Below are 288,358 nucleotides of genomic sequence, written 5' to 3' on the forward strand. Positions count from 1 at the left end.
GGATGATGGGAAGAAAGGAGCACTGCTGTGTGTGTGTGTGTGTGTGTGCGTGCGCTCACACGTGCGCATGCACATGCCCACACACACATGAAGTGAGCAGTCTCCAGAGAAGCAAGGAGTCCTTGGCTTTCCCCTTGGAGATCATGTCCTCATTTACTCTTTATTTTTTAAAAATGTAATAAACATTTTTGTTTTGGGTTCCAATTTTTATCCCTCCTTCCTTCCCTCCCCTACTCCTCCCTGAGGCAGCAAGGAATCAGATATGGGTTATACCTCATTTACTTTAAAGGGCTAATGTTTTCAGGATTCTGCAGAAGGGGCCCCCATGGACCCATGGAGGGTCCAGCCACTGTGAATTTGATCCTTCAGCACTGACGTCTCCCTTTTAGCCACATCTAATAAAGCCCTTCTTCAGTGAAGCGTCACACACCAGGATGTCTCACAGATGAGCTGAGGTGACTGGATCCCCAGAGAGAGAGAGAGGTCGTGTGTGCTAATACAGAGATTTCAGTTCTCTTCCCTTCATCCACTTCCGCCCAATACCAAACTCTGTTTGGGACTGTTTTTCAACTGGCTCCCCACTTCTTGTCATGTTCCTTTAGTGATCTGAGAAGAAGTGACATTTCAACAGAAGGAAGGAAGGACAGGAAGCAGAATGAGAGACAGCGGCACAGACCTTTACTCTCTTTCAAGCAGAATCCTACAGATCAACTTCCCCCAGGATGAAGACATGGCCCCCCAACATGGTGACATCTGACCATGATGTTGGTGTGTCATTTATGGGTGACCATCAAACCAAATAACAACTGTTGGACACACTTGACCCTGAGGTTTTGATATTGGCTCATTGTTATTGGCATTTTACTTCTGAATGTCAAATTGGAAAAATAATTTGCAAGGTTTCACTATGTATATAATTGTAATGGTTCTCATTTTGAAGAATGGTGAAAACTGATAATTTCTCCTAAAAAGTATTCCCCACATTAAAGTTAGTGATAGTAGGAATAATAAAGCATTTTTAAATGTAAAGAGAAAAATTTCACAAAAGCACTTTTGTTACTACTTTATTACATTTAATATATTCATCCCATAAATATACATATGAATATATTTGTATATAAATATGAAAATTTTCTAGCATAATACTGTAAAATATATATATATACAGTATATATAAATAAATTTAGTTTTAATAGTTTAAAATTACCTTAGTTCTTTTGGGACATCTTGTGTTTGTATATGAATGTATACATACACACATATATGTGTATGAGTATGAAATATATACATACATATACTTCACTTATTCAAACATTTATTAAGCTCTTAATTTTATGTTAAGAACTCTGCTAAGTGTTAGGAATGCAAAGAAAGGCACAATCAAAGAGCTCATATCCTATTGAGAGTCAATTTGTAAATAAGTAGGCATAAAAAGATATAAGATGTAAGCAGAATAGATGGAAGGTCACCTTGAAGACTAAATAACAGAAATCCCTAGTTTCTCATACAGGCTACTTGTTTGTTTATCTTTTTTATATTAAAATGTTTATATTTGTAGATGATTATTAAGCTCATGATAAAACAAAACAAAGCAAACAAAAACCCCACAGGATGCAAACTTTTTGAGAGGGGAACTGTTTCTTTTTTCCCCCTTATATGTCCATCACTTTACCACAAGTGTTAATTAATAATGAGATGGGGGGGGGCAGCTAGGTGGCGAAGTGGATAGAGCGCCAGCCCTGGAGTCAGGAGTACCTTGGTTCAAATCTGGCCTCAGACACTTAACACTTACCAGCTGTGTGACCCTGGGCAAGTCACTTGGCCCCAATTGCCTCACTAATATACATATACATACATATATATATATATATATATATATATATAGAGAGAGAGAGAGAGAGAGAGAGAGAGAGAGAGAGAGAGAGAGAGAGAGTGAGTAGTCAATCAATCAATCAAAAACATTTATTAAGGTCATAACGGGGTGCCACAGTGGATAGAGCAAGCCTTCTGGGGTCCTGCCTCAGAACTCAGTCACATAACACTTTATACTTCATTGATGAGCTTGTATATTGTTTTGTAACATGCTTAGTTGTGTTCATATCCTGTCCCCCTCCAAGATTGCAAGGAAGGATGTGAATAACAAGATAGTGGATCATATATTTTCTCTGATTGACAGGAGCTCTCAAGCATTTCAAAAAAGGAAAATATACATGAAAGATAAAGTGACTTAAGTTCTCTTCACGGTCTAGGATATCCAGATGTAAAAGATGGTAACCTCCCCCACATACCAACCTATGAACCTTAAGCTGTCTTAACACCTCAAGCTGTCTTAGCGCCTCCCTCCTCCACCTCCCACGCTACTGACAGAATGGCTGCATTAGCAGGACACAACACAGGCTTTCAACAATATCTACCCACACACTCAGTTCCCTCCTCCCTCTTTCAGAGACCTGCCTTGCCTGCTGTGGACAGATAGATGACCACAGTTTTGCAGAAGCAAAACCAAGTCTGGGGCCACAGCCCTGTAACACCATCACTGCAAAGCTCTGAACTACTGGTGCCCTGAACAACAATCCCATAATACCTGCAGAGCAGGGCTGGGACAGACAACCCTGGAACAACAGAACTGGAAAGCTCTGAACTACCGGTTCTGGGTCAAAAAATTAATAAATAGAGGGAGAAGTATAGGATAGGGACAGTGGGTTTATTGGCAGGGGGAGGGTGTGCAGCACTCCTCCAAACCTGAGGAAAAGAACACAGCATCCATTGTGGGGCCAGTTCTGACCACCTAAGTCACTTGGAGCAGAAACATATCCTGATGAACTGTGAATTTCTGAGTGTGAAGGGAGGCTAAGACACTTTGAGATCTAGCCCTCAAAGAAACTACAATTAGAAGGGAGGGAGTCAAGAAGTAAGTGATAGTGAAAATTGTGGGAGAGGACTAAAATTACCAAAAATTCCAGGAAGAATAACACTCAAAGATTTTGATCATACACAGCTAAGTCAACAAGAAAAACAGTGATAGCTAAAGGAAATATGACCTCCAGATCTAGTGAATGAGTTCAAGCATCTATTAAAAAATGTTGTAAAATGAAGGGAAATTATCCAACACTTGATGAGACAGAAGGTGCTGTGGAATTTGAGGAGAACATGGAACCACAACTTGCTATTCCTCAGTCATTCAAAAGAGAAATGAGAATTATGAGAGCAGAATTTATGGCCTGCACAGCAAAAATAATGGACAGAATAGAAAAACTTGAATTTGTGAAAGAAAGTCTTATCAAAGAAACAAAAGAGAGATTGGACATGCAAATATGCAGAAATAAAGAGCAACCTAGAAGAAGAAAAGCAAAAAAAAAAAAACCACCCAAGAATATTAAAGGAAAATATGTTGACTATGTAAGCAAACCATACTGATCTTGAAGAAAGGGTGTTTAGAGATAATGTAAGGATCATCCATCTCCCAGAAGATCATAACAAGACAAAAACTTTAACACCTTAATGAAGGAAATCAGAAGAATTCAATTTGGAAACAATAAATTCTGCAGGTGATAAGGAGAAAGACTTTCAGATACAAAGGAAAGGGCATTTGAAAATTGCAAGACTATTCTGCACTCACTAGAAAAGGTAGGTGGCAATGGAATAATGTGTTCTGAAAAGTAATGGGTCTATGTATGCAACCCAGGGTGACCTCTCCTGAAAATATGAGCTTAACCATAAAGGAAAGAATATGGGTGTTCAATAATAACAAAGAAATTGAAACATTTTAGCAAGAAAAATAGAACTGAAGAGGTTATTTGCATTATAATACTCTGAGCAAAAGAAATGCAGTATTTGTAAATAAATTCAAGAGGCAAGGACAACAACATTAACAGGGTGAAAGCAGAGCCCAGTAAGAGACTGCTTTGTAAATGGACACATGGATACAGGTGAAACAGGATACAAAGGCTACAGGTGAATTCATGGCTTTTTTTTGGGGGGGAGATGTTATATTACAATATGGGGGGTACATGAAGCAGGAGAAGGGGGAGAGGAGTGTGTGATGTGCTGGGGTCAAATCAATGTCTGTTAATGAGAGGAAGGTGACCTCTGTAATCTCAGAAAGAAAAAAGATCTACAGGGGAGTGGATGAATAGGAAGGAGGAAGGATTAAAAGGGGGAGAGGGAAGGAAGGAGGTCTTACTTTTTTGGTAGTAGGAAGTTATTGATGAATGCTCCTACAGATAAAGAGAGATGGTCCATGTCAGGATTTGGGGACCTTACACTGTATGTGGCCTGGGGAATTTGATGCTTCTCTTATATTGGGATAGGACACTTAAAACTCCTTAAAACCCCAAGGGGCAACTGGCAACCATGGGAGTGGAAGAGTATGGACACAAGGAAGAGATTTTGAGACAAACATGGAAAAAAAGGTAACCAGGGAGAGGGGGTAGAGATCAATAGTGAGTTGTATAATTAGGGATATGAACAGGAAGGGGCTCTACCAACTTAAAAAATAGTTTAAAGTAACCAAAGGGTTATAATAGTGTTTACAACAAAAGAGGGACAAATCATAACTTAAAAAATTCTCAATATTAAGAAACAGGTGGAGGAAAATAACAAAACTAGCTCATAACTTTAGATGTGGATTAAATAATCCAATAAAACAAAAAAAGAATGACAGATTGGAAAATAAAATAAAACAAAGTCTTACAATCTGTTACTTAGAAGAAATACAATTTAAAAACAAAGACATAGAAAACAAAACTATGGGGATGGAGGGGAATTATTATATATCAAGAGAATTTTTAAAAGCAGGATTAGAAATCATGCTATCTGACAAAGCAAAAACAAACATTGAAAAAATAAAAAGGGACAAAAAAGGAAACTATATCATGCTGAAAGGAACTATAGACAACAAACCAGTATCAATAATAAACACAATCATTAAATGCCTTAGCATCCAAATTCACAAAAGAAACATTATCTGAGCTTCAAAAAGGGACAATAGCACAATAATGATGAGAAATTTCAATATCCCGCTCTCAGTTTTGGATAAATCTAACAGAAAGATAAACAAAAGAGAAAATAAGGAAGTGAACAAATTGCTGGCAAAACTACAGTGAAAAAATTACCATTCTTTCTAAATGGTACAGCAAAATAATATACATATATCTCAGTACTACATGGAAACAAGGGCACGGAGATATTGCAAATAAAAAAATGTAAAAAGGCAGAAATAGTTGACACTCCCTTTATAGACCAAAACACAATAAATAGAATTTTTTCAGGGACCACAAATAAAAGATACAGTTTCAAATGAAGACTTAACAATGAAATCCTAAATGATGAGGGCAACATATAACAAGTCATAGAAACAATGAATAACTATTTAAAAGAAAATGACAATTATGAAACAACATAGCAAAATTTCTGAGATGCAACAAAAACAGTGCTCTGGAGAAAAATCACATCCTCAAAAGTAAACATTACCAAAATAAAAATTACCAAAATGATAAGATGAACATGGATTTAAAAATTAGAAAACCAACAAATAAACAAGCCTAAAATAATCACAAAAGAAGAAAAAAGAAAAGTTGGGGAGAAAGAAGTAAATTGGATACAAACATGCCAAAGAAATGATAAATTAAACTAAAAGTTGTCTCCTTTGAAAAGATTAATAAAATTGATAAGCCCTTAACTAATCTGAATAAAAAGAAGAGAGCAGAAAATCAAATGAATAAAATAGTAAATGAGAAAGGTGAAATCACACAAAACCAGAAGAAACAGAAAGAATAAATGGAGCATGTTAGGCATAGTAATAAACTAAAAAACTGAGAGCACAAATAGATAGAGAAATACCCTAAAAAAATAGAAAACACCCAAACTATCAAAGGAGCAGATAGAGATCTTAAGTAACCCAGTCTCAGAAAGGGAAACAGATCTAGTTACACAGGAATTTCAAAGAAAAAAAATGAACCTCTTGATCGTGATGGTTTTACAGGAGATTTCTATCAAACTTTTAAATAAAAATTAATACTCATACTTCACAAATTAATTTTTAAAATTGAGAATGAAAGCAGCCTACCAGAATTCCTTATGAGACAATCATTGTCCTAATATAAAAATTAGAGAAAGATAAAACATGGGGAAAAAACCCAAAATGAAACAAAACTGTAGGCCATCATTAATGAATGTTGACTCAAAACAAAATCCCATAAAACAAACTAGAATAATTCATCCAAGAAATCATTCATTATTATCAAGTGGAATTTACACCAGAGATGTAAGATTGTGCAATATTAAGGAAACAATCAACATAATTAATCATACATAAAGCCAAAACATTGCAAACCACACAATCAGCTCAACATGTACAGGAAAAGCCTTTGATAAAGTATAACACTCTTTTAGGCTAAAACCTTACAGAGTATAGTCATAGTGTGACCTTTTAAAATATCATAAAAAGCATCTATTTAAAACAAAAATCAAGCATCATATGCAATGGGGATACTCAAGAAACTTTTCTAATAGATATGAGAATGAAGCAAAAATACCTACTCTCCCCAGTAGTTTTGAAAATGCAGTAAGATGAGAAAAAACTAAAAGAATAAAGATATGTAAAGAGATCTTTAAACTATACTATTTGTTGATAATATAATGGTTTACTTGGAAAACCTAAGGGATCAGTAAAATACAAATTGATGCATTGGCTTTGGCAAGGTTGCAGGCTACAAAATAAATCCTCAAAAACCAACAGAAATTCTATGTAATAATAACAAAAAACAAGAAGCATCAATAGAAAGGGAAATCCCATTCCAAATAAAAGTGCAGAAATATCTGGGGACTGACCTCGGACAGCACACAAAAGACTCATACAGATTCAATTAGAAAGTCTTTCTTAAAGAAATAGAGGACAAGTTAAAATGCTGGAGTGCTCATCAGCTGTGCCAGTGAAATAAAAATGATGATGCTGCCCAAATTAATTTTCACTCTTAATTCTATAACCACCAAATTAACAAAGGATACTTTACAGTAATTGATAAAATAATAAAATTCATTTGGAAAAACAAAAGATCTAGGATATCTAGGGAAATTATGAAAACAAATGGAAACAAAGGGAAATAGTACTTCCAGACCTCAAACTATATTATGAAACAGCAGTCCTCAAAACTATCTGGTCTTGATTAAAAAATAGAGAGGTAGATCAGTGGAACAGACTAGACAAGGAGGGAGCAGAAACAATGAAATTCAATAACCCAAGTGTTTGATAAAGTAGAAAACATGTTACCTAGGGGGAAACTCCCAATCTAATCAAAACTGCTGGGAAAACTGGAGAACAGTCCTATAGAAATTAGGCTTAGATGAAAACAACCCATTCCATGATACATTCTAAATGGAAATGTAAACTTAATATTAAAGATCATACTATTAAAAAAATAGAAAAGAAATGCATCAAATACCTCTCACAGCTATGGGTAAGAAATGTATACTTAACCAAACAATATAGAGGCAATTACAAGAAATAGAAGAGATAACTTTAATTATTTGAAACTGAAAGGCTTCTATGTAGATAATGATAATAGGTAACATTTATGTGGTGCTTACTATGTGCCAGGCATTGTACTAAGTTCAGATCCTCACAACAACCCTGGGAAGTAGGTGCTATTATTATCCCCACTTTACATATGAAGAAACTAAGACAAATACAGGTTAAATGACTTACCCCAGGGTCATGAAAGTAGTAGTGTCTGAGGTTGAGTTTGAACTCACATCATCCTGACTCCAAGACAGTGCTTTACCCCCTAACAATATTAATGCATCTAGAATAAGAAGGGAGGTAAGTGAATGGGAAAAAATATTTGTATCAAATTTCTCTCATAAGGGTTTGGTATTACAGATATATACAAAATTAATAATATATAGGACTGTCAGAATGTTGATCAATGCAATGACCAATCTTGATTTCAGAAGATTGATAGTGAAAACATCGACACTCCTCTTGTCAGAGTGGTGGTCAACTAAAGGCAATAAATGAGAAATGCATTGTCAAAACAATAATAAATAGGACTAATAGCCATCCCCCAATAGTTCAAAGGATATGGACAAAGAATTCTCGAAAGAACTGCAAAATATCCATAAACACATAGAAGAATCACTAATAATAAAAGAAATGCAAAGCAAAGCAAATCTGAAGTTTCACATCATACCCAGAAAATTGGCAAAATGACAAGATATGGAAATAATCAATGTTGAAGAGATCATGAAAAAATAGACATGATAATACATTATTGGTGGAACCATGAAATAGTTCAGCAACTATTTTGGAAAACAATTCAGAATTATACAAGTAAAGTAACTAACACATCCATACCCTTTAAACTAGAGACACTGGGCTTATATGCCAAGGAAGACATAAATAAGAAAAATCCTTATATACTCCAACATATTTATAGCAATATATATTTTTGGTGATAGCTAAGCATTCAGAACAAAGTGCATGTCCATAAATAAGGGAATACCTAAACAAATTGTGGTATATGAATGTAGCAGATTCGAATTTCTAATTGCATTAAAAATTGTGTATGTGATGAATACAGAAAAGCATGTAAAGATCTATATGAACTGGTACAAAATGAAGTAAAAATAACCACACATATATATGTGTACATATATATATATTCGCTACAAAAATATAAATGAAAAGGATAGCCATATACTAAAAAATCAGAACTAAATTTCACAAAATTATAAAGATCAAGGAAGACTTGGATGAAGAAAAATGAGATCCCCCCCAACCCATCCATCAGTGTAGGTGGGAGGTACACAGATGTTGCACATGGCATATGTTTTCAGACTTTTTAAATTATCAATCAGTTGTTCTGACTTTTATTTTTCCTCTATGACAAAAAAATGCTATCTGGCATATCAGATGGTTCTCAGAGAGGGATAAAGGGAGGGATACCTGGGATAACTATGATGATGTAAGAAACAGAAAATAATAATTTTTTTAAAACCTTAAAAATGATTTCAATTAAGGGACTGTATGAATGCATTGAACTAGAAATCAGGAAGAGCTGAGCTCAAATTCTTCTTCTTTTGTTGTTGTTGTTGTTGCAGGGCAATGAGGGTTGAGTGACTTGCCCTGGGTCACACAGCTAGTAAGTGTCAAGTGTCTGAGGCCAGATTTGAACTCAGGTCCTCCTGAATCCAGGGCTGGTGCTTTATCCACTGTGCCACCTTGCCACCCCTGAGTTCAAATTCTGCCATATACTGGCTATGTGACGCTAATCAAGTCACTCGATTTTCTCAGCCTTATTTTCCTTATCTGTAAAATGGAAATTATAATAGCACCTACCTCACAGGGTTGTTTTGAAGATCAAGCAAGATAATAAATGTAAAAGGTTTTCTTTCTTTCTTTTTTTTGTGGGGCAATGAAGGTTAAGTGACTTGCCCAGGGTCACATAGCTAGTAAGTGCCAAGTGTCTGAGGTCAGATTTGAACTCAGGTCCTCCTGAATCCAGGGCCAGTGCTTATCCACTGCACCACCTATCTGTCCTCTGTAAAAGGTTTTCTAAACCTTAAGGCACTATATAAATGTGAGCTACTACAACTATGACTACGGCTACAACTACCACTAATGACAGTAACAATAATAATTATGACAATGATGATGATGACGACAACAATAATAATAACCTGCTATGTGCCAGGCACTGTTAAGCACTGAAGACAGAAGATTAAAACCCAACAGTCCTTGCCCACGAGGAGCTTACATTGCAATGACTTGGGCACTGGACTTGGAGGAAGGACTTGGCTTCCAGACTTGGCTTGTAGAAGGCAAGCAAGCTGCCTTTCTTTTCTGGGTCCCCGCCTCCCCACTGGGCTGTGAAGCTCTTCCAAAGGGCCGCCATGAGGCTCAAAGGAGGGATGTGTGCGTGGTGTGTGGAAGCCTTCCTGTGCTGTAGAAATGTCAGCAAGGATTCCTGCCCCAGGGAAGCCATTAACATGGGCGCTTCCTGTTGGGGCTCACTGCCTTCTTTCAACTTTGCATATCCCAGCCTAGCATCACCCAACACTCCGACCTCCACGCCTCCTTCTGAACCTGGCCTGAGTCCCAGATCCATTGACTGACTCCTGGCTTTTCTCAGAGGCCCCCCCTGCGCTGGAGAGCCTTGTTGGGGGCTCTTAACTCTGCCTTCAGTGTGCTGCTGCCCTCTTTCCTTCCTCTGCTTAAATACATTTCTGCCTATCACAATTCTAGACATCCTTTAAGGCTCAGCTTCTGGAGGGAGTGGGGTGGCATGGTGAATATGGTGAATAGAGTGCTGTTCCTGGGGTTAGGGGGACCTGAGTTCATATGCTGCTTGAGATACTCCCTAGCTGTGTGATCCTAGGCAAAACACAACCTATCTACCTCAGTTTCCTCAACTATAAAATGAGGCTACCTACCTCAAAGGGTTTCTGTGAGGATGAAATGAAATGAGATAATCTTTGTCAAACACTTAGCATAGTGCCTAGTACACAGTGGGTGCTTAATACATGCTTGTTTCCTTCCCTCAGGGACAAGGACATTTCTTCCAAGAAGTGGAGAAAAGAGTGCCCATCCTCAGTGGTGCCTAGCATGCTGATGGTTCAGGCTCAGTTCTTGGCTCCTTTCCTCCTCTGAAGAGAGGGGGCCTCAGACCATATCTAAGCATGCCATCCACAAGCCATGTTTATAAATCTAGACCCCCGTGGGGACATACGTGTTTTATACTATAGTATATTGTTTTCCAAAACCCTGTAGAAACATTCTCTCATCTGAGCCTGACCACAGCCCTATGAGGCAGGTGCAAACTCAGAGTCACCCTTGGTTTGTCTGTAAACTTCAAGGACTGTCACTTACTAAACTGGCTGGCTGTATGCAGTGCCTACAGAGATGAGGGATGGATGGGAAAGAGGCACTTTATGAATGCTTGGTGATTGGTCAGACATTAGTGTATACTAGGTGCCAGGGAGAACTTTAAGCAGAAATTACCTGGTGGTCAGTGCCTCCCATAGGGATTGTGGTCCATTGTCTTCTCCTGCCACCCCAACCAAGATCCCATTGGTTTCAAGCCTTGGGAACGTGGTTGGGAGTTGAGAGGGAGCCTGCTGTGATCTGTTGAAGGTCTCAGGTGGTGTGTGACCAGTTCTGAGTGCCTTGTATTTGTCTATTAAATTCTTACCGTCTCAAACAAACACATCAGGTTTCCCACTGGCCTCTTCTTTTTCATAAACCCTCAGACGGCCTTGGGATTGTTCTGGGATTTCTGGAACCCATAAGAAGCAAACTCAGATGTGACGTACACAGCCCATCTTTGCTTTGCTTTCTTTCTACTGACTTAGGCTTCCAATCAGGGGGGTTGAGATGTGCTCAGTCAAAACAGGTTTAAGGAGGAAATCATGATAATGTGGCCACCCCAATTTTGGCCCCATTTGGACAGGTGGACTTCAGCCTGCCCTGTGTGATGAGTCGGCAAACGATGGCCTACATGACTGCCTGAGGACACTGAGTCACTACGCTCTGTGAGTAACTAAGTGTGTGATAATGAAACCTGTGGGTTGGGGGGCTGCTTCAGCAATCCTGTTCCTGCAGGACACTGAGCAGATCTCACTTCTATCTATGGGCCTCCGTTTTTTCCTTCTAAAATGAGAGAATGGACTTTAAGAACGCATCCAGGACTAAAATCTGTACGGTCCTTTGTTTAAAAGGAGTTGAGTTAGAGTTTAGGGCGAGAGAGGGCTGAGCAGAAGGAGAGGGGCTATAAAATGTCATGGGTTGTGGCAGAACCCTGGGGCATTTGTCTGAAGGCAGTGGGTCACTGGGTTTCTATGAGCTTCTTGAGAGTGGAGAGAGGGGGAGTCAGGCATCAGATGGAGTTTCTTATGGAACCGGTATTCCAAGGGAAAGAGGGTGGGTCATTTGTCAACATAGACCATGGGCAGTGGGGACACTGCTGGATCAGGATCCTGGAGCCTGTCCTTAGCTGTCACTAACAAAGGGCAGGAGGAAGAGATTGTTAGTAGTCTTTGTAGCCAAGGAGAGAGCAAAGAAAAGGAAGCTGGTCGTACTGACCTTGGGAAAACTCATTCAGGGTAGTCAGAAGGTGACCCCGTCCTGCCTTCCTGCTTGACTGCTCAGATACTCAACGGGAGCTATGATCCCCCTCATGTGGATGGGCCTCCCAGTGACGCAGATTGTGGCTCTTCCCTTTCTGCCCACCCTGGGCACCTCGGCTTTTAGTTTCACATAGATGCTCCCTGGGGTGGGAGGAGGAACCCAACCTGTGCAGGATCTTCCTCACTTTGCCTTGACCTTGGGAGAAACCTATTGGAGCATATGACCTGTCTTCCCTTCTGATCAAGTCACACAGTTCACTCAGTATAAATAAATATATACACAAACTTACTTGCATATACATTTGTTATTGTTGTTCAGTCATTTCAGGCATGTCTGACTCTTCTTGATTCCATTTTGGGTTTTCTTGACAAAGATGTTGGAGTCATTTGCCATTTCCTTTTCCAGCTCATTTTACAGATAAGTAAACTGAGGTAAAAAGTGACTTACCCAGGGTTAACACAGCTAGTAAGTGTCTGAAATAGGATTTGAACTCTGGGCTTCCTGACTCCAGACTGACTCCCATATCCACTGTGCCATCTAGCTGCCTCATATATCCATATTTATCTATCTATGAATATATATATATATATATATATATACATATTATATTCTCTGACCTCTTCATTTTAAATATAAGGAAACTGAGAGCCAGTTTATAGATATATCAACATATATATATATGCATATATACTTTTCAGTTTACATTTAGTTCTGCTATAATATTCATTTTGAAAATACAAGTTTGTTCCAACATAATAGATATGTTAGGGAAAAATTTGAGCATAATGAGAAATGCATTTGTTTATGTACAATTTCCTCCATAAAAAACATTCAGAAAGCAGAAAACTTTATTCCTTCACAATAACTCATAAGATGCAATGCTTCTGACACTGACTTCCATAGACAAACACCAGGTCTTTTTCAAGGTAAAGTACCATCTTTATTGGATATTATCTGGTGCAGTAGAAGCCTTGGGTATCTCCCTACTCCCATCTATCATGGCCACCCTGGGGTCCTTAGCTAATGACTTTGCCAGCCTGCGGGCCCCTGGAAAGCAAGGTCCAGGCAGAGAAGGAGCCAGAGACCAGAGATGCCACCACTATTCCACTATTTATCTTAATTTTTATGTATTTCTTAGCCATTTAACAGGTATAAAACCATTCTACCATTTTTATCAGATTCTTATCTTTTTTTGTATGTCACTGATAAAGGTTTTGAGTATTGTGCTCCCAATCCTGTTTTTATCACAAGCCCTGGAGTTTTTATTGCTATATTTTGCATATCTCAATGCTTTGTGAAAATGCATATGCAATGTTATACCACAACTGACAGTATATAAAAGTTTAATATATAGATTTATACCCTACTAATTCAGGGAAATGGATTCATTTTCTGACAGTATTCAACATCTAAATAGATGCTCCTTTATTTATTTGTTTGTTTTTTTGTGGGGCAATGAGGCTTAAGTGACTTGCCTAGAGTCACATGGCTAGTGTCAAGTATCTGAGGCCATATTTGAACTCAGCTCTTTCTGAATCCAGAGCCAGTGCTTTATCCACTGGGCCACCTAGCTGCCCTGATGTTCCTTTATTTTGAAAGTTCTCTTACCTTGTCAGCCATCAAGGAACACACATACATGCATGTATATACATATACATATATATACATATACATATATAATATTACTCCATAATTTCTAAAAAAACGAGACTGGAAATTCCTGAAATAGGATTAGAGCTTTTTTATCTATCTATACACACAAATGCATGTGCTTGTGTGTATTTATATTGATATGACAGCTGTTTTGTATTCTTCCACTAGAATATAAGCTTGTTGAAGGCAGGGACTGTCTCTCTGCTTATATTTATATTCCTCACTTTTAAAGCAATACTTCAAACATAGCACATGTTTAATAAATAATTGCCAACTTGATTTGATTTGATAAGGAACTAAGCCCAGTTAAACAATAAGAGAATGGGCTGTATTGTCTTTGGAAAACACAACCTACAAAACATATTTAATGACCCCAAACTTCTCCCTGAAGTCTATCTCTGTATGTCTCTGTGTCTGTCTCTCTCTGTCTCTCTGTCTCCCTGTCTGTCTCTCTCTCTCCCACTCCCCCACCCCCCAAATATCATTCTTGTATTGTGTGGCTGCGAGTCAGGAAACATTCTGGTGTTCAAAGAATTGGAAAGGAGTGTCAGCCATTGGGCAGTGGTAGGTATGAGATAACACCCACCTGGGCTGTAAACAGGTGATAGTAAGGAAAAGTGAAACAAAAAGGGGGTGTATTAGTAAGAAAGAAGATGGATTGGTCACATTGTGAGGAGTCCATGCATTCTCAATGTTAAGAGAAAGTAGGGAAGGCAACTAGCCCATTGGATGGATTCTCATTTTTTTTTTGGTGGGGCAATGAGGGTTAAGTGACTTGCCCAAGGTCACACAGCTAGTAAGTGTCAAGTGTCTGAGGCTGGATTTGAACTCAGGTCCTCCTGAATTCAGGCTGGTGCTTTATCCACTGCGCCACCTAGCTGGCCCTGATGGATTCTCTATGGTAAAATTATGGGAGATCACAGACTAGAGTCACAGTTGCAATTAGGAATTACTGAGTTGCATAAATAGAATTGAAAGGAATATCCATCTTGATGAGGACTGAGGTCTTTTTGGGCATTTGAGGACCCTCAAGACCCAGCACCGGGTCCTACACATATTAGGGTCTTGATATAGGCTTGTTGAATAGAATTCACACCATTCCTAATTCTGCCCAGCTGCCCCCAATGTAAAAATTGGATTGGAGGCAAAGAAGGATAGAATGGCTGAGACCTTTCCTTTTTGGAAAAAGCCTTTCAGTTTGTCCTCACCTTTCACTAGCACTTGTGATCATCACCTCCTGGACTCTAAAAGTGGTCAGCTGGCCCTTGGAACCTCCCTCCAGGGAGAGGGACTCCAAAGCCCTCCCTGACAACCTCTGGTAGTGTCACAGTAACATCACAGCTTCAGATGGCTTAGCTTTTCCCACCTCTGCTGAGGACCCTAGAAAAGCTTGGCTATCCCAGCTAATTTTTCAATGCTGGCTTTTAATACCCACAGTACATCACCAAAAAGCTGAGGAATGACTTTGGACCCTAAATCTTTCTTAATTCTATTTTATGCAGAAGAAACTATGCTGTTATATGTGGCATGTTATTATCCTTCTTCCTTCTTGCCACATGTGATGCTCTGGCTCTATCATAAATTAGTTCCAGGAAAAAAAATTGACCCTAATAATAGCTATTTCCTTGCGCCCCATAAAGTATTGGAGTCAGTAACTTTGCTCGGGGAGTTCTGACCATGAATCACCAGCGGATACAAAGCAAACATGTGGCAAATACAGAGCCTTGGTCGCCATATATCCTGGGGGGGAGTGCGCTGAGATGAACAGATACTCAATCATCAGAAAGTCCCTTTGCTTGGGTGAAGAATGGTCTTCCGCAGACAATGGACCCACTAACTGACTTTCCTGTTTCCCTTGATCTATTCATCTATAGACACAGTGACATAAAAATGCCAGGAAGAAATGTAGCCCTGAATGGGGCTGCAGTGAAAAGGAATTGCTGATTATGAAGGCAGTAAACCCGGATTTGCCAACGATATCCAGGCTTAGCCCTCAGGAGGGGAGCCTTAGAGACAGACCTTCCTCTGCGGCTGTCATCTCACTGCTGCTAACGGCTGTTACTCAGGAAGGAGAGCTTGGGCTTAGGTATCTATCAGCCAAAAACTGATCCAAGCTCTCATCTGTGTGGCTTGTGTCCTAGGAAGCTGAATTGAGAGCCCTCGGCTTCTGATGTTTGCCAGATCATAAGGCTATAGACTTAGAGCTAGAAGGGACCTCAGAGGCAATCTACCCCAAAGTCTTCATTTGACAGATGAGGAAACTGAGGCTCCAGGTCACACAAGAGGCAGAAGCAGCATATGAGCCAGGTCCTCTGACTGCAAATCCATTCCCCTTTCCTCTGTCCCACACTTCTGATAAGCCCATCCTGAAAAACAGGAGGCTGGAGTTCTGTCTGGTTCTGGCACTGTCACTGACTGAGCAGGTCATTTACCTTTTGGTCATGGAGTCAGGAAGGTCTGGGTCCAGATCTTGTTTCAGATACATATTAACCTGGGAAAGTCCCTTCACCTCTCTGAGTGCCAACATCTTAATCTGTAAAATGGACTTTTTCTCCTTCTCACATGTTCTGACTTCAGGACTGAACCAAATTTTCAGAAACACCACTCCGCAAGAGGAACTAAGCTCATGTGTGGAGGATCAAAGGTTTATTTGGAATGACACAACACTGAAAAACGGAATCGTTACAGATGACTTCTGGATACACGATACATCATTGATTTTTAAAAGGATCTGTGAAGGTGAGCTGCATAAATAGAAGGAGTGAAAGTAAATGGGAGATTTTTTCATGGAGGTGTGTTTGAGGATAGGTTCTCCCCCCCTAATCTTTCAGCCAATCTCATACAAAAGTATACTCTTTAATGTCACATTGGTAATGGGGAACATTTGGGTGCTTAACCAAGACTCACTCATGCTCAGCAACAGAAGTCACTGACATCAGATTCGTTTGCAGCTTTAAAATCACTGTTCATCATCTCACTGTGAAAAGTGCACATTACACACACACACACACACACACAGACACCGTCTAATGCTTTGGCAACGGGGCAGCTGGTTTTGCTCAGGAAACAAGACCACGTACTGTAATGCCAGACAGGGTAAGAGCAATATATGTCCCCATGAAACACCGAGGTAAAGAACCGAAGGGAGGCTGGGCAAAGGAGGCAGGGGGGCCTATGTGGCTAGATGTGTGCACAGAGGGCCGGGAATCTCAGGCTGCATTGGAGGGCTCAATATGTTTGTAGATATATGAGATATAGAGATATGGCAGAAAAGAACACTGAAAATGTTTGCAGCAGTTAAGGTTTAGACACAGAAAACCCAGAGAGAGAAAGAGACAGAGACAGAGACAGAGACAGAGACACAGAGACAGAGACACACAGAGAAAGACAGAAAGACAGAGACAGAGAGAGTGACAGAGACACAAAGAGACACAGAGACAGACAGAAAGACAGAGAGAAAGAAGCAGAAACAGAGAGACAGAGATAGTGACAGAGAGAGATGGAGAGACAGAGACAAAGAGAGAAAGCGAGACAGAGACAGAGAGACAGAAACAGAGAGGTGGAGAGGCACAGAAAAGGTGGGGAGAGGAGAGAGAAACAGAGGGATAGAAGAAGGGAGACAAAAAGAGGGACAGACAGAGAGGAGAGAGAGACACAGAGAGAGGGGAGCAGCAGAGATAGAAAAAGAGACAGAGGCAGAGGATGGGGAAAGAGGGAGAAGAGAATGGAGACAGATAAAGAGAAATAGAGAATGGGGGAGAGAGAAAGATAAAGGAGGAAGAAGGGGAGGGAAGGGGAAGGAGGAAGGGGAGGGAAGGAGGAGGACTATGTCCACCTCACTACAGGATTATTCATCGAACCCTCTGCAGCACAGCAGCTCAATACAATACACTTAGTGCAGAGAAATTAAGGTTCTGGTCTCGAGAAAGCTAATTTAGACTTTATGGGGGAGGGATCAAGTACAGGATTCACCATAGCTCAGAGAAAGCACAAACCTGTTGTCACAAACAGAAGGACAAAGGAGGACGCCCTCCTTTGCTGCTTGGAGGAGTTCACTTTACTTTATAAAATTTTACTTAATTTAACTTTTTTTTTTCAACACATGCTCCTTGAATATGTCTCCCCCGGCTTTGACGGACGCCAATCTGAAAAGCGATAGCAGTGTAGCTAGCCAAGCGGGCTCCTCATTTTCCCGTCGCTTTGGAAAGCCACTGACCAAGCTCTCCGTGGAGCAGCTTCACCTCGCCCCGTGGAGGGTGGGGGCAGAGGGTCACTAGTCCAGGCGGTGGGTGAAGTTCTCTGGGAAGAGGCCCTTGTAGGTGTCCAGGTCTCTGTACTGAAGCCAGTCTGACTCCTTCACGCCTATGAGCCAGCCTGCATCCTGCAAGGAAAAGGACAAGGCCCTCAGTGTCATTGTGCTGAACGCTGGAGGGGAGGAAGAGGAAAACATCCATCTAGACATGGGAGGGACCCCAGAAACCAGCTAGCCCACCCTTCACTTTATTCTAAAGTAACTAAGAGCTAGGGAGGTTGAGTAAGCATCAGAGGTAAGATTTGAACCCATGTCCTTTTTTTTTCTTCAAATTTTATTTATTAGTTAGTTAGGGAGGCAATTGGGGTTAAGTGACTTGCCCAGGGTCACACAGCCAGTAAGTGTTAAGTGTCTGAGGCTGGATTTGAACTCAGGTCCTCCCGACTCCAGGAGCGATGCTCTACCCACTGCACCACCCAGCTGCCCCAAACCCATGTCCTTTTAAGGGCTCTTTCCACTGCACATAGAGAAGGATAGTGATGATGATGACAGTGATGCTGATGATGAGAAGGAGGAGCAGGGGGAGGGGGAGGGGGAGGGGGAGGGGGAAGAGATGGAGGAGGAGTTGTTTCAGAAGATGTTAGACATCATCGAGCTTAACCTCCTCATTTTACAGAACAAACCCACAGATATAAAAAGACTTGCCCAAGGTCACAATTCAGGTATGTGGAGATCTGGGTTTTAAATTCAGGCGTTTTTGATGCCAAATCCTGAACTATTCCCATTAGAGCAAACATTGGAGGAGGAAAAGGAAGAGGAAGAGGAGGAGGAGGAGGAAGAGGAGGAAGAAGAAGATTGCTTAGCATGTATACAATTGTTTTATATTAACATATCCGTTCAACAGGCAAGCTCTGTTTATATGCTAAGCTCTGCACTAGGTTCTGGGGATACAAAGAGAGCAACAAGAGTCCCTGCTCCCATGGAACTTGTATTCTTCCAGGGGAAAACATTGCATGCATTTAAGTAAACTCGAGCTATGCCCAAAGTCAATTCTCATGGACTCCCAATAAGGTAGACAGTGTAATGTCGAACTTCACATAGTAGGTGACTAATAAATGCCTGATGACTTGACTCATTGTAAAGTGATATTTCACAAGCTGATTGGATCTGTCATAATACTGGGAGATCTATCCCCAAATAGATCATCTTTCTCTGAATCAGATAAAACTCTTCCAGTGTAATGACAAGATAACTGGCCTGGGAATCATGGGAACTGGGTCTTCATTCAGGTTTTGCCTGTGTGATCATGGGAAAGTCAGTTAACTTTACTGGGTCTCAGTTTCCTCAGTTGTAAAAAGAGCTGGTTGGGGGCAGCTAGTTGGCGCAGTGGATAGAGCACTGGCCCTGGACTCAGGAGGACCTGAGTTCAAATCCAGCCTCAGACACTTGATACTTACTAGCTGTGTGACCCTGAGCAAGTCACTTAACCCCAATTGCCTCACAAAAAAAGCAAACAAACAAACAAAAAAGAGCTGGTTGGATTTTATTAATTCTAAGATCCTTTGAAACTAGTTGTTTCCATATAGAAATAAATGACACCAGTAATCTAGTGTTTGAAAAAAACCCAAAGATTCAAGGTTTGGAGGCAAGAACTTACTATTCAACAAAAGCTGCTGGGAAAACTGGAAAGTGGTTTGGCATGAACGAGGCATAGATCTCACACTATATACCAAGGTAAGTTCAAATAGGTACACAGTTTAGACATAAAAGGTGATATGTTAAGCAAACTAGAGGAATGTAGAAAAAATGACCTGTCAGATCTATGGATAGGGTAAGAGTTCATGACCAAATAAGAAACAGAGAGGATTACAGGAGTTAAAATAGATAATTTTGATTATATTAAATTTAAATGTTTTTGTATAAATAAAGCCAATGTAGCCACAATTAGGATAAAAGCAAGGGAAATGGGGGAAAATTTTATAACACGTTTCTCCGATAAACTTTTCATTTCTCAGGTAGGGAACTGAGACAAATACAGGGAAATATCATTTCAAATAACTACAAAATGCATAGCATATCTACAGATCAACCTATCCAAGCACACAAGAGATTTGGATAGATTTAATTACTGAGTTCTTAATAAAGAAATAATGAATAAATTAAATAGCTGAAGAAATATCCAGTGTTCGTGGCTAGGCTGTACCAAGAAAATAAAGAAGACAATATTCCCAAAGTTAATTATTGCTTTTATGCTATATCACTCCCATTACTGAAGATACTTTCTAGAACTTGATAAAATAATAAAATTCTTTTGGAAAAGCAAAAGTTCTCAAATATCAAGGGAAATGATGAAAAGAGATAGTAGAGATGAAGGGAAATTGCACTTCCAGACCTCAAATTATATTATAAAGCAGCATTATCAAATATATATTATCAAAACCTTCTGGTCTTGGTTAAGAAATTGAGAGGTAGACCAATGGAATAGACTAGACAAGGGAGAATCCGAATGAAGGGGTTGGACAGATGACCTTAATGGTCCCTTCAGGTTCTAAACCCTATAGTGTAGTATGGCTTATTGGAAATACTCCTGCATATGGAGTCAAAGGACTCTGGGAGGCTGAGAATGATTTAGTCTGTGGAAGATGAAAGTGAACCTGTTAGAAGAGATTAATCTCCTAGGCAATGCTGACCCCCCATTAATCCTCAAAGGAAGACAATTCTGTTGGGCTAGTCAGGGAATAGATTTCATCTGAGCCTGTGCCCCAAACAGCCCAAGCACTTCAGAAGTGAGGGCACACAAAGCTTCACTCATTTGCATCCCTGGTGGAAGGGGAATATAAATAGATGCTGCCCAACAGACAAGAAATATAAGCCTTCAGACAGGCAAATTTTGAAGAAGAGAAAAAGGAAGCATGAAGATAAAAAGACTCAATAAAATAGCTGATAATATCCTAGTTGATGAGAAAAAGACCCTTCTGGAAATGATCGTGTTATCCATACAAAGGACAAATATGTGCTTCGAATAATGAATGCTAGGTCAATGTATTTTGACCACATCTCCCAAGCATACAATAGGGCCATTTTTCTCATCAGTGCCCATGTTTAATTCCACTAATGCTCATGGGATACATAAAAGGAATAACAAATGAAAGAATAACAAAGGAAAGAAGTCCTTGGCCAAGGACCCAAATGAGGAAAAGTCAGGTCTGGCATAAATATGTTTTCAATAGACCCCCACCAATAAATACTCCTGACCAGCTTATGCTAGGAAGATGTGAGAAGCATTAGCCAACATTGTTTACTTATCTGGGAAGGCCATGGGAACGTAAATTCACCCTGAGTAAAAAGGTGGCAAAGAAATTCCTGGGTCATTTAGTACAATTTGACATATCGCTTTACCTGTATTACCGTATGTGGGGATGGGGTTTATACAATTCAACAGTTTCTTTTAAAAGCAGCCAAAAAAAAACCATTTTGATAATGTTCTTCCCCTTGAATCATGCTCAAGATCTTTGAGAGCTGGGATACTTTTGTTCATTGTCTTTGAATCCTCAGTAACCAGACTGGGACCAGGGACATAGTTAAGTGCTTAATTAGTAATGGTTGATTGATCACTTCTCTTTGTATGTCTAGAATCTGGCACAGGGCCTAGCACACAGTAGTTGCTTGATTAGTGTTTACTGATTGGTTGAGTGATGAAAGGAAACTAGCAGTGGAGCTCTGAACCCCTAGAGAATATGACTTTTTAAACAAAGGAATTCTGGACTCATCCTGGAGCATCCTAGCAGGGTAAATAAGTAAAAAGCAGACTTTTCATTAAGAAGAATGGGGTGGGGCAGCTAGGTAGCACAGTGGATAGAGCATCGGCCCTGAATTCAGGAGTACCTGAGTTCAAATCCGGCCTCAGACACTTGACACTTGCTACTTGTGTGACCCTGGGCAAGTCACTTAACCCCAATTGCCTCACAAAAGAAGAAGAAGAAGAAGAAGAAGAAGAAGAAGAAGAAGAAGAAGAAGAAGAAGAAGAAGAAGAAGAAGAAGAAGAAGAAGAAGAATGGGGCTGGTTGCATGTGAGCTCCTTGAGTGCAGGGGCTGAGTTCTTTTTCAAAGGATCATACATAAATTTAAAGGTAGGAGGGACCTTCAAGCTCATCCGACCCTCTCACTGTAGAGATGAGGAAACTGAGGCCCAGAGAGAGAATCATTGATTTTCCCAAGATTCCCCTGCTAGCAAGTAGCAGAGCTGGGATCTCTGCACCCTAAGTGCCTAGCACAATGCCTTCCACCTATCCAATGCTTAATGCATGTGTTGTTGTCAGTGGTGTCGGACTCTTTGTGATCCCATGGCTCATAGCACACAGCAGGCCTTTCTATCCTCCACTATCTCCTGAAGGCTATCTAAACTGCTCATGTTCATTGCTTCCATGACACTAGCCATCCATTTCATCCTCTGCCATCCCCTTTTCCTTTTGCCTTCAATCTTTCCCAAGGGTCTTTTCCAATAAGTCCCATCTTCTCATTATGTGGCTAAAGTATCTCAGCTTCAGTATTTGACCTTCCAGTGAACAGCCTGAATTAATTCATTTAATTATTGGCTGATTTGATCTCCTTGCAGTCCAAGGGACTCTCAAAAGTCTTTGAAATCATTGATTCTGCGGCTCCTAGCTTTCCTTATGGTCCAGATCTTACAGGCATACATTACTATAGAAAAACCATAGCTTTGACTGTATGGACATTTGTCAGGAAGGTGATATCTCTGCTTTTTGGTCTTCTGTCCAGGTTTGCCAGAACTTTCCTCCTAAGGAGCTGGTGTCTTTTAATTTCATGAGTGCTGTCACCATCTGCAATGGTCTTTGAGCCCAAGAAAATAAAATCTGACACTGCTTCCATTTCTTCTCCCTCCATTTTCCAGGAAATGAAGAGACCAATGGCCATGATCTTAGTGTTTTTAATGTTAAGCTTCAAGACAGCCTTTACACTCTCCTCCTTTGTCCTCATCAAGAGTCTTCTTAATTCGTCTCCACTTTCTGCCATCGCAGTGGTATTATCTGTGTATCTGAGATTGTGGATATTTCCCCTGGAAAGCTATCTAATTTTAAAAAGTTGAGGTCTGTAATACATCAGAGACAGCTATAGGTTGGAGAACTGAGAAACCAGTTTAAAGAAAAAACAAAGGGGGGCTTCTGAAAAGAAGTGCAAATTCTAAAGACCAGTGGGAAGCAATGAAAGAAGCTGCATCTGGAGTCAGTATCTGGGCTCACATCATAGCTCCATTTGGCCAAATCCAAGCCATCACCTCATTTCTTGGTGTCTCAGATTCCTTAACTTTAATATGAGGGGACTGATCTTGAGCAGTTAGATGCTGAGTCTATGCGTTTAAGAACATCAGTGATCACTTAATGAAGTAAACACAAGCCAAAGCGGTGCCTTCGAGAATCCCTGAGCTAGAAGAGCTCTCCAAGCTCAGACAGTCTAGCCCACATCTGAACAGGCTCTTCTGCAATATCCCTGAAATATAGCTATCTAGTCTCCACCGGATGGCCTCCTGTGATGAGCCACTCACGACCTTCCGAGTCTGTTCTACTTCTGGGCAGTCTTCATGGGGAGGAAAGTTTTTCTTGTGTGGGGGAGATGGAGCCCGGCTTTCTGTCGCGTCTACCCACTGCTCTTATTTTCACCCTCTGAAGCCAAGCAAAAGGAATGTCTTCTTAGAACACAGCTGAAAGACCCTCTGAGGCCTCTCAATCAGTCCAGCCCACTGGACAGAGGAATGAACTCTCCAGGATAGGGAGACCTCTAGTTCCTGTATGAAATTATCCAGGGATGGAAAAGAGCCATAACCACAGACAGAAGGAAGATTGGAAATTGGAAAAAGCCACCAGTGTGCCCAGCCCCGGGCTTTACCTGCTCAGCCTCTGCTTCTGCTGGGATCACCAGGACCACGTCGCCCCGCTTCAGGTTAAGCTCATCAGAATTAGCTGCCTCGAAATCGTGAAGAGCTTCCACCTGAAGAGATGAGATGAAAACCAGTCAGACTTCCTCAGAAAAGAAAGACTGAAATGTAAAACCGAACCCTCCCATGTGCATTCTCTGTGTCTGGGAAATCCACAGCCAGTCTGATCCAGTGGATACAGTCAAGAAGCCTTGGGTTCCAATCCTGCCTCTGACACTTAGGAGCTGTGTGACCCTGGGCAAGTCACTGAGCCTCAGTCTCTTTATCTGTAAAGTGAACATAGTAATGCCCATAGTTCCTTCTTTACTGGGTCTCTGTGATCCATGTAGCCTTCAAAGTGCTATTCAAAGCAACAAACACAAGACTGAAGACCATCCCTCAGTCAAGGCCGACTCATAGAGTAGAGAGGCAACAAAACCCTGGCCCTCATTTGGGGCAGTTTGAATGATCTCTAAAGGCCACTTCAGCTCTATAGGCACCATGTGCTCCATTATTAGAGTCAAAATCCTGAAATTATAATTCAAGCCACTACTTTTGGTCACTGACTTACATTCTATAATCCATGTGCTAGATGATAAATTCCATGGGGGCAGGGACTGGGACTTGGCCACACGTTTTTCGACTTTAGTATACAATAAGTATTTGCAAAATAAGCATCAACTTAATTTTGAGTGTCAGAGACACCGCATTTGAACCCTCTGTGGTCTTGGGCAAGCCAATTCCCAGGCTGGACTCAGTTGTCTTATGTGTAAAATGAAAGGGTTCAACTACCTGGCTTAGGCAGCTAAGTGACATAGTGGAAAGGTCACTGGGCTTAGAGTCAAGAAGACATGAGTTCAAATCCTGCCTCCAGATACTAATTGGCTTTGTGACCCTGGGCAAGTTCCTTAACTGCTCTCAACCAAGTCTCCTCATCTGTAAAATGAGCGAGTTGGACTGTTGGACTCTGAGGGCCCTTCAAGCTATGCATCCTAAGATTCCCTCTGAATCAATCAATTAATTAATTAACTCATTCATTCATTTTTTCCTGCTAGGCACTGCAGATTCAGAAAGGCCCTGCCCTCAAGCTTAAGTTCTATTGGTAGAAATGACATATATAGAAAAAGTAGTAGGTATAAAATATATAGGAAGGGCATTTAAAATCATTTGGGGGCTAGAGCAGATAGATGTGACAAGTGCAGGAATCAGGACAAAGGGGACCCTTATAGGAGAGGGCAGCTTAGTTGAGCCCTGGAGGAAGTTAGGGATTTCAAGGAATAGAGGCATTAAGGTGTGTGTGTGGGGGGAAGGAACCATTCAAGTCACTTCTGAGCCTAGGTGGGTGGGAGCAGGTCCTGAGGGCCAGGGTGGTGCTCCTGGTGTCACCCTGGGCCTCCTGGATCCCACTCAGAATGGCTGGATGATGGGGAGGCGGACACCTCACCTTGTAGAGGAAGCCTGGAGGGAGTTGTGCAGCTTCACTGCCAGATGGGAGGGGCGTGGCCCCACCAGCAGCAGCAGGCTGAGCATCCTCTGTTGTCTTCTGGTCACTGGCCAGCACTGAGGTCTCACTGGAATCACCCTGGGCAGACACATCTTCTCTTGCCTCTTTGACCTCTACAGCCACACCGAGCTCAGGTTCCTGCTCATCTTCCCCTTCATGGTTGGACGCCGGCTCAATGACAACTGAAGGGATGACTTTCTCCTGAAGGAGAAAAATACTTAGAAAATTCCCAAACCTTCCATTTATCTAGAAAAACAATGCAGCGTCTATAGCAGAATCTCCAGGATTCAAGAACAAACCTCAGAGTCCACTGATTTGAACTTTACTTTGAACTAGTATTCCCTCTTCAGTATCTCCAAGGGAGGGTGAGCCACAATCTCCACTCAGGGAGAGCCATGTGCACTGGAATTGCTTTTCTCTTTGACTGAATTGAAATCAGCTTCTACAACTTCTTCTACTTCTGCCCTGGATAAGAAGGATGCGTCTAATCCCTTTTCCAAATAATAGACCTCAAATTGTTAAAGTCACTGTCAGACCCAATCTGAGTCTCCCCTTCACTTCTGAAGAAGAAAAATAATTGGTTTAGATCAAGGGTGAGTGAAGGTAGCAGCTCCTTTTCTTCCTTTTTTTTCTTTCCTCTTTTCCTCCCTCCCTCCCTCCTCTCTCTCTCTCTCTCTCTCCTTCCTCTCTCTCTCTCTCTCTCTCCTTCCTTCCTTCCTTCCTTCCTTCCTTCCTTCCTTCCTTCCTTCCTTCCTTCCTTCCTTCCTTCCTTCCTTCCTTCCTTCCTTCCTTTCTTTCTTTCTTTCTTTCTTTCTTTCTTTCTTTCTTTCTTTCTTTCTTTCTTTCTTTCTTCCCTCCTTTCTTCCTTCCTTCCCAGTGAATAAAGTGCTTCCTAGAGTTAGGAAGACCTGAGTTCAAATCCAGTCTCAGACACTTTCTAGCTCTGAGACTCTGGGCCAGTCACATGACCTGTTTGCTTCAGTCTCCTTATCCGTAAAATGGGGATAATAACGGAACCTACCTCCCAAGTTTGTTGTGAAGATAAAATGAGAATATATTTGTAAAATGGTTATCCCAATGCCTGGCATGTAGGCATAATAGAAATGTTAGATGGCGTTTTTACTCATTCCCTTAACCACCAAACACTTAGAACTACGTCCTATGTAGTACCAGAGAAAAGAAGGAATGTGATCTAGTGGAAAGAAAACTGGTTTCAGATACAGGAAAGCTTGGGTTTAAATTCGGTCTCTGATACATAATGTTTGAGTGATCCTGGGAAAGTCATCAGTCTCTTGGTACTCCCAGACAACCATGGAAGATCAGAAGTTGCAGAGAAGGTCCTTATCTACAGGGTTTCTTTCCAGTAACTCCCTAGACTCCTTTCAGGACAAGAAAAAATCAAACAAACAAACACCAACACGTTCCATACCTTCCAAGAGCTGACATTCTGCTGGGAGAATAGATCATGAAATAGAAACTGCCTGTGGAAGCACAGAACTAGGGTTGGCAGGCCCTCTGAGGCCCTGAGCCCCACTCACGCATGAAAGGAATCTCTATCCCAACACACCAGACATGGCTTCTAGAGCCGGGGGCTGCCCAGACACTTTAGACAGCTCTCCTGCTTGTCCTCTTTACACTTTTTACCCCATTTCTTCTCCTTCTGCCTTCAGGTCCTAGACAGAACACATCCCTCCTCCCCTGATAGCCTTTCAAATGCTCTGAACTCTATCATATCCTTCTTCTCCATGCTAAGAACGCTTGGTCCCTATGGGCTCCAGACCTTTCCCATACCTTGTAGTGCTCTTCTGAACACTCTGGCTTATCAATGTCCTTTAGTTACGGTACCCAGAACTGACTACTCATTCCTTCAGAAGAGGATGGACCTGGGAAGAGCACATTGGGAATCTCAGTGACTTATTCTTAGAAGCATTTATTCATCTAAAGGCAGTCTGAGATTGCATCAGGGTGGCTCCCACACCACACTACTGACTCATTGAATTAAAACCTCCAGATCTTTTTCTGAACGACTGTTGTATGTCACACTTTCCTCGTGTTATATTGGTGAAATTTATTTCTTTGTTTTCGTCTAAGTGCAAGACTTTACAATGATCTCTGTTGACTTTCAGCCCACTGCTTTCAGCAAAATACTGCCCATGGACCAAATCTAATCCACTGCCTTTTTTGGGTATAATTCTTGAGCTATGAATAGTTTTTAAATTTTAAAATACAATTATTAACAAAAACCAAAACAGGCTAATTTTTGACCCTTGTTCTATCCTGTTAAGATAATTTTGCATCCTGACTCTGTCACCTACTGTGTTAGTGATGCCTCCCAGCTTTGGGTCATCTGAAAATTTGATGAGCATTCCAACTCTGACTTCATCCAAGTTACTGATAGAATATTAAGTGGCATGGAGCCAAGCAAGGTCTTGGGGGAGACACCACCAGGCTGACATTGGATCATTAGCAGCCACCCTATGAGTCCAGCTCTCCAGGCAATAGATTCTGGAATGCAAACACACCAACTCAGCAGCTGTAGGGCTTCTCACCATTTTTCAACACACACCACTTTGTGTGACCTCATGGGGCCACCATTTTCCATGAGGGTCTTTACCTGGATCCCAGCTGCTTCCATTTCTTCTGTCCCAGTTCTATCACTCTCTATGGCCTCCCCGGTCTCTGTAACAGCTTGATCCTCAACAAGGTTTGCTCCTTCACCCAAGGGGACGCCTTCGCCTTCTGTGACAGCCTCTGGGACCCCCTCAGCAGCCACCTCTGGAGCCCCAGCAGCTGCAGGGACTGTGTCAGCCTCCTCTGCTGTCACCACCTACAAAGGAGAAAATGCCCAGAGAGATCAGACCTGGCCATTTGTGGGGGAGGGGTGCAAACTCAAGTGTGACTTGAGTTCTTTACTCTACTTCTTCAGAGACCTCTTAGGGGCACTGAAGCTCACTGGACCCCAGTGTCCAGCTGACTACCCAAGGGATCCACAGTAAACTAAGAAATAGGCAGAGCTAGCAATGTCTTTGAACTGGCTAAGTGGTACAGAGGACAGAGTGCAGACCTGGAGTTAGGAAGACCCATCTTCCTGGGTTCAAATATGGCCTCAGACACTTACTAGCTGAGTGACCCATAGTCACTTAACCCTGCTTGCCTCAGTTTCCTCATATGTAAAATGAGCTGGAGAAGGAAATGGCCAACCACTCTAGTATCTTTTCCAACAAAACCCTACATGGGGTCACGAAGAGTCAGACATGCCTGAAAATGATGAACAACAACAACAATTGGGGTGGGTTCCATGGGGTACAGGCACCCCCAGATACAATTTAGGCATTCTACATTTCTTAGCCAGATCTCTAGGTCAAGGCCACCACTGCTGGTGTGTTAGCCAGGGAAGTGGGGAAAGCTGCTTGTTTCTACTTAATTTATAGGCATAAGCAAAGGTCCAGAGGCCTTGTCCTTGTTTAAGCTTTGGAATTAGGTACTTCATGTACTCTTCAACCAACTCTTGAAACAATTTTGATGTTAAATTGTCTTCCTTGATTCTTAAAAATGTGGTGAGTATTCTATAAGGACTTTAATAAATGTTCGCTGAACGATTACATGAAGCGTTGAATAAAATAATACATTTACATAATTTATTTATTTATATGATACAGCTAACATGTTCCTTGCACTTTGCAAAACTTAGGGCCTACATAAATATTAGCTACCACCACCACCACCACCATGACCACTACCATCACCACCTTCATCCACATCATCTTTATCAATTTTCACTGCCACCACCACCACCATCATCATCTCTGGTGCTCCCAAGTGTTCAGTAGCACTCATTGCCAACAAATACTCAACTTCACGTTCTCTCAGATGCTTAAATGGAAGAACCTTTTTGGCTCCCAAGAGCTGCCCTCTATACAGTCAAAGTTTCAGCAGTGGAAAGATCCAATTAGAGTTACGGGTATTGGTCTCTCAATGAGAGCAAGAATAAGAAATAAAATAAAGAAGAGTCCTCTTTGGAGGAACAGGAGGAAAAACAGCAACTCATATTGTCAGTTAATGTTACAGTAAGATACAAACTATTCAGAGGAGCCCTTGGGAGAAGAGAAGTTTTGGAGAGGAAAGTTTTCTGAATAGCTGAGAGTTTATTCCTTTAAAATTTTTGGACAAATGATCTCTTTAAAATAACTCAGGTTTGTGCTGAAGAGGCTTTGGGGAGATAGGGAAACTAAGGTATATGTTGGTGGAGCTGTGAATTGCTCTTTTTATTCTGAGAGCAAAATTGAAATTATGTGGAAAAAGTCCCTAAACTGTGCATCCTCTCTGACTCAGGTGTCTCACTACTGAGCATATACCCTCAAAGAGGTTAAAGATAGAAAGACAAGCCCTGTAGATCCCAGAACATTCACAGACACTTTTTTTAAGACAGAAAAACTGGATAAAAAGGGGTCGGTCATTGACTGGGAACTGGTTGAACCAATTTTGTGATATGAGTGTAATGGAATACGACTAAATCACAGGAAATGACAAATCTAAGGAATTCAGAGAAGAAGCATGGGAAGACCTATATGAAATAATGCAGAGTGAAGAAAGAAGCAGGACAACAAAACACTCAACGACCACAATAATGTTAAGAAGTCCAACACTGGAAGGCAGCCACTCTCTGACAAAGTGTAACCACCACGTTGGCCAAAGAGAACATCATGGTAATGATGGAGCACACATTCCTTCTCTTGGGAGAAGTATGGGGAGGGATGCTTCCCCTGGGAGATGGGATCACCAGGATGCCGGTTTTGCTTAATTCTTTCTTTTCTTCTCTTTTCTTTTCTTTTCTTTTCTTTTCTTTTCTTTTCTTTTCTTTTCTTTTCTTTTCTTTTCTTTTCTTTTCTTTTCTTTTCTTTTCTTTTCTTTTCTTTTCTTTTCTGTTGCAAGGGATGATTCAATGGGGATATGGTAACACATATTGGGAAGGAGTTGTAATAGAGAAACAAAAGACATTGATACAACTTTAAAAAGTAAATTTGCTATCCTAACTTGAGAACCATATTATTAGATCCCTCCCTGCTTTTTGGTTGGTGCAGGGTTATTATCATGAACACCTTTAAACTTTTTCTGTTTCCCTCATGGTCCACTGGGGTGTGACCCCAAACTAACCACTGGACCCTGCACTGGACACCACCTGCGACTCACCTTACCTTGCCTTTTGTTGTTGTTGTTTTTTGAAAACTAGGTTTCCCCATCTTATCTAGGCTATAAGCACGAAGCTCCAAGGGAACTTTGATCTCTTTTCCAACCTTGATGAGTTCACCCCTCCTTATTAGGCCACTTGGTGAGCCATATTTCACCCCTCCACCCCTCAGAAACTCCCCTCCTCTCTTTAAATTGGCTGTTCCCAGTCTGCTGTAATTCAGGAAATCAGTTTTGTTAGCATTGTGTGTAAAGTAGGAGCCAATAGGCTCTGGTTGCTGAGGACCTTCTTGCCTTCTTATGAGTGAAGTGTATGAGCTCCTAGCTCTCAGATTAGTGTCTGTAGTGCAGTTTAACAGCTTGCAGGCCTTTTTTTTTTTTTACTGCCTGAATCTGGATAATGAATAGTAATATGTTTCATCAACAAATAATGAATATGTCATTAACATATCTAATATTAACTAATAATAAAGATGTTAATAACTAACAATATAATACTCTTTGCAAAGTGCTTTGCCTACACTGTCCCCTAGGAAGTAGGCACTATGAGTATTTTTATTCTCGTTTTATTCTCATTTTACAGATGAGGTTGACACAGAGAGCGAGTCCCAGAGGAAGGATTTGAACCCAAGTCTTCCTGACTGAATTCAGCCCTTTCCTATTGGTGACCAGTTCTCTTCTCAGTCTGGATGTACCAAGAATATTTGTTCTGGCGGGTGGGTTTTCCCAAATCCCTGGTCCTAAGAAACAGGGAACAGGGATAGACTGGCTGACCAGTGGTCCAGCTAAGTGGTCAGAGATGGAAGTCTAAGGAGGAGAAACCAAGGGTCTTGAGGTTCTTTACAGGTCCAACCACCCGAATCGTCGGTGTTCAACTCTTAATTGCTAAATTTTTTTTTTGAGAAATAGTGGTCAATGGACATTTGGATGGCTTACAGAACTCTTCATTTGTTAAGTATCAAGAAAAATTATCTTTTCAGGTAAGGAAACCTCTATATGTAGTTTGGCTTTTTTAAGATTGTGTGTGTGTGTGAGTGTGTGTGTTTTAAACCTGCATCTCCTGATCTCTTTCAGGTTGGAAGAGCAAGATCCAGGCTCAATCCCACTCTGATTGGCAGAAATGCTTTGACCTACTCCATTTCTGATCTAAGCCTTTGCCTCTCTTAGGCAGTCCACTGGCCCCCTCATCTTGGGGTCTCATCATTTCAGTCCTACGTTTAGTGTGGGCACCAGAGAGGCTTAGACCACTGCAACCAAGAACTGAGCACAGGAGATGTGCTGGCTCTGTCCTGTCCTGCAGCACATTACAGGCAGGTGGCACCATGTCCTGGGCTGCCCCTGTGATTTCAATGAAATAGGGAACTCCTGTTAAGAAAACTCCCTCTAAAACACAGATTGCCACCTACTCTGGATCTTATAGGCTGAGTGAGATCCACTTGGGATTTTGAGATGAAGTGGCCAGGGTGGGTCTTCCTGGGTCTGAAGCTGGGGTTCCCAAATCCCTAGATCTGAAACTTGGTACTTATCCCCAAATAAAGGGGGGGGGGTCTCATGGGAGAAGCCCCTGCCTTGGACGCTGCGGACCTGGCTTTGAATCCCCTCACCTCTTTGAGATGCCTCAGTTTCTATTCTGTAAGAGGAGGTCAGCTGGACAAGTGGACTTCCCAGGTTCCTCCTAGGCCCCATCACCCGCTCTGCACCCCTGCTCATGCACATCCAAACCCAGACTAGTTCGGAGATTGCTGTTATGCAGTCAGAAGGCCAGCAGGGGGAGTCCATGTCACAGGACTTTGGGTTCTTGGCTGGACCGGTCTGGAAGGCAGGACCCTCTAAGAGCTACAGCGATGGGGTGGCCCAAGAAATGGGATGGAGCAGCTAGAACAAGGCTGTAGGGGATGAGGGGCTCGAGGGGGCCAACGCCCATATTCTGGGCAAGGCAAACATGAAAGGCCGTTTTCATGCACTGACAGCCTGTCTTAAGTATCTTGTTCTGTTTGCCAGGAAGATGCTGCTCATCTGGGTTCTGACAGTGTCTTTGGGCCAGCTCCTCTATACGAGAGGAAGTTTGGCTCAAGGGTTAGAGACCTGAACTTGGGGTCAGGAAGACATGGACTTGAATCCTGCCACATGCTCTCTGGTGGTGTGGCTCTGTAGAAGTTGCTTAACCTCTCTGTGCTGAATCAGTTGCATGGTTTGTGTTTGGAAGCTTAGAAGGGGACTCATTTATTACAGCCCTAATTGATGTCAAAAGGACTGGGGAAATTTTTTAACAGCTTTTCCTAGACCACCCATAACCTGGGACCCAATGATGAGGATAACATCAGCTTACATTGATTTAATAGAGCTATGAATTTATACTCATAGTTAGAACAAATATGTATAAAGCAGTATACACACACACACACACACACACACACACCACAGACCTCCATATATATTTGTTGGGTTTAAAATCAGGAAGATCTGGGTTAAAATCCCTCCCCAGTCCTGACCATCTGTATAACCATCAGCAGGTCACTTGGTATCTGTGAGACTCAGTTTCCTTGGTTGTAAAATAAGAACAGTGCCAGCAGCACCCAGAACACGGGGCTGTTGTGAGGTTAAAACGACAAGCATCTGCCCATCAAGGGCCTCGAAAACTTTAAAGCCATGACACAAATGTAAGCATCATTACCTCAAAAGATGTAGACCTTGGAGTAATTTATCAAGTTGTTGGGAAAAAAGAAGATATTAGAGTATCACTAATGGCAGGAGTAGATATGTTTATGTCAGACTCACATCATTAGGATCCTAAGTCTAGAGCTGCTTTCTAATACCCACCTACCACAGGAGGTATTTGCTGTTACTAGGAATAATTCTAATAAAAGGTTGATAGTATTTATTTTAAAGAGCAAAGAAATGACTCAGCTGAACACACTTCGGCTTTTGGGAAGTCACATCACCTCATTGTATTTTTCTCTTTATGTTTAAGTCAATAGAAACACCGACCTGCCACTTCCTGCCTTTAATTGCTTTGTTCAGGGCTCTGAGAGATTTATGCTAGGTAGGCAGAATGGGAACTCCAGTATCAAGGAGATTCTAAAGTGGGCTCACACCTGATGCTGAGGGGGATCTCTGGGAGAGCCCCCAGGTGCTCAAGCGCCCTTAGTGGCTTACATGTTAATCCTATGGGAATTGCTGGGAGCAGCACCAGCACTCCCCTTCTTTTGAGGGGAACAACTGCAGTGCTTTCTATGCATCTGGCTGGAGGCATCTCCCTGCTCCCTCTCTAAATCCATGCAGCTTCCTTCCTCTCCCCAATAGCCTCCTTCATGGAAAGGAAATGTGACAATGGGGGCCTTAAAGCGCTGCAATAGTCATTAGCAAAAACTAAATGAAGGCAGGAGAAAAAAGAAGCCGCTCTGTTAGTAGGAAGGAAATCAGCTTTGCTCATAGGTTGTGTTGTAAAAGCACACTGGCAATGGCCAAGACCCCAGATTATGAGCACTGACAGGCTGCAGAGGCATTCCCATCTCAAGAATTCATTCTATCGCTGCTGTGTGCCGTTAACGGTGGCTCTCAACAATTGTGTGGGTGGCCTTTGGGAATTGGGCCATCTCAGATGGTTAGCAGAGCTGGGGTTCACTTGTCTCCCTCTCCTACCCATTCCACTTGAGTTGATTTTTTCTTTTCTTTTTTAAGTTTAAGATAATTTCCTGAAAATGCTACTGGGGCACATACTCCCAATGATAAACAAAGAAAATGAGAATGTCGCTGACTGGGATTCCAGCCAGAGGGTGGCATCCTGTTCTTAGCATGTTCTTCGTCCTCATAAGCTGCAGTGGCTTCCTGTAACCTCTAGAGTAAATGCACCAGCCGGCCCCAGCCTATCTTTCCGGTTTTCTTACACAGTGATCTCCTCCGTGCAGCCCATGGTCCAGCCAAACCAGCCTTTTCACTGCCTCTCACACACAAAACTCCACCTTTTCTGCCTTGGCACAGGCCGAACCCTGTGCCTAAAATGCGCTCCCCCCTCCTCTCTGCCCCTCAGAATCCATGGCTGATTCCCCTGCCATTTTCCAAGGAAGGCCAATCCCTGCAGATGCTACTTTCTAACTGCCCCCCCCCCACCATGATTTAGAATGTGTCTGGTACACAGTAAGCACTTACTAAATGCTCATTAATTGAATTGATGATAGTTTTCATATAAGGATCTGTGACCTCATCAAAGTGGGAGTGTCTTCCGAGACAGAGAGCAGCCCCTCTGATCATGGAGTACAGGAATGATTGTGGCTCAGAGCACCTCACTCTGTAGCCAGCCAGGCTGGGGAAGGGCTGTGAACTTGGCCAGGCAGTCTCTCACATCACAGCCAGCACAGCTGTCACCACACTTGCACCTCTGGGATGATAGAATGTGAGGGGACCTTATAGATCATTTAGCCAACTCCCTCACTTTGCAGATAGGGAAGTGGAGGTGGTAGTGGCAGGAATGCAGAGTGAAGAGCCCAGAGGCCTGAGTTCTAGTCCTGTCTGACACTTGGGAGCACAGCCTCCCTTCTCAGCGGGAGCTCAGGACATCACCTGTCGATGCTAAGAGGGGGCCTATTAATTAAAATGTTTATTCCTGTCTCAGGGAAGAAGAATTTTGACTCCTTTTCTTAATTCTGAATACTCTGGTGCCAAATAATATTGACTTGCCTACACTGAATAACAAAAATGTACTTTTATCATTAAACTTATTGAGCATATAGTATCTCTAAGAACCTTAGATATGTACATGTGTGGTCGATAGAAATGGAGTCAGGAAGGCTCTAGTTCAAATCCTGCCCCTGATACTTACCACAGAGGTGACCTTGGACAAGTCACTTCACCTGAGTCAGGTTCCTTATCTGTAAATTGAGGATAAGAGTAGGAACTATACCCACCTCACAGAGTTGTCCTGGAGATCAGAGGTTATGTATGCAAAGAGCTTTGTAAACTTTAAAGTGCTAGATCAATGACTATTGCTATTGATATTGTTTTATGTAACTATCCCAATAGCTCTACAAGGTAAATAGTATAAGTATTATTGAGAGATAGTCTCGCATTCTGGAAAACAAGACCTGAGTTCGAGTCCCACTTCTGTCACCATTACCCGTGTGGCCCTGAGCAAATCACATGCCCTCTCTCAGCCTCAGTTTCCCGATTTGCAAAATACGACTAATCATATCTACACTACTGACTTCAGAGAGTTTTTTTCAGGTATCGAATGAGATCCCAGATGTAATGCTGTGCCAACATCAATGCCCAGCTCTAATTTTTGGTGGAGTTGTGAACTGATCCAACCATTCTGGAGAGCAATTTGGAACTATGTCCAAAGGGCTATGGGACTGTGCATACCCTTTGACCCAGTAATACCAGTACTAGGTCTATATTCCAAAGAGATCATAACAAAGGGAAAAGGACATACGTACAAAATATTTATAGCAACTCTCTTTGTGGTGGCATAGAATTGGAAATCAAGGGAATGCCCATCAATTGAGGAATGGCTGAACAAGTATATGAATGTAATGGAATACTATTGTGCTGTAAGAAATGATGAGCAGATTTCAGAAAAACCTGGAAAGACTTAAGTGGACTGATCCTTAGTGAAGTGAGCAGAACCAGGAGAACATGGTACACAGAAACTGAAATTATGATAGACTTGGCTCTATGATCCAAGACAATTCCAAAAGACTCATGATGGAAAATGTTCTCCACATTCAGAAAAAAAGAATTGTAGATAGTGAATGCAGATGGAACCATACTATTTCTACTTTTTGGTTGTTGTTATTTTTTCTTTTTTGAGGTTTTCCCCTTGTGTTCTGATTCTTCTTTCACAATATGACTAATGCAGAAATATGTTTAATGGGATTGTACATATATAACTTATATCAGATTGCTTTCTGTCTTGGGGAGGGAAGAGAGGGAGGGAGAAAAATTTGGTACTAAAAATCTTATGAAAACAAAACAACACAAAAAAACCCAGCTCTAGCAGTTCCACAGTTCGTTAATTTATATGCAGAAACAGAGAATTTAGGTCTTTTGCTCAATATCCCAGAGCTGGCAGGTAGTAAGGTAGGGACTCATGCCTTGGCACCTTGCTTTCAAGCCCAGCATGTTTTTCCTATTATTAATCTAATCTGAGGTTACCTCTAGAGTTTGCCAGTGGGTCCAGGGTCAAAGCCACTTGAGCCCTGCAGATTGACCAGTCAATTGACAAGCATTTATTAATTGCCTTCTTTGTGCCATAGGAAAACAAGATTCAGGTCGGTATGGCCTGAAAGCCCAGGGAATAGCCAGGGGGACCCGATCATTTTTCAGGCCCTAAAAAGAAGAACCCAATAGGCCAACAACATATCGTGGTGGGGGAAGAGTGAGAAGATTAGCTGGTTCTTTCTTCATGTGGTCTGGACTTAAAACACCACAGGCCAGAACTCTCCTTCCAGGTAATTAATCAAGGCCAATTCCTCCCAAGATATTCTGCTCCTCAACCTGATGCATCTTTCCAAAGGTAGGGCATGCTGTTCTTTCCCAGTTCATTGAACCTTCCCTTCCCCCCACTCCCACTCCTGAAAGCATTTCTGAGCTTCTTTTCTAATAAAGGAATGCTGGGAATATTTGAGCTTCTCAGCCCATCCTCTCCCCATTTTAATCTTCTGGGCTTCCATCATAAACCCTGTGTCTGGCCAGGTGGAGGCACATCTCTATTGAGGTCAGCACTGTTACCATAGCAACCCCTAACAGCTCCATCCAGTGAAAATGATAGGCCTTTAGAATCACCTTTGTAGAAATGGATGGATTCTTCTGAGGATATGCCAAAGCACAGCATGCAGAAGACTATGCAGAGATAGACAGGGAGGGTCTGCTGAGGACATCAGAGAACAGAGCAGGCAAAGAGGAGCTCCCAAAGTTTCCTGGGGGTGGGAGGGGGAGAAGTTGCAGTAGAAGGTGTTTGGGACTCAATGCATCCAACATCTTATCCAAGAACATCTGCAGTCAAAAAGAAGCCTCCAGGGAGAGAGAAGGCTTGATTTCCTGCCTGCTCCCCCATCCTAAGTTGCTAATGTCATCCCCTCCTTGAGAAGAGCAACTTTCACTTTTGCTTACATATCCTCTGTGCCTAGGACAGTGCTTGACCCCCACGGTAATTGCTTAATAAATATTGTTAGATTTATTAGTTAATTGAGAATCACTGTATTTAGAAAATGTCTCCCTACTGTGTGGTGGGTTATAGGGAGTATAAAAGGAAGGTGAGATGTGGTGATGTGGTCATGCCCACCAGCAACTTGCACTCTGACTGACCAGTGCCATGGAAACCAATGGATTTTGTTCAGTGAAAGGAATCATCCCTTATGAAATTCTATCTCAGGAAGCCCAAGGAAAGCTCCATTTCCAATGCCCCAATTCAGCAAGCAAACTGATCTACGGATGACTAGGAGACACTTTGATTAAATGTTTGAAATGGAGAACTGAATGTAGGAGGGAGGGTTAACGTAGTGGATGAAAGAAGCAGGACCGACAAGTATCTCAGTGAGGCAGAATGTTGAGCTGAATCTAAGAAAACAAATTGATAGGAATAAACCTCCAGTGGTAAAGCTGGGCCCCAAATTCAGAGGCCTCAGCACAAAATGGGGGAAGGAGGGCTTGATTAAAAATGAAAACAAAACACCTGGGGTGTTGTTGGAATAACAAAGTCAGCATAGGTCCCCAGGGTGATCTGGGAGGCAAGAAAACCAAAGGGAACTTTGGCTTCGTTAATGGAAGCTCATGGCCAAGACAAGGTCCTCACGATGCTGCCTCTGTACTCTGGCCCAGGCAGACACCCCTGGGAAATTGTATTCAGGCCTGTGTGGCCCTTTGGGGAGAGCATTAGCCAGCTGCAGCTGCTTCAGAGGTGGTTAACCAGGATGCTTAGAGTGCTTGATAATCATGTTATAGAAGGTAGGTTGGAAGAATGGGTTGTTTCATTTGGCTGAACTCCACTGCCTGTCTTTTTACCAGAAGATAAAGAGTAGAAAAAATGCTACAGAAAAGCAGATGATGACTGACTAGAAAATGCTCAAATATTGTTTAAGCCTTGGATGTTTCAGGTAAAAACTAACTTACTAAAACACAATGGAACCCACATTATGGATGATCGATTCCTTTTTTGCAAAAGGTAATGTCCTTTAAAAATGAATGTGCATAAATTTCTTGTTCTAGTCTTCTATTCTTTATTAGGAATCTTTGGACTTTTCCACTGAAATAAATATTGGAACCATTTGCCCCCTTTAGAGAAGATTAGTTTCTCCTCCAGGGCCAGATTTTACCAGTGGATCTATACCATGCATTATTGAAACCCACATAGTTTGCTTTTCATTTCCCACAGGCTTTTCTCTTATGCAAATAAGTCAAGACAGCGTTCCTGGCTCAGGAAAGGAAATCAAATCAAAGGAGGCAAACTGAAAGCCTTCCTGGTCTTCACATCAGTCCCTCTTCACATGAGGGCTCTCTGTGGACTCCTGCCTGTGCGCCTCTCTCTCTCTCTCTCTCTCTCTCTCTCTCTCTCTCTCTCTCTCTCTCTCTCTCTCTCTCTCTCTCTCTCTCTCTCTCTCTCCCTCCCTCCCTCTCTCTCCTTCCTCCCTTTCTTTTTTTTCTGATTTCACAATTGCATTTGTCTGCCCTTTTCATAACAACATTCCATTTTCAGCTTCATTCTTTTGGAAGATAATCTAAAATAATTTTGCAGAGACACTCAGGTGCTAAGAATGATTTCTGGAAGAGGGCAGGTCAGCCCTGCAAGTGACTGATGACAGCTGTGGCAGTGGTTAATTAGTGTTTCAAAGACAAAAGGGATTTGTATATCTTCTCTCCTAAATAGCTCAACCTTGGGCTTAGGAATTGGCTTGTGAATTTATCTTTTGAGAAAAGAATTCCAAGGTGTTTTTTCTAAGATAGCTTGACCAGAAATGACAAGCAAATGCCATGACTATGTGGTGGAAAGGAAATATTCATTGTGTATTTTTTTTTCAGGAGCCTTGAGCATCACCTAGCACATTTTTTGGTTAGTCATTTCATTCATGTCTGACTCTTTGTGACTCCATTTGGGTTTTTGGGGGGCAAAAATACTGGAGTGGTTTGCCATTTCCTTCTCCACCTAATTTTACAGATGAGGAAACTGAGGCAAACAGGCTTAAGTGACTTGCCCAGGGTCACACAGTTAGTAAATGTCTGATGCCAAATTGGAATTCTGATCTTCTTGACTCCTGGCCCATCACTCTAGGCACATAATTGCTCCTTAATGCTGTCTTGTTGATTGACTGAATCACAGAAAATTGGATTTGATTCAGTTGACCTAGATTCAAATACTGAGTTTTCCACTGATTATTTATGTGACCTTGAATGTCACTTTTTGAGCCTCAGTTTCCTCATCTGTTAAATGAAAGAGTCAATTAGATAGTACCTTCAGCTCTATTCCGTGAGTCTATGGTCTTACGTATGCACAATGACAGAACTGGACAAGATGACCTTCCATTTTGTGCCAACATTATCCTAAGTGGTATTAGGGATCCTTAAGTGGAAAAACTATGCTGTCATAGAGGATAGGCTCAGGGAGATAACTGATTTGATGCCTGGTTGTCAACTCCAGCAAACTGGATGTTTGGCAAATAAAAAATGTGTGATGAGATTGAGCTTGGCATGATGACTGCATCTGCCTAATGTTCCAGCTGTTATTTATAGTCTATGTGAGAATGGAGAGAGAGCAAGAGGAAAAGCAGTTGAAATTCCACAAACTGCAAAACTAAGGGAAAACCTGAATATTTATTCTTGGCCAAGGCGCCATCAGTAGGTTATCATCTTTCATATATCTCAGGGGCTTATGTGTAAGGATAGCAAGGAGTGCTATGATTACAAGGCTCATGCCAATTGGCAGGAGTCCCAGTGTCTTTGGAACAGGGCATGGAAATAATATAAGCAGAGAGAACAACAACAAACAAAACTGAAAGCTTTATAATTCTGCAGACCAAGCAAGTCCCTAAACAAGCTATGAGAAGATATACTTCCCTCCCTTCTTTGCAGAGGTGGGGGGCTATAGAAAGGAAACATTGTCTATCCTGTCAGACTTGGTTGGTACAATGCTTTTTTGACTGAATTATTCCCTGCTCCCCCACTTTCCTTTGAAATTTCCTGTTACAAGGAAAGGCTGGTTGGGCTGGGGGAAGAGATATTCAGAAATGAAAATTATATATAATTAAGCTGTATCAATAAATACAATGTTGAAAAGAAACTAATATGTAATGGAGGCCATGGGAAAGTTGCCCCCACAATTAAGAGATGCTTCAGGGCTATGCTAGTTAGCCCACATGTCCTGCCATGAATGCCCCTCAGCAGAGATGGGTGGGCTCTGAGTCATGGATTGGTGATATAGTTTTGAGAAAAGTGAATGTAAGGGTCAAGACTGGAACTTGGGGGAGATGGCCAAGGAAGGAGGAGCACACGGACAAGGAGGCCAAATCTTGTCTCAGACCACCTCTGACTTCTGCTACTGTTAACAGGAGTTTTCAGGGTCATACAGGCATTTAATTAGGGGGACACTGATGTGGGGGTCTTTAGAAGACCTCAAGGCTTCACTCATTTCCATGAAGGATCCTGAGGTCAAACATCACAATTTCAACATTCATCCACCAAGTCTTCCCTCCCACTGTCTTTTCTCTTACTTGCCATTCAGAATAAAGGGGGGAATTGGGACGGCAAGAATCCATCACTCCCCTTACACACAAAAAGAGTGTTGGATCCATCCTTTGGATGATGATGGGAGGGTCTGTGGCATCATCATCATCATTAAAATTCCTTATTATTTAATGTACATTTTTGAAATCAATTACCTATTTTTTATTTTATTTTATTTATTTTTATTTTTTTATTTTTTAGTGAGGCAATTGGGGTCAAGTGACTTGCCCAGGGTCACACAGCTAGTGTCAAGTGTCTGAGGCTGGATTTGAACTCAGGTACTCCTGACTCCAGGGCCGGTGCTCTATCCACTGCGCCCCCCAATTACCTATTTTTACCATAGCTATGAAGTCATATAATTGATATGAACAGCTTGGTCTTTGAGGGGGGGGGAAGAAATTCAGGAAGATTGTAGACTTGTAAGTATTAATTTAAGTAAATTAAACCCCAACCATGCTTTAAACACTTGAAAGTAGGGGTGAGTGGGAGGTAGAAGGAGGCTCCGGATAGAAAGGGTTGTTTCTCTAAATGTCACACTGTAAGTCCCAGAAGAAACCAGGCCTTCAGGAGGCCTCTGCTTCCCACTGTGGCAGATAAAGTGCTGGTCTTGGAGTGAGGGTGTGTCAGATTCAAATCTTGCTTCAGATGCCACTTTAACTGTGTGGTCATGTAAAAGTCATGTGCCCTCTTGGAGCCTGAATTTGCTTGTCTCTAAAATGCAAGGTTGTGCTAGATGGTTGCTTTAAGCTTTCAATCTTTGATCCTCTGTATGACATTGGAGTTAATTATGGGCATGCAAAGCTGCTGGCCGCACTTGTTACATTATCTCTCTTAGCTGCAAAGCAAAGTATTCACTTAGATGTAGGGAGGGGGCTGACTGCTTGTTCCTTGAGTTTCTCTTCTTTCCTTGTATAACTTTGCTATCTCTTTGGGGGTAGGACCTATGTTTTACTGTGATCCAGGGGCCAGAACGCTAGCTGAGCCTTCATAAGAAATAGGTTTATATCCTGCCTTTGACATCTACTTTGATCTTGGTGAGTCACTTCACCCCCTGGGGCCTCAGTTTCCTCATGTGTAAAAAATGAGGGGGTTGGACTAGATAATGTCTGAGGTCCCTCATAGCTCTAAATTTAACATTCTTCCACAGAGTTCTCACATATGAGGCCATCGGTGCTAGCCTTTTTGATAAAGTCTGAGTTTATCCCTAAAAATCACAGAACAGCACGACCTTCCCTAAGTAAATGTTTTTCTGGCTTTGGGTCATTACCAAGGAGTTCTGATGAGACTCTACAAAGGTCCTGGAGATGCTGCTGAATATGGATTACTGAACGACTCACCTATAACTATGGCCATCCCTTCCATCCTCTCCTCTGTATCTTCAGGTCCCTCATGGTGCTCCTTTCTCTAGTCTACAAACATATATTAAGCACCCAATATATACAAGGTACTGCCTTAAGTATTGGGATAGAAAAAAAAACATTCTTTCCCTCAAGATGCTTGCATCCTAAGGCATGTGGAAAGGGCCAGTGGAAAGTGTGATGAATTTGGAGTATAGAACCTTGGTCCAAATCTTGGTTCAAACCATTTACTACCATCATAACTGGGCAATGATAATAACTAACATTCATAGAGTGTTTGGCAACATCCCTGTGAGTCAAGGACTATGGGCATCCAGTAGAATGAAAGCTCCTTCTTCGGATGGGCTGCCTTTTGCCTTTCTTTGTAACTGCTCGGCTTAGAACTGTGACCTATCACAGCATTAATACGTTACTGATGATTGATTCATTGATTGTTATCTTCATTGGATGCACATGATCATTTTACATCTCACCATTATCTATTCACTTTGTCTCTGCCTGCAGAATGGAAGGACCTTTCTGGTTCGTGTCTTTGTATTTTCTAGCACCTAGCATGGCATGTAGTAGGAACACAATAAATGCTTGTTGGTTGACTGATTTTACAGATGAGGAACCTGAAACTGAGAGCAATCAAATGACTTTCCTAGGGTCATATGGATAGTCATTATTTGAGGAGAGATTTCCAAGTCTTCTTGACTGAGGTGAACTGATCTTTTAAGCTCTCTGGGCTTCATTTTCATCAGCAAAATCAGGAGGTCCTCTCAAAGACCCTTTCAATCTATAAAACTATTAGCATTAGGTGTAAGGTTGAAAAACTAGAGTTCTTTCCAATAATATCAAGGTAAAGTAAGGATGTATGATATCACCAATATTGTTTGATATAGTGCTAGAAATGCTAACTACAACAATAATGCAAGAAAAAGAAATTGAGGGAATAAAATTAGAAAAAGAAGAAACAAAAGAATAATTTTTTGCAGATTATATGATGGTCTACTTAGAGAACCCCATAGAATCAAATTAAAAATTCACTGAAACAATAACTTCAGCAAAGTACCAGGATATATATTTTGTTGGTGGTGATGATTAATTGTGTATGAGTCTTTGTGACTCCATTTGGGGTTATCTTGGTTAAGATGTTAGAATGGTTTGCCATTTCCTTCTCCAGCTCATTTTACAGATGAGGAAACCGAGGCAAACAGCGTTAAGTGACTTGCCCAGGGTCATGCAACTAGTATCTGAGGTAGGATTTGAACTCAGGTCCTCCTGACTCCAGGCCCAGTATATCTGCTGTGCCACTTAGCTTTCCCCAGGATATAAAATAATACCACATAAATCATCACTATTTATACTACCAGCTCAAAAACTATTGACCTTTTAAGTTGTCACAGCTAAATGGCTATCCCATCTTACTCTACTATTCTGGAGGTTTATCAATGACATCCTACTGGCCTCAACTGTGGCATTTCTGAAGATTTATCAGGCCCATGGAAAGGGGGAGGAACAAGGAGTTCCATGAACTGCAATCTTCACCGAATCCTACAGCCACACAATCTCAGAGCTGGAAGGGAATACTAAGCAATCTAACTTAGCTCATAACTGGATAAGAATATCTTTAATAGCATGCCTTCTCCCACCGTCACCATCACCACCTCAACCAACACCTTCCCTCAGAACCTAATGGAGACCCCTGAATCCAAGAGGCCTTGACATGGAAATGCTTCCTCCTCCCACTCCCAGACCATCAGCCCTGTTCCCTGCCTGGCTTTCACAATAAACCTTGAGGTTTACAATCCTGTGGAGAAGGGGCTTGCCTTCCTCACTATATCTAACACCAACCATTGACCAATCTATCACCAATGAACAGGTAAGCCTGAGAGTCCCAGGAGTTGAAGCGTTCCCTCCATTACACCCCCCTGCTCAAATCATTAGTACTGTTTCCAGAACACCATTATTCCAGCAAACAATTCTTGTAGAGATGTGACAGGGAGACTGCTTCGTATGGTGTCAAAACCCCTTCCTCCTCAACCAGAGTTACTGAAGACCTCCAAAAGAAAGTCCTCAACACCAGAATCCTTGGCATTGCCAAATGGCACAACACCAGAAACAGATATGATTTTATTAGTGGAAATGCCCTGAAAGAAGAGACCTGACCATCTGCTTTGCCTCTGCACCCATGGGCTTTTTCCATCTGACTTGCCATTAAAACCTCTTACATGTGAGCTTCTTGAGAGAAGAAATTGTCTCTGCCTTTCTATTTAAACCTAGTGTTTAAAGGCATAATACAATGCAAACACCTAATAAATGTTTTTTCATTCATTCATTCAAGGAATGGAAAAAAAGGAGACTCTGATGAAAATGAAGCCTTCTCTGCTGGCAAACATTAATAAAGCAGAGAGTAGAAGAAGACTACCAACACAGAAGCAGTTTTCTTCAAAACTTTATCACATTTGACATAGAAACAAAATCTTCACATACTACCCTCTTCTTTTTATAAGAAATGTCATGTTGAAAGCTATAATCAGTCACATTTCCTATTGTATCTTCCCTGTCTGTATTGAACTTGTAAAATGAACTTTGATTGACAAAGAAGTGTCCTGGTATCATGTAATCAAGCCTAACCCTCTATAAAAACACATAAAGCAGCTGTCTTCTGATAAGGCAATTAGAAAAGTATCCAATTAGAGGGTGTTGAGGCCTCTACATAAGATGGATGCAGGAGCTAGAGCGAGATGGATGGAGGAAGCTGTCAGAACCTTCTGGCATCCAAACCTCTCAGTGTTGAAAGGGAGCTAAGAGACAATCTAGTCCAACCCAAAGCTGAAGTCAAGAACTTGTGTTCAAATCCCAGCTCTCCTTCTCACCACCTGTATGACCTTGGGCAAGATACTTCACCCCTCTACGCCTTAGTTTCCTCATCCATCAAATGAAGAAGTTGGATTAGATGGTCTTTGGGTTAATCTAAGCTCCAAGTCTATGATCCTATAATGTTATGATCCCCATTAAGGGGTCATGCAACCTTTGCTTACAGACCTCCTCCAATGAGGGAGAACCTGCCATCTTGAAGGCAGCCCAATCAATTTGGGGATACCTTTTACTTAAACTTAAATTTGGCTCATTGTATCTTCCACTCAATGCTTACCCTTGGGATCAAGATGAACAAGGAAAAGGGCAACATTTTATGGAGAGCTTTTCAAACAGAATGTGTAGACTTTCTTATGATCCCAATCTTCCCAACTTCGAAAGGAAATGATCCAGACAAAAAGAGAACAGATCCACTCTGCTTTTCTCTATCCAGTCTTCCTACCATCACTTCATTATTTACATGGCTTTATTCTTCTAGTCTATTAATAAATGGCAGATTTGACAGATGGTCTACACACCTTATTGCAAAGATGACCTAAGGCAAGTACAGCATGAACTTTCAATTCTCTAGTTATCTAATCTCAAAAATGTCATTTTGGGTTACAAGGAGATTGTTTTTTCACTATTTTATGATTTCCTGTGGAAGCCTGTAGTAAATGGCACCCTGATTGAAATTCTTCAGAGACCTTTTGCTGTATTCCAGGAATAAACTGATCTTCCCTTTCTATTGTATCTTTAAGCCAATCTTCCTTGGTATCACTCCCTGAATTTCCTGTGTGTTGCACTGTCAAGTTCATATCTGTTCAGTTCTTCTACTCCCCACCATGGTTCACAGCTATATTTTACACCAGTTAATGTGGACAGATTATACTTGCATTGGGAGCAGGTAATGGCACAGACAGGAACCATAATTCACTATTTTAAATACTGATAGGACACTTGCCAGTTCAGGAAGTCAAAGTTACAACCCAGAACAGAGCATCCTTTCATTTGTATATTGCAGTTCTTTCCCCAATGAATTCAATCAAATTTTTTTATTAATACTTTGTATATTTGTGTCAACGATATTTCCCTACTCACCAAAGGTCATTCTTGACATGGACTTCTAGAAAACATTTGCTAGGAATGGGGATATAGTTTGGTTTAGATGTTACTGACGTTACTTAGTGTTACTGAATAGAGAGCAGTCATGGAGTCAAAAACACCTGTGTTCAAGTCATGCTTCTGACTTGAGGCAAATCACCCACCGTCTCAGTGCTTTGGGAAGCTCTCTAAGACTAGAAGTGGCAGAGAAGGTGCTGATCTGCATTGCCTTAGGAGATTTCCTCACCTTCTCTATCCCAATGAAATCACAGGTCTAATTTCTTTCCCAAGCAATCCTTATAGACTGGTCTATATATGGGAGTTCTTACCCTGGGATCTAGGAATTTAATTTTTTTCTTGATAACTGTATTTTAACATGATCGATTTCTTTTTTAATCCTATTCACTTTATTTTATATATTAAAACATGATTCTGAGAAACTTCATCATACTTCTGCCATACTTTCTCTCTCTCTCTCTCTCTCTCTCTCTCTCTCTCTCTCTCTCTCTCACACACACACACACACACACACACACACACACACACACACACACACACACACGGAGCTAAGAACCATTTGACCACAAGGCACATCTGGTGTGGCAAACTGTGTCAATGGCACAGTGTGCTTTATCTAAGAAGTCAGGTCTATAGCTTCTTGTACAGAAATTCTATCTTTTACCATTCTGAGCACCTTTACTTCAAAAGTAAGGAAAACAGTCAATGAAGGAATGAGAGACATGGAATGGAAGGGAGTTAAAAGGTCAAGGGAACAACAAAATCTATCTGAACTCTCTCAGATGTGCCAGGACCTGGGGTCTTACCATGAGGTCTCTGAATTTCTTCATTTTAAAAATATTTTAGTCACCGCATTTCTGTTTAAGTGGTTTCCTTTGCAATTCTATGCATTTTATGGACGAAAAACATCCGAGAATCCTATCTTGAACTCTCTTTCAGCTGGGATATTCATAGCGCAGGCTGGTGTCCCCAATGATGTATAAAGCAGGAGGATGGCATGGAAGATGAATGAATGAAGAGGTGACTGGTGGTGGAGAGATGAGGAGGGCATAGATGAGTGGGACTGGAAGCTGACACTCACCTCAGCCTCCTCTGCTGCCTCACTAGGCTGGATGTCTTGGCCCTCAGAAGGAGCTCCAACCAAGGGCTCCTCAGCTTTGGGTTCTGTGGGGGGCACTTCTTCCGACTCGGCCTTTGTTTTTATTTTAGGGGTAGGTTAGGAGAAAGAAAAAGATCAAAAGTGAACCCAAATTGCTAAGGAATATTGGCAGTCAAAGCTAATGGTGTCCTCCATCTGACAAGCTTTAGCGAATCTTCCAAACTTGACACTATTGGACTTTATTGCAGATCCCTCCTCAGTGGGCTCATGGCTTTCCTGCTGACACCAAGAGCTTTGGGTTCTTAATAAATCCTAATTTGGTGAACATTGTGCTAACCTGGGAACATGCTACAAAATAGGTCACATTTCTGTGATTTCCCTGAAGGTGAAAGGCATGTATTTCCAGGAGGGATCGATTTACAAGAAAAGTTGCATGTGGGAAACCTACTTTGAGATCTCACAGCTCTGAATGATCAGAATCAGAACTATGGGAAACAACTTTAGAAGTCCAACAGGAGATAACAAAATAAGTGAAGACGAGATGTCCTCATGGAAAACAGTATCTCCAAGTGAAAACAATGAGCATTATCTACACAGTGCTCCATATAAACTGGAAAGTGCATGTGGGACAGAAAAGATAATCAGATAGACTGCTAAATGGCCCCAGGGGGATGGGGAGCAGTGTAAAATGCTGAGTTTGGAGTCAGAAAGACCTGAGTTTTGGTCCAGTCTTCTACACAAAACTAGGTGCAGGTGCCCCTGGGCAAGTCACTTGGCCCCAGGAAAATGAGAGGTCTAGATTTGATGGCCTCCGGGGACTCTTAATTTATATCAATATAGAATTATACAGAAGAATGGTTTTAAGTGCACCAAATAGAATGCATTGGATTACCCAGGACACCAATTATAGTGAAGCAAAGATGGGCATTTTTTCCCATCCATGTTCACAGCCCCAGACTCGCAATCCCTGTCCTACGGGTAGCTGGGACCAAGCTGGGAATCAGAGAAACAACATTTCCCAGCTCTCCCACCCATTTGTGTAGAAGAGAGGTGCCTAAACACCCAATATTATGAGAGAGTGGGTTGTCAGCAGAAGCAGGGGAGAAAGAAAGTGCACGAGTTTCTCTTGTCTACAAACCAGAACTACTTACCACTGTATCCATCACAGTCTGACCGGCGGGCATGGTGAAGAGAGAAGTGTCCTGAGGCTGGGCATTGGGAAGAAAGGGGGCTCTTAAATCATCAGCATTTTGAAAAGTCCCCAAGACAGCATTTAAATAATGTCACCTTAATGGTCGTAATTAGAAATCTTCTCATTTGAAATGAAAAAGTCTAATTGAAAAAAGAAACAGACACCACAATCTTTTGTGTGTTTGCACTGAATATGCAAATAGGTTTGAAGAACCGACATCAGGAGAAGAAAAGAATTCCTAAAAATACCTTCCCTTCAGCGCCTGCCTGCTGCCAGTCTCATTCTGCAAACCTGCTGAGGCCTGGCTTGGTGCTTACCAGGTTCCAAAATGATGCATCTATTAGAAACTAGTGAGGTCCTAGAGCCTAGACTCTGATAGGCGCTAACCCATTGTGTCTCTGAAGGGGTCAATGAGATTGACAACCTACTTGCCTTGGAGACCAGGAAGGGCCAGGTTGGGCATTCCTTTTTCTTTTTCCTTTCCTCAGCCAAAGCCCAGAACCCCATCCCAGGACACTCTCTTCTTAGTAGCTGTCCTAATCATAAGAACTAGGTCCGAATCCCCAAACCAGGGTTACCCTGGTAAGTCAAAACCTGGACTATGTATTCAGTTAAAGGTACAATCTAAGAGGGAAATGTGTCACCTAGCAATGTTCCAAACAAGAGCCAAAAGATGGTGAAGGGTCTTGGGTCCATGTCATATAAGCATCCATTGAAGGAACCCAGGATGTTGGAGAAGACTCAGGGGGAACATGATGGCTATCTTCAGATATCTGAATGGCTGTCACCACAGAAGAAGGATTAAATTGTGTCCATCTTAGCCTCAGAAGATAGAACTAGCAACAAGGGATAGAAGTTGCAAAAGGTGCATATGTGATGTCAAAGAAAACTTCCTAACAGCTAACCACAAATAGAGTGGTTTACCTTGGGAGGTAGCAGGCCTCTAACCAGAGGTCTTCAGGAAGAAGATGGCAGACTATGATTTCAGTCTACTATAGAGGGATTAATTTGGGGTCTCAGTTGGGTTAGATTCTAAATCTGGAATATATGAACTTAGCTTTTAAGAAAAAATATTTAGGGGGCAGCTAGGTGGTGCAGTAGATAGAGCACCGGCCCTGGAGTCAGGAGGACCTGAGTTCAAATCCAACCTCAGACACTTAACACTTACTAACTGTGTGACCCTGGGCAAGTCACTTAACCCCAATTGCCTCACCAAAAAAAAAAAGAAAAAAGAAAAAAGAAAAAATTTAGATAATTGTATTTAAATATAGTTGCTCTTCTTTGTAATCTGATGTATTTTGTCTTATGCATTTAAAAACCTAACTCTGGGAAGGGTCTGTGGGCATTGCCAGAATGCCAGAGGAGTTCATGATAGAAAAGAGGTTAAGGGCTAGAGGCGCATCATGGTCTCTTCCCAATCTGGGATTCTAGGACTGCTGCCGTCATGCTTCCTATTACAACAGCTTTTCAAAAAATCCAGAGGCAAAGTCTCCAAATGGCTTATCTCCCTTAAAAGGACTGAAGGTGCTTGGGTACTTATGTGTTTTCAACTCTTTGCTGGTGACAGCTGTATCTGCATTTACTGTGGTTGGACCTCACCAATGAACACCATCCTGTCATCCTCTTCAGGTTGGGGTGGGGTCTGTACAATCCTGAGATTGTGGGATAGCTCTCATCCCCACACCAATGGAGCCAGACTAAGAAGCTGGTGGCAATGGAAGCTAACTGCTAGGGAGCAATTGTGGAGCCTCAGAATTAGTCCCACCCCTACATGACAAAGCATCCCCATCACAGCCCTGTCTGATAAATTGTCATCTGGCCACTGTTTACTGAGGCAGCCCCTTCCACTGTGGCTGGGGCACTTCCAATCATTTCTTTCCTGATATCATGCCTACATGTTCCATTTTGTGTCTTGTGCCCATGGTTTCTCATTCTGCCTCTAGGGCCAAGAAGCCCAAGGCTGAGCCCTCTTCCATGAGGCATCCAGACTAAATGGCTGAGGTGCCCTCCTGTTTCCCCCGAGTCCAGAACATTCCAGTCTAAATGACCACAGTTCCTTCATATTTATATGGCATGGAATTGAGGTCCTTCACTTCCCAGTTTCTCAGTGCCTACTAAAATACACAGTTCTTTACTCTGGTCTGAGCAGGGCAGAGAACAGTGGCACCATCACTTCATTATTATTTGTTTGTTTCTGTACTTCTGCACTGAGCTTCAGGGAGAAATTTCTTCAGAAACGTTGTACTTTCCTCAAAATCCCCCCTTTTGTTCCCATACCCCCAGACACTGAATAGCAGCCCCGCTTCCCTCTTGAGAGCAGAACCTGTTGAACCTTGAAGCTTAAAGGATCATTTCATGTACTTATTCCTCATATGACCTTAAGCAAGTCACAACCTTCCTGGGTCTCTGCTTTCTCACCTATAAAATGTCAGAGTTGGATTCTTTGGCCTCCAAGGACCCATCACATTTCAGATTTTATAAGTCCATCATTTATGATCTACATCTTGACTCGAAGAAGCATCTGATCTACTCACTTGGAGACCTATCTGTGCATAGGTGAGTCATTGCTAGCCCCAGAGTCACTCTCAAATTCATTCATTTCTTACCTGGGTGAATCCATTGAAGGTCCCACTGGATGCCTAAGTGGAAGTGGAGACCAGAATGTTACTTGTTATGTCTTCATAGCTCTTGTTAACATTCATGTATTTTTATGTGTGGACATGGAAAAGACTACACATCACCAATGAAACCAAAACAGAGAGAAAGGGGAGAGGCCATGAATGAGAGAGTACTAATGAGATGGAGAAGGCCACGAGGGATCACATCCAATAGGCTGCTGACAAAAAAAGGTCCAGTGCTCTTTCCAGTAATTTCTGGTGGCTCTTTAATCATTCTCAAAGACTCCTACCCTCAGCAATGGTGGGACAGCTCTAAGGGGTGAGCTCCCAAGGTGAGCCTTGGGGGGTCTCTCCACTGTCAGGCCATGGCCATCACTTTCCTAATCATCGTCAGAAGAGATTTCCATGGTTTTTCTAAACAGCAATGTTAGGATTTTACCAAGTGAGATTTTCCCAATTGTGTGTGTGTGTGTGTGTGTGTGTGCACGAATATAAGTTATTCATGTATTAATAAGCTGTAAGCACTTTGAGGGCACCAATAAGGTGCAGAGACAAAAGCAATGAGTGAAGAACCAGGATTGAATATCTGAGTTCAAACCCAAGCTCTGCCACTGGACCTGTGTGACCTTAGGCAAGTACTCATCCTCTCTGGCTTCCAGTTTCCTCCCTGTCAAAAGATCTTGGAGGAGAGGACAGCTATGGTCCTGTTCTGAATCTATGTCCCTCTGAATTGTGTCTGCTCTGTTCATGACATGGCAGCTTGAAAGGCAAACACTCAGTTATCTCCACACTTTGTACCGGGAATGGGGGCACAGACCGAGACTGTTTATAATGATCACCCTTTTTTTGGTCAACCTATTCGTATGGTTGGGCTGCACAGAATTCAGAGGATGTAGGGTAGTTTGTCAAGGAAGTCAGCAAGGGCTCACTCAGAGGATGGCACGGACCATGGATGTGTAGAAGACATAAGGTAACAGCCTAAGGGAATCTTGGGCTAGGCTAGGCTACACACCAGGGTAGGTACCTCTTCTTTCTCAGCCTCTACTTCTTGGTACAACACTCCATATCTCCGGTTAGCAATCTCATCTTCAGATAAGTCTGAGTTGTTGGTCTCACTGTCTTTAGGACTATTTGAGCTCTCGGTGCTAGCATTTGGGGAGCTGCCCACGTGGAACAGAACCATGGGTCTTGCTAAGTCCTGGCTTTGCTGATAGACACTCATGCTGGCCTGTTCCCCAGATAACCCTGCTTTCAAATGAGCCTCCAACGTCCTCTTGTTGGCATCTAGGCCTGTATCTTCCCAGCAACTACTGGAACCTCCCATGTCTTGGGTGGGCCACTGATTAACAAATTCAGGCCAATTATCCAAGCCATTCTTTGGGCCATCTGGTAGACCACTGAAGTCCCAGGAATCCTCATTATTCACGGTAGGGTCCCAGTTGGGCAGCCAAATCTGATTTGCATCTATCCCCCAAGGATCTGCCTCTGAGCCTCCTGGCTCACTAATACTATTTCCATTGTCTTGGGGGACTGCAGTGTCAGTCCCTTTTCCCAATGAATCTTCTGCTTGACCAGAACATGGGGCATTGCTCCATGTGGCCGCAGTGCTGCCAGAAGAGGCAGACTCAGCTCTGATGGGCAGAGCCATTTCATCCATGATGGGGATGAAGGCAACTTTAGGGTCATCAATGATGCCTGTATTTTGGAGTGTGCTGACACTACTGCCTTCAAGTGCATGAGCAGTCTCCTCTGTACTGCTCAGCCCAGCATCACAATGAATGTCTGCCAGTCCTAGAGGGTCTTGTCCTGACTCGTGTACCATCTCTAGGTCAGGATAACTGGCAGAAATGCCTGTTTCTTCCTCCATGGCTAAAGTCTGTCCTGCAGTGCTAATACCCTCGGTGTTTGCCATATGTTCTGTCTGGTGCTCTTGACCCCAGATATCTAAGGCATTCCTAAGTTCAATCTCAAGGCCCTTGACAATTTCACACTGATTTATTGGGAGTGGCACCTCCTCATCTAGCCCTGGGACCTTACTTCTAAATGGACCTGGAGGATGTACCCCTGCTGATTCTTGGGCTCTAAGTTCCCTTTCCTCAAAAGGACCTTCCCCTGAGGAGACCCCTGTGACACAAAGGATGTCCTCCTCTGTGATTCGGAATGTTTCCTGGGCTCCCTCTGCTCCTGTCTCAGGCTGCTGTGTGTCTCTGCTTCCTTGACTTTCCCAAGCTTCCTCTTCATACTCCTCTGCACCTTCTATCCCTTGGGTGCTAACATTGCTGGTGTCTACCTTTTCACATGTCTCCAAGCTTTCCCACATCGACTCTTCCATCTTTTCTTCCTCCTCCTTCGTCCTTTCCACACTTTGGTGGATTGCTTCTTGAAGGCCTCTAGTTTCCACAACTGGCATCTCAGAGTCTAGTGAAGATTCAGAAGGCTGTTCCATCTCTGGACTCAGACCCACGGCAAATCTAGCTTCTGACTCAGCCTCTGGGGAAATCAATGGATTTTCTTCTGTGCCAGCTGGCCCTGGCTGATGGTCACTCTCCATGACGTCAGGAGGCAAAGCTTCAGTGGGTAATGCCATGCTCTGCTCTGCCCCAGGCTCAGGTAGGGATTCCTCTCCAGAATCACCTTCTGTGACCTCCTGGCTGACACTGTCTGCGCTAACGTCTAGGCCCCAGATGAATGACCCTAGGTCACTTTGGGGCTCAGGAATGTCTTCGGCTGACCCGAGGTCTGGAGTTTCCTCCATGATCAGGTTACACAAGGAAAGGCTTTTGGAAGCATCAGGCTTTAGAGCAGGCAGAAGAGCAAAGGAGGAAAAAACAAAGTAAGATGAATTTGGTCATGGCAAGAGTGGGTGAGAAAACAGAGGTCAATGTCAGCACGGCCACATCAGCGAGAAGGAGAAGCTAGAGAGGGCCTTGGGTAAGGCGCCTCAGACTACAGGGGTGCCCGGCAAGGTCATGAGAAAAGCTGCTAATCTTTGGAAGGGACAAGAACACAAGCACTACACACTGATCACTACACCAAAGCAAACAATTTCAGAAAGGCAACCTACCGGCTGGACCAGTTCGCTGCTTGTCTGTGGGGAGGAAAATCAGACACATGAGGCAAGAGAAAGATATAGCAAAGACAAGAGCTGGACATGACAAATTCAAGGCAGAAAAGATTTATTAAAGGCCTACTGTATACCAGTCACCATGCTCAACTCTGGGGACACAAAGACAAGTGAAAATTCCTGCCTTCCAGGAGCTTACATTCTAGTGAAGGGAAATGACACATTCACAGGGAGGGCAAAAGAAAGGAAATAAAAATTGATTTTGAGAAGGAACGAGAGCTAACAAGGCTGATGATAGGGTAGAGCCATGGTCCAAAGGGGTCTCATGTAGGAGGTGGCACTATAGTCTTGTTCAGAAAGAATCTGGGGCTTGTATGCATAATGGGAGGGGTAGTTACCCACCCGGAACCAAGGTCCCTTTGGGTTTTGTTCCATCCCTTTGCCTGATGAAGAGGGATAGAGTTATAACTTTCGAAACCAGTCTTGGCTTCATGAGGGTGGCTTGTCAGTGTGTTCACAATCTGCTTTAAGAGGAGGAACAATAAATGGTATGGCTTCTTTGTGAAGGGGCATCTCCATTTCTAGAGTTACCAACCACTTATTTATCATCTGGCCCTGGAAAAAATGTTGTTCTCACTTTTGGATCTAACGGAGCGGGGTTGAGTGAGCTCAGCAGCAGATCTCACAGATAAAGAGTGTTTTCCTCACACTCTGTGAAGTGCCATCATTATTATGCCCACTTATGGGTAAGATTCAGAGACATTAAATGACCGTGGGGCTCAGGATAATAGAGCAAGTGAGAGGCAGACGTGGAGATTTGGACCTACATCTGATCTAAAGTCCAGGGAGATACTCTGCTTTGCTCCCCTTTCCTGGATTACCCTGCACAGGCCAGCAGGGAATGACCTTCACTATCAGCTATCTTGGTACATCTCCCTTAGAACAAGCTGGGAGGCATTAGCCTTGTAGATGACTGCAGGTTTTATTTATAATATCTCTCCTCCATTCCTAATGCCAAGCAGGAACACATACATATCCTATGGAGGAACATCAAGGTGTGCTCAGGACCTGGGGTCTTACCGTGAGGTCTCTGAATTTCTTTATTTTTAAAATATTTTAGTCACTGAATTTCTTTTTAAGTGGTTTCCTTTACAATTCTATGCATTTTATGGACTAAAAAACATTATCTAAGAAGGGCAGCCTCTAGCCTCACCGACTACTGCCAAAGGGAGCCAAGACACACAAAAGGATGAAGAACCCCTGATTCTAGGGGATCATTGGACATCTATCACTTCAGATGCAAAGTAACCTCCATTTTAAACATTTTTCATCCTCACACTGAAGCCACAGTTGAGCATTGAGCCTCTCATCTCTCCCCCATCCCCATGGGTGGCACTATGTCAACTCGAGTCATGGCAAGAGGCACAAAGACTTGAGTGTCCAGGCTCACATCCCTGAGTTCTAGACATCTCAACGGCATAGAGAAGAAACAGCTAGATTTGTATTCTACACAGTGCAAGTTTAAAAGCTGCCTGAGATGCATTTGAGCTGTGGGACCCCAGAAAAAGTCACAAACTGTCTGTCAGCCTGACTTTCCAATGTGTAAACTGGGAATGATAATGGCATCTACCCCACAGGGCTATTGTGATGGTCCAATGGGATAATATATGGAAAGTGCTTTATAAACCCAGAAGGGCCATATAAAAGGTGGTGGTGTTGGTAGTGGTGGTAGTAGTAGTAGTAGTAGTAGTAGTAGTAGTAGTAGTAGTAGTAGTAGTAGTAGTAGTAGTAGTAGTTGTTGTTGTTAGGGTTAACACTAACCCTATTATCATCATTATTATTTACTGTTGTTTCTATGCCTTGTGAAACCTGGGTTTTCGAGTCTTCTCATCTTCCTGCCCATCTATGAATCTTCTACCTCAAGACCATTTCCTGCAGGGCTAAGCTTAGACAACTTAAGGTGGAGAGTCAGGGTGGCAGAGCAGGCAGAGAGCTGGTCTTCAAGTCAGGAAATCTTGACTCTGACACACACCACAATATGACTTTCTGTGCCCTCGTCAGCTCCCAAAGGCTCTAAGCTGAGCTGAGCTGCTTGTATTTGTCAGAGGAGGCAGTTTCCTCATTTGGCAACCCCCCTCCCCACACAGGTGAAATCACAGATCCAGACCCCAAACAAGCAAACAAACTAACTTGAGGTGGCCAATGGTTTGAATGAATGGCAGACCTCCAGGAATACAGTGTACCTTCAGCAATCTGGCAAAGGTTCTAGGGAGATCAGATTGGCGATCTGTAATATAATTTTAGTTTTCCTTGTGCAAAAGTTTGGATGAAGAATTTCAAGCATTATAGATTTTCTGGGGACCCAGAGGTAACAGCATACACAAGCCTTAGTAAAAGCCTTACCGTCCACAAGTCCCAGGGCAATGTCTGAAAAGGAAAAAAAGAGATCATTGGTACACTTAAACCAGAGTCTCTGGGAATGGCTGGTCCACTGGGCTCCTGGTCAAGCAGCCAACTGACTTCTCCCAAGGGGTGGGAGATTACTTTACTCAATGCACCATATCCAACACTGGAAGTAAGAAAGGAGTATGCATAATGAAGTCTAACATATCTGCCCTGAGGAAGAGCAAATCTTATTCAATTCAATACAACAAACCTTCCTTCTTCTGCATTAGGTACTTGGGGTAAAAACTGAAATGGACACATTCTTGGAATTTGTAGTTTAGTAGGAGGGAGAGTGCATGTATGCAATCACTCAACCAATAAGCATTTATTAAGTGTTTATTATGTGGCAGCCTCTACGGTAGTGGCTGAGGATATGGAAGTAAACTTGTCCCTTCCCTCAGTGAGCTTTTGTAATCACACAAAAAGCTAAAACATAGGGTGGCATATCTTTGCATAGAGAAAGTCAAACAACCTGACACAGAGAGGCAGGGAGGGAGGAATCTCTAGCTGGAAGGGTCAGGGAAGGTTTCACAGAGGAGGTAATATCTGAGCTGAGCCTGAAGGAAGGAAGCAGTGCCCAGAGACAGAGACAGAAGGGCTCTGATCCTCAAAGTACAGGAGTTGGATATGGCAGGATGGGTCTGAGGAATGGTGGGTATTTCAGTTTGACTGGAGCCCCCAGTGTCATATAATAAGATTAAAAAAGTAGCTTGGAGTCAAATTGTGGGGGTCTTTGAGTGACAAGTTACAGTCTGGATTTTATTTGGTGGAAACTATTGGTGGAAGCCATGAAAGATTTTTGAGTGCAGAGACATTATGGGAGAAAACCTCTTAACAATGAGAATGAGAAGGAGCAGCTAGGTGGCGCAGTGGATAGAGCACCGGTCCTGGAGTCAGGAGTACCTGAGTTCAAATCCGGCCTCAGACACTTAACACTTACTAGCTGTGTGACCCTGGGCAAGTCACTTAACCCTAATTGCCTCACTAAAAAAAAAAAAAAAAAAAAAGAAAATGAGAGCAGGTGGAAATGGGCCACTTGGAAAAGCAGTAAGTCCCCCCCAGACACTGGTAGTCTTTGAGCAGGGTCTGGATGACCACTTACAACACTGGGGCAGAGGAAAGGATGGACAAGATGAACCTTGAGATCCCTTTCAACATTGTTTTCTATCCTATGCATTCGGAAGGTGACTCAGCAGAGGGTGAAAGAAGGGTTCAGGTTACTATAGGGCTGTCAGCATGAGTCACTCTCCTTTAGATAAAGCTCAGAGCACTGTTCTTTTTCCAACATTTCCAAAGAGATTGCATTTTCCAATTCTACCTTTTGGTTTAAAGCCTCAAGTGACGCTCAGCCCTATTAATTAACTGGTAATTTGTAAGATTTTCTCTATAAGACCTAGTTGTATATTATGTTAATTTACTGCTAAAACCTTAACCATAAAGTGTCAGTCCAGAATTTCAATTGTCACTTTTGGTGTAGAGCAGGATTGGGGAACAGTGGAAGGAGCGGGTCTTTTTATCCATCATGTGTCTGAGGCTTACCACCAAAGTCACCACTTCCCCATCTGGCCCTGTCTGTGGCAGTGGGACAGAGTCCTTGCATTCATAATAAAATGCTGAAGTCAAACAGCAGAGGAGAAAACTCAGAACTCAGCTTGGCCCTCCATTAGTTTAGTTCCATCATTTTCTTTTTCTTTTTTTTCTTTTTGTTTTTTGGGGGTAATAGGGGTTAAGTGACTTGCCCAGGGTCACACAGCTAGTAAGTGTCAAGTGTCTGAGGCCGGATTTGAACTCAGGTACTTCTGAATCCAGGGCCGGTGCTCTATCCATTGTACCACCTAGCTGCCCCCTAGTTCCATCATTTTCAAATGCCAAGATAAAAAAAATCATCTTGAAGAAACAATATGGCATAGTGGATAGAACACTGTACTTCGATTCAGCAAGACCTGGGTTTGAATCCCGCCTCAGACACTTACTAGCTCTGTGATTTAACTTCTCTGCGCCTCAGTTTCCTTATCTGTAAAATGAGGAATATGGACTCATTGGCCTCTGTGGTTCTTTCCAGCACTGGATCTATGATTCTGTGAGTCTAAGTGATGACTCCAGGGCTTGGGTTCTCTTCAGTCCCATCCCTCGATCCCATCACACTGGAGCTGGGTAGGATGGCTCAGTTTTAGTACATTCTCACACCCTGAAACCTCTGCTCTTTTCTAAAGACATCAGCATGGACTGAGGCTATTTCAAATTCCATTTCATTAAAAACAGCCATCTGGATGAGACTCCATCTACCAAACACAAGGACCATTTCCATTTCCCAGGACATGATGCCTTCATATTTCCATCGCTTCAGAGCTCATCCACTGACGAAGCTGGCAATACCCATCCACCATTTTCTCTAGAGAAAAGGGCCATTTGATATTATGTTTATCAGTCCTCAGGATCATTAAAAGTGGACTCACTTCTTGGGACATATGGCCAAGATCCCAAGAAGGGAAGCTCTGTTAAGGGATAGTGATCCCAAAGCCTGAGGGGAAGGGCTGGGGGTAGTCTCTTATGGATGGAAGCACAATGAAGAAAACAGGACAACAGAGCTTCACTCTTTCCTTAAAGTCAGAAAAGGTAGATACCTGCCCAGAGTCCAACCATTAAGATGGAAAAAGGGATTTGCATCCCAGGGTACAGGTACATTATCTGAAAGCATGGTGGAGATCCTTAAATCCAGGGTCTGGTGGGCAGGAGACAAGATGGCAAGATGAAGTCTGTGCTTACTCTGTCCTTCTCTCATTTCAGCATGGATCCTCTTTTATTGATTATTCAGACCAGTTGGGATGGGGGCAAGAGAATCAGCAGAGTCATACCCACTTATAGAAAAAAGTATTTATGAAGTCCAGGCTCTGTGAAAACCCTCGGTCTGTGACCTGTTACAACCAGGGTTTGAAAGGAAAAAGAGGTGACTCCCTTAGTCTAAGTGGTCAAACAAAAGTGCTATGAAAAATGGCCCATGTGGCATCTCAGCACTCACCTTGAAACCTTCTTGTGGTCCCTGGCTCAAAAGAGCTTCAGACAGGGGAAAATCCCAAGAAAGTGTTATACCCCCTGGAGACAATCTCAGCTAAAAAGTTTCATGAATAGGTAAGGCACGAGTGATACAACAAGTCAACTCCCAACTCTCTTTATCCTAACCGGTCTTGCTTTGCTAGATTACTTGCTCCATTGATGTCTTAGACTATCAATTCTTCCTTTACATTGAGCATGGAAACACTTGGAAGCCCCCATGGGATGTCTCTGTTTAGACCAATGCCACGAGAAGCATCTATGCCTGCAAGGAAAAGCCAAGAAGACTTCAAGGTGAGGGCATGAGATGCATAGCATCTCCTTAGTTGAGTTTGCCCAGGATGGCTCAATTCTTTGGTTTGAAATAAGTCCCTACAGATGGATCCACAATTGAATATGTCTCTTCAAATACAGCTTGAGGTCAAATACATTAAAATGTATTTTCCATTTTTGATGAACTGAAATTCCACATCTTTCTCTTCATTCTGATAGTAAGGAAGGGAAATCCTTGAGAGGGGAAGGGGGAATTTCCCTCACATCCCCTAGGTCACCATCATGAGGCAAGGATAAAAGCTGATCCTCTATGCTGGAGGGACCTATGAGAGCCTTAAAGGCAAACTTAATCCATTATGGTTAAATTAGAAAGGTGATTGGGGGGTGAAGAAAACAGTAAGAAAAGTAAGTGGGTCATGGCTCTCCTGTGGAAAACTGCCTTCTAGGTGGATAAAGGGGAAGACCATGGCTTGAGGGAAGGGGGAGTTAATTCTCAAACATGGCTCTGCCTCTGAACTGTGTCCTAGTTGGTTCACAATTATAATACCTGAGAAGCCAGGAAGAGGAGTGATTAGGTATAGGAACAGGGATAGGACTTGTCATTTTATTGGTTGAGAGAGTTTCCAGGAAAGGAAATTCTCTCTACCAATTCAGGTCCTCAACTTTTCAGCAACTTGTAGCCTTGGACAGTTGCTTAGTTCCCTGTGAGGTTAAGTTATTCACCCACAGACACACAGCCAGTATGTGTTAAAAGCATGACTTGAACCCAGGTCTTTCTGGCTTTTAAGCCAGCTTTCTATGCACTATACATTTCCAGTTCAAAGGAATGTTCATAGAATGAGAAAACTAACAGTATAGAAAGGGTTTGTAGAAGGCTTTGCTCACCTTAGAAAAAGAATCCACTGGATGGGTGGGGTGGAAGTGGCTGATGGGATTTGGAAAGGGCAGCCATGTTCCTTGTTAGTTAAGTAATGATAAATGGGTGTTTGAAACTGCCAACTCCCCAATTGTTTCCCCTCAAAAAAATTCCCTACCTGAGACATGGGTGAGGGGGCAATTCCTGCTGATCCCACTGGTGTAACATCCGGCTTGAAAGGATCAAAGTCCAGATCGAGCAAAGACTCTTCTTTCTTTGGCTCAGGAACTTCATTCTGTTAAGGAAAAGGTCAGTGATTTGAAATCGATATCAGAAATTGGCCTCTTCTAGGCTTCCCTGCTCACATGGTCATGCACTGGTTCCCAAGCCTAGAGCTAGAGCGAGGGATGGATACAAGACTTACAAGTGGCCTGAGGGCTCCTCCAGTATCTAAGCTGGAATAAAGGTTACAAGAATCAAGGTACACATTCTAGAGTGGGATGGGGGAGGGGAGGAAGGAAGGGAAGAAATAAAAGGGAGAAAGAAATTTACATGATAACTTCACTATGCATCTAAAATGAATAGCAAGCGCCACATAATACATCTACAGTTTCATATGTAACTATCTTTTTCAAAATTGTACTATGTTATGGAAATGCTTCTTTTATTCCATAAATTGAAAAGAAATATAAAACAAGAACCAGGGAGAGGGCTCTGGTGCATTGAGTCAGTACTCTATGGGGATTTTCAGAAAGCATTAAACAATAACCCCATAGCTTGAGAAGGCCTGGAGGGATTGCTACCTGCACTAGTAAAAGGACTGCCTGCACTTATGAGATCCAAGAGTCAATTCAATCCAGCTGAATGTCTTTATGAAGCACCTACCATTTGCCAGGCTTGGTCATGAGTGATGGGGATGCAAAGATCAAAATGCCCCTGTTCTCACAGCACTTACATTCTCCTCATCTGATACAAGATGCACACATACAACATAATCCAAAATACATACAAAATAATTTTGGGAGGTGGTGGGCCCACTAACAGTTGGAGGAGTGATCAGGAAAGATGTAGACTAGAGGAGGTGACACCTAAGTTGAGGCCAGAAAGACAAAAGGGATGCCAAGAGGTAGAAGTAAGAGGGAGATCCTTCTTGGTATGGGGGCAGATTGACTAAATGAGGAACATAAAGTAAACCATTTGGGCTGGATTGTAGAGTGGGGGGAGGGAGAAAGAGTAATATGTAATGAGCCTCCACAGACAGGTCGGAGCCAGATTTTTTTGCTGGAAACAATAGGGAGCCATGGAGGCTTCTGCAGTAGGGGACTGACATGATCAGTTCTATGCCTTTGGATCCATAAGATCCCAAAGCCAGTTTGCTCTTTGCTCACATCTAGCCTGTGGTTAAAGGCACAAAGGAAAGCTAAGCTGCTGACAACTATAGAACCTGCAGTTGGTCGGAAACAAAGCTGAGCAGGTCAACTATAGCCTGTGGACCTGGATTTCATCTGTCTTTCAGGATTTTCTCTTCGTTTCTGTTTATTCCTCAGGCCTTGAGAGTCAGTTATTTTTGTGTCAGCATCATACAAGTTACTAGTGTCTGGAAATGCCCCCAAATAGCAAAGAGGTGCCTTTTAGAAGGCCTGCAAGAGACAGGGGAGGTCTTATAATTCTCTCATTAAGAATCAAACCCCAAGGAGGGGCTAGAATTGGGGAATTATTTTTGTGAATATGTCAAGGGAAAAGAGTTGCTAATTTTGGCCCATTCCCCACACCCCCATGTCAGTTTTAATGGAAATGATGAAGCCTCCCCCCTCCCCCCTCCCCCCGCCCCATCCCCTATACTCAAAGGCTTTTCTTTGGCCCTGCTTTGAACACTTCTTTCCAATAGTTGATCTGGATGAAGTTGTCTGAACTGTAATTTGGCTCAAAGTGAAGGAAGCCTCCCAAAGATCAGAGATGTCTAAAAGTGCAATGTCATTAGTTCCCCACCATTAAAGTGTTTTGGGAAGAATCTCAGGGCTCATTGGTTGGGGATGTTTGAATAGTTTGCCCAGTCCCTGTTCTGATGTGTCCTTGTGGCATAAGGCTGATCCCCATCTCAAAGGCTTCTGGCAGGGACACACTCATCTCCCTTGGCATGGGAGACTGTTGGAAAAAGCCTAGCTCAGGGAGCCCCTCCCCCAGCAGGTCAGCCATAGTCTGATGTCCACTGGGGGCCACATTAATTCTCAAATAACATTTACTAATTCACAGAGGGGCTAAAATCTATGTCAGTGGAGGGAATAAATTTGCTAATTAAATTATGGCTCCTTAGAATTTCCAAGTAAGAAGGAAGCAGTTTGGTGAAGTGGAGAGTGTTTGACTTGGAATCAGAGGACCTGAGTTCAGACAACTCAGCCACTTACTAACTGGGTGATTCTGGGTAAGTCAGTTCCTCTCTGAGCCTGAGTGTTCTCTTCTGTAAAATAAGGGAGTCAGACCTGATTAGAGTGTCTTAGCCTTTTTTGTGGCATGGACCCCTTTGGCAGCAAGATGGTGAAGTCTATGTCCCCCATGCAGAATAACATCTTGAAATGTCTAAAAAATACAGCAGGATTATAAAGGAGACCAATTCTAATAAAATAGTTCTGAAAAAAAATTGTGAAGAACCCCTGGATTAGATGATCTTTAAGATTCTGCCTTGAAATCTAAGATCCTCAAAAGCATAGAGGGGATTCCTGTTTAGGTATGTATGGGACTAAATGTTATTCTCCAACTCTACATAGAGACAAGTGCAGAGACTGTAAGTCCAAATCCCTTACTTTTATTAATGAGGGCTCTTGGTGTCATACTGGAAAAACCTCTTCATAGGAAAATGCCAATTAGAATTATGGTCTATGTGATGATTTAAGGGCGGCAATTTCCTGCAACATTTAAGTTTTCTTATTAAAGCCCCAGATCTCACACAGACTAGGTGTGCAGTGTAAACTCATAACTCATGTCATTAGGCAAGAGCTAATGAGAAATTTGATTAAGGGAAGAGAAAGTTACCTTTAAATAAGTTTTGGGAAGGAATAGACTCTGCAATTTATTTCATTTAGTATGATAATCTGGACTCCTGACTGCAGTCTATTAGATTATCCAATAAATTGCTGCAGGAAAGAGAGATGAACACATGGGGTATATCATTCATGTCTCAAAGAAAGATTCCAAAGCTACCAACAACTGGTGTTTATAATATCTTCATGATTTGAGAAAATGTCAACATAAATTTTGTAGAATCACAGAATGTTTAAGTTTTGGGGTACCTTGATCTGATCCCATCATTATATAAGACCTATCTAATAATGAATGACTTGCTTAAGCTAGTGAGTGGTTGGAACAAGATTGGGCATGAATCTATGATTTTAAATTTTTTAGCAGAGAGGATAAATCTGGTTATTCTCAACCACATGAATTGTGGTCAGGAGTTGATGCATTGAATTGGAGACTCTAGCTTGTGATCGTGATAAAAAGCAAAGCCAAGTGCCCCATTACACAAATGTCATGAACAACAAGAAACAACAAGAGAGTTGTTTCAAAAGCACTGAAATGACTTTTCAGGCAAAGTGGCCGCCAAAATGTAATCATCAATTAAATTCCAAAAGGACTCAGATTACACTTATGCAAGTATGCCCTCCAATTAGGCACAGCCCATCCTATCCCTGCCTGCCCTTCCTAGGGGACACTCATCCATGTGCCCCCATGGTGGCTCTTTCTGGGGAGGGGTCTTCCTTGCTTTTCCTTGACATCATGAGGATGCCAATGGAACACCCCAACTGTCCACAGGTTATGATGTCCTGCTCTTGTTGCATTAAACTCTAAGGTGGTTTAGATGATCCTCTATGCATCCTGAGGTACCCAGGACAAGGTCACAGCAGCATCATCCTCTCAACATTTACTAAGTACACAGTATGTGGAATGCACTGTGAGACCACTAGATGGCGAAGTGGATAGAGCTGGACTTGCAGTCAGGATGCCCTCAGGATGAAGCCAATCTCAGACACTTTCTAGGTTTGTGACCCTGTGTAAGTCATTGAATGTCTCCAAGTCTCATCCTTAGCTGTCAAATGAGACAATGATTTCCTAGCTGGCATATAGGACTGTTGTAAGTAAAGCCCAGTCCTATTAAAACAGGACAGTTCCTGCCCTCAGTAGTTTCCAATCCAGTTTCCTAATAAAAAGGTGGGAGGGTCATTACATAAAAGGAAGCCTGGCTTAAGAGCCGCATTGTATCTTTGGAAGAGACAGATGAGAAACTGTACAAAAAACATATCATAACAGAATCCCACAGAAACGATGGCCCCACATTCCTCTCCATGTAGGCACATCTTGCTCCTCAGCATGGGGATGGTGTGGGGGTGGGGGATAGAGGCTCAGCCTCTTTTATCCTCCACTTTTAGACATTCTCTGTAGCCGACCTGTGTCCAGACTGAAGCAGAGAGCGAGATGCTGGTCCATTGTAGTGCTTTGGATGCTTGTTGGGCTCCACCTGACAAGCATTTTAGTCATTAGGGACTCATCCCCTAATCTTAGCATTGTTAGCAAATACTCTGGGCATAGAGCTTTCCCAGGGAAGCCAAGGAAGGTCAAGTATTCTGGAATCTTTCCATTTTTTTTTATTTTGTTTGCGATCATCATTTGGGCAAGAAGTGGATACTGGAGGAAAAACCCTGAAATTTTGAAGTGTATCAAAATTTTTTAAGCCTGGGCCCTAATATAAGGGATCCTTATCTGTCTCAAAGGTTGAGGAAAGGACACAGTGACAAAGTCTCTCAGGCTGTCCTTGTGGACAAGATGGGAGGACGGGGGTAGATGATAATCCAGGCTGGTGGAGTGAGAACTAGCTAAATTCCTGAAGCCAAACAGTCATCTACATTGAACAATGTCAACAGGAGGAACGTTGGCTGTCTAGACTATCTATGGGGGTGAAGACAGCCTGGGAGCTGTCTGTTAAACAGACAAGGGGTGGCTGTGAAAAGATTATATCTAAGAATTAGAAAAGGGGAAAGCAGCTAATTGACACCATTTACAGGCTAGGACCACTTAGGAGGACCACGTTGGAGATATGTTGGGGAAGGAATAAAAGTCAATGGATCAATTACTCATTAAGTATCCAATCTTCTTCCCCCGATCTTGCTATAAACAAAATAAAAGTGAAGGTCAGGCTTAGAATAGATGGGGCAGGGAGTTGAAGAGAGGATCATAGAACTGTAGATAAAGAGCTAGAAGTGACTTCAGAGGCAATCTAATCTAACCCCCTCATTGTACAGAGGGGAAACTGCAAACCAGAGGTTAAGGTCACAAAAGCAGTGTCAAAGGCAAGATTTGAACACAGGTCCTTTGACTCCAGAACCAGTACTCTTCCCATTCACTTTACAAAGGAATGAGATCCCTGCCCCTGGAAATGTTCCGAGAGACGCAAAACGGTGGAGATGGTGGGGGAGGTTCATCTTTTGGGTGAGGAATTGATCTATATAACTTTTAATGTCTCCTCCAACTTGAGCATTCTAGGAGAGTACCATTAGATCCAGGGGAGAAGGAGGCAAGATCGTTATCTGTCCTATTAATCTCTGCATTACTAATGCCTCATCGGTGAACCTTTGATTAGTAGTTTAGAAGTGCTGCAGACTTTTAGTTCCTTCTGGTTAAACATGCCACATTGACAGGTCCATTCCTGGTGCTTTTTTTAAAAGAACGATACCAGGAAAGAAAGCAAACGATGGTGTTTTCATTCTGGCTTATTGGAGAGCAGAGTAAAGGGAAAGAATGGCTCATCACTTTTCAGGTGTCGAAACAGAACAGCCAGACAGCAGGGAAACCAGATCTCTTTTTGTTCCAAGACCCTACCACCCACCCACAATGCCACCCTTCTGGACACTCAGGACCATAATTTCTTCAGCCTGGAATTGAACATCCTCTCTATTCTAGTTTTCACCTAGCTTCCCATACTGTTTCATTACCTCTCCTGACCTCAGTTTCCTGATTTGTAAAGTGTGGAGTTTGGACCTGATGACCTCTCTGATCTTTTCCAGAGTCAAATCAATGACTTTATTGCCATTCACAGACTCTGAATCCGTCCAATGGCTTTACTAGCTGTTCCCTGAACTCAACACCAACCCCAACCTCTGTGCCTCTTGTCCCTCACGGCTAGGCAGCATGCCTTTCTCACGTCTGTCTCCTAGAATCTCCAACCTCTTTTAAAATCTGGGTAGCATTATGCCCTGAAAAGAGGGATGAACCTGATGTAACAGAACCTTCTTGAAAAGATGAAGTATCTTTAACTTTATTCCAATTAGTCTAAAGCATGAGTTCAAATCTCAGCTGCCCTACTTCCTCCCTATGAGACTCAGGGCAATTCTGGTGTTCTATCCACTAGATGCCCTGGGAAGTCTTTTCTGATCCCAGGCCTTCTGCAAAACAATCCTGTCTTTTCTTTTCAAAGGAGAGGCCAATTAGGAGAGAAACCATTTAAAGAACTAAGAGAAACTTGATTTAAATAAGACACACTGTGTAAAGCATACATACAAACATTTTTCAGGGATGAAAGGCCCATTTAGATCCACGCCAATGCTCTAATTTCCAATATCCTGCTTCCCCACAGCTGCTCTCTCATCTTCCCTTTGTAATTCCGCTTATTCTCTCTTATCTATTCATCTGCGCTCTGCTAAAAATAAATAAGAGCTCTTCATGATGCCTCAATCTACTCATTCATCACATGTCATAGCTCTGCATGTAATTCTGCCAACTTCCCCAGGTCATGTTTAATAGGGTGCCTGTGAGTCCAGCAACTTCACTAGAGAATACCCAACTATACCAATTATAAAGGGAAGGGACCTGATTGTATGTCAATAAGATGTAGGTCATAGGACCATAGACATGGAGCCAAAAGGGACCTTGGAAATTGTCAAGGCCATGCTGGTGATCATAGAGATGATGAATAATGGTGCCTTTGGAAAAAAGATGGGTCCCCCACTGCTTGTGTACCCCCTCCCCACATGTGATCTCTCAGACCTCCAGATGGCCTTGTTAATGCTCCCATCCTTGTGAGAGCCAAGAGAAGTGACAGAACTCTCCAACACATCACGGGGTGTGATCTACCCTATGTCCATACGTTCAGATAGTTGGAGGGAGATGTGAGGAAATAACACTAATGACAACGGCAGAAACTGGCATTTCCATAGCAACTGGAAACTTGCACAGCACTTGATGGCCATGAGCAACAATGCCCCTAAGAGGGCTCCAGGTATTTTATCCCCATCTTACGGATGAGGAAGCTGAGGCTCTGAGAGGTGTCCATGTGGTAGGTTCTGAGGATCCTAGGCTTAAAAATGGAAGGCATTTAAAAGGTCATCTGGTCCAACGCTCACTTGGAAGATAATGGTTTTGGTGAAATGTGCAAGGAATCTCGCCTCCATTTGTATCTTTCCACCACTAGGCCCCCTGAGCCATTATTTTTTAAACCAAGGAACTTAACCTTCACATCCATCCATATCCTTATGGACCGCAAGAGGCATCTATAGCAGGATCAGAGACTTAAAAGTGGAAGAGATGTTCAGAGTCATGTATTCCAATCTCCGTAGAGGCCAGGAGGAGCAGAAGGTGCTCAAGGTCATATGAGTACTAAGCAATAAAGTTGTGATACAGACTTAGATCCTCTGACTTGAAAACCAAAGAACTTTCCATTTCACCAACAATACAAACAAAAACAATGTTTCTGGATATTTTAGATAAAAGTTATTTTTCTGGCCTGAGTTATCCAGTTGGGTTCCTATCTCAATCCTTCACTTTGTGTGTGATCAGAATATCAGATATAATTCATAGAAATGTTCCAAACCATGTGCTCTAATCCATCTGCTGCTAGATTTTACTAATTCTTAGATTAAGAAAAAACCAAAAATTCCAAATTGAGGAAAATATCAAAGAGGAAAGGAAACATGGCCAAAAGGCAACAGCAAATATATCGTTTAGAGCCACAAAATTACAGAGTTGGGAAGGGCCTCAGGGAACGTCTAGTCTAACCTGGATCTGAGCAAGAATTCTCTCAACAACTCACCCAAGTGGCTGCTGCTGTTGCTGCTACTACTGAAGTACCAACTTGTTTCCCTCTCCCACCATGATTGCTTTACTTCCTGGCCACATTCCTTCCTGGCTTCTGGAACCACAGACTGGAAAACTTAACTCTTTCAGCCCTGGCACTCCTTCACTGTCCTCATTGCTGAGCACTCCACATTACCTACTACATCTAAGAAGTCTCCAACCATGCCTCACTTTACTTTCTACTCATCTTCTTGAGAGCCCCCTTCTTGCTGCTCCATTGTCCCTCATCACTTTCTACTTCTGCATCAATCTACTACTCTATGATTCTATTTGGGGACACTAGGTGGCGCCATAGTGCACTGAGCACCCAGCCTGGAGTCAGGAAAACTCATCTTCCTGAGTTCAAATCTGACCTCAGACACTTTCTAGCTGTGTGACCCTGGGCAAGTCACTTCACCCTGTTTGTCTCAGTTTCTTCATCTGTGAAATGAGCTGGAGAAGGAAATGGCAAACCACTTTAGTCTTTCCGCCAAGAAAACTCCAAACAGGGACATGAAAAGTTGGACATGTCTGAAAACAACTAAACATCAAGAAATGGCCCTACTCACCATTCCTGTAATGTTCGAAACCAATATATCCCTACCTGGCCATCACTCCCTTTACAATAGAGGTTCCTTGAGGTGGCCTTCACTTTTACATCTGCATCTTCAATGCTTAACTATAGTGCTTGAAACATAGCAAGTACTTGATAAATGGTTTTTCACTCATCTATCCATCCATCCATCCATCCATCCATCCATCCATCCATCCATCCCTCTCTCTCTCCCTCCATCCATCCATCCATGTATTCATTCATTCATTCTTACTACAGTAGTGTTGCTGTTTTTGGCATGTTCCTAGTTGGCTTGGTGGCATGAGTAGCTGCTACAAATGACTATTGCAGAAGAGTGAGAGAGAGCTGTGGCCACTTGGGTTCTGAGGGGTATTTATGGGCCCTTCCCCCAGTCTCCAAGAGGATAAAGAGCAGAAACAACGTCAGAAGGATCCCAGACCATTAAATCCCATAGCCCATAGCTCGGTCTGGATGAATAGACACCCCTAATCCTGACACAGAATTTTTAGAGATGCTTTTGAGAGATGCCATGGCTGCCTCTAGACTGGTCAAAATCAGTGGCAGCCTCTGCACAAGCCACTCACTTTCCATTTTTCTTGAAATCCAAACCACCAGGATATAGCCAGATAGTGACCAGATGCTAAGCCCAAGCTGAAATAGGCAGTCACTCCAGCAGCTCCACCCCCATCCTTGCATCCTTTCCTTTGTACCTGGGCATGTGCAGTCATCCTGTCTGGGCTTGTGCTGTGAGTATATGTGTGGGCATGTACATGCACACATCTACATATCCACATCCACGCACTGTGGGCCCTGCCCCACCCGACCCTCACAGGCTATGTCACTGACCTGAGAAGGAGTTGTCACACTGATCTCTGGGACAAAGTTGTCCTCAAATAGGCTGATGATGTTCTCTTGTTGCAGTTCCCTTGTGGGTGTGACTTTGGGTAGAGGTGGGACAGGAGGCCCTTTCCGCAACTAGGAAAAAAAAGGAAGAAAAGGGTAAATTTGTGCAGCCAAGGCCTATGACTGACACATGCCTGAAGAAATGACCTCTTGGGTCTAAGTCTCCCTAGAGAGCACTGTGCCTTCTTACAGGGAGGCTGCCAAAGTTGTTCTTAGGGAGCCAGTGGAACAAGGACATGCTTATATCTAAATGTGTTTATTCAGGGGCGCCAGCCCATCATTTTATCATCATGTGCCACAGACAGCTGAATACTAAATAAATCTAAAACTACATTAAATATTAAATACATAGAAGCAGGAGAATGACTTGTCCCCGGACCATTTCTAGCTGAGCCACATCCAGAAAGATGAGAACAAAGAAATGATGATAACATGGCAAGAATTCCTGTTTGTAGAAGGCTTGATGCTGGCAGCAGCCCTGGGGTAAAGATGGTATGCATGTTATCTGGCCCCCTGAACCCTTTCTTGCTTTAAATAAATGATCCTAGAATCCATTTTACAGATAGAGAAACTGAGTCTTGGAGCATGAATTGACTAGCCCATAGGCACAGTCATTAAGCAGGTCTTTTGCTCCTTTTTCCCCATTTCTGGCCAAAAGTTGGGTGGGGTGTATTTGTCACAGATACAGAAGTTTCGTGACTCCCAGAATGAAGGAGAAACCTACTGAAAAAAATACTCTTTGCATCCCGAAAAGGTTGAATTAAATTATTTTAAATGTTCTCTGACCCCAGTTAAAGTGCCCTGTTTTAGGTTGGGAGGACTGATCAATCCATAATGGAAATGTTTGAGAAATAGAGCCCAGTACACATCAGAGGAAGGCAGGAGAGGCCTGGGAAAACATCTGCAGATTGGTCCAGACCCAGAAAGTCCCCAAGCCATGGGCTTTTTATGGTGTTGCCACCGTTGGCTTTTTTGGGGGAAGGTGGAAAGGTTAGGGCACACCCCAAGCCACCAGACCTGCAGAGTTGCCTGGATGCATTTCACAAACACAAGGAATGGAAAAAATAACCTCATTCCAATTAGTCTAAATGAAAAGATGATTTTCTTTTTAAAGTATGGATCTATGATTGCCTTGGGAACTCTCAAAGTAGAAAATCTCTCTACTTATATGCATTGCACCTAGTCTTTCGCTTGAAAATCAATTAAACAGTTGACAAACATTTATAAAATACCTCCTGTGGTAGCAAAAATAATAGAACCCCTGCCCTCAATGAGCTTTCATTCTACATTCTAAAGGCAAAGAATTCAAGACAGAGAATGAGATCAGCATTTTTAGATATGGACAAAATGGGAATTTGTTTTGTCAGACTATGCATATTTCTTAAAAGGGTTTTTTCCTTTCACATTGAAGAGGGTGGGAGGGAGAGAAAAGAAGTATTGGGGGTTTTTTGTTTGTTTTTTGTTTTTTAGTGAGGCAATTGGGGTTCAGTGACTTGCCCAGGGTCACACAGCTGGTAAGTGTTAAGTGTCTGAGGTCGGATTAAAACTCAGGTCCTCCTGACTCCAGGGCCGGTGCTCTATCCACTGAGCCACCTCAATGCCCCAAGAAGTATTTGTTAACTGAAAAATGAAAAAAAAAATATCTGGGACAATGAAATGTGAAATGCCCTGCCCAGGTTGACCTAGCTTGGGCATGTTAGTGGCACAATTTGGATGCAGGTCCTCCTGGCATCAAGGCTGAGATGCTCCCCACCCCCAGGACACTACAGAGCATCTCTCTTAAATAATCCTTTCAAATATCTCCATGCTGTAGACAGGAGGGAGGAAGCAACAAGGCACACTGGACCGGGAGTTAGAAAAAGTCAGGTTCAGATCCTGACTCAGAAAACTGAGATGCTGGGTGAATCTCCGAGCTCCAATTTTCTCATCTGACAGACTCAGTGGATTTGAAGGTCCCTTTTGGCTTTAAATCTATGCTTTTGCAACATCTCAGCTCTCAGTGAAATTCATTCATGTCTTGAGGATGCATAAGAATCAGCTTTCACTTCCTAAGGAGGTTTTTGGGTTCCCTTATCCCTACCTCTGGCTTGTAGTTCTTCAGAATTACTGGAGTGTGGAGAGCTGGGCTCAAAGCTAGGAAAACCTGAGTTCTAGGTATGTCTCTGACACATTTTGGATGGGTTTCCCTGGGTAGGTTCCTTAGCCTCTTAGATCTGGGCAAATCTCTAAGACAACAAAGTACAAATACCCCTCAGGACTGAATCAATGAAAGGAATTTCCACACTGAACATGTGTAATACTAGTGAAATCACAGGTCTGGATCAAAGCAAAGAAAAAGCAGTTGGAGAGAGCACTGGTAGTTGGTTCCCAACCCTAGCCCCAAACAGTGATTGCTTTTATCATGGACCTTTATCAGTGCAAAGGTCCTTGTTAGTTGCTACAGATGGTACAAGGTTGTCCAACAAGGTCAAAGGCATCTAGGGGGCGCCATAGTGCACAGAGCACCCAGCCTGGAGTCAAAAAGACTCATCTTCTTGAGTTTTAAAAATCTGTCCTCAAAAAGATACTAACTGTGTGACCCTGGGCAAGTCAATTAACCCTCTTTGGCTCCACTTCCTCATCTGTAAAACGAGCTGGAGAAGGAAATGGCAAAGCACTTCAGTATCTCTGCCAAGAAAACCCTAAATGGGGTCACAAAGAATCAGACACAATTGAAAATGACTGAACATCAGTGACCATCAAGATCATAGGGGAGGGAGCCAATTAGGGGAGATAAGCAATAGACGCTGAGAACTTAAATGCTAGACCCTATGGGTGATACACACCAAGCGTTTGGGAAGTTCAGAGGAGGTGATTTTTAAGCTGAGCCTTGAAGGATGGCTTGGGTTTTGTGAAGACAGAGATCAACAAGAAGGAATTTCCTGAGCAAGCTTGTAGAAGTGGAAGAGAGCAGGGCTGAGATGTGTGGGATAATTTGCCAATAGGATATTTTCATTTTTGTTAGCTTGTAGAGTCTCCTTAGGTGATTAGAGGGAGGTCAGGCTTTGTGGATGGGTCATTGTCTGAGGAATGATCTTCTGTCACGTTCTGTGGGATGTCCCCAGTCTTAAGGAACACCCATTGCCTATGACAGTGGCATCCAATGGGAAGCTTCTTTAGTCCTGCCACCTGCACAATCCTCCTGGCTCTCCCCTTGTCCCTCCTACCTGTGAAGGCGATTTTGGCCGGGCTGGTGCAGGAGAGGCAGGCGCCAGGGTGTGATTCGGACTAGCTACTGGGCTGGGCAGGGGGGAAGGCTCCTCTGGTGGTGATGGCGTCTTTGCGATGCGGAGAGGACCGGAATCACTAGGCAGAAACAGAGAAGTGAGCACGGCACAGCCTGAGCATGAGCTGGTTTTTTTCCCTCTTTTTAAGCAAATACCCCAAATCAACCTTCATCAACAATGGTGATATAACTTACTTTCTTGTTGCCCTTTTAAGTCATCCAAAGCACTTTCTTTCACAATAATCCTGGGAGGTTGGCAGTATAATCAGTATCCTCAGTTTATAGATGAGGAAACTGAGACTCTAGAGCTTATACAATTAGCACATATCATGGCTGAGACAAGATCTCCAGGTTCCAAGTCTGGTGATTATTCCAATAGAATCTAGTACTTCTTAACCAGGGTTCTGTGAATTTTTTTTTAAAAATATTTTGATAGCTATATTTCAAGGTAATTGGTTTCCTTTGTAATCCAATGTTTTATTTTATGCATTTACTTTTTTTTTGGTGGGGCAATGAGGGTTAAGTGACTTGCCCAGGGTCACACAGCTACTGTCAAGTGTCTGAATCTGGATTTGAACTCAGGTCCTCCTGAATGCAGGGCCAATGATACATCCACTGTGCCACCAAGATGCCCCCTATTTTATGCATTTAGAACATGAGTCTGAGAAGGAGTCCAGGGCTTCACTAGACTGTTGCCCAAGGAGTCCAGGACACAAAAAATATTGAGAAGTCCTGACCTAGAACATGTCACCATATTAACCCAGATGTTTTAAACCATATTAAATACAGTGATTCCTATAGCCTCATCTCTGAATTAACATAAACATAAAATAAAAATAAAAAACTGACATTTTACAGGGCTCTGAGGTTTGCAAAGGACTTTCCTATTATCCCAAGGAAATCTCACAAAGCTCTTGTGAGGGAAATCTATGTTTTCTTACTATTACCTATATATTATAAATGAAGAAATGGAGGCTTAGACAGGCAAAAATGATTTTCATGTAGTAACAGCAAGTAAATGTTTGTGATGGGATTTGAACTGAGGTCTTCCTGACTCCTGGTTCAGTTCTCCCCCCACCTCCTGCACTCACTTATTTCCTAAGTAGCACACATTACAAATTAGTAAAGATTCTACCTTCCCAGTGCTTGGTCAGCTGTTATTGGGTGAATGATGGAATGCCATAGTCAGAGGGGCCACAGAAGTGTTGGAGAGTGACCATCTTCCTTAATTGTTCCTGTCTACAGACCAGGGATTTGTGAAGTCCAAACCCAGTGATTTCAAGTGTTCAGACTTCAAGGACATCACCCAGTGACAAAGCTACTAAGAATGGTAGTCAGTCTATATCTGCTAATGGCTATTGCTAACAGGAATGCTAGGGGGTGCCCTCTACTTTCTAGGGGTGTCTACATAGTCTATATATTTCAGCTCTAGGACAAAGCCGGTTTTTTGACCTAAGACTAAAGCAATATGTGCAGTGCAGGTGTTGGTTCAGACTCAGTAGGCTAAGGAAATGTAGTCCTGGTAGTGTTTAGAGAAAGCAAGCAAATACTGCCCATGATTGGGGACACTAGCCGTCAACCATGGCTGCTACAAGCCAAGTCCAAATGGATGTTTGGAGAAGGGTTTCTCAGAGTGCACTCACCACCTCTCTCTGGGGAGACATTGGGAAAATGAAAGAAGCATATGTCATTAATGAGGTCTGACTACCCCCAAAATCATCTTTTATTTACTTTGCATATTTTTGTATTTATTTATCTCTATACTTGTTGTTTCTCCTCATAGAATATAAAGTCCTTGAGGGCAGGAACTATTTCGCTTTCGTTTTTGGAATCTCAGCACCCAGCCCAGTGTCTGGCACATAGCAAGCACTTAGTAAATACTTGCTTATGGATTTGTAGCCCTACTGCCAATAGAATATAAGCTCCTTGAGGGCAGGGACTGTTTCTGTTTTGTCTTTGTATTCCCAAGGACTAACATAGTCCTTGGCACATAGTAGGCATGTAAATTCTTGTTGACTGATTTAATCTCAGTCAGCACAGTACTTAAGAAATGCTAACTGAATGAATATATATATATATATATACATATACATATATATGCTCTTGGAGGGTAGAGATTGCTTTATTTTAGCTTTTGTATCCCTAGCACATAGTAAGTACTTAAATGTTTATTGTGATTTCATGTCATTTGATAATATTTAAGTTTAAAACCTGACAGGCATTTGACCTCTTTTATTTCTGATGGCTGTTGTTCATTTCCTCTGCTCATCACCAGATATAATCACAACTGATATTAATGCTGGAGGGATTGTGAGAAGATAGGTACATAAATTATTGTAGTAGCAAAGAACTGGAAATGGTAGCCTCCCCCAAATGATGAATGACTGAACAAACCACAGGGGATTGTTATGTGGTAAGAAACAATGAATAACGAATACAGAGAAGCATGGATTTACATGTACTGATGCAGAGTGAAGTCGGCAGAACCAAGGAAACAATATATACAGGGATGACAACAATGAACATAGAAAGACCCATCACACCCCAAAGCACAAAGTGAATGCTGCGAAATTACAAAGAGCAAACATATCTCCAAAGAAGAGGGAGATCCTCTACCTCTCCTCACTCCTTTGCAGAGATGAGGGGGCAAAGGTGAGAAAGACTGCACATGTTTCCAGGCTTTTTAGATGGATTGATTAGTTTTGCTGATTTTTTTTAAAAAAGAAGTATTCTTTTAAAAATATTCCTTTTTATATGGGATAGCTCTTTGAGGAAGGGGACATATTGTCCATCAATCGATTATTTCCAGTCTCTTTATATCTTATTTGTCCATGGTTGTCTGCATGTATTCTCAATTGAACTATGAGTTCCAGGAGAACAAAGACTGTGTTTTTGCCTTTCTTTGCATCCTTAGTGTTTAGCGCAGCGTCTGGCATATGACAAGTACTTAGTCAATGCTTGTTAACTAACTCAAGATTATATCTTGTGGATCATATATCACAGAAAAGACTAGGGAAACAATCTAGTCCAACACCCTTCTTGCCCAAAGAGGGCAAGTGACATGCTCAACATCATCCAGGTCATAATGTCTAAGGCAGGATTTTAATCCAGATCCTCTTAGCTCAGATTCAGTGTTCTTGTTTGTTTAAACCTGAACCCTGTGATGCAGGGAGGGACAGATGACATCTTTAGAAGATGAAGACATTCCAGATATAGGCAGATGCTGCCTGTGGCTGTGGGGGCAGAAAGCTCTCTTCAGAACTGTCCTTGGTGCTGGAAGAGCTAAGGCATCAGTGGGGGAAGGCACTGATGTTTCACAGGGGCATTGTGGATAGGGAAGGCTGCTGGTTCATAAGTGGGGAGAGGCAGATTGAGTACCATTTGTGCAGGAGCAGGTGCCACAGGAAACCCTTCTTTCAAATTTCTTGCCAATCCTCTTTTCCCCATTCCTGTCCTGCTTGCACACTGACTTCACATACCCACCCTGCCGAGGGAACCCAAAGACCCTACTTCATGATAGTGGTGGGCCAGATTTTCCTTGCTTCCCACTACTTGCTGAGTGGATGTGGCTGTTCACACCATTTGGGAATCATGAACTAACTAAGCAAGGCCTGACAGGACTTATACTGACACTGCATCCTTTCAACCCCCAGGCATTGTCATCTGACAATATACACTGAGCACCATTGGGACTTATCATCTGCCCTCCCACTGCAACTGTAAGATCACCAGCCCCTAGCTATCTTCCCTGACACTGGGCCCTTCCTCAATTAGAATGTGTGCTCCTTGAGAGGAGGGACTGTCTTGTTTTATTGTTACTCTCTCCAAGATGTAGCACAGTGCTAAAGATACCTAGTGAGCCTCAGGATATGCTTTCACTCACTCACTCACTCACTCACTCACTCACTCACTCACTCACTCACTCACTTAATCACTCACTCATTTACTCCTTCCTTCCTGTAATTTATGACACCTCTTCAGGATGTGACATGAGAAAGAGACTTTCCAAGTGAAGGCATGAGTGGTGTGAGCTCCATGAGCTCTTGCTGTGTGGGAGCTGTTGGTTTTGAATGAGGCCAACGACAACATCTATGCCTGTTACTGAACATTCACTTACCTGGGGGCTCCCTGGATGGTGAAGGCCTTGTCTGCATGCTGCTCCCCAAGCTTGGTCATCACCTCATAAAGCTTGTGGCAGAGCTGAGGAGAGAGAAGGCACTTGTCCATTGGATGCAAATTGTTCCACTCCTAGCTCAAGAATCCTCGTGTTTTCCTTGTGAAAGCTTGTGATTGAGGGACCCACGTGTGGAAAGAAAGGGCCTTTGAGGCCCAGGGCCAGGCAGGTGGAAATGGTTGCAAGATGAAGGCATTGGGGGAAATTTGGAGCTTGGGGGTGAGATGTGCCTGGCACAGAGTAGGCACTTAAAACATAATTTTAAAAATTGACTGATGGATGGATGTAGGCAGCTGAGCAATGGCAGCAGAGCGGGCTTCCTTGTGAAACTCATGTGCAGTGCTCTGAAGGCCTTTGAGGGCTACTGAGGCATGCAGAAGGGTGATGGTTGGAGCTTATGCCCAGCATTCTTAATGTATTTCCATATATATAAAATGAAGGGTTGGGAGAGGAGGCTCACTGAGATTCTCCAGCTCCAAACCTATGATTCCATAATCAGTGTAAAGCTTAGCCTCCAATAGATTTCTTAAGGAAATGGAAATTTTAAGAGGGGACCCAAAAACAGAAAAGGCTTCACTACAATAGGTACGTCCTCTAAGTCTTCCAGGCAGAGAGCACCAATTGAGATGCATGTTCCCATTGCAAACATGCTTCGTGTAGAACAAAGGTGAATTAAGCCCAGTTAACAGATGCTCAATCCCAGGCATGGGGGATCACACCCCTGCCTATCCCTCAGGACAGAAGATGCCTGTCCACAATTAACACACAAAAGGATAATGTCACTTACCAGAGCGATTTCCTTATGGAACTTGGCCTCAAGGCTGGACACATTCTTGAAGGTATTGACATAAAATCCCACCCTTCTATTGGGAGGAAGCAAAAAGAGAAGGTCATGGGGGCACGGAAAGGTTATAGAAACAGAAATGTTATAGAAATGTCTGCAAATCCTCCCAAAAGACATGGAAATCAATTAATTTCTTATCAATTGATCAAAATGAAAATATTAACTATTACATATCAAGCACTCTACTAGAACCCGGGGACACAAAGACAAAAGTCTCTGCTCTCTTGGCACTGACATCCTATCAGGGGAGACAACATGCAGGCAAATGGCTTTACCTAGACCACAATGAAGGAAGCTCTTCTTGTAAATCGATGTTGAACTCTTCAAATACTTTCTGGGCTTTTTGAAACTCTTCTTCTGCCTAGAAGGAACAAATGACTATTTATTTCCACTTATCTAAAAATGATGGATCCATGTTGATATAAAACAGCATTACTGGATAGGAGAGATCTAGGCTGTAGCTGTATGCCAGCCTGAAGGCTCTTGGGCAAAGAGGTGGGTTTGCTAGTTTGTCTGGTTCCTGAGATGCCAAAATTATTTTTACAAAACTCATCCTAAGTTAGGTCAGCTGGTGAGATGGGGGAGTCTTCTTTGCGGTCCTGGCTGTCCTACCTTCCAGGTGCTAGCTAGCCCATCAACCTGATCAAAAAGTAAATCTGACCAGAGGAGGCTTGAGGGGAAACTGAAAAGAGCATCAATAAATTAAATTCAGTAAGTGCTTAGAATTGGCCCTCATTGGACACATCCCAGCCCCAAACATGGTGTCCTCTCAATGTCAGATTTGTATGGCAGACATTTTTACAGCTGAGTAATATCCTTCAACCATAGATGGTTAACAGCTTAGCAATGGATACTCCAAATGTCTCAGGCTAAAATGTGCAGTAATATGAGGAACAGGCTCATTTCCCACCAATGTGTTTGTTAGAAATGAGGTAACAAGCAGTCACATAGCCCAGATTCTGTCCTGATTCTAAATGGATCTCTGTGGTTTTGTTCCCACCCACTAAGCCAGCCAGGTCCTAAGAAAAGGTCTGGGGAGTTGCCTGGGACTTTCTGGAACACCTTACCTTTGTAATGCGACTTTCATCTCGTCTTTTGGAACTCTGCAGAGCTTCGAGGTGGTGACGGGCACTGTCATAATCCACTAGCTTTCTGCTCCTCTTGGCAATGCGCATCTGCAAACAGAGAGAATCGTGGTCTTTACTAATGCTATCAAACCCCAATAAAATGGTGGACCTGGCCAGTTCCTCTCTCTGTACAATCCTTACTTGTAGAAGCTGATAAGCAAGCAGTAAGGAAGAGGCTGCACCAGGACCCCAAGATTTTTTTCAGACACCCTGTTGTCTATTCACATCTCCCACATATAATCCCTGTGAAGTTGGGGTTTTTGAACCCAAGTTCTCTTAAGTAGAATGACTTCAAGTGAGAGGAAATGACCCGATCTATGATCCCTATGAGACTAGAAATCATGATGACTCTGCACAGCAATCTTTGTTCAGTAGATGAAGCTATTTGAGGACAGCCCCCATAACCTCTTTCTTTCCAGATTCTCTGCCTTTTTTAATGTCATCCACAATGGCTTTGGCTGACTTGGCAGCCATGTCCTACTGCTGATTCACAATGAGCTTGTCATCAACTAGAACCTTCCAATTATTTTCAGAAATAAGGCCATCTATCCAGCCTCCTGTCTTATACTTGGGAAGTAGATTATTTTTAAATCAAATATAAGACATTTATCCCAATTCATTTCCACTTATTTGGATTTCTAAATTCTACTTCATTCATTCCTGAAATTAGTTTAATTGGCTCAACTTCCCATCTTGGATTCTAGGGCCTCTTCAAAACATCCACCATGTAGGGCAGTGGTCAGGCAATGTTATCTCACTTTTTACAAGATGCTCTCAGATTTCTCCTTCACTCAAGCTCAATTAAAATACTTTGGCATTTCCATCTGCTCAGCAGCCTTTTGCCACAAAGAACACAAAGGAGCCTGTTTAAAAGGAAACCACTAAAAAAACTACCCATTGGAAGAGTGGGTCTTGGCATACCCCCACCAAGACATCTTTTGTGGCTGGTGCCCAGGAGCTTAGACGGGATCACAATGACCTTTGCAAGAAGTGCTCCCATCTGGCCCTGGTTGTACCAGGCTGTTAATGAGTCTGTTCCATTTGAAAATATGGATGTGGTTGTCAGAGCCTTCTCCCACAAAGCCAAGGCTGGCTGCCTCACCCACCCCATCTGGCAAAGCAAGACAAAGTAGCAAGCCCCAAGGAGCCCTGAGTCACAGTCCTTACCGATGGGCTGGGATAAATATTGTGAAAGTTGCCTGAGGTTTCAGCAGCATGTTCCCTGTTGACCACAATGGGAACCATGGCATAAGGTTTTGAAAAATCCCTACTCAGGAGATTAAGTCATAATTGTTTGCCACACCTCCAGCCCCCTCATTCCCTCTGATCCAATTCAATCACTGTGGACTAAGTAAGACTGGAGCCTGGCATGCATAAGCATCGATAGGTATACTTACTGCATTATTTCAAACAATCTATCATTGAAACTACCTCTGCTGATCCAGATGGGGGCCCCTCCAAGATGTTAAATGGCCTCATGAGTGATTGAAGCTGACAAAAGCTATTGCTCGGCAGTTAAGGTCTGGATGGTAGACCTTTCCACACTTGGGTAGTTTGGCACAGCGGTTACACAGATTCAGGGCTGAAGTTAGAGAGATGTGGGAAGGCTCAGGGACGTGAGCATAGAACTCCTCCATAGCGTTTGCCATGGGCAGCTTTGTGCTAAGAATCTAGTGTTACAGAGACAGCTCAGCTTAGTGGCTAGGAACGGGAAGATCTGGGTTTGGGTCTTGCTTCTGACACCCTCATTTGGACAAATCACCCAGTGTCTCATGCTCCAGGCAATTGGAAGACTCTAAGTCAGAGATGAGCTTCCTTCCTAATCTACATCGGGAGGAGTTTTCCTACTGGGAAGTTCTCGTATTACTGAGATCAAATGGAAACTATTGTGGAAAGCAAAGCAAGGATGCAGGATGGGAGAAGGAGTGGAGGTTCTTGAGCAGTCACTCTCATGGCATGGAGGCAGTGTGGGCCAGTGGGGAGGACATTGGATTTGGACTCTGACGAATGCAATCCCAGCTGGGTTCCCTGCTGCCTGTGTGACCTGGGGCAGACCAGTCCCCTCACCTTTTGGCGTCAGGAGGGAATGAGAGGACTCGGCTACATGATCTCATTTGACTTTTTAAACTTGGGCCCTATGATCAGTGAGCTTGGCCAGAAGCCCCTAGGATGCCACCACAGGGGCAAATCGTCCATTGAGGAGCAGGTGAATGCAGAGACACCATCAAGGCAACCAGGGGACATACTGAGGCACTGTTCTGAAAGCACAGCAAGGTTGTTATGGAGACGACAGACTGTCTCCATCTCAGCTGCAGTAAATAACAACAGACTGATGTGTGCATGCCACTTGAAGAAAGGAAAGGAGATTAGATGTGAGGAGGAGGAAGGAACAGGAGGCTGGAATGAATAATGAATGAAAGTATAAAGTTTTGCTCAACTCCTCTATATGCCATTTGCTCTGTTAAGTTCCAGAAATACACAGAAAAATAAGATCACCCCTACCTTCAGGGAGCTTTTGTTCTAACAGGGAAAGAGCAGGATATGACATAGTAGATGTACAGTACTGTATCCACCAGGAAAGGCTATGTGCATAGGAAAGGTCAAACCCTAAGGCTTTGAGCAGGAGTTTCCCAGGCTGGTGTGAAGACAGCTAGGACAAGGGTTATATCTGAGGTCCTAGAAAACCCTCTTTCCCATGTGTTGTCTACATTTCCTGCCTTAGGCATATTTCTAACACAGACACTTAACCTACATAGCAATATGGACAGGGCTGGGTTTCACCTTCCTTGCCCCAGGACTCCCTCTGGTGGTGATGTTGATAAGCATCAAATGTCTAAGAAGCAGAAAAGAAGGTCACAGATTGAGAGCCAAGAAGAGCCTCAGTGGCCATTTAATGCAAGCTCCTCATACCCAATAAGGTTAAGTGAGCTGTCCAAGATCTCAGAGGTAGGAAGAAGCAGAGCCAGATTTTGAATACAGGGCTTCCAATACTAAGTCACCAGTGCTCTTTCAATGGAGAAGAATCAAGGAGAATGGTTCATTCCTTCTCAAGACCCTAGCTTCTTAAACTGTAGGTCACAACCTACATGTGGGGTCATGTAACTGAATGTGGGGATCACCCAAAACTGGCAACGGTAAAAGTTATGTATATCTATTCTATATACCTACATACCCAGGGTGGGGTAAAGATTTCTCAGGTGAAAAGGGGTCATAAATGGAAAAAGCTTAAGAAGCCCTGCTCTAGACAATTATCCTGCTGAATTATCAAGGCTTAGTGTTTAGCAAATTGTAGATGTTTGTATTAAACTTGTTGATTGATTTATTGATATCCCAGAAGTTGACTGCATTGATCCTTAAACCATCTATCCAGAACCAGGAATGAGCATGGAATTAAATGAATGGTGTAGGATGGGCAATCTTTTACTAAAGCCTTCCCCTGATGCCTCAACATGGAGTAGAAGTGACTCTGGATTCTCAAGAGTCATGCCAAGAAATTCAATATCTGGTGGGGTCTACCAGTTCAGAAAAGCTTTAAGAGTGGACTTATAGATGGCCTGACTGTCTGCTCTCACAGGATCATCCTAGCTAAGTTAGCATAAAGAGACGGTCAGGTGGCTCAATGGATAGAGCACTAGACCTGGAGCCAGGAAGACATGAGTTCAAATCTGGCTCAGACACTTACTCACTGTGTGACTCTGGGCAAGTCACTTAACCTCTGTTTGCCTTAATCCACCGTAAAAGGAAATGGCAAACCATTCTAGTACCTCTGACAAGAAAATCCCACAGGCAGTATGGTATACGGGATCATGAGGAGTGAGAGTGAGTATGACTGAAGCATAAGAACAATAAATTAGCAGAGGCTCATCACTGACCCACTGACACTAGCCTCTGGCCTATTCTATGAAAGAAGACCCTTTACCACTTGGCTCTAGACATTATCTGTGACAATCCCTCATGCCTAGAAAGTTCACTTTCCTCTGCTACAACCACTAATCTCACTGGCTTCTTGTAATTTCCAACTCAAATCCCACCTTCTACAGGAAGTCTCCAACTTCTAATACCTTCCTGCTGTTCATTAGTGTCCCTTTTATATGGCTTGCTTTGTATGTATTTGTTTCTATGTTGTCTCTCCTATTAGATTGTAAGCTCCCTGAAGCTAAGGATTGTCTTTTTCCTCTTTTTGTATTCCCAATGCTTAGCAAAGTGCCAAGCACACAGTAAGTGCTTAATAAATGTTTATTGATTGATTTGATCACTAGAGAATAAATTGTTGGGTTACAGCAACCAATGAAATTATCTACTAAGGAATGGTCGTGGTTGTAATATGGGTAGTGGAGACTATACTAAGATATGTTTCAGAGAAGGGAGTAGTTATACTGAGGAGACCCCAGCTCCTCGAAGTCTTGAAGTCTAATTCTTATTTTTTGTGATCTATCATGGTTTCCTTTTACGGTCTGTAAGGGCTGCATGGACCTGTGTTTGTCAATGGCACCCATCCAAGATGGCCGAATTCTTCAGGGGAGGGCCAGGGTCCATGTGGTTTCCTTTGAGTCACTCCCCAGCACTCACTGCATAACAAACAGATGAAGGCACCAAAGCAGAGGTGTCCAGTATCAATGCCTCAGCCCTGAAGACACTCAACTCCTTTGCCTTCTACTTCCAATTAATTTCAATCTACTTACCATTTTCATGTAGAGATTCTCAGGGTGAACAGAGCATTAACTCAATTAAGAAGATAATTATTGGGAGCTTATATTACAGATGCTATGATTGCCCTAATCACAGGCTCTTTTGTGGGGCAATGAGGGTTAAGTGACTTGCCCAGGGTCACACAACTAGTAAGTGTCAAATGTCTGAGGTCAGATTTGAACTCAGGTCCTCCTGAATCCCGGGCTGGTGCTTTATCCACTGCAGCGCCACCTAGCTGCCCCCCTCAGGCTCATTTCTAGTGCTTGAAAAGACCTCGGAGGCCATTTAGGCCAACACTCTTATTTTACAGAGAGGGAAGCTGAAGCTCAGCCCGAGGGGTGGGGTGTAAGATCAAACTGGCAGTAAGAGACAAATCCAGGATTTGAACCCATGCTCTCTGATTCTAAATTCAGCCTCACTTACATGGAAAAGAGGAGAAAAGGAACATAAATAATTCATTAAAAGGCAACAATCTTGCTGAATTATAGGCCCTTAATACTAAGGCAGTGTGGTATAATGGGTAAGGTGATGGCTCAGTTTATGACTTTCTGTTTCTGCATTCAAAAAGCCTCCTCTCAAGCAGTGGAAGCTCCAAGGGATGAACTGAAGGAGAAAATGAGATTTCCTGAGCCACAGTGCATCGTAAGCTGTCCCTAGGCAGGGGAGCCAGGCTGGAAGGCAATTCCTGCCTTTTTGGCTTTGCCTTGGAGGACATGGTCTATTTCCTTCCCCTCGGTCCCCTCCTCCTATCCCACCCCATCATGCTTCTTTCCCCTGGGATCAGTAGACATTTCACTCCTCCCCCCTTTAGGAAAACATGGTGCCATACTTTGATGTCCGGAAACTGGCCCAGGTATGTATCCAGGGTGAGCAATGACCCATCCACTAGTTTTTGATGGAAGTCTTCCCATAGCACATCACATTTCTGAAAGAGAGAAAAAGAAAGAGAGGTCACAGTGAGACTGTTCTACCTGGATTCCTCTCACGCCAATGAGAAGAAGGGAAACATATAGATGAGGACCTGGAAAATAGCATCCCCAGATGCTAGGAGGCTACACCTTAAAAAGCTGTGGATAATTTTTTTTCTGATAAAAGTATTTTATTATTTTCCAGGTACATGTAGAGATAGTTTTCAACATTTGTTTATATAAGATTTCCAATTTCAAAATTCCTCCCCCCCACCCTTCCCTCCCCTAGACAGCAGGTAATCTGATGTAGGTGATATAGATATAGATATTGTGGTAAAAAGTTTTAACAGTCGGTTAGATAATGGAGATAATATATATTGTGAGATAATAATCTCACAATATAGATATATACATATATATAAAATAACATCAAACATATTTCTGCATTAGTCATGCTGTAAGAGAAGAATCAGAGCAAAAAAGGGAAATCCTCAAAAAAAGAAAAACAACAGCACCAAAAACAAAAGAAATAATATGGTTCAATCAGCATCCATATTCCACATTTTTTTTTCCTGGATTTGGAGAGCCTTTTCCATCATGAGTCCTTTGGAACTTTCTTGTACCATTGTGTTGGTGAGAAGAATCTAATCTATCACAGTTGATAAACACATAATGTTAATGATACTGTGTATAATGTTCTTCTGTTTCTGCTCATCTCACTCATCATCAATTCATGCAAGTCCTTCCAGGTTTCTACTCATCGTTTCTTACAGCACAATAGAATTCCATTACATTCATATACCACAACTTATTCAGCCATTCTCTAATTGATGGGCAGCCCCTCAATTTGCAATTCCTTGCCACCAAGCTGTGGATAATTTAACAGGGCAATGAATTGTGAACACGTTTTGGCTACCAGTTCCCATGTGTAATTCAGTCCATCTAAGTTGTCAGATGGAAATTATAAACATTCTGAGTCCTAGAGAACTTGTCAGTTTATAAAGTAATTTCCTTGCTCTCTTCAAACTACTCTTGTCAGGCTGGTGGGGTACAATTATCATGCCCATTTTAGAGATGGAGAAGCTGAGATGTAGAGGGGTCAAGTGCCTTGTTCAAGGTGAGTGGCAGAGCCATTATTCAGACCTGGGTCTTCTGATTCCCTGGTGCCCCCGCCATGGCCCCACATTGCCCTTCTTTGTTTTCAAATTATATTTCCTTTGATGTTTCAGATACCAGAGGCCTCAGAAAGGGTCTGGATCATCTAACATGTCTTCTCTGGTAGGGAAGATAGCAAATGAAGCCGGTTCAGAAGTTCTCAAGGTGTTCTTGGGAGGGGGCAGCTAGGTGGCACAGTGGATAAAGCACTGGCCCTGGATTCAGGAGGACCTAAGTTCAAATCCAGCCTCAGACACTTGACACCTACTAGCTGTGTTACCCTGGGCAAATCACTTATCCCTCATTGCCCTGCAAAAAAACAAAAATTGTTCTTGGTAGTCAGTCACAGTCATCTCAATCAAGAGAGAGGCTTTTGCAGAGGATGCTGTTGGGTATCATAGTTAGAGCCAGAGGAGGTATATGTGTATGTGTAGGGGAATGTGGGGGGTAGGGGTTGCTCATTGAGTTGACCAGGATCTCTCATGGATGCCTTTTGAGAGATGAGTTTTGCAGGATGGTCCTCAGGTATACAGAGATTCCCACATCTCAACAACAGGACAGCTCCCTTTCATGTTCTATAACTGATTGGAAGCTCATACAGAGAAGAATGGATTGAGTGTTGGACTTGGAGCCAGAAAGACCTGAGTTCCAATCCAACCTCCAGATGCTAGCTGCATGACCTTGGACGAGTTACTTACATTAAGTGGGCCTCAGTTTCCTCATCTGTAAAATGGGGGGGGGGACTTGATGACTTTTAAGTTCCCTTTAAGTGCTAGAACATAGATTCTTAACCAGGAGTGAATACACTTTTTAAAAGATATATTTCAATAACTGTTTCAATACAATTGGTTTCCATTATATTTTTTTCATTGATAAATATTATTCTGAGAAGAGGTTCATGGGTATCATCACCTTGCCCAAGGGGTCCATGACATAATAATAATAATAATAATAATAATAATAATAATAATAATAGTAATAATAATAGTAATAATAGCAACATTTATGTGGTATTTTTTTGTGAAGCAATTGGGGTTAAGTGACTTGCCCAGGGTCACACAGCTAGTAAGTGTCAGGTGTCTGAGTCTGGATTTGAACTCAGGTTCTCATGAATCCAAGGCTAGTGCTTTATCCACTGCACCACCTAGCCGCCCCATTTATATGGTATTTTAAGATTTAGAAAGTGCTTTATAGATATTATCTCATTTGATCCTCCCAATAACCTTGTGAGGTAGATTCTGTTATTATCCTCATTTCATAAATTAAGAAACTGAAGTAGGCAGAGATTGAGTGACTTGCCCAAAGTCACACAGAAATTAAGTGTCTGAGGCCAGATTTGAACTTTCTCCCTGACTCTCATTCTGCTATGCCTCACAAGCAACTAACAGAAAAAAATGAAGACCCCCTGGTCTAGACCTATGAGTCTCTGAACTTCTACTCCCATCTCTGTGGCACAAGAAAGGATGCAGACCTGGACTAAATCCAGACCTTCTGGAGACAGTGACACATCTGTGGAGATATGAGGAGTACCTTCATCCCATCTGCTTTCACCATAGCTGATCTTCAGAGTTTTATGGACCCAAGGTCCACTATGGGCTCAGAGCTCATTTCAGGAGGTGTATCTTTGTCATGGAAATCCAGGAATACTTACTCAGTCAGGTCTAACATTATAGGATCCATAAGGACGAGAACTTGCTTCCATCCTTTCTTTAAAAAGAGCAAATCTCATTCTTGCTAATGATGCCTTGCCTTTATCACAGCCTCCCAAAGATGCTGCGGAGGCAGTGGGTTCTTAAACCTCCCACAGCAGCCAGGGAGCTTGGACAAGAACGGAAGGGATTTAACAACTGAATTTGCCAATGATGTGTGTCTGGAGGCCAGCTTTTGCCAAATTCCTACCCTGGAATTTTCCACAAACTGGAATAGAGCCTGAAAGCTTTTGCCACACTCATGAGTTTCTTGTTTCATTGCTTCTGTCAACCTTTCCTGAGGCTCAAGGTGTCATCTGCATGGCAGGGTTTCAAAGGAACCCAGACCATTGATTGTATCCTCCCCACAGCAAGATTTTCAGCCCTGTCTCTTACACTGCCCTCAGAGCTCTGGTTGGCATTAGAAAAATGCTCTAGGCTGGGCATTTCCCTTGGCATTCCACTTGAGGCAAAGAAGATGGCAGCTGTTAGAGGCCACCACAATGTCATTAGAACCCCAAATCTGACACATCCTTTTCACTTCCCTTTGACAAATGCTTCCTCCATACCTAGCAAGTGCAAGGTACTGGAAGAGTACCTTGGTACCGATGGTACAAAGAGAAAGGAGAGTTGATCGAGCCTTCGCTTACTATCTAGAAATAAAGGGTAAGGCATGAAGACACATGTCTGATAGCAGGGATTTGGAAGATACAAAGAAAGAGCAGAGGACAAAACATTTCCACCAGGAAGGGGTCAGGGAATCAAGGGATTGTGGAGGAGGGATCACTTGAACTAAACTTTGAGGGATCATAGGTCTCAAATCCGGACTGGACCTTGAAGGCCACGTCCACCACAGTTAAGTGAATTGCCCAGGATCACACAGAGAATGTCAAAGGTGAAATCTGAACCCAGGTCCTCTGGCTCCAGAACCAGGCCTTTAAAAAAACTGCAGAATGCTGTCTCCCTTATCCAGGAGATGATAAAGGTCTGAAATGGGTCTGGGACTAGACTAGACACTGGGACTAGAAGGAAGGAATAAGTGCAGTGTATCTCAGTGGCTGAACAGATAGGACTTTGTGACTTATCGAGTATAAGAAGCTTAAAGATGAAACAGAAGATGTCTTGATGTATCAAGGTTGAGTGACTGGGAGTATGGTGCTATCTTTATCCAACAAGGAAGAGGCTGGCTTCATGGAAGATGGTGAGAATTCTTTCTTAAATATTTTGATTTGGAGACACCAGGGGGGACATCAAGGTAGTGATGCTCAGCAGCTGCTTGGAAAGATGGGTCTGGAGCTTGGTGTTGATGTCAAGGTTGGAAATACAAAGTTCTGAGTCATCCACATCCAAGTTGGAACTGAAACCACGGAAGTGGCTGAGATGACCACAGAAGAGACACAGAGAGGGATGAGCTAAATGGCCAAGATGGAACCCGAGAGAATCCTTGCATTTAGTGGGGAGGACAAGGAGGAAAGTTAGCAAAGCAACTGAATCTTGTCGCTTTCTTTCTTGATGGCCTTCGGGCTAGGCCTGACTCACTAGGGGAAGAGACAGTTTGGGGATCCAGGAAATGACCAAACCAGCAAATAAACATATAGATCTTCAACTACAACTGATGTATGAAATTCCTCAAATACTGAGAAAATCTTTTATTTCATTAGGCACTGGGAGGGATGACATGGACTGAAATTCACAGCAGGCATAAATGCCTGGAATTAGATCCTTTCCCAAAGAAAACACATTTTGATGGGTGTACAGAGGGAGTCGACTAGGTTTGTGACGTCTAAGGATTGGAGAAGGAAATACAAATTGGGGAAAAGTCCAAAGGGAGATAAAACTAGAACAAGAGTGCAAGAGGAAATGGTTAAGATAAGAGACCTGGAGTCAAGGTGAGGTGGGTTTAAATCCTTCTTTTGACACTACCTATGTGCACTCTGAGCTCTTAGCCAGTTAATTGGCATTGATTAAGCACCTACTATGTGCCGCACACTTTGCTAAGCACTGAGGATATAAAGAAAGGTGAAAGACAGTCCCTGTTCTCAAGGAGCTCACAATCTATTGGGAGAGACAGCCTGAAAACAGCATGGTAGAAACAAGATATGTAACCAGGGGAATTGGAGATAATCTCAGAGGGAAGGCACTAAGATTAAGGGGGGTTGAGACAAATGAAACCAGTCCCTGACCTAAAGAAATGTATGTTTTACATAGGGAATATGACACACATACAGGTAAATAAAAAGCCCAGGCAGGGAATACAAAATCATTTCAGAGAGAGAGCATGAACGACTGGGAGAAATCCATCAAATCCCTGAGTACAGATAGGCATCTGAGCTGTGCTCTAAAGGGAGAGGATGATCATACACAGGAAGATGAGGAGGTATGAGGACATGGGCAACCACCTATGCAAAGGTACAGGGGTGGGTGGGAAATGCAATGTTGTGCATGAGGAACAGCCAGCAGCCGAGTTTGACTGGAACAGAGAATGCACAAAGGGAAGTAATGGGAACTAGGACTAGAAAAGTAGGTGGGAGACAGATTGTGGAAGGCTTTCAGTGCCAGGCTGAGGATCTTGTGTGTCACGCTGAAGCCAGTGGGGAGCCTGTACCCATTATTTTTTGCAGGGCAATGAGGGTTAAGTGACTTGTCCAGGGTCACACAGCTAGTAAGTGTCAAGTGTCTGAAGCTGTATTTGAACTCAGGTCCTCCTGAATTCAGGGCCAGTGCTCTATCCACTGCACCACCTAGCTGCTCCTCCTGTGCCCATTTTTGAGTAGGGAAGGGATGTGGTCAGACCTATAGATTAGGAATATGCATTGGGTGGCTATATGGAAGATGGATTGGGGTGAGGAGAGTTTGGGAGAAGGGAGACCAATTAAGAAGCTCTTGCAATAGTCCAAGCAAGAGGTGATGGGGTGGAGGTGGGGTAGGGAAGGGGAGAAACATTTCTATGGCACCCGCTGGGTTCTAGGCTCTGTGCTCAAAGTTTTACAAATATCGTTTCATTTGAATTTTGCAATAACCCTTCAAGGTTGCTGCTATTACTATCTCTATTTTACAGGTGAGGAAATGAAAGCATATAGAGATTAAGTTCACAGGATCACATAGCTAGTAAGTGTCTGAGGAAGATTTGAACTCAGATCTGGCCCAGCACTCCATAGAATGCACCACCTAACTGCCTGCTAATGAGGGCATGGAATAGGACAGTGGCTGTTTGAGCAGAGGGAAGGGGATGGATACTCGAGATATTGTGCAGGGAGAATTAACTTCACTTGACAATTGATTGGATATAAAAAATGGGGACAGGGCAGACCCAAGAATGGTTCTGAAGTTTAAAACTTGGAGATGTGGAATCTTGGAGGGAGGATGGAGAAGTTTTGTGGGAGGAGATATAACAAGCTCTCTTTGGGACTTGCTGAGTTTGAAATGTACCAAAATCTCCAATTGTGGCTTAAGGCAGAGAGAGGAATGCCTTTTGATTCTGAAGATGAAAAATGACGCTGAAGCTCCAGCTTCCCTCAAAAGCCATTTGAAAATCATCTTCAAGTCTCCCAGAAAGTTGGGAATGGTTCAAATAGAGGTCCCCTGCATTAATTTCTGGGTATATTGTTTCATGTCATTGTTAAAGTCCCGGGTTGGTCAGAGTAGGCTGGAGGGACTCATCCTCACTCCTAGCTGTATGGCCTATGTCTGGGGTGCTCCCCCCGGGTTCCCCTCTGGAGCCTGCTGCTTCCCTCTCACATTTCTCACCTCGCCCACCATCTTCACGTCCTCACGTCCATACCAGTCTGGCTCATAGACTTCGTGGAGGGACTCTGTCAGTTTCATCGAGGCCTCTTGCATGCCTATTCAGTGAAAAAAAAAGACAAATGTTTTCAAAGAAAGCCAAGTTTTATTCTTTCTCACCATGTCTGCCCAGCCTGAATTTTTGGAAATAAGATAAAAGTCCTGAGGCATTGCTGATTCCTTAAACAAGTATCATTCTGAAAGGACCCTGATACTACTCCAATGGGATGGGAGTGAGGTTAGGGTGCTGTACTTGAAGTCAGAATGTGGTAAAAAGTTTTAACAGTCGGTTAGATAATGGAGAAACACCAGTTTTTTTTAGGACCACCCTTTTGGGGAGGAGACCAACAGCATGATACGCACACCAGTCCACCTGCTGAGCACTTGACTTCCGGGGTGTGAGCTTAAAAGGCAAGGAGAGAACGGAAGTGGGAGCTCTTTCCTGCTCCGCTGGTCTCCTGGCTGCGCTGCACAGACAGACGCTGACTGGAGTTCGACTGGGCCCGGCTCGCGGTTAGCAGCAGCACGCGCTTGACTCTGTCTCTCTCTCTCTCCCCAAAGGTGGCCTTGGGTTTTGGTGAGTTTTATACGGAATATAGACTAAGCCTAGACTTAAGACGATTTGTAATGTATTTCTACTTTCCTATCCTTCTAATCAACATCACCTTGTGACTACCTTACAATAAAAGCTCTAACTAGAAAACCAGAAGCTTCTTCCATTTACTAGTCTGGGAGATAAATTAAGGGAAAGGTTAAGTAGGGGAGATTTATGATCTAATATTCAATTTTAAATCTCACAAGAAAGACCTGGATTCAAATCCTTCCTCAGACACCTCTCAGCTGTGTGACCTTGGGCACATCACTTAACTTATCTGAGACTCATTTTCCTTCTCTGTAAGATGGGGACAGTAATAAGGCCAACTTTTCATGGTCGCTGTGAGGATTGAATGATGCTATATATGTCACGTGCTCTACTGCGAACTTCAGAGATCTCTGTGCATCTCAATTTCTTTTTTTGGCATCTCAGAGGGGCTCCACGGGCTCATTTATATTCTTTTATACTACTCAGAGCTATGGCCTCCTTCAGAGGCAGAAATAATTAATTTATGCTCAATTTTCTATTGGCCAAGATCAGGGAATTCAGAGCTGGGAGAGGCCTCAGGGATCATCTGGCTCAGGCCCCTTGTTTTACAGAAGCAGCAGCTGAGGCAAGGAAGAGCAGAGGAAGTATTTGACCCCACGTTCTCTAACTCTCCTGTGCGACACTGTCTCTAGCCATCATCAGTGGCAAGGCTGGGGTCAGTTTTTCACCCCTACTCATCATCTTCACCTGGCTCAGAGGGTGCACTGATGTTGTCACAAAACTCTCAAAACAAAATTAATTGGGATTTGTTTTAATTATAACAATAAACCATGCATCTGCTTTAAGAAGAGGGGGAGTCAGTGGTGATGAAATCGGCCAAGGTTCCACTGAGCTGGGATGTTTGGGGCTAAAATAACCTAAGCAGAAGGAAAGGACAGGAAGGGGCATCGCTTCAGACCAGAGGGAACTTAGAGTCCATCTTGTCCAACTCCTTTCCTCTGCAGAGGAAGAATTGAAGCCCAGTCAGGGTGACTTGTCCAAGGTCACTCAGGCAGGGAGGAGTGCCAGAATTTGAACCCAGCCTCCAAATCTAGCCACTTTCCTAATTCACCCCGATGATTCAAGGTGCCCTTTCCTTTTCATTGAAATCAAAACCATGGGAACCTTATATCGATGTGTAGGGAGCCGGAACTGTCCAATCCCTTTGGAAGGCTGAGCACTTTGACTGAGTTCACTCCAAGCAGGGGCTGGATGGTCACTTTCCCAATGGGCTATAAAGGGGACTCTTTTTTTATCTCTCTTTGAAATTCTGTGGTTCTGTGAGTCAGCAAGCCTCCGACTCAGAACTTCCATTGGAAGGTGAATCTTCATATTCTCAACTGACTATTATTCAGAGAAATAGAGGGTGGGCCTGACCTCCAACCCAGACCTCTGGGTAGCCTGAGCGTCAGCCAGTGGCTGCCACCAAAGGACACAGTTCCAGGACCAACATTCTACATCCCAAATCTCACTGCCCCTTGAAGGTGAGGAGACATGGAGGTCAACGTTCAGCTCCCTAAATCCGCAAGATGAGCAATATGCTGAAAGAAGTCATGTATCTTTCCGAAAGACATAGGCAGTAAGAGACAAAGACAGTATTTGAACCCTACTCTTCAAAACTAAATAGCTAACGCTCTTTTTACTACCAGAACACGAGCATCTAGGTGGCTCCATAGTGCATAGAGGACAAGTCAAGAAGACTCCTCTACCTGAGTTCAAATCTGGCCTCAGACACTTACTAGCTGTGTGACCCTGGGCAAGTCATGTAACCCCTCTTGCTTCAGTTTCCTCATCTGTAAAATGAGCTTGAAAAGGAAATGATAAACCACCCCCAAAGAAAGCCCCCAGTAGGGTCACAAAGAGTTGGACATGACTGAAAAGACTAAACCACAAATGCAGAAGAAGGTGGCTGGAATTATGAGACTGGGAATACAAAGAAATGTAAACCACAGTCCCTGCCCTCGAGTAGCTCCCCACCTAATGAGGAGACAACATGCAACATACCAAGAACAAACAGGATAAATGAGGAAGGTGCTGGAATTAAGCAGGGTTGGGGAAGGCTTCCTGGAGGAGATGAGAAACAGACAAAGGAGTAGAAAAGGGACCTAACATTTTAGTGAGGGGGCACAGTTACTCATGAGGCTGTGCTTGAAAACAGCTTGACTGTGGGCTGCATATCTCAGCAGCAACTAAAGAATGTGAGAAAATCTTGGAAAACTGTCATCTGTCCTTGGGCTGAGCAAACATAACTGGAGTGTAGGTTTGAAGCGAGGAAAAAAATACACAATACATTATCTGTCTCCTGTCTGTCTGTCTCTATCTTTATATAGTTGTTGTTTAGTTGTTTTCAGTTGTGTCTGACTCTTTGTGACCCCATTTGGTGTTTGCTTGGCAAAGGTACTGGAGTGCTTTGCCATTTCCTTCTCCAACTCACTTTACAGATGAGGAAACTGAGGCAAACAGGGTGGAGTGATGTGCCCAGGGTCACACAACTAGTAAGTGTCTAAAAACATATTTGAATTCAAGTCATGGTGCTCTGACTCCAGGCATGGTTCCACCTAGCTGCCCCTCATTGGGTATATCAGGGTTAACTTTATTTGAGGAAAGTATTATATCTTTCAAGCTACAGAGATGGTGGGAAAATGCATGACTACACACATGAATTGGGAATTTATTTCTCCCCTGAGTTTGGTACTTTGGTGATTAGTTTAGGAAGGATAAAGTTTTTTCTGACTTTCTTTCTTATTCCTGGCCAGGGTGGGATGATCAGTTTCCACCCTACATTAACTGTGGTCACAGTTCAGTGGCTCAGTTCGAGCAGCAGATCTCAGTCTGTTTACATGAAAAATGTCTCTCCAGGTGGAGAACTAAGGGATTTTGGAACTGGAGGTTCAGATGGAAGGATGGCTCTCAAGAAGTCATCAACTTCCTAATATTTTGGGGTTTGGCTTTGATTATGTCAGTTGCCATTTTCTGTAGGCACAATTCTTTAATTTGGATTTAATCGATGGATCATAAGTAATATTGTTATGGAAACTGGGGTTTGATACTGTCCTAATTAGACCTATTTTATCATATGAGGACTTGATGACTTTTCAGAAACTATTAGATGGATGATCATTGACATAGAAAAGGAATTCTACCTGCATAGAGTCAGTACAGATTGAATTTAAGGCCACCAGTTGGCGCAGTGGACAGAGCACCAAGGTTGGATTCAGGAAGATCTGAGTTCAAAATGGAATCAGATACCAGTAGCTGCGAGACCCTGGGCAAGTCACTTAACCTCTTTTGACCTCAATTTCATCATTGGTAAAATGGGGATAAGAACAAAATCAACTCACAAACTTGTGAGGATTAAAAAAAATTGCTACCTATTATTACTATTCTGGCAGCTAGTTGACTCAGTAGAGGGAGAAAGGGACTGGGAGTCAGGATGACCTGAGTTCAAATATGACCTCAGACACTTACTGGGTGTGTGACCCTGATCAAGTCACTTAATCCTGTTTGCCTCATTTCTTCATTTGTAAAATGAGCTGAAGAAGGAAATGGTGAATCACTCTAGTATTTTGCTGAGAAAACCCCAAAAGAGGTCATGATGAATTGGACGTGACCAAAAGATGACAAAACAACAAATTATTACTATTAATAGTGTATCTCTGGATTCACTCACTATGGAATGTGATAGGCTCATAGATCTAGACCTCGAAAAGACCTCAGAGGTTCTCTAGTCAAACTTCCCCATTTTACAGATAAGGCAACTCAAGCCTAGACTGGTTAAAAGACTCACCTAAGGTCATGCACGTAGTAAAGGGCATATATGGGACTTGAAATAGGTTCCTCTGACTCCAGTGGTTTGCTTCACTAATACTATGCTATCAATAAATGAGTCAACCAATATTTCTTAAGCATCTACTACCTGCCAGGTGATGGGGCTACATGGACAAAGAATGAAATAATCTAGACTCACAGCTAGTTGGTGCAGTGGATAGAATTCTGGATTGGAGTCAGGAAGATGTGAGTTCAAATCCAACCTTAGACATTTATTAGCTGGGTGACCCTGAGCAAGTCATTTAACCACTGTCTACCTTAGTTTCCTGAACTATAAAATGCAGGTCATAATGGCATTGACCTCACAAGGTTATTTTGGGGAAGAACTGCAAAAAGACCTGTATAGTACTTAACATATTGCCTGGTAAATAGTAGATAATTAATAAATGCTCATTTTATCAACTTCATTGATGAAGAACTTATTTTCTAATTGGGGGGACAACAAATACCTTTAAAATATATAATATATAAAATAACAGCATGGTTATAAAGTTAGTAAATTGACCTGTATGTGTATTCTTGTTGTTCAGTTGTGTCTGACTTCATGACCTCTTGGACCATAGCATGTCATAGCATGTCAATGTTTTCTTGGCAGAGACCCTGACGTGGTTTGTCATTTACTTCTCTCATGGATTAAGGCAGAGGTTAATTTACTTGCTCAGGGTCACTTAGCTAGTGAGTGTATGAGGTCAGATTTGAACTCAGGTCTTCCTAACTCCAGGACCATCACTCTAGCATTGCACCACCTAACTGCCTCCATCTATATATACATAATTTCATTAAATACAAGTTAGTTTGGGAGGGGGCACTCGCCTTTGGGGGGGATCAAGAGAAGGTTCATGAAGATGTTGCTTCTGAGCAGCATCTTAGAGGAAGAGATGAACTCTAAGAGAATCTATGTTCCAGGGCGAGGGATATGGGCATGGAGTAGCTATTTTAGAGGGTGATCTGGACAATTGTATCCAGAATATAATGGAACTCAGGGTGGGAATGGATGAAGACAGAATCACAGAAGAGTTGGGAAGGACACCCAAATTCACCAGCCTCAACCTATACCTGAACAAGAATGCCCTATATAACCAAACCAAGCAGGAATCTCTTTGCTTGATGACATTTCTTGAAGAATGAAAACTCATAAATGGCTTCCCCTTCTCAAATGCTAGGATCCTTGTCTAGTCTTTAATGTGGATGTAGGGTCAATGATGACAGCCCCCTGTCCCCTTTGATTACTCTATTTTTTTCTAGAGTGTATACTTTTCTCTATCCTTCAGCAATAAGATAACAAACATTTAATACTCCCCAGAGTTGTGATTTCAGCATGGAGATCATTTTCCATCAGTGAAGATCACAACTTTTCCAAGCCTTCAGGCGATGGCTCTTTGTGAGCTGCTGTGGCCCAAATATCTCTCACCTGTACATTGCTTTTCTGAGCCTGAGTATGGCCACATGTCACTGGGCTGCTTGGAAGATAGGGCATTCCTGGGTCCCTACTAAAAGACTTACATACTTTGGTGGCACTTGGCAGGATGGCTTCCTAGGGTCTCTTCCATGTCACAATGAGTGGATCATATACTCAATTCAGATTACAGAATATGAACTGTCAGAAGAAGACATTTGACAGTAGTGGGAAGCACCCTGGATATAGGGTTAGAGGGACCATATTCAAATCCTGGTTCAGTCACTTGCCTGACTTTGGAAAATTGCTTCATCTCTTCTAGCTTGTTGCCTCCTCTAAATGAGGACATGAGAGTGGATGATTTCTAAGGTCTTTCCTGGCCCTGAGTTTTGATACTACTATTTCTGTAACTTCTCTAGGCCTCGGTTTCCCCATCTGTTAAATGTGACATACCAATCAGACTACCTAAAAATTATTTTATAGAGTTAGAAAAAATAATAACAAAATTCATCTGGAAAAATAAAAAGTCAAGAATATCAAGGGAACTAATGAAAAAATGCACAGGAAGGTGGGCTAGCCATACTAAATTTGGAGCTATACTATAAAGCAGCAGTCATCAAAACTATTTGGTACTGAGTAAGAAATAGAGTGGTGGGGGGGGCGGCTAGGTGGCGCAGTGGATAAAGCACTGGCCCTGGATTCAGGAGTACCTGAGTTCAAATCCAGCCTCAGACACTTGACACTTACTAGCTGTGTGACCCTGGGCAAGTCACTTAACCCCCATTGCCCTGCAAAAAACAAAAACAAACAAAAACAAACAAAAAAAAAGAAATAGAGTTGTGGATCTGTGATGTTTAAAATCTAATGTGTGTCCTTACCTGCCTCCTCCAGTTTGGGGAGGCAGGGAACTAGCTAAGATTTGCTGACAAATTCAGCAACAGTTTAGGCTTTTAAGTATTTATTAAAATGTATTAGAAGTTAGTGAAGAGAGAGAGTGAGCACAGGTCTCTAAAAGAATGGAAAAACCTAGCTCAGATCTACACGAGATAGATAGAAAACCTGCCTTTACCTAGCCTCTCACTTTTCCAAAAAGAGTGAGTCCCAGCCAGTTCCCATAGAAGTCCCCTGTGGAACCAGGGCAGTCCCCACCCACAGCTCCAAGCCAATTGGCTGGTCCATTGATTGACATGTTTTACAGGCGGTCTATGAATAGAGCTAACTTCCCTATGCCAGGCTGACCTTTAGAAAAGGGCATCTCACAATGTCTTTCTCAGCAGGGGGGTGGCACCCTGGTTCGCACAGATCAGTGGAATAGGTTAGGCACAGGAGACACATTAGTAAATGACTTTAGTAATCTACTGTTTGATAAACCCAAAGATTCCAGCTTATGGGATGGGAACTCAGTATTTGACAAAAACTGCTGGGAAAACTGGAAAGAGTATATCAGAAACCAGGCACAGACCAACATCTTACACCTTACACAAAAATAAGGTCTAAATGGGTTCAAGATTTAAACATAAAGGGTGATACCATAGATAAATTAGGAGAGGAAGGAATAGTTTACCTCTCAGATCTATGGAGAGGAAATCAATTTATGTTCAAACAAGAGATAGAGAATATTATGAAATGCAAGGTGGAAGACTTTGATTACATTAAATTAAAAAGGTTTTGTACAAACAGAAGCAATGCAGCCAAAATTAGAAGGGAGGCAGAAAACTGGGAAACAATTTTTACAGCCAGTGTTTCTGATAAAGGCCTCATTTCTAAAATATATAGGGAACTAAATTAAATTTCTAAGAACGTAAGTCATTCCCTAATTGAGAAATGGTCAAAGGATATGAACAGGCAGTTTTCTGATGAAGAAATCAAAGCTATCTATTGACATAAGAAAAATGCTTTAAATCACTATTGATGAGAGAAATGCAAATTAAAACAACTCTGAGGTATCACCTCACACCTATCAGATGGTCTAATATGACAAAAAAGGAAAATAATAAATGTTGGAGAAGCTGTGGAAAAATTGAAACACTAATCATTATTGTTGGAGCTGTGAACTGATCCAACCATTCTGGAAAGCAACTTGGAACTATGCTCAAAGGGCTATGGGACTATTCATACCATTTGATCCAGTGGTACCACTGCTAGGTCTGTATCCCAAAGAGACCATAGAAAAGGGAAAAGGACCCACATGTACAAAAATATTTATAGTAGCTCTCTTTATGGTGGCAAAGAATTGGAAATCGAGGGAATGCCCATCAATAGGGGAATGGCTAAACAAGTTGTGGTATATGAATGTAATGGAATACTATTGTGCTGTAAGAAACGATGAGCAGGATGAGTTCAGAGAAACCTGGAAGGACTTACATGAACTGATGCTGACTGAGAGGAGCAGAACAAGGAGAACATTGTACACAGTAACAGCAACATTGTGTGATGAACAATGGGGATAGACTTGGCTCTTCTCAGCAGTGCAACAATTCAAAACAGTTTCAAAAAACTCGTGATAGAAAATGTTCTCAACATCCAGAAAAAAGAACTGTGGATTATGAATGCAGACTGAACTATACTGTTTCTACTTTTATACTTTTTTTTCTTTATTTTTTGAGGTTTTCCCCTTGTGGCCTGATTATTCTTTCATAAAATGACTAATGTAGAAATATGTTTAATGTGATTGTACATATATAACCTATATCAGACTGCTTTCTGTGTTGGGGAGGAGGGAGGGAAGGGAGGGTTGGAGGAAAATTTGGAACTAAAAATCCTATGAAAACAAATGTTGAAAACTATCCTTATATATAACTGGAAAACAATAAAATACTTTAAAAATAAAAAAATAGGAGAGTTGTAAAGTTCCTTCCAGCTCTCAATCTATGGTCTTTTGAAGACAATAAATAATAGAAAAAAGCCCATTTTTTAATATTGGGGTGAATGTGGAGACTTATCTAAGGCATTTGGATTTTTACAGTGGCTGCTACCCATACTCCCAGCCTTCAATCATCAGGTCCAACCTACCTAAGGTCTGAAGCTATGGATTTTCATTTTTCTCCCTCATTCTTCTATACCCATGGACTTCTGAGAAAAAACAAATGGGGAGTGTCATGGTATATAAAAGGAGCTGGGATTAAGCAGTACATGGGGAAGCTGACTAGTCCAGAGGTCCTGAAAAGAGATCACCGCCCCCCCCCCAGCAGCATGAGATACCTGCAGGGAAGCAGAGCTGACCAGGGACTGATTGTGGGTCCAGTGACCCCAGTGTCTTCTACAAAATATCCAAAATGCTGTCATGTCCAGTTGAGAGGAAAAATTTCCCTTTCCACTCTCATAACTCAGAAAATGGTGCAAGACAGAGAATCTCACACTTGATCTTCTCTTGCTGAGTAGGTACGCCAGTTAACAGAAGGAAGGCATTAAGGGATGATCCCCAGAGGTGATGAGAGATTCTGAATAGACAGTCATTTAGATCAGCTTTGTAGAATCAGGGAAGGCCACATCAAGAAGCAATCTATATTCATTTTACGTGGGAGGAAACAGAGGCTACAACAGAAGCATGCTTAGAGGGTGTTGTGGGTGTGCCAGTACATGGGTGCCAGCTGATGCTACAGAGAAGTTGAATAGCTTCTGAAGGAGAGGACAAGCCTTTGAAAAATATATCAAAACCAGAAAATATTGGATGTTGGAGGGAATATGGGAAAACTGGAATGCTAATTCACTGTTGGTGGAATTGTGAAAAAATCCAACCAATCTGGAGAGCGATTTGGAACTATGCCCCATGGGCTATAAAACTGTTCATACTCTTTGATTCAGCAATACCACTGCTAGGTTTATATACCAAAGACATCCCCAAAAGAGAAAAAGACCTATTTGTACAAAAATATTTATAGCAGCTTTTTTGTGGTGGCTAATAATTGGAAATCAAAGGAATGCTCATCAATAGGAGAATGGCTAAACAAGCTGTGGTATAAGATGGTGATGGAATATTACCATGCTATAAGAAATGACAAACAAGATGATTTCAGAAAGACTTGGATGAACTGATGTATAGTGAAGTGAGCAGAACCAAGAGAGCATTGTGCACAGAGACAGCAATATAATTTGATGAAGAACTGAGAATGACTTAACTATTCTCAAAAATACCAAAGGACTACTGATGAAATACACTCTCTACCTCCAAAGAAAAAATTGATATTGAAGGAACACAGACTGAAGCATGCTATTTTTTGCTTTCTTTCATTTTTTCTTTTATTCAAGTTTTCTTGTACAAATATGCTAATATTTTACATAATCGAACACATATAAATCATATCTGATTGCTTGCTGCCTCAGGGAGGGAGAAGAGGAGGAAGGGAGGGAGGGATAGAGGGGTAAAAATTGGAACTCAAACTATAAATAAAAATGTTTATTACTTTAAAAAATAAAGTGCATCCTTTGGATTCATAGCAGCATAGGTCAGAGTGAGAAGGGTCCCTGGAGGTCAATTCCAACCCCTTCATTCTACATATGAAGTAACTGAGGCTGTGAGAGTCTACATGACTGGCCCAGATTCACACCCCTAGTGTAGGCAGAATTTGAATTTATGTTTCCTGATTCCAGATCCATCACTACCTGCCTCAAGTCCAGTCCAATCCAGTTGTCTCTCCACCGTAAATGAATAAACAATCATTAATGATTGCACTTACTATGAGCCAGGCACCATGTTAAAACAACACTCCCCAAATAAAACTCTGAATAAATAAAACAAAAGTGAATCCCTGCACCTGGCTATTTCCAGTGCACTGGGGATCAGTGACAATATTTGAGAGCTCTCCTCGTAACAACCCAGTAGCCCAGATATTAACAATATTATGGTCCTTAATTTGCATAAGAAGAAATTGAGGCTGGGGAGGGGAGGTATTTATGCTACACAGCTCAGAAGTAGGATTTGAACCCAGGTCCCCTGACTCCAGATCACTTCATACTATGCCATTAGAAGTCAATCACTTTTTTTCTTGGTCAAAAAAAAAAAAACAACAAACCAAACAATTTAGTATTTTGAAAAGAATATTGGATTCACTAGTCCTTTTCTTGATGAAAGAACACCATGGCCCATATATATCCTATCATGTCTTATTCTATCATCATATCATATCATAATATTGTTTTGAAAAAGGAATCCTAAGATGATCAGCATGGAGCTGGGAGGGACCTTAAAGGCCATTTGAAACAACCCCATCCTACAAATGAGGAAACTGAGGCATGGAAGAATCAAGTAATTTGTCCATCACACTGGAAGTGACTGAGGTGAGATGTGACCCTGGGTCCACTAATATAAAGTCACTGTATTAGTCTGCTTCTCTCATGGCCAGCTCCACCATATAAGTAAGCTCCCCTGAGTAAGTGATGCCATACTCCAATATTGCTGCATCAAGACTCCCTCTGACTACTCTGCCTGTGCTTCAAAAGCTGCCATTGTACCCCTGCCTATTACCACCATCCTGATTTCCAAAAGTGCAAATGAGCAAAAGCACATTTTAGCTACCACCGTCAGGGTGGTCATGTTAGGCTGGTGATTTGTTGGAGACAGGAAAGCTGCAGCTATCCCCCTAGCCCTGCAGACAGTGCTAGCATCTCTCACCCTAAGGCTGCCTCTAGGCAGTGTAGTAAAGGCAACGAGAGCCCTGGCCTCCTTAATGGACCTTTATATTGTAGATGTCCACTTGAGTGTTGGAAGGAGGGAGAACAAGAGAGTCAGGGGAAACCTCTTCAGGGCAAAGTTGGGCTTGCCCTGGTGCTTTTCACTGTGGATTTGTTTCCCTCTGGTTTTTGCTTCCTCAGTGCCCAGTACAGAGCATGGTTCATTAATAAATCTTCCTGGAAGAGGGGCTCATTGATATCATTTCCTGTATCCTTCACAACTTCCCTGGACATGCCAAAGTCACAGACCAAGGAACCTCACAATTCTTGAGGGAGAAAATGGAGGTCTCAGAAGTTTTATACCAAAGTTGAAAGGATTTTTACAAAATTAATGCTTGGCAGCTAATTTATGTTGAGTGAAAAGGAACTTGGAGGGAAAATTTCTAGACCCATTTCTAACCAATCCATGATTTCTTAAAAAAACCCCAAAGAAACAAATTTATTTGTTCTAGTGATACTCTTGCCAATACCCCAAAATTCCACATTTCCCCTGAATTTATTACCATAACTGTCTCCATCAAGCAGGTTGGAAAAATTGACCAGTCCACAGCTGGCTTACCATATCCATACTATATGGGCATGAGGGCTGACTGTCAAATATTCCAGAGATTTATTAACAAATGCAGCAGAAGCTGCTCATACTATTCCTTCTGCTGCCATCAGCTTTCTACCCTTCCTGCTGGTGGAAATCCTTCAAAAGTGCAAATGACAACTCCTGTGGGAAGCCCTCGGTGAGTGTTCTAATCAAAAGTGATCTTTCTCATTTGCGCATCATTTTTCTTGGGCATCACATCCATTTTACTTAGAAAATATTATCTTGTTGTTGAACATAAGCATGCACACTGCCCAAGAAGTGAAGCCTACCATTTGCCCTGGCAAGAGGTGTCCATATGACATTCATTATGTTTGGACTTTCATCAAAAAACCAAATATGACCTGAGGAGGAATGCATGTCTCAATAAGTTCACATATGTTTTCTCCTTCCTTTGACTCTTTATGAAAAGGCTCTCTTGTTCTCACTGCCCATGACTCACCAGGTCCTTTCATCAGTGAGCAGGTCCAAGGTTCAAGTTCAGTATGTTTGAAGAACAGTTGGGCTTCAAATTTTACTCAGCACAACACAACAAACCACTAACTTATTCAGCTTTTCCCCCTATCTCAAAGCGGCAGAAAACCATGGTGAGTAAGGCCGTGGTCTTGGGTTCAGAAGACCTGTTTGAGTCTCTTCTTTCCTGGCTCTGTGACCTTGGGCAAGGCATTTCTCTTTGAACCTCAATTCTTTATCTCTAAAATGGGGATAATAATAACTGTTACTACCTACCTCACAAGGCTGTAATTAGGACAATGCTTCAGAAATCTATTATCACCCTAGAAATTTGTTGTTGTTGATATTATTATTATCCTTATGTCCTTGAGGTCTTAATCTAATGTTGCATTGTGGTGTGTGGAGACAAGCCTGGGCTCTTAAAGGCTAAACTCATGAAGCACATCTTCTGGAGGTTTGACAAGTTGGAAAAGATGTCAAGGAGAGGCATGCCAGTGGTGTGTGTGTGTGTGTGTGTGTGTGTGTGTGTGTGTGTGTGTGTGTGTGTGATCTACAGGTGAGCCTAGCTAAGTTAAAAAAAGGTTTATCACCAGGAGGTTCGTCTCCAAGTAATGAATATTTTAGTCACAGTAACTTGCAGACTGTCTACTAAGGCAGGACAGGTCATGATCTCAGTCAATGAAGGAAGGGTTTCCAATGGTGAATCTACAGACCCACCAAGCATTGAAGTCAGCCTTGCTATTCTATTTGAGAATACCCCAGTAATGGTGTTTATTGTATTCCACAGCTGGTTGTATCTGAAAGGTCCAAGTGTATTCAGCCATCTTGCCCACACATCAGGCTCTTCTTTGGTGTGGGGCCTTTTGTGTAACTTCCTCCCTTCCCTCACCTATCCTCCCCCAGACCTTTGTGATATCCTTCTTCATTTCTTGCAGGATATTTTATGGTAAACATCTCAGAGACTATTACCTTTGATAGCAGCTAAGTATCCCCGGAGTTCTCTCTGAAGTCTCGTACCCTCTGCCTGAAAAATACAAAAATGAGATGTTATATACTCATAACTAGCACTGAAACACAGCACAGATCAGAGTCTGCCATTCCTTTCAAAGACCTGGCTTTTGGATCCAACTAATAGACACACTCTTTGCTCCCCTAGGCAACCCACTAAGATTATAAGTTACAGAGGAGATGCCCATAAGCATTGGCAGAGAGCATTTCCTCACCATCAGTTCCCTATGCCAAATGGGCACACTGCATCTAGGCACACTTACGTTGAGTTACTTGAGTTTTAAGAGCCATAAGTTTCAGCCCCAAATTAATTAAGCAAAGGGAGACGAAGTGTGATCAAAAAAGTGACCCACAACAGAGTCCATTCTTCTCTCCCCCAAATAGAATAGAAGCTCATAGAGGGTAGGAATGATTTCATTTTAGTTTTTTTTATACCTGGAGCCAAGTATGGTGCCTGGTACCAGTAAGAGTCTAATCACTGTTAGCTGAACTAAACCAAGGCTTATGTACACACCCATGCACACACACACACACACACACACACACACACACACACACCCCTAATGCCTGCATATGCCCTTCTTCAAGGTCTTACTGTTAGTAAAATCAGGACAATTTCAACATGAAAATGATTCCTATTACACACACATGGCTACTGCTCCACACATGCTGCAGCCAGCAGGATGGAGACCCATCTTTATAGAGTTTATCAGTTACCAGTTCTTGTTGCTTTTATCTGCCCAGTATCTCATGGGTTCGGCACCATTCTGTTCAATCCCATAGCCTTGACCCCAGCTCAGGCCCCAGGCATTTCTAGCTTGGACTACTGAAATCGCCTCCTGGTTAGTCCTTCTGGTCCCTAGCTCTTCCCTCTCCAGTCCATTCTCCACATAAGCTGCTAAAAAATCTTCCAAAATCACAGAGATGAGGAAGCTAAGTGGCACAGTTATAGGACAGAGTCCTGGACTTGGAGTTAGGATGACTTGAGTTAAAATAATTTCTCAGATATTTATTAGCTGTTCGACCTTAGGCAAGTCGCTTAACCCTTGTTTCCCTCAGTTTCCTCATCTGTGAAAAGAGAGTATTGGTCTAGGGCCCTGACAAGTCCACACATATGATCTATGATTCCATGATCCTTTGTCACTATATTGCTCCAAAACCTTCTGTTTTTGCTCCTCCTTCTAGAATCCTATCCCAATTCCCCAGTCTCATATTTAGAATCCTCCAGAGTTTGCCTCCTCCCTCCTTCTTCTATCACACCCTCCATTTTCTTTTAACTGGCCTGCTAGCCATTCCCAAGCAATTTACTCTTTTTAATTTTTTGGTGGGGCAATGAGGGTTAAGTGACTTGCCCAGGGTCACACAGCTAGTGAATTTCAAGTGTCTGAGGCCAGATTTGAACACAGGTCCTGAATCCAGGGCCAGTGCTTTATCCACTGTGCCACCTAGCTACCCCAAGCAATTTACTCTTACATGACATTCCTCTCCCCACTTTTTGCTTTCCTCCACCTCTAACACTTCCCCCTCCCTCCCCAAACTGAGCTGAAGTATCCAAGATCCAGTCACTTCTAAATTATTCTGCCTAGAAACACCAAGTCAAAGGCAGCTCTAAAAAAACATCTGTCTTCAGAGGACTATGAGACAACCACTGAGTGAGCAAAGATAAATTATTCATAGGCCAAGCAAAAAAAAATCAATAAAACTTGAATTGTTGACATTTTCTTAGTGGTAATGGGACTTCTCCTAGGCATCCCATAAATCCAAGGCCAAAAGAATGGCAAAATCAGAAGTCAAGTGTGCTCAGATGGGACTGAAAAAGAGCTCCCCAAGGAAGAGTGTTTTCTTGGCACTTCCATGTAGACCCGATTACAATTTGCTCATGATTATCATTATAAAAATTCACTTTGATTCAAACCACATTCATTAAGTGATAATTTGGGGTCAGCCAGTATGATGGGTGCTGGGGATAAAAAGGCAAAAATGAACAGCCCCTGCCCTCGAGGATCTTACAATATAAGAAAGGATCCAACATTACAAAGATATGTACATAGAAAATTAACAAAATAGGAAGTAAATCTTCAAATAAAGCTCCTCACTCAAATTCCATATTTTTTTAAATGGCATATATTTTAACAAAAAATAATTAGATTAAAAGGGGGGAGAGACAGGGGGAAGATAAAGGGAGAGACAGAAATAAATAGGAGGACAGAGAGACAGGATGGAAGGTGAATAGCTGGTGTTTGTCACCAACCATTCCTTGTGTGAGCAGTGGTATAGCGACTTCCTTGAGTAAATGGATTTTTCTACTTGTAGGTCATCTCCCCACCCCACTCCCCGCCACCTTTCTCAGGATATTAGATGCCAATTTAAGGCTGAGCTCAGGGAAAGAGTAAAAAGAGTGGATTAAAACAACAATAACTAGAAATTGAGTGGGTCAGGGTGAGTTTGAAGAGCCATAAACTCTCTGAGAATGTCTAGAAATGAAGGCAGGAAGAGGAAGAGCAAAATGTATTAAGTTCTGGAATCCCAGATGAAATCTACTGTCTGACCCAACAGTAAGCCTAGAATTCGAGCTAGTTAATCTCTTTAAGATAAGCTGAAATAGGTTGCAATAAATACAAGGATGACTTTCTACATAGATGGGCACAAAAGGATATTTTCAGAGTTATGAAGAAAAAAAAGGAAATGCATCCTTGGAGACTCATTGAACTTATCAGCCCTCAACAATTAATGGCTGTAGTTGTTGAGTGTAAAAAAATGGAGAGATTGTAAAAGTCATTATTAAAGTACCGAATAATATTCTCCAGCCTATCTTTATACACAGTAGATCCAAGGACATATTCCCATGAAATCAATCAACCAACCAATCAGTCACCAAGCATTTGTTAAGCACCTCAAATAAAATGATGTAATTTTTGTAAAGCATGTAGCACAGTGTCTGGCACATAGTAGGTTCTTAATAATCCTATCTAACAGATAATAATAATCCTATCCTACTATGTGCCAGTCACTCTGCTAAATGCTTTATAAATATTATATCATTTGACCAGCCTAAGAGGCAAGTGCTCTTATTATCCCCATTTTACAGATGAGAAAACTTAAAAAACAAAAAAACAGTGGTTAAGCATCTTACTCAGGGTCACACAGTAAGTACCTCAGGCCTGGTTAGAACCCAGGTCTTCCTAACTCGAATTCTAGCACGCTGTCCAAGGTGCTGCCTAGTATTTTCTAGGACTTTAGCTGAGAAATGGAACATAAGGACCATAATGTTATTCCAATCAATGTATACCTCTAATTAGAAAGTCTCTTTGGGGAGAAAGGACGGATATCACAATCCAGGTCTTGATTAATATTCTAAGAGAGATCAATACCTGAACTGATTTGGGACCAGAACTTTCAGCTCATTCTCATACATTGAGGGAGGATGGGCTCTGCATCGTCTGGTGGAGCTGAGTGCAGTGTTCAGTCCTCCTCTGACTAAATCTCCTTTAATTATCTTTTCTGAAGACCCAAGCCGTGCAGATTGGACTGGGATGGGAAATCTCACTGGGGCTGCTTCTCACAGCTTGAAAGTGGGCCACCAGCCCCATTCAATCCTGGCATATTTTCCATGGCATCTCAGAGTTGGAGAGGACCTCTGCAGCCCTTTAGTCCAACCTATATTGTTCCTTGTCCTTGGTTTCAAAGGGGAACAATGACATCAGAAGGTGATGTCTTGACTCCTGTGTGAATTGGATTTAAGGGAGGCAGAGTTGAGCAAAGTCATTAACCTCACTCTATCTTCCTGAGTCATCAAAGTCCAGGGACAAGACAAAAGTCAGGCAATTGGTGATAGCTCAGGATACAGTGAATTACTGTGGTGTCTCTGATGTCCAACCAAGCTCCAAGTGTTCCACAATGCCTGCTTTAGTCACCTTCATGCCTGTTAGAACAAATTGTTCTCAGCCACTCATTCTGATGGGCGAAGTCTCCACATGCTTGGGAGACGTTTTCAAACCCCATTTCACTGATGGGTTTGAAGCCTGTCCATTGGTTACCCACAACCTGGTTTGGCCTATCAGCTGAGATGGGTTTGTCAGGGTGTAGCCACTGCAATGTTATAGCTTCGTGGAGCCGCAGGTGAGAGTTGGGTGAAGGTGGATACCAAAGGTGGATGGGCAGCGCCCTGAAAAGGTCTCAGCAAGCCCTCCTACCAGAGGTGCTGGTCCTCTCCACAACATCCTATACACCCCTATAGACCTATACATGCTGTCTCCAGCCTATCCAGGCACTGAATAGCAGTGAAACAAGCCCTGGTCCACTCAGAGGCCAACTGAATACAACCTTTGAGTCTCACTTGGAACAAATGCAGTGTTGTTATCTGTATTGCTGGTTTGTTCATAATATTCTAATATTTCTCTTTGGTATAGAGTCAGAATTAGAATAAGTCACTAATTCATTATCTACCAAGGCCTCAGCAAGCTGGAGAACCCATGGGTGAAGATCAAAGAAAGAAAATCTTGGTGGAAGAGCCCTACAGACCACCCTGTTAGAAAGAAGCCCTGATGTGACAGATAAGATGGAGGTTTAAGGAGGAGGGACCCGACTAAAGACAGAGCAAGGGAAGTATCCTGAGCTTGACTCACCTCACTAACTATGCCATTCATCAAATGGCAAAGGAAGGGAACAAGCATTTATTAAGCTAAGCTCTTTCATAAGTAGTATCTCATTTGATCCTCACAACATTTTGGGAGGTAGACACTGTTTTTATTTCCATTTTACAGATGAGGAAACTGAGACAGGCAGAGGTTAAGGAACTTGCCCAGAGTCAAATAACTAGTGAGTATCTAAGGATAAATTTGAATTCAGGTCTTCCTGATTCCAGGTCAAATGTTCTATCCACTTCACCACCTAGCTACTGCTTCTGAAATAGACCCTTTTCAGTAAGAAGGGCCTGGCTATCAAATTACATAGGGTTTAGAGATGGAAGAGTCCTTACAGGTTATTGAGTCCGATTTCCTTATTTTACAAATGAGGCACAGAAAGGGCAAGGTCTTGACAAAGCCTTTCTGGAAGAAATGAAAGCATTGATTTGATAACTGTCTCTATAACAAGTGGTAGAAGGGCCAGAGGAGAGGGGACCCACAAGATGGTGCAAGGGGAGAAACATGGTTGAGGGTTTGTGAAAAGCTAGATATAGAGGGCTCTGGGCTGTCACCAATCAAGGCAGCGTGGCCCTAGGGTGAGCCTTCCAAAGCTTAGCTTTGTGGCTTAGTTCTCCCAGGACATACTCTTAAGAGTCCCGTTTGGAGGGTGTGGCCCTAGGAGTTCCATGTCTTCCTTCTCAAATAGGCACTCCTCTGATTTGGCAAATAGCCAGTGTTAGATTAGATACTGCAGAATGCCCTAGACCAATTCATGTTCAAAGGAGGGTTTCAGGACTGAATAAATGTATTAGGGATAAAATGCCACTTGTCCCTCTGATCCAGTAGGTACTGAAAAATAGAATTTATGAATCTTTGAAAAATTCTGGGTGAATTATTCAAGCTTAATGGCTTAATTCAGAATCCACACCATCCACATGAGGCCTTGAAGGCTGTTTTCTACTCCTCCTTTTTGCAGATCTGGGCTAGATGACCATTTTCACTGGTGGGGGTGGGGGGAAGTGTTGATGAATTGTACTGATATTCCCCAGGCAGCTGAACTAGAAGAGTGAATGACAAGGACGGGGCACCAGTTCCAGATGGTGGAGTTGGTCCCTATTTATAACAGAACACGACTACTCAGTTCTTTTCTCCATGAAAAATAGTAGTCAGCTTGTCTAGGAGAGGAAGACGGCAGAAGCCATCCTTTCCTTTCCAGGCAGACAACCCTGAGTGTGGCCAACGACTAGCTCAAGCCATCCAGAACTGTCTGCCTGACATGCTGCAAATCTCCCAAATGTATGGCCAAGGTCAGGGTAGCTTCTGTGACTTGGCCAGGCAAGACACAGCCCTCTATTCCTGGAATTGGAGAGGGTGCCAGGTTAGGGTCTGAGGGCAGCAAAAAATGGGAAAGAAAGTAGGGCTTCGGTGATAGCAGAACTGGATGGATCTACTGTCATAACTGAACTGTAATATTTTGCAGAAAAATTTGAGGCCATTTACCAAGAGCTCCTTCTTTTCTCCTCCACATTGTGGAAGTAGAATTACTTATATTTGAGACATGAGACAAGACTGTTGGATCTACATTTCCCCTATCCTGCAAATTAACACACACACACACACACACACACACACACACACACACACACTGCCAAGTCCCGTGGAGAAATAGCAGAAATCACAGAAAGATGGCGCTGAGGTGAATGTTAGAAATGATGGAATCTAACCCCCTCACTGTACAGATGAGAAAACTGAGTATCCAAGAGCCAATATAAATCCCCCCAGTTCACACAGATAGTTGTGACAGGCCTAGGACACTGCTCCAAGCCTTCAGTCTGTGAATCCAAGGTCACCACTCTGCTACTTTAACAGCAATGGACAGGGGGAGATGGAGAAACCACAGGGTGAAAGTGAGAGTGAATGACTAGAAGCCAACCTCAGATCTGAGCCACTCAAGAGAAAAGCAGGTCAAAGCCAGGTGTTCACTCCAGCAACGAATCCAGAGGAATGAGAAGAAAGTCCAAACTAAGAACTGGGTGAGGGTCTTCACAGAGTATCTATGCAGGGAGAACAGTATGGAGTGAGCACGGGGGTGGGGAACAACATGGTGTGAGCACAGAGAGGTGAGTATGGAGGAACCATAGAAAGGGCAGTATATGGCAACCACGGAGGGGGCCTCAGAACAATTCCCATTGTTAAGACACTGTTCCTTTTACATCAAACACACATTTAACACTGGACTTTCCACCCACTGCTCCATAAGCTGGTCAAGACCAAGGCTCAAGGTCAAAGTTCACTCAGGCATTCATGACCAGGGGCTAAATAGGAGCACAGCTTTAAGGTCAGTAGCTAGAACAAATTCTGGACTCTTTTCACCCCTCACCCCCATCTACCTCAAAGCCCAAACCTCTAAGAAATATAAGACTGATAGAAGAGCAGCTCCAACAGCCTAGGGATGTTGGTACAAGGGTTGAACCAATCCATAAATCTGAGGACAGCTGGCCTGCACTGCTCTCCCTGTACACCTTCTCCTCCTCTCTCAGGAGGAAGAGATGCCTGAGCCTTTGCCCTCTATCTGTTTCTTGCATCTGCGCCTAGTCTGCAAGCAGACTTCCATTTGCTTGGCAAACACAAGCTGATGGAGAAGTGGCATACCCAGGAGTTATGTACTTATTTTTGGTATTTGCAGAAATCTCTTCCTTTCCAAATACGTGCAGAAGGAGAATAGAGTTAGGAGCAAAATATCAAATGTCAAATTGGTTTAATTCCCAAGGGTTAAATTAAATTGGACTCAGGTTTAAGATCTGTGTTAACAAAATCTCTGGCAACGTTTGAAGTTTGGAAGGAAATAAATTATCAAAGAGATGGAGTTTAATGAGTGCATAATAGGGACCTCGCTAACTGATAACTAATACGGCTATAATTCTGCAATTGCTTAGGATCAAAGAACGCTTTAGCTGGCACATCTCTGGGCTCTGGAGAGGCAGGCAGTCCCCAGGGCTCTGGAGCAGGCCTCACAGTGTGACAAGTTAATAGATCACTGACAAGCTAGAGGACAACAGCCTGTCAAAGGAGAAGCCGGCAGGAGCTCGCTCATTTACAATTTCCCCAGCTTATAGTAAGCTTTGTGCAGCAAGGACAGAAGACCTATAGCAACATAGAGTGAAAGTGTTCAAAGAAACAGCATCATTTATCTTTTGTCCTAGTTTTAATGAAGGTACATAAGCAAGGAGGGAAAAGATGGAGGTGATGGGAGATGCCATTTCCTCTGGGAAGTAGGAAAAACTTATATGTATGAACCTGGACCCTTGGATGCTATGCCCATGGGTTATGGGCTCTGTGGTTTTCCAGTATGGGGTTGGAAACTAATACCACCACTTCCCTACAGATATTGCCTTTGCAATTAGAACATAAGCTCCTAGAGAGTAGGGCCCATTTGGCTTTTGTAAGTATATTTCTAGCACTTAGAACAGTGCTTTGCTTAATAGATGCTTTTTCATTATTCATATTCATGATATTCATCTCCCATCTCTCTGCCTTTGCCCAGGCTGTGCCCGTCTCCTGGAGTGTCCTCCCCTTTTCACCTCCATCTCTTGGAATTACTAGTTTCCTTCAAAGAAAAGCTCATGGTTCACCTCCCACACGAAGCCTTTCCTGATTCCCTCCCCTAGCCCTCTGCCCAATTCCTTTCTATATATTTTGCATTTATCTATTTGAACACACATTATATCAGTAGAATATAGGCTCCCTGGGGAGAGGGGTTGGTTTATTTGTGAGGTTTTTTGGTTTGCTTTTGTGTTTGTGTTCTTGGAACCCAGCCCAGTACCTGGTGAAAAATAGTGTCCTAATAAATTCTTGCTGAATGAATAAATGGGCAATTTGACCTCCCCTAAAGTGGAAGGATTTGTCCTAGGAGGTGACAGCTCTGAATTGAAGTCATTGGTTGGGTGTGGACCTGAAGAGTTTCTTGTTCAACTATACACCAAACTTGATGGCCTCTGGGATCCCTTGATGCTCTGCGATTCTGGGTGAGTCTGATCAATGGCCTTGTTGGATCCCCCAGAGGGATGGTGACTTTTCAGAGCCATACTAATCCATGCCATGATTGAGATATTCTAGCTCAATATTAAACATAGGACATTCAATTAGAGCTACCTGGGGAGAGCCAAGCAGAAATGGAATGGGATGGAATGGGATGGGATGGAAGTGGCAAAGTGATTACATCTGCTTACCTAGTAGGATCACAAATGAAACAGCTGTAGAATTATAAAGGCCACAAGGTTTGAGTGGAAGTAGGCCCATCAAGAGGTAAAATTGGAGCAGCTAGGTGGTACAGTGGATAGAGCACTGGCCCTGGATTCAGGAGGACCTGAGTTCAAATCTGACCTCAGACACTTGACACTTACTAGCTATGTGACTCTGGGCAAGTTACTTAACCCCAATTGCCTCACCAAAGAGGTAAAATCATTAGGTAGCAGGACAAGAGGACTAATAGTTCACATTTACATAAACACTTTAAGGTTTTAAAAGCACTTTGCAGGTATCAGTTCCTTACAACAACCCTGGGAGATAGGAGCTATTCTTTTCTCCGTTTTACAGAGAAACTCAGGTTCAGTGAGGTGAATTGATTTGCCCAGGGTCAGACAATTTAATGTTTGAGGCAGGATTTGAACTTGTGTCTTCCTGATTACCAAGTCTAGCCCTCTCTCCACTATGCCACCTATGACGATTTTAAGTAAGCCAAGAGAGGTCACACAGGCAGTAAGTGTACAAGGAAGGGCTGGTTCCTTGTTCCAGTATCCTCATGAGATCATCCTGTCTCATATTCTAAGCCCTCTCGCAAATGCTCATGCTACAAAGGGAGTGCTACAATGTAGACACCGGGCAACATTTTTCAAATAAGAATGGAAATGGGGGGGAGTTTTCCTGGTGGTCAAGGGACCTGGGTACAAGAATATTTGGCATTTTTTGTTGGGTTGAATAAATTCTGTCCCATAAATTAAAAAAAAATTGGGGTTAGGCAATTGTGGTTAAGTGACTTGCTCAGGGTCACACAGCTAGCAAGTTGTCAAGTGTCTGAGGCCAGATTTGAACTCACATCCTCCTGAATCCAGGGCCGGTGCTTTATCTACCGTGCCACCTAGCTGCCCCTTTGTCCTATAGATTTAGTGTCTGTTAGTTTGAATCCTTACACAGGTTCTGGGGCCCCTTTGGGGAGAGAAAAAATTTAGCCAGACATTCATGTCTGCCAGTATGGAAGACATCATTGGGTAAGGAAATAAACCAGAAGAATTGGGGAAGATATCTCATTCAAAAATTTTATCCCAATCCACGTAAAAGGCTACCACTCAAATGATATAAACGTTACACTGTGTTTTAGATACAAAGCCACTGAAGTAGTGGAGCTTTTAATCCTTCTGTTAACATAATTCAAAGATGCAAATATCTTTATTCTTTTTTTCGTGAGCTCTACTTCAAAAAAAATGCCCTTATCCCTCTACAGAGCGGTCCATTCCTCACCTGCCAGTCTCATAAAAATGTCACATAAATTTAAAGAAGAGTTAAACATAGAAGAAAGAAATAAAATATTCTATAATTAATAAACATTATTTCAATAAAATCTGACCACCCGGTACAGCAAGCTCAGCTCCAAACAAAGGAAATCCATTGAACGTTGGTCAATGTCTGTATTTGAGTTTGATTGATGAGGCACATTCTGGAGAAGATCGCTCTTGCCCAATAGCATGTAAGCTCAGAATATTTCCTCCACCAAAACAGATGGGCCAGGGCTCTGCAATTTGTTGAGGGTTGCCCGGGGGAACTGAAAGGTGAATCGATTTGTCCAAGGTCATACAGCCAATAGATGTAACAGAAAGGATCTGAGCCCAGATCTTCTTACTCTATAGTGACTTCTAGGAAGAACTAGGAATACTGGGTAGAAATTTCAAGGAACAAAATTTAAGATCAAAGTCAGGAAAAACTTCCTAAAAATCAGAGGTGTCCTAAAGTGGAATGGAGGTGCTGGAGAGAGTGAGAGAAAGAGGATTCCCCTTCCTTGAAAGTCTTCAGGCAGAGGTTGGGAGGCCACTTGTTGTACAAGATAGGCCAAGCATTCTTGTTTGAGAATGGGCTGGATTCAATGGCCGTCGAGATCCCATGGGATGCTCTTCTGTAGGATCCTAGGATCTGGTATCCTGTTTTCTCTAATTCTTTGACTCATGAACATAAATTACTTCCTGTCAGGATGACCTTTTCCCAGAAATTTTTTTAGTTTGATTCTGCATTTTCATTACAACGGTTTTGGTTTTTTCTTTTTTTGTTGTTGTTGTTTTGGGGGAAAGGTGGGAGAGAAGAGAAACATGTTAACTGAAAAAATACTTTAAAAATTCATATTTGGTTTGCTCTTGTTCTTTGTGCAGGCTGGTTAAGGGCAAATTCAGGCTTAGAACCAATGTGCTCCGTGGGGCTGAGCTTCCCCGGGTTTCTTCTTTCATGAACTGTATTATGCCTTCCCTCCGCAATACTGCCTCTCCTCCTTTCCCCACATACATCACAGATAGAACCACAGCCTCACACAAAAACTGGCCATCCTGAGACGGTGGCCAGGACTTCTTTGTATGGCCCTTGTAGGCGCCAAAGATGTATTCTCATGAATCACTGGCCTTCTGGCATTTTAAATGAGAGCACTGCATCCAGCCTCGGTCTCCCCTTTTTTGAGACAGCAGCAATGGAGCTATTTGTGCCCTTCCCTGGTGGTATTTTATAAGATTGTTTATTCACATAAGAACCTGAATTCATTTGCTTATTAAATCTCTACCCACCTCCTTCCTCCAAGGCCCACAGATCATAACAGAAGGAGTAACCAATGGGTTAGGGAAGGGAATATAAAATGGTGAGTTTTCTCATTAGAAATCCTGTATCTAACCATTTTTTCTTTGAGGGGCAGAAAACTTACTTATTCATGAGGTGCTAAGAAGCATGGTCCCATCTTTCTCTATAGGGTGAGTAGGCTGTAATCTATGTGGAGATGTAAGGCTTTCACATTTCCATGCATGGTTCATATTAAAATTGGGAGGCTAATCAATTCAGATTTATTTAACAGACATTTATTAATCTCATAATCAGGCACGGGGCAGATATTAGAGATAATTTTTAAAAAACCTAATCCAGAATCCATTCTCTTCCTGCTCTCGAGGGGCTTATACTCTGATGTGATGGAGATGGAAGCAAGAATGGAAAACAAATATGGACATAATTTTGATACAAAGAGCACACTGTTTCTGGAGCCAGAACAAGACTGCAGTCAAATGCCCCAGCCCACACTGAAGTAGATGCTAAAAGGATCAGGGTCTTGGAATCAGATCCAAACACATGCTTCCCATGTTAGATAATGGCCCATCCTTCTGTCAACATGCATTTATTAAGCACTTAATCTGGGTCAAGCACTGGGAAAATAAAGACAAAAATGAAACTATCCTTGCCCTCAAGGGACATTCATTCTACTATGGAGAAATGACATCTACATGTATAAGTACCTTCAAACTATACATATAATGAATAAAAGGTCATTTTTCAAGGAGAGGCTCTAGCAGCATGGAAAAGGGGAAGCCCTTAAGTGAAGGTGACATTTGATCTGAGTTCTGTCATTCCAAGAAGAGAAGGGATGTTGGAAAAGACAGATTCTAGGTATGGAGAACATTCAGTCCAAAGGAAAAGAGGTGTGAGGAAAAGCAAGAAGGACAATTTGGCTCAACTCTAGACAGTGTTTGAAAGGGAGGAATGCATATTAGGTTTGGAAAGGTAGAGGGGAACCATCATGATAAACTTTAAATGAAAAACAGAGGAGTTTGCATTTGATAATAGAGGCAGTAGGGAGACTTTGTGCAATGCAGATCCCCTGAAATCAATCTGTGGACCCCTGATAAAGACCATGTGCTCAATGGTTAGCAAGGATTTTTTAAAGTGTTAAGCCCAACAGCTTCTTCTCAGTTCTCATCTTCAAATTCTCTGAAGCCTTTGACACTACTGAGCACACTCTCTAGCCTGGGCATTCTCTTCTCCATTGGCTACTGTGACATGGCTCCCTCCCAGCTTTCATATGGAGTATTGGGATTAATTACTTCTAATCCAACTTTCACCCAGTCATTGACACAATCTTCCTCATGCACTGGTTGCTAATAACATGCTCCTTACTCATGAAGCTTTACTATGTCCTCCTTACTTCTAGGATCAGATACAATCCCCTCAGCCTGGTAATCAAAATGCTTCACAATCTTAGCCTATGATCTACCCCACCAACTTCACTTCATATCCCTACTGGACATTTCATTATTTCCCAAGCTTAACACTCTTATTTCTAGTCTCTTTCCTCTTGCATAAACTGTCTCTCATTCCTGGAATACCCTCCCTCTTCATCCCAACCACTCAGACACTGTGTGGTTCTGCAAGGCTCAGGTCTCCTCCTTTCTCCTCTGAGAAGCCATCTCTGATCTCCTCGGTTTTCAATTCTTTCTACTTCTTCAAATTTCCTTGTTATTTCCCTCACCTAAGTATGTGGCCAAAGTCTGTTGCTTTCACCTTTGCAGCATTTCTCAAATACCACCCCCTTCTGTCCTCTGACACTACCCCACCCTGGTGCAGACTCTCATCATCTCATACCTGGACCAGTGCAATAGCTGCTGGGGTGTCAGCCTGCCTCAAGTCTTCCCCCATGACACCCACTCCTCTCCTGAGCCAGCAGAGTTCTGCTCATGTCCCCCACCTACTCAATAAACTCCAGTAGTGCCCTATTGCCTCTAGGATCAATTAAAAAACCTTCTATTTGTCATTCAGCACCCTTCATAAACTGACTCTTTCCTACCTTTCTAGTGTCCTTACACCTTACTCCCGAATACAAATTCTTTGATCCAGTGACAATATCCTCCTGGCTGTTCTTCAAACAAGATCCTCTATCTCCAGAATCCAGGCTTTTCTCTGGTTTTCTCCCATGCCTGGAATTTTCTGCCTCCTCATTTCTGCTACCTGGTTTCCTTGGCTTCCTTCAAATTCCAGATAAAACCCCATTTTCTACAGGAAGCTTTCCCCAATCTGCCTTAATTCTAGTCTCTTCCTTCTGTTGATTTTATCCTCTTCATCCTGGATATCACTTCTCCCTCCATAATTGTTTGCATGTTATCTCCCCCATTAGATTGTGACCTCCTTGAGATTAAGGACTAGGCTTTTTTTGCCTTCCCTTTCATCTCCAGAGCTTGGAAGAGTGCATGGCATACAGCAGGCACTTAATATATGTATTGACTGATGGACTCTATCCTTCCCAAATTCTACACTTGACTTTTAAGGAATACGGTTGCTTGTTGAAATCCCCTCAGCTTTACAAACCTAGCTGTAATTTCTGGGAATGTGCTAATATCTCTCAGAAGGGGAGTTCAATTATTTCACTATAATATCAAAATATTTCCTGACCCAGAAAACTTAAAACTAAAATCCTACCATTACCACCACCACTGGGAACAAATATTTCTAAAAATTCTCTAGTTGGCCTTCCAAGCCCTTGATAACCTGCCCCCTCCTACATTTCCAATCTTCTTACACCTTACACCCTCCCCATGTACTCTTTCATCCAGTGACAATGGACTCATTGCTGTTTTTTCATTTTTGGGAGGTGGGACAATGAGGGTTAAGTGATTTACCCCAGGGTCACACAGCTAGTAAGTGCCAAGTGTCTGAGGCCAGATTTGAACTCAGGTCCTCCCGAATCCAGGAGCACCACCTAGCTGCCCCCCCCATTGCTGTTTTTCAAATGCAACATTCCACCTGTTCAGGACATTTTCTCTGGCTATTTCTCATGGCTGGAATTCTCTCCTCCCTCATCTCTATCCCTTGGATTCCCTGACTACCTGTATGTCCCAGCTAACATCCTATTTTCCACACAAAGCCTTTTTTGATCTCCTTTAATACTAGTGTCTTCCCTCTGTTGATTAGTTCTAATTTGTTCTGTACATAGCTCGTTTGTATGTAGTTCCTTTAGTGTCATCTGTCCATCAGATTGGGAGCATTGCTTCTTGGGAGCATGGATTATCTTTGTCTTAGCACAGTGACTGGTATATAATAGATGCTTAATCAATACTTAGTCATTGTTTTCATTCTCTATTGGCTAGAATAAATGCTGGAGAAGGATCACAAAAAGCTGTCCCCTTATGATTTTGGAAGTAGGAAAAGGTAACCTGACAGTTGCTGGCTTAACTGACTCCATGGTTGTCTTACTCCTCAGAGATAACACCAAGCCAAGCCTGCCCAGTCAACAAACCCAGTGAAAGGTCACCCTCTACACAAACCTGCCAAATGCTTCCTTCTCTTGGAAACAACCAACTCAGCCTGGTATATTCAAAGGCTGGGCTTTGGGATTGCTGGGATATTAAAATGTCATTAAGCAGCCATGTTTTATAACAGTAAAAATCCAAGGGAAAATAACTGGTTGCCTCTGAGGGATGCACCAACTCTCAGTGCACTTCCTGGAATATTTTTAAAGGGCATAGTGTGAATCCTCAAGCTGGGTAAGCTGTAACCAAGGGACACACTGCCCTTCCTCCATGCTCATAGTCTTCTTCCCATTCCCCCCCCATCCAGGATTGGCACAGAAAGGGAGGGAGATAAAGATAGTTGAATTTTAGACACCTGAGGGCTGCTCAGGACCTCTCTGTGAAAACCCCGCATTTTGCAGATAAGACATTGGGGTCAAGGGAGGAGAAATAATTTGTCCAAGGTCACAGTGACCAGACGTAGAACTAGAACCCAAGCATCCTGACTCCAAGTCCAATATTCTTTCCACCAAAACCTTGTTTGCTTTTTAGACAATCAGAGAGGCAGGTCAACTGAGCTGTGGGGGCAGGAAGGCAGCAGCCACTGCCGATAGCCCTAATGAGAGCCACAGACTCTCCCACTCTGAGACTGTCTGAACATAACACATGAAAGCCAGAGGGTCCAAGCCTCTGGGCTCATGTTCCCAAACTGAGCCTTATCCTTTGGTAGTAAACTGAATGTGTGAACAAGAGAAAAGGGGCCAGGGGAGACCTCTTTGGAAAGAGACATGTAGCTCTGCAGACGGTTCTATGGATGGCATTAACTTTTGTATCTATGTGTGTGTTCCCGGGGGGGGGGGGTGTCTCCCTAAGAAAGTCCAGTGCATCAGTCCTTAGGGCAAGCTGCCTGACGTCTTAAGCACAGAGGAGCCATGGAGTAGGCAAGGACAGTATTGAGTCACCAAGATCAGCAACAGCTGCATCCTTGATGCTGAGCTCAAGGAGTATTGATGATAATGATGCCACTGCTGCTGATAGCTGGCATTTATATGTTGTCTTAAGGCTTGCAAAGCACTTTATCAATATTATCTCTATCCCAGAATAGTCCTAAGAGGCAGTTGCTATTATTATTATTTCCATTTTATAAATGGGAGACTTGGGGCAGAAGTTAATTGACTTACCTAAGGTCATCCAACTAGTAAGTGTCTGGGACTGGATTTGTTCAGAGGGGAAGGCATATACTTTAATAATAACTGACGCTAATGTAGTGCTCTATGGTTTATAAAAGCTACATAGTACATGTATTACTTCTTTTGATCAGTTCGTCAGCTAACATTGAATAAGTACTTACTATGTACCAGGTTTTTTAGTTTGTGTTATGGATAACATGACAATGATACTTTACATTTATGTAGCATTTTAGGCTTTACAAAGCACCACATATGTTATTTCCTTTTATATAATGACCCTGTGAGATAGGTGCTACTCTTATCTTCATTTTGCAAATTAGGCAACTGAGGCTGATAGAGGTTAAGCGATTTATCCAGGATTAGAGAGCTAACAAGTGTCTGAGGCAACATTTGAACCCAGGTCTTCTTTACTCCAGGTCCAGTACTCAACTACTTTGCCACCTAGCTGCCTCTTAACAGCAATGAAGTAGTGAATCCCTGCCTTCAAGAAGCTTACATTCTATAGTGGAAATAACCATGACAAATATAACCAAATATCGAATATTTAAAAAGTAAATATAAAATGATTCAGTGTGCAGAAGTCACTAGCCACTATAAAGATGAGGGTGATTGTAAAAGACCTAATGATACTTGGGAAGAGCTTTGAAGGAAGCTATAGATTCTAAGCAGTTGAGTCAAAGAGGAAGAAAGCTGATATATAGTCACCATGACATGATATAGGACACTAGTGAGGAATGACAAGTAGGTGAACTTGGTTGGAAGGAAAATTAAGGGGATTAATGTGTAATAAGTATCGAAAGGTGAACCAAATCCAATTTGATCTCCATGTCAAAGAAAGGAGTTTGTACTTTATCCTAGAGTAGTATAGAATCAGGGGTGGGGGTGGGGGAAGGGGGGCAACATGGCCAAATCAGTACTTCAGCAATATCCTTTTGGCATCTGTTAAAAAAAAAAAACTGGAGTGTAGATGCAGTGACCGAAGGTAGAGAGACCAATTAAGTCCATTAGAGATCTTAAACTCAATATGTCCAAAACAGAACTCATTATCTTTCTCCATAACCCACACCCTGCCTCCTACCTTCCCTATAACTTTTTTTTATTTAGAATTTTATTTTCCCAAATTACATGTAAAATACAAATTTTGACATCAATTTTTTAAACTTTGCATTCCAAATCCTCTTCCTCCCTCCCTCCCTATCACACCCCCAAGAATTCAAGCGATTCAATATAAGCTATACTTGAGCAGTAATGCAAAACATTTCCACATTAGCCAGGTTGTGAAAGAAAACAGACAAAAACAAAACTTGAGATAAAGGAACTAACAAAAAATTATGCTTCAGTATTTATTCAGATACCATCATTTCTCTCTCTGTAGATGGACTGCATTTTTTCATAAGACCATCAGAGTTGTCTTGGGACACTGCATTGCTGAAAATAACCAAGTCATTCACAGCAGATCATCTCACAATATTGCTGTTATTTTGTATACAGTATATTTCATTTTGCATCAGCTCATGGAGGTTCTGATAGCTTCCTACTTATCATTTTTATAGTACTTTAAATTTATATTTATATAAATTATATATTATATTTATATAAATTTGCATATATTTATGTAGTACTTGAAAAAGAGATTTCCTTACAATAAACCCATGATGTTGATTATTGCAACAACAGTAATAGATAACATTTATATAGTACCTTATACCTGACAAAGAATTTTCTTTACAATAGCCGAGCAAAGTACCATAAGTTTTGTTGTCATCATCATCAATCAATCCAGCTTGCCTCATCATCAGTCCTCATCATCAATCAATCCTCACCTTCCTCCAGTCATCATCAATTGATCAATCATCACCATCAGAATCATCACCTCACATTACTCTTGCCTCTGCTTCAAAATTTTTTCGATTACTATTGTTAACTGTTTCCCTCCATCCTATTTGCTCCCCATGATATTTACCCTATTTTCTATCTTCTTTTATCCTAAACCTCCTCAAAAGTGTTTTGCTTCTGATTGACCCCTCCCCCACTCTGCCCTCTATTCTTTCACCCCTCCCTCCTTGGCCCCTTCCCCTCCTACTTTCCTGCAGGGTAAAATAGATTACTCTACCCAACTGAGTGTGTGTTATTCCCTCCTTGAGCCAACTCTAATGAGAGTAACGTCTTTGAGCCAATTCTGATGAGTGTAAGGCTCATTCACTGCCTCACTCCTCCCCCATTTGTCCCCCTACTCCATAAGCCCTTTCCTGCTTCTTTCATGTGAGATTTCACAGCATTCTACCTCTCCCCTTCCCCCTCCCCCAGTGCAATTCTCCCCCCCTCAATTATACCCTAAAGATGTCATAATGGGGCAGATAGGTGACACAGTGGACAAATCACCTGCCTTGGACCCAGCCTCAGACACAAGACACTCACCAACTCAGTGACCCCAGGCATTCCACCCAACACTAACTGTCCAACAAAAACCCCCGATAAAACAAAAAAATGCTTTATACATATCATCCCTTCATAATCAATTCCTACCTGTGCCCTCTGTCTAAATTTATTCATGTCATCTGCCCTAATACCGAGAAAGTTCTTATGAGTTAGATGTATGATCTTCCCATGTAGGAATGTAAACAGTTTAACCTTTTAACATCCCTCGTGGTTTCTTTTTTGCTATTTACTTTTTTTATGCTTCTCTAGGGTCTTGTATTTGAAAGTCAAATTTTCTATTCAGTTCAGGTCTTTTTATCACAAATGCCTGAAAATCCTCTTTTTCACTGAAGGCCCATTTTCCCCCTGAAAGATTACACACAGTTTTGCTGTGTAGATGATTTTTGGTTGCAATCCCAATTCCATTGCCCTCCAGAATATTATATTCCATGCCCTCTGATCCTTTAATGTAGAAACTGCTATATCTTGTGCTATCCTGACTGTGGCTCCACAGTACTTGCATTGTTTCTTTCTGACTGCTGGCAATATTTTCTCCTCGACTTGGGAACTCTGGAATTTGACTATAATATTCCTGGAAGTTTTCCTTTTTGGGATTTCTTTCAGGGGGTGATCAATGGATTCTTTCAATTTCTATTTTACCTTCTGTTTCTAGAATATCAAGACAATTTTCCCTGAGAATCTCTTGGAAGATGTCTAAGCTCTTTTTTTTTTTTAATCATGGTTTTCAGGTAGTCCAATAATTTTCCAATTATCTCTCCTGGATCTATTTTCCAGATCAGCTGTTTTTCCAAAAAGATAGTTCACATTGCCCTCTATTCATTTGGATTTGCTTTATTGTGTCTTGGTTTCTCTTAAAATCACTAGCTTCCATTTGTTCAATCCTAATTCTTAGGCAATTATTTTTTTCAGAGAACTTTTCCATTTGGCTTTTCAAGCTGTTGACTTTTTTTTCATGACTTTCCTGCATCACTCTCATTTTTTTCCTCCACCTCTCTTACTTTATCTTCAGAGTCCTCTTTGAACATTACTATGGCTTGAGACCAATTCATATTTTTCTTGGAAGTTTTAGATGTAGGAGCCTTGACATTGCTATCCTTTTCTGAGGGTGTACCTCAATCTTAATTGTCACAAAATAAATTTTCTGTGGTCCACTCCTTTTTCTGCTTGCTCATCTTGCCAGCCTATTTCTTGACTTTTGACTCCTTCTTAAAGTGGGGCAGTGTTTCCAGGCTGTACTGTCCCAAGCTTCAGGAGGTCCCAGGTGGTAAGATTTAAGGAGGGGCACATTCTCAGCTCACCTGGCCTGTGTTATGGTCTGTAAGTAACCACAGGCTGCCTGCTCTTTAACCTGGAAACAAATCTGGTTCACTTTGGTTGCAAGTGCAGGCATGCCTGCACCCCTCCCCAACCTGGGACTGCCACCCAAGACTGTGTCCTGTATACCAGCCTGGGCAAAATGTCAGAGTTGCACCTCAGTGCCAGAAGAGACCCTGTAATTTTCCCCCTATCACCAGACTGTGAGCTGAGTTAGTCGAAGCTGCATCCAATTTAGAGGCTCTGGAAATCTCTTTCTCTGTCACGGCCTGAGGCTGGATCTGTGTCAGTGCAGTTGAGGGGTTGTGGTCCATTCCCACCCTGGTCCAGTAGACCCCTCCTGCTGAACTTCTAAGTCGTCTTTGGCTGGAAATGGTCTCAGCCCGTCCTTTTGTGGGTTCTGCTGCTCCAGGAATTGTCTTATGGCATTATTTGGAGTTTTTAGAGTGATTGTGTCAGGAGCTCCGAGTGCTTACTGCGTTTCTTCTGGCATCTTGGCTCCTCTCTCTTGGGACTGGATTTGAATTCAGATCTTCCTGACTCCAGGTCCAGCACTTTATCCACTGCAGCACTGAACTACAGACTGAGTCTAAAGAATTTGGTAATCAGACTAGTAGAGAGAGAGAGGGCAGTTTCAGGGGAGCAATGGGAATAAAAGCTATATTCTCACCTCCTTCCTCTTCCCTTTAACATGTCTATGCCATTGTACCCTCAAAACTGGGTATTAAGAGGCCCTATATCTCCAATAATTCTACTCAAACATCTTGACTTAGAGATAGGCTGATCCACAGAGTTAAGTAGCATAAGTCAGACAAGCCCTTCCTATGGAAAGGGGACAGGAAGACTTCCTATAATCTAAGACAATTCACCTTGGTTCTCCAAGAGTAGGAAGTGATGGCATGGGCCACAAGTAAACTTCTCAGTTTGGCCACAGCCAAAAGACGTAATGAACACAATCTTTCTCAGGTGTTTTTCAAGTTCAAATGTTGTCATGGAGACCTTGAAGCCTGGGTTTTAAGTAGTTCTATTTTGCTCATTTTCCAGGTGCCCACAGTTCCTGAGCCTTTTGTGTACTTTGGATCAGACTACTATAACCAAGGGACCAACAAACCCAAGTCATGCACTGCCATACCATTTAAAACAGACTTAAAAGTTATATTAATGGGTCCCAGGTCCCATTCGTCCAATTCCCACTGCCCTTTATTAAAGTTTTATTAATTCATTTTCTCTTGAATAAGTCAGCTCTCAATGTGCTCATCCCCCAAATTTAGAGAGATTTCTCTTATAACACAAATTCTTTTTAAAAATTTAAGCAAAATCAACCACCATACTGACTCTAATCGATGATACATGCAATATTCCTCACCCATAGCAACCCACCTGTCTCCTATTTCCTCATCTTTTTTCTGCAAGTGGCCTTACCATCCTCACTGCTCTCTACCATCTTTAACCTAGCCATCATATTAAAATTGTGAATGGTCATTTAATTTCCCAACCAGTATACTTTGTTCTTCTTTTCAAACAAATATTTTCTTTCTCATTTTAAGATCCAGTAAATTGGCAGAATTGAGTTTCTGTTCATTTAATTTAGCCAGCACCTGACCCCATTGTGTAAAGCCAGGTAAGTCCCTGCCTTCTAGGAGATAACAGTTCAAAAATTTGATATTTAAAAACCTTCGTTATTTTCAAGAAATATTTTTGGGGAATGAGACGGGGATATGGGCTGTTGTCATATAGATGAGTTATATCTGCTACAGTAATAATACTGCATTGAGCATAGCCACTCCTGAAGGATTTTTACAAGAAGAGACACAAGCTGGGCAGAATTTTCTGTAATACTTCAGTGATGGCCATAGAGTATTAAAAAGACCTCTCATTAATTTTAGCCACATTGGTTATCATCTTTGCAAAAGTCCTGGAATAAATTCTTCCTAACTTAGGGGGCCTTTTCCTGTTCGATCATTTGGAATTGACCCCAGTTTCTATGAAACATTTGCAAAGGTCCTGCCCACTATTGCCATGGGTACTTGCCCATGAGAGCCTTGCTTGCCCCCTCTGATGAGTCTGCATCCGAATTACATGCAAAACACTATAGAACTTAGTAAAGCAGAGCAGATGCCATGGGGCTCACCTCTTGACGTTTGAAGTTCTGTACATACTCCTCAAACTGCTCATCTTTTGTCTCATCAGCTTTGCCGAGTTTCTGAAGGACCTGGTACACAAAGAAAACAAAACATCATTCTAATCATGTCCATTAGGAATACAAGTCTAATGCAGAAATAGGTTTAATGTGATTTCATATATATATATATATATATATATATATATATATATATAGACTATATCTGACTACTTTCTGTCTTGGAAGGGGGGAAGGGAAGAGAGGGAGGGAGAAAAATTGGAATTTGAAATCTTGTCAAATACACAGGTGGCATCCAAGTATCTAAGCATGATTTCTAGCCAGCCATATGAATGCTGCCTTCTTAATCAAGCTCCCCGGGTCTTAAAGGAACCTAAAGGTGCCAGGTAGGAAAAACTTTGTATTCCTCAGACTCAGCAGTATGGTGGAACCAATTGCCAATGGTTCCTCCCTAAATCCCATAAATGCACTATATTCTTGAAAACAAGAGTTACTTGTTAAAAGGAGGAGAAGAAGGGACTGGCTCAAGCTCAGGGAATTGCAAAGCTCTTCCACTGACCCCGAGCTTCCGCTGAAAGCAAAGGTCTATATTTTCAATACTAAAATGTTGGTGGTGTTGCTACATGGGAGTGAGACATCAGACAGCAATGCCTCCAAAGGACTCTTCAGGATGCACATTATGAATAGCCATGGTATGAGTAAGCAGGCTGCAACATGTCACCAAGGAGGAACTCCATAGACAAACAGGAATGTAGAGTTATTTTCATAAATTGTGTAACAGAAAGAGAAGATGGGATGGCCATGAGGTGAGAGCCAGGGGAAAGAGGTCTAGTTTTCTTCTGGTATTTTTGAAATGCCAGGAGACACATTGCATGTACCTCCTGTGATGAACTTTTGGGAAAACACGGACAGGATGGGCAGGCAGAGATGGGTTCAGGAATGTTTCACTGGAGGGAACTCCCAAATGAATGTAATTGCATATCCATTGGAGAGATAATAAGCCATGTTCTAATTTGAGCAATCAGCAATGTCTATGGAATAGGTAGCTAAGGATTGTAAACTTTCAGGAAGAGCCCAGTCCTTGGAATCCTTGGTTTCCTGATCATTTAAAAATGATCAGAGAAAGGGGCAGCGAGGTGGAGCAGTGGATAAAGCACTGCCCTTGGATTCAGAAGGACCTGAGTTCAAACCCGTCCTCACACATTTGACACTTACTAGCTACGTGACCCTGGGCAAGTCCCTTAACCCTCATTGCCCCACAAAAATGATCAGAGAAATGCAGAGATACTAGATAGAGAAGAAGATGTGTAATATTATTGTTGGTTCGTGAGCCATGATGCCCTCTTATACAACACACAGCCACATAGAATTACAGACCATAAGGCCACCTAGAATGTCCTCCCCAAGAAGTGATCATCCATCCAGCCTTTGCTTGAACATGTCCAGTGAGAGCCTCGAGCCCCCTGTGTCCTGGGGCAGCCTATCCCACTTTGAGGTATTTCCATCATCACAAGTATTCCATGCAAAGGAGTCCAAGTCAGTCTCTTACAACTTCTCCCCACTGATCCTGCTTCTGTCCCCTGGGGACAAGCAGAGCTAGATGGAGCCCTCTTCCACAGAATAGCCCTGCATGTTCATATCCTGATCAAGTGTTTCCTTCTCCCAACTAAGCACCCCCAGTTTCTTTGAATATTCATCACATGGCACAAACTCGAGACTCTTCCTCATCCTGCTTGTCTCTGTGACCTTAGTCACGTCACTTGACCTCTGTGGGCTTCAGTTTAGCCATCTGTAGAATGAGGGCTAGAACTAAAAAGTTTGTGGTCCCCTGAAGATGCAAAGCTGCAACCTCATGAGTTCCTTTCCTTCTATGCTCATGCCTGTCCCAACTCTTCTGGACTACTGATTCCTCTTTCTTCCCACAGATCACCATGGGTGCTCTTCCATTCTCCTAGTCTTTCTCTTGTCTCATAACCCTTGTCTTCCCTCTTCCTTCCCCCTTTCCCATCAAACAATCTATGTCCAGCTATGGGACTTGAAACTATGAGATCTCAAGACCTCTACAAATGGAAGCTGGGGGTCAGTTCAGAGGAGGTGGGAGAGGACTGAAGAATGGAAAGCAAGTTGAGCACCAGAGATATGGCCAAAGGAGGACCAGGTTCTATAGAATATGTCATCTGGGTTCAGATCTACATTAAAGGAATATGTAAAGAAAAGGGGAGGAGGAAGAAGAGGAAGAAAGAGAAGGAGGAGAAGGAAAAGAAGAAGAAGATGGTGGTGGTGATGATGATGATGAAAAAGATCCATGGTTTTGGTGACCCAATAGAATGTAAGCTCCTTGAGGGCATGGCCTATTTTTATTTGTATTTATAACAGTACAATGGCCGGCACACTGTAGGCCCTTCAAAATGTTTGATGATTGACTGACTGATGCTGATGTTGGTGAATAAACAAAATGAGAGCAGAACTACAGTGGGGCATTATCCAAGTCATGCTAATGACAGGCATCTTGTGTGCTTCTTTGCCTAATTAGAAAAAATCTCTTTCATCTTTTATATTCATGACTGGCTAAGGAGGGCCCTGCTCATAAGAAAATCTAAATATGGGTTTTTTTAATTGAATTCAAAACAAGATGTGTTGAATGCAATTCAAAGATGTGGAGCCTGGGGTTCAGTCCTGCCTGCCATACTTGAGAAAGAACATCCATAACTTGGAGGGTGTTTAGAGGAGACGTTACCAAGATGGAGAAGGTCTTGAATTCATGCCATACCATATATGATAACCTAAAGGGACTGGTGGTGTTTGGCCTGGGGAAGAGAAGGCTGAGGGCAAGGAATAGGGAATGGGAGCTGATTTCAAGAAGTGGAAAGGCTATCATATGAAAGAATCTGAGTTGTTCTGCTTGACCATGGAGGGCAGAGAAGGGAGCAATGGCAGCACTTGCAAAAGAACTCCATTTGGATTTCATGTCAGGAATGGCTTCCTACAATTAGTGTTCTCTCCAGTGTGGCCTGGGCTCCCTTCCTCAATATAGTTCTTGACTCCCCATTGGGCATTTGCTGAGAGGAACTTTGCCTGTGAATAGGCTGGACTAGGGACCATTGGGATGCCTTTCCAATTCCAGGTGTACCTTTGACCATTCTCCTGGCTTGGAGTCTGTCACTGGCATGGAGCTTGACAATCTCCTAAGCATATTCACACCTATGGCCTTGGTTGAATCTCATATAGTCACGGCGGTTATTACTCCCATTTACCAGATGGGGAAACCATAACTCAAAGGCTTATCCAAGGTCACAGGTTTCCTAAGTGTGCAGGAAGTAAAGAGAAGACAGAAGGTAGGTCTTTGGGCTTGGAGTTCACTGTTGTGCGCACTTTGCTACAATCAACCAAATATCATTTATCAATTACCTAAAAGATTAAAGACACTGTGCTAAGCAAATAATAATAGTCATCGTCGTCATCATCATCATTGCTCCCAAGGAACTCACAGTTTAACAGGGAAGATAAAACCTGAATAACTTTGTAGAAACCTAGTTGAAGAAACTAAGTGGCTCAGTGGATAAAGGGCCAGACTGGAGTCAGGAAGCCCTGAGTTCAAATGCAGTCTCAGACACTCACTAGCTGTATGACACTGGGCAAGTCATTTAACATCTGCTTGCCTCAGTGTCCTAATAATAGGACCTACCTCCCAAGGTTGTTGTGAGGATCAAATGAGATAATATTTGTAAAGCACTTAGCACAGTGCCTGGCACCCAGTGGCTGTAAATGCTTATTCCTTTCCCCCACTTCAATATCTATATACATAAATCCATGTGGATATATATATATACATATATATATATATACTGTATATAGGCATATATCTATATCTACCTATCTATCTAGATCTATCTAGATCTAGAAATTTTAATTTGGGGTTAGAACCCCTGATTATCACAGAAGTCCCAGTCAAGAGCCTCCCTCCAATAATGAAGTTCTTCAACTGATCTATAACTGATGGTCCCAGAGAGTCACCTGATATGTGAAGAGGTTAATGGCTTGATCAGGGTCACACAGCCAAGTATTAGTCAGAGTATGAAGTCATCTCCCTGAGTCAACAGAGATCAAGAAGAGTGGGATGAATGGCCTTTAGGAATCTGTGGAGATATATTAGTGACCCCAGCTTCTCCCTGAAACAAAGGCCCATCTTCTTAATGTCAACATTCTTTCACTGAGGCTCAGCAACTCGGAATCAAGAAGATCCCAGTATCTGAAGAATTAAAATTCTAGGTCACCCAATAGACAATGGACATGAGCATGGGAGGCACCAACAGGCTGCTTCATATTGTCAAAGAATAACTGTAGGAAAAATGGGGTGAAATGTATCATAAAAGAGATGACTGATCAAGAGACATAATGAGCAGTGGAATGAATGTTTGGGTTTGGAGTCAGGGGACCTGGGTTCGAATCCTAGTTCTTCTACTTAGTAATTGAATTCAACTTGCTGGGTCTTAGCTTCCTCCACTGTAAAATGAAGGCCTTGGACTAGATGTTCTCTGAGGTTCCTATTATTTCTGAGTCTATGATCCCAGGATCCCATGAATGGCCAGAGAAGATGGGCCCCCCCTGTAGGGAGAAAGAGGGATAAACAATGGACAGCCCTTCCAGTACCCACATAACATCAAGTGATCTAGCATTTGGGGAGTACTCCTGACAAGGATTTGTGGGAAGCAGTGGGCAAGAGCTGCATAAGATGGGCAGACATGGCTAGGTTATGACCAGCATGGTGCTTCTCTCCATTTACACAGATACTCCCTTAAGTCAGGTCCTCATCACCATAATTGCAGAGCCTCCTGCTTGGTCTCCCTGCCTCAAGTCTCTTCTCACTCCAGTCTATCCTATATATTGCTACCGAAGGGATTTTCCTTAACTACAGATATAATCATGTGACTCTCTTATTCAATAAACTATGGTGGCTTCCCTTTGCATATAGGATTAAATAAAGACTCCTCCATTTAGCTTTTAACAGTCTATACAACCTGGACCCAAACTATTTTTCCAGCCTCCTTAGACAAAGCTCCCTTGCTCCCACTCTCTGTTCCTCACAAATGATGTGCTATCTCTCCTCTATGTGCCTTTTCACTGGCTGTCCCAATACTGAGAAGGAAGACCTTCCTGACCTCTGTCTCACAGTGTCCCTCTCTCCCTTTAAGGAGAAGCATAGACATCTTCTACATAGAGCCTTTCCTGAGCCCCTCAACAGCTCGTGCCTTCCTTAACAAACCACTTTAGATTTAACTTCTGTGTATATGTTTTTACCTAATCATGTTATATTTGTGTTTTTGTCTATTTACAAATACTTGTCTTCCCCATTTGAGTGCATATTCATTGTGAATAGAGATTGTTGAGTTCTTTGAACTTGTATCCCTAGCACCTGGCATAGTGCCTGGCATGTAGCTGGTTCTTAATAAATACTGGTTGATGAATTGCTTGGAGGAAAGGCATTGATTAAGATCACAGCTCCATCCAAATTCCCAGACAGTAAATATGGGCTCATATGACTCTTCTTAAAGTCTCTTTTAATTAGGTTATGTCAGAATCAATTAAAAATTACATGCAATATTCACATAAACATTCCAAATCTTGTGTCATTTTCAACTCATAAAACCAGAATTTTTAAAAACCAGAAGAATTTTTAATGACAAATTCCAGTATTCAATATCACAGGAGGAGTTAGTGAAACAGTAAGGGTAAAAAGGATAAAACCCAAATTCCTAATCAGTAATCTCGAACCTTGTTCACAAAGAAAAAAAAACTTCTCTTTCCAAGAAGAAAAAAAATATCATTGACCTTTTCTGGAACTATGGGCTGATAGTTGCAGGAAGGGAGGGAAGGCATGCATGAAACATGAGACATATTAGAGGGGAAGAGGGGAAATGCGAAACAATTGGTAGCAGCAACAGCAGAATGACTAATGCGATGGTAATGAGGAACCTTAGAAGCACCTGGGAAGGATTAAACGAAGAGGACTGAGCAGGTATTGAAACCCAAGACAAGTGAAAACATGGTAAGATGGAAAGGCATTCTTCATGGTCCTGAGTGAGTTCAAGTCACCAGACCATGAAGAAAAAAATATATAAAATATATGCCAGAGTATTTAAAGAATCAGTGAATGTGAATTGTTGAAACATCATGGAAAATGGAACAGGTGTCAATTTGCAAACAAATAGAGAAACTTGAATTTATGACTATAGGTCAGGGAACTTGACTTTCATTACTGGCAAAATTCTAGAACATAATATTTCAAAGGATGGCTGGTGAATATTTTGAAAAGGAAGCAACGATCATCAAGAAGGCATTGTGCCAGGGGCAGCTAGGTGGCACAGTGGATAGAGCACCGGCCCTGGAGTCAGGAGTACCTGAGTTCAAATTCGGCCTCAGACACTTACTAGCTGTGTGACCCTGGGCAAGTCATATAACCACAATTGCCTCACTAAAAAAAAAAAAAAACAAAGAAAAAAAGAAAAAAAAACCAAGGCATTGTGCCAGACTAACCCTATTTCCTTTCTTTGACAGGGTAACTGGCTTCATACATCAAAGACATACTGTAAAACCAGTATACCTAGATTTCAACAAAATATTTGACAATTGTTCATGCTATTCATGTGGACAAGAGGAGAGATATGAGTTAGATGATAGTACAGTTTGGTGGATTCAAAATTGATTGTGGCATTAATGGGATAATGTCATCTTGAAAGACTTTCTGTTGAAGTGCCCCAGGAATTTAGTTCTATACTATTCAATATTCTTATCAAATTTTGAATCATTATATATATAAATATATATATGTGTGTGTGTGTGTGTGTGTGTGTATATATGTGTATGTGTGTGTGTATATATATATATGTATATATGTATATATGTATGTGTGTGTGTATATATATATATATATATATATATATATATATATCTATATATATAATCTACATGGCACAATGGATACAGCATTGGCCCTGGAGTTAGAAAGATGAGTTCAATCCCACTTCCAACAATTATTAGCTGTATGGCTCTAAACAAGTTATTTAACCTCTATTCACCTCAGTTTCTTCAACCATAAAATGACTGCAGAAATGGCACCTACCTTTCAGGGTTGTTGTATAAGGACCAAATGAGATAATATATGTAAAGTGCTTATCACAGTGTCTGGCACATAGTAGGCACTATGCAAATGCTAGGTAGTAGTCATGGTAGTTGTGGCATTATTCTTCTTAGGGTGGTGGTGGTGGTGGTAGTAGTAGTAGTAGTCATCATCATCACATTAGCAAAAGAGAAGATCTTTAGCTGAGAGAGTCTGGATCGAGATCTCTATAGTTTAAAAAAGCGAGTCAGATCTGATGATAAAATTTAATATCAATAAAAATAAATGCAATGCAAATGCAAACCTAGGTTTATAAAATCACTTCCAAGTGAAAGATTGGAAAGTCATAGGTAGACAGAAGGTCATGTAAAAGAGATCTGAGGGATTTATTGAATTGCAAACTCAAAATGAGTGACCAGTATCTTGTAGCAGCCAAAAAAGCTACCATTAGCATATGTTGTCTTAGGGGCAGGGCATGGTCTAGAAAGAGGGAGGTGATTGGCCCACCATTCTCTTTTGGAATATTGAGGTCCAGGTCATGATGCCATACTTTAGGAATGATACTAGCAAACTTTAGCTTATCCAGAAAAAGTTCATCATGATGACTGGAAATAATGAAATAGAATAATCACTAGAAAGAACAGGGGTTATTTAGCTCAGAGGAAAGAAGAGTCACAGTGAGACATGATGAGTCTATTCATGTATTTGGGAGGGCAGGTGGAAAGAATGATTAGACTTGTTCTATTTAGTCACAGATGGAAAAACCAGGAAAAATGAGGGGAAGGTCAGAGAGATTAAGATTTAATGTCAGGATAAACTTCCTAATGATGAGAGCAGATCAGAAGTGCAATGGGACACTTTGAGAAGTAGTGGGGACCCCCTACTTGGAGATCTTTAAGAGGAGGCTGGAGAACCACTCATCAGGGATCATATATGGAACAGGAAAACCTGTTCATATATGTTTAGCTATAACACATCAAGGTCTCTTCTACCTTCTGCCAATACGATTAAGAAAGGATTCTATTATGGGGAAAGTTTCTTACTGTGCCAAACTATAACAGAGTGAAGCAGGACCAAGAGCTGAAGTAGCTGAGGTTAGACGTTCTTGCTTTGGTATATTTCTCCTACTGCTCAAGAGGCTTTGTTTGTTTAACTTCTGATGGCTATTCATTTGATGAGGCAATAATTCACTGCCCAGGCCTGGAACAGCTCTGTTCATTTTTCTAATGTTCAAGGCTTGACAAAAGGTGGCCTGCCTCTTCTCCTAGAGGCACTTGGGAGATAGGAAGAAAGAGAATGAATGATCTGGGGGCTCTGACTTTGGTACATTGTGGGTTGGGGTCAAGTTCCTGGTATTTCAATTGTAGAACAAATAAATTGTTTTGACTACAAATAAAAGGGTGATTTAAATGAGTGAATCAAAGAATCTCAGAGTTGGAAGAGATCTCAAAAGTCTTGCTGTCCTATCTTTCCCTGACAAAGAATCCCCATTTTATAATTTCCTTAACAAATTGTCATCTAGTCTTTGTTTGAAGATTTTTGGTGAAATGGACCCTTGACACCTGAGCTTCCCAAGGCAGCCCATTTTACATTAGGGCAGTCCTCAGTGGGAGAATATTATTCCTGATATCTAGCTGAAATCAATTTCTCTACCTTCATCCAATTGCTCCTGGTTCTGTCCTCTGGGGCCAAGCAGAAAAAGACTAATCCCTCTTCTACCACATGGTTCTTCAAAAACAAACATCATGACCCACGTCCCCACTCCCCTACCCCCATCTTCTTTACTCCAGAGAACCATCTCCAGTTCCTTTCAACCAATCCCCATGTGTTATGACCTCAAGGCCCTTCACCAGCCTGATTTCCAACTCTGGACCCACCTCCAGTTTATTAATATACATCCTAAAATGTGGTGCTCCATCTGATCCACAAATTAATGAGCTGAGCAGAATATATTACCTCCCTGTTCCTTGATGTTGCGCCTCTCTTAATGCAGCCTGAGAGAATTCACTTTTCTTTGGCTGACACATCCTGCTGTTGGCTCAGGTTGATTCTGTGATCCATTTAAACCCTCAGATCTTTTATTTTTTCAGATGAACAGCTATCTGATCATTGTTCTACCTTCTATATTTGGGTGATTGATTTTTAACCTATGTGATTTTTACACTGACACCTAGTTATCTTGACCACTTTTAAATTCAGGCCATGTTTAGAATATTGACCACCAAGGGAAAGACAAGCAGAAAATGTAGGAATATTCATTATAAGAGAAATAGAAAGAGAGGCTGTAAGGAGAAAGAACATAAAAATGGAGATATTTCTAAATGAAAAGGAAAAATCTGGTCGTGGTTTTAAAACCAGACCCTTGACTTGAAAGATGGAAACTATTTTTCTCCCAGGGTTTTTTGCCAAAACCAGAGCAGTTAATAAATGCTTGTCTTGCTTTCATGATAATTTCATCCTTGAAAAGGTGGGGGCAACAACAAGGGGGCTGGAAATGAGGGAACTCTTCTAGAATGGATTCTGTGAAAGAAGAGGAACCTTCTTGGTAAAGGAGAAATAATGAGAACCTTGGGGACAATAATCACTCCATTTTAGATTGCGTGATAGAGGAAAAAAGCCAAGCTGAATTTCACAACCAACCTAGATCTAGAGAGAGCAGATTTTAAAGGGTTTAGTAAAAAAGATAGAATCCATGGGCTAAACATTATAAAGGGATGCTGACTGAATAGAAATGGAGAGTTTTCAAGAATACATATAGAGAAACAGTTCTGATGAAGAGGAGAAGGAAGAATGGTACAAAAGACCAATGGAGACACACAGGGAATTTAATGACCAGCTCAGATTCATTCATTCATTCATTTATTTGGGAAGGGGGTGAGACAATTGGGGTTAAGTGACTTGCCCAGGGTCACACAGCTAGTAAGTGTCAAGTGTCTGAGGCTGGATTTGAATTCAGGTCCTCCTGACTCTAGGGCCGGTGCTCTATCCACGGTGCCACCTAACTGTCCCCCCAGCTCAGAGTTTAAGAGGACAGAAGCAAAGACAGGTAACAACTGGAATATGAAATGGTGGCACGGTCTTTTAAGAGATGCAGAGAATGAGCTTAGACTTATGAGGAAGGGAAATGGAGAAAATAGAAGGATCTAAGAAGGGTATCATCATAGCTTGGTGGGGATGGGATGATCATAACAAGAAATTTAGAGAAAACAGAGTGAGAGGCAGCATGGAATTACAAATGGAGTGCTGGACTTGCTGTCAGGAAGGATTCCATTCACATTTCTCCTTGGCTACTACCCAGTTCTCTGCTCATGAGAAAGTTGCTGAGCCTTTGTTTACTTACTCATAAAATAGGTATGAAACCCATTGTCAGGAAGCTCAAAAGAGATCATGTTAACTTTACAAATGTTAAAACAGTGTACAAGTGATGTTGGTTGTTGTTATTTCTAAGCTCTTTTTTTTGCGGGGCAATGGGGGTTAAGTGACTTGCCCAGGGTCACACAACTAATAAGTGTCAAGTGTCTGAGGCCGGATTTGAACTCAGGTACTCCTGAATCCAGGGCCGGTGCTTTATCCACTGCACCACCACTTGCCCCTATTTCTAAACTCTTAATTTTGCTTCTGTTTACTCGCTCAAGGAGAATGAACTTTGGACTAGACAAAAATGGAAAAAATAGCTTATATAGAATTGAAATCAGAGACAGGGGAAAAGAGGACACCTAGATGCTCTTAATGATTTTGAATTGCCTGACCCAGACAAATCACATCCCAGGGCACATGAAGGAATTGGTCAGTGTCATTGCTAAGCAATTGCCAGTAACTTTTGAATGATTCAGAGAAATGATTGTGTTTTGAAAGACAAGAGCTATCAATAAAACATACAAAAAAAAAGAAAATGAATAAAAAAGGAAACAAAGGTCACAGTGAATGGCAGAGGTGCTGCCGGCCTGGAGAAGGGCAGATATGCTGTTTCAAAACAGGAAAGCTAGAGTACCATCTATAACCTGTAGGCCAGTGAGTTTAATTTTGTTACTGCCAAAAGTCAAGAAGATATTATTAGCTTTCACTATATTTTTAGATACAAACATCTAGAAAAGGAAGCAGTGATCACAAAAAGCCAGCATGGCTTCATCACATACAGGTTGGACCAGAATGACCTTATTTCCTCTCTCCCTGCATAACAAAACTGGTGGATCAGAGAAATGCCATGGCCATATTTATATTTTAACACAACATTTGACAGTCTCTCATATGACGCTTGTGAATTAGATGAAAAGATGTGAGCTCATCTATATTGCAGATAAGTTGATTTGAAATTGGCTGCATGAATGGATCCAAGTAGCTCAATGTCAATGAGGAGACAGTTCTCCACTGGAACACTCCAGAGGTCCATATGCTTTAACATTTTTATCAGTGAATTGGATGAGAACCCCCAAAATAGTTAGCACTTATACAGCACATTAAGGCTTTTAAAACACTTTACACACATTTTCTCACTTGATTCTCACAAGAACCCTGGTAGGGAGATGCTATTATTATTCCATTTTATAGATGAGGAAACTGAGGCTGAGATAGGTTAAGTGACTTGCTCAGGTTCATAATCTGGTAAATAGTTAAAGAAGGATTCAAATATAGGTCTTCCTGACTCCAAGTCCAGCACTCTATCCATTGCACCACTTAGCTGGCTAAGTGACAGACTCGGGCAATTTACAGATGACTTTAAACTGAAAGTCATAGCTATTGTGCTCAATAGCAGAGTTAAGATCCAATGAGATCTCAACAGACCAAATCTGATAAGATGAAATTCAGCAGTGAATAAGATAAAATCTAAAATTTAGGCTTTAAAAAATCAATTTGAAATGTGCAAGATGGGAGTTGGAGGGCAAGAGCACGATTATTATTCAAATAATCTGCAATCTCAGTGAGATTAAAATATGACATGGCAGTCAAAGAAGCTAATGAGATCTAAGGTCAGTCAGTCCACAAACACCTAGTAAGTGTTATCTATGTACCTGTTTTAAGCGGTAGAGATGTAAAAAAAGGCCAAAATATGATCCATGCTCTTAAGGATCTCAGTAGAATGGGGGAGACAGTATGCCAAATACTATGTCTATATCAAAGATATAGTGCTCATAGTGGGGAAACTAGAAGGAAGGCACTAGCTTGGGAGGTAGGGCAGAGAAGAACTGGAAAAGGCTTCCTGCATAATATAGAATTTGAGCAGAGTCTTGAAAGAATCCAGAAAAGCCAGGACATGGAGGTGGAGAGAGAGCATTTTGGTAATGGACACAGGAAGTACAAAGGCATTTGTGATGGGATAATGTTTGAGAAACAACCAGAAGGCCAGTGCTATGGATCATGTAATACATGGAGAGAAGGAAAGTATGAGAAGATTAGGAAGTACAAGGCACAGACTGCAAAGGTCTTTAAATGCTAAATAGACAATTTCCTTTTTTAATCCTGGAGATAAGCAGGAGTCAATGGTGTTTATTGAACAAAGTCCGACCTGCACTTTGGTAAAATCACTTTGGCAGCTGAGAAGATAGATTAGATTGGCTAGAGACAAGGTAGGAAGACAAATTAGTAGGCTGTTGCAATGGTCCAGGCATAAGGTAATGAGGGCATGAATTAGGGCAGCAGCTCTATGAGTGAAGGGACATATATGAGAGATATTGTGAAGGTAGAAACAAGTCGACAACAGAGAGAACATTTTAACTGAGTGTAAGTGAGTAGTTGACAATACTAAGGAGGTAAGCCTGGGTAATGGGGAGAATGGTGGTGACCTTGACAATTAATTTACAAGAGAGGGTTTTAGGGGGCAATTTGTGAGTTCTGTTTTGCACAATTCGAGTTAGAGATGCATATGGAAAATCCAGTTCAAGTTGCTAGCAAGACAGGAGTTCAGGAGAGCTGAGGGTTAGGGTTTGATATAAATATTTGGGAATCATCTTTACAAATGTGATAATTGAACTCAGAGGCTAGTAAGATCATTAAGTGATGTAGTCTCAGAGAAAAGAGGTCCTAAGACTTAGTATTGTGTTATACCCAAGTTAATGGGAGTAATATAGATGAAGACCCAACAAAGAAGACTGAGGAAAAAAGATCAAACAAATAGGAGAACTTTGTTGTTGTTCAGTCATGTCCAACTCTTTGTGACCCCATTTGGGATTTTCTTGGCAAATACCCTGGAGTAGTTTGCCATTTTCTACTCTTGTTTATTTTATAGATGAAGAACTGAGGCACACAGGGTTAAGTGAATTGCCCAGGGTCACACAGCGTGTCAGTATCTGAAGCTGGATTCGAACTCATGAAGATGAGTCTTCTTGATTCCTAGCCCAGTGCTCTATCCACTGTGCCACTCAGCCTCCCAAGGAGAACCTTAGGCTTTATTAAAAGAGGCACAGTGTCCCAGAATAAGGAATTGATAGACACATGGTAATTTTCCATGGCCAAAAGACCTTGAAAATACTGTGTCTAGTTCCAGGAGCATTCTAAGAATGACTGACAAGATAGAGAGAACCCAGGGGAAGTAGTATAGAATTATGGGCCCTTAATTCCATCTAGGGATGCTTTGCCTGTAGGGGAGAAGATGTAAGTGGGTAATATAAGAAGTCTCCAAATACTTAAAGGACTCGTATAAAAAGAAGAAAGATTAGATTTATTCTACTTGAGTTTGGAGGGCAGAACCAGAAGGACTGGCTAGAAGTTCCAAAGTGGCATCACTCACTCATCAGAGTTATTGCTAGCTTCACTTAAGTCTCTTAGATGTAATCCTTGGGATAAACCAAAGTTGGTCTCTCCATTTTCAGAGACCCCAAATGACCCCTGAAAGCTAGTACTCAAGAGATTTTTGCTTCTACCCTTTGCCGCTTTGCCAAAGGCCACATTTCTTCGGTGAAGAGACATGTAGGTCAGCAGGAGGGGCCATTGCAGCAGGAGAACCATCTCTCCAACCAGAAGGCCAAGCGCTGCTGCAGTCCACTGCCCAATGCAGCCCACAGAGTGCTCTGTGTGCATGGAGGTGAGTGAGTATGGCTCGGTTCGTGCCAAAGAAAATTTGGCTTCTCTTCAGTTCAGTCTCCCTGCGTGTGAATCTCAGGATCTTGGTGAGCACTAAGAGATTTTTCTCTCCTAAACTTTCTATCCCCATGATGGCTTAGGTCAGTGTTCCCTGCATAAATGAGCAAATAATAATGACAAGAAGTGCTATTTATGCACATATTCAAGGTGTGTAACATGCTTTACAGACAATCTCTCAACAGCCCTTCAAGATCAGGGCTGGAAGAATTTCTGTTTCCCTTTTATAAATGAAGAATTGAGTTTCAGAGAAAGGAAATTACTCTGAGGTAGATGGGGCATCAGAGATCCTTGAACCCAAACCCCTCATTTTAGCGGTGATAAAACTGAGATCCTGTGAGATCAAGAGACTCCCACATGCTAGGTCAAGCAGAAAGTGGCTGAACCATAATTAAAATGGAGGTGTGGGATCACAAGAGCATAAGCTCTCCCTAATCCACTGAAGTCAGTCTAGCCCCCAGATTGTACAGATGAAGAAGCTCACACCCCAAGATCTTTAATTGTTTGCCTAAGATCACACAAGGATTAAGTGGCTGAGCCAGGATTCGAACCCAGATCCTTTGACTCCAAGTCTAGGGCTTTTTCTTTATCACAGCTTCAGCTCTCCTAAATAGCATTTGAACACAAGTTTTCCTAACTGAGATTCTAGCAATCTGTTCTGTGAGAGGTAGCCCAGTACAGTGGAAAGCATGCTGAATTTGAAGACAAAGAATCTGAGTTCAAATCCTGGCTATGTAACTATAAGCAACTCACTGCCTCAATTTCCTCATTTGTAAAAGGAAGGTGTTTCATGAGATGCCTTGATGTTGCTTCCAATTCTTTTTTTTTGGTGTGGCAATGAGGGTTAAGTGACTTGCCCAGGGTCACACAGCTAGTGTCAAGTATCTGAGACAGGATTTGAACTGAGGTCCTCCTGAATCCAGGCCCGGTGCTTTATCCACTGCACCATCTAGCTGCCCCTGTTGCTTCCAATTCTTAACCTAGGAGTCTATGATCCCAATTCACTTAATAAATGCTTAAAGAATGGGACTAAAATGAATTGTAGCACAGCAACATCAAGAGGGAAGAGCTCAGACACCGGGCAGCATACAATTCTGAGGGTTCCTGTGGTCGGCGACCTTGGGTAGCTCACACTTTCTGCTTACCTCGCTCCCTTGGCAAAATGGTGACTAATAATATCTCCCGGAGACAACATAAGGAGTGGGAGGAGGGGAAGCACCTGCAAAGTACTTAGAGCACCTTTGAGGACAAAAAGGTCTTTCATATCCCATCGGGCATTGGCATCAAAAATAGAACACGCTCTTTAATTGGCCCCGAGTCCACCTTCAAGACAATTCAATCTGGCACTAACGTTAGGGTCTGCCAACAGCACAGGACTCAGGAGAGGCCAGCCACATCTAGAGCCAGCCATCTCATTGGGCAGTTCTATCTTTGAGGTTTATTGTTCCCAAATGAACCACACTGGGTAAAAATGAAGTTCACTAATAACATCTCTGTGGTACTCTGAGGTTTGTAAAACCCTTTACATATAACATAGCCTTTGATCCTCACAAGAAGCAGGTCAGCAAGTACTATAATTATCCCCATTTTAGGGGTAAGCAAACTGAGGCCCAGAGAGGTGAACCTTTACCCAGGTTAACATAGCCAGTAAGAATCAGAAGGGGGATTTGAACTCAGCTGAGATGTGGAGGGAAGGAGAAAGGAGAAGAGAAAAAGAAGAGGGGATTTCTTTTTGAAAAGGGGCATTTGTTAGGCATAGGATTTTAGGAAACATCTGTAGGAACTCTAACGAGTGATAGAAGGGTGGACAGAATCTATCTATTCCAATCCTTCATTTTACAGATGGGAAAACTGAGGCAAAGAAAGTTTAAGTTACTTTTCCAGGATCACACATAAGATCATAGATCTAGAACCAGAAAGGACATCATAAGTAATCCAGTCCAACTCACTCCTTTTTTTGCGGGGCAATGAGGGTTAAGTAAATTGCCCAAAGTCACAGAGATATTAAGTATCAAGAGTCCAAGGCTGGATTTGAACTCAGGTCCTCCTGATTCCAGGGCTGGTGCTTTATCCACTGAACCACCTAGCTGCCCCTCAACTCCCTCCTTTTACAAATGGGGAAACTGAGACCCTGCCCTGAGTCACACATAGGATCCTATATCTAGCGCTGGCAGGGACTTCAGAGGCCCCCTTCCAATGTCAGAGAGAGAGAGTAAGCAGTGGAGTAAGGGTCTGAGCCCAGATCCTCTGACTTCATAACCTTTTTCTATGGCACAGAACTTTAACAAGCTTCTCGTGACTGAAGAAGAGGCTATTACTTTCTGTCACTCAACTCCTAGGGTAACTCCTCATTTGCAAAAATTGGAAATCTTCCTAGTCCATCATAATCACCACCCCTGCCTCCTCTGCCCACCTCTTTTCCACTAAGAATGGGTTGAATGGATGGGCATCTCAAGTTTTCAAGCTAAGGCTGGATGAATGCTTGTTATATATGTGGTAAAAGGGACCAAGCTGTGTCTACAGCCCCTGGGGTCCCTTCTGATTTGGGGATTTCTTCTCAACTCCTTTGAGGCTGAGAGCATGAGCTTCTTGGGCCCCTCCATACAAAGTGGGGTATAGAACCCTATCCATGAGATAAACTCCCAAGGACTTGGGCAAGAGACATCCCTGCTATCTCCTATTATCACCTAGATGTCATCTCCAGGCTTAGGGACAGAAGAGGGAGGGAGGGAGCATTAAGAGTTTTGTAGTGATCTCCCAAGCTTTGGGGGACTCTAAGCAAGATCTTAAGACACTCCAGGGAGGGATGTGGAGCAAACATGGGAGGAGTCAGCCTGCCTCCCCCTGGCAACAAAGCCCCCAAGCACAGGTGGGTCCAGCACAGGCCAGGCTAGTAGGGAAGATGAAGCTATAGCCCCTGACACTTCAAGGCAGTTTTCCAGGGGGACTGCAAGAGGTGGAAAAAAGATGGGGAAGGTTACAGGGCTGGTAGCAAGAATCTGGTTGGGGAGAGAGGCGAATGGGAGGTTGTATGAGATGTTTAGTATGGCCTAGTCCAATCCACACCTGAATAAGAATCTTCTCCACAGGTTAACCATAGATTACATTTGTATAGCTCCGTATGGTTTGTACATTGCTTTATACGTGCTATTATATGATCCTCATAATAACCCTAAGAGATAGGTGCTATTTTTATCGTTATTTTACAGATGAGGAAACTGGAGCAAGCAGAGGTTCAGTGACTTGCCAAACATCACATAGTAAGACTGAGACAGGATTTGAACTCATGACTTCCTGATTCCAGGTCTAGTGCTCCACACACTGCACCTATACCTAACAAGTGCTTGTCTAGCTTTTAAAAAGTCATCCCTCCCTCTCTCCCAGTATTTAATGCAATATCACCATCATTCTTAGAAAGGGAATGTCAATTGATGGACTTATGGCTTTAAAGGGATCCAAATATTCCTTCTCTGGCTACTACTCCCTTATATTTATTTATTTATTTGTTTATTCGTTTGTTTATTTTACTCCCCTATAATTATAACCTCACTTTATTAAAATGTTAGCTTAAGGGAAGCATGGAAATATACACATATCTTCTATATACATATATGTGTATGTGCATGTGTGTCTGTATGTATATACACACATACATGTATACATATATAAACACAAGCCTACTTAGCACATAGTAAGTGTTTAATTAATACTTTTAATTCAGAAAATGGGTGATGAAGAGCCTTGCACACAGTGGGATCTCAGCAAATAGCAAGTGCTCCTTGGCTGGTTGTTAAGAGTGGGGAACATTTAAGGGAAATGCCCAGTCCAGTGTGTGTGTGTGTGTGTTCTGTGTTTATTGCTGATATCATATTCTCATTTCCAAAGTCTTCCATTAATAGCTTCTTCCATTAAAAAGAAATCATCATAGATCTGTTTATGGTGAAAACTTTAGTGAACCATCTGAAGTAGAAATCCATGGAAAGGAAACCTTGGTCTTACAATCTGAAACCAGGTCCAACTCATCTGACTTCAGATGTTGGTTCAGACTTAGAGACAAGGTTTATCCACTGGGGGTTCAGGCAAGCTGCTCCCTACTTATATTTCTGAAGAAATGCCAGGAAACACTGAGCCATCACAGCTGGGCTTTGCTATGTACCTTTTGTTATTATCTGACTGAAATTCAAGTAAAATTCCCATCCATGGAAGTTTGTCTTTCTGTATTCGGTGCTCTGTAAGGGGTATGCCACACACATGCCACGTAATATGAATTAACTGTGGAGCAAATATCCTAAGAGAGGAACCAAAACACTAGAAGCTGCAGTAGTGGAGATGCCAGGGAGGGGGCACCGTAGGTCTTTTGCTTTTCATATTCAGGGTTCCAGTCTGACTCGTCTGATTTCAAAATCATGATGTAGTGAACGAAGCAACATGCCAAGGAGGTCAAAGGTGCTTCCTTCCCTCTTCTTCCAAAACAAAAGGGATCATAGGACCATTAAGCTAATGCTGAAAAGGACCTCAAAAGTCAACTAGTCCCACCTCCTATTTTTTACAGATGGGGAGGTTTTACAGACAAGGAGGTTAAAGGAGTTTTCCATGATCGTGGAGCAACAGAACGAAGATTGAAATCCAGGTTCCCTAATTTCAGAGCCAGTGCTTTCTCCACTATACCAAGCTATCTCGAAAGCCAGAGAGTGAATCCCCAGAGGATGTTTCACTGCAGCTAGGGATGGGTCTCTCACCCCTAAATGGCCTTTTTATTTTCCCTTTTCAATAAAACTACTGAGCTTTTTTATAATGCTCGCCAGAAATGGTTCTATACAACCTGCTGGGCTCAGTAGAGCCCTAACACACTCTGTGTTCCACTGTATCCATCTGATGACTTCATGGGAATCCTCGCTGGAGACTTAAAATTAAAACCTCAGGCATCCACCAGGAAGATATGTACTATGAAGCCACAGCAGCTCTCCCCAAAATACTGGGGTGAATATTGATTAATACCACCCAGTGTGATCATGTGGGCTTCATGGCCACTTAGAAGAGCAGGGTTTGGGAGGGGCTACTTTTGCTCTATCCCCCAAGGATGCAATGCACAAATCTTCCTACCAGAGTTGTGTTTTCACTCAAGCTGTGTGTTGTGTTGGGAACACTCTCTTTCCCCTTTTCATCTGCTCAGTTCCAACTGCTTCACTCCTTCACAGGGACACTTCTTGCCTCCCCAGAGTGCTGTGAGGAAAATACTTTCTAATACTTACTTTGTGAATCACTCAAGGGTCTTGGATTTTGTCAGTGTGGCTACTTCAATCAATCAACAAGCACTCATTAAGCACCTACCATGTGCCAGACAGTGTGATAGACAGTGACAAAGACTGAATGAGACTTTTCCTATCCTTAAGGAACTTATATTTTATGTGAATTTTCCCTATCCTTCAAAGACCAAATCAAAGGCTACCTTTTCCATGGGGCTCTCTCTAATGATTCACACCAGGGAAGCCCCTAGCCTTGTTGAATCTCAGTCATGCCCAATGCTTTGCATCCTCATTTGGGGTCTTTTTGGCAAAGATATCAGAGTGCTTTGCCATTTCCTTCTCCAGCAACATAGAGTCTTAAAGAACTTCTTAGAACAGCAAGAGGTTTAGTGAATTCCCCAGGTTCAAAAAGCCATTAGGTTTCAGGAGGGGGACTAAAACTCAGTTCCCAATCTATGATGCCAAGATTCCTCTCTATCAAAAATGGATGATAATCCCACAGGAAGAGAAGCCACAGCTGGGTTGCAATCTGCACCAAGTACCAGGAAGTCTACATTAATGCAAACCACAGAGCTATCCAGTCAGTATTCAGGCCATTGTTATCTTGATGAGGACTCTGGAAACTTTGGGGCCTAGAACAATTTTCTTCAACAATCCACTCTTCTCACATTAAATATTTGAAAATCAAATTTTAAACAAAGCACATTTAAATATTTTTTTAAATCTATGGGGTGGCAAAAAAGGAAAGATGATGTGTAGGAGCAGGATATAGTTGAGGAATTGTCTGGCTGAAAGGGCCATGGGTTTAAAAGTGGGGTGTATGTGGAAGTTTTAGGAATAGAGGAGAAATAGAATGTTAGAGAATAATGCTAAAATATTAAAGGATGCTCCTTTAAAGTATGCTATTGGGTGTCTTTTTATCTGATGCAGTCTTCCTAGATAAAACTGTAGTTTGAGATAATGCTCCTTTTTATCCATTAGATCAATGAAAGAAAACAGGGCCATTTATGATTTCTAAGTGTTGGCAACATCAAAAAGAAGTTGTGCATTAAGGAGTTCATCTTCCACACTCCCTTGTTTGAAGCCAGAGAATTAAACAGGAACTACTCTTGCCAAATTAATCTCACTGTCTTCTGAGAGGTTTATTGCTCTAGTAGCTCTTAGCATGCTAACAAATGGTCAGCACCACGGACAGAGGCAGACACAATGTGATGAGGCCCAGTAATGGTTCCCAGTGTTCAAGAGGTCTGTATTGCTCTGTCATTGTAGCAGCCTGTGGAAGTGAGTGAGGCATTATCCTAGGGTATTTAAGGTGGGGAAAGGGTCATTATTAGTGTTGGTAGATTTAAGCATACTAAAGGACTTTGGTGTCTTTAGGCATTTTGGATTATGCATAAACTGAGAGCCAGGTAAATCTTTGGGACTAAGAAAAGACACTGCTGCATTATCTTAGCTTTGTGATAAAACTGTGTTCTTGTGTGTTGCTAGGTCTCTTCTCCAGGGTGCTAACTATCTAGGGGGCCACTTTGGGAGAGTAGTATGTATTTCTGGGTGTCCTTCCCATAGGAATCTGTTGTTCTCTAAAAACACATATTACTATCCCTAATGGCAAAGGGTTAGTGTTTGGAGGAGGGGCAAGTCTGTAGTGGAAAGGCTTATCAAAATGACGAAGAAGTCCATAACCCTTTATCCCAGAGATGTTCCTGTTGCCAGTAAGTTACAAGAAAAACAAAGAAAAGTTTCTCATACACCAAATAGTGCAGTGATAGCAAAGAATTGGAAAGAAAGTAGATTTCCAATATTTGAGAAATGGCTAGCCAAATTGTGGTACAGAGTGTAACAGAATTTTACTGAGTTCTAAAAAGGATAAATATGAAGAATATAGAGCAGCATGGGACCACAAATGAACTGGCTCAAAGGGAAATAAGTAGAACTATGCCCTAGCCTCACCCATCCCAAAGCCTCCCTCCAGCCCTGGAGGTCATACTTTGGAAGTATTGCCTGCCGCTACAGCCTTTCCATCTGACTTGATGGTTCCTCTCAGAATCTTCATTTAAGGAGTACACCCAAGAAAGCCATGTCTCATTTCTCTGCAGGCTATACTCAGGACTTCGTCTCCTATGCCCATAACTGGGTGCCTCTGTCTCCTCTCCCCATCCATTTTCATATTCCTTTTATGTCTTCCCCTACTACAATATATATTCCTCAAGGATAGATACTGTCTGTCTCTCTACTTGTATCTGTATTACTATTGGTTAACACAATGCTTGGCATATAGTCAGTACTTAGTAAATGCTAGTTGACTGATTAACCAGGAAAACAATATACAGAATGACTACAAAGATGTCAATGTAAGGAACAAAAAGAAAACACTAAAGGTTGTACATGCTATGGAATTACAATGATCAAGCCTGACCCTGAAAGACAGAGGAGGAAATGCACTGTCTTCTCTTCTTTTCAGAGGTGAGGGACTATGGATTCAGAATATTGCTTACACTGCCAAACGTAGTGGATGTGTCAGCTAGTTTTACAAAACCAATTTTCTTTCTCTTGTTCATTCTTTGTAATGGAGTGGATCTCTGAGTAAATAAGGGAGGAGGGAAATCTTTGTAAGATATTGGCAAGTTGGAGTGGTTTTAGACAATGATGGGAAATTTTTGGAGGTGACTCAAAACCATACCAACCTGACTTCCTTTAAGCCTCAATTCTAAAAGAGGGCTTTGTTATCTCTGCCACTACCCATAGCTGCTAGTGCCTTCCCCAGTAAACTACCTTGTATTCATTTTATACATTATGAATACACTTACATAAGTTCATTTTACCTCTTCTATTCAAATTAAGAACTTTCTCGAGGTCAGAGAATGTTTCCCTTTGGCTTTGTATGCTCAGGATTACCACAGTGAGGGGTACCTAGTGAAAACCTGATATATACTTGGTGCTGATTACTTTGATTGATTGGAAAAAGTTTTAGTAAGGACAGCATAACTCTCTAAGCCTATGAAGGTTTGTCACACAGAAAAGAGATTAGTCTTGGCCCTGGGTGGTAGAGTAGGACTAATAGAAAGAAGTTGCTGGGAAGCAAATTTCAGCTTAATATAAGGAAAATCACCCCAACAATTAGAACCACCCAAAAATGGAACAGCCTGCTTTGGGAGGCTGAGTCAGCTGTGTGACGTGGGAAGCAAAACAGCAAATGCAATCTTGGGCTGCACTAAGAAGTGCTTTCCAGGATCAGGGAGACCAGAGTCCTTCTGAAATCTGCCCTCATCAGGACTATTGCAGTTAGTTCTGGGTGCCACCGTTTGAAGACATTGATGACCCTAAGAATGTTCAGAGAAGGGCAGCAGAATGGTAGAGGCCCTTAACTCTTTGCTCTATCAGGATCCGTTGCAGGAGTTGCTCAGGCTTAGTTTGGAACAGAAAATATTTAGGGGGGAATGATAACCGTCTTCAAGTATTTGAAAGGCTGTTGTACAAAAGAAGGAAATTATTTGCTTTCCTTGACCCTAGCAAGCAGATCTGGGAGCAATGAGTGCAAGTTGGAAAGAGGCCACCTTAGGCTTAATGTCAGGAACCGCATTTTAACCATGAGAGTGGTTCCCAGCACAATGTGCTGCTTCTGGAGGTGATGGGTTAGCCCTCCTGGGAGGCAGAAGCAGAGAATGGAGGATTGCTTGCCAGGCATGTTGGTATGGGGATTCCTTCTGGGGATGAATTGAACTAGATGGCCGAGAAAGGCCCTTCCAATTCTCAAATTCTGTGTTCTTATGAATTCTGAATCACTGGAGGTCCTCAAGGAAAGGTGAGATGAGCACTTGTTGGGGATAGTCAGGTATATCTTGCCCCTCTAAGATTCTGTGCTTCTCTGTTACCAGCATACCGACACTGGAGCTGGCAAAGAAGGGAGAGAGAAGGATGTCTATAATAAAGGAAAACGCAGTTTGTTTAATGAAAAATGGAAAGTCACCGAGGGGATGCTCTTTCTGTGCTCATGTTGTCAGGCAGTGTCATTCATATGTTTTCCAAACTTCCCAGCTCCTGGGAGGTATTCAATATGCCACAAGCCAGCTGCCAGTGTTTTGTAATCTAGCACAAGGGCCAGCTAAAGTGCTGCAGAAATCAGGCTGCAGTGGCAACTTGTATTCCTTAAAGTCTCTCTAACCTCCTGATTATCATGATAGCAACTGAAAAAGCAACCGAAGACTTATGGGAGCCATTCATTGCTGCCACTACACCCAAGAAAAAAGCAGACTGAAGCCAGGTACAAAAGGTACTTCAAAGTAAATAGCAAAAGAGAGGGAATCCTGCCAACAACCCTCAGAGCTTGACAGAGGAGCACTGCCCAGGGTCCCATTTAACTCCTCATCTCACATCTCTAGAATGAGTTAGAGATTAAAAATTGCTTTTCTCATGACACTCCTGGTGAGCATTATTGTCCCATTTACAACGGAGAGAACTGGGACCCAAAAAGGTTAAGTGACTTGCCTGTGGTATCACAGATAATATATGTCTAAGCTAGATCCAACTGCACATCTCTAGACTCTGTGTGTCCTTTCAAAATAACATGCTGAGTCAGCCAGTGGAATTCTTATGCTCAGACATCTAGTTGGGTACCCACAGCAAAGCTCCCAAGATAACAAAGTCAAATTTATCTCATTTTCCTAGCATTTGGGACGAGCTTGAGCCAAGCACAGTTACATTGATGCTGGCATGCATGGAAGAAAGAGATGATATGTTCCCTATGGAGTTGATGTCCATGAACTTAATCAGGATTTTAGAGCAAGAAGTGACCTTGAAAATTATTTCTACACAAGCAACAAAACAGAGAGAGTGGCAATGTGGTCTAAACATGATGACCCTGAGGTCCAGAAACCTGTGCTCAAATCCTGGTTCCAACACCAATCATATGACTTTTCCAAAGTCAGTTAGCCTTTTTGAGTCTTAGTTTTCCCCTCTTTAAAATTGGGGGTTTATTTACCAAATTCAATATCATAGAGATATGGTGTAGAAAGAGAATAATACATGAGAAAAACAGAGCTCCACAGAAGAAAAATCCAAAAAAGGGGCCAGTAGTCAAAACCCATATCCCTAAATGTCTTTACACAGGTGCACAAATCATAAGCAGCAAGCAAGAAGAACAAAAGGCTCTAACACAAGGAGGCAAATGTGGCCTCACAGACATTGCTGAGATTTGGGGGAGGGATAAAAATGATGACTAGAATGTGCTTCTGGATGGGTAGACCTTATTCCAAAGAAACAAAAGATAAAAGGGGTGTTGTGTGGGGCTCATTTGAGGAAATTTGGGGACCAGAATGAGTGAGGTATAAATTAAAGCATTTGGGTGAAGGTTAATGAAGGAATTAAATGAATAATTTTTTTTCCATCAGAGCATAGTGTAGACTACCTATGAATAGAGGAAATAGATGAAGAATTTGGGAAGCATACCATATAAGCCTGGCACAGATGCCTGTTATAGCAATGATGGGAGACATTAGTTATCCAGACACCTGCTGTAGCTTGCTCTCTCCCAAAAGCAAAGCAGCTAATAACTTCCTGAATTACCATAATGATATTTTCATCCTTCTGACGTTGGAAGGATTAAGAAGGGGAAAATTATATTCTAGATCTGCTTTTCATCCAGAGCAAGAACTGGCTGCTGTGGTTGTCATGGGGGTGCGGGTCCCAGAAGAGGAATGGCTACACCTTTGTGGAGTATATTCAGAGAGAAGGAGAAAGAAGGCCTAGCATAGTCTTACATGCACCCTAGATTTTAGCAGCACACATTTCAAAGCATTAAAAGGAAGCATACATAGGCTTATGCGGACTAAAATTCTACTCAGGAAGCCAGATGAAAAGAGATGAAATCAGACAAGAATAAAATTCTCAAGACACAGAGGGAAGTAATTCTGATGAGGAAGGAAAATGAGCATTGTCAGAAGAAATTCAAGGGGACACATAAAGAATTCACCAAGCAAAATGGATTTTAAAAGGTTAAGTGCAGCAGGCAGAAGCAAGGGCAGGTAACAGAAAGTGAACACAACAAGCATGCCACAGTACTTATACTTATGACATGTCTGCTGAAGCTCAGCACATACTGAAGCTAGCAAGGAAAGCTCAGAACAACCAAAAGGGTATTTTCACCACATTGCTCTGAGTGCCCACCACCACCAAACTGTGAAGGAGAAAAACAGAGGTGCCTCAAAGGAGGGCTATGGCTACAGCTCTAGGCAGATGCAAAGGGGAAAACTGACAAGAGAGAAGGAAGAGTCACTTAAAGCTTATTTTGCTCCAGTGTTCCCTGCCCATAAATTGACAAGCATCTATTTAGCGCCTTCTCTGCGCCAGGTGCTAGAGCTACAATGACAGAACTAATTATGCCAAGAATAACCTCTTGGAGACCACGGCTAGTATGTATCAGATGTTGGACTTGAACCCAGATCTCTCTGACTCTCAGATTGGCCATGCTTTCCCTATCGAAATTGATACCCAATGTAAGAAGGGAGGCTTTAAGAGAGCACCTACCTGTCCTTCAAGAATTTAAGTTTCCTAAGCCAGATGAATTATTGTTGGATACTAGAAACAGTGGCAAATGTAATGCACTGACTATGACTGATTTGGTAAAACTATGGAAAATGAAGGATGTTTTATAAGGCTACAAAAAGGCAAATATAGATCTGATTTTCAAAAGATTAGTAGAACATGGTCTCAAATTCTAGGTGACTAAGCTACCTGTGATTTTTTGAATAATCTGATAGCATTATGAAATAGATTAAGAATATCTAGAAAAGGAAGCAATGAGAGAAGCCAACCAAGATGGTGGAGAAGGAGGAAGCCATATTCCCTTGACCATCTTCACTGTGACTCCGCCAAGACCTACAAAATGCAATGGACCAAGCCTTGATTAGAAAATCCAAGAAAAAAATCATAGAAAGTCATTTTCCAGCAGAGGTAAACATTGGGAAACAGACAGATGTATCTACAGATTCTAGGAATGAAAACTACATGGATATAACCTTCAAGAACAGGGACTGAACAAGAACCTTCAACTGGACACTAGGGCAAGAAGAGGTACCATATATAGTCCAGACAGGGCTTATCTTGCTCAAGGAATAGGAATACATGCTATCTGGCAGATCCATCACATATACCCCACACCTGCATCACTGATCCAGTGCAAGAAGGGACTTGTTCCTAGGGGTTAAAAACAAGGTCACTGAGGGATTGTGGGAACCTGAACCTAGGAATGTCAGTACAGGGCAAGGACTACTTTTAAGCCCAAAGTTCTGTACTTGTTAAACAGCAGAAGCAGAAATAAGCATCTGAAGTGAAGTGGAGATTCAAATCCACCCTGCAGTGCATTCTAAATCTGAGGAAGAACCTGAGCAGGTAGGTAAGATCAAAGGGAATCCTGTAATTCTATTTCCCTGAACTTTCATGACCATCCTAGCTAGGAAATGAGAGCAGCAGATGAAATAACTGGAAAAGAATAGTGAGTTATGGAGAAAAGAATTAGAAAGAGAATTAACAGCTTAGCATAAGTACTTAAACAACAAACTTCTGGAAAATTAGAATGGACCAAATAGAAGACAATGATTCTATGAGACAAAAAGAAATATTAAAGCAAAGTCAAAAAACAAAGAATAATAGAAAAAATGTTAGGTATCTCAGATAAAAATAACTAGAAATCTGACCTATAAAATATACCAAGGAAAGATAAGTTAAGAATTATTGGGACTACCTGAAATCAATAATCCCCAAATAATCTAGACATCATATTTCAAGAAATCATAAAATAAGTTTGTCCAGATTTCTTAGAACCAAATGGCAAAGTGAAAATAGAAAGAAAAATCACTAGCACGGGCCTGAAAGAACACCTAAATAAAAAAATCTCAGGAAGAGTATAGCTAAAAATCCAGAGCTTCCAGGTCAAAGAAAAATACTACAAGCAGAGAGAAAAGATTAGAGTACTAAGAAACCAAAATTAATATTACACAAGTTTTAGCAGCCACCACTAGAAGAGAGTTGAGAGTTGGAAATGATATTCCAAAAGTTAAAAGACATAGTTTTATATCCAAGAATATCTTTCCCAGAAAAACTGAATATAATCCTATATGGGGGCAGGATCAGGGGGAGCAGGGAGGAATGTACCTTAAATGAAATCAAAGGCTTTCTTAAAAAAAATAATAAACATTTTTATTTATAGTTTTGTTTTCCAAATGTTATCCCTCCTTCTCTTCCTACCCTTTCCTTTCCCTGAGGTGGTAAACTATCAGATATGGGTTATACATGTACAATTATGTAAAACATTACCATAGTAGTCATTTTGTATAAGAAAACTTGAATAAAAGAAAAAATATAATAAAGTGAAAAATATCATGCATCAGTTTGTGTTCAATCAATATCAATCCTTTCTTTAGAGGTGGATGGTATGCTTTATCATTAGTCCTTTGGGATTGTTTTGGATCATTTTATTGCTGAGAATAATTGTCATTCACAGTTCTTCATCAAACAATATTGCTGTCTCTGTGCACAATGTTCTCCTGGTTCTGCTCACTTCACTATACATCAGTTCATACAAGTCTTTCCAGGCCTTTATGGAAATAGAGGACTTTCAAGCATGCCATTATCATCATTGCTATTTTATATAGACCTTGAAATAGTAGCTATAGCAATAAGACAAGAGAAAGAAACTGAGAGAATAAGCATAGATTGGGAGAAAAAAGAAACGAAACTATCCCTTTTTGCAGATTACACGATGGCTTATTTGGAGAACCATAGTCAAATAAAAATTAAGTGAAACACTAACTTCAACAAAGATATAGGATAAAAATAAATCCACACAAATCACCACTATTTATGTGTATTACCAATAAAAACAAAGCAGTAATAAATAAATAAATAGGGATATTCTATTTATAACTATTGAATGTATTAGAATTTTGGAAAACTACCTGAAAAGATATACACAGAAAGTACATGAATATAACTACAAAACTTTCTTTGTACGAATAGAGACCAATCTAAACAACTGGAAATGTATCAACCACTCATGGATAAGCTGACTTAATATAACAAAGATGATAGTACTATGTAAATTAATTTATTCATTCAGCACCATGCCAATCAAACTACCAACATACTGCTTTATAGGCATAGAAAAATCATAACAAAATTCATATTGAGGAATAAAATATTAATAATCTCAAAGGAAATATTGAAAAATTAATGGGAAGGAATTACTATAGTAATATATGATGTGAAATATATAGTATAAATAAATTAAAATGATTTGGTAGTGGTTAAGAAATAGAGAGGTCAATCAGTGGAGTAGGTACATAATATATAGAACTAAAGAAGCATTAAAGAAGTTTCTTGTTTAATAAACCCAAAGATCCAAGATATTGGGGCAAGAACTCACTATTCAAGAAAATTTATTGCGAGAACTGCACAGCAGTCTAGCAGAAACTTGTTATAGGCTCATATCTCATTCTAAATGAGTACATGGAATACATAAATGGTGACATTATAAATGGAAAAAGATGCCTTTCAGATATATGGGTAGGGGAAGAATCCATGATCAAACTGAGGAAACAGAAGATCGCAGAAGAGCAAATGGACCATTTTGATTTTATACAAAAATTGAAAAGATTTTTCCTAAGCAAAACCAATCCATCTAAAGTTAAGCAAGAAACAGGTGTCTGGGAACAATATTTGCAGCAAATTTGTCTGGTAAATGTCTAGTTTCTGAAATATATAGAGAATCAATTCGAATTTACAAAAAATAGGAATCATTCCACAACTGTTAAATGGTCAAAAGACATGACCTAGCTGCCAGCTAGGGCATCTAAGTGGTGCAGTGGATACAGTAGAGCCTGGAGTCAGGAGGACCTGAGTTCAAATTTGGCCTCAGACACTTACTAGCAAGTCACTTAACCCAATTTTCCCCAGTTTCCTCACCTGTAAAATGAGCTAAAGAAGGAAATGGAAGACCACTTCAGCATCTTTGCCAAGAAAAACCCAAATGGTGTCATGAAGAATCAGAAATGACTGAAATTACTGAAACAATGACAATGACAACAGTAACAACAACAAAAGAAATGAACAGGCAGTTTTCAGAGGAAGAAATCCAAGATATCTATAGACATGTGAAAAATGATCAAAGTAATTAATACTTTAAATCATAAACTAAAGCAATTCTAAGGTTTTATTTCATACTCATCATGTTGATGTTTTTTTTAACTGGCAAAGCCCAGTAGGTGTGTGGGAAAATCAGTATAATAATACTCAGTTGGTGAAAGTAAATCCAACCATCCTAGGATGACATTTTAAAAGAATGCTGCATGAAAAACTGCATATTTTTTGATCCATCAATTCTGGTCTTAAGTGTATACCCCAAAGAGATGAAAAAAAAAGAGGAAAAGAACCCATATGTACAAAAACTTTTATAGCAGATCTTTATGTATTGACAAAGAACTGGAAACTATAGTGATGCCAATTCATTTGTGTATAGCTTAAGACAGTAACAAAATAATAATAACAACAACAATAACGATAAACTATTGATACGGTGCTTACTGTGTATATGAATGTAATAGAATACTATTATACTATACGAAATGAAGAAGCTGTTTTAGAGAAATCTTGGAAGACTGGCATGAAATTATGCAAATGAAGTGAGCAGAACCAAGAGAATAATTTCTATTTTAACAACAATATGGTACAGTCAGGCAGCTTTTAAAAGATTTAATTTACCAATGCAATGACCAAATATGGCTACAAAAGACTTGGGCTGAGATCTGCTCCCCACCTCCAGGAAGATCATGGACTCAGAGTGCAGAGTGAGACACCTATTTTTGGACATAGCCAATGTCATCATTTGTTTTGCTTGATTATTGGTATCTATTGCAAAGGTTTTGTTCTTTCTTTTGAGTGGAGTTGGAAGGAGAGAAAAGATTTTTGTTCACTGAAAAAAAAGTAATTTAATTTTAAAATGAAAATAAAAGAAAGCAGTGCCCAAGAAAGAGCTACCATGGCTTCTGCAAGAATATTTGTCAAGCCAGATTAACTTTATTTTCTTTTTTGGACAAGTTTTAGGTTTCCCAAACAGTTGCTAAGGGGAATGTTAAAATATATATATTTGCCTAAATTTAACATAGAAATGAGTATTTCATGCTACACTCTTGGTAAAGATGGAACTCATGGAATATAATCAGACAATAGCCAATTTCAGTTAGTTCAATGGCAACTAGAAAGGAAGTTTCCAATAAAATACACCAGGAACCTGTATTTGGCCTAGTGCTCTGCAGAGTTTATATTTGTGACTTTGATTAAGAAATAGATGATCAGTGGAAAGCATTAATAATACCAAAAACCAAAATGAAACGAAACAAACCCCTAGAATTTAAATAGCACTTTCAGGTTTGCCAAGCCCTTTGCATATGTTATCTCATTTTATTTTCAAAACAACTGGTATTATTAATAACACCAGGGTTCTGTCACTTGCCAGGGGCATACAGCTGATAACTGTCAGAAGGGGAATTTGAACACAGGTCTTCTTGAGTCTAAGCCTAGTGCTCTGCCCACTGTAAGACTTAGTTGCCAAACAACAACAACAACAGAACATCAATCAAGTGTATTTTTAAAAAATAAGATGAACCTGGAACATTTACTGACTGCATACGACACAAAACTGGGAAGCATAGCTAACACACTAGAAAACAAGATAATGAAAATAGCTGCATTTACATAATACTTGAAAGTTTGAAAAGCACTTTACATATAACAATTCATTTGACCCTCAGAACTCTGTGAGGTAGAAGTACTACTATTATTCCCATTTTACAGAAGAGTAAAATGAGCCTGGCAAAAGTTAATTGGCTTGCTAATAAGTGTCTGACATAGGAGTACAACTCATGGTTCAATTCTGGGAACTCCCATCTTAAGGTCTTTGATAAGCTAGAGATCAGTCATAGAATGGCAACAAAAAAGTGAATACTCTCAAGTCAATTCCATGTGAAGATTAATTAAAAGCAATGAGAATGTCTAACCTGGAGAATTCTCAAGGTAACAATAGAACAGCCACTATATGATTGTAGTGGAATGGTCTTGTGCTACAGGAAATGACAAACAGGATGATCCCTGAAAAACCTGGAAAGACTAATGAACATCAATATATAGTGAAGTGAGCAGAGCTGGGAGGACATTGTGCATAGTGACAGCAGGATTGTTCAATGAGCAATTGTGAATGACTTAACTACTCTCAGCAATACAATGATCCAAGACAATCCCAAGGAACTCAGGAGGAAGCTTACTATGCACCCCCATAGAAAGAACTGATAAAAAGAACACTTGTGGATTGTACATATATATCCTGGTTGCAATGTTGTGGAGGGGGGAGGAAAGGGAGGGAGAAAAAATTGGAACTCTAAATCTTATGAAAATAAATGTTGAAAACTACCCTTACATGTAACTGGAAAAAATAAAATAAATGTTTGTTGCTAAAAGAAAAATAGGACAGCCTTGAAATATCCAAAAAGCTGTCATATGGAGGGGTGGGAGATTATATTTGTTCTGTTTGGACTTAGAGATAAGAAGAGAAATCAGTGGAAATGGCGAGGAGGTCAATTTATCCAATTGACCAAAGAAGCCAATAGACTTGATGTGAGAAGACTTCCTAACAATGAGAGCCATCCCATGGTGGACTAGGTCACCTGGAAAAGTGCTAGGTTTATCTTTCTTGGAGATCTTTATATGAAAAGAGGCTTGATGACTACTTGTCAGGTATATTGTAGAAGAAATCCTTCTTTTGGGTGAGAGGTAAACTCAAAAGGCTCCCATATTCCTGTCAGCTCTGATGTCCTGGGCTTCTGTGCCCACAGTCTCTTCCCCCATTATTAAGGGATGGGAACTGAAGGCACAGCTGACATCCCTTCCCAGTCAGCACTTCTCAAGATCTCGTTAGCCAAGTAGATGATAGGATACTTGGCTGGCTGAAGTCAACTGAATAAATGGAAACAATTTTGTTGTCAACATCAGAATCAGAGAACTCATATCCAAGAGAGAATAATCATTTGTCTTTCAGGGAAAATGTTCAGTTTAACACACATGTGAATCTGTCAAAACTTACTTAAATTAATTGAGGATAACATTACTAACCATAACCCTAAGGCCAAAGATGCCTAAGCATTGCAGCAAATATGACAATAATATAGTCAATCATCTGTCTTAGGTCAAGTTAGGCTTCTCACCTAGCTACCAGAGAAGAGGGAAAGCAAAAATGAAGGAAGAGTAGAAGAGAGCTAATGCTTCTGTCACTCCCCTCCCCATCAGAAAGAAGAGAAAGGAGAAAAGTGCCATGTATCCTTACATCTATCCATTACTTCCACTCCAACCAGTCACCTGAAAATTCCCTTTCTTCTCATTAGCAAAACCACATCAGCTTTCAAGCTCTGTGTCAATTCTGAGGGTCATTGAGAATATATAAATCCCCTTATAAAGGAAAGGTCAGTTTTTCATCAAGGAGGTCCAACCCTTTAACCAAAGAAAGATGCCTCCTGATTTCACGCATTTGACTCATTATTTTTTTTTCTGATTTTGGGGGGGGGGGTGGAGGGGTGGGGAAGGTAACATTACAAATAGCTAGACCCTAACAGGTTATCTATTGAAAATACAATCTTAAAAAAAAAAGAAAATACAATCTTGCCAAGAATACCTAAGCTGCCAGGTACTAGCCCATCTCCCTCCCTTCTCTAAAACCCTCCCATAATGTTGATTTGTACTCCTACAAATGCTCCCTCCTTATTACAAATGTGTGTGTGTATCTCTTTTACTAGATTACAAACTTCTCGAGAAAAAGCAAGTGCTTCTTATCTACTTTTCTACATGGGCTGAGGAGCAAGAATGGAGATCAAGAACTAAAAGGAACCTCAAAGACCACCTAACCCTAGCCCCTCCCCTTACAACTAAGGAAACAAGGGAGACTGAGTAGCTTTCCCAAAGCCTCCCAGGTAGTCAGTGTCAGAGGAAGGATACCTGCTCTGCAGGAACCACTAGTGGGACTCCTCTAAAACCTTACGCTTAGTAGATGTTCGATAGATGTTCATTCAACTAAACTTAATTCCCCCAAATACCATGAGGGCCATTTGCAAATACTGAAGCAGGAGAAGGCTCCAGTCTCCTCCTTTATATCCTCCATGAGTAGATAGAGCATTTTAAACATTGCAAAGCACTTTACATGGCATCTCATTCCTCAGATTCTCTTTACTCACCCCCTTTCAACCTTCCTATTTAGAAAATAATGTTTTTAATTCAATCATACTAAAGTATAAGCAACTTATAAGGCTCAATTCTTGAGGAATATTTTAATTTTAAAAGGATATAAAGGGGTAGTTAGGTGGAAGAGTGGATAAAGCACCAGCCCTGGATTCAGGAGGACCTGAGTTCAAATCCGGCCTCAGACACTTGACACTTACTAGCTGTGTGACCCTGGGCAAGTCATTTAACCCTCATTGCCCCCCTCCCCCACCAAAAAAAGATATAATGACACTCATTAGTGCCCTCTAGGGCTATGTCCTTCCTTCTCTATGATTGGAGAGGGTGGAGACTGGAAATTAGACAGTTCCTTCAAGATTTTCCATATAAGGAAGGCACCCAGGGCTGCCATCTCATCATTTTGCACCTGACTGCCCACCCCCTGCTGGGAATCCTCCCCCTTTACCTCTGACCCCTCTTCCCCTCTTTCAGCTTTTTTTTGGTATTGCCTTGCCCAATTAATATGTAAGCTCTTTGAGGGCAGGAGTTGTCTTTTGCTTTTGCCTGACACATGGTAGTTGTAAATATATAGTTATTAACTGATTGACTAATGGACCCATGGACAGACCAAAGAAATTAATCTCCAAATGTGAAACTTCACAAGCTGATGTGAGAAATCCTGAAGGTAGGCAGGAATGGAAACAAGAGACTTCATGGGGCTCCTGAGTCACATCAGGTAATCAGGTATCTCCTGTATGTATATGTTGGCTTTGCCCATTGACACTCAAGATCTAGGGAGAGAGACAATACAGGAGAAGCAATCAGCAAGAAAATTCACCTGTCAGCTTAAGTCAAGTTGTTGCTGGGATCACATGGGAACTCGGAGCTGCCTGAAGCTTTCTTTCATGTTAAAAGATGTCATTATATTATTACAGTTTGATAGAAAAATTGCCCTTGATTAATAAATATGCTAAGTATCACTATATGTGGCCCACAGAATTAACACAGCATTCAGTTATTTTTGCTACATTTTCTTTAATATTTTAAATCAGGGTATTTCTAAAGCCATAATTATTATAGAAAGTTACCTCTGCCAGTATATTGAACTCAGTTTTTGCCTTTCTCAGCTGATGTTCTCTTTCTGGAAAGTAAAAGTGGTTAGAACTTGTTGATAAATTGTGTAATTTACCACTTATATAGTTCAAAAGATAACACTATTTTAGTGCTGTAAGATTTATAATGTACTTTCCTTGCAGCAGCACCTTGAGGTAGATAGTATAGATATTTTTTTCAGGGCGATGAGGGTTAAGTGACTTGCCCAGGGTCACACAGCTAGTAAGTGTCAAGTGTCTGAGGTCAGATTTGAACTCAGGCCCTCCTGACTCTAGGGCCAGTGTTTTATCCACTGTGCCACCTAGCTGCCCCTGGTATAGATATTCTATCTTTATTTTATTGATGAGGAAATTGAAATTTAGGGAAGTTAAATGACTTGTCCAAGGTGACACAACTAGTAATTGCTAATGGTAGCTAGTTCTTCTGACTCCAGATTCAGTCTTCTTTCTACCACATGACACTGAAAAGGCCTGACATAACCGGAAACTATTTCTAGTTAGAACTAAAAACAATCCTCTAGGCTGACCTATCCAATACTTTTCATTTCCATTATGAGATTTTTCTTTAATTAAGCAGAAAAAGAATAGCTCACCAGGAGCATATTTCCTAATCTCTGGGGTCCAGGTTCCTCATCTGTGAAATACGGCAGTTAGGTTAGATGTCTCTAAGGTCCTTTCTGACTCTAAGGTTTTATGATTCTAGGAACTCCTCCAGGCTATAATTACAGAACTGAGTCATCTTCCTTTGACTTGTTCACATAACCTATTTCTGGGGCCCCTATTGAAACCAACCAGTTGGTTGGTGCCTGAGGAAAATTGCACAGCAGAACGAAGACCTGGGTCCTCACCAATGCACAGCAGCCCTTTTATTCTTCCTTAATCAACTCTCTATCCCCATTCTTACAGTGGCTATTTCAAATCTCTCTTCACCTCACTACCACTTCCCTACTTGTTGTCAGTAGAGCACCTTGTGCCCCACTTTTCTGAGAAAATAAAGGCTATCCATCCTTCGTGAGCTCCCTCTTCTTCACTACTACACACTACACACTAAATAGCATTCAGAGGCAGCTAAATGGCTCAGTAGATAGAGTGCTGAGCCTGGAGCCAGGAAGACCTGAATTCAAAACCAGCCTCAAATACTTACTAGCTTCATTGCCTTAGAAAAGCGGCAACCCTGGTTTGCCTTAATGCACAGGAGAAGCAAATAGCAAGCCATCCTGGTGTCTTTGCAAAGAAAACCCCTTAGACAATATCATCCATAGGGTCACAAAGAGTCAGAAATGATTGAACAATGACCAACCTCCCCCCCAACATTCACAATTGTCTTCTCCTTTCCTCCAGCCTTAGGGGGCTTCAAGCAACCCTTCTCTTTGCTAAAGTCAAACCCTGTGTTTGTGTCTTTGATCCCCTCTCCTTCCATCTCCTCTGTGAGTTTGCCTTTTTCATCATTCTTCTCATTCTCTTCCCTTACACCTCCTTAGCTCCCCTTTCCCCTGCCCTCATCCTCTACCTCTTCCTCCTCACCTTTTTCTCCCATACTTTTCTCACCTTTCTTGAGTTCTTTGCCATTTTACTGCTATTGAGTCCTCTCCTGTACCCCCACTCCTGGATATTCTCACCTCCCTTGGCTTCCAAGACATTGTCTTCCTGGTCTTTCTTCCATTGCCTGGCTGAATTGTTTTCCATTTCATTTGCTCAATCAATCATTTATTTCCTGACCTTACACTGAGGCTGTTTTCCAAGACTTTGTCCTGATCTCTTCTTTTCTCTCCCTCCAATCCCTGTAATTGATTTCATCAGCTTCCATGGATTCCATTTTGATCTCTAGGCAAATGATTTGATCAATATATCATGCTCTAGCTCCTCTATCTTGAGTGACAGGCCTACATCATCATGTTAAGGGCTAAAATTCTAGCAAGTCTGTCTAAAATATCTAATGAGTGGTCACCAATAAATTATAAGCTTTAGCAAGAGTTAGACTTTTAGGCACTTATTAAGGAGAATAAGAATTTGGTAAAGAGAGAGAGAAAGGCCTAGATTCCTATCTATTAAAGGGAGAGCACATTTCTAGCTCCGCTCTCCACCAGAGTCCAAAGGAAAGAGCGTGAGACCGAGCACCAGCCTCTTCCTTCTTCCTCCCACTAGCAAACGTCACTTCCTGACGCCAAAGAAAAGACTCCTGGTCTTGCCCTCAAAGACCTTCACTTCATGGGCAGAACTCTTCTACAGTAAGTCTCCAGCAGGTGGTGTCATTCCAATCATTACAACATTTACATTTTAAGTAGAAGGGGCTTGAGAACTCATCAAGTTGAACCCCCTCATCTTACAGATGGGAAAATTTAGGTCTAGAGAAGTTAGTGACTTGCCCAAGGTGACTGAGTTATTAAGTGTCTGAGATAGGATATTTTTTAGATAGGATTTTAATTTGACTCTTCCTGATTCCAAGCCCAGTTCTTTGTCCTCTGAGCTCAAGGTTACACAACTGGAAGTATAAGACTTATTCTGAATCCTGGACTCTTCCCATTATCCCACATTTTCTATCTGTATCTTCCCAGGAGGTCCTAAGATCCTTGAAGGCAGGAGCTGGATGTCATCATCTCTGGATGCCAGTCCCCAGCACAGTAGCAAGCCCCCATAGGTGTTCAGTAACCAGTTAGTCAATGATTATTAGCTGGATCAACAGATAGCTCACCCAAGTGGTCTGACCAAGTAAAGTGATGGTCATGTTTTGCCTGATGCTTTTCTAATTAGTGTATTTTTAGGCATTTGTGAAACTAGGATGATGCCACTTAGAAGAGAACACTGAGAGGACATCTCCACCTCATAAATATTCATTGTCCTTCACTTATTCAGCAACCAGGAAGGAGGAGAGGAAATGAAAGGAGGCTTGAAAGATCTTTCCCACCCTAGGGCTAAGTCCAAAGCACAAATCTGAGCTCTTCTCAGAAGGATGACTAAGTGTTCAGAATCACAGCCTAGGCTCCAGAGGCCAGATTTGGATTGGTGAGAAAATGTGTGAAGGCATCATGACTCAAGAGAAGAAAAAAATCTACCTGAAACACAATGAACACCAAAGTCCCTGCCTTGTGATTTTCAGGACATATAAACACTGCTTTTAAACAAGGAGGAGGATGAAATGCATACCAAGTATCAAAAGTACAAATCACCCAAAGGACAATGGAAAGTCACTTGGTTGGAGGTTGTGAGCTGCAAGATATCGTGCATAATGTGAATGTGACATGAGAGGGATGAGAATGTGATTTCAAGTTTGCTTATTCATGATTCCATCTGTGAGGAATATTTAGAATGCAGAAAACACTACTTCACATTAACCCACAAGCTATAACTCTTCCAGTGCTCACTTCCACAAACAAACTTTGGGTCTTTTTAAAAGGAAAGTGCCACATTGGTTGTATATCTTCTGGTGCAGAAGAAGCTGTGAGCAGAGGAGGGTTTGTGGCCTGCCAAGGCCACCTTCTGACCTGGTAACCCTCAACTTTTTGAGCCCAGCCCTGTGAGAATTCGGATGCAGGCTGAACAGCAGCCAAGGGACACTGCCATTATTGATTTTTGCATTATATATTTCTCAACTGGGCAGCTGGGTAGCACAGTGGATTGAGCACTGGGGAATCAGGAATACTTATCTTCCTGAGTTTAAATCCAGCCTCAGACACTTACTAGCTGTGTGACCCTGGGCAAGTCACTTAACCCTACTTGCCTCAGTTCCTCATCTGTAAAATGAGTTGGAGAAGGAAATGACAAACCACTCCAGTATCTTTTCTAATAAAACCCCAAATGGGATTGCGAAGAGTCAGACATGACTAAAAGAACTGAACAACAACAATAACAACAACAAATGTCTTATAACAAATTATTGGTTTAGCATGTTGTGTTACCTTTTTAATTAGGGTCCTAGTTTTTTCATGTGCCTCCCTCCTCAGGCATGACCAGGGATATAGAACAACCTTTCCCTTATTATATCCCAGTGATTGGATGTGACATACCCCATTCCATGCAACACACTACACCCTACCTACTAGAAAAGACCTAAAGAAATAAAAGACCCAGTTCCTGCTTTCAGGGAGCTACACTTTAGTTCATTTCAATGAGTTACTTTTGAATACTGAGTAGCCTTTTCTGTCTTTTCTATCCCCTGGTATGAGAAAGAAGTCCGGGGACCAAAAGGTGGGTGACCAGGACATGGATTACCCAGGATAACTGGATCATCTCCCCTTCTTCCCTCTGAGTAACTGGGGATCAATTTTGTTCCTAGTACTGACTTCACTAACTTTTTTCTTTTCTGTCATTTCAACAGAAGCTCATCCTACCTTCCTTTTGGAAAGATACCCTAGTTTGCCAAGCCCTTTCACGTAACTATCTCACGTGAATCTCACAACTAATTCTCTGTGGCAGTTGTTCTATTTTGCAGATGAGGAAACAGAAGCTCTGAAATGTTAAGTGACTCACCTAAGGTCGCACAATTGCTTGGTAATGGAGCTAGTTTTAAGAGCCAGGCATTCTCTTCCCTAGTGAAGCGACCTTTCCATTACACTAACACGCACTTACTTTTGTATTTGGGTCATTGTTCCTGAATCCTGAATAATTGAGTATCCACTGTGTCTTATAAAGATCACGCAAAATACAGGTCCTGACCAACTTTTTTTTTTTTTTTGCGGGGCAATGGGGGTTAAGTGACTTGCCCAGGGTCACACAGCTAGGAATTGTCAAGTGTCTGAGACTGGATTTGAACTCAAGTACTCCTGAATCCAGGGCCGGTGCTTTATCCACTGCGCCACCTAGCTTCCCCTCCTGACCAACTTTAAATGATGGGGTTTGACTCTAGGACCTCTCATGTACTTTCTAGACTTATATCTATGATACTATGATCATAAAACCACCAGGAAATGTCTCTTAGACAGATATTGCAAATGAGTAATGCAAGGGACCCATACCTGAACACAAGGAGAGTGGGTTGGATGGCCTTTGGGAAACGGCACAACTCTTTAAATCACCAAAAGCTTCTCCAGGAAACAAAGGCCCATCCTTTTAAATATCAGTATTCATCCCATGAGGCTGATGATTGAAGGTCATGAAATATTGTGACCTCCAAAGAAGTGAGGTTGACAATCACTCAAAGAGGTACACTGGAGAGCATACATGGAATGAATTATATCACAAGCCAGAAATTATAACAGCAGAGGTGACTATCATTCAAGAAATGTAAAGCCCCTAAAAAGAGCCCAGGTGGTCCATTGATCTCCACACAAGAGAATACAAGGAAGGCCTTCGGCATGTTGGGTGGATACCACCCCCACTATGATGGATTTATGGGAGGATCCACATGAGAGTTCTCCAGGATGAACTGGCAAAGATAGGTTGCAATCTGTATCAATGGAGGGAAAATGCAATTCCCAAATCCTTTACAATCCTGAATTTGTTGGATTTGAGGAAGGTGTGGTGTAAAGAAGGCAATTTGTGAGTAGAAGTCTCATCTGGACATACGAAATGACATACACAAAGGAAAATTTGACATAGAAGATGGATACCAAGAGAAGGGGTATATTGGATTTGTCAGTATCCAAGAAGGAGGAACAGGAATTTAAGAGGTGAAGGGACAAATTATGAAAGAATGTGGCAACAAACCCATGATGAACAGGTTGAATTTGATTTTGATTCTAAGAGCATCAGGAGACTTGTGTGTTTGTATGTGCATGTGTGTGCGTGTGTGTGAGTGAGTCATCACTGATCCATGCTTTTTATAGAAATGGAAGAATGGAAGCAATTTTCCACAAAATTGAAAAGCAGCCTGCTCCCATTTATCAGGGCACAGGTTTCCTGGAAATAAATCACTAAACAAATGTCTTGTATTTCTCATAAATGGTAATTCACCATGTCAAGAACAATTCTGGTTAACACAGCAGACACCAAGGACTAATATTCACAAGCCTTCCCAGGGATTCTGGGACTCAGAGAGCTGTAGCCAACCTCAAAATAATGCTAATGTTCTTCAGAATCAAGACCTAAGTCCACACCCATGTGTGGCCAGGAGACAAATGGGGCAAATTCACCCCAGCGAAAACATGCTCCTTCTGGAGTAATTCAAGTTCATCATTAAACAGACGCCTTCTAATACACAGACTCTCCAGTGGTCTGGTGAGAAATCTATATCTGGTTAACTAATATGTCATGGGGCTAAAGATCAAGAGACCCCAGACACGATCTAGTCCAATGACCTCATTTCACAGATGAGGGAACTGAAGAGATGGAGGTTAAGTAACGTGGATAAAGTCACACACATAGTCACTGTCAGAGGTAGGATTTTAACTCAAGCCTTCTGAATCCAGGGACAAGATTCTTTCCACTGTTCTACACTGCTAATAAAGTTGGAAAAACCTCACAGGTTTCCCCAGACCTACCACTCACGCTCTCACCCACTGAATTTCTGGGATGGCTGAGAAAGCATCCAAGATATTTAACTTCTTTATTTTTCTGCTTCACTCCTTCATTACACAGTGTTAACCGCTGAAGAGATTGTGTGTATATTTATTTATGTGTGTGTGTAGAGGGGAAGATGTATTCATGGGAACTTTCAAGTAGCCAAAGGTAAAACCTAATCTAGCACACCATATCTTAAGTGACTGGATTGTAAACTCCTTGAGATCAGCAACTTTTTCTAATCTTGTCTTGATCTTGATTAAATCTTAAAATGGATACAGTAACCAAAACATTTGCCTGCTATCTTCTTTTCCATCTGCCTAGACACATGGTAAATATATATATTTTCATGACTTGTTTAAAGGATAAGATATAGTAGAAAAGGTTAGATAGTACAGTGGATAGAGATTTGGGCTCAAGTCAGGAAGACAGTTTAAATATGGATTTAGAAACTAGCTGCATGACCCTGTTTACCTCAGTTTCTTCATCTGTAAAATGTGGATAATATTAGCACCTATCTCCCAGTGTATAGATTTTTGTGTAACATATAAAATTTTGACTGTATGCCAAAGAAAACTAGTGAATGAAGGCTTCAAGCTTGAACCTGAAAGTCACATTGAAGCATTAATGGGTGAAGACAATACCTACAAATAACCCAGTGTCCTACAGTAATAACACATTGAACATAAGACTATCAAGGAGAAATTTATGACTGAGTTTACAAAGAGACATGTTAGCATCCTGAAATCTAGATACAATAGAAAAAACAGGTTTGAATCAGGTTGCATCTCGGCAATACCATTTAATATATCCTTTCAGAAAATTTTAAATATGCACGTGTACTTTCTTTGGACCATAATATTGTACGTGTTTGCAGCAGGTCTGTGAAATAGACCACAACCAATTTGGAAAAATCCTACAAAACTTATACCAGATTAATGAAACATAGAGCAAATTAACCCTAGAAAGATCAATATTTTTCATCAAAAAGCAAAAAGACAGTCAACCATTTTCAGAACACATGATAAACAGGTCAATGGCTTTCAAAAACCCTTTTAGGCAAAGTAGACATCACTTCCCCCAAGCAATAGTAAAAGATAATAGCTGCATGTTGTTGGACTTGCCAACTGTAACTGAAAGTTTCTCTCCAAATAGAACCTATGCAATGGCTAAGACCTAAGGGATGAAATCAAAAGGCTACCACTGGTAACATTCCCTGTACACTCAGACAACAATATGTTCATTAAAAAAAGAGTAGAATAAATGGCTGTCACATAAATTTGATGGTGAAAACAGAGGGATGAACCATGAAAAAAAATCAAGACCAGGTCATTGTTACAAGATGCCATAGATGCATTCTTAAGGAACCCAGATTTAATGACCAGAGTAGATAATAAATACAAGGAAATGTCAGAAACTGTACAATCCATTGCCTGCTCAAAAAATTTAACATTTACTGAATACCTGATATGACATGAACTGATGGCTAGAATTTTATACATTATAAGCTCATTATCTTTGATTAAAATAAAACAAATTATCATTATCATTGATTAAAATAAAACAAATTCCCCCATGACAAATACAGACCTCAGTATATCCTGAACAACTCAGCCAATAAACTATTTTGAAATCAGAACACTATGATAGTCTGGAGCTCACCATCACCTGAATACAACATTTATTAATCCTTAAAAAGTTAAAAGTAGCAGTTTTAATGATGTCATCATACCAAACTTCCAAATAAATGAAGGAAAGAGTAAGTATTAATTAATACAACAGGTTAAGTGGAGTAGAAATTCATAGAAAATTCAGCTAGTCAATTCCAAAAATAGCAATGAATGAATAAACAAAGCATTTATTAATTGCTTACTATGTGTAAAACATATAGTAAATGAACAGAAAAATAAGTGAAATCTTGCTCTCAAAAAGCTCATATTCTAATGGAGGAGATAGATGATACATACAGAAGACTTCAGGGGCAGGTTAAGTGGAAAATTCTCATGATCCTTTGGGTGGAGCCAAAAAAGAGATGGTTAAGCCTCTTCTTCAATGTCATTTCCAATAATACAATCTTATCAGTTTCTGATGTAGTCATTTGACAGTTCCAAGTACTTTGGTGGCAGGAACTTTCTTTTCTGGGTCTTCAGTAGCTGTGGCTTCAGGAGCCCCTGAAATTGGAGTGGCAAGGCTGCATCTCCACAGGGAGATGGCTGAGGGCTGGAAAAATTGCTATTCCTTAGACTCTTGAGTTCAGGGTCCTAAGCTATCTCCACCAGGGTCTGTGGGGATATGGGTCATGGTCAAGGTGGTGGTGAAGGTTTGACTTCTTGGCACGTGCTACCTCCTGCCTTTCTCTCAGGATGCCTTGCTACTTCAGATAGGCTGGCATAACTGCTTTTCTGTGTGGAAGTTGACTGGCAGCTTGTGCAAATGGTTAGACCCTTCTTCACAGGACTTGCCCAAATGATAGCTGTGGGGGGAAATTTTCTCACCTAACCCTTAATTAGAGTGGCCCAAATATACAGTGTCCAATTTTCCTCTCTGGCCTGGTGCAATGGCTTCATGCCATTGTGCTACCCACCTTCTCTAAAACTTCATTATTGGGTACCCAAAGTCAGTCATGAACACAAGTTGCCCCGTGGGTGTGGCTTGATACAGCTATGTCATTGATGAGACAAAGGCTAATGATAATTACCACCTACATACTGGGGACATAGTCCCAGTTTTCTACAATTTCTACAATGGATCCCATAAGTGGAAATTGATCAATGGATCTCATTGGCCTGTTATCCAATTTCCAGAGCGTTCTGAACATACCAGGAAGCCTTGGAACTGAATGGTAAGTCTTTGGTGGGCCACCCATATTACCAGGCAAACACTCAACTTACTTAGTAATGGAAGAGGAAAGGAAAAGAATAATCACATGAAGTTTTTTTCCAATCATCTCAAAAATCAGACACACATGGATGACCACTAGATTCCCCAAGAGACAAGTCCTTTCCTTCTATCAAACCATCATAAAAAGGAACCCTTAATAAAAGATTTAAAGATGGAAGGGATCATAGAGGCCAGACCATGAAAACCCTTCACTTTAGAGAAGATGAAGTCCCCAAGAGGTTAATGGATTTGTCCAAAGTTACACAGGCAGGAAATATTAGAGGTCAGATTTGAATCCAAGTCCTCTGAATCAAGAACCTGTGGCCTTTTCACTAGACAATACTATCCTCCATTTTAACTAGAGGTTTACTCTTCAATCCCATTTCCCAAGGGCCAAAACAAGATACACCTCCATCAAAGGCCATTCCTGGAACCGGACTCCCCTCATCCCATCTCTTCTTTTATAAAAGTGGACTATATGACATCCAAAGTTAGTTATGTCTGCAGGGCTTCCTGTCTGTGTGACAAGATGTAATTATCTCATTGAGAGTAGCAAAGAATCAAGATGTCAGAGGAAAGGCAGTGAGCTCTCGAACTCACAACAGGATCGCTTCCAAAAACCTCCAAATAATGCCACACACAGTACAATTCCTGGAGCAGCAAAACCAACAGAAAAACGTGCTGAGATAATTTTCTAACCAAGGATGGTTTGGAAGGTCTGAAGGAGGGAGCTGCAGTGTCAATACAGGAGTGGAGCCCAACCCCCACAGTTGTGCTGACATAGATCCAGTCCCAGGAATAGACACCCAGAGCCTCTGGATCAGTGTCTGGTCAGAGGGCTGAGTCCTTGACAGGGGGGGAAATTACAGGGGTCTCTGCTGGTGCTGAGGCAGAACTTGGGTTTTTCACCCCTGTTTGGAACCAGGAGGTAGGCTTGAATAGCAGTGGCCCAGGTGGGGAAAGGGCACAGGCTCATTGGAGCTGACAACCACAGCACACAAAGATGGTTGATTAGCAAGTTGGCCTGAGATTATCTACAGACCAGGGAACAGGCTGGGTGAGTGAAAAACCTGCCCCTCCTTAAATCATACCACCTGGGACTTCTGAAGCTTGGAATACTGCAGCCTGGAAACAGTGCCCCACTTTAGGGAGCTAAAAGTCAAGTAAAAGAAAGGCAAGATGAGCAGACAGGTGAGGACCATAGAAAGTTTATTTAGTGACAAGGAAGATAAAGGTGCACCCTCAGAGGAGGATGGCAATGTCAGGGCCCCTATATGAAAGATTCCAAGAAAAATACCAATTGGTCTCAGGCCATAGAGGCACTCAAAAAGGACTTTGAAGATAAAGTTAGAGAGGTAGAGGAAAAAATGGAAAGAGAAATGAGAGTGATGCAGGAAAGACATGAGAAAAAAGTCAACAGCTTGAAAAACCAAATGGAAAAGGAGATACAAAAGCTCTCTGATGAAAACAATTGCCTAAGAATTAGTATTGAACAAATGGATGCTAGTGACTTTATGAGAAGTCAAGACACAATAAAACAAATCCAAATTAATAAAAAATAGAGGGCAATGTGAAATATCTTCTTGGGAAAACTGCAGACCTGGAAAACAGATTCAAGGAGAGATAATTTGAAAATTATTGGACTACCTGAAAACCATGATCAAGGAAAGAGCTTAGACATCATCTTCCAAGAAATTCTCAGGGAAAATTGCCCTGAAATTCTAGAAGAAGCTAAAATAGACATTGAAAGAATCCACAAATCACCTCCTGAAAGAGATCCCAAAAGGAAAACTCCCAGGAATATTATAGCCAAATTCCAGAGCTCCCAGGTCAAGAAGAAAATATTGCAAGCAGCCAAAAAGAGAGTAGCAAGGATCCTAATACCTGCCATTTCGAAAATACTTTAAAAATTATGAAATACATTAAATGCATGACCTCAATTGAGCCTCAAAATGACCCTGCGATATCAATATTTTTATCCTCATTTTACAGGGCAGCTAGGTGGCGCCATAGTGCATAGAGCACTGTATCTGGAGTCAGGAAGACTCATCTCCTTGAGTTCAAATTCAGCCTCAGACACTTACTAGCTGTGTGGTAAAAATTATTGGAGTTTAGCTGACTCATTTGGGAGGGGCCACACCTGGCCCACCGTGAAGTTACGTATGCTACTGAGGTCAGAAGGAGAAACCTCTCCATAGGCAGTTTTTGAAGGACCTCCCCTTTTGGGGGAAGAAGATTGAATGCTCACTGAGGGGAGGCTGAATCACTTCTGTAACGCTGGCTCTCTTCTCCTCTCCTCTGCCTTTCTGGGGGTGCAAGCAACTAGCAAACTTCCCAGGTGTGGTGAGTGAACACAATAGCCCTTCATTCCTTTGAATTAGCTCAATTGGAAACATCCTGAGGATTGTATAGACTTAGGTTAGAGCTAGGAGAACTTATCTGTATTTCTTTTTCCCTACTTCCTTATCTTTGATTTTTATTAATTTCACCTTTGTTGTTTAATTAATTACCAAGTAATAAAACCTGATCCTTTTGTGGAAAAGAAGCTGTAAGGTTCCTTTCTTATTGACCTGGGAGAAATATCTAAAAGGGCACTTCGGGGGGGAGGGAGCTTTGAACCTAAAGGTCCCTCATTATTTCTGGGACCCCAATATCTAGGCAAGTCACCTAATTAACTCTCCATATATTAAATTTGACCCCCACAGCTGTGTGACCCTGGACAAGTTACTTAATCCTGTATGCCTCAGTTTCCTCATCTATAAAATGAGCTGGAGAAGGACATGGCGAACCACTCCAGTATCTTTACCAAGAAAACCCCAAATTGCATCATGATGAGTCAAATATGTCTGAAAAACAACTGAACAACAAAAATCTCCATTTTGCAGGTGAGGAAACTGAGTCTCACAAGGGGGTTAAGGGATTTGCTTATGTTCACACAAAGGTCAGAGGTGGAATTTGAACTCATGCCCTCCTGACTTTGGGCCCAGCACTCTTATCAACAAAGCACTTTGTCTCCATGAAAGGATGAGCTGAAGCTTGAGCCTCTGGCTAACAGTGCAGTGCAGTTACCAGAAGGTACTGTACTAGCCCAAATGATGCCCTTCAAATGATACTCAAGGCCCAATTCTCTCCTGGAGGGATTTATTCTCATTGCAGAAAATTCACAGCAGTGAAAGAAAGCTACTTCCAGGCTTTCTTCCTCAGTTTATCTATTGAAATGACATATGAAGCAAGAATGGAAGGTGAATGCTCTTCTCACCCCTCACAGATGACTCAAGGGCAGTTATAAGGCAAGGGAGGTGGAGCGAAGCCCCCTGCTGGTCACTGGCTGTTCTGTGGCCAGGAAGAACCAGGCATTTGCTCCCAAAAGAACAAAAAGAGCAATGGGCCCCTACCCAGTCCTGATTTCTAAGGAGGAAGGACTGATACAAACTAGGAGGATCCAAAGTGTCTTTAGGGATTTGGATGGAAGCACCAGACCTTCTGGGGGAAATAGGACAACTCTATATTGCTTTGGACCTGGTGTTTACTTTTCTTTCTTTGGATGCCCAGAGGGAGGCTGGGGCAGAGAAGCCAGGGCTATAGGTCAAGGAGTCAGTCAGTCCTGGAGTTCAACATGCCCCACTCCATCATTTTAAGGACAAAGATACCAAGGCCACAGAGGTGAAATGACTGCCCAAGGGCCAAAGGGTAATAAAGGACAGCTCTATGGGGGACTTACTTCCCTTGAATCTAAATTCAGCCTGTTTTCCATCAATGAGCTAAAAGTTAGCATGGATATTTAAATGAACCAATGACTTCAACCCAAGGTCTGGAAGGAGGGTAGATGTAAACACCATTGTGGCAGGTCCTGAGGAAGGTGGAGGCCTGGGAAAAGGCTCTGGGCTTTGAAACAATATGGTGGAAAGCAGGACCAGTACCTGGCAAGGTTCCAAAACTAGACAGTCAGGCAAATTAATGCAATCTGGGATCCAGGAGCCACTTCTTCCTTATAAATAAACCCTAGAAATGTATATCAAGACCCAAGAACATCCCTGAGGAGAAAAGGAAGAGGAGGATCTGTAATGATCTCAAGAGGGCAGCAAATTGGGGTTCAGAGTATCATATCACAACCCCATTCTCCAGGAATAATAGAGGATAGAGGATTATGTCTAGTCACAGCAGACTGGGCCCATAATTCTCAACTGAATTTTCAAGTCAAGTCAAGTCAACAAGCATTTATTAAGTGTTTACTATGTGCTGGGCATTGTGCTAATTCTGGGAAGGAAGATCCAAGCAGAAAGAAAGATAGACCCTGCCCTCAAAGAGCTTATATTCTAGTGAAGGACAACATAAAAGAGACCTGAAATATGAGTGAGGGGAGGGGAGAGATGAAGACAGTCAGAGCAGGGAAGCTACAGAGGAAGTCCCAGAGTCAGGAGAGCAGCTGGAGAGGAATGAAGATACGGCAGGCCTGAGTATCCTCCAGATGGAGACTCTGGGAGGACCAAGGGAAGCTGTTGGGGCCTCTGCAGAACACGCCATCACTCCCACTTCATCTTCAATATACTCTTGGCTCTGTTTCCAGAGCAACACAGAGCTCCACTTCAGCCCCTCCAAGGAGTGTGCAGGGGCATACACACACACACACACACACACACACACACACACACACACACACACACACACACACACACACGCTCACCCGTCACATGGGGCCCTGACTGCTTCCCTCGGTGTTTCAGCCCCTACTGCCTCATAGAGCAAGCACTGAGGGATTATAGTTTCATGGATTTAGAGCTAAAGGGGACCTTAGAGATCTAGTCCAACCCCTTCATTTTAAAAATGAGGAAACTAAGGGCAAAGAGTAACTAACATGACTTGCTCAAGGCCACACAGCTAACATAAGTGACAGATCAAATCAAAAAAGGGCTTTAATGCAGGTGTCTGACCTGATGTCTCTCCCCCGTGCTGCCCACATTAGCTGCTGCTAATTCACTCTCACCCTCTCCCATACACTTCATGGGGAACCTCTCCCCCCAAAAATGGGTGCTCCCTGTAAGAAAGACCACACATCAATGACTTCTCTGGCCAGCAGAGCCCAGCTCCACCCTTACAGGAATCACTAACCCAGAGTTCCGGATCAATAATGTGGCAGAATACTGGTCTTCTGTCAGCCCAGAACTTTAAACCAAGGATTAAAATATTTAGAGATTTTAGAAAGGCAAAAACCAAGCTCCAAGACAGTTTCATTTCAGAGCTAATCCCCTATCTGGAGGCAAGGGTTTTAGGTAGGGGCCTACAGATTTTTTTTCCACACAACCCCATCCACCCTATCTTCTCTGTAATCTCAGCAAAGGCCAGCAGAATACAGTGTGTCCACCTTCTGAAGGCTCTGACTGAGAGCCAACAGCTGTCCTTTTCTTCCTTAGTCAGAGTTTTCTACAGGGTCTAGAAAGGAAACAGGGACATTGACCAAGGTTTCTGCCCTACAGCCCATCTGAACATTGGCCACGGATTTTATTTCACAAATGCCCTTGTATGCCCATATGGAAGCAAGTGAAAAAGGAGGAAGTCTGAGACAGGTAAGAGTAATCCCAATAAGGTGGCCTCAGTGTTCACAGGAGGCAGTGTGTCACAACAGATGTCCAATGTGTGGCCACTGCAACCTACACCTGCCTTTGACTGCCCTTGGATCACAGCTTAGCTGCCACCTCCCACCTGAGGCCTTTCCTGATGCTCCTGCCCTGAGCACCTTTGGCCTTGGGTTGTGACTTCACATATCTTCATACATCCTTTCTTCTCACTTCTTTATGTATAGCTTACACCTCTCCCATGTAGAACAGAAAGAAACTTTTTGAGGGCAAGAAGCATTGTTGTTTTATTGTATGCCCAGTGTCTTGCACACAGTATGTTCTTCATACATGTTTGTTGAATTGAACTGAAATAACAATGTGCTAGATGTCAGGAAACTAGGGATTCCCATGTGTTGTTCAGTCATTTTTCAGTCATATTTGACTCTTCATGGCCCCATTTGGGGTTTTCTTAGCAGAGATACTAGAGTACTTTGCCATTTCCTTATTTAGTTCATTTTACAGGTGAGAAAACTGAGGCAAACGACTTGTCCAGGATCACAGCTTTTCTGTGTTTGAGGCTGGATTTGAACAGAGGAAGATGAATGCTACCTAGCTACCCATTCCCATCCCTTCTGATAATTAGTTGGGTGACCTTGGAAGAGTCATTGAAACACTGTGGGCCTCAAAAATGGCTCAAAATGAGAGCCTTGGAACCAGTGATCTCAATCATCCTGCCTAGCTCTAAAATTCTATGATTCTTCATCCGTTCACATAAATTATCATCGTAAGAGCAAGACATTACTTTGGGAAATGAAGCTCGGACAAAATGGGCTTAAATGATTTCTCCTAACTTAAAACATCAGTGGTAAAGCCAGTGAATTTTGAACTCCCTCACTCACCAATCAGGACAACTCAGCCCCAGGCCAGAGTTATAAACCTGAGAAGATTAACTTACTTAGGAGAGGAAGCGCTTTTGAAAATTGGGTCTGGTGGTACCATTGAAGGCAAGGAGAATGGAAGACAGATGGCAAGAAACATGGGGTGGAGTTACTGTCCCTACATAAACTCTACTGTCAGGACTGAATTGAGGGGAAGTGGAGGAAATGCTGAGAACACATCCTGCTGCCATACAGAGGAGCCTAGCTTCCTGTCCTCCAACTTTCCGACCCAACATTCTAAGGGGATTTTAGCATCACCAACACTTGTTCTTTCCATGCTTATCTGAACACCAGTGATCACCAGCATGTCTGTCTTCTCCTAGATTGAAAGGAATCAGCAGGGAGCAATGTAATGAGTCTACTTTAGCATAAAACATAATGAAATAGATTGGTTCAGGTGCTGAGATGGTCACGAAAATGGCTTCACCATCCTAATTTGTTCTAATCGCCAACTAGGAAGCATCAGCTCATTTTCCCTCTCAAGCTGCCAACTTCTCAGTGGCTACCCCAGTGACCACTATTAGCAAGCATTGATGTAGTCAGTCCTGAGGGGTGACCAGAACCACCTCTGGTTGTTACAAACACTCCTGGCTATCTGGAGATGATGCTCTTTCTGATACCAACACTATTTCAAGACTGCAAACTGCTTATTCAAGGCAGTACCCAGAGAATAGCAAAAGATGGTCTTACTGTTTTTCCCCCTGGGTAATATTCTCCCTAAGGAAGGGAAAATGATTAAAAGAAATTGTGGCTTGGTAATTTTTCTCTATTTAAGCAAAAATCAAATCAAAATCATTGATAGATGATCCAAAAAACTGCACAGTGGCCCAAAGCTAAAAGGCATTGAGCAATAGAGTTTTCTTTGTCATAATGAAAAGCTTCTCCAATATTAATAGCTAAAATAACCATCTAACCCCACCACACACACACACACACACACACACACACACACACACACACAAGCAAGAATGGCTTGTTCCCATTTTATAGACTTTATTTTTAAAACTCATCTCTTCCCAGTATTTCTAGGTTTTGTTCAGGAATTAATTAAATTATTCCACCATCTGAATTTTTATTAATATTTTTAAAATAAATTGCAAATTAAAACAAAGATGAGGCATCACTTCACAGCTATCAGAGTGGCAAATACAACAAAACGGAAAATATTGGATATTGGAGGGGATGTAGGAAAGCTGGAATGCTAATCCACTGTCGGTGGAGTTGTGAAGATCCAACCATTCTGGAGAGCAATTTGGAACTATGCCCAAAGGACTATAGAAATGTACACCCTTTGATCCAGCAATACCTCTTCCAGGTTTATATCCCAAAGACATCCCCCCAAAAGAGAAAAATACCTATTTGTACAAAAATATTTAGAGCAGCTCTTTTTGTGGTGGCTAATAATTGGAAATCAAAGGAATGTCTATTAATTGGGGAAAAGCTAAACAAACTGTGGTATATTATGTTGATGAAATATTATTGTGGTATAAGAAATGACAAGCAGGATGACTTCAGAAAGGCCTGGAAAGATATGTATGAACTGATGGATAGTGAAGTGAGCAGAACCAAGAGAATATTTTGCACAGAGACAGCAATATTGTTTGATGAAGAACTGTGAATGACTTGACTATTCTCAACAATACAATGATCCAAGACAATCTCAAGGGACTATCAAAACATATTCTCTACCTCCAAAGAAAGAACTGGTATCGATGGAACAGACTGAAGCATGATATTTTTCATTTTCTTTCATTTTTTTCTTTTAATCAAGTTTTCTTGTACAAAATGACAAATATGGTAATGTTTTACATAATCATACATGTATAACCCATATTTGATTGCTTGCTGCCTCAGGGAGGGGTGAGGGGAGGAGGGAAGGAAGGATAAAAATTGGAACCCAAAACTTTAAATAAAAATATTTATTACATTAAAGACTGAAAAAACAAACCATACATTATAATGGAACCTCTTTATAAATAAAACCTAATTCATGAATATTCAAATAAATAAATGGAAAATCAAATGAATCAATGAATAAATAGATATATGATAGATAGATAGATAGATGGATGGATAGATAGATAGATAGATATCTAAACTCCATGCCAGTATAGTATAGAAAACCAACCAGTAGAGTTCACAGAATACAATTTGAAAGAAATTCACTGCCTTCCAGTGTGTGGGCAGATCTCCTAGGAAGAATTTCTGTAGAGACAGGGATAAGAATCACACAGGAGGATCAAATGAAGGAACTGGGAATTTGCAAGCTACAGAAGAGAAGACTGGAGGTGGGGGGAGAGCATGGCACCTGTGTCATGCATTGGAAGGACTAACAAATGGAAGAAGGATCACATGATTCTATTTGGCACCAGAGGGAGGAAGCAGGAGTGATGGAAGATGCAGGCAGTCACACATTATGGTTTGCAGTCAAGAATCCCTAAAGATGAGAGCCATCCAAAAGTGGATGCCATATCCAGAGGGCATGAGTCTCCCTCCTTGGAGACCATCAGGCAGATCATTGGTCAGGGGCTGACAGTGAGCATTCAATGTGAAGACTTAGTTTGGCCTGCATGGCCTCTGACTTCCCTTCCAAGTCCCCAATGAGTCTTCAATAGGAGAGGGGCGACGCAGATGAGTTAGGATCTGTGCCAGAAGGAGAAGTGCCTAACGCCAGCCCATTCACTCATTCCTTCCCTCAGGCAGTGGATTTAGTGCCTTTCTGAAGGACCGGCTGTGTGGCAGAGACCACAAAGCCCTTGAGAGTCAAAGGCAAATGTGAAGAAGAAAAAAACAGTATGATCCCTCAAGGTGCTTCCATTCTCTTAGAGGAAAGCATAAGTATTTGGGAAGAAGAGGCTAGAAACTGAGAGGATGAGACAGACGTTCCTCGAGAAGGTGACCTTCAAACCAACCCTTGAGAGAGGCAGAAGTGAGGAGGGAGGGCATACTAGGCAAGAGAGGGTGATCTGGGCCAAGCAAAGCACAGCAACGGGAGGTGGAATATCTGCAAGTACACTGAATCATGGAGATACCTAAGAGCGAGTACAAGCAGTGTCTGGCACTAAAAGTGGCTTGGTTCCCAGATGATGGCTCACGATTCCTGGTGACCTTCTCTTCACATCTGGATGCAGCATCACATTTATCAGTATTTATGACAGGGTCTGAACTTCTGGTGCCCAAGAGGCTAAATTCGATTCATGAATTCCAAGGTACATTTCTTGATAACTTCAGCACACACACTATGAGGGGGAAGTTTGACTCAAGGCAATTGTCCAAATCATAGCCAACAGTGTCTTGGAGCACTGGGAGTTTGCTACTGGTGAGGAGAGGTGTTTTCTTAGTAACAGGTTAAAGTGGAAAGAAAATAATTCATCTTCTTGAATCTCTCAAGAATTAAGTTGGCTGCACCCTTTATTCCCTATACTGAGCTGTGTCAAGGTCCCAAGCACAATAATAACACAGATAAAAATAAAGAGGCAGCCATGAGAATGGCAATCCTCTATATGAAGCTTGAAAGTTTTCATGGCACTTTATTTATATTATCTCATTTAATTATCACTGCAACCTAACAAGTCAAGAGTTGTTGTTGTTGTGATCTTTGTTGTCATTATTGTTGTTATGCCCTTTTTACAAATAAGGAAAGAGCGATTCTTGTAGGTAGTCAATATCTGAAGCAGAATTGAAACTCAGTTTTTCTGGATTCCAAATCCAAGTGCCCAATCGACCACACTATGCTGGCTCTCCAGCATGAGAAAGACAGTAGCTTGAAAGACCAAGAGTTCCAGGCACTCTCTCCAGCCTCCTACAACTTCATAAAAGGTACCTTGCTCCTGCATGGGCACTCCTCCTAATCTTCCCTTCTCAGAAGCGCACAACTGCCTGGTACCCTGGGGCAGGGCATTCCACTTTGCATCTGCTGCTCTTCCTGGCTTCAACTCCATGGAACAAGATGCCTTTGCACTGGATACCCATTGGTGCCTGCCACCACTTTCCTGCCTTCTTGTGTGTGTTGTCTCCTCCTTCAAAATGTAAGCTCCTTGAGGGAGGGACTGTCTTTTTATTAATTGTATCCCATGTACTTAGCACAGTGCCTGGCACATAGTAGGCACTTAGTCCATATCTATTAGACTGGACAGCCATAGGCCAAACCCACTGAATTCATTCCTCAATGATTGACATACTCCCACTCCCGCAATACTTCCCCTTTCCAGTAGTTCTGAATCCTCAGCTGTCATTGCCCACATCCTGTTCTCCCCTCCACTGCCCATTCTCCAGTTGCCATTTCCCTCAAGCCAATTCAAATCACCCACCCTTTCCACCTTCTCAAGGTGATTAATGATTTTGTTTTAAACAGTTTCCTTTCTTCCTCTTCCCATCTTCTTGCACTCTCTGAGTCCTAGTTGCTTCCTGATGACCCAGCCACTCTTTTAGGCACCAGCTGTACTTTCATTTATTACTTCTCTCTCTCCCTAATTCCCATGTCAAGTAGGGAAAGCTAGAATATTCCTTGCTCCCCACAGCCACTTCCAGGTTCTTCCTCTCCTTCCATCATTCAGTAACTTCTCTCTTTTCAAGTTCACTCAATCCTTATTTATCAGCCAATGAACATTTGATGGCTATGATCTACTGAACTCTAATACCTTTCCTTCCTTCTTCAAGTTCAGTGGCCTCTCCTCCCCAAACCCTGCCTTCACACTAGGGGATTTCAATACACATATTGACACTCTCTTAAACTCTTTCACCTCTCAGTGCCTCCACTTACTATATTTCTCATGACCTTCTCCTCCACCCCACCTCAGCTATGTCTAGGGGAAGTGTAGCATGGTGTCTGGAACACAGTAGGCACTTAATAAATGCTTGTTGACTTGACTTCCCTCTAGGCAGATGACTCCCAGATTTACATATCTAGCACCGGTCCTACATGACCAGTTGCCCACTTGACATTTCAAACTGAATGTTCCAGCATTATCTCAAACGCAAAATGTCTGGGACATAATCCATCATCATTTTCCCCACCCAAACTCCTCTACCAAATCACCTCTGTTTTGTCAAGAACAACACACTTCTTCCAGACTCCTAGGTCTGTGATCCTGTCACTATCCTTGACTCCTCATTCTTCTTCATCCCCCACATCCAGTCAGTCAATCAACAAATATTTGTTTACTGCCCTCTATCATTTGCCAAATATTGCCATTTCTACCCCTAGATCATCTCTCATCTCCAATTCCTTCTGTCCACCTACATCACAAATTGCTAAACTTTTATATTAGGAGAATGTTGTAGATATACTTTACCTAGATGAAAGGAAAGCATTGATAAAGTAGTTCTTGCGTTGCATGTTCTTATGGAAAAGATGGCAAGATGTGGGCTAGAAGATAGGACAATTACATGGATTTGGAATTGTTTGAATGGTCAGGCTCAAAGAGTAGCCATTACTGGTCCAATATCAGCTTGGAAGGGGGTCTCTGGTGGAGTGCTCCAGGGATTCAGGCTTGACCCCTGTGTTTTTAACCTTTTTATTAATAACTTAGATAAAGAACTCGATGGCAGACTGAACACATTTGCGGATGATATAAAGCTAGGAAAAAAAGATAGCTAGCATTCTAGATGATAGACTCAGTGTATATGGAATCATGCGGAACGAGGAGTCAAGGATTACAAGGTTACAGACCTAGGAGACTGGAAGAAGTGCGTTGTGTTGTAGAGGAAGCTTGCAAAGAGCTCTGGAATCTGGACTCTGAGTGTTAATCCTGGCTCCAATTCTTACCAACTGTGACCTGGAACAATTCACTTAACCTTTCTGAGGCTCAGTTTCCTCATTTGTAAAATGAGAATAACAATAGCACCTACCCCACTGGGTTGTTGTGAAAATCAAATTAAGTGACGTGTAAAGTGCTTTGCAAACTTCAAATTGCTCTATAAATGTGGCTGCTACTATCCTTATCGTTAAGAAATGAGCTGAGTCTAGCTTGCTTTATTCTTCTTTGTTTTGCATTTTTGTTTTGTTTTGTTTTTTGGTGAGGCAATTGAGGTTAAGTGACTTGCCCAGGGTCACACAACTAGTACATGTCAAGTGTCTAAGGTTGGATTTGAACTCATGTCCTCCTGACTCCAGGGACAGTACTCTATCCACTTAGCCACCTAGCTTCCCCTAACTTGCTTTATTCTTGATGAAGTCTTGCTGTCTCCTTGTGACCATTGCCCTTTTCTGGATGGTCACTAGCCATCGCTTAAAGAACTGTTCTATGACTTTGCCAGAAATTAAAGCTTAGCTCCCCAGATTGCAAACTCCATTCTCACCCTGCTTGTGACAATCATCTCCTGTCCTCTGGACCCTTCCTGTTGCCCATGATCTTTCACATGTCATTGACAGTGGCTTAGCCACCACATTCACCAAATCAATTGAATCTCTGAGTATGTAGCTTGTCTGGGCCAAGTAACTTGAATTCATTAAGGACAGCCAGGAACTCTCTTACAACTACTACTAATAATATTTATAACTAGCATTTTCATATTCTTTAAGATTTGTCAAGGGCAAAGGGTATTATTATTAATTATGTCCTCCTTGGCCCAGGGGATAGAACTAGGAGCAATCGGGAGAAAGTATAGCAAGACACATTTAGGATTGTGGTCAAGATGCATTTCTAAACCATTATATGTATCTCAAAGTGTAATAGGCTGCCTAAGGAGGCAGTGGGTCGCTTTTCAATAGCAGCTTTCAAGGAAAAGCTGGAAAGACACTTGTAGGACATGTTATAACTGGGGATGTTTACAGGAGCACAGGTAAAACTTCAGGACCATGGAGAGTTCCCATCCAGCTCTGTGATTCAGTGCTTCAAGAACAGAACAGTAGGTCAGGCCAAGCCCTTGACCATTGTTTCTTCAAGCAGTGTTGTCAAGCCCACATGATGGATCCCAGATTTGACATCCTTTAAACTTGATAATCAGTCACTGATAGCAAGCAGGACCTTTGTGCCAAGCCTCAAACAGTCACTTAGAACCCCAGAAACCACCAAGTTCTGCTTTGGGGGGCCTTAGGCGGAGGCCACCCTCACTTTTGGACTGCATCTCCAGAGGTTTTCCTAAACCTTTGGGATGCATGGTTATTCGTCCTTGGTTATTTTTCTTCTTTTACTAACAGTTTCTTTGGTAACACTGGGATGGGACAGAGATTTTCCTAGCTTTCCAGAAGCAGGAGCATCTGAGTCAATACAAGTCAGAGAATCACCCAGAGTCTGTCCAAGCATCTCTGACAAAGCTTCACAACAAGAAAAAAGTAATTTTAATGTAGCACAAAAGAAATACACCCCCAGAATGGCCAAATAAAGTGGGAGCTGTTGAAACGTTGGCTGCCCCAAATCCCACCACATAAGTGACTATCAGACACAGACTTGGAGAATAATGTTAACTGAAAAATAGTGGCAGCTAGCCCAGGATGATGTACAAAGTTGTGTCTCCTGGATATCTGGAGCTTTGAGAGGGGGGAAGAAGAGGAAGGGAAACTGTGGTATGCCAAGGCATCAAGGAGAAGCAAGGCCTTCCATGCCAGATGTTTTTGAGAAACAGCCTAGCAAAGTCACAGCTGAGTCCTTGTCTCTTTGTTTGCAGTAAACACACAGAGCCCCTTGGTGGAGGCTGCTGGGAGCTCAGTCACATAGGCATAATTGGCGCATGTGGATGAAAAGAGTGAGCTTTGGGTATATGTCCCTGACTGACTGTGGCAATGCCACAATCCCAGAAGGACAGAGCTCAAAGGGACCTCTGAGGCCAGCCCATCCAACATTTTCCTGAGCAGAAGTTCTGACTAGATCACATCTATCTTCTGTTTGAAAATCCCCAAGGCTGGGGCAGCTAAGTGGTACAGCGGATAAAGTAGAGGCCCTGGATTCAGGAGGACCTGAGTTCAAGTCCAGTCTCAGACACTTGACACTTACTAGCTGTGTGACTCTGGGCAAGTCACTTAACCCTCTTGTCCCACCAAAAAAGAAAGAACGAAAGAAAGAAAGAGGAAAAAAGAAAATCCCCAAGGCTGATGAAGTCACCCACCTGGACAGGCAGGCACCCACCTGGTCCCCTGGTGGGCGGCCCTCATTGCCAGGACACCCTCCTTGCCCCATAGCAGAAACCCAGCTCTCTTCAACAAATCGATTTTCTTTTACAAGTGACCACCTTTCAGATGAATATCTGAAAGGCAAAAATTATGTCCCTGCCTGAGGTTTCTCTTCTCCAGGAATAAAACAAACAAACCCAGAAAGTTAACACAACAGGGTAAACTCCCAAATCCTGAAATAACGTGGAGAGGAGTGTGGCTACTTCCCCACAGAGTCTACATGCTCCATGGATGTGTGGGTGTGTATGTACATGTATGTGTGTATAATTGGCTGGGTGTATTGTGATAAATGCTGGGGAACAAAAAAAAATCCAAAAGACAGGTCCTACTCTTAAGCAACTCACAATTGAATTGAGCAGATAATGACTATACACACAAAATACATAGAGGAGAAATTGGAGATGATCAGCAAACAGATAGCACCAGCATTAAGGGGGATTGGGAAACACTTATTCCAGAAAGGGGGACTTTATCCAAGGCATGAAGGAAACAGGAAGTCAGGAGGAAGAGTGGGGAGGTGGGGGGGGAGCATCCCAGGCATGAAGAATGGCCAGTACAAGTGTCTAGAGTTGGGTGATGGAGTGTCAAGTGTAGGGACCAGCACCATGGACCAGGAGGTCAGTGTCCCTAGATCACAGACAATGTGCAGGGGAGGGAGGTGTAAGAAGATTGTAAAGGTCAAATGGGCAATGCCATGATAGGTTTGCAAAGTCAAACAGAGGATCTGATATGTGAATCTATGTATGTGTGTGTGGTTGTGTTTATATGGATATGTGTGTGCATGTATGTGTCTGTGTGGATGTGTGTGTACATCATAGTGTAAGCCCATGAGTGTATGAATCTCTGTGTGCACATAACTATGTGCATACATGTATGCGTGTGTATCTATAGTACTGGGACAGCCAGGTGGTCTGAAATCAGGATGACCTGCATTCAAATCCAGCCTTGGACACTTACTAGCTGTGTGACCCTGGGCAAGTCGTTCAACCCTGTTTGCTTCCGTTTCCTCATCTATAAAATGGGGACAATAAAAGCACCTGCCTCTCGGGGTTGTTGTGAGGATCAAATGAGATAATATTTGTAAAGCTCTTTCTAAACCTTAAAGCACCAAATAAATGCTGTGCTTCAGAGGAGGCAAGCAGCTTGCCCTCGGTCACAGCACCAGGAAGTGGGGCGGGGTCAGAGAAAAGACCAGGATACAGGTCTTTCCTAATTCGAAGTTCAGCCATTTACTCATCACGCAACGCTGCTGCTCATTAACATTCTAAGCAGCCATTCTAATCAATGGGTACTTCCCATTTTCACAATCGCAGATTGAACAGCTATCAATGTTGAGGTCTTTTCTTCAATTTTAAGAACATCCTTAAGACACAGTCGTAACACCAGGATCAATGGGTCAAAGGCACTGCTCAGTTTCCTATGTTTGTATATCCTGTGGTACCAGAAAGACCATGCCAAATTAAAGCTCAGAGACTAATAACATGTGTGTCTGCTCCCCACAGTCCAGTCAAAATGGAATTTGATCATTTTAATCAGCATTTTCACATCTTAAATTACAAGAGGTTTTAATTTTCCCTTTTCAGATGACATGGGAGTTTGAACAGTTTTTAAGATGATTGACATTTATTTCCTTTCAAATATATATTATCCTTGTGTATTGTTATTATTAATCATAATTAATTATGATAATTAATAGCATTTACATAGTGAGGTTTGCAAAGCAGTTTACATGTGATTTCACCAACTGGTGGCACCTGTGATTGGTAATATGGAGGGACGAACCCTCCCCCTCAGCCATGACAACCCCTATCACTGCTACATTTGGGAGGGCAGCTAGGTGGTGCAGTGGATAAAGCACTGGGCCTGGATTCAGGAGGACCTGAGTTCAAATCTTACCTCAGATACTTGACACTTACTAGCTGTGTGACCCTGGGGAAGTCACTTAACCTTCATAGACCCGCAAAAAAAAAAAATGAAATAACTGCTAAATTTGGAACACTGAATCAATCCATTCAGACCCTGAATATCTGGTTTTTATTAGAAAAATATGTATCACAACATTTTCCCCACCTTTTCTTTAGGATAAATTGACTTTTGTTGTGCATTTTAAAAATTTTTACATAATCAAATCTACGCATTTCTCACTAGTAATATCTTCTATTTTCCAATATACTAAAAACATTTCCCCTTGCTACAACTAAGATAAATATATTATTCCTTCTCCTTTCCCTTTTTAAAAGTATTTTAAATATATACACATATATGCTGTTAATAATAATAATAAAGGTTAATCATTTCTATCTGTCAAAACTTTATCATTTCTATCTGTCAAAACAAAAAAAATTGTCTGTCAAAAAGATTTTAAAATTCCCTCCATATCAGTCTCTGATGTTTCTCAGGGTAATGTCATATACACACTCATGTGCACACACATATATGTATGCGTATACCCATATGTACACATACATGTAAACATATACAGATGCACACATATATACATATACAGACACATATATATGCCACCAAAACAATTAGAATTTATTGCCATATGTGATGTGGGGTGGGCATTTATGGAAGGTGAATCCAATGACTTTTTGTGCTATGAACATCCATCTTCTAAATACTTTTTGTATGGAATAATGGTTCCTTTCTTCAATGTTTTGTCATTTGGGTTCCTCAGGCATTGTTATTGCACTTGGCTTTGCTTGCCTCTCTAGATTGTCTCTTTCTTTCCATCGATCCATTTCTCCCCTATTTTTATCCAGGGTTAGTCATGATAATTGCTGCTTTAGAGGCTATTTTGAAACCTGGCAGAGCAAGTGCTCTTCCAAAAATTTCCCCCTATAATTCTCCCTGAAATTTTTGCTTGAAATTTGTTTTTTTTCTTTATATAGTTATAAATTCATTTGGGAAGTATTGGTATTTTTACTATTGTAGTTTGAACTAGCTATATGCAAAGACAGTGTGGTATAGTAGGGAGAGAGCTGGTCTCAAAAGAAGAAAGACCTGAGTTCAAATCCCACACTTGAAATAGACTGGCTATGTGACCCCAGGCCTCTAGGCAACCCTTAAAAACTCTAAGCAGAGAATGTGTTGACCTACATTGGAAGACAGAGTCCCTTACCTGGAAGTTCCTTATACCAATGAAATCCCAGTGACAGTCCTAATCCCTGGTGCAGGGGAGGTCCCTCCAACTGTTCCATTTTGAGATCACTACAACATAATTAGAAAACTGTTGGCCTTGGAGTTAGGAGCCAAGAGTTCAAATTCTCCAACTGGTACTAGAGGCATTGAACCATGGGCACCACTGAATCTCGTCCATCCTTAATTTCCCCATGTATACCTCAGAGGATCATTGCAATGAGAGGCCTGATCAGCCTCCAGCTGTTATACAAAGGGCAAGCATTTAAATCTGTCAAAAGTATTTTAAAATATCCTCCCTATCCATGTCTGGTGTTTCTCGGGGTAAGGCCAAAATCTTTCATAGACTGTGTATTTACTGCAAAAGATTACCATCTTTCTAACATTTTCTCTGATTTTTGTTAGTAATACAGACAATGGAGATGAGTGTGGGGGATTTCTCTTATACTATATCTGAGAATTAAGACTATCTTACATCCTACTAAGTCACTAAAATCAAGCCACCAATCAGCTACCTCCCAGAGGTTTGAGTATTTTCAAAACAGACAATCACGCTGTTTGCAACTTGAGATTTTTTTTTACCTCTTCACTACTGATTCATATGACCTTCATTTCTTTTTCATACTGAAAGGTGTGTGACTACAGTGAACAATCTTGTCTCTAAAATAGGTAAGAACCTGCACGTCCCTCCCTACTCTAGGACTTGGTCCAGCTGTGCCCCATTCCCAAAATGGTTCCCCTCCTGGCTTCCTTCTAGTCTCAGTTCAAATCTCACCTTCTACAAGAAGCTTTTCTGGATGTCCCTTAATGCCAATGCCTTTTCTGTTTGTATCTCGTTAGCAATAGCTGTTTGCGTGTTGTCTCCTTCATTAAACCACAAGGTCTTTGAGATCAGGGACTGTCGTTTGCCTTCCTTTGTATTCCCAGTGTTTAGCACAGTGGCTGGCACATAGTAGGTGTTTAATAAATTCTTGCTGTCTGACTGAACAAACATCTCACATACTCTAAGATAAGGCTGCTGTCTTGGTCAGTTTTGTTGTGTTGCTTTTTTTTCTCTGTTTTTTCTCATCATTACATTCTCATCATTACATCTCTACTCTCTGGGGAGGGAAGAAGAGCTAAGAGGCAGAGCAAATCAAATGATAATTGTATAAAGTACGTTGCACTGTGTCTGGCACATGGTAGGTAAAACGTGTTAGCTATTATGATTGTAACATATTTAGAAGTGAAGGTGAAGCAAAAACAGTTGTCTTAAGAGTCTGACATTGACATTTCTTCTATTAACTTTCACTAATCTAGTAGTTTCACTAACATATATAAAACTAGGTCAATTAGAAGAGGTGACAGTTCACCGACCAGCTTCACCCTGTCTCTGGTGGGAATAATACTGCTGTTTCTTCATCCTGCAGAAGGGTAGGTCCCAGTGGCTATTTGTCACCTGTCTTCCAAAGACTCATCATTCCATTAGTCAGGACACTCCTTACAATGACCCAGAGTTCAAATAACCCCAGCTCATAAAGACTTCCAAGAAAGGCTTTATTAGAGGACTTTTTAATCGCTTTATAAAGAAATCTCTCTTATCCTTTTTTTCTCTTCTTTCATTACTCTTCATTTTTACTTGTCTTGCATTGTCCTATATTTATCACAGTTTCTGTTGGAATAGGGTTTTTAAAGCATTGGGGGGATGTTTATCCTTTTTAAAAAGTATTTTAACATGAAATTTTAAAGACCAAATGATCTAGTGGATAGAGAGCTGACCTCAAAGCCAGGAAGACTTGGGTTCCACCCCTGCCTCTGACAAGTGGTGTCTGTGAGTCCAAGCAAATCATTGAAGCTCTCCAGGCTCTGGGCAAATATGGACCACTGAAAACTGCAGACAAGGTACTAACCTGCATTAGTGGAGGATGTTTCCCTGTCTGGAGCACCCTGCATCAGGGAAATCCCAGGTTCAGACCTTGTCCAGAACAGAAAGAAATGCCATGTTTCATCAAGTACTGCTTCTGCATTTATTGAGATAACTATATTATTTTATCATTTTTCCTACTTATAAGGTTTATTATGGAGTATTCCTAATATTAAATTATGTTTGTATTCTTAATATACATCCTAGTTGACCTTAAAAATGGTCGATATACTGCTCTATTCTAGTTGCCAACACAATTCTTAATATTTTTTCATCAATATGCCTTAATGATATTAACTGTAGTTGCTGTTTTTACCAGCCAAATATGACAGGTTTGGGGATCAAAAACATATTTCCTCCATTGAAATACTTAGGTAGCATGTTCTTTTTCTGGACATTCAGTCTATGTAAGGTATGATTACTTTGAAAGATTAGAAAATTTTGTTCCCATTCACCTCAGCCCTATCCCCTCAAATTCCTGAAATGCCCAACTCTGGACCTGTTTGCCCTAAGAAGATTCCTTTCATCTCACACTCCTTCTTCTCTTGGTCCTTCCATCTTCCAGCTCTCACTGAGAGCTGGCTCTCTCCTGATGACACTGCTTCCCTCACTATGCTTTCAAAGACTGGCTACAATTTTCCCCATATCCCCCCCCCCCCCCCGCCCAGTGGTTTGCTGGTAAACATTTAACTATTGGCTCTCTTTAAAGCCAGGGTGGGGGAAAGTATGCATATATGTGCATACATAAGTTTATTAAGATTTTTATTGAATTAAAGGATGTGCAACACACAATTTACAAATAATAATATAAGATGTAATACTATTTATTGTGAATCCCATGTAGCCAAGTAATTTGCACAGAATAATTTTATTGAGTTTTGCCAAATTCTTGGATCCATGGCCAATTTATGGTTGCAATTTGACCATGATTTCATCAATGGAGCATCATCCCAATACGCTAACTCTTTTGCCAATAAGTTATTGTCCTTAAACATGATACATGATCTACTGTTAAATTATTTCTTATACTGGCACAAATTGTTTTCATTAAATTGAAACCTCTTTCAGCTTCAGTTGTACGGACAACAGGAGCAAAACTACGTTTTTACTTTTTTTAACAGTTCCAGGGATTGTATGGCCTTCCTTAATAAAATAAAGACTTTATTATATATTCCCTATAAAGTCCTGAAGATCATTCAAATCAATTTCAGATTTTAAAATTTCACTTCAATGATATTTCTCTCAATAGTTATCTATGGTAAAGTTAGTTCTTTATAAGGCCAAATAAATGGTTTTAATGAATCAAAATAATTAAAATGATTTTGTAGCTGTTTCTGCACAACAAAAGACATAAATAACTACTGCTTTATTATATTTTCTAGTAACATTCCTAGAAATAATATTTAGATTAATTTTTTTAATTAAATGGAATTTCTTTGAGCTTATCTGACTTAAATCTTCACCATGATATTCATTTTTCCAATACCAAGCTTTAAATTTTTCAAAACTGTTATGGTGTGTTTGATTAATTTTTGCACTTTCTGAATGTTAATTCTTCTTGACTGCAATGCAGTTGAAAGTAATGAAAATTCTTCAAGAATGTCAATCATTAAAGAAAGATCTTGCAAGAGTTAAAGTTAAGTAATCTCTTCGCTAAACCCAAACTGGAGGAAGAATGAGATACATACATACATACAAATATATATGTGTGTACATATATACGTGTGTGTATGTGCTAACTCCATGCTGCCCATCACTTTCCCAGAACTCAATCAATATTAATTATTTCAATTTCAAGAGCTTTAGCTATTACTCCTAACTCAGTTTGATTTTTTTAGATTGAAGAGAAGTAGAATAATTTTATCCAGACATACTTTAAAATAATGAACTTATTTTATTTTAGATATTGAATCACCAAGTGATAACTGCAACTGATGATTTAAAGTGTCAAATGATATTTTAGGAAAATTTGCTAACAGCTTCATGTCTAGTGCAGACTTTCTTCCCAGCATTATATTAATACCATCAGAATAAAATGACTGAGTTTGCTTTCAAATATTCATTATTAAAGCCACAATTATTGAAAGTAGATTACCATATTGAAGATAAGCTCTTCTGTGTTTGATACCAATTATTTTAAAGCAGCAAATAACATTACTTGTGGAAAAGCTGACTAAACTGAGCACTATGTTTAACAACCAGCTCACCAAAAAAAAAAATCCTGAAAATTTAACAATCAGCTCTTGAAAACCAGGCCCAGCCTGCTCCAGCACACTATTCCTCCCCTCAACCCACACACTGATCGTGATGGGGAAGTAAAAATATTCTTTGTTCCTCACTGCCTCTTCCAACTTCCCTTCCACTGTCATCATACAGAAGCCTCTCTTCCTTTGAGATCTATGTCATCCAAATATATTGCACAAACCAAATTCTGTTAGCTGTTATTTATCAACCCCAGAGCACTCTCCCTCATTTCTCAATAACTTCAGTGTTGAGCTTACAGCCTTCCTGTCCACCCTAACTCACACTCTCTTTGGCAATCCTATTCCTTAGATAATTGTCTAGCTTATTCACCACAGTAGCTGGTCCAAACTTCTCTTCTCCTCAAGTCTCCCAGAACCCCCTCTTCCCCAACTTCTCAGCTGAGGACCTCACTCATACTTCACCAATAAAATTGAGGCCACCTCTTCAGATCCTTCTTTCCCCTTCATTCTTATTTCACACTCTTGTGCTATCACCCAACACACACACACACACACACACACACACACACACACACTTTCCTCTTTCACTCCCCTCTCTGATTATGAGGTTGCCCTTCTCTCTTTCTTTTTCTTTTTTTTTTTTGCAGGGCAATGAGGGTCAAGTGACTTGTCCAGGGTCACACAGCTAGTGTCAAGTATCTAAGGTCGGATTCGAACTCAGGTCCTTCTGAATCCAGGGCCGATGCTTTATCCACTGTGCCACCTAGCTACCCCCCCTTTTTTGCGTGCCCTTCTCTTTGCAAAGGCAAATGTCTCCAGATATTATTCTATTATCTCCCATAATCTCCAGCAGATTGCCACTACTATATTCCCACTCTCTCTTTAATCTTCCATCTCTTTATCTACTAACTCCTTCCCTTCCACCTACAAATACACTTAGGTGTCTCCCACCTTTAAAAAACTCATTTAATTTGACCATCTCCACTAACTATCTCAAAATGGATAAAGCACAGACTTGGGGTCAAGAAGACCAAAATTTAAATCCTGTCTCAGATATTTACTAGCTATTTGACCCTGGGCAAGTCGCTAAACCTGTCTGTCTCAGTTTCCTCATCTGTAAAAGGGAGATAATCATAACATTTACCTCCCAGGGCTACTGTGAGAATAAAATGGGACAATATTTGTAAAAAGTTCTGCAAACCTTAAATAACTACACATGATATTGTTGTTGTTGTTATCTTTGATCCTCTTCTACTTAGAAAAGTCATTGATATTTGGTGTCTCGGGGCAGCTAAGTGGTGCAGTGGATAAAGCACCACCCCTGGATTCAGGAGGACTTGAGTTCAAATATGGCATCAGACAATTGACACTTACTAGCTGTGTGACCTTGGGCAAGTCAATTAACCCTCATTGCCCCTCCAATATAAAAAAGAAAGAAAGAAATTTGGTGTCTCCACTTTCCTTTCTCTCCTTCTGCAATCCAGCTTCTAACTTCATCATTCAATTGAAATTGTTCTCCCCAGAATTAACAATGATCTCTTAATTACCAAATTTAGTGGCCTTTTCTCAATTTTCTTTCTTCTTGACCTTTCTGCAGCATTTGAAATGCTGACCACCTTCTCCTCTTAGATAATACTTGCTCCTCTCTAGTTTCCCTGACCCTTCTCTCTTCTCTTCTCCTTTGACCTGTCTGACTACTCCTTATCACTCTTCTTTATTAGATTTCCCCCCATGTCACATCCATTAACTGTGTGAGTACAAATTTTCTATCTTAGTTGCTCTTCTTTTTTCACTCTATGGTATCTCACTTGCTGATCTCATCAGTTTCAAGGGATCCGATAATCACCTCTAGGAAGATGATGCCCAGATTTCTATATCTAGCCATTGTGTTTCTGCTAATTACCTGCCTCTAGGGCATCTCACACTGGAAGTTCTTAGGAATCTCTATATGTCGAAAACAAACTGATCATCTTTCCCTGCAAACTCTCCTCTTTTCCAGACTACTCATTTCTATGGATGACACCACCATCTTCCCAGTCTCCCAAGTCCACAGCCTCTGTGTCACCTTTGACCCTTGGTCTTGCTCAGTGACATTTCCAATGGATTAACAAATATTGTATGCCCTTTCACTCTAACAGCTTCAATCCATATCCCCTTCTCTCAACTCACAGTCACCACTTTGATTCAAGTCCTCATTACCTCTCATCTCAAAAATTGTAAAATCCTTCTAATTGGAATCTCTGTCTGAAGTCTCTTCCCACTCCATCCATCCTCCAAACAGTTGGCAAAGTGATTTTCTTTAAGCATAGGCCATGTCTTCCTCAATAAATCCCAATGATTCCCTCTTGCCTTGTTTGGTATCTAAAGATTTTCACCATTTGGTCCCTTCCTATAAGTTCTTCCTTGCTATACATTATTCCCATCCATGCCCTGTTGCCCACATTACATCCCCTCTCTTTTCTCCTGGAGTTGGCAGTGGCTGTCCCCCATGCCTGGAATACTCTCCTCATATGCTGATGATACACTCAGTATGATATAGCAGCCAAAAGATCAAATAGGATCTTGAGCTGCACTGAGATATAGAGAGAACATCCAGGAATGAATAAATGGACATCCTCTGCCCCACACACTGCCCTGGCAGGAAAACAGCTGGAGGACAAGGCTCACTGCTGGGCGCTGAAGTCAAGGAAGAGGTGAGTAAGTAGGGGAGGGCTCAGAAGAGGGCAACTAAGATGGGATAGGTTCTTACATCCATGGTACATGAGCTAAAGGTGAAAAATCTGGGAAGATGTAACAGAGAAGAGATGACTCAGGAGGGACAGGAGGGCTATATTTTAGTATCAGAAGGGCCATCTCAAGGGAAATAAATTAGACTCACTGCTTGACCACTGAAGGGAAAACTAGCAACAACAAGTGAAAATTGCAAAGGAGCCAATTTAGATTTAATTGTCTAGGAGAACAACCCTGCCAACCCCTCTTCATAACCACTGGAGGCTCCTAAAAATGGCCTGGGTCACTTTGGGGGTTGGTGGCTTTCTCCTCATTGGAGGTGTTGAAACAGAGGTTGGACACCTATTTCTTGGATGTGGTTTCATGTGCATGGGGGGGGGTTTCAGTTATGTATTGGCTAAATCCCTATGTACTCTGAAATGCAATTTTTTGATTCTTGTTTCTTAGCTACACTTGCATTTCTTAGGAGTACTTCAAGACTCTACACAAAGCAGTAAAACAGGTGAATAGATGATTAAAAGATTAAGCGATCAAATAGCAAGCATTTATTAAGCACTTACTAAGTGCTAGATACTGTTCTAAGTGCTGGGCATCACAATGACAAAAGTGGCCTCTTGGTGAACACAAAACTGATAAATAAACTAAAAAACTAGAATCAACAGAAAGTAGGAAGAGCTAATGGGGGAAAAGAGACCAAATAATTACAAGAATTAAAATCAAGAATCAGGGTACAACCATGTTCCACTTCTACCATGCCCTAAAAATGCAAGGGTGAGGTTCCCACAAGAAACTTCGAGGAGAATTGGACAAGAGGAGACAGGTCAAGTGGAAATGGGATGGAAGGAGGAAAGGGATCCTTGGTTAGGGGAATTTCACCAACATGAGTACTAGTACTTTAACTATTTAATCAAAAACTATGTTTAGAATTACGATATTGAAGTTGAAGTGAGCCATTACCTTCCCCCATGTCCTTTTATTTAAAAATCAAAGAAGCAGCAATTTCCATAAAGTAAATATAGAAAAATGTTCCATATGCTGGTTATACCAGCCCTGGGATTAACTAGTGACCCAGAAAGAGCCTCCCATATTATAGGACGAACAAAAGGAAACATGAGCTGGGGCCAGGCTGGGATCCTGATGCTAACTGATATGTCCACTGTCAGCTGTTTTCTCCTAATGTTGAGCTTCCCAGAATGTTTGCCTCCCTTTTGCATTTCATCAGGAATGTGACTAGATGATTTGACCTAAAACAACACACAGTTCTATGCCCGTCCCTACTTCAATACTCCAATTGTCCAGAGACTTTCCCACTAACCCAGGGCTTGAAGAGAGCATGCACCATTCAATCTGACAGTTCACTTCAACTAGGATTTGTTCATTGTCCTGCCAAATGGAAGGACAGGGCTTGGCCCTTTAGTGGGCACATCAATCAATCAATTAATAAGCATTTATTAAGCACCCACCATATGTCAAGCACTTTGCTAAGTACTGGGAGTACAAAGACAAAAGCAAAAGCCATGCCTGCCCTCAAGAAGGTCATATTCTAAAGGGGGAGACAACACACAAAAATGCCACTGTGGGTATGAAAAATTCCTTCCTAAGATTTTAAAAAATTTAACACAGCAGGGACTGATACAGAATATAATACAACATTATACAGCAAATCAGTGCCTGCTTTTTTTTTTCCATTTGTCTCCAAAAGAAAAACCCATGACCTACTGTGCCCACTAATGTTTAGGATTTCCCTGAAATAAGGGAATGCTTCTCATTAGTCACCATTTTCTACTGTGTCAATAACATGATACAAGGATCCGCTTCAGGATTTTTAATTTGAATTCAAGGTAACCCAGAAGAAAGAAAGAGAATTGCCTCTCATTAACTCCCTAAAGGCAAGTGGGGTCAGAGCCTGGGTTGGCCACTACAAAAGGAACTTTGTATGACTTATTATTCAAAGGCTGAGTCAGTTATGAACCAGTGACTGAGCTAGGAGGAGTCAAAGGGCCCAGAAGGGCTGATCTTTGTATAAGACAAAGACAATCAAGGACCTCCTCCTCCACATGGGATCAGATAAAATCTAACTGGACCTCTTCCAAAAGGGGCTTCCCAAGACAGTTACCACATCCCAGGTGAAACATAGTTAAAGAGCAAAACTACAGGGGTGTGTGTTTATAAGTCAATTTGGCAAGAATGAAGGCTTCTGGGGCAGCTAGGTGGTGCAGTGGATAGAGCACAGGCCCTGGATTCAGGAGGACCTGAGTTCAAATCCGGCCTCAGACACTTAACACTTACTAGCTATGTGACCCTGGGCAAGTCACTTAACCCAAATTGCCTCACAAAAAAAAAAAAAAGAATGAAGACTTCTTTTTTTAGGAAAATGCTAATTTAAATCCAATCCAATAAGCATTTATTAAGTATTTACTTTGTGTCTGGCACTGTGTTAGGTACAAGAGATACAAAGGCAAAACCAAACCAAACTTGGCCCTGCCCTCAAAGAGCTTCCACTCTATGTGGGGGTCAGAAGAGGAAGGGAAGGACGGTAGGTAATATATGTACAAGTCAGGAAATCCAATGTATATGCAAAGTTGTTTCCAGAGAGAGAGAGTGTGTTAAAGCAGGGGTAGAGGGGAAGTGAGGAATTAGGAAAGGGCTTACTTAGGAGAAAGCACTTGCAGGCTCCCATGTACCTCTATCCCCCTTGTCCATCAACTTTCTATGTGTTTTCTTCCCCTATACCTTAGAATCTAAGCTCCTTGAGGGCAGAGACAGTCATGTTTGCTTGTATTTGTGTCTCTAGAACTTAGCACAGTGTTTGGCACTAAGTAGGTGCTTAATAAATGCTCTGGCTATCTATAAACCTAGAGATTCTACAAGGTGGAGATAATAAGGAACTACATGTCAGGCATGAGGAGTGGTAGAAGAAAAATGAGAAAAGAAATGATGCAAGAAAAATATGAAAAGAGAATTAACACCACCACCATGGAAACACTGAAAACTTACAGACTCCTAGAACTAGCTCTGAAAACACCATCATGAAAAAGTCAGAAGCTTAGGATAGTGCCTCACTTCTCCCAGGTGAGCAAAGCCCAACTTTAACATAAAGCTCAAAATCAAGAAAGAGGCTGGAAAAATGATCAAATTTCAACAAGAAAAAGAATTTGACCATAAAAAGCTATTGCAGTGACAGCGATAACCAAGATATAAACTCAGAAGAACATAACAATATGAAAACAGATACAAACAAAGCCTCAAAATACTATTTGGATCCAAACTCAACAAGGATTCCAGGAATAACTAAAGAAAGAGATGAGTGGTAGAGGATAAATAGGAAAAGAAATGAGACAGATACAAGAAAATTACAAAAAGAAAATTAACAGCTTTGGTGAAAGGGGCATGAAAAATACCAAAGAAAATTTCACCTTAGAAAACAGAATTGGTCTAATGGTTTAAAAAATGGCAAAAAATTCACTGAAGAAAATAATTCCTTAAAATTTGAAATGGGGCAAGTGGACCTAATGACTTCATGTGACTTAAGGAAACAATAAATAGAAGTCAAAAGAATAGGAAAAAAAGCAAAAGAAAATGTGAAATATCTCATTGGAAAAACAAATGACCTGGAAAAATAGATCATGGAGAGATAATTTAAGAGTTATTGTACTACCTGAAATCTATGATTAAAGAAAGAGCCTAGGGGCAACTAGATGGTGCAATGGATAAACTACCGGCCCTGGATTCAGGAGTACCTGAGTTCAAATCCGGCCTCAGACACCTGACACTTACTAGCTGTGTGACCCTGGGCAAGTCACTTAACCCTCACTGCCCCACTAAAAAAAAAGAGCCTAGGCATAATATTTAGAGAAATTATCAAGAAGGGGGGCAACTAGGTGGCACAGTGGATAAAGCACAGGCCCTGGGTTGAGGAGGACCCTAGTTCAAACCCAGCCTCAGACACTTGATACTTACTAGCTGTGTGACCCTGGACAAGTCACTTAACCCCCATTGCTTCACTAAAAAAAAAAAGAAAGAAAAGGAAGAAATTATCAAGAAGAACTGACCTGGTATCTTAGAAGGTAAAATCGAAATAGAAAGGTTCCATCAATGCCCTTCTGAAAAGATCCCAAAATGAAAATTCCCAGGAATATTATAGGTGATTCCAAAGCTCCCAGGTTGAGAAAATATTGCAAGGATCCAGAAAAAAAGAATGCAAATATCATGGAGCAATAGTCAGGATCACACATGATTTAGCAGCTTCTACATTAAAGAGTCAGAGGGCTTGGAATGTGATTTTTTTTAAACTTTTTTTTTTAACTTTTTTTTTTAGTGAGGCAATTGGGGTTAAGTGACTTGCCCAGGGTCACACAGCTAGTAAGTGTTAAGTGTCTGAGGCCGGATTTGAACTCAGGTACTCCTGAATCCAGGGCCGGTGCTCTATCCACTGTGCCACCTAGCTGCCCCAGAATGTGATATTTTGGAAGGCAAAGGATCTAGGATTACAACCACAAATCACCTATCCAGCAAAACTGAATATAATCCTTCAGGGAGAAAAATTGACATTAAATGAAATAAAGGAGGGGCAGCTAGGTGGCGCAGACACTTAAGAGCAGACACTTAACACTTACTAGCTGTGTGACCCTAGGCAAGTCACTTAACCCCAATTGTCTCACTTTTAAAAAAATAAAATAAAGGACTTTCAAGCATTCCTAATGAAAAACTCTGAGCTTTATAGAAAATCTGACATCAAAACATAAGGCTCAAGAGAAGCATTAAAAGGTAAATATAAAAAGCAATCATAATGATCTCAAAGTTAAACATTCCTGTATGGGAAGATGATACATGTAACTCTTAAGAATTTTATCATTATTGAGGCAGTTTAAAAGAGTTTGCATAGATAGAGAGAATGGATTTGAGTCAATTATGTTAGAATGATTTCCAAAAAATAATTACGGGGTGATAAAGAGGGATGCAATGGAAAAGGGGGAAAGAGACACAGAATGGGGAAATTTTTCTTACATGAAAGAGGCAAACTAATATAAAAGTAGAGGGGAAAGGGGAAGGAGATGGGCAGATGATGCTTGAACCTCAGTCTCATAAGAACTGGTTCAAAGAGGGAAGAGTATATACATATATACATATATGTGTGTGAACATACATATATATGTATATATATACATATGCATACAAAACTCACATACACACAGTTGTGTACAGAAATGTAACTTACCCAACAGGAAATCTGAAGGGAAGGGGATAAAAGAAAGGGGAGAGGATGATGAAGGAAGAACAGATTAAGGGAAAAAGTGGTTCGAAGAAAAATAGACTTTTGAGGAGAGACAAGTTAAAAAGAGAGTGAAAAAGAAAGAAGAAAATGAGGAGAGAAATATAGAGTTAATAATCATAACTGTGAATTTGATGAGTTCATTCATAAAACAAAAGCAGATAACAGAATGGATTAAAGACCAGAATCCAGTAATATGTTGTTTACAAGACATACACTTGAAACAGAAAGACACACACAGAGTTAAAATAAAGAACTGGAGCAGAATTTAATATGCTTCAACTGAACTAAAAAAAGTCAGGGGTAATAATCATCATCTCAAAGCAAAAGCAAAAAATAAAGGGATGATCAGGAAAATGAAATTTTGTTTAAAGATACCATGGGCAATGAAGTTATAGGAAATATTTTAACTTCAAATTTCTCTGATAAAGGCCTCATTTCTAAAATGTGGTGAGTATAGAACTGAGTCAAATTTATAGAAAAAATAAGAGCTATTCCTCAATTGATAAATAGTCAAAGGATATAAACAGGCAGGTTTCAGAGGAAAACAAAGCTATCTATAGTCATATGAAAAAATGCTCTAAATCACCATTGATTAGAGAAAGGCAAATTAAAACAACTGTGAAATACCACCTCACACCTATAAGAAATGACATATGGTGGAGGGGATAGGGAAAAATAGATACACTAAAGAAATGTTTGGTGAAGCTGTAAACTGGTCCAACCATTCAGGTGGACAATTTGGAACTATGCTCAAAGGGATATAAAACTGCAAACCCTTTGACACACTGATGCCACTACTATGTCTGTATCCCAAAGAGATCAAAGAAAAGGGAAAAGGACATACACACACACACACACACACACACACAAATATTTATAGTACTTCTTTTTGTGGTAGCAAAGAATTGGAAATTAAGGGGATGCTCATCAATTGGGGAATGGTTGAACAAGTTCTGTCATATAGTTGTGATGGAGTACTATTGTGCTATAAGAAATTATGATGGGAGTAGACTCAGAAAAAAACATGGCAAGACCTATCTGAACTGATGCAAAGCAATGTGGAAAGAACTGGGAGATCACTGTGCTCAGTAATAGCAATGTTGTAATGATGATCAACTGTGAAATATTTGACTACTTTGATAAATGCAATTATCCAAGACAATTCCAAAGGAATCATGATGAAAAAAAATTATATCTGCCTTTGGAGAGAGAACTGATGAACTCTGATTGTTTCTTGCTTTTTTTCACTTTTTTGACATGACTAATATGTAAATATGTTTTGCATGATTTCACATACTTAATTGACATCATATTACTTGTTTCAGAAATGGGTGGAGAGGGATGGGAGGGATGGAGAGACTTTGGAACTCAAAATTTAAAAAGAAAAAAATGCTAAATAAATATTTTTTTAAAAAGAAGCCACTGATTTCTAGGATAAAATGACTCTTCCTGTGGATGAAAACTATAAGCTGTTAATTTTGTTATATTTATAAACTATAAAAAGGACTTTGGAAGGAACTATTCATAGAGATACACCATAGTACAGTGAGAAGCACAATTTTATAATGGACAGAGAACTTTCTTGGCAATCAAGAAGACTCCTGTTCAAATCTTGCCTCTGACCCTTACCAGTAGGTGTCCCCAGGTAAGTTAACTTAGTCCTGCTGTGCCTCAATTGCTTTAGGTATAAAATAGGGGGACAGAACTCATGTTCTTTTTTGTTGGATTGTTTTTGTTGGGCAATGAGGGTTAAGTGACTTCATGCTCTTCAACATCCCTTCTAGCTCTATGTCCTATGATCCTTGGAAATAGGTGCCATAGAAACTTGTGAATGAGTATATAGGTAGAGCCAGCAGCTGGCTGAAATAAATGTGAGATGTTAATTAGACCCAGAAGATTCAGTCTTCTCAGTGCTTCAAAGTGTCTGACAGGACTTAAAGATAGCTGTTGCCATGGAGAATAAAGGTGGCAGCAGAAGAAACTCTTCAACTGAATATTAGGTCTGAGGCTCTTGATGCCCCAGGTGTGACCAAGGGTGATGGGGCAGAGAATCTATCAGAGGAGCATTCCCTTGTCAGAAATGTAGCCAAGGCTTTTTTGAGCATCTTCATCATCTCAGATTCACTTGTACCAAAGCACTGACTTCCAGTTGCCAAGAAGGATACCAACATATGTATTCATGGAATTGTTTGGGAGGATCCCATCAAGTTCTTTGCATAACTTCACTACCCCTCTTTTCACCCTCTAAAACAGATTTTATTGGGCAAGATGCAATTATTTTAAAGTAAAATTTTTATTTATAATCACTGAGAACAAAAGATGAGATGACCGACGATTCATGAAATGATATTCCTTGTTGCTTTTAGGCATATAATACCTGTATTTGCTGTTTTGTCAAGAAGATGGGAACAATCTCTTCATTCTGTTTTTGTTTTTTGTTTTTTAATTGAGGCAATTGGGGTTAAGTGACTTGCCCAGGGTCACACAGCTAGTAAGTGTTAAGTGTCTGAGGCTGGATTGGAACTCAGGTACTCCTGACTCCAGGGCCAGTGCTCTATCCACTGCGCCACCTAGCTGCCCCCTCTTCATTCTGTTTTAATGAACTTATGTCTTATTTTTCCATTTGTAACAAGAATATAAATATTGAAAGTGGTTTAGTTCCTCCAGTTGTATATCAACTAGTTAGTCATTGGACAAGGATCTCATATTGTGAGTACCAACTGTTATATGAATCATAATATCACAGGATCTCAGAGCTGATAGGTACTTGAAAGGCCACCTAGTTCTCCCCATACTTGAATAAGATTTCTCATTACAAAATACCCCAAACACCCAAGTCATCCTACCTCTTCTTGAAGACCTCCAAAGAAGAAAAGCCCACAGCCTCCCAAAAGAGTCATTCCAGTTTTAATTACTGGGAAGAATTTCCTTATGTCAAGCCTAAATCTTTCTCTGGGCAACTTCCTTTTGCTTCTAATTTCCCCCTCTAAAACCATGCAAAATAGGCTGAATCCCTTTATCATAGGATGGTTCTTCAAATACTTGGAAACAGCTTTCATGCTCCTTTTGTCTTCCTTTCTTTGGGCTAACCCCCCGCCCCCAGTTCTTTTAATTAATCCTCTTAAGGAATGATCTTTGGTTCCTTCTCCCTCTTGATTCTCCTCTTTTGCACACATTCCATCTTGTTGATTTCCTTTCTAAAATGTGATGCCCAGAACTGAGAACAGAATTAATTACAATCCTGTGATTTGACCACAGAAAAATAAACCCTAACCTTGTTATAGACACTATGTCTTCCAATGCAATTTAAGATTGCATCAGCCCTTTGGGATGCCATGTCACACTATGGACTCCTACGGACAATAAAACAACACAATTAAGACCCTTAAGTCTTCTTCACATGAACTATTGTCTAGGCTGTACCTTGCTGATCTTGGGGTTTAGGAGTTATTTTTTTAAACACAAGTATATGACTTTAATATTACAGTAAGCCCCAATTCTAGTCCTGTGATATCTTATTAATCTTATTCCCCAACATTACTACCTCTCCCACTTTCATGTCATCTACAAATCTGAACAGAGTGTGGCTTCATAAAAACCAAGTCATTCATAAAAATATGAAACTACACAATTTCATGGACAGATCCCTGTAATGATTCACAGTTTATGTTCCTTTATTCCATTCCCTCCACACCATCTTGGCTCATTGGACCTCATATCTAACCCTTCAGGCTCCTAACCTAGGGTTTGGCACATAGTAGCCACTTAATAAATTTTTATTGACTATGAAAACCCTACCCATTCATCATCCAGCTCAAGTCACCTTCTTCATAAAGCCCTCTCAAATTCCCTGCAACCTATGTAATCTTTCCTTTCTCCAAGCCCCCTAACATTATGTTTTTACAACATGCCTGGCATTAATGAAAGCTTGCCTTGAGTGACAATTATCTGTGGATTTCTTTCATTTGCCAAGTTAAAGATAGAAATTTCATGAGGGCAAGGACTCTATATTAATGATGTTTGTATCCCCCAATGAGGCTAGGACAGTGCCTTGCACATAGTAGGCACTCAATGATATTTATTCAATTGAACAGAAATGGACTGAAGCTTTGGACTCTTCACAAGGAAAGGTTCATAATTTCAGTCACTGACAATGCATCATAACGGGGCATCTGGTGGCACAATGGATAGAGCACTAGCCCTGGAGTCAGGAGTAAAATGACATGAGTTCAAATCTGGGCTCAGACACTTGACACTTGACTTACTAGCTGTATGGCCCTGGGTAAATGACCTAATCCCAACTGCCTTAAACATCCAGATCCATCTCCAGTAATCCTGATGTATAGTTTGCCACTGGACCCAGATGGCTCTGCAGGAAAAAGTGAGACTGATGACTTTGCACAGCCCTCTTTCACAAATCCAATTCATTGCAAGTCATGACATTGCCTCCTGATGTCATGGTCCTCTTTAAGAACAAAGAGTGAAAAACAACAACTATTATAATAATAGTTTTAATACTTATGGTGTTTTAAGAATTATAAATCACTTTACATGCATTATTTCATTTGATCCTCATAATAAGCCTGTGAAGTCAGTGCTACTATTGACTTCATTTTAAATATGAGGAAACTGAGGCAGGAAGATGTGAAGGGATGTGACCAAGGTCACACAGTAACTATTTGAGGCAGGAATTGAATTCTTGTATTCCTGACTCCAAGTTCAGCACTCTAGCCCCTAGGCCACTTCTCCATCTCAACACAAGGGTTAGTGTTATTTCTTAGGCAGCTCTGCCTAAGGATTAAACAAGTTATTCAATGTCAAAACAAGTCACTTTGAAGCCATATAGATTAGAGACACACAAGGAAGCACCAATAAGGAAGCAGGACCAATGTACGAAAGATAATAGGGGAAGCACAACACCTACAGACTGGGAGAGCAGATGATGGCTCCCACACTAGAGCAACCCAGTGACCTCCCCCAAAATCCAATGGGCCTGGCACTAATGACTTCAAATGAGTGCAGTCCCACATGGTGACTAAGACTGGTACAACTAAACCAGAACTGGGAATAGCAAGACAAGGATCTGACCACAGCTGTCCAGGGAGCCTCAGGCACAATGGTCTTGAGGAGAGAGTCCAAGATGGTTCCAGTGAGAGGATGTTCTCATCACTTGGCCCGTCATTACACCAATCTCCTCCTGGGACCATCTACACTTTGTGCAGCAAGGCAGCTCCAGGATCAGGGCATCTCACAAGCTCTGCAGGGTGGGGAGAGTCAGCTCAAGTGGAACTGATTAGTTCCTCATCCTTGAGATCACAGACATGGAAACACCAATCAACTAAGAACCTGGAAGCTTCTTGCTTAGGAGACTCCAGGCATGAACAATTGAAGATCGGCAGGATTCCTAAAAAGAGGCTAGAGAGGAAGGAGGAATGACTTCTTGGCTGGAGGGATCATGGCTAGATGAGAGAGTGCTTTTGTATAGAGAAACACCAAGTTGGAAAAACTGACTTTTCCCAGATTATAACATGAAAAGTTAAGTTACAATATAAGATTTTTTAAATAGTCCAAGAGAAGTCTAAAAGAGATATAACACAGCAAAACAAAATTAATTGCTAAATGAGTTTGATAGTAATTATTATAGATGTTCAAAAGAAGCAAAAAAGAAATATTCGCATGGGCCAATAGTCAAAACCTTGAGAGTCCAGGCAAGAGGAAAGAGAGAGAAGTAGTTTGAGGACAGACTACTTTGGGAAATGCCAACATGGGAAGAGAGAAGAATGATAGGAAGAAGCCAGGACAGGACAAAGAAAACAAGAGGACAACTGCAACTTTTATGGAAGATATAGTAGTAGAATCAACAATATCAGATGCTGTGGAGATGCCAAAGACCATGAAGTCTAAGTACCATTGGATGTGACCACCAGAAGGTCACCAGTAGCCTTGAAGAGCATTGTGTCAGTGAAGTGGAGGGATGTGAGCCAGATAAAAGGTGTGAAGGGGACACAAAGTGGTAAGACCACCAACTGCAGGCCAACTGTAATGTTTGGCAGGCCGAAGGAGGGAAATAGGCAAGGTCACTGGAGGGACCAAGTAGGGGACAAGAAGAATTTGCTGTTGTTTTAAGATGGGAAGAACACTACCTTCTATAGACCCATAAAAAGGTTCCAATGGAATGGGAGAGACTGAAAATGCTAGAAAAGGAGGTAGAGGCTTACTGAAAGAACAAAATGAAAGAACACAAGGAAACCTTCAACGCTACCATTCTTTTCTTTATTCAGAGTTGACCACTCATCAGTCAACCAATCAACAAGCATATGATAAGCCTGTTCTCTGTGCTATGTACTAGGCACTAGGGATACCAAAAATGAACCAATCCTTCCACCACTGTTCATAACAACCCAACCACACTACTTTCAAGTGGCATGTAGGTATTGAGAGATGGTGAGGGAAAGATGTCTATTGCTATAGAACACATCCATGCTTACAGAAGAATGGAACCCCAGACCACATGAGCATACATCAGGCTACCTAGGTTTACAGAAAAGCAGTGTCATAAGGTGGCTCATGATGGATTCTTTGACCTCAGCAATTCATAAAGATTGTCACAAGGACACAGAGGAACTGAGATCAATACAGGAAGCAACAGCCACATACCAAACATTGTTGGAATTGGCTTTATCTGAAGATGGCCCAGTATCTCATTGCTTGGCATACAGTAAGTATTTAATAAGTGCCTCTTGACTGACTACTGCCAAATAGGGCCATACACCCAAAATGATATCTCTTTGAGGGAGAGAAGGGAATAAGCACTTATTAAGTGCCTACTAAGAGGCATGTACTGTGCTAAGTGCTTTCTAAATATTATGTCATTTGATCCTCACAACTCTGGGAGGTGGGTGATGAAATTATTCCCATTTTACATATAAAAAAAAATGGAGGCAGACAGCCTAAGAAGCTTTCTCAGAGGCACAAAGCTAGTAAGTATGTAAGGCCAGATTGGAACTCGGGTCTTCCTGAATCCAGGGACAGCACTCTATCCACTAAGCTACCCAGTTGCCTTTTTGAAAGGGGGTGAAAGGAAAGAAACAAATTGGTATGCAATAATATCACCCATATTTCTGTAACACTTTTAAGTTTGCAAAGTATTTTATGGACTTTATTCCATTTGGGTCTCACAACAAACAACCTTATGGATTAGATGTTTGTTTGTTTGTTTTAATAGATAAAGTTTGTTTGAGTCAGATTTTAAGTAACTTGCCCAGGGTCACTCAGCTAGTAAATGTATGAGGCTGGATTTGAACTAAAGTCCTTCCTGCCTCCAAGTTCAGCCCCACTACACCACACTGCTTTCCGTGAAAATCATCATTCATCAGAGAAAAAGGAAAGAGACTCACGTACAAAAATATTTATAGCAGCTCTTTTTGTGGTAGCAAAGAATTGGAATCTAAAGGGATGGCCATCAAAGGGGGGAATGACTGAACCAGTTATGAATAGAATGGAACACTATTGTGCTGTAAGAAATAATGAATGGGGGAGGGGAAGTTAGGTGGCACAGTGGATAAAGCACCAGCCCTGGATTCAGGAGGACCTGAGTTCCAATCTGGCCTCAGACAGTTGACACTAGCTGTGTGACCCTGGGCAAGTCACTTAACCCTCATTGCCCAGTAATAATAATGATGCTGCTGCTGCAGCTGATGACGACAACGATGATGGAAAAACCTGGGAAGACATATGAACTGATGCAAAGTGAACCAGGAGAACAAGCCACACAGCAACAGCGATATATTAAGGAAAATCAACTGTAAAAGACTTATTAACTCAGATCAATAAAAAAAGCTACCATAACTCCAAAGTACTCATGCTATAAAATGTTATCTATCTACTTAGAGACTGAGAACTCATGGACTCAGAGTGCAGGTTAAGACATATTTTTCATTTATTTCTTTTTGTTTTCTTTTCAGAATATGGCTAATATGCAAATACATTTTACATGAATGAATTTTTATAACAGGTATCATTTCTTGCCTTCTCAATGGGTGAGGGAGAGGGTGGAGGGAGGTAGAGAATGTGGAACTAAAAATAATATTTAAAAGAAAATGATTATCCAAACTTTTCTATTTAAAAATATATATTCATTTTATGCATGGCTGCACATGTATAACCTATATCAAATTGCTTGCGTTCTCAATGATGGTGAAGGGGAGAGAGAGAGAGATGGAGAAAATTTGTAACTCAAACATTTTTTTTAAAAAGTGTAAAATTTTTACATGTAATTGAAAAAATAAAAGATTTAAAGTGGAAAAAATAAAAACATGTTCACTTGACAAGTGTCTCATATTTTTCCAATTCTAGTAAAGATGTTTTCATTTACTCCTCACCACTCCCATCTTTTTCCTTGTCATTATTCTCTATTTTTTCACAGGGTACCATCATCATCATTACAATTATTAGCAGTATCAACAATAATAACTGGCAAGCCATGCTTTGTCTTTTATAAAGAACCCATTTTTTCACTGGGTCTTCAATGGGATTTGTTATCTTCCATTTTACAAGTGAGAAAAATGAGGCTTGGAAAATGAAATAATAAATAGACATTTTTGGAATTGACCTCAGGGCACCTTGTGTGCCTCAATTTTACTGATCAAGAAACTGAGTTACAGGGAAGTTGTAACATCCCCCCACATCACACAGGTAGTATCAGAGGCAGAATATAAACCCAGGTCCTCTGACTCCAAAGTCTGTGTTCTCCTCATTGTACCTCTATATCTCACCCAAGATTGCCCCAGAAAGCAGGATTCGAGTTTGGGTCTTCTTAGCACTAAATCCAGTATTGTCCAATATACCACTCTGCATTTCACCAGCTAGGACAGAGAGGGAGAAGGAGGAGAAACAGGAGGAGGAGGAAAAAGGAAGAAGAAGAAGAAGAAGAAGAAGAAGAAGAAGAAGAAGAAGAAGAAGAAGAAGAAGAAGAAGAAGAAGAAGAAGAAGAAGAAGAAGAAGAAGAAGAAGAAGAAGGTAAGAGACACACACAGAGAGGTATTTTTAGAGGTGGGGGTTGATCTACTGTAATGCTTCATCTAGACAATCGTGTTAATTCTAAAGGGGCGAGGAGACAAGAGTAAGTACAGATAGGAAAAATGGAGCATCTAAAAATGAAGAAAATAAGCCAGCACCAATTCCAGTTGTCCTAGTAATCTAGTTACTGAGGACCGGAAACCCTGCAGGAAGCACTTGGAACAGTGGGTCACTCAGCTGTTAGAGAACCCCAGGAGACGGGTCACAGGTGTTCAGGAAGGGCTTGGGTGGATATTAAAAGAATTACAATCCTCTTATCAGGCTGGCAGTGGGCATGTGCAGAGATGCAAAGCAGAGGCAGGGACTGGACGGATCACAGAGACAGATGCCCTCCTTCGGGAAAAGGGCCTTCTTCAGTTGTTCCCCCAGTCCCCAATTCTCCCAGGGTTATAAAGTTGGGGGTGGAGGCACAAGCCCAGAAGGTGAGAGTTAATTGCAATGGTGCAGCGAAAGCCTAGCCTGCCTTCCAGCTATAGAGGCACCGCTTCCGCACCTGGGGCCCTCCCCAGGGTGGAAAATATTGCCTCCGTGTGAATGCAACCCGGCGTCAGACACTCGCCATTGTGATTCCCCAGTAAGATTCCTTTTCTGGTCCACCGTTCAACAACAACGCAGGAGCCCGCCATCCCCGGCACAAATAAAAATGTTAGGCGATTCGGGGCCGCGGAAGTCAGGCAAGTTTGCTGTCTGTATTCATGCACAGAGGACATTCCTACAGATTCCAGATTGCCATTAAATTTAGACCTTCTAGACAGAAACACTCATCTGCTCCTTCCGCCCGCTGGCAGAAGACATTGCAGAACCCAGAGATGCTCTCTGCCCTTCTAGTGATGGTCAGTTTTGCTCTAACCCACCCACTTACCACCACCATCCTTTTGGGGTGGGGGGGAGCAATACAGGCCGGAGCCAGAGAGGCCTGAGTCCCTGTGCTCGGCACACAGTGCACCAACATGCCCCGGCCACACACAGACCAAAGATGTACCCCGGCACCCTGGCTCCTTGGCTCTCTCAGCTCCTAGCTCTAAGTTCCAGAATGTCTGGGATCTACTAACAAAGCTCTTTGCTTCTCTCTCCCTTGCAAGGGGAGAGATGAGCAGCATTTCCCCTGCATCTCCGTCCACTGCATCCAAGTGCAAGAGGATGCCCGAGCAGCTGAGAGCGGGCCGCTACCACCTCGTGGCTCCCTCTGCCCATCCAGTCCTCCTCTAGACCAGCCCCAGAGGGGCCTGCGCGCCTAGTCCCTCGGTTCAGCCCCTTGACCTCCATCCCCACCCCCTCAGGAAGGGAGGTCACCGGCGGCCGCTGCGGGGGAGGCACCCACCCGGGGCCTGGGTATGAGAGAGAGTGCGCGTGTGCAGCCGGAGCTTGTGCCCCGCCGACCTGGGGAAAGGATGCTTGCAAAGTCCTCCTCCACCCTGCATCCCCCTCTAACTTCCCTCCGGCAGCTCCTGCTGCTTCCTCCAGGCGCCCGTGCCCCTTTGCCCCCTTCCAGGGCAACTTCCTGCCCGCAACCCAGTCGTCCTCGGCCCCACTCCCCGGACACCCCTAATCTCGGGAGTCTCCTGAGAGTGGGGGAGGGGGTCTAAGGAAGGAGGGGAACAGAGCAGTGGGGGAGGGAAAGAAGAGGGAGGAGGGAGGACCTCCCAAGAAGCCCAGGCTGAGGATCCCGGAGTTCGGGCCATCAGTGTGAGTTGGTCTGTGCGGCTCTGCTGGGTGTTGTGTTTCTGGCTGCTGTCTCTCTGGCCGGTGTGTATGTGTGACTAAGTGTTGTGTTCGTGTTGTGCGTTTTTCGGTTCTGTCCTTGTGTGGTACCGAGTCGGTGGCTTGTGTGGTGATGTCTGTGTGTGATGTATTTGGTGTGTGTGTGTGTGTGTGTGTGTGTGTGTGTGTGTGTGTGTGTGTGTGCGTGCGTGTGTCTGCTGTACTGCAGCGTGGTGTGTGCCCCCGTGGGTGCTGTGGGCACGGGAGGAGGGATTCCCCAGCACGTTGGCCGGAGCCGCCCCCCTCCCTGGGCTTCCCTTCCCCCTCCCTCATCCTTTCCCCTTGGGTCCTGTACCCTAGTCCTTCCAACCCCCTCCCCCGAGCCCCCACCCGCCCCGTTCCCCTGAGCACCTTCTCCTGAGCCCGGTTGAGCCTTTTCTGCACGTTCTTGGCGAAGATGCCAGTCTTGATGTCGGCCATGGCTGGGGCTGCTGCTGCTGCTGCTCCAGGAGGCTGGGGCTGGAGGGAGCGGGAGGGAGACTCGGGCTGAGCCAGCGGTGGGCTGCGGGCGGCGGGCGGAGGGCGGCGGGCGGAGGGCGGCGGGCAGAGGCTAGAGCCGAGCCACCGACAGACCCAAGGACTACGGAGACAGCCGGGGAGCGAGCGAGCGAGAAGCAGGATGGAGACACCCAGGGATGCAGGAGGAGGGGGAGGGGGCACCGGCAGCGGGCGAGGGCGGGAGGGGCTACGGGGAGGAGGGGTGAACTTAAAGGCGCAGCAAGGCCGGGGGAGCCTGGCGCTGAACCCGGGGCTGGGGGCACAGGGCTGCCGAGGAGATGGGGGAGGGGGGAGAGCAGAGAGGCAGCGAGAAGCTGGAGCGGACCGAGAGGTATAGGAGAGAATGATGGAGAGCGAGGGAGATCTAGAGAAGGGAGAGGCACAGGAAGGGAGGGGGGGAGGAGAGAGAGAGGGAGAGAGAGGGAGAGAGAGAAACGGAGAGAGAGACAGAGAGAGAGACAGAGAGACAAAGAGAGAGACAGAGACAGACACACACAGAGATAGACACACAGAAACAGAGACACGGAGAGACACGGAGAGACAGAAACAGACAGAGACACAGAGAGAGAGAGAGAGAGAGACGGGAACGTGCGCGCGCGTTCAGGGAGCAGGGAGAGAAGGGTGAAAAGAGAAAGGAGAGAAGAGAGAGAAAGAGAAAGTCACAGACGGGAAAAAAAGCTCCTGCAGCGAGCGGGCCGGAGGGCTTCTGAACAGAAAGATACGGTGAGGGAGGGGCTGATTTAACCTGAAGTTTTCTTTGGGGAAAGGGGAAGAGGACCGGTCTCTGTCTAAGCAGGATGTGCTGAATAACAAAGGAAAAAAGATGGGTGCATTTTAAAAAATCAGACTATAAATATAGTCTCTGGGTCAAAGTCCTTAGGAGCTAACCTGAACAGCTCCTTGTGTGATCGAGGTCATCCTGGCCTCTGCACCTGGTCTCCAGCTCCCCCCATCAGATTCCCCAGGGCTCTGTCCAGCCACCTCCTTCTCACCACGTGTGGAGGGTGTGTTGGGGAGAGGGAGGGAGAGAGGGCTTTAGGGCCCAGTAACACAAAAGTGACATCCTCCATCCCCTCCCATCTACACCTGCCATTCAGCATTATGGAACTTTAGGTGGGCAGTTGGCGCAGCAGTCCATGCCAGCATCTCCCCCGTTCTTAGAACTAGCTAAGAATGAAGGAAGAACTTCTGTCTTAACCTAAGGGCCTTTTCTAAGTCTTTATTTTCCTGGAACTCTCCAATTCAATTCAATTCAATAAGCCTTTAAGTAACTACTAGTGACAATCCAGAGGCAATGTGCATTGGTGGACAGAGCCCACTGTATTGTCAAGAAGAGCCAGGTACAAATGCAAGTTGCATCCCTGACATCCTGTCTGTGAGCCATTCCCCAGCTAACTCTCTAAGACTCTCAACCACAGAGCAGTAACTGTTTCCATACTGACCAAGTCAGTACCAGGCACTGTGCTCAGTGCTAGGGATACCACGAAAAGCAAAAGATGCTCCCTATCCTCCAAGAGCTCTCCATTGAACGGAAGAAAACACATAGAAAGCTGAAAAGGGGGGCCCCAGAAAGAGTACCCAGCAAGGGAACATGTTGAAGTCCAAAGGAAGGCAGCCAGATGGAAATTAAGAGATGGCTGCCCTGGATGACCTCCTTCAGTGAAGAGGGTGGAGAGCAGAAGGTCCTCCCAGACCCTTCACAGCTAGCTGACAAGGAGTCCCCCCCCCCCCAACTTTTGCTTGAACAGCTCTTAGGAGAAAGAACCCATTAACCTTTTCAGGCAGACCTTTCTAATTTTTTTTGTGTGGGGAAATGGAGGTTAAGTGACTTGCCCAGGGTCACACAGCTAGTAAGTGTCAAGTGTCTGGGGCTGGATTTGAACTCAGGTCCTCCTGAATCCAGGGCCGGTGCTTTATCCACTGCACCACCTAGCTGCCCCCGACCTTTCTAATTTTGTTTTTTGTTTTTTGTTTTTTGTTTTTTTTTTAAATTTTTTTGAGAGTCAATGGAGGTTAAGTGACTTGCCCAGGGTCACACAGCTAGTAAGTGTTAAGTGTCTGAGGCTGGCTTTGAACTCGTGTCCTCCTGAATCCAGGGCTGGTGCTTTATCCACTGAACCACCTAGCTGCCCCTTTAATTTTTTTTTTTTTTAGTGAGGCAATTGGGGTTAAGTGACTTACCCAGGGTCACACAGCTAGTAAGTGTTAAGTGTCTGAGGCCGGATTTGAACTCAGGTACTCCTGACTCCAGGGCCGGTGCTCTATCCACTGCGCCACCTAGCTGCCCCTGCCCCTTTAATTTTGAATAGAAAGCCTTTTCAGATCAAGCTAAAAGTTGTTCTAAGTTCTTCCCTGAGAGCTCACACACTGAGGAAGGTCAGTCAGTCATGGGTCACTTATGGTGAAAACAGTCGTATCCAAAAAGGGGGACAGCTATCTCTAGAGCCAAACTACATGCCCAATGGGTGATGGAAACAATAAAAACCACATGTCAGTGGGTGATTCCAATAACTTTAAGTGAGCAATTACTTGAAGGTCATAGAACCTCTCTATGTTGAGTCCTAGAAATGCAAGAAATTATGGAAAATATCCCCCACATGTTGGAAGTTAATCAATCAGTCAACAAGCATTTATTAAGTAACCATTGGGTTTAACCCTGAAATGAAGGGATCTTTCTCTTTGGAGGCTACACAAATGAACAGAAAGAGCCATTGACCTTTGTTTAGGACCATTCTCAAAGATTTCATAAAACTGGCCTACAGTTAGTGAAGATCATGTCCTTCCCCTATTCCCACAACCCATTCAGAGTATATAAAGCCTATAAAAACAGTGGTCAGGAAACAAATCAGCATCAGAATTCCAGGCACACTGATGGTGCCACTCTGTTCTGATTTCTCAGAACTCTAGAGGGAAGAGTTCTAGAGAATGAGCTGTTAATGGGTTGATTTTCTTAACCTGCAGATGCCCAAATCTAGTCTTGTCAGAAGGGTGGGAATTTTCACTGCTCAATACAGATGCTGAATGACCTTTCAAGTGGGTGCCATATGAATATTAGGGGAAGACAACAGGGCTGTTTGTCCTAGAAAAGACACCTAGGAGGCCTGATGGTTATCCTCAGATTTCAAAGGTGAAATACATAGACCTCGGCAACAGATTGGGTATGGGGAGCCCAAAAAGCGGCAGAAGAAAAGTAATATGTATATATAGTGCCTATGACACTGTGCTAAGAGCTTACAAATATCTTATTTAAATCTCACAACAATCCTTCAAGGCAGATGCTGCTATTATTTATAGCTGAGAAAATTGAGACAGAGGTTATATTTGTCCAGTCACACTGCTAGGGAGCATCTGAGACCAAATTTGAACTCAGGTCTTCATGACTCTAGGTCCAGGGCTTTATGCACTATGACACCACCTAGTGGCATCTGGGCAACAGATTAGGGGAGAGAAAGGATATGAGGGTGGGTCGTCTAGGTTGTTAGCCCAGGGACAAGAGAGTGATGATGCCCTCCACAGTAATAGGAAAGTTGTGAGAAAGTCTTTACTAACTTCAAGCCTGAATCTGCCACTTTGTAACTTCTTCCCGTTGCTCCAAATTCTACTAGGAGCAAGGAGAGCAGGTCTCTTCAAGGTGACATCTCTTGCTTTCAAACATCATCCTTAGACTTGCTAGAAAACTAAGCGTGAACTCGTGGCGGGCATTTCCCCATTTTACATGTCCTAGTCAGCATTTCTGACATTCCTGGTTATAATAAAAATATCTGGTGAAAACTTAATAGTTGAATTTTAGTTTGTAACATCCATATCCAAAAGAGAAAGAACCCTGGGTTCAAACATCATTTCTGTGAGGATGGACACGACACTTAACCTCAATGGACCCAGGTATTTTATCTGCCAAGAGCATCGAACCACATGTCCTCTGATGTCCCTATCATCTCCAGAACTATGAACACCCCAGCTGTGTGGACCTTAGTTTACTCATCTATAAATCTTGTGAGCCATCTTGATGGCTTCTGAGATTCCTTCCATCTTGAACTCTCATCCTGTAAACTTAACCCACCCCTCTGGGCTTCCATTTCCTCATCTACAAAAATGAAGAGGTTCTACTAAATGATTTTTTCTAGTTCAAAACTTCTGTGATATCCTTCATTTACTCCACGACTCCATCCTGAGCTCCCTCCTCCCCAATCTGTTAGGTGCTACAACTCTTCCCAACCAGGGATCTGTTCATTAGGGATGCAGCAGGAAAAAAGGCTGCATTTGCAGTCCGTATTGTCCGTATCGTAACTCAACGACTGTGTGTCTCTGTCACCCTTGGGACCGTAGACAAGTCACTTTTCTCTTTAGTTTCCTTGTTTGCAAAATAAGGACATTTCTCTAGATGGTCTGTAACATTATCTCTATGATTCTCTGAACTCTGCTCTTCCCCAGCCAAAGCAAGGAAAAAGAAGGAGGGGAAAGGAGGAGAGGAGAACAAGAAGAACAAAAGTAAGTTGCCAGTATGCGCCAAACAGCTTTAAGCAAGAGAAGAGGCTGGAGATAACCTTCCTCACAAGTGCTGAGTTACATAAAACGATCAGAAAAGGAGCTGTCTGACACTATTTGATCCCTTTCTGCTCTTCTGTTCACTGGGTGCCCTTGTACTTTCGGCAATAACTAGTCTTTGATGTCATGCAATGTTTTTGAATCAGGTTTTCTCTACTGAATGCTCTTCTTTCCTCCAAATTCCTCAGCATAAGGTCTATTTGACCTTAGACTGGGAGCTGGAAGGACCTGAGTGGATTGTCTAGTCCAATCCTCTTTCTTCAGAGGAAGTAGCTGTGGCCTAGATAGTTAAAGTGACTTGCCCAGGGTCATGGATGCCTTAAGTAGCAGGGGTGGTATTTCAATGCCAGTCTTCCAGCTCCTAAGTCAGGGCCCTTTCTTTTGTGCCACACAACATCAATGAAGGCTGGAGACAGTTGTAACAGTATCCATAATGCCTTAGAACTCTATGGTACCATTATCTCAAGGCTCCAGGCCCAAGGAGTTAAACATCTTCTATGGACAAATCTATGTGATCATTAACAGTAATAATAACAGTTCACATTTATATTGCACATCTAAGTTTTCAAGGCACTTTACGTTCAAGCTCAACACCTCTATGAGGATAATGTGACTATTATGCCCATTTTTCAGAAAGGACACCAAGGCTTGAAATTGTGAATTGTCTAGGTTGCAAAGCTTATAAAGCAGGATTTGAACTTGGTATCTTGCTGACCCCAAGTCTAGTACTCTCTCTGCTGTACCCTGTTGCTTTTCTTCCCGGTCTCTCTCTTTTTTGGCAGGGCAATGAAGATTAAGTGACTTGCCCAGGGTCACACAGCTAGTAAGTGTCAAGTGTCTGAGGCCAGATTTGAACTCAGGTCCTCCTGAATCCAGGGCTGGTGCTTTGTCCACTGTGCCACCTGGCTGCCCCCTTCCTGGTCTCTCATGTCTAACTCATTCCTCACTTATAAACCTGTGGATCCCAAGGTCCCACATTCAGAGCTGAAAGAACCTCAGAGGTCATTAGTCAATGCCCTTAATTGTAGAGAGGAGGAAGAAGAGGGAAAAAAAAGTTGGGATGTTCCTGAGCTCTCACAGGTAATAAGGAGCAGAAGTGGATTAGCAGCCATCTCCTCTGAATAGCAATCTACCGCACTTTCCACAGAACCACACTGGTTTACTTTACGGTTGTCAAGTTTTATTTCTTTTTTCCCTCCAAACTTGATTTTTATGACCCTCTAAGATGTGGTTGAAGTCTTCAGTTCAATTGTACTACTGTTACCCTCATATTGACCTCTTAATTAGTGCAACCCCATCTAAGTAATCTTGGAACCTAGTAAGTTCCTGGGCCACCTCCCACTTCTCTACCTTCCTGATTTGGAAGAGTCTAAATGAAGATTTCCCCTTCACAAATGCCCTATGAGCTGCTGTAATAAAAGAGTGTGCTGGGTTTTTTAGAGTTGTAACTGCTATAAAAAAAAATTGGGGTTAAATATCAGTATTCTTTCCAAAAAAGCAGTGTTCTAATCCAGAAATCAAAAATGAAGTCATGTTTATCTTAGGGTCTCATCTTCTTTAGAGATCTGGACTCCCCTTAATGTGGGTATTCCTTCTCTGGGACATAATGACCACCATATTCTTTGCGCACAACCCGGATCTCAGAAATATAAGGTCCTGGGTCTTTGGGAGTACAAAGAAATGAGGCTGGACACCGGCTTCACATTCGGCCTTCACCAGCCACTAGATGATGAATACTCCACTGTGAACTTGTCATCCCTACCCTGTGATTGCTATCAAACTCCCGAAATCCATTTCTCCTCCAGTCTTCGACATTTATGTGGAGGCTGTTGTCATCTTCTCTATATCCCCGATCTGCAATTTTGGAGTCATCAGTCACTTGACAGGGCTTACCCATCCTACCTGTACAACCACTCTTGAAGCTGCCTCCCTTCTCTCCACTCATACAGTACCTTCAGGTGCTCATCACATCACCTCTTTCCTGGCGCAATTATAAAAGCCACATCATGAGCTTCCTTCTTTCCAAGCTCCCCTCTCCAAACTCTTTTGTGACCAGTTTGAGATTCCTAAAATAAAGATCTGACCAAGTCGAATCATGTCACAAACATCAAGGACATCCATTGTGCTCTATCCAGATACAGTCTTGAAGAACTTCAGGCAGGGGTGACCTTGCCATGTGATTGGCCCATCTTTGGTCTGTGGTTCTATGATTCTCTGATTACATCCTTGCTGCTGTTTCTCCTGGTTGTTCTTGGGTGGTCTCTGCAAGGCACACACACACACACCCCACATTGTTATCCATGGCATGGGCCATCCTCACCTTCAATTCTTTGGAGATGGTAGCCACGAAAGACTCACAACCAGTTCTTAGACCCACCACCACCAGCAGCAGCAAAATAATGTGAGTGTGGATTCAGAAATCTGGGGGTCATTAAAGAACCTTGCAATTTCCCAACTAGGCCTTTGATTTCCTACTGCAAACCACTTAGAGTGTCCATTTTTTGTACAGCTGCCAGAGCATCAGAAAGTTTAAGTGGCTTGCCTCTGGGCACACAGCTGATAATTATCATATTTAGGATTTGAATTCAGTTCTCCCTGACTTCACATTCTTGGTACTGGAGTCAGAGGACCTAGATTCAAATCCTTTTCCTCTGTCTGTGTGACCTTGGATCAGTGTTTTAGCCTCTGTAGGCTTCAGTTCTCACTTATGAAAAGGGGGTTGGACTGAATGATCTCTGAGGGTCCCTTTCCTTTCTAGATCTATGCTCTTTCAACTCTTAGCACTCATCCCTCCAGGCTACTTTTAGTTGGGATTATCCTTCTTGTAAACCACCCCTTTGTTCTTTCTATGCTCTTTTTTCCTAATTTTACCAGCCCCAAAATAACAATCTTCTACCTGCATTAATAATGTATCACTAATGTATCCAGAAAAGCAAAGCAGACACACAAAATTGTTTCACCCAGACGAAAGTATAATAACCATGCTAACCTCATAAGCAATGCATAACCCAGTCTGGTTGGGGACCTAAGAATTCTCTAAGGTTGCAAAACCATTACATTGAAATATAATGCAAAATATACAAAGAGATAACTGCTATTCTGAGAACAAATCGTTCATGTTGCATTCATAGCATACACATCACTTGAAAGGCTTATTAAAAAGTATTAATGAGCCACAACTCTTTTTTCTGACAAACTATATGACTTACCTAACCATGATTAGACCATAAAAATTCCATGTACACTGTTAGAAATCAGCACACCTGAATATAATGATGAGAGCAGTCCATGATAGCTAAAACAGACAGGCATCTGAAAACTTGGACAGGTTCCAATCAAGAAACACTCCTTCCCTCAAATTGCTTAGCCAATGCTTAATTTCATTACCATTTAAACATGAGTGAATTCATATACCGATAGGCCATCCAGGCATGGAAGTGAGTGTTGGTTCTATAAGGTGGTGAGAATGGGGCAGAAATTCTAGCAAGTTCGCTGAGTCAGGAAGGCTTGTTCCTGAATTCCTTTCGGCAAAATAAATGGGGTGGGTGCCATACCTCAAATTTAAGGTTACAAATCAGGTAGAAACTTAATCGAAATTATAGAGCATGGGAGGAAAAGACTGACTGACAGAAGAAAACTCCCATGGGACAAGTAGACACTGGCTACAAACAATTTCTGGCTAATATATATATATATATGTATATAATAGTTTATATATTATTATTTATGTATTATATATTACAATATATATTTAACATGTTACATTTATGTGTAAACATTATTCTGTATCACACACTGTTATCAAGTATGAGATTAGTCAGTCCACTAGCAACTTATTAAGCACCTACTATGTGTCAAGCACTATGGTAAAGGCTGGAAATACAAAGAAAGGCACAACATAAAACAAAAATAATATCCTCTCGAGGAATTCACAGCTAATGGGGGAAGATAATAACGCTTCATACAAAGAGAGTTAAAAAGAATGTGTCCACTTCTTGGATGTGGGTGACAGTCTAGTTCATCATCGTGAGAGAGATTCTTGTGATGAAATGAAGGTAGGTAAAGATGCAGCAAGACACAAATGATCAGTAAGGAATTCCTTATGAAGAGTAAAGGAAGGAAGAGTTTTGAGCCTACAGGACCAGAAGGATGGAGGTAATGGTTTCTGTTAGAGGAATCTGGAATAGGGTGTTTACATGCAAGAGGAAGATGAATTTAAATGAGTCAACTTCAATTGTGCAACTGTACTGTAGACAACGGCAGATAGAGACTGGAGATGGAGAATTTGGGCATTATATGCAGGCGAAAACCATGTGTGGTCAGGCATCCTGAAGGAATAAGCATAATACTTCAGGACTAAACATTGTACATTATTGCTGGGACCCATTGAAGGAAAATGAACAAGTGGTCTGAGAGATGAGGGGAATCCAAATTTTAGAATATCATAGAAACCTATGGCAGAAAGAATTTTGAGAACATTGAAGAGAGATGGATTTTAAGGATGATAATTATTTTTTCTGATAAAAGTATTTTATTTTTCCAGTTACATGTAAAGATAGTTCTCAACACTTGTTTATACAAGCTTTCCAATTTCAGATTTTTCTCCCTCCCTCCCCTCCCTCTCCCCTCCCCTAGACAGCAGGTAATCTGATATAGGTAATATAGCTGATATATGTGTGTGTGTATGTATATATATATATATATGTATATGTATATATAATATTAAACATATTTCTGTATTAGTCATGTTATAAGAGAAGAATCAGAGCAATGAGGAAAAACCTCAAAATAGAAAGAACAACAGCACCAAAAACAAAAGAAATAGTATGGTTCAATCAGCATCTATACGCCACAGTTCTTTTTTTTTTCTGGATTTGGAGATCCCCTTCCATCATGAGTTCCCTGGAACTCTCCTGTACCATTGCATTGGTGAGAAGAATCTAGTCCATCACAGTTGATCAACACACAGTGTTGATGATACTGCGTACAGTGTTCTTCTGGTTCTACTCATCTCACTCATAAGGATGATAATTATTAAGAGAGAATTTAATTTTGTCAAGAAAAGGTACTGTTGAATTTAGAAGCATTTCCCTGGAGTGGTAGAGAGAGAATGAAATGTAGTGGTGGGAGTGGGTTGGGTAACTGCAGGAATGCTAGCAAAAATATCACTGACTCTGCCATGTCCCTTTTTTCTTGCAAAGTGAAACTCTAGATTAATATGCATAAACCTTGTTCTAGCTCCTATAGAAATTTAGTCACCCTACCTGGTACATTCAGGAATTTCCAATGAGAGGAGAACATGAAAGTTCAAAAGACCATTTGAACTGGAGGATGAGAGCCATACAATCTGGTGAGGTTAGGGGTCTGACTCACAAAAGACCTAAAATTTCCCAAACACCCACAATTAGATGGAATTATGTGGATGATAAATCAACAAAGGAGACATATGGCATATAAGTCAATAGAAGTGAAAACCCAGAGAGAAGAGAATATTCAGGAGGAGAAGATCATCAAAGAGAAGTGTCAAATGCATCAGATAAATTGAGAAGCATTAGACAGAGAAAAGATGAGCAGCTTTGGCCATTAAAAGCTCACTTGGAGTACCTTAAGAAGTCATTTTGAGTTACTTAGAAGCAACTTTCATATAGTTGAAAATCAGATTGCAACAGTCTGAAGAGTAAGAGAAGAAATACAGACAAAAATTGGGCATAGGCCACTGTCTTCGGCCATTTACCAAGATAAAGTCAAAATGGATCCATGATCTAGATCGAAAGAGGCATATTACAAGAAAATCATAATATGGAACATATTACTTGTCAAACTTATGGACAGATGAAAAATTTATGGATAAACAAGAGATAGAGAGCAAAGTTAGGAATAAAATGGATAATTTTGATTACATTAAATTAAAAATATTCTGTACAGATAAAATAAATATAGCCAAAATTAGAAGCAAAGAAAAAAATTGGGGGTGGAGATTATAGACAGTTTCTCAGATAAAGGACTCATATTTAAAATATATAAAGAACTTTGTCAAATATATAAGAATATGAGTCATTCCCCAATTAACAAATGGTCAAAGGGTATGAACAGGGACTTTTCCAATAAAGAAATAAAAATAATTTATAATCACATAAAAATGCTTTAAATCATTATTGCTTAGAGAAATGAAAATTAAAACAAATTAAAACAAGAATCTCTCTTACACTGATGAACTAGATTGACAGATGCTACAAGATTGGCTAAAATGATTGAAGGAGAAAACAACAAATAAATGTTGGAGGGGATGTGGAAAAATTGGGACACTAATTCATTGTTAGTGGAATTGTGAACTGATCCAACCATTTTTAAAAAAACAATCTGGAATTATGTCCAAAGAGTGATTGAACTGTGTATACCCTTTGACCCAGAAATACCACTATTAGACCTATTTCCAAAGAGGATTAGGGAAAAAGGAAAAGAACCTATATGTTGTAAAATTTTTATAACATGTCTCTTTGTGGTAGCAAAGAACTGGAAATTGCAGGGATGCTCATCACTTGCAGAATGGCTGAATAAGTTGTGGTATATGATTGTGATGGAATACTAAGACTTGCACAAAATAATGAAGAGTGAAATTATCAGAACCAAGAGAACATCGTATATGGTAACAGCAATATTGTTTTAAGAATGACTTCAAGTGAATGTTATTTTGACTCTTATAAATACCCAAATTGACTACCAAGGACATATGAAGGAAGATGCTATCTGCATCCAGAGAAAGGACTGATAAATAGAAGTATGTATAAAATAATTTTACATATTTGTACCTATTTGCATATAATGGTTGCCATCGGGGGAGAGGGAAGAGAAAAAGAAATTTGCATGATAACTTTGTTGTATATTTAAAAGGAATAGCAAGGTGTAGATAGTAGATTTGCAGATTCATGTGCAATCATCTTGTTAAAATTATATTATGTTATGGAAATACTCGCTTTATTTGATAAATTTAAGATATTTTTTTACAAAAGAAAGACCAGCCAGCTTTTGTCATTGAGGTTGGCTTAATGGAAAGAGAGATACAGGATGATTGATTGGGAGGATGGTAGGGTGCAGTAAAGGTCTTTTTTTTAAATAAGGTGGATACTTGGAAATGTTTGACATCAGTAAGGAAAGAACCAATGAATAAGGAGAGATTAAAAATTTGAGAAGGGGAGTTGGTAATTGAGGATAAAATGTTCTGGAGAAGATGAGAGCGGATGGGATAAAATGCATGTGTAGAAGGCAAAAGGAAGGGCCACCTTTTTGTCAGAGACTGGAGAAAAAAAGGAGGAGATAGTAGGAGATGATGACAAGGGGTTTTGAGATTAAGAGAAGAAGAGAAGGAGCTTAAGTAATGAAGAAATGACAGCAGGAGTAGTCCACTCGTAGTGAGACTTAGTTTCCAAAGACTAAAGTTTGGATGGCGGTTACATGAGGAAACAGGATGGAGTTTTGTTTTTTTACAAAGTGATAATAAGACTATTTCAGGAACTTCCTCATCTACCAACACCACATCAATCTCATATATCAATTAACTCAATTTTCTCATCACTTGAACAATTCTGGGGGAGGGGGATATTTCATAGTAAATCACAATTAATTTCATAGATTTAGACATTTGTACACATCACATTTGAAAATGTTGTTTTCTGCACTTTTAAAAAATTTACTGGGGGGCAGCTAGGTGACACAGTGGATGGAGCACCAGCACTGGAGTCAGGAGTACCTGAGTTCATATCCAGCCTCAGACACTTAACACTTAACTAGCTGTGTAACCCTGGGCAAGTCACTTAACCCCAATTGCCTCCCTTAAAAAAAAATGACTACCATGTAGAATTGGGGGAGGGGTCTCTTTCAACCACTCTCAAAGACAAGGTAATCTGCAGCACAGATCAAGGACACTATATATCAGGTTTCAAAGAGATGGTCACTCATCTTCATAAGACTTTCAATGAAAATATGCTCAAAGCAGAAAAACATATTAAAAATGGCCTAGGAATATCAAATGAATTTTATGTAGTAACCTGCTGCATTCCTTGTACATTATAGTGAAGTTTGTCAAATTGTAGACTCTCCATCAAGTATAAAGAATTCAGATGAGCATCTTCTTAAATACCAGGGTCAATATAGTCAGCAGAAGCATAATATTCAAGGCTGAATGTGAATATATTTATAGTTTTTAAAAAAGATCAGTTGAAAATACTCATATTTTAAACCTTTAAGAACTCATTCTGTGACATTTAAGTTGACCTGAAGATTCAAATTTTTATTTTAATTAAAGGGCAATCTCAGTCAATTTTCTGTTTCCCATAGATAGGGCTTTTTTCTAGTTTAAATTTAATAGAAAATTTCCTCTGAGTTAAGGAACTTCTTCTCTGGCTAATGTGTGAATATCATATGAATATCATAGGGAAGGCAGATGTCTTCCTTTGGAAAGAGCACTGGACTTGGAGCCAGAAGACCTGGCTTTCAATTCCAGCTCTCCCACTTCCTAATTGTGTGACCTTTAGTAAATCATTTCATTTCCTCAAGCCTCAGTTTCCCGATTGATTGTAGCATCCTCTCTGGACCATTTCCCTAACTTGCACTTGAGTTCTCAAAGAAGTTGATAATCTCTCTCTCTCTCTCTCTCTCTCTCTCTCTCTCTCTCTCTCTCTCTCTCTCTCTCTCTCTCTCTCTCAATCCATTACATCAAGTCAACAAGTATTTATTAACTACCTATTAAGTTCCATGTGTTGAGTTAAGATCTGGGGATAAAAAGGAAGGCAAAACAAAAACAAAAACCAGTCTCTGCTCGCAAGGACCTCACAATCTAATAGGAGAGACAACATCAAAACAATTGGTATAAATAAGATATAGATGAGGCAAATCAGCAGAGGGAAGGTATTACCTTGAAAGAGTATTGGTTGGTGGATAGAGCACTGGCCCTGGATTCAGGAGGACCTGAGTTCAAATCCTACCTCAGACACTTGACACTTACTAGCTGTGTGACCCTGGACAAGTCACTTAACCCTCATTGCCCTGCAAAAAAGAAAAAAAAGAAAGAGGATTGGTAAAGTCTTCTTGAAGAAGGTGGGGTTTTGCCTATGACTTAAAGGAAGTCAGGAAACAAAGATGGGACCTAAGGAAAGTTAGGAAGAAAGGAGGGCTTGGGGGTGGAGGGGGGAGATGAGTTCAGTTTCGAACATGTTGATTTTACAATGGCTATAGGATATGCAGTTCAATATATATAATGAAGAGTTGGAACTGTGAACCTGGAAGTTTGGAGAGCAATTAGGGCTGGATAAGTAGATATGAGAATCATCTGCATAAAAATAATAATTTAATCCTTGGGAGCTGATAAGATCACCAAGCAAAATAATATAGAAGACCCAGTACAGAGCCTTAGTGGAAACTCATGGTTAGTGGGCACATCTAGGATCATGAGACAGCAAAGGAGACTGAGGAGAGGTTAGACTGGGAGGAGGCATTAGGGGGAGGAGGAAGGAATTTTGCCTCTCATAGCAGTAGCCCTGGATGGCCATAGGCAGGAAGGAGAGAAGTGAAGCAGTATTGAAGGAGGTGATATACATGTTGGAGACTAATCCATGATTAGCTATGGAAGTGATAGAGAATGGGGAGGGGTGGATGAGACCCCAAATAATATTTTCCCATTGGTTAATCAAAAAGTACTTGTGAGTTACCACAGCCTCCCTGATATTAGTCCACAGCCCTCTGGAGATCGGAGTAGCCCACTTGTAGTGAGATGTAGTTTCCAAAGACTAAAGCTTAGATGGCAGTTACCTAGAGTGCCAAATGGTTAAATGAGTACTTCAGGGTCACAAAACCAGTGTAGGTCAGAGTTCAGACTTGAACTCAGGTCTTCCTGGCTCCGAGGTCAAATTTATCCATTATGCTGGGCTGCCTCTCTAACAGGAGATATTTGTTAAATGTCTATCTAGGAGAAACGGGCACATCAGACATGTCTTTCCCAAGGAATGCTGAGCACTGCACTCAGTCCTGAGACATGATTCCTGGAGAGTCAGCATCCAAGGTCCTGAAGGCCAGTTCTCTACCCATTACACTATACTATCTATCCACTCTTGGGGGTGGGATGGAGTATGAATCAAAGAGGATAGTAACAACTTTGGATGGAGATCAACGAAAGTTTCCTGCAGAAAGTGGCACCTGAGTTGAAACTTGAAGGCAACTAAGAATTGTCTGAAGTAGAGATAGAGAGGTGGCACATTCCAGACATATGGGACACCCTATGCATATGGGTTGGATATGGGAGGCTGGGTTTAGGCAACAACCAACAGGCCAGTTTGCCTGGAATGGGAAGTAAGAGGGAAGCATGTAAAATGATTCTGGGAAAGACGACCAAAGCCAGGCTGTACAGAGCTTTAAATGTCCACCTGAAAGTCAGGTAGAGAGTTTCTGTGTTTCTATCTGTTTATATGGTGAAGAGCCAAGAAAGCCATGTTCTGCTCGACCCAGACCAGCAGTGGATTGGCCCATTGTCTGAGACACTGTATCCTGCAAGGAACCATACTGACCTTGATGTGAACCTGGTAGGGACTCTGGGAAGGGGCCAGGAGTCAGGAGGTGTCCTGGGCTGCCTATGGTTCCTGCTTGTGTACGCCATTACTTTTGTGGTTTAAGTTGGTGCCCTCTCTTTCCTCCTCCCCAGGATTGTGTATGTGTGTGTGCACACTCATGTGCAAGGAGAGAATTGTCCTATCATTTGGGTAGGTGGTTTTGTAACTACTTCCTACAGCTTCACAGTGCAGTGGGGATGCTTCATCATCTGAAATGGCATTGCCCAGGTGGGAGGCACAAGTGACCTGTTTATGGGAAACTGGAGCATGCATAGACATTCTGCTTTGGCCTGCCACATAGGTATCTTTTTCTTGGCTATTTGGTCTTAACTGCCTTTAAACAGGGCCAGGCTGGCATCAATATGCTCGGGACTAAAGATCCTGGCCCCCAAACCAGCAGAAGTTGGCACCTCTGTTGGCTTTCGATATATACGTGGCTCTGTGAGATGAGGTGGAGCTGGCTCTAAGGGTTCCATCGGTCCCAAAGTGTTTGGATTGTGGATGTGGACTCTGAGAATGCCCAGGACCCCAGGGGGGATCACCTGGAGACTCTGGAGGAGTCGCCTGGAGAGGGGGTGGGGGAGGCTCACCGCAGGAGTTCATTATCACACAGATCCTATTTGCTCTAGCCCCAGGGGAATAGATCTGGGACCCCCAAGATTCACCCCCTCCATAGAGTATCCTCTGTGATGCCTATCTCTAATACATATAATTCAATGAGCCATCCCTAAAATGGACAGCCTTGTCTGTTGGTCTCAAACTTTCTCATCTCTGAGAAGATTGCAATCAGTCCAGCTTCTAGAAGCCACCTAGTCCGACTCATATTAGAATGGATGTTCAATATAAAATACTTGGTGAGTGATAACATCCAGTCTCTGATTGAAGTCCTTTAATGAGAGGGAAACCATCTCCTTGTGGGGCAACTTGTTCCATTTCTGGACACCTTTAATTGTTAGGAAGTTTCTTGTGACCCAAAGGATGCTGGGCATTCCAAACACTGGTTCATAAGGGTTACAAGAAGAAGAGAGGGATAGGGATTGGACCTGTAATCGAACTGCTACAAAGAATAAAGACACACCCACACTATACATACATGTATATATTTGTATGTATAAATACATGAAAATCTACATATATACACATCTAGACACTAGACACACAAAGATATCTAAGTACATGTGTGCATATATTTATAAACACATATGCACACAAATATGGCAGTAATATGATTGCAAACATAGAAGATCTCTAGAGGATGCAAGTAACCACCATTTTAATACTGTTTCTTGGTGAACCTGAATTCTGAATTTCAGTTGTTGACCCTGAGAATACCTCACCTCACACTAATGAACACTTTCAAGCTCCAAATGACCTCAGAGATCATCTAGCCCAATTTCATTTTCAGGTTAAAAAGTTGGTATTTTGTTACCACTTAATGAAAACCATCTTAATCCCAGCAAATTGAAAGAGTATTGTTTGATTCCTTTGTGCCCAAGAATGTTCTAGAATAACTTTGTAATTTTTAGGATAAACTTAACAATTCCAGTAAAATTAAAATAAGGAATAAAATCTTGCACAAATTTAAAAAAAGGACATGAACTTGGTGGGCCTGAGGCTATAGAGGAACCAAGCTAAGCTGTGAGCCAAGCCTCCCTCCCTCCCCAGAGACCCAGGCTGTCTTTTCCAAGGACTTCGAGAAAATAGCTGTATGTTTTTACTTTCTATGTCTTTGAAGTAACTGTTCCTTTGTAAAATCTAATCTTATATTAAGTCATTAAATGAAACTATGCTAGTCACAGCACCTCTAAAATGGGAAGGAACACAGTCTGTGGAAGATTAAGCTGATGGCTAAGAAGAGAAACTCCTCAACGTCCGCAGGGTCCCTGGGAACCGTGAGTGAGGTAAAATGTAGCAGGTCTAGCCTTAAGAGAGTGGGGCCAAAGCAACCACGCTACCTGAGTAAAGTCACTTTGGGAAAATCTAGTTGATATCAACTCATTCACTGGACTATAGAATGGAACACTGGATGGAAGTCAGTGAGTGGCAGTGCTTCAATGTTACCTGGTGATAGAACCTTGAGGGGAAAAGTAGTTAACTGCTTTCTGGGATGCCACCTGACCACCTGAGTGGGAATTGAGGAATTAGCCTGGAATGAGGCTAAGTGGTCTTTCTTATAAGAAAATGGTCTCTGGGACATAATAAGGAAGAGAAATAGAGTAGATGTAAAAACAAAAGATATTGATAAAACTATCTACTATTAAGAAAAGAAGAATTGAAGTGCTTAAGAAGGAAAAAAAGAAAGATTTGAGGAGGCTGTTGTAATGGAAAGGGTTGTAGAACATGGAAGGAGAGAATAAAGAGAAGAAGAAAGAGAAGAAACATTTGGACTGGTGAACATTGAACCTAAGTCATAGGTGTTCAGGGGAAAACTGGACCATCTCAGAAGGAAGCAGCATTTGGGGCTGAAAGGGCAGACAATGTGGTGACCTGTCAAGACAGCAGCGATCCAATCAAGTTCAGAGGAAGAAGATATGAGTAAATGTGATTGATGACATCCAATTGAGGACTGCCAAGGCAACGATTTGTCAACTTGATATGAAAAAATAGAGATGCTAGTTGTCTCTCTGACTTGAATGAAACTTGTCCCACCTGATAACCACTGTCCACTCAAGGTAATTTACATGGGGACAAATAACTTCATAAATTACCTAGATAAACAGGTGAAGCTGGGTAGTATGGAGAGTAGTACAGGTAGCAAAGGAAGAAAGGTAACAGAAAGGACAACCAAAAATACCAAAGAAGCAGCATCCAAGGGGAAAGACCACAGATGTCTATATTCCCATACACAGAAGACCGGTAATAAAGAGGGAGAGCTAGAGAACCAAAGGCAAAGAAGAAAATTTGGTATTCCTTGTTTCAAAGTTTGGTGTAGTGTTGCATGTACATTTAGATTTATTTATGTGCCCCATTTTTTAAACAAATCCTATCCTGTCTGTGTGACCCTAGGCAAATCACTTAACTTCTCAGTGTTTTAGGCAATTCTTTAAGGCTACAAATTGCAGAGATGATGTCCAAATATGCTGGTAGAAAAAGTTTACTTCCTGGGAGTTACCTAGTCTGATGCAATCACAGACCCCATTTCTATTCCCTTATCCCCTATTCACGTGATGAAACTAAGAACCCAAAGTGAGTGTGCAAGTATTTGAGTGAGGATCTGGATATGGGAAAAAAAGATCAATATTATCAAAGAGTATCCTACACACCACTTGGAAAGAAGGGGGAATTATATGAGGAATTGGGGAAACAGATTTTTAAAAATCTTACATGGAGCATGATATCATGATGGCGGGGGGAAGAGGACATTAAATTATTTCAACATCTGCTACAACTATACCTCTGTCAGCAGCAGAATCCTTAAGGATAATTCAATCTTTCTAAAGGATAAAAGGGTGGAGGATACCATGAGTGGAAATTCAATTCCAGACCTTATTCTTTTTTAAAAATAAAGTTATTAAAGTTCTCTTAAAAATTTTTAATAAACATTTTATTTAAAGTCTTCAGTTTCAAATTCTATCCCTCCCTCCCTTCCCCCTCTCTGAGGTAATTATGTAAAACATTACCATATTAGTCATTTTGTATAAGAAAACTTGAATAAAAGAAAAAAAACAAAAGTAAAAAAAATAGCATGCTTAAGTCTCTGTTCAATCAATATTAGTTCTTTCTCTGGAGGTGAAGAGTATGCTTCATCATTAGTCCTTTGGGATTTTCTTGGATCATTGTATTGTCGAGAATAGCTAAGTCATTCACAATTCTTCATTGAATAATATTGTTGCTACTGTGTAAAATGATCTCCTGGTTCTGTTCACTTCACCATACATCAATTCATATATTTCCACATTTTTTGAAATCATCCTGCTTGTCATTTCTTATAGCACAATAATATCCCATTATAATAATATAACCCAGACTGCTTAGACATTCCTCAATTGATGGGCATTTCTTTGATTTCTAATTCCAGACCTAATGCTAAGAGATAGGGGTTGGTTTCTGAATTACTAACAATGAGAACCTTGTGACACATGACCCTTCTATCATAAAATTCATACTGGAGAAGGAGAGTAAAACCAGGTGTAATTCAACATGCAACTTATATCTTTGAAGAATAGATTTCAAAGGGTACAGAAAAAGTACAGGTCAGAACCCATGCAGGAGAAGTTGGTCCAAGAAGAATGAAGAGTTCTGCTAAATTAAACAATAAAAAATAAAGAATTATTTAGATGAAAAGGAAAATGAACATTTGTTTAATGATATTGACGTGGCTACAGGGGGAACTCACTGGCCACATTAGATTTTTTTAAAAGACATTTGTAGAAATGAAAGCAAGAGCAGGTAATGTGAGGCCATGAAGAATAGTACAGGATTGTAATGATGGTGTCAGGAGTAAAAGGCCAGAATGATCTAAAGGTGACCACAAGTAAAGAACAACATAAAGATTTGTCTAAAGAAACAACACCACTGATTGGTATGGATGAATTTATGCTAACAGACAAAAGAAAAAAGAGATGAATTTTCATCTAATTTAGCTTCTGCTTTCTCTCCTAAGAACAATTATTGTTGCACTGGGAAACATAGAACAAAAAATACTATCAGAAATTTGAAACCTAAGGCAAATGAGAAGATTGAAAGAGAGTAAAATGCTGCTCTTGATGAGTTCAAATTATCAAACCTGAGAGAACTGCATGCCAAAAAACTGAGAGAACTCTAATATGTGATTACTGAACCACTGTCAATGGGCTGTCAAAAGCCATGGAAAATAAAAAATGGAGAAGGTACCAGAGGACCAGAGAAGGCTGGAATTTGTCCCTCCTTTTTTTTTGCAGAGCAATGATGGTTAATTGACTTACCCAGGGTCACACAGTTAGTAAGTGTCAAGTGTCCGAGGCTGGATTTGAACTCAGGTCCTCCTGAATGAAGGACTGGTACTTTATCCACTGCACCACCTAGTTGCCCCTTTCCCCTACTTTCAAAGGAAGATAGAGAAGGAATTTGAAATCTATTAACCAATGAGCTAGACTTTGAATCCTGGGGAAATTATTTAATTTATTACTAAAGTGATGGACTTTTAGCATCTAAAAAAGGAAGGCATTATCATTTAGAGGTAGCCTCATCAAACTATCACTTAAGTTTCATCAAGAATAACCCATACTGGGGGGCAGCTAGGTGGTGCAGTGGATAAAGCAACAGCCCTGGAGTCAGGAGAAACTTAGTTCAAATCCAGCCTCAGACACTTGACACTTACTAGCTGTGTGACTCTGGGCAAGCCACTTAACCCTCATTGCCCCAGAAAAAAGAAAGAAAGAGAGAGAGAGAGAGAGAGAGAGAGAGAGAGAGAGAGAGAGAGAGAAGAGAAGAGAAGAGAAGAGAAGAGAAGAGAAGAGAAGAGAAGAGAAGAGAAGAGAAGAGAAGAGAAGAGAAGAGAAGAGAAGAGAAGAGAAGAGAAGAGAAGAGAAGAGAAGAATAGGCCATACTATACTAATCTCCTTTCCTTTTGTTTCAGGATGATTAGACTGGTAGATGAAGAGAATACCATATAAATTATTTACCTAAACTTCAGCAAAGCAGTTGGAAAAGTCTCTCTCATGTTCTTCTGAAATAACATGAAAATAGAAAATGGAGGAATATGAAAAAGATGAGAATATAGTTAGGTAGATCCAAAACTAGTTGAATGAATTACCCCAAAGAGTAGGCATTGACAGGTCAATGTCGACTTGGAAGGAGATCTCTAGTAGAGTGCTCCAAGTATATCTTCTTGTACTGTTCTTCCTGTACTGCTTAATATTTTTAATCAATGATTTGTACAGAAGCATAGATGGCATGCCTGTCAATATTACAAGTGACCCGATGCAAGATGGATAGCTAACATGATAGATGAGAGAGCCATTGTAAAAGTTCTTAATAAGTTAGAGTGATGTACTGAATCTAATTGCATAAGGTTCAATGGAGATATATGTAAAATATTACACTTGACTTCAAAAACTATGTCTCACAAACACAATATTAGGGAGGGATAACTAGACAGCAGTCTGTGAGGAAAAAATCTTGTGGTTTAGTGGACAACAAACTCAATAGTTATCAACATTGTGATGTGGCAGCTGAAAAAAGTTTGTGTAATATTAGATTACATTAGTGGAAATATAATGTCCTTGGACAGGTCATTTAACCTCCCTGAGCCTCAGTTCTCTCATCTGTTAAATTAGGGGATTGGGATAATTGGCTATCAATGTCCATTCCAGCTACAGATTACTTGGGGGAGGGAGGTGGGTTGATGGTCATAATTAGACTATATGTAGAGTACTGCATTATGTTCTGGGCTTTAGGGAGGATGTTGATAAGTTATAGGGCATCTAGGGGAATATAACCAGGAAGGTGACTGACCTTAGAATGTTATATAAAGATCCATTAAAAACACTGGGAGTGTTTAATCTGGAGAAGAGAAGTATTGCGAGGGAAGGGATAGTGATAACTGATTGTTTAAAGAGCTATCATGCTAAAGAGGGATCAGCACTGTTCTCCTTGTCACCAGAAGGAATAATTCTGAGGAACTGCTGGAATAGTCCAAGAACCTGGTTTAAGTTTAATTACAGGGAAAACTGCTAAACATCAATACCTTCCTGCCAGAGAGGTAATGGACTCAAGATGCAGAATGAGATGTCTATTTTTGAACATGGTCCATGTTGGAATTTATTTTGCTGGATCATGCATAGTTGTTATGAAGGTTTTGTTTTTCTTATTTTTTGTTGTTTAATTGGGAGGAGAAGGGGAGGAGAGAAGGAAGGAAGGAAGGAAGGAAGGAAGGAAGGAAGGAAGGAAGGAAGGAAGGAAGGAAGGAAGGAAGGAAGGAAGGAAGGAAGGAAAGGAGGAAGGAAGGAAGGAAAGAAGGAAGGAAGGAGAGGAGGAAAGAAGGAAGGAAAGAAGGAAGGAAGGAAGGAGAGGAGGAAGAAAGGAAGGAAGGAAGGAGAGGAGGAAAAAAGGAAGAAAGGAAAGAAGGAAAGAGGAAGGCAGGAAAGAGAGAGGGAGGGAAGGGAAGAAAGAGGGAAGAGAAGAAAGAGGGAAGAAAGGAGGGAGGGAAGAAGGGAAGGAAGGAAAAGAAGGAAGGAGGAAAAGTAGGAAGAAGGGAAAGAAAGAAAGAAAAAAGGAATATAGGAAGAAGTGAAGGAATGAAAGGAAAGGAGGAAAAGGAGAAAGGAAGAGAAAGAAGGAAAGAGGGAAGGAAGGCAAAGTTATGAAGCACTATGTATCAGACTGTGTTAAGTATTACAAACATAAATGTAAAAAGCAAGCTAGTTTGGGCCCTGAGGGAGCTTACATCCCATCAGAAGACAATGCATATAGAGTAGTGGGGGCCATGAAGAGGTGCCTTTGTCAAGGAAGCCAAATTCATGGTGGATGGAGTCACTAAGTAACTGACTGACACATCTTTTCCAAGTATGGTGATATTGATTTGAGTTTCACAACAGGTGAAGGCTAGGAAGCAAGAGCATGGCATGAAGATGACCCGGGAATGAAGAACCTAGTTTTTCTTACAGTGAGTGTATAAGAAATCCATTTCTAATGGGAATTCTCACTAGTGTGAGGGGGAGGGGGACAACAGAGGGTAGAGAGAACAAGTCTGCTGCTAGTACCTTAGTCCCTGCACTGGGAAGTGGGTCAAGAACACAGCAGGCAGTAGTTTTTGCTACAGAAGGCATGCTCAGCTTTTCAGGGCCAGCTTCCTCCTCTCTGGGACTAGAAAGCTAGTCCCACTGCCAGAGAGTCCACGTGCAACTGCCCATATGCCCAGGGGGCATCTGGGAACCCTGCCAGCTCAGCAGTCTGTGGGCTGGGTGGAAGAGCTAGCATGGAGTGGATGAAGAAGCCAGCAGGAGAAAATAATGGGGCAATCTCTATGGCACCAACCTCCAAGAATTCTCAGCAGCTTTGCCAATGCCATGAGCTCTCTGGTAAAGAAAAATGATGATAAGATCCTGTTGTCTGATACACCCCCATCAATTAGCCCTCTTTTCTGAGTCCTGAATTTGCTGCTTTCCAAGGAAAAGGAAGGTTCTGAGCACAGAATTGCAGTAAACACTTGCAGTCATCAGAAGAAACCTTGAAAGGAGGAGGAAAGGGGGAAAAGAAGAGGAGTCGTGGAGAAGAAGCTTTTAGGTGAAATAAGGAAGACTGTGTTGGAGAACAGAAATTTTGGCAAGCCCTGGAGGGAAAGAATGTATATCCCAATCTGACTCTTCCCAGCCAGGAATTTACGTTCTCAACCAGGACTTGCTAGAGGCTCTCAGAGCTATAGCCTGTCTCTTTCACGACCCTGGATGGGAAGCCTAGAGAAAGCATTTGTTTGTGTTCTGTTCAGGGCTCATTTCACTCACTGCACACCCTCCACAGGCCCCAAGTTGACTCACTTTTCAAGAAAGAATCACATAGCTCAGTCTCACCTGCATAACAGCAAGACTTAGTGGGTAGAGTTGGATTTGAAGGCAAGATGACCTGGGGTGTAAACAAGCCATTATTAGCTGCGTTGCTCTGGGCAAGTTACTTTCTGAGTCATTTGATCATCTGCAAAATGATGGGGTTGGAGTACATGATCTCTAAATTCTCTTCTATCTCTGAACTACAATGCCTTCACTTCAAGAATTTGCTGTTGTTCAGTATTCTCCAACTCTTCATGACCCCGTTTGGGGGATACTGGGGTGGTTTGCCATTTCCTTCTCCAGATCATTTTACAGATGAAGAAACTGAGGCAAACAGGGTTAAGTGACTTGCCCAGGGTCACACAGCTAGTGAGTTTCTGAGGCCAGATTTGAACTCAGAAAGATGAGCCTTCCTGATTCCAAGTCCAGTGCTCTTTCCACTGTAGCACCTAGTTGCATCCAAGAATACAAACATTTATTTGATGGTTAAATAATCTTTACAACAATCCTGAGATAGAGGGGCTAATTATCATTCCCATGATGTAACTGAAACACAGAGGTTAAGTGCTATGCCCAGGGTCATCATGTGTGTAGTTATTAAGTGTCTGAAGCCAGATTTGAACTCAGATCTTTCTGACTACATGTCAAACACTTTATCCACTGAGTCACCCTGAGAGAGAGTATTAATTCAATAAGAACACAGTTTCGAAAAATAAACAGATTCCTTCAAAATATACCACACTAGAGCCAGCATATTGCAATGAAAAAGAATTTTATTTGGGGTCTAAAGACCTGGGTTCAAATCATAGTTCAAAGCTGCCACTTCTTATTGAGCAAGTCACTTTCTCTCTCTAGGCCTCAGTTTCCTCATTTGTATAATGAAGAGGTTGGACCAGATGACCCTTAGGGTGCCTTCCAGTTCTAGATCTAGGATCTTAAGTCTGAGCAATTTCCTAGTGAAAAGCTCAGGCTAGTGAGCCCTGTGTTCAATAGACAGGTCTCTAGGTGCACCTTTCGGTAGTGGGTGAGAGTAAAAGTAAGCCAAATCAGGGATCTCTTTAGGTAGCAGCTTGCTTTTCTAGGAGTCTAGTAGTTTGAGATACATGCTCTTCAATGGCCAAGACTACCAACTTCCCATACATACCCACATCCTTTTCTCTAAAGATATTAAGATTGCTCATTATTACTTTTTTTTTTTTTTGCAGGACAATGAGGGTTAAGTGACTTGCCCAGGGTCACACAGCTAGTTAAGTGTCAAGTGTCCGAGGCTGGATTTGAACTCAGGTTCTTCTGAATCCAAGGCCAGTGCTTTATCCACTGCGCCACCTAGCTGCCACCCATTATTACTTTTCAAGTCAATGTGAGGAACAATAAACAGGTAGGCTTTTCAATATCTGTATAATACCAGCTCTGACAATTGTTACAGAAAAGTGAGTTCTATCAAACATTACAGTAAATACAAACTTCAATATTTCTTTGCCCTGACCTCTCAGAACCAAGGAGGCAGGGACTTTGGGAGAAAGTTTACAGGCATGATCCAGTACCATGAAAGGTGCTTTGCACATTAGAAGGATAGAGCGACAACTATCTCCCTGCTTATCCTGGAAATGTCATAATTGACACCTGGCACCTTCTAGATATTTAAATGGGAGAGAGTACTGAGTGAGTGTGTGTATCACTAATTATGGAGATGGCTTTCTATCCCAAATAGGACAAGATCACCTTGTTTTTAAAGTGAGTCCTGTGAACCAGAATCTGGGCATTCATGTGGTCAGATCCAGCCCCTATCAGATTCCAAAATCATAATCGTAGGTGTCCTCTTGGAAGGGACCTTGCCTAGTCCCACTCCCTCACTCTCCAGTTGAGGAAACAGGCCCAGACGGGGAAGAATTTGCCCCCAGTTACCCAGGTGGAATGAATTAGAGGAAGGTTTGAAATCAGGTTCTCTGACACCAAGGCCAGGGCTGTTGCCACTGTTGCACAGTGACTCTTTCCTAGCAGAGCTTGGATCATAAATGTTGCCTCACCCAATTGGGTACAACATTGGGCCTAGAGTCAGGAAGATCTGACTTCACATTATGGTTCAGGCATTTTCTAGCTGGATGACCTCAGGCAAGTCACTTAGCCTCTGTCTGCTTCAGTTTCCTCAATTGACCTTTATCATTGTGTTGCATTTGCTTTGGATTTTTTGGAGTGTGGTTGTTCATTTACACAGTTGTAGATGTGTACGTTGTTCTCTTGATTCTCCATCAGTTCATGCAGACCTTTCCATGCTTCTCTTTGTCCATGACACACGTTTCTTATAGTACAGTATTATTCCGTTATGTCCACGTACTACACCTTGTTTAGCCGTTCCCCACTTGATGGTCGTCAACTTTGTTTCCTATTCTTAGCTACCTATAAATATTTGGGAGCATGTGGGGACTTTTTTCTTAACAATGGCTTTCTTGGAGGTATAAGTTCAGTAATGGAGTCTCTGGTTCAAAGAATTTGGACATTTTAGTCACTATTTGCACAATTTCAAATTTCTTTCTAAAATAGTTGTATCATTTCATGTCTCCACCAGCAGTCATCCCACAACTGCTCCAACATTGACTGTTGCCATTTTTAAAAAGTTGTCCAATTTGCAAGATAAGAGGTGAAACCTCAAGGTTTTTTTGATTTGCATTTTTCTTATTAGTAGTGATTCGGAGCACTCTTTCATGTGTTTATAAATACTTTCTTTTGGGAACTGTTCATATCCTTTAATCATTTATCTATTAGGGGATGGTAAATAGTCTTATATATTTATTCATCATTTACATATCTTGGAAGCCAAATCCATATCAGAGAATTTTGATACAGTTTTCTCTCATTTGACCACTTCCCTTCTTATCCTAGATGTATTAATGTTTTCTGTGTCTACAGAAAAATTTTCAGTTTCAAGTTCCTTCTTCTTCTGTAGACGTGGTTTTATGTTCCTTCAGTTACTTTATTTAAATCTTTTTTAAAGGTTGCCCTGTTCCCACTGACTCTCTTCCCTTCCCTCCTGATCCCCTCTTCTCATTTGATTTTCCCTCTTCCTTTTCTCCCTTTCAGTTAGTCTTGGCCATTAGTTTTAAATTTCATTTTTTGTGCCTCTTTGCCAAAAGGATTTTTCTCACTGTCATCATCACCCATCTTTTCTTCCTATTTACTCTAGACCCTCATTTTCTGACTCCTGACCCCCAGGATTATCTGGTCTCTTGTTTTTCTCTATAGTCTTCATGCAATCGAAGCTTCCAAAGTACCTCTACTAGGCTCTGTCCTCTGGGGGCTTCCTGCCACTGCCCTGTAGGGCTTGTCCCGTGGATTCTCCCTTTCCATTCCCTTTTCAATGATAGAACAAAGCCAGTTATTGCAGGTGTAAGACCAGAGTATGATCCCTCCCCTCATGTCCTTCATCACACAGCTCACCACTGACCTATGCCTTCTGTTGCTGACCTTTTCTCACCAGTTGCCTGGACATCTCTTCCTGAGTCCATGCTCTCACACTCCTCTAGGTGCCAGTTCCTTCCAGGGGTGCCATCTCTTCCCTCCCAGGAAAAACAGATTTTTCAAGCACCAAATTCGTTGTTCTCATTCAGTGTTAAGTCCCCATCTCCCTTCACCAACCATCTTTCTTCACCCATGGAAGCATTCATGAGTGGAATCCTTTCCACCTCCAAAGTAAGGCCTCCTTCTCCCTACCCCCCTTTTTAATCTTCCCTACTCCTCCTCACCCACTCCTCTGTGGTCTCGTCTCTTTCTGAGACCATAAAAGTCATTTTCCCCCCATTTCTAGCCCTTGTTTTGACCCTGGGCATCACTTGTTCCTTTCCATCTCCCTGTTTCCCTTCCCCTTTATGTGCCCTCCCATGTTGTAATGTAGTCCCACATCCCAACCCCCCCCCCCCAACATTGGTTCACCTGTATGCAGGTTGTTAGGTTATGTCAACAATGCCTTCTTGTCACAATGTCTTCTTCACTGTTACATCTAACAGATTTCTGCCTTCATCCCTGTCTCCTTATGTACTTTTAGAAAGAAGTTTCTTACTGATATTTCTGTTGTCACTCTGTTACTATTTATTCAGTCCTCTTGCAACTCTGTGGTGTTCAAGAAGCAAATAATCTCTTCAGTTGTGATTTTCTTTCTAAAAATGTTTTGAATTCTTATTTATTATTAAACATCTATCTTTTGTCCCATATGATTAAGCTAACATTTTCATGATAAGTCACCTGAGCTCCCTTGCTTTTCAAAACACATTATTCCATTCCTTCCTCCTTCTTCTAGTGGGCATAGAATACTTTTGCATTATTTCCATGCCCTTCCCTTTGTATTTTAAAACCTTCCTCCTAATGACTTGCAAACTTGTGGTTATTGAATTGTTAAACTTAACTATGCGTCTTGGAGTTTGCAGCCATGTTTGTATTTTTCTGGAAGTGATCTGTCAGTCCTTTCAACTGGAACTTAATTTTCTATTTTCAGAAGTTTTGGGCGGTTCTCTCCTGTTATTTCCTTCATTACGGTGTTAAAAACTTTTTGTCCTGTTTTGTCCTTTTGTGTTCTTCTGGCAAACCCATGATCCTTAGGTTGTCTCTGTGCATCCTGTTTTGTTTGCATAGTGAGCATTTTTTAAAATGTTATTGCTTTGCTTTTCTTCTAGGTTGTCCTTTACTTCTTTGTATTTTCATGCCCGATTTATTGTTCTTTCTTTTGTTTGTTTGATGGGACTTGCTATCACAAATTCAAATTTTCCTTTTCTGTTTGTTATTTTTTCAGTGTAGGACAAAAATTCTACTCTCATAATTATCATTTCTGTCTTAAACCACTCAGGAATATTGTGTTGCAGTTCCATGTGCCCCTCAAATTCCCCTGGATCTCATCAAGTGTTGGATAATTTTCCTTTATTTTGCAGTATTTATTCATAGATGCCTAAATTTGTTTACTGGATCTGAAGGCTACATTTCCTTCAGCTGGTTTTGTTGTTGTTGTTGTTGTTTGTTTTCCTCTTGATTTATCTGTTTATATTCAAAGTCTTTAAGTTTTCTTCTTCCTGAAATCTTTGGTTCTTTCAGGCTCTCCCACCCCCTATTTTCCTTGTTGCTCACTTTCTGACTCTCTCCCCTGTGGTTATGTTTTCAAAGCTGAGGCTGATCTCAAAATATCCTGGCCTCTGCCCACACTGAGCAATTCATGGTTCACTTGCCCCAAGGGACTTTTGGGTGGTCAGATCTGCTTCCAGCTGGGTGCTGTGCTCTTTTCTTCAGGTTTGGTAGAATGTTACACAGCTCTTCACATGCACAGTGTCCTGTCCTGGTAACCTGTCTCACTATCCCTGTTCCTTAGTTCTCTCATCCTGCACCAGCAAAGCCTGCTTTCTCTGGCACCAGCAGTTCAGAGCTTTACAGTGCTACTGCTACTGGGTTGCTACCCCCTCCCCCCTGGCAGGCTCTTACTCCTGAAGAGCTGTGGTCAAGTTGGCTAGCAAGGCCGTAATAAATTTTGGCACCTTGGAATGGTGCTGGAAAGAAGGAGGAGGGGCTATGGTGTAGAAGTGCCTTTTCATGTGTGCCTTTGTCATGTCCTGGGTCTGCTAGTACAACCTTACTGCCAGTAGCATGGGAAGTAGGGAAGGGATGTTGAGTGACTTCAGAGTCAGTGAGAATCAGGTCTGAGCTTTTATTTCTTTTTACCTTCTTTTGGATTCTGGGAGTTCTAGACACTGAAGACAGTGGACATTGTTTTAACTTTTGTATATAATTTCTGTTTTGGAGATGCTTGAGAGATCAAGGAGTTCAGAGAAAATGTCTAGTCTATCATCTTTTACATGCTATCTATCTATTATTATTATCATTATTGTTATTAGTAGTGGTGGTGGAGTAGTAGTAGTAGTATCATTTAACCACTAAATGAGCCAAAAGAAAGCACAATGGAAAGAATGGTGGTTCAAAACCTGTAAAATTGAATTAGGATAGATGCTAAGTCCTAGAATGAGGATTAAAAAAACAAACAAACAATTGCATTGAGTACAGGATATAGAGACTTGGTTTAATAGCAGTTTGTGTAAATAAGACTTGGATATTTTAGCTGATTATTCATTCAATAAAAATGGCTGAATGAAAAAAAACACTTAGTAAGTCCTTCTCTTTCCTTCTTTTCCCTTCCCTTCCTTCCTTTTCTTCTCCTTTCCTTCCCTTCTCTTCCCTCATGAAGCCTTTCTTAATCAACTAGTCCACACCCCTTCCCCATCCCAGTTCTTAGTGTTATATCTTTCCTAAAAAAAAAACCTTTATATCCACTTATCTTTATACATCTACATTATATCACTCAGTGGAATGTAAACTCCTTGGAGATAGGAGATGTATACTGTTGATATCTCCAGTGCCTATATACTTAATGAGTACACATTGAATTAAACAGTTCATGTATCATTAACCCATTTTGCAGATGAGGAAATTGAGACTCAGAAAGATTAAGGAATGTACTCACACAACTAATATGTGTCAGATTCAGAACTCAAACCCCAATTCATTAACTCCAAGTTCAGTGCTATTTCCACATTGCTGATCATATAATGGAAGAAGCTTTCTTTTACAACAGCTCTCTCAGTTGAGGAAATTGGTCTTACACTGTCTCTGACAGATGGTCATCTACACTTGGTTTCTATATCATTGCCTTATGAGAAAGCTCATTATCTTGATGGACAACTCTGATTGTTTAAAAAAAGACACATCTCTTCCTTAATTTGAGAGAAGCTGCCATGTTCTTCCCTCTGAAGCCACACACAATATTTATTCTCACTGTTCTCATGGAGAGAGAGACAGACAGAAGCAAGTGCCAATGTGCACAGGTAAAGGAGTTTTCTCCCTAGAACTTTCTACACTGATTAATCCTATGACTGGTTCCCTTCTCCCAAAAGTGTGATATTAGAAGATACACTGATCTCATGGCCAGATTGCTGGATTTAAGAGTCCAGAAGGCAGGACTCGAATTCCATCTCTTTTACCAACTATGAGATAATGGCAGGTCACAACCTCTCTGCACCTCAACTTTCTCATGAATAAGAAGTTAATTAATACCATTGGCACAATCCTGCATTGCTGCTAAGTAATTCAGTGCCCACAGGGCTGACCTTGGACTCAAGAAGATCTGAATTTGAATCCACCTTCAGGTACTTAACTGTGTGACTCTGGAAAAAAAATTACTTAAACCCTCTGAACCTCAGTTCACTCCTTTTTAAAACTGGGATCTTAATAACACATACCCCAAGGGGTTATGGGGACTCATTGAGATAACATGTAAAGTCCTTGCAGACCTCAAAGAACTACATAAGTGCTAGCCATTGTTATCATTCTTCATAGGGTTATTGTGAGGAAGGCACAATGCAAACCTTGAGGCTTTCTATAAACATGGAATATAATTATTATGCCTGTGAGATGTGAGGAGTAGGTTGTGTGTGTACACTGCATTTTATTCTTATGAGTTATAAGTGTCTACATGTGTGCATATGTGGCTCACAGGGAAGTAAGTTTAAATATAATTAGAGTCTCTTCCTCCCCCCCCCCCCAAAAAAAAAGAAACTGATTCCTATCAAGGGGGGAACCAAGAGGTTAGAGCCAGAGGTCATCCACTCTGCTCTCCTCATGGAGAGGTGATAGCAAGCTATTATATCTAACTTCTTCCTTAAATATTGTTAGTCTAGGGGAAATAATTTTAGTTAAACATTCCTGATCCCTATCCCTTTATGGAAAAGTATTGCCCCAAGCTATACATTCAAAGCTCAACTCCTTTCCTGACAGATTCCTGTTCTACAATGAACACACATATAAAATAGTTAATAGACCCATTTATCCAAGTCAATAGTAAAACAGAGATCAGAGAAAGTACACATGGGAGAATGCATATGAGACAATACACAGCATAAATAAACTCTTCCATTGGGAGTGAGATAACTCAACTCAACCAAGAGTGGGAGAATCTATGATATAGCCCTGGGGAAATTCCTCAGTGTCTCTGAGTTAGTAACTTGGAAATAGGGGCACTATCCATGTGCTGGGTTTTCTACATTAACCTGCTTTTCTGATTCTTTCTCTCCCCTAAGGGACTTGAAGAGAGTCTGAATGGGTATCTTCTCATTTAAAGTTGGAAGTCAGAAGACCAGGATTTCTCTTCTTCCAACCTCTCACCAATTCCACATCTTACACAGGTTGCAGAGTATTGAGTAATCCATCTCCACCAATGAGGAGAGCTTGCAAATGTGCTTTGGGTCACCCATCATATGTCAATATCTTTGTGAATTGATTTTTTCAACTTTAAAAATGGGGTAATATCTGGGGCAGTTAGGTGGCGCAGTGGATAAAGCACCGGCCCTGGATTCAGGAGGACCTGAGTTCAAATCCAGCCTCAGACACTTGACACTTACTAGCTGTGTGACCCTGGGCAAGTCACTTAATCCCCATTGCCCCGCAAAAAATTTAAAAAAATTAAATTAATTTTTTTAATGGAGTAATATCTTTAACCTTTCTCTACCTGGTTAGTGAGAAAATAAATTAGAAAGAAGACCTGAAATCATTGGGAACCATTTTAGCTAGTCATAAATTTGGAAGAACTTTAGAGATCAGCCTAACAAACTAATTTTGCTGATGAACAAAACAAGGCCCAGATATATGATATGATTTCCTTAAGGTAACATGGCTAATAATTATCAGAGTGAAAATGATTAAAGCTCTCTAATAATCAAAGAAATGCACTTAAAACAACTCATCCATCTCCTTATTAAAGTATTAGAAAATATAGTTTAAAACAATAAAATTCAGTGCTGACAGGAATGTAGGGCTATGAAATGGTGTCGTTTTAATGAAAAACAACATGGAAACATACTCTAAGATCTACAAAATTACTCACTCGTTGACATGATGAACTTACTACCAGAACCAGACCTGAAGGATTACTATTGACAGAAAGAAAGTTCTCCCTACAAAAAAAGCAATAGCATCATCATAGATCTCACACACACACACACACACACACACACACACACAAACTGCAAACAACCCATATGTCCATGATTGAGAAAAACAAAACAGATGTGGTATATGAATGCTATCAAAAACTATTTCATTAAATAAAAGATAAAAACAAAAAAAATACAAAGAAATTGAGGAAGACTAATAGAAAGTACCACTGAGTAAAAGAAGAACAGCCAAAGGGGTGATTCTTTAAGTAATTGAAACCATGAAATGATAAGAATAATCTTTGACATATTTAACAAAAGTCATTTGAGTTCACTGCTTTCTTTGAGTTATACATTTCCCTTTTGAGATAGGGAAGCTGTCACTACAGTTAGTTTTATGCATCCTTGTGCTGTTGTGCTGTTCAATGTTTCCCCATATCTGGGTCTAACACCCAGTCTTGGCAGCATAGAAAAGACTGACTTTCTTTTTTTGTTGTTGTTGTATTGTTTTGTTTTGTTTTGGTTGGGTTTTTTTGTGGGGCAATGGGGGTTAAGTGACTTGCCCAGGGTCACACAGCTAGTAAGTGTCAAGTGTCTGAAGCTGGATTTGAACTCAGGTCCTCCTGAATCGAGGACTGGTGTGTGTGTGTGTGTGTGTGTGTGTGTGTGTGTGTGTGTGTGTGTAATTCACTGAAATTGGTTCAAGCATTATTAAGAGCCTACTATGTTCGAGGCCATCATACTGATTATAATGATTAAAGGGGGCTTTCAAGCAGGAGACATGAGGCAGTCTGACAGAGGCAAATAAACAGAATATTAGAAATGAGAGGGGGCAGCTAGGTGGCGCAGTGGATAAAGCACTGGCCCTGGAGGACCTGAGTTCAAACCTGACCTCAGACACTTGACACTTACTAGCTGTGTGACCCTGGGCAAGTCACTTAACCCCAATTGCCTCGCCAAAAAGAAAAACAAAAACAAAAACAAAAAAACCCCAAACAAATGAACAAACAAAAAAAAAGAAATGAGAGGGCCTGGATTTGAATCTCAGCTTTCTTATCCTGGATTTTGTTTGTTTATACAGTTGTTTGTATGTTGGCTCCCCTGTTAGTGAGTTCATTGAGAGCAGCAACTGTCTTTTGTCTTTCTTTGTATCCCTACTGTTTAGCCCAATGCTAGCTTAGTAGGCACTTAATAAATGTTTATTGACTAAAAAACTGATGGACCAAGAAATCAGTCTTGACTCTCTGGGCTAGTTTTCCAATCAGGAAAATGAGGGAGTTGGCATTGATGATCTTATTATAATGTTCCTTTCAGCTCCCAATCCTCTACTCCAGACTGTAGACCAATGAGACTCAGCTGGTGTGGAAAAAGCTAATTGCTTTTGTGATGGAAAATTTCACTCATTATAAAGCATTGCATCAAGTCAGCTGCCATTTCTGTTTGGGGTGGGTTTCATAGGCGCCAACAGCAATGAAAAAGAAATTAATTGTGAAGGAAAAGGAGCCTGTGGATCCTCCCATCACAGTCCAGGATGCTTTCCAATCACCACTACTTCCTCCACTTCCCTCTTAGAGTTCATCACTCATGTTGCTCAAAGGACATATCAATTGCTTCAAGGACATCCCCAACAAGGTACCAAGTTCCAAAGTCAGAGTACCTGGGTTCAAATCCAACCTCCGGTGTTTACTGCCTGTGTGATCTTAAGCATATCACTTCATGTCTAGGACCTTATCTTCCTCATCTTTAAAATGAGGAGGTTGGTCTAAATGGAGTTTGAAGTCTCATAGTTCTGGATATATAAACTTGTAACTTAAATACTCTATCATCCACTATTTACATGAAAATTTCTTACCCTCTCTGAGCCTCAGTTTCCTTATGTGTAAAAGTGGCCTCTGAAACCCTTGCCAGCTTTAGACCTGGCATGCTCTCTTTAACATCCCTCATCAGAGTCCTCTAAGTTTCTTTCCTTCCCTGTTTCTTCTTCATAATAAAAATCCATCAGGGATGCCCTTGGTCAAAATGGTGAAGTAATGAAATTTGGTTTTGGAAACTCATTCCCAAGGCTCTTTTCATTACACTTTGCCATCCATTAAGGATTGAAAGATGGCTTCTAGGATCTATAAAACTTAGGAAAATATGATTTATAAATGATAGGAGGGAGCTGAGAGATGATTAGTTCAATATTCTCTGTCTTTAGCCTTCTTTGTACCATCTACCAACACACACAGATACTTAGTCCCATCCTTCTGCCCTCTGTTAGCTGAGGCCCTATCTGAGCCAGCCACTGCTAGCTGGCGACCCATTATGAGGCTCTTTCTTAACTTCTTCTTTTTCCTCAAAATGTATCTTTCCAATTTCTCTTTCTCCTTGGAGTCTGTTCTCTGCTCCCCCAATTAAGTAGTCTGTGGGCAACTGTGCCCATAGTGTTAATATCGAGGTATTTACATTTTAAGAGGTGAAGTGAGGGATTCTAAAGGCTTAGCCAGATGAAGGAAGACCCACCCCCATACACAGTTCCTGGGATATAAAGATTTAGAGCTTGATAGAATGTTAGCCATAATGGCTGACACACAGATGGGAGGACAACTATGTGGTGCAGTAGATAGAGCACTGGGCCTGGAATCAGGAAGACCTGAGTTCATATCTGGACTCAGACACTTACTACCTGTGTGACCCTGGCCAATCGCATTTGCTTCAGTTCCTCCTCTCTAAAATGAACTGGAGAAAAAATGGCAAACCACTTCATTTTTGCTGAGACATGACTGAAAAATGACTCAACAACAACACAGATGAGAAATGGAGTGCTTTGCATGAATAGTTGCGAGCAAGCCAGGTTGGCTGGACCCTGGAGGAGAGGGGAGCAATATGATAAAAGGATGGAATCTTAGAATCATAGATTTAGATACATAAGGGATCTTAGAAGTCATAGCATCCAACTACCTCCTTTCACAAATGAGGGAACAGAGGCCCAGGGTGGTTAAACATGCTCTAGGTCATGCATGTAGGATATGTCTGAGATAAAAGAATTCAATTCCAGGCCTTCCTGATCCTATGCATAGAGAACACATTGCTCTCTTCCCTCCCTTACCCTAAGCTCAAATTGTATGGAACTTGAATGTCAAGCCCAGTTTTATTTTAAGTATAGAAAACCATTAGATTTTCTTGAGCAGACATGACATGGACTCGTGTTTTAGAAAGATCTCTTTTAGGGCCATGTGGAGAATGGATTCAAGTGAGGAGAGGTTTGAGTGGATATGGTGTGTTATCCCTTATTTAAGGTCCTATCCTATCATGGCATGTCCTATATCATCCAATCCCATTCCATTGCATCCCTTGCTATCCTGTCCTGTCCTGTCCTGTCCTGTCCTGTCCTGTCCTATCCTGTCCTGTCCTGTCCTATCCTGTCCTGTCCTGTTCTATCCTGTCCTGTCCTATCCTGTCCTGTCCTGTCCTGTCCTGTCCTGTCCTGTCCTGTCCTGTCCTATCCTGTCCTGTCCTGTCCTGTCCTGTCCTGTCCTGTCCTATCCTGTCCTGTCCTGTCCTGTCCTGTCCTGTCCTGTCCTGTCCTGTCCTGTCCTGTCCTGTCCTATCCTGTCCTAGCCTATGTTGTCCCGCTCTGTCCTATCCTGTCCTATCTTATCATGTCTTGTTTTATCTTGTCCTGTCCTGTCCTACCTTGTCCTGTCTTGTTCTGTCCTTTCCTGCCCTATCTTGTCCTGTCCTGTCCTAACCTCTCCTAGTCTGTTCTAGCCTGTCCTGTCCTACACTAACCCTATCATCATAACACAAGAGGCAGCTGTAAGAAGGCAGGCAGGACACTGATCTTAGAATCAAAGACCTGAGCTCAAGGCCTGGACCTGAAATGGAACTAGCGATGTAAACCAGGTGAGTCACTTGACCTTTCTCAAGTTTGAAATTGTTTCCTGATATACATGGGGGATAATACCTGTTTTGTGCTGACAGAACTGTTGGGAGCAAGGCACCTCCAGTTGTAAATCTCAAAGGGCTACAGAGATAGGATTTGTTGGTATTTTGTGGAGGGAGGCCTCCTGCTGAGGCCCTACTGGGCAGCAGCAGTAAGAAGAGGCCAGTGGAGAGAGGCACTCAATAGCAAAGGGGTGGTGCTGGGAGCCACTAGGATGAGAAGCCAGAATGCCCAGCAGGGAGCAAGGCCAGTAAGAGTCAAGGACCTTCCTGGAAAAGCCTAGCAGCTCTACAGTGTCAGAGCCTTGATTGTACTTTCCACCCAGTGCCCTCACATTCATGCCCTTCCTCTCAGTGCAGTAGCAAGAGTCCTTCAGCTGGAATTGGGCAGATCGGGGCTCACATTTGTGGCCCTGGAAAAATCACTTGACCTTCTGGGGCTTCATTTTCCTCATCGGTAAAATGGGGCTAATATTCACTGCATTATCTACCTCATATGATCTGTAACCATATACATTGTTACAGTCTGAGGAATTATTTACCTTGTAAAATATATATCACATATGCCAGGAAAGACCTGGCACCAGGCAGAGTACACCTGAATGAGAGATGCTGCCAGCACATAAGAGGACCTGGGGAAGGAAAGGGAAGGAAAAGGGTAAAAAATGGCAACCAACTGAAAAGAGTCCCTTCATTCATCCCTCCCCCCTGCGGTAGCTTTTGAAGGGACTGGCAGCAGGCAAGAGTACTTTTTCCTTCGGTGAAACCCAAGTCTAAGGAGGCAGAGACATAAACAGAAGATTAATGCAAAACTAGGGAGCCAAGACCTCATGGCCAGCACCTGGTGCTGCCTTGCTTGCTTGAACCTCATTGCTCTCAGAAGATGCTCCCAAGGTATTCCAAATTTCCTGAATGCAATCCATGAGAAATATAGATGCTGGATACATGGACTTTGTGAGTGAAAAAGAAAAAAAAAACAATTACTAAACTCCTAAATGGGAGCTACAGAGAATAGAATTTCCAGGTTAGTTCTTCTCCCCAGGCTTGAAGGTAAAAGATAGATTTTAACCCCCAAAGGGTTTCTAACTTCAGGGGAGCCTGGGTCTAAAGACTGAATGGGGGGTGGCTAGGTGGCACAGTGGATAGAGCACCAGCCCTGGAGTCAGGAGTACCTGAGTTCAAATCCGGCCTCAGACACTTAACACTTACTAGCTGTGTGACCCTGGGCAAGTCACTTAACCCCAATTGCCTCACTAAAAAAAAAAAAAAAAAAAGACTGAATGGAATTTATTGTCATTGTTTAATGCAAGGAATACCTTGCCTTTTATTACCATTTATTTAATTTATTGATTAAATTAATTGACTAAATGCTTATTTATGAATGATCTGGAAGAAATGAATCAGTGAAGTCCTAAGATAAGGTAGGATGATAGTTTTCCTGATTTTGATGTCATGATCTGATTGGTGGAAATACCACACATACCCCTAGATATGTGTGACTATCTACTTACAAAGAGACAGAGCCAAGGACTTAGTGGAAGTTTATTGTTTTGAGACTAGCATGTAGGCTCCTTGAGGGAGCCTACAACAAGTACGGTGCCTGGCACATGGTAGTACTGAACCAATGCTTGTCAAATTAAATTGAAAGAACCATAGAGTTTGGTGCTTCTCCCAGAGTGCCCTCTGGTGTTGGGTAGTACACATAGCAGGTAGGGTTTAGTATTTTATACAACATGCCTCAGGACCTTGCTGAACAGGACTAAACACTGATCATAGACCTCTTTATGGCTCAAGTAGAAGAATGAAGCAGACATAATAAACATTTTCAAATATGTGAAGTGTAAAACAGTACATGAAAAAGTTAGTCCTAGATTACATCATTAATGTCTACTATGTGCAAGGTACTGGGCCACATCATGGGAATACAAAACAACAAACAAACAAAACAGGCAGTGCTTGCCCTCAAGGGGCATACACTCTAAGGACAGGACAAATAGTAGACATTCTAGGGAGACAAATTTGAGATCAATGTAAGCTCTCCAAAATTGAAATGGGTATCCTTCTGATAGAATGAGTTCTCCGACACCATAAAAGGCTACTTTTAGTTAAGGCAGATGGTGCTGGCTCAATGAAGACACAAATAACAAATAGTCTTCTATCAGTGGAGAGGAGAGGGAGAAGGAGTAAAGAGGAAAAGTGCATGAAATTGCTGAAAGTGTGGGGTTTTTCAGACCTTGAAGATAATTGCTATAACTACTGTATCAAGGCATTTCTGAGTTTGAGCTGTTTGTGTTTCTTCCAGAGTCAGCCAACAACTATGGACACACAAAATACAATTTTATCCCCCTAACTACAAGAGAAAGTGAAGAATTCCTTTCCATGCATATGCTTAGTAGTGAGTGCAAAGTGTTCCTTGAAGAAATAGAAGAAATGTTTTAAGTAGAAGGCAAAAAGAAAAAGACATCTAGGAATCAGAGAATCCATTGAAGAATTTTATAGTAGAAAGGGACTTCATAGATCAAACTTCACTTGAATGAAATCGCCTCTACTATGTACCTGACACGTGTTGGTATAGCCTTTTCCTAAAACTCTGAAATGAAGGAAGATACCTTCTCTGAAGGTCAACTGCCCATTCCACACTGGGACAGCTCTGATTGTCAAGAATGTCTTCCTAACGGTAAGCCCAGATGTGCCTCTTTGCAGCCAGCTCCTAGCCATTATTCCTTTTTCTGCTTTCTTGGGCCAATATTGAAGTCAGTTATTATGCTTGCTCTAACCACAACCCTGATTCTTCTCTTCTCCAGGCTAACCAGGTACAAGTCCTTCACATAATTCTCATACATTCTAATTTTGAGATCCTTCATCATCCTGGGTTTCCTTCTCTGAATGCTTTCCAACTCATCAATATATCCTTCCTAAAATGTGTCCTCGCAGAATAGAATACAATATTCCTCATATGGTCTGCCCAGAACACAGTACTATAGAGCTATCTCCTTTCTTCATCCTGGACATGATGCCTCTCTTAGTGAGGCCAACATTTTCATTTTCTTTCTTGACTGTCATTCCACACTGTGGTCTGATTAAGCTTCAAGTCCACTAAAACTCCTATATTTTTTCAGTCAAATTACTGCCTACTCACACCTTCCCATCTTATACTTGTAAATTGATTTTTTTAAATTATGTAAAAGACTTCACATTTATTTCTATTGAATTTCATATGCTTATGTTCAGCCCAATATCCTACCTTGTCAAGATCTTTTAACTTTTGAATCTGTTATCCAGGGTGTAGTTAGCCCAGCCAGGTTTGTGCCATCTGGGAATTTGATAACTATGCTACCTATGCCTTCTTCTAAGTCACTGGCAGATGTTAATGAACACAAAGGCCAAGCACTGAACTACCCTGAAGACTTTCTTCCATGTTGACATTAAATCATCAATGATTACTCTTTACAAATGAACATTCAACTTGTTTCAAAATCAGTAAATTTCCCTGTTATCTTCTCTCCATCTTTTCCATGGAACAACATGGAAAACTTTGTATAATGCTCTGCTGGAATATATCTAAATTATATCTATCTAGGGACTTAGGTGGCACGGTAGCTACAGTGCTGAACCCAGAAGCAGAAAAACTTGAGTTCAAATCCTGTCTCAGATACCCTCTAGATGCAAAGCCTTGGGCAAGTCACTTAACCTCTTTGTCCCTCAGTTTCCTCCTATGTAATTTGATGGTAATAAAAGTGCCTACTTCCCAGGGTTGCTATGAGACTCAAAAGAGATAGTGTATGCAATAAGCTTTCAAAACTTTATAAAGTGTTATTATTATTATTAGTAGTAGTTTTATGCTCCAAATCCATTAGCTTAATGTCCTTTGATATTGAATAAGATAATAAAACTAGCCTGACCTGTTCTTGATAAAACCATGTTGGGGGCAGCTAGGTGGCACAGTGGTTAGAGCACCAGCCCTGGAGTCAGGAGGACCTGAGTTCAAATCCGACCTCAGACACTTGACACTTACTAGCTGTGTGACCATGGACAAGTCACTTAACCCTCATTGCCCTGCCTCCCCCCCCCCCAAAGGAGATAAAAGCATGTTGCCTCCTCGGGACCATTGCTTCCTTTTATAGATGTTCATTAACCATCACCTTAATCATCTCATCTAAATATTTTCCAGGAATCGAATCTCACTGGTTTGTAGTCATCAGTCTCCACTCTCTTCCTTTTTTGGAAAGCTAGAACACTTGTCCTCCTCCAGTCCTCTAGTACCTTTTCTGCCATGTGTGCCCATTCACCAGTGTCCCTCTTCTGTTAGTACAAATGAGAAAAGGGTTCCTTTATCTTCCTCCACTCCTATTTTGCACTGAATACAATACCTTCATTGAGCGTGGATGATGTTTGGGAAATAGTCACCACAGAAACACAGTTCTGCCACCAGTTTTTGTTTTCATGGGAATTGCAATGATTGTCTTAGTTGCCAGGGGAAAAAATCTGTTAGTAGCTAAAACTGTCCCCCCTCCTCTAGCTAGCCAGTTTCAGAGCTTTTCCTCGACATATCTGGGCAGCGGCTGCAGCCTGGCCAAAAAGCTAGAGTCCCCAAACCTCAGAATCCAAGAGGGTCTAAAGGGACCTCAGATGTGCTCTAATGCTCCTTACAATGTCTCTGACAAGTGGCCTTCTAACCTGTGCGAGCAGGTGTCTAAATAAGGGGAGGCCACTGCTTCCCGAGATGGCTCATTCTACTTCTGAAAGCCTCTTACTAGGAATTGTGTTCCTTTATCAGGACTCAGGTTCTGTGACCCTGCCTTCCGCACCCTTTCCGTTAGAGGACGCCAATGTGTCTAGGTGCCTCGAGGCTCTTTAAGACTGGCTTCCAGACCTCTAGACCCAGGGGATAGATCCTGGCTCTCCCTTGGCTGCCCCTCCCTCCCCTTTGAGGACTGAATTGTTGGCTTGTGATGTGATGGGGTCAGAGATTCTGAATACCAAGCATGTCTTGCTCAACAACAGACTCCTCTGTTCTATCCAATACTCTGATTTTTTTTTAAATCTCAAGTTGGAAGGGCCCTTCCAGCTCATCTAGTCCAACCTTGTCATTTTATAGATGAGCATACCAGGGCCTAAAGAGAGGAAATGACTGGTTCAGAGAGAGTACTAGAGCCAAGGCAGCCTGATGTACTGGATTGGAGTGAGTCAGTCAACAAGCATTTATTAAGCACTAAGTTAAACACTGGAATGACAAATAAATGCAGAACTATCATTCTTGCCTTCCAGGAGCTTAATAGGGGAGACAATACCCAAGCAACTATGTCTCTATGAGATCCATAGAGTTAAAGGGAAGACAGTGTCAGAGCAAAGGCCCTGGCAGTGGAACAGGAGGGGTGTGCACCAGGAAAGGCCCCTGTAGAAAACAGGATTGGAGCAAAATCTTGAAGGAAAACAGGGAAGACATGAACCAGAGGTGAGAAAGGTGAGCATTCTAGGCCGGACAGACAGTCAGTGAAAGGGCATAGAGTTAGGACATAGAGCACCAACAAGAAGACCAGTCTAGCTGGATAATAGAGTATATGGAAGGGAGGAAAAAGGTAAGATGCCAGAAAGATAGGAAGGCACCAGGTTGTGAAGGGTTTTAAATGCCAAACAGAGAGCTTTCTATTTGATTCTAAAGGTAATAAGGAGCCACTGGAGTTTGCTGAGTAAGGAAGGGAGGATAGTGATATAGTCAGACTTGCATTGTAAGAAAAGTGATAGGTAGGGGCAGCTAGGTGGCGCAGTGGATAAAGCACCAGCCTTGGATTCAGAAGGACCAGAGTTCAAATTTAGCCTCAGAAACTTGACTCTTACTAGCTGTGTGACCTTGGGCAAGTCACTTAACTTTCATTTCCCCCCAAAAAAAACCAAACCAACAAACAAAAAAGTGGTTTGGCAGCTGAGTCGAGGATAAAATGGAGTGGGAAGAGCCTTTAGGCAAGGGCTACTGCCATAGTCCAGCCCTGAGCTAATGAGGCCACCACGGTGGCAGCAGTATGATTGGGGATAAGGTGACATATCTGAGAGTCTTGGCAACAGATTGGATATTTGGTATGCGCATCAGTAAGCAGTCACTGACATTCCATAACACTGATATTGCAAGCCTGGATAACAAAGTGGTGCCTTTGACAGTAATAGAAAATGTGGGGAGAGGAGAAGATTTGGGGAAAAGATGAATTTTCTTTTGGCCCCTTTGATTTCTATATCCTTCTGGAACACCCAGTTCAAGGAGGACAAAAGCAGTTGCTTGTGTAAAATTGGGGTTCAGGAGAGATTAGGGATGGATGTATATATAGCCCAGAGAATATTCTGCAAAAGAATGGAACCCATCAAAACTGATGAGATTACCAAGTGACATAGTATAGGGGGTGGAGAGAAGAGAGCCCAGAACAAAGTCCCGGAGGAAACCCATGGTTAATAAGCATGATCTGGAAAAAGAAACAGTCGGACAGGTTGGAGAAGAACCACCACAGAGCAATGTCATGACAATCTAGAGAAGATAGGGTGTTTAAGAGAAGAAAGCCATCAAAAATGTCCACAGCTATAGAGGGGTCAAGTAGGATGAAGCACATCTTTCAGAGTCAAGGAAACCTGGATTCTAGTCCTGCCTCTGACATTTACTAACATTATGACTTTAGGCAAGTCACCTAACCTCTTTGCACCTCAGTTGACTTATGCGTAAAATAAAGGTATTGAATTTTCTACCTTCCGGCCCCAAATCTGTGATTTCATAAATATGGGTCTCTTGACTCTCAGCCCAGTGCTATTTCTGCAGCTCCATGATGCCTCCCTCCTTTTGCTCTTAGTTTGACTTGGTGACAGTTTCATTTTTCAATGCACAACTGTTCATCAAACATATTACGTACTTCCAGTCCTGTGCTAAATGCCGCTTTGGGAGAGAGGGAATTAAAAAGAAATAGAAGGCACAGCCCTATTGACCTCAGAGAGCACTCTTTTTTGCGGGGCAATGAGGGTTAAGTGACTTGCCCAGGGTTACACAGCTAGTAAGTGTCAAGTGTCTGAGGCCGGATTTGAACTCAGGTCCTCTTGAATCCAAGGCCAGTGTTTTATCCACTGCACCACTTAGCTGCCCCCACCCTTGTTATAAACAAGAAATACACACTTCCAAGTGTCAGAGGACATATGATGGTCTTGGGTTTAGTGCAAAGCTGTGTAGTGAGGTAACTGCAGCAAGAGTTTGGAGAAAAGAGAGATGGGGGTGGGGCAGGACAGTCAGGTGTAACTGTAACTGAGCAGAGGATTGAAGGGAGAGCTGGGCAGACCTGAAGTCTGAAGACCAGGGAGCCAGTGAGCAATTGACTCTTTTTTGCTTTAAATGTATCCTGGGGAATTATTCCACCTTGCTACAGCATTACCCATCACCTTAGGGAAGCCAGATGGAGAAGAAAATAAGGCAACATCTAATGACATGATGAATGTAATTTGTCTAGCTAGATACTGGTCCAAGTGGTCTTTTTAAGCTGCAGACTGTTGTCTCCCATGGAGCTGTAACTAGCAATTTTTTTTTACATCTTAGTCTAGCCCAAAACATAGTTAAGGAGAGAAACATGAAAATATATCCTCAAATGTTGCTAGGGAACCTGCCATGAGTGGGCTAGGAAAGTGCTCATGTGATGTTGTCACCAAGGATGCCACTAGTAGCTTACTATTTTACTTATTTCAGGTGGCGAACTCGGGTTCTTACAAGTTCTGTAAGCCCCAGTTACCATGACCTAGTTATAGCTTTGGTCTCCAGGGAAGATTGTCCTCCTTCATGGACACAGCAAAGGGTTTTGAGCCAGCAAGTTCTCTAATTGAGTAGTGGTACAGCCTTAGGTAAGTCATAGAAGCTCTTGGACCCTTATGTTCCTCATCTGGGAAATGGGCTTATTTAACCTTCATCTGCCTCAGAGAGTCATATGAGGATGTAATGAAATAATGCATGTAGAAATGATTTGCAATGTGATTCTAAATTATGTTAATTCCATCCAAAAGTGAGAACTAGGACTATTGAATAGCAACAGAAAGAATGTCATAACCAACAGAAAGAGGCCAACATTTACTCGTGTTATTATAGAGGAAGAATGTTTCAATGTACTTTAATGTTTCTCAGAAACCAGCCATTGAGTTGGGGGGGGCGGGGAGAGTGGGAGATCCATAAGTAATTTATAATTCAGTTTTCAAAGAGTAGGAAGAGAATAGAAAAACGGGTGCTAGTGATTGAAAACCCCATCAGGGAGTTTGCAGATGGGGCTGCAAAGGGCAAGCCACCAATATATCAACTTTATCCAATATTTCCCAAACATATCAGATGCATCACGAATAAGGAGATTTGCATAAAAATGCACATGTCAGAGCTTGTGAGACACAAGGTAGTTGAACCCTCCCCTCTTTCAGTTTTGACATTACTCTTTCAGTTTTGACATTACTCTTTCAGTGAAATTCATTATACTGAAATTTTCTCCAAATGGGACCATGGGAATTATGTGGTAAGAATGGTCATTGTGTCAGCTATGGCTACAAGCCACAACACAAAAGGATTGTTTTTACTACCCCACCCAAACATAGAGGCTCTCACTTTTCCTGGTCACGATGGGGATTCTTTTGCCTCATGAGAGGATCTTATTTATTATAAATAGAGTCAGTTAAGGGAAGCTAGGTTAGTGCAGTGGATACAGTGCTGGGTCTGGAGACATGAGGACTCCTTTTCATGAGTTCAAATCTGGCCTCACACGCTCTCTGTGTGACTCCAATCAAGTCACTTAACCCGATTTTCCCTCAGTTTCCTCATCTGTAAAAATGAACTGGAGAAGGAAACTGCCAAACACTCCAGTATCTTTGCCAAGAAAATCCCAAATCAAGTCACAAAGTTGGACCACTGACTAAACAACAGAGTTAGCTAAGGTGAAGAGCTGTCCACTCCATAGTTACTGAAGGCTCATTTTCTGTTACTTTCAACCAACTACTGACCTCTTTTCTGGGAGCTATTCTACTGCATCAGAGGCAGAGAAAGACAGAGGCAGAGACAGACAGACAGACAGAGAAAGAGAGACAGAGACAGACAGACAGAAAGAAAGAAAGAGAGAGAGGGAGAGATTATATGCGTAACAACTACTCCATATAACTCACCGTAAGAGCAACACACATGTATGCCTAATCTATATAGCCTAAAATTTCATCTAAGTTGAGCCAGCTAGGTGGCACAGTGGATAAAGCACAGGCCTTGGATTCAGGAGGACCTGAGTTCAAATCCGGACTCAGACACTTGACACTTACTAGCTGTGTGACCCTGGGAAAGTCATTTAACCCTTATTGCCCCACAAAAACAAACAAACAAACAACAACAAAACTACAAATATCCATAGTCAAACAAAACAAGTTCCCAGATTGGCCATATTCAAAACCTATATATCTCATTCTGCATCACTTCTCCATCAAGATATGATTAATATATTTCATCATAAGGCTTCTGAAATTATGGTTGGTCATTGCTTCTGCCAGAGTTCTTTTTTTTTTTAATGTATGAGGTATTTTATTTTTTCCGTTACATGTAAAGATAGTTCTCAACTTTTGTTTATACAAGCTTTACAATTTCAGATTTTTCTCCCTCCCTCCCCTCCCTCCCCCCTCCCCAGACAGCAGGTAATCTGATATAGGTTATATCTATATATCTCTATACATATACATATAGATATAGATATACACACACACACATATATATACACATAATAACATTAATCCTATTTCTGCATTAATCCTGTTACAAGAGAAAAAATGAGAGCAGTGATGCAAAACCTCAAAATAGAAAAAAAAAAACAACAGCACCCAAAACAAAAGAAATAATATGGTTCAATCAGCATCTATACTCCACAGTTCTTTCTTTCTTTTTTTTTCTTGGATTTGGAGATCCTCTTCTATCATGAGTTCCCTGGAACTCTTCTGTACCATTGCATTGGTGAGAAGAATATAGTCCATCACAGTAGGTCAACACTCAATGTTGATGATACTGTGTAAAGTGTTCTTCTGGTTCTGCTCATCTCACTCATCATCAGCTCACGCAAGACCCTCCAGGTTTCTCTGAACTCTTCCTGCTCATCATTTCTTACAGCACAATAGTATTCCATTGTATTCATATACCACAACTTGTCCAGCCATTCCCCAATTGATGGGCACCCCCTCAACTTCCAATTCCTTGATACCACGTAAAGAGCAGCTATAAATATTTTTGTACATGTGGGTCCCTTTCCCCCTTCCATGATTTCTTTGGGCAAAAGACCTAAAAGTGGGATTGCTGGGTCAAAGGGTATGCACAGCTTTATCGCCCTTTGGGCATAATTCCAAATTGCTCTCCAGAATGGTTGGATCAGCTCACAGCTCCACCAACAATGCATTAGTGTTCCAATTTTCCCACAGCCTCTCCAACATTTATTGTCTTCCTTTTTTGTCATTTTAGCCAATCTGATAGGTGTCAGGTGGTACTTCAGAGTTGTTTTAATTTGCACCTCTCTAATCATTAGAGATTTAGAGCATTTTTTCATATGGGAATAGATAGCTTTGGTTTCTTCATCAGAAAACTGCCTGTTCATATCCTTTGACCATTTCTCAATTGGGGAATGACTTGGATTCTTATAAATTTGATTTAATTCCCTATATATTTTAGAGATGAGGCCTTTATCAGAAGCACTGGCCTCAAAAATTGTTTCCCAGTTTTCTGCCTCCCTTCCAATTTTGGATGCATTGCTTCTGTTTGTACAAAAATTTTTTAATTTAATATAATCAAAATCATCCATTTTGCATTTTATAATATACTCTATCTCTTGTTTGGTCAAAAACTGTTCTCCTTTCCAAAGATCTGATAGGTACACTATTCCTTTCTCTCCTAATTTACCTATGGTATCACCTCTTATGTCTAAATCATGTATCCATTTTGACCTTATTTTAGTATAAGGTGTAAGATGTTGGTCTATGCCTAATTTCTGCCATACTATCTTCCAGTTTTCCCAGCAGTTTTTGTCAAATACTGAGTTCCTATCCCAGAAGCTGGAGTCTTTGGGTTTATCAAACACTACATTACTAGTGTCATTTACTACTGCATTTCCTGAGCCTAGCCTATTCCATTGATCTACCACTCTATTTTTTAGCCAGTACCAGATAGTTTTGATGACTGCCGCTTTATAGTAAAGCTCCAGGTTTGGTACCGCTAACCCACCTTCCTGTGAATTTTTTTTCATTATTTCCCTGGATATTCTTGATTTTTTGTTTTTCCAGATGAATTTTGTTATTATTTTTTCTAGCTGTATAAAATAATTTTTAGGTAGTCTGATTGGTATGGCACTGAATAAGTAAATTAATTTAGGCAGTGTTGTCATTTTTACTATATTAGCTCTGCCTATCCATGAGCAATTGATATCTTTCCAATTATTTAGATCTGATTTGATTTGTGTGAAGAGTGTTTGTTAGTTGTGTTCAAAGAGTTCCTGGGTTTGTCTTGGCAAGTAGACTCCCAAGTATTTTATATTATCTACCGTTACTTTAAATGGAATTTCTCTTTCTATCTCTTGCTGCTGGACTTTGTTGGTCATGTATAGAAATGCTGATGATTTATGTGGATTTATTTTATATCCTGCTACTTTGCTAAAGTTGTTAATTGTTTCAAGTAATTTTTGACTTGATTCTCGAGGATTCCTTAAGTATTGCCAGAGTTCTTAAATATTTCAAAGTCATTTATCTTTATAATGCTGGTATTTTATTGCATAAATTATTCCGGTTCTGTTCTCACTCTACATCAGTTCACATGTCTTCCCAGTTGTGTCTGACACTATCCTCTTTATCTTTTAGGGCACAATAATATTCCATCACATTCATACACCCATAATTTATTCAGTCCCTCCCCAAATGATGACCATCCATTCTATACCTCAGTTTTCAATTCATTGCCACCACAAAAAGTTGCTGTAATATTTGTCTGTAGGTGTGAGTTTTTGTTGTTGTTCAGTCCTTTCAGTTGTGTCTGACTCTTCCTTTTTTGCAGGTAGATGGTGCAGTGGAGCACCAAGCCTGGAGTCAGGAAGACCTGAGTTCAAATCCAGCATCAGATACTTACTATCTTTGTGACCCTGGTCAAGTCACTTAACCCTCTTTGCCTCTGTTTCCTCAGCTGTAAAATAAACTAGAGAAAATAATGACAAACGACTCCAGTATCTTTGCCAAGAAAACCCCAAATGAGGTCACAAAAAATCAGACACAACTGAAATGATTAAACAACAGCAACAAATATGTCATTTCCCTCTTTGATCTCCTTGAAGTAAACAACTACTAATGGTATTACATGGTCAAAAACTTTGCAGAGTTCAGTAGGTTTTTGGACATAGTTCAAAACTGCTTTCTGAAATAACTAGTTCCATTTGTAGCTACTCTACCAATAGTGCATTAATGTGCCTGTATTCTTATGCCCCTCTCCAGACTGTCATTTGTCTTTTGGGATCAATTTTGACAATCTGATGAATATGAAGTGGGAACTTAGGGTTGTTTTAATTTGCATTTCCTTCTTTCTTTCTTTCTTTCTTTCTTTCTTTCTTTCTTTCTTTCTTTCTTTCTTTCTTTCTTTCTTTCTTTCTTTCTTTCTTTCTTTTTGCAGGGCAGTGAGGGTTAAGTGACTTGTCCAGGGTCACACAGCTAGTAAGTGTCAAGTGTCTGAGGACGAATTTGAACTCAGGTCCTCCTGAATCCAGGGCCGGTGCTTTATACACTGCACCACCTAGCTGCCCCTTAATTTGCATCTCTATAATAATTAGTGTTTTAGAACATTTTTCTTATGGCTATTGATAGTTTGGATTTCTTCCTCTTAAAACTGTCTATCATGTCCTTTAATCATTTACCAATTGGGGAATGGCTTTTATCCTTAGAAATTTTAATCAGTTCTCTATGTATCTTAGAAATGAAATTTTGTCCGAAAAACATATTGTACTTACCCATTTACCTATTTTTAAAAAATTTATCTTAATTAATCTTGTATGGGCAAAAACATATTAAAATTATATAATCAAAATCATTCATTTTACCTTCTGTGATCCTCTTCCATTGATGTAACAGGTAATTTATTCCTTGCTTCTCTAATTTATTTATGATCTCTTTTGTTCTCCTTTATGTCTAAGTCACATACCCATTCGGAGCATTCTTGTTAATCAGTGTGGGATGTTGACCTACATATAGCTTCTGCCCAACTGCCTTCTGATTTTTCCAGAAATTTTTGTCAAATAGTTGGGTTTTTGATCCCAATATCTGGGATCTTTGAGCTGATCAATCACTAAACTACTGTGCTCATTTACTCCTGCATATCACATACGTGCCCTTTTGTACTAATCTGTCTTTATGTGTCTTCGTTTGTTTCTTTGTATTTCTTACCTAGTCTGACTGTTTCGATGATCACTGCTTTTTGTACTATAGCTTGAAATCTGGTGCTACTAAGACCTCTTCCTTGCTGCTTTCTCATTTTCTCTCTTGAGATTTTGACATTTTGTTCCTCCCGATGAATTTTGCTATTTTTAGGAATAAAAAGTAAGCCTTTAGTTGTTTGAATAGTAAGGTACTGAATAAAGAAATCAATTTTCATAGCATCATTTTTATATTATTCAGCCTGCCCATGAGCAACCAATATTTCTCTAATTATTTTGATCTATCTTTATTTGTGTAAAGAGTGTTTTGTAATTGTATTCATATAGTTCCTGAATGTATCTTGCCAGGTAGATTCCCAAGTATTTTATATATCCTGCAGTTATTTTTAAATGGAATTTCTCTTTTGATTGCTTCCTTTGAGGGTTTTGTTAGTAATATACTGAAATACTGCTGTTTCATGTGGGTTTATTTTATATTCTGTAACTTTGCTAAAGTTTTTGTTTCAATCACCTTTTTTGGGGGGTGTTTCAATTACTTTTAGCTGACTCAAGTTAAGTAAGCAAACTATCACATATTCTGCAAAACATGATAATGTCATTTCCTTTTTTCTCCTTAATAAAAGGTAGCTAGGTGCTGCAGTGGATAGACTGCAAGGCCTGAACTCAGGAAGATGAGTTCAAATCCAACCTCAGACATATACGAGCTATATGACCCTGGGCAAGTCACTTAACTTGTTTCATTTTCCTCATCTACACTTGAAATGGGTATAATAACAACAGTGCCCACCTCCCAGGCTTGTTACAGGGCTCAAATTAGATAATATTTGTAAAATGCCTATGGCAGTGTCTGGAACATGCTTCTCTCCCTCCTTATATTTATTCCCTTTTTTTTTTCTTGTCTTATGGTATAGCTAGAATTTCTAGCACTATATCAAATAGTAAGGGTGACGATGGCATCATTGCTTAACCCCTGATCTAGTGGTTGAATTGGTGTAGGACTTTGGGGGGAATATGGAGGGTCTGGATCTGTGATGTTATCTCTATAGGAATTTCATGATGTGGAGACTCCAGCACTAATGCTGGTCAGTAATTCTTCTCTGACTTGATCTGTATTCCTGACTCCAGGGCTGAATCTCTATTCACTGTCTCTCAAAGGATTGTATAGGTGGAGAATTATAATGATAGCTGATAGTCATATAGCATTTTATGGTTTGCTAATAATACATTTTTAATACATGCATACCTACATACATACACATGGATTCCAAGCATAAAGAAAGATAGTTAATTCAATGATTATAAAGATGTTATTCAAAACAACACCGAAGGCAACAACAGAACTCTTGTCAATGCAGTGACCTGTGTTGCCTTCCAAGGACTGACAAAAAACACCTCTGTTTTCTGAGCAGAGAGGTGGCACGTGATATGTTTGAAATAAGTTACACATTCTCAGATGATCACTTGATTCTTAAACAACCCTGGGAGATCAGTGCTATTATTATCCCAGAATCTGAGAGGCAGAAGGGACCTAAGCCACCATCTAATCCAAGACGTATATCATAGGAATCTTCATTCCAAAATCCCACAAGTGGTTATCCAATATCCCCATAGAGGGGGACCCCACTGGCTCTCAGGGAAGTTCTAATTTTTAGGAAGCCTTTTCCTGATATTAGGCTTGGCTCTTTCCCTCCCCTGCTCCTGAGTCTGCCCTCTGGGGCCAAAGAGAGCAAATCTCGTCCCTGCTACACAATACAGCACTTCACTACTTGAAGACAATTATCAGGATTCCCTTTTTTCTCCAGTTTAAACAAGTTACTTAAACATATCCTTGTATTTCAGGTTCTCAAAGCCCTTTCCTGTCTGGTTTCCTTCCTCTGAATGTTCTGCAGTTATTCGATGTTTTTTAAGCCATAGTATCCAAAACTTAGGCCATTACTTCAGATGAGATCTGATGAAGACAGAACGCAATGAGACTATTACCTCCCCATCCTTGGAAGTTCTGTCTCTCTTAATCTACATTAAGATTACAATAATTAATAATAATAATTAAGATTACATCCAGGATTACAATAGCTTTTCCCCATCTCATCACACTGGTAACACCTATTGAGTTTGTTATCTGTTAAAACTGTCCAGAAATTTCTCACAACACCCACTATCTTTAACCATGCCTTCCCTACCTTATACTTTTGAAAGTCTTGTATTTACTCAAGTCCAAGGCTTCATTATTTTTCCTATTGAATTGCATCTTTTTTCCGAGAGTCAGTTGGGGTTAAGTGACTTGCCCAGGGTCACACAGCTAGTAAGTGTCAAGTGTCTGAGGCCGGATTTGAACTCAGGTCCTCCTGAATCCAGGGATGGTGCTCTATCCACTGCATCACTTCTCTGCCCCTTGAACTGCATCTTGTTAGTTTTGCCCCAATATTCTAGCCGGCCAAGATCCTTTTGGATTCTGTTTTTTTCATCCAATGTTTTAGCTCTCCTTGTAGTTCAGTATTATCAAAAAATTTGATGAGCATTACATCCATGCCTTTATCCAAGTCATTGTAAAAGTGCTAAACAACACATGATCAAATACAAATCCCCAGGATGACCCACCAGAAACCTTAATGTATAATCCACAACTATTCTCTGGGGCTGGACATCAGATCAGCTTGGAATCATTCTAATCATATTATTATAGAATTTGTATTTCCATCTTCTCCACAAAAATTGCATGTGATGTTTTATCAAAAACTTTGCCAAAGTTTGGGTAAAAAAATCTCTTACCATCTTAGGGAGAATACAGTGAGGGAGGGAGGGAGATAATTTGGAACTCAAGAAAATTTTTAAATGAATGTTAAAATTTTCTTTACATATAATTGGAAAAGATAAAATATTATTAAAAATGAAGTCTGGATAAACTATAGCCACAACATTTCTCTCATCTACTAGCTTAGTAATCCTGTTAAACAAACAAAACTAAACAAAATGAGGTGAGCCTGGCATGACCAGTTCTTGATAAGCCAAGCTGACTCTTTAGAATCACTGCTTCTTTTTCTAGATGTTTACCAACCACCTCTCTAATGATCTGTTCTAGAATGTTCCTAGGAATCAAAACCTAACTCACTGGGCCATGGTTGGCAGGCTCTTCCTATTTTGATAACAGGAGAATATTTTCCTCTTTTCAATCATGTGGACTCTTTCCCATTTCCCAGGACTTTTCAAATGTCATTGACAGAGGCTCCAGCACAGCCCTTCCCATCACCACCACCACCACCACCACCATCACCACCACCATCACCACCACCACCACCACCACCATCACCACCATCACCACCACCACCACCACCACCACCATCACCACCACCGCCATCTTTTTCTTCTTCATCATCACCATCATCACTAGCATTTATTAAACATTTTCATGTTTTCAAAATGCTTTACAAATATGATCTCATTTGATTCTCCCAATAACCCTGTGAAGTAGGTGCTATTATTATTCCCATTTTACAGATGGGGAAACAAATTGGGAGAGGCAGGCAGATATTACAGCAGATAGAGTGCTGGGCTTAGAGCCAGGAAGACCTGAATTCAAATCTGGCCTCTGTCACTTACATGTTTTGGGACACTGAGCCTGTCCCTTAAGCTCTCAAACTCTCAGTTTCCTCATCCATAGAATGAGAAGATTGGACTTGTTAGCCTTTAAGGCATCTTCCAGCTCTAAAACGATGATCCTGAGTGAGTTGCTCGGGTCACACAACTAATAAGTACCTGAGGTCACTTCTGAATTCAGCTTCTCCTGCTTTCAAGGCTAATGTTCTATCCATCTTACTGCCTGGATGACGGGTGAAGAAGATGTTACACATCCTCTCTGCATAGATGGGCTAAAGCATCATTTTTAGAATGACCATCCCCAAAATACAACATAAAATGTGACACAAAGCTGAGATGCTGACACACTCAGATTGTGTGGATCCAAAAGGGGTGGTGTGGAATAACCTATCATTTCTCCAGACCCAGAAACCCAGGTGCCATTGAGCTATTGGAAATAGTGACCTTCTTAATTCAATTGGTGACAACTGTAAGGAATAGTTTAGATCTTATCCAAGCACTTCAGCCAGTGATCTGCTTAGTGTGATGGGGAAATCATCACTCTGGTATATAGACACCAAGGTCAGGCTATGATCTAACAGTCAGATTAGAAACAGCTTGACAGTATTAAGACAGCTCAGTCTCCCTGGGGAGGGAGATAACAGCCTTTGTACATTAGCCCCAGGAGACCCTATTCATGTGGGAGGCCAAGATAATCCAGGTGAGGAGACAGACCACAGACCAGTCAATAAGATCAATGGCAAGCCTGGAGAAAAGCAGCAGCATATGTCCACAGGTTTATTTGGAAGCAAAAAAAATCTTAAAGAAAATCTTTGGAGGTATTTTTCTCTCTTTCCATGGACTCCAGCACATTTACTTTTAAGTTTCAGCTTTTGAAATCAAGTTACAGAATCACAGATTGGGAGTCTCAAGAGGGAAGGGAAAAGAGGGAAGGGAAGGTGCCTCAGAAGCCATCCAATCTAACTTGTACCTATGAATTTTGTCAATTTGCCTGACAAGAGGACACCCAAATCCTGCTTGAAGACTTCCAGAGAAAGGAAATCTACCACCTCTGGAGACTCCCAAATGATGGCAGACAGTTGGGATCATCAGTAAGTTTCTGCTAAATCTTCTCTTTGTAACTTCCACTCACAGTTCCTAGTTCTGCCCTCTGGGTATAAGCAAAATCAGTCTGAGCCCTCTTCCATGTGACAGCCCTTCCTATACCTCTAGCCAGTTCTCATGTGCTCTCAGAGCTTTTCTGGGGTTAAACCTCCCAATAAGTTACCCATTGAAATCAAGTTAGCCAGGTAAATATTGAGAAAGAAGACCAAAATAGGCAAACCAGTAGAGAAGTCCCTGGGACTATCCTATGATACTTTCTCAACAGGCTGAGTGAACAGAGGCATCAATGCCAACATTCCTCACATACAGTTTTTCTTGAAAGTCAGCCAGAAAGCTGAATAGAGTAGTCTTAGCATCACTTGGTTTCTTCACTGGATCCAACCTTATTTCTTAGGTGTCCTTTGCTGCACTTCAGAGCTGCTATCTTCTTTAACAGTGATGCAATGGGAGGGAGAAGAAGGAGGGAGGAAAAGACAGAGAGAAAAAGAGGGAGGGATGGAGAGAAGGGTGGAGAGAAAGACAGAGAGAGGGAGAGAGACGGGGGGGGGGGGAATTACAAAGTTATACTCATCCAGCGATGCAGTGATGTAACAGGGATAGGAGTCTATGTAAATTCAATGCTCTTCAACAAGCATTTATGAAGCTCCTACTACATATCAGCACTGTGGTGGGCACTGGGGATATGGCAGACATAAAAGGTTCCCTTCCCTCAAGGAGTTTGCCTTTTTATTCTTCTTCAATATTTCAATATCTGCGTTATCACATTCCTGTGGATTATCCTTTTACAGACCTAGGTAACCACCCCCACACATAGCTCAAGAAATAGTCTTCATAAACTGATGTGCTCAAAAGTATCTATCACCTCATGACCATATTCTTGGTGATCAGCCTCTCCAAATACTGCCAGAATGGTTCTCAAATGTTCTGGGTTGGACCTGCCAGGCCGTTTAAGTCCTAGTTCAAGACTTCATTGAGAGTTCTTGGTGAGAGAAATGTTTGGACAATGTTTATATAAGCTTACATAGATTATACCTCCAAGTTAGAATATTGTCATTGCTCCTCTGAGGAGTCCAGTCCTCACCTCCATTCTGCAGATGGAGAAATGAAGGAATAGATTTGTTTAGGATCACACAATTGAAGGCAGAATTTGGATCTAGGTCCTCCTGACTCCAAGATCAGTGGTATATTCACTGTGAAACAGTGTTTCTCAAAGAAGGCAGCTTGTACTTCTTCTTGGAGATGTGGTTTCCTCTTTGTTCATTCTTTTCCTCTTGTGACCACTGATGGGACAATGTGCACATTGCCCATAAAATAGTAGGCACTCAGTAATGCTTGTTGGCTAGTTAAGTGACTATTGTAAAAATGGTTGGGTCCAATGATACAACAATCGCTTAGAAATCCAGGTTAAATGACTACTTTTAATACTGAGATCAAATTAAAAGACATTACCATAGTCGGAGTAATTAGACTAGGGCCACCCATGAAATTCCATCTGCTAGAGAATACAAGATATAAATAGTAATCAGTTTCCATGGAAACTTGTTGAAAACTCCCTGAAACTGGTCAGAAACCATGGAGGGGGGAAGGGAAGGAAAGAATATTAGTTTTGAAATACTGCATATAAACATGGGAATTTCCACCAATGGAGTATTAGGTCAAGTCAATAAACATTTATTAAGTGCCTACTATGTGCCAAGACCTGTGATAAGCACTGGGCATACAAAGAAAGGTAAAAACAATCCCTGCTGTCAAGCTATTCACAGTCTGTTGGGGGACACATTACAACTAATGTCACATTGTCACAACTCCAATTCAAGAAACAGTGTTCAAGTTCTTAGTATATGCCAGACCTGCTGCTGGGTACTGGAATGCAGAGATAAGAGTTAAAAAGCCCTTATGCTAAAGGAATTTACATTCCACTGGGGCTGGGGTTACAGATCTTTTCATCAGAAAATGTTTATTGAGCTTCCACTATGTGCCAGGCACATTTCTAGGCACTGGAGATATGGAGACAAAACTGGAATCATTCTTGCCCTCATTAAGGATCCAGAATCTGCCCAGACAAGGAAACATGAAGCTTATATAAAATAATTTCAAGAGGGAATGAGCTCTATCTACTGAGAGAGATGAAGGATGTAGGAGGAAGTAAAAGAAAAGGATGTCATCAAAGAAATAAATGAGTGGGAAAAATATACCAGTGATAGGACAAGAACAAAGGATAACCACTAGACACTCCATATACTTCATTCTTAGCCTTATAATGCCAAGATAAAGTGAAGAATATTATTAGCATTTCTGCCTGACTTCCTGCCTGTCATGTCAAACTTAGGGGAAGATGTAGACAAGGGATAGATTGGGACCTTCTTCATTGGAGATCTGTAAAATCATAGAGCTATGTGAGTATTTGAGTCAAAATGGCGTCTAGCAACACCCAACTTGGAATTACTCAGTAGGAGTTATTTCTGGACCCAAGAAATTGGAATTGGAATTGAACTGTTGTCTGAAGAATAGGGGTGGGTGGGACCATCATTTCCTATTCCAGCAGAAATGTTGAGGGGTCTCACAACAAAAATATCACTTTATTCCAAGGGAGTAGACTTCCAAAGAAGAAAGTTGTCTCTTTTGGTACCATAGTTCTATGGATGGGCTTTATTAGTTCTCCCCTCTACACCCAGACACTTGATTAGACAAGGCTGAATAAACTTAATACATGTTTGTGGATTGAATATCTAAAGATTGGTTTGGGATTTTAAGTTGATGGTACCGTGGATAGAGTTCTGGGCCTAAGTAAGAGTTCAAATCCCACCTCAGACATTTGCTAGCTATGTGATCCTGGACAAGTCAATTGAATTAGACTCATGTCTTTGAAACCTTCTGTCCTAGAAAGGGGTACGGATGGCAGGGCAGCAGAGTATACTCCATAGCCATCAGCACAGAAGAAATGTAAGATGATACATTTATATTAGGAAACTGGAATACTCTAACAGGAGTTCAAACATGAGCCAATACCCCTTGCAAGAGTAAGGATTTTATTATAATAATGATCTGATAAATCAATTCAGGATCCAATTTTGAGGAGACAAATAGAGACTGAATGGATGGGATTTAGATGACTATAAAGAGTTTAAATCTTGGTCATCAAGACAACCAGGCTTTGATAACTTCATGTCAGTGGAACTCACCTAAAATTCTTCCCAGGAAAAAGTTTTCATGTGTTTCTAAAGGATCCTCTCCCAGAAAACAATTTGGAACCATGCCCAAAGGGCTATAAAAGTGTGTATCCCCTTTGACCCAGCAATACCACTACTAGGTCTGTATCCCAAAGAGATTTAAAAAAGAAAAGGAGATATATTTATGTATATATGTATGTGTGTGTGTGTATATATACACACATACATATATATATATACATACACACATATATACATATACATACATATATGTGTGTGTGTGTGTGTGTGTGTGTGTGTGTGTGTATATATATAAAAGCTCTTTGTGTGGTGGCAAAGAGTTGGAAATCAAGGGGATGCCCATCAATTAAATTAGAGAATGGCTGAACAAGTTGTGTTCTATATTTGTGACGGTATACTATTGTGCTATTATAAGAAATTATAAGCATGATGGTTTCAGAAAAAAACAAAAAACTTTGAAGGACTTACATGACCTGATGCAAAGTGAAGTGAGAAAAACTAGAAAAACATTGTACACATTGTGTGATGACCAACTATGAATGACCTAGCTATTCTCAGCAATGCAATGATCCAAAACAATTTCAAAGGAATCATGATGAAAAATGCTATCTACCTCCAGAGAAAGAACTGATGTAGTCTGAATACAGATTGAAGTAGACTTTTTAAAAACTTTATTTTTCTTGGGTTTTTGTTCTGTGGCTTTTTGGCTTTTTTTGCAACATAGCTAATATGGGATTATGTTTTACATGATTGCATATGCATAATCTATATGTAATTGCTTGCTGTCTCAGGGAAGGGGAAGGAGAGGAAAGGAGGGAAATAATTTGGAACTCAACATCTCAAAAAAGAATGTTAAAATTGTTTTTACATGTAATTGGATTATATAGAACTGTGTGTACTTAATCAAAACACTAAATATTCGAATTGGTACAAATTTCAGTAACTAGTGACAGGAATTATTTGGCATCCAAGGCTCCTCTCCAGTCTATCCCCAAGGCCACTACCAATCTATTATGATAGTCTATAATAGGATCCATCCAGAAGCCAGTTTTAGAGTCAGGAACACCTTATTAAAGTCTTGCCTCTAGAACATGTTGGCTTAGGGCTCTGGGTGACTCCATTAACTTCTTAGAATTCTAGGCAACACTATAGAACTCTACAGTGCAGAGAAGTTGTCTCTCATCTGGGCTTTCTCAACTGCCTCCTTAAGTGACCTCTATCTCTTAACTCTGTGCCTTCATAACTGACTGTCCCCCCCTACCTAGAATGCTTTCCTTTCTTACCTCCCCTCACTGGCACCCCTGGATTATTTCCAGACACAGCATAAGAGTTACTGTCCATACAAGCCATTTCCTAATCCCCACAGCTACTATCTTTGCTCACAAAAATTCTCTTTTATGTATTTTGTATCTATTTGATTTCAGCAAGGCTTCTGTCAAAATTCCTTTTCATGTTCTTTTGGACAAGCTAGAAAGACATCATCTTTGCCACAGTCAGGTGAATACAGACACAATGAATGATAATAGATTATTTTAGCCTGGAGCAGTCTTTAGTGGAAGACTGTAGGACATGTCCATGTTCCTGTTCTGGCTGCCATTTTTATAATGACTTGGGTAGACATACAGGCAGTGCGTCCAATCTGAAGATAGCATGGGGAACAGATAATGTATCATGTAGGAGAATCTACGTCCACAAAGACCATCACAATAGACTGGGGTGTAGGAAAAAACAAAGATGAACATTAATGGGGAAAAAAGTAAAATCCTGAACCTGGGTTCATGAAATCATGGCCAGAAAGTACTTCATGTGATGTAGACCTAGAGGCTTTAGTGTGCTGCTGGCTCAGAGTAGGCCAACCTACACTGGTTATTTTTGCTGGGTAACAGCAAAGGTGATATAATGGAAGGATAATGAGGCTGGGTTTTAGTCCCAGCTCTCATAGGTAACTATGTCTCTGGACCTCAGTTTCTTCACTTGCAAAGTGAAAGGATTGCACTAGTTGATCTTTGTGGTCCCTCTCAACATTAAAAGAATAATTTGTCATAACTTTCTATATAATAGAGGACTTCTGTCTTACTTGCCAATGATTCTGAGATCTCTCTGTGGGAAGTGCAGAAAGACACCTAATAACAAATATACCTGCCTCTATACTGACTGAACCACAGAATAATACCCACAAAATGCATTTCTGAGATAAACCTTGTCTCTGGTCTCCTGGAAATGCAGTTCCTACTTTCAGGAATAATGATGCTGCTTAAAAAAAAAAGGTTTGCATTATCACTGTGACCAAAAAGATAAATGATATTCATAAAAAATCTTTTCTGGCAATGTTTGCTGTAACCACAGAGCAGTGAATATTAAAGTTATTTTTTTCTGTATTAAATGAGAGGCATTTTGGGAAGGAAAAAAGCAAAATAAAACAAAACAAAACATAATCATAAAGAACTAAGCATTAATTCAGGGCTGGTCCTTGCATGTAGGTTGGGCTGTACAAATGAATATCCAGTTCCACCATTGAGATCCTGGAGGGCTAGAGTAGGGGGATAGGGGAAAGATGTAATTGCTAAATAATAAAAATCTATTCACTTGGTGTGATACAGTGGGAGGCATAACATTGGACCTCTGAAATTCTGTGGCTCTGGTTTCTTCCTCTGTAGAATTTTGGTCACAGTGATAATTGAGAGAGCTGGACTACAGGACTTTTAAGGTCCCTTCTAACTCTAAGTCTGTGATCCTCCTGTAATATTGGTGGGTGTGGGTATCATTATGAAGGATACAGTTGGATGGATGGCATTCAATCCTTTCTACTCCCTCTTTTTTTGGCTAGGGGGCACAACTGAATCTTTCCAAGATCTTATGAGTGGCAAGAGTGAAGGTGTGACCTTTACTTTCCCAACTCTCTTTTTTCTCTTTTAGCCCTTTCTTTTCTCTGGAGATTTAATAAACTAAAATCTACTATAACAACTGGCTTGCTGTTATAGCCTACAGACATTTAGTAGCCCTTTAGTTTCATGGGGTTCCCTTTGCTATTTTATGAGGTTTATATCAGATCAAAAGTTAATAGTAAAATCACAGTAGCTCAGAGCCCCCAGTTAGAAAAACCCTTAATATTCAGGCAGAGGTTTGACTGTCTGAACTAATTTAAGTTTATATGCCTCTCTGTTTAACCTCCATCCTATTTCTGTTCAAAAGGAAAATCAGTACACAGGAAATATTTAGACCAAAGTAGCCAGAAGAGTATATCATGGTATCTCTTACCTGACAGTCACAAGAAGGGAAAGTTGTGGAAAGAACAGAACTGGGGGATGGGAGGAGAGTGGAGCTTACCACAGTGCTTGAAGATTCGAGCACAACTGGCAGTTTCAGCTTGAATCTTTAGCTCTGAGATGTCTACAGGGAGTTGATGACCCAACTTGATTTCCTTTCTCTATTGCATTTGGTCTCCTTTCAGTCTCTCCATTCATTTCCTCCCTTCTCCTGTGTCATTAAATTCTTACTGGATCAACTCATTAATCCAGAGTGAGACAGAGAATGCTATCTTCTCACTGCAGTTGATGCTTAGACTTTGATGTCCCTATTCCTTTCTCAGTCTGTTTCTCACTGACTATGTGTGTCCTGAGTATAACTCATTTTCCTTCTAGCAAAGAACAGAATTGTTCCAAATTTGCACTGAACTACAAATCCCAGAATGCCAATCAGTTCTCAATCCCTTATTGTAGTATGATTTTTTTTCTAGGTGTATAATTTCTCTCATGTAATTATTTTAAATGTGTGTGTATGGAGAGTGGGAGTGGTGGTCCAGCCATGTGATTTTGTCAGTGTAGAAACTCCTACAAACCAGATCTCAACAACTCAGTAATGTGTAGACGTAGAAAATTGCTTCTGAGAGATAAAATTCCCATGTTCACATAGTTCCAGTGTCAAAGGCAGGATTTGATCTCAAGTCTTTCTGAGTCCAAGATGAGCCCTTCGTCCATTCTGCCTGCTTCTCTCATTGTGAGGAGTATCGAATAAGATCTCACCTCAAACTCACCGTGCCAAGAACAGAACTCCTCTTTTCTCCACCCCGAAACCTTCTCCTTACTCAAAAGCTTGGTCAACTTCTCAATCACCCAGGCTTCCAATTTCAATCTCATATTTATCTCATTCACTCTTACCTCACATGTCCAATCTGTTTCCAAGTCTTGCTGTTTCTACTTTCACCATATTTCTTGCATATACATCTATTCTCTACACTCATATAGGCACCTTTTGGGCACAGGTCTTTGTCACCTCTTACCTGGAGTCCAGATAAGTCCTGGCTTCGTTTTATCATGAGGAGAAAAATTAAAGCCATTTAAAGCTCTTCATCTCCTGACTCCCTCCTTCCTTACTAACATTTTAAAACAAAAAAGCAAGGTCTTGATATTGGTATGCTGATCTCCTCCCCAAGTCACCAGAACATGAGCATCTGGGTCTCAGTCTCAACCCGATTATTCTAATTTACAAGCAAACCAAATTTAAGGAGGTAAGATTGCTTTTAAAAGTTTGCCTGGCTAAAGACACTCATTCTCTAAAGACTATTCATGTCTCTAAATAAGGGAAATGACTTTTGGGGGAAAAGAACTGGGTTTTCAAAAAAGGATCGATCTACTTTCTTCAGCCATTGTTGTTTCTTATTACTAGCATCAAGGGTATAGATTAGAGATGCTACTTAACACCAGCCCCAGTTACTTCCTAAATTAAGGCACCAAATCCACCGTAGAAAGTTCTTCCAGCACTGGTATTAACCTGTGATAAACTTTGGATGCCCTAGGGATTCAACCTTGAAAAGCTGCCATCGCACCTGCCCTGGCTCACTCACCACCTCTACATTCATTGAAAACCTTTTCATCCTTTATTATATCCTGCTCCTCTCAACACAAGCTGCAGCCCAGCCATACTGACCTGTTTTCCTCACTCAAGAAATTCCATCTCTTGTCTCCATGCCTATGCAAAGGCTTTCTCCATGCCTACAATTTCTGCTCTCCTTGTCTCCTCCTCTTAGGACTCCAAGTTTTCTTCAGAACTTAGCTCCAGCACCATCTCCTCTATGAAGCCTTTCCTGATAACCCCTCACCCTCATGTGAATGCCTGCCCTTCAAAATTATTTTGTATCTGCTTTGTAAATAGTTATGTAATGGGGGGGGTCTGGTGGCATAATAACAATGACTAGAGTAAATGTGGACATTCTACATGGTTGGGAGGAGCCTTTTATGATAGGCTGTGTCATGGGAATTGTTGTGTCTTCAAAAGTGCCTGAGTTAGTTCCACTCATCTCTTTTCCCGGATTTGTGTCTGGGGGAACCAGGTGAGTCCTTCACTAACAGTATACAGTTAGAGGGCTACACTGCGATGGGAAGGACAGTGGGACCTTTTCCCCGGAGAAATGGGTCCTTTTCAGCCTTTTTGTTCACTCTTTTCTGTTTTAGGAGTAACGAGTGGATTTTCTGACAGTGGGAATTTCAAAGACTGGGAATCTAAGTCACAGGAATCCAGAATCCAGAGTCCAGATTGGGTTTTGTAGCCAATGGCATATCAATGCCCGGAATACATTTTGGGGTCCTCAGACCAGAATGCAGGAGGGTCCATGGGCAGGATGTTGCCTTTTGATGTGAACTTGATAGCACCAATATTATATAGGTGCCATCCAACTTTTGAGCCTGATCCCTACCATCTACCTTCCTCCCATACAGACTGAAGTGGTGTTGGGGTGGGTGGGTGAATGATGCCCTTAAGGTGTTGAGGGAAATTTAAGACCTATATTTTATATATTGGCACTATATTTTCCACTTTATTTGAAAATAAATATCTCTTTGTAAAAGCTACTCAATATTAAGTCATTATCTTAAACTGGGGTGCTGGTTACTGCCCTCCTAAAACAGAGGAAACAGCCAGTGGTGGCTTGAGGTGATGGTCGAGAAGAGAAGCTCCCCAACCCTTCAGAAGACCTGAGAATTTGAGGGGGAAAATATAATAGAATTGAACTTGAGTGGGATGAAAGCACATATTACTGTATATATGTGCACATACTCTCGCTCCCTTTTTCTGTCTCTCCCTCTTCTCTATCTCTGTCTCTCTTGTAAACTCCTTGAGAGCAGAGACTGTCCCATTTTTATCTTTCCCTTTCTTTTATAGTAACCATTTAGTAAATTCTTGTTGACTGGTTGATTGATAAAGTCCCATGAAGGTTAACAAAGAGGTTGGAGGTATGGAGGAGTAGGCTGTGGGGTAGGGAATAATATAGGGTTACTTGTAGTAAATATAAAATCTTGCATTGAATTAATGAAGACTGGAAGGAGAAAATAATGAGGTTACTTGGGATCCAAAAATGTTATTTAAATGATCTATCTGACTGGAATTGTCTAGTTTTGCTAGTTGTCAATCAATAGGCCACCTGGGAAATTAAGAAAAATCTTATCCACCTGAGTGACTCATCCCCAATTTAATTCACACAGCCTCAGGATAGATGAGTTTGAAGAGATCCTAGGGGCCGTCTGGTTCTGTTCTTTCTTACTGCTTCAGCAATGACAAGTCCTTTACACCTCAGTGCTCAGGAATACGTAAGTTCTGATCCAGCCACAGACATTTCTTATCGTTATGGCCCTGGTCAGTCAATTAATAACCTCTATCTGCCCCAGTTTCCTCATTTACAAAATGGGGGTAATAATAGTACCTATTCCCAGGGTTTTGTGAAAATAAAATGAGATATTTATAAACTACCTTGCAATCCTTAACTATAAAAATATTTGCCATTGTTATTAGTCCAACCTATGCCCGAACAAAAATTTTTCTCCAACATACCTGACAAGTGGTCATCTAGCCATTGCTCGAAGTCCCTCCTGAACCAAGATGTGGCAACCTTATTTTATTCAGCCAGATTTATCACTTGTTACACTCCTACTGTGTGAGCAAGGCATTGTAATCAATTGCTGGAAGTAGCCTTTGGACATCAGGGCCAAATAGGGCAATGATGGCTATCTTGAGGGATCAATGTTCTCTTCAATTTTTCTATTTTTGCTACTATATGGGTGCTTAATAAATGCTGATGGGGGGGCAGCTAGGTGGCACAGTGGATAAAGCACTGGCCCTGGATTCAGGAGGACCTGAGTTCAAATCCAGCCTCAGACACTTGATGCTTACTAGCTGTGTGACCCTGGGCAAGTCACTTAACCCTCATTGCCCCACAAAAAAAAAATAAATGCTGATGGATTAACTGAACTACAGAAATTGCAACCCATTCTCACCCCTTTATGGGTGATTTACTCACCTCAAATGTAGTCTTGGCGCCAGTGTCTCCTTTAGGGCTATCTTTGCTCAGGGAGGGCTAGTGAGAAGGAAGTTGGCCAGAGGTGGGGGCATCTCAGGTCTTTGTCTCCAACTACAAGTGCTGGGTGAAATTGATTTAGAACTGATGATACAGCGGCCAGCCCCACAGCTGCTGGTCTCCTGGTCCCTAATTGCCATCCTTTCTCACTTCACTGCTTTGCCAAGGAGAGGCCAGACTCTGCTTATCACAGGATGGCCCCAGGCCATGTTGGCCATTCAGTGACATAGCACTGAGAAGCAGTGGAGCATAATGGACAGAGAGCCAGCCAAGGGGTCAGGAAGACCTGGGATTGCAAGTCCTGCTTCTGATATCAACTGCCTATGAGACTCTAAAGAGAGTGCTCACCTTCTCAGTGCCCCAAGACAACTTCTCTGAGAAGATCAGTCATGCAGCAGGTGTTAGAAAGCAGTGGTGAATGGAGATCTTCACCAGAAGTAATGGAATCAAAGTAAAAAGCAAATGAATGAATAAGTAAACATGTGGAAGTAATGAACCAGGCATTTCCATGTGGTTCTACAATCGGCCCCAAAGGGTGAATCCTTGGAGTGGTACAGTCACTTGGAAGGAAATTTCCAAGTGAGTTCAGGTAGCATGAGTTAAGGCAGAAATTCTTTTCTTTTCTTTCTTTCTTTCTTTCCTTCCTTCCTTCTTTCTCTTTTTTCTTCCATTCCTTTCTTTCTTTGTTTCTTTCTTTCTCTATCTCATTCTTTCTCATTCCTTCCTTCTTCCCTTCCTTCCTCCCTCCCTTCTTTCCTTCCTTCCTTCCTTCCTTCCTTCCTTCCTTCCTTCCTTCCTTCCTTCCTTCCTTCCTTCCTTCCTTCCTTCCTTCCTTCCTTCCTTCCTTCCCTTCCTTCCTTTTTTTTTTTAACTTTTTTTTTTTTTTTGGTGAGGCAATTGGGGTTAAGTGACTTGCCCAGGGTCACAACAGCTAGTAAGTGTTAAGTGTCTGAGGCCGGATTTGAACTCAGGTACTCCTGACTCCAGGGCCGGTGCTCTATCCACTGCGCCACCTAGCTGCCCCCCTTCCTTCCTTTTTTATTTCTCTTTTATAATTCTTTTGGAAGTCTGACAACAGGGTCTAGACCTGTGATTTCATAATTGTGTGGGGAACCTCAAGTGTATAAACTACTTCTAACAATGTAGATCAACAACTATACTACTATATAAATGATGCCAATATTGATGATTATTAATAGCAGATAGTACTTTAAGGTTTGCACAACACTTTACATAAGCTCTCTTATTTGAGCCTCACAATAGCCTAAGGTCGGTCTTCTACCGTTGCCCGGGGCTCTAGAAATCAAGCAACTTGTCCAAAGTCAATGGCTAGTGGCCGAGGCAGTATTTGTTCTCAGGTCTTCCCAGCTCCAAGGCTACCCACACTCCATGCTGCTTCTCCCTTTGGTTCATTTGCCATCATGTTGGGAAAGCCACTTAAGTAATGGCTAAGAGACATGCACACAATCCTTTCCAAGAGGAAGCAGTCATTCATTCTATTCTGTCAATACAATAGGTCCACATGTCTTCTGCTACTTCATGAAATACCACCTCAATCAATCCATCACAAAGCACTGGTTAGGTGCCTGTTCTGCCAGGTGCTGTGCTAGGCATGAGGGCTCCAAAGCAAAAGGGATGTAGCCTTTGCCCTCAAGGAGCTTGTAGTCTATTGGGAAAGAGAACAGGTACAGATATAACTATGTTCAAAATGTGTACAAAATAAATGGAAAAAAAAGATAAAGGGGGGGTTAAGTGCCAAGTCTAATTCTGACTCTAACCCTAAGGAGATAATGCTTGCAAAGAAGTGCTGAGCACAGTGCCTAGCACATAGTAAGCACTATGTAAATGTAATTGTTATTGTTGTTATTATTATTGTGATCAATAAACATCCAAGGCAGGAAATAGCATTTACTCTGAGCACTGGAGGAAATGCAGCATTCTAATAGGCAGAGATAAGGAAGCCGGTGGTACCTATTCCAATAAGTAAAGGGGGAGATACCTGTGGGAGTCATCTTAGAAAAAGTACCATCAAAGGACCATCGGCTGTAGTTATTGAGGAAGGGGCTTGATTCTGGCAGAATTCAAAGAATATTTTTTAAAGCACTGTTGAAGATGACTAATATATCTCTGCTTGGATAGAAGCTTATGTTATGATAGATACTGCATTCCTAAACCCTTTGCAGGGCTAGGATATTCACACAATTAAAGAGATGTGGAACAGATGGGCACAGAATCTGCATATAAAAATAACAGAGTGGGAGCGTAAATGATTAAACATACTTAAATCCTTCTCAAATCATCAAATTTCAAGTTGGAGAGGGACCTCAGAGGCCAACTAATCCAACCTCCCATCAAGTCTGGTAATCCCCACATAACACAATAGACAGATGGTAACCCAGCCTCTGCTCAAAATTTTCTAGTGATGTGATCCATGTGATCCATGATCTAGTGATCCATGATCCACTCTATCTTTGGGGAAAGCTTTTATGACAATGTAGTTCGAGGCATTAATTAGGCACCTACAGTGTGCAGATGATATGCACCCCTGCCTTCAAGGGATTCATGCTGTAGTAGGGGGATTATATAGTTCCTACTGCATGCCAGGAACTTTACAAATGTTATCTCATCTAATCCTTCCAACAACTTTTTGAGATAGCTACTGTTATTATCTTCATTCTATAGTTGGAGAAACTGAGACAAACAGAGGTTAAATGATTTACCTAGGGTCCACACGTCCAGTAAGTATCTGAGTTCAGATTTGAACTCGGGTTCTTCCTTACTCCAGACAGATGGCCACAATTCACATTGTTGCTTCAGTGCCTTCATGAGCCACAAAAGGCCTCCATGAGTAATCAAAGCAAATAAACTATGCCATCTGAGAGAAAGGCCATTAACAATAGCCAATAGTCAATAAACACGTATTCAGCAGCAGTCTATGGCAGGAACAGTGCTAAGCACTGGGGATACAAATAAGAGAGCACCTGCCCTCAAGGAGATTACAATCAAGTGAGGAAAGACAATGCACAGAAGATGAAATGTGGAGGAAAGTGGAGGCACCATAGAGTATGGGGGCGGAGGAGAGATGATGCTTCCATGCCATCAAAATTCAGCTGAGCAACTGATAGGAAATTAAATTAGCTGGAATATACTGAGCCCTGCATAAAGAGAAGTTTGGGAAAGAGCTTATTGCTCCATCCTCCCATCATAGGGGAGAGGCAATGGAGGGTGCTGGGAAGGTAGTCAGTATCAAAGCTGAATCCATCCCCATAATGATGAGATTTCCGGTGATGAGCTGATCCTGGGGGAGGCATGATGCTCATGGAGCCCAAACCAAGCAGAAATGATAGAAAAATGGGTTGAATCAGACCAGGGCTCCTTGACAGAACTAGAATTTTGGGAAGTTCTTTATGTTGATTTGAAATCTCCATTTCTGTAATTTAACCCACTGGTTCCTTAGAAACAGTAGAGAGGATTCGTTCCACAACAGTGTTTCAAGTATTTTCCTTGTGTTTCTCCTTGGTCTTTTCTTTCCAAAGCCAAGCACATGGAATTCCTTTGGTTTGTTACTTGCATGACATGTTTCCCAGATGCCTCAGTTGCATAATCATCCTCCTCCCTAGAAACTCTTAATTTCTGTGTCCCTCTTAAAATGTAGCACTCTGAAGTGAAGGCAACACTCCAGATGGGGTCCAGCCAGTGCTGAGTACATGGAATTGTTTGTGACTGTTTGAGTCTGGCCACCACACTCAACCTAATACATCAGCTTTCCTTAGCAGCCACATCATAGGATTAGAGCGTATTAAACTTGTGGTCACTAAGAACCTCCAGGCCTTTTTACCCCTGAACAGCTGCCAAACTAGATCTCCCCTATCCTGCACTGGTCTAAGGGTGGGATCAAAAACACCCCACCATTTTTGTTTTGACACCAAGATCATAATCTCCATTAATCAAGTGCTTTAAAAAAGCCTTTAAACTTGAATCACACTTAGATAGCTCAAGGGAACTTGGGAACATTCTCAGGATCAGCTATAATTTATCATATAATCAATGAGAAGGGATTCATTCCAGAATTTGGAAAGACTATAGAGGTCTAGTCAAACCCTTTGGGGAATAATGAACTTGAGTAGAGGAAGAGTCCCGTTAGATCTCCTTCCATTCCACACACACACACCCTTTTACTGGAAGATGCCCTACTTGTGGAAGCATGTTGGGGTCTTAAATCCACCTCCAGATAGCAATATCTGCACCAGGAGCCAAGGCTAGATGGATATAGATTAACTATGCCTATGGGGAGCTTCTTAAGTACTGTAAGAATGGGAGAAAAGGATTTCCAGCAGCCAGGACCTTTGTCACATGATTCTTTAAACTTGTGCCCATTTCCCCAGAAATCTACATTTGTTGGTGTAAAAGTGTGTCACAGACTTGGCGGGGGGGCACTTTGTGCCAACAGTTCTTAAAATAACACTTTTTATGAAATGGTTCTTTCTAAAAATTGACGACACGATTCTCAACTGACAGTCTTGGAAGGAAGCTCACTGATGAAGCTTGAGCCAGTGTTCTTAGAGAATCACTTTTGGTTCTTCAGGGAGTACCTCCAGAATCCTGAGAGAAGAGAGGCGGTTGGCCAAATAGAGGCTCTGAGATTCATCAGTAAGAATGAGAGGTGAGAGAAGGATCCTCAGAGCTCAAAGGGACTCTGCCTGGGCCACAAATGCTGGACTTGGAATTTCTCTGTTAAGTTAAAGCTAATGTGGTACAATGGAGAGCAACGGGCTTCAGAGCTATGAAGACTTGGGTTCGAGTCCAGCTTCTCACCCAGATTTTTGTGTGATCTGGGGTAACTCACTTAACCTCTCAGGGCTCTGGATGGACTTGAGAGTAAAGAGGGCTGGGGCTCAAATGCCCTTTCAAACAACTCGCAACCTCTACATGCTTCAGTTTCTTCACCTCTGAAAGGAGGGTATGGGTAGATTGGAGGATTCCTTAGGTTGCGTCTGGTTCTCAATCCATTGTCCTGTGAATCTGCAAAAAGCTCAAATGATGTCAAGTAGTCACCATCACAAGGAGTCCAAAGGACCTAGAAGCAGTGTTTAGCCAGCAAACCTGAACTTCTGAACCATAGGAGCTAATAGGTCTCTAATATTTTAATGTTTCCAAAATCCTTTTGACATCACTTCCCTTGACTTTCACAACAACCCTCTAAGGCAAACATTATAGGGATTATTTTCCCTATCATATAGATGAGGAAGTAGAGCCATAGAGAGGTGAAGTGACTCCCTCAATGGTCACACAGCTAAGAAAATATCCAGCAAATCCAGGTCTTCCTAGCGCTACCCATTATGCCACACTGTATCTCCCTGCCAAATGGAGAGAGATGGGAGCCAAGAGCAGCAAATACTGCTTGACTATACAAACTCATTTGTAAGCCACCACAGAGGAAGGAGGCAGAAGATTACAAACAACGTTGTCTCATAAAAATAATGGAAAGTAGGAAACAAGTCTAGAAAAACACTTGGCATGAGACCCAACTTAGCCAGACCATCCCAAGAGCCCAGAGGAAATTGGCAAGAGGACCACAAATAGCTGGAAAATGGAGCACGTTTGTCAACGTTTCTGTAATGAACCATTTGCATCATCAGTGACAGAGGAGCCCCTAAATATGGACCCTGACAATTCATTTAGTTGGAACAGCTTTTACAGAAAATGCAGAGGAGTGTCTGGACTACATCAGTTACACAGCAAGGAAACCACACTGAAAGCATTTCATTAACCACCATTTTAATAATAGGAGAAGAGACCAGCCCCATCCATTCATCAGTGTAGAGTGCCCAGTGAGATACTTCTACCAATGTATGTTGGCATCTTCTCTGCAAATTTTATTCTGAGAGCTGGCTGGGATCCTGGGAGGACAATTGACTCACCCAGAGTCACACATCCAGTATATGTCAGAAGTAGGATATAAACATTTCTAGAATTTGGGTGGGAATCAAAGTTAACTGCACTGGCTTGTGGTTCTCAAACATCATTTGCATCCCTGTTAGGACACTGGCCCTTCTCAGATCTTTTGGCATCTCTCATTCTGCACACGCTTTGGGGAGTCAGAGATTGTCTCCGCAATCACATCTACCACTTTTCAGCCCTGAAGAAGCTGGTCCACCTTGGTCCATTGATTTGAAGGCATTTTCTTGCTCTGTCTCTCTTTATCTGGGGTTCCATGGCCCAAGTCACCATATTTGTCCTGTTCTCTCCAGGCATGTCACCTCTCAGTGATGGTCATTTGCAGAGAAGGTTCTGACCTGCATTGGTTCAGGAAATGACCTCACCAGGCAGTTGGCTGTGTCAATGAAGCTACTGGTTGAGTCCCTATTCCTAGCCCTTAACCAGAAAAAAAATCATCCTCCTTGGTAAATAAAATAGAACCCATGAGAGCTGAGCAGCTCTACCTTAACATCTCCTAACATGACTTGTGTCTTTTTCACAGGCTTATCCTGTTTGCTGAATGCCTCATCTATTGCCATTTCCTTCCCAGGTGCTTTGTAAACAGAATCCTTTCTTCACCCAATGTCCTCCAGATCAGAGCTACAGCTACGTGTGGGAAGCCTCAGGGATTGACTAGTGGAGCCATGGGGGACTTGACTGATGAACCCTTCTCAGTAGTCATGGCAACACTGACTTGATTAGGGCTCCAGATGGCTGAGACATAAAGTACAAGATGTATGGGCCCAGCCAGACATAAAAAAGACACAGAGGAAGGCCTTGAGAAGTTTGCATGAGTCCTAGGGAGCATTAATGGAAGGCATGGACAGGATGAGAGAGTACGGATTGGCTGAGATCTGTGCCAGCGGAAAGAACACACCCATGCATGAGATCAAGGATCCGCTGACGTACTTAGATGAATGCCAGGCACAGGGTGAACACCGAGGATCAACAAAATAGACTCCATCCCGAAGGAGCTTACAGTCTTTGGGAGCGAGATCACCTGGAATCTTGAGTTTGACGCCTCCAGCATATTAGCCTTGCTCCCCACTCTGATCATCTGCGCACTTGATCCCAGAGGCTTAATATGAGAAGCAAACAACATAATGGGCATGCCCATGCTACAGAAGCCCAGCGCCATATGGCTCCGAGTCTAGGGAATAGGGCTTGTATTGGCACCAGAATGGAAAAGCCTGACGTGTTCCAAAGACACTCAGAGATCAGCTATCGGTGGTAAATCCACCAAGCCTTCGTCAGCACCCCGTGAGTCTTAGAGGAACCCTGTGAGGGACAGTATGATTATCCCAGAACTTTGGAGCTCGAAGGGACCGACTAGTTCGACTCATCCTAGAACAAGGACTCCCTCTATGGGCATTTATGATTTTTTTACAATGTCTACAAACACATTTTCTTGGTTTTAATGATACCATCAGAACTCAAGCCTGGGCTCTCAGTATTTGCCTTTACAACATCCATGGAGGAAGAACATATTGCCTGCTAGCATTCTGCCACTACCCACAGCTGAGGCCATCGAATTCCCATGGTGATTTTCACGGGATCATAGATTTCAAGATGGAAAAGACCTCAGCATCCATCTAGATGGACTCCCCAACTTTAGAAGTGAGGAAACTGCAGTCCTGGGAAGGGATTTTCCCAAGATCACATGAGTGGTATGTAGCAGAGCCAGGATTTGAACTCAGGTTCTCAAGACACAAGATCTGTGGAATGACCTGTGCGGGCTTAGAGCTCCTCCCTAAGTTCTGGGGCCATTCAAAGAATTTCAAGATTTGAAAGGAGCCAAGGGTCCACTTAAATCTAATGTCGAACTGCCTGAGTTTCTTCTACAATCTACCTGGAAAGGGGCCACCCTCCCCACCATTGTGAAAAGACCCACTGCCTTCTGATGCAGCGATCCACTTTCGAATGGCATTGTTCAACATCCCCTCCCCCATCCCCTTGTGACAGGACTACACTGGCCTGAAGGAGTCACTGAGAGGAAACTATTAGCCAGAAGAGATGGTTTGAAGGAAGAACCAGTGGGAAGTGGGCACTGAACATGAACTAATGAACTGACTTTTGAACAGTTTTGTTTCAAGAGCTGATGGGGCTTTGAGACAGAAATGCCCACAGGGATGTGCAGTCAGTCCACACATGCCCACTTTATGCCAAGCACCAGGAATACAAAGAGCGAAGTTGTCCAAGCTCTCAAGGACCTTACATTCTCCCAGAGGAGACAGCAACGACTTCTCTATGGGTAGAGAATAAATACAAACAAATATGAGGTTGTCATGAGGAGGGATCAGGTAGCAGTGGGGAGGAAGAAAACTATTGTGGAAAAAAGGGTCTTTGGAAATGTATCTTGAAGGAAGAGGGAAAGCCCATGACACCAGTGTGAGGAAGGCATATATTCGTTATGGGCAGTGCTTGGTGAACGACACTGAGACAGCAGACATCAGGGTGTGTGGGGGGGACCAGAGAGAAAGCAAGTTTGGCTTGGACCGAGAAATGCCAGAGGGACAGCAATGTCTGATGAGGCTGCAAGGAAAGGTTGGGCCCAGGTTTTTTTGGGGGTTTTTTGGTGAGGCAATTGGGGTTAAGTGACTTGCCCAGGGTCACACAGCTCGTAAGTGTTAAGTGTCTGAGGCCGGATTTGAACTCAGGTACTCCTGAATCCAAGGCCAGTGCTTTATCCACTGTGCCATCTAGCTGCCCCCCCCCAGGTTTTAATCTAAACAGTTTATATTCAATATAAACATAGAAAATTAATATAAACTGAGTTTATATTCAGTAATATAGTACAAGATTAATGTAGACTGAGTTTATATTCTACACAAACATAATACAAAATGAATATACACTGATGAGCTTATATTCAATAGGAAGTCACTGGAGCTCACTGAGCAGGGAAGCAACAGGGTCTTCTCTGTACTTAAACCCATTCTGGGGCAGCTAGGTGGTGCAGTGGATAAAGCACTGGCCCTGGATTCAGGAGGACCTGAGTTCAAATCTGGCCTCAGGCACTTACTAGCTGTGTGACCCTGGACAAATCATTTAACCCCAGTTGCCTCCCCCCCCCCAATAAAAAAAAAAGAAACCCATTTTATCTGTGCATAAGGCAGGATAGTTGGTGTGGGGAAGAGACAAGTCAGGGAGACCAATGAGGAAGATGTCCCAGTAATGAAGGTAAACTGCTGGTGGCTGGGTGAGAAGGGGTGTGAGATGTGAAGGTTGTTGTTTGTCCTTCATTCTCAAAGAGAAATATGACATCCGGGTGATTTGCAATGAATTGGATTTAAGTGAGGGGGGGCTGTAGAAAGTCACTGACCTCACTCTGTCCTCCACTGGCATGATATATACAACAGGATGACTGGAGATGACCCTGGATGTTTGAGGCAATTGGGGTTGTGACTTGCCCAAGGTCACATAGCTAGTAAGTGTCTGAGGTGAGATTAGAACTCAGGTGCTCCCAACTTCAGGGCCCGTGCTCTGTCCACTGGACCACCTAGCTGCCCCTGTGAGGCATGACGGTAGAAATGGCAAGGTTGGCCCATGTGGGAATGGGCAGGGCTGGTGGTCAGGGAGAAAGGCCAGATGATCCTCCAGAAAAGGTCAAAGAGAAGAGAATGTCTTCCTGAGATTGGATCCAGAGACAAAACAGAGGCCTGAGTCTCATATGCCAAGTCTGCCTCCCAGCCATGGGAACTCCTGACGTTCCCCTCCCCTTTTTTAGGTGTGAAGTCAGAGTCAAAGATGGGGAATGTGAGAAGGGAGAGTTCTCTGAGTCCTGTGAGAACTGGTAATGACCTGTGAAATTTTAACACCGTAGAATGGGGATGCTCACTTGGGCCTGTTTCTAAACACAGAAGCTTTAATTAAA

The 288,358-nt window shown here is 41.6% G+C and overlaps 1 protein-coding gene across 2 annotated transcripts; it reads right to left on the reverse strand.

The window, feature by feature from the left end:
- Nucleotides 1–17,484: 17,484 nt before the first annotated feature.
- Nucleotides 17,485–214,366, reverse strand: AMPH (amphiphysin). 2 transcript variants are annotated; one of them, XM_043978501.1, is made up of 22 exons: nt 214,256–214,366; nt 213,221–213,328; nt 128,052–128,132; nt 106,019–106,073; nt 92,453–92,547; nt 85,784–85,879; nt 80,206–80,313; nt 79,414–79,499; nt 79,082–79,157; nt 78,238–78,320; nt 74,062–74,200; nt 70,799–70,927; nt 61,460–61,576; nt 57,060–57,083; nt 54,657–54,680; nt 51,581–51,613; nt 48,934–48,990; nt 47,765–47,875; nt 28,080–28,292; nt 25,406–25,666; nt 23,934–24,035; nt 17,485–18,158 (listed from the first exon to the last, which is right to left on the reverse strand). In XM_043978501.1, exons 1-22 carry the CDS (start codon nt 214,283–214,285, stop codon nt 18,051–18,053), a joined length of 2,136 nt encoding a protein of 711 aa, XP_043834436.1. In that variant the 5' UTR covers nt 214,286–214,366; the 3' UTR covers nt 17,485–18,050. The 2 variants fall into 2 exon arrangements, with proteins under 2 accessions (XP_043834436.1, XP_043834437.1); XM_043978502.1 differs by lacking the exon at nt 214,256–214,366 and having other exon boundaries at nt 213,221–213,775.
- Nucleotides 214,367–288,358: the final 73,992 nt, after the last annotated feature.

This window comes from Dromiciops gliroides, chromosome 1 (genome assembly GCF_019393635.1).
Source record: "Dromiciops gliroides isolate mDroGli1 chromosome 1, mDroGli1.pri, whole genome shotgun sequence".
In the NCBI taxonomy this organism is placed as follows: domain Eukaryota; kingdom Metazoa; phylum Chordata; class Mammalia; order Microbiotheria; family Microbiotheriidae; genus Dromiciops; species Dromiciops gliroides.

Bases quoted from the DNA above. Each gene is read 5' to 3' on its own strand.
- AMPH (XM_043978501.1), bottom strand. From the start codon at position 214,285: ATGACCTCGATCACACAAGGAGCTGTTCAG. The intron at 85,880-92,452 runs GTGAGAAATGTG...TCTCTCTTTCAG, and splicing joins ACGTGAAGATGGTGGGCGAG to AAATGTGATGTGCTATGGGA. The intron at 28,293-47,764 runs GTGAGTGTCAGC...TCTCCTTTGTAG, and splicing joins AGGCAGCAGAGGAGGCTGAG to GTGGTGACAGCAGAGGAGGC.